This window comes from Manis javanica, chromosome 1 (genome assembly GCF_040802235.1).
Source record: "Manis javanica isolate MJ-LG chromosome 1, MJ_LKY, whole genome shotgun sequence".
Taxonomy (NCBI): Eukaryota; Metazoa; Chordata; class Mammalia; order Pholidota; family Manidae; genus Manis; species Manis javanica.
Window position 1 is genome coordinate 183,888,786 of NC_133156.1, and position 230,525 is coordinate 184,119,310.

Below are 230,525 nucleotides of genomic sequence, written 5' to 3' on the forward strand. Positions count from 1 at the left end.
AAAATTATTTGTGAGGTCTTGACTGGGTATTAGAAAACTATGGTTATTATAAACAAATGGGAAAACATCAATGTAGCAAATAGGTTCTTGCAGATGCAAGGGAGCCAGGACTTGGAGGCAGAAGGTGGGTCAGGGGCAAGCGTTGACCTGCGTAAGGCAGCCCACAGCAGCTCTGGAGGACAGAGGGGGCGCGACAGTGGGGGGCCCTGGTGGCAGAGGATAGCCTCTTCCTGGGGGGACTTGGAATGGAGCTGGAAACCTGAGAGGAGGGGTGGAGTGGGGAGGACTTTCCCACACCTGAGAATGGGGTGTCCATCGCTTTAAGAGGTCGGCCTCACATTTGCCTCCTACTTCCTGCCTCCTGGCTGGGAATCTGAAGACACCCATGGCCGAAAGGGTCTGCAAGGGGCACAAAGCTTTGCAAACTTTTGATGGGAGATGGGGAAGGCCTCTTCCCTTCATGAGGGTGGGAGGAGCCCCTCCTGGAGGTTTCTACCTGGACAACCCGAGGGAGAGACAGCCTGAGCGGAGCCAGAGGCAGATAGCCTTCTTCCCAAGAAGCCCCCGGGCACTTGGACCTGAGCATGTGAAGCTGATCTGAGCCAAGAGCGGCTGCTCCTCAGGGTTCCAGCTGGGATATTCCTGAGAACCAAGGCACCAGCTCCGCCCTTTAACCTCATAATTCCAGTCCCTGAGCAGCCAAGCACATTAACAGGAATTAGCTGCATCAGCCCCAGGCACATGGGGTGCAGCTGGGGTGGAGCAGGTGGAGTCTTTTCCCAGGAAAGTGAGGTCTGAAGAAGGGGTGGGCCCAGCGAAAGGCCTTGGCGTGGAGGTAGGAGAACTGAGAAGAAAGCAGAATGGGAGGAGATGGTCTCCTTGTGCCCCCCAGGTCTGTGTCTCTCAGATTCGGTTTTCAATCCCTAATGAATGGGGTTTCTCTCCCAGGCCAAATCCTCCCCCGAGGGGACAACCCAGGCAGCACCTCCCTGTGACCTAGCTTCCTCCAGGCCCTTCAGATCCTTGCCACACGCTGGGCTGGAGGAGGGAGGGCAGGAGCTAGCTGGGAGGTGGGCGGGGGAGAGGAGACCCTGGTGCCAGGCCGGAATACCAGGGCAGCCCCCAGCTTGTCCTCTCCCTGCTCTTCCACACCCAGCAGATGTCTGAGCCCCGTCCTGGGTATACAGGAATGGGGGGAGCTGAGTCCCAGCCGCAGAGAGCCTTCATGCTCTGTGCTGAGTAAGGAGAGCTTGTGTGGCCAGCAGGCCCTCAGCTGCCATCTGTCCTACAGGGAGGTGAGCCCTGGGTGGGCCCAGCGATGGGGGGCCAGCAGGACCTCCGCAGCCCAGGCTCCCATGTGGGGAGGGACTCAGTGGTGGTCCTTGCCTGGAGACCCAGAGTGAAACTTAGGACAAATGCTGTGTGTGTGAGGTAGTTCCAAACTCAACTGTGTGGAGGTGGACCTAGGCTGCAGGATGGTGAGTGCTGTGCTTCGGGGAGCAGAGTATCAAGCGGGGAGCCCTGGGGAGCAGCTGGGAGAAGTGGGTTGTGGGAGAAGGCTTGATGCCAGCCAAGAGTTTGTGCTTGACTTGCATGCAAGTGTTTGAACTTCAGAGAACCAGGAAACTTCGTCTGGCTTCTAAGTGTAGGATGGAGTAAGGCAACAGCACAGAATCCAGCTTTGGAAGCCATGGCCGTATTCAGACATGGGCTGAATTTAAGATGATGTGAAAGGGGAGACATGCAGGCATCAGTGTAAAGGTCTGATCCTGGCTGTGCATTAACATCACCAGAAGATCAATTAAAGATCTTCTGGTGGGCCTAATGAGCAGCCAGGTATAAGAACCCTGGTCTAAATTCCGGCTGTGTTTATCCTCTTGAGATCTCTGGACCAGCAGAAAGGCAGCCTTAGCTTCTCCTGCGAGCTCGTTAGAAATGCAGAATCTCTGTCTCCACCCAGACCTGCGCCAGAACCTGCACTGAACAAGATCTCCAGGTGATTCTCATACATACAAATGTTTGAAAAACCGTGGCCTAGGACATTTTGATACCTCTGGTTAAGGGGCAACTCATGGCCCCCACAGAGTACCGTCTTCTCAGATAATGACCACCACATGCTGAATGCCTACTAATTCCCTAGACTATACTAAATAATTGCCCCTGCTTTTATCTAGTAAACATTTATTTTTAAATGTCTATTGTGAAATAATTCCAGATTTAAAAAAAGGATGCAAAAGTCATATGAAGAATTTCCATCTCTTTCACCTAGTTTCCCCAAATATTAACATTTTACCAATTAGCTTTTATCTTCTTTTTCTCTATATGTGTGTATGAACTGTTTGGAAATTGCAAATATGGGTATTCATTTACTTCTAAATACTTTAGTGTTTATTTCCTAAAACACAAGGAATTCTTATATAACCACAATGTAATGATCAAAATCAGGAAATACTGACATAGATAAAATACTATTATCTAATCTGCAGACCTTATTACATTTTCCCAACTATCCCAATAATGACCTTTATAGCAAAAGAAAGCAACTGTTCTTTGATCCAGGACCCAGTGCAGCCACACACTGCATTTAGTTATCATATTTCTTTAGTCTCCTTTAATCTGAACAAGTCCTCAGTCTGCTTTTGTCTTTCTTGACCTTGGCATTTATGAAGAGGTCTTGTTACTTATTTTCTAGAATGTGAATCTAATGTTTGGGTGACTCTAATGTTTTCTCATGATTAGATTCAGATTATGCATTTTTTGCAGGAATACCCAGAAGTGACCCTGTGTCCTTCTCAGTGCATTGTATCAGGAGGCATGGGATGCCTGTTTGTTCCATTACTGGTGATGTTAACTTTTACCAGTTGTTCAAAGTGGTGTCTGCCAGTATCTCAATGGCTGACTAATTTTGCCTGTGTAATTAATGAGTGTCTGCTGGGTTGATACTCTGAGACCTATATAAATAGACTTTCTCCTTAGACTGTCATCCACTAGATCCTTTGATCCTTGACTACCAATGGTGATTTTCTAATTCTACCCCTCTACATTTATTAGCAGGCTGTCAACTCTAAAGAAGTTTCCCTTCCTGTTTATTTACTATTTACTTACATTATTGTAGACTCACAGACTCTTATTCTAAGTTATACTCTTTCTATTTTGACTCATTGTTTTAGATTTGGCCTTGGGAGACTCTTCAAAATGACTCCTGTCTTTAGACATATCCCCATGATAATCCGAGCCCTCCCTTATTTTCTGTCACAAGAAATCCCCAGCCCCTGGAATCAGCCATTTCTCCACGGAGCCCTGGTTCTTTCTGATGGAGTCTGTTATTCAGAAACCAGGATCTGGACATTAGGTGCTCTCATTGCTACTGGAATAGTCAGAGCTAAGAAAAAAACATACAGTAGATCTATATATGTTTCTGTATCTATCTCTATCTATCTATCTATCATCTATCATCTATCTATCTAAATATGAGTTTATACTGATACCTCCAATTCCAACAAGCACCAGACAGTTTATTGTAACCTTTCTACTTTGTATATTTATAACTTCTTTCTCTAGCAATGAGAAGCCTGGTTCTGGGTTACTTATTCGCTCAATCTTAGAATACCCAGAAAATAGTTTCAGAATTGCTAATCCGATGCCTATGAAAAACAAACTTGAAGCAACCAGCTATTAATCACCTGCACAAGGTCGGGGTGGACCTTGGTGGCAAATGAAAAAGATGAATTATGAAACCAGACTGCAGTCATCTTAAGGTGAGCTAAGTCTCCCAGGTATGCAAGACTTTAGGTGCCAGACTTAAGGTATTACTTTATCTTGGGGATGCAACGTGTCCATCACGAGGGCAGCTAGAGTCAGAGACTGAAGGCCGCAAGTCCTCCGCTTGTGGCAGTGCTGAGGGAGTGGCCTGCCTCAGGCCCCAGAGAGGTGCTCTGGCCTACCCACCTGGTCCTTGGCTGCTGAGGAGATGCAGAGGCAGTGGTTGGGGCTGATGCCAGCACACATTCCAGTTCCATCAGTTGCTATCCTATCCAAAGTCCACTGTCGCCAGGCAACCCCAGCTAGTGAATGCAGCTCCCTGGCTGGGCTGCAAGGACAGCGAACTCTGGTCAGGCCACTCTGACCTTCCACTCCACCCAGCTGTGCTGTTCCTTATTGTGGGCCCATAAACTGGTTCTCAAGTTCTGCCTACTCAGATATTCTTGGCCAGCCTCCCCCAAGTCTGACTGGGGTGAATTCTCCAAGGCACATGTTGCCTCAGGGACTCACCTGGGGCCAGCCTTGCCCTGCCTCTCTGAGCCCCTATTAGTGTTTTCCTGCCTTGGGAAGTGTGTGAAGCGAGCCCTGCCCTCTGGGAATTTACTGGCTGAAGAGGGAGGCAGTCAGCCGTGGGAACCCCCAGGTTCCTACCAACTCCTATCTTCACGGGGACACAGGGAAGGTCATGTGATAGGGGTGGGGGTCAGGAAGGGCCCCATAGAGGAGATCTTTAAGCCCTGAAAGACAAGTGACTATCTCCCAAGAAGATGCAGAGGGGAGGGAGCAAGGACCAGAGGGGCTGGTGCCACTAATGTGGTGACGAGGAGACGGGGAGGCAGAGGGTCAGGTGTGGACGGTCCTGTGTGACCTTTGAGGAAACCAGAAAGCCAGGGATAGCTGATGCTGGATTTCTTCATTCCTAAGGTGCAGTCAATTAAAAAGTGATTATAAATGTAATCTTTTTTGGAGAAATTAAAAATAAAACCTGTAACATAAATGTTTGTACTAATGGTATATCCAGATTTAAGAAGCAGTAAAATGTGTGTGTGTGTATAGTGGGAGGTGGAAGAGGTGGGTCCTAAGGTGGAGAAAAATACCTGATCACAAGTACCAGCTTGGACCATGTAGCTGCCTGGTGGGCAGTGCTGCAAAGAAATCTGGTACTGTGTTCAGACACTGCCAGAAAGCTTGATTGGTGATGATTCATTAGTGATGTCTGTCCTGGAAGCAAGCATGGAGAGTTAAGTACCTGTTTCCTTGGTGGGGTGCAATCAGGGGTCTTCACTCTTAGGTAATGGGGAACGTGGAAGGGTTGTAGGTGGGGAAGTGACACGACACCTGTATTTGCAATACATTTGAGCTTCAGTTCACAAACTCAGATGTGTAATAAATGTTATTTAAAAATGTTCTTCTGAAATTAAAGCTAATTACATCCACCTCTGAGTCCCCATTCAGCCAGGCTATTGAGACACTCTCAGTCACTTTGGGGGTGCTCTTTACCTTGAATTGGGGAACAGTCCCAGATTCTTATGCAGCTCTCAAGCATTGTGGAGAGAGGGGCTGTGAGTCATGGATGTCCAGGTGCTCGGTTGCCATGGATGCCTGTGTCCCTGTCCACAGGATCCTTTCAGACCCCACGGCTGTGCTGCTTTTGGTGTCATGCACAGGGGCACTAGGAGGCCTTCCTTCCTGCCTTCCTAGGAGCACCAGGCAGCTCCTCCGGTAGGTGTCCTGTCACTTCCTCAGGGCGAGGCTCCTAAGTGATGTGCGGGTTCTCCTGGGACTGCCCACCACCCAGCCCCAGTCCAGCCAGATCTGTCCTCCTCATCTCCTCTATGCATCCTGAGGGTCTCCACAGTGCCCCGGCCAGGGCACGTGAACATATTCCTGTTCAGGGGTTTAGGCAAGTACAGAAGGAAGAAAACTGTCACATCTTACAGGCAACCCTGACATTTGGCCTAGTAACATGAAAGAATCCTGAACAGCCAGAGGACTTGCCTGATGGGGAAGAATCAGAGGCAAAGGCACACACATTAGTATTTTCATGTCCTGCCCTGCAGTACATTGTTGCAGCCCATGGAGGCAGCGCAGAGAACAGGGCTGGATGGAGGCAGGTTGTCTGGTGGGGATTATGTGTGGCCCATGTGGGATGTAGAGGCGGAACAGGCTGTGGGGAAGAAGGACGATTCCAGAGGTAATTGGGACAGTTTTGCCCCTATGGCACATTTGGCAATGTCTGGAGACATTTTTGGTTGGCATGGCTTTAGGGGGCTGCAGGGGTGGGGGAGGAGATGGCATGACTGGCATCTAGTGGGTAGGGGCGCCCACAGGGCACTGGATAGTGTCCCCAGGGCAGAATTCTCCAGCCCCAAGTGTCAACAGTGCTGAGGCTGAGAAACGGGCGGAGGTAGCTGACAGGTTGCTGATTTGGCAATTTCCAAGTCTTGCAAAACCCCTACAGTGGCGGTTTTATCCCCACTGACAGACAGGGAAATGGAAATTGGGGCTGTTAGTCTGACCAACGTTGTGGAAGCAGTAAATGGCTGAGGTGGTAGTTGAAGCCCCTAGAGCAGTTTGGACAAAGATTTGGTAAAAATGAATTTAGATTGTTTTCATCTACTGTAAATAGAGCCAGGAAAGCAAAAGTGGGTGGAAATGAATTTGGAAAAGCCAGAGTGCCCAACAGATAGTTACTGGTTAACCAAACAGTGTATGAGGTGTTTGCAAAGTTCCTGAACATGTTCACTATGGTCAGAAACACTCATGTTTTCATCAATTTTGAAAGTAAAAGTTTCACAAAAATCACCAAACAAGTAGAGGAGACATAATTGGCTGAAAATAAATTGGGAGGCAACCCCCCCCCTAAAATCTCTCCCCAAATCCAGATCCTTTTCTTTAATTGTTATTTCTTGTTTGGTCAGTTTTTTTATTGTTTGAATTCCTTAGTGTTTTTTGTATTTTGTTTGTAAGTAATGAGTGCCCATTATAGGAAATCCAGAAAATTAGGTCAATCCAAAAATATGTAAAGAAGCTTCACAAAGAACCTTGCACCCACTCACCCTGCCCAGGTCAAACATGGTATAATTTTTCCAGACCTTTCTCTACTGACATTCATATGGATTTATTTTTGTTCATCCTTTCTTTCTCTTTCTCATTTTCCTTTTTCTTTTCTAGCAAAAATAGGATTATATATTACTTTCTGTTTTGTAAACTCCCATACTTTATTTAACCAATTCCCTATTTTGGGACATTCATTCCAATCATTTCCAACATTTTGCTGTTACAAACCTCAAAATATGGTGGTAAAAAGCAATGTACAACACAGAGAAGACAAGTAGTGATTTTACAGCATCTTACTACGCAGATGGACAGTGACTGGGAAGGGTTATGTGCGGGGGACTTGGTGAAGGGGGGAGCCTAGTAAACATAATGTTGTTCATGTAATTGTAGATTAATGATACCAAAAAAAAAAAAAGGCAATGTATCACAGCCACATACAATTTACACAAACCTCATAGCCATAAAGTGGAGTGAAAAAAGCCAGACATGTGTACAGTATGATTCCATCCATGTGATATTCTAAAATCTGCGAAACTAAACCAGGACGCATATGGATGCATACTCAGGAGGCAGAATTATAAAGGCAAAAAAGGGTGTGAATATGGCAGAAGCAGGGTAGCTGTGGTGATGTGCTAGGAAGGGCGTTTGGGGACACCTGGGTCCCAGCTGTGTCTTGGTTCTTGGTGGTATTTATGTAGGTGTTTTTTTTATAATAACCCACTAAGCAGCACATTTGTATTTCATGCACTTTTATCGATGCATGGCATTTCAAAAACATTTTTAAGTGAACAGAATTAAAATAGGCTGAAATATTAACTAGAAATTTAAAGTAGAGGTTAAGACTATTCAGAAATTTAAGCAAAATACTTGAAAAGTCACAAAAGAATGTGCTCCACTTCCTTGCTGCATCAATATTCTGATTTTTTGGAAAATAATGTAGACTATACTTTTATCTCAGATTGTCCTTTGGGCTGAATGGTTTCCCACCATCTTGTTCTCAACCAGATGGTTCTTTATCAAGGTGATTTGTTTTTGATTAAATCATCTGGATTATTCTAAAGCCCAGGCACTTGCTGGTCTGCCTTTGTACAACTCTGATGTTGAGCAAGTCTTTAATTTGTCGTAAAAATCACTGTGTCTCACCATTTGCCCTTGGGACATGTGACATTGGAGATGATTGTCCTGCCTGATCTCTGTGTCTTAAGTTTGTCTCTGTCTCTTATTCATTCATTCACTTATCCATCCATCCATCCATCCGCAACTGTACATCGCTGAACACCCAGTGTGCCAGGCATGTATAGGTGCTGGGACAGCCCTGCAATGGGCAGTTTAGCCTCTGTGCTTGCAGAGTCCCATTTAATACTAAACAGACAAACATAGTGCATGTGGTGAAAGGAAGAAATGAATCAGGTTAAGGGGTAGTGTGGGTAGAAAGTGGTGAAGGGTATGCAATTTTATGCAGAGAGAGGGTCGTGGGGGCCTCATGGACAAGGTACTGTTTGCGCAGAGACTTGAGTAAAGTGAAGGAATAAGCCATTGTGGCAGGGGAGGGTGGTCCAGGTGGAAGGAGAAGCAAGTGCAAAGGCCCTTGGTATTGGGGGAAGAGCCCAGAGGCCGGGTGGGTGGGGCAGAGAGAATGAAGGGGAGGGTGGCAGGACACCAGCTCAGGGAGGTTGCCCAGAGCCAGATCAGGGCAGGACTTGTCGCTGAAGAAACATGGAAGTTCTGCTGAGCGCGATGGAGTTCACAGGAGAGTTCAGTACCAAGGAAGGCTTGGAGCTGAGGCCTGTCTTTGAAGGACTGTGTGGGGCCCAGGGAGAGCCTGGGGTGGGGTGGGGAGAGGACCTGGGGAGGAAACAGGGAAACCAGCTCCCGACTTTGCCTTTAGTCCCGCCCTGCTCTGGTGGCCCCGCCCCCACTCTGGTTGCTTTTTGGGTCTCTTCACGTGATCTTGGGTCTTTGCTCTGTGGTGGCCCCTTCACTCTGGAGATGGCCCTGAGCCCCTGTAACTCCGGGGGAAAATCCCAGGGCAAAATACCTTTGAAACAGAAATCAGTCAAAGGGAGAAATAAAGTGGGAGAAACCCGTTTATTGCTTACAAGCAGTCATCCACTTTCTGCTCTCTCCTGTGTCTCTCATGACCTGGCTGCCAAAGAAAAGGGAGCCCACCCAACCTCTCCAGTCCAGATATGTGCTCGCTCCCCCTTGTAATTACCTACTGATATGGAGATAGACTACTTTTCTCCACTGCTTGGAAACACCTGTTGATTTGGAGATGCGCTAAGGCCAGGCGAGAGATTCTGGAAATGTTGCAATTTTACTCACAGCTCCTCCAGAAATCTCACCTCACAATCTACTCACTCCCTGTCTTCCACAATGGCCCCTGTGCAAGAAAACTGGAGCACTGTAACCAGACTAATAACATACAATAACAACAGCAATAAAATCATGATAATCCTCAAGCTGGAGGATTCAGCTAGGTTCAGTCCTATACAGGTTAAGTCCACAGCTCACCCATTCCCCAGGAGGTCAGTAGCTGAATGGGTAGGGAGTTCAGAGCAATCATTAAGCAGCAGCTGTAGCCAGGGGACAGGTTCAGGCCCCAGGGACTGTAGAAGAAAAATAACCTTAAGGCCTATAATATACATGTTTTAATGACACCAGCATAGGCAAATCTTGTCCATTAGATAGGATGCATGCAAGAGAGTGGTCCTCTGATAGGACAGTGGCAGGAATGGGATCTCATCTTGGTCTAGTACACCAGACTTTCACCCCCCCTCCCTGTGGGAGTTACAGATGGGTCAATATATAGGGCTATGGAGGTACATGCACTGGCCATAAAGGTAAAACAAAACTTTCCTGTAAGATGCTCTTACCTCCTGGACATTTTGGATATACTACTGTGATCTCTGGGGGCCACTCTGCTGTTACTCCAGGAACACGCAGGAGGCCAGCTTCCAGGTCTTTTCCCAAGATGCCAGAAGAGCCAGCCATCACTGATCCCTGTGTCAAAATGTCCAGGGCCATGTCCACTCAACAGAATCTCCAGGATTTAACACAATTGGGGCTGGCAGCAGGATGTTGCTCTGCTGGCCATATCCTGGCTTCAATAACTCCTCTGTGGTTTGCACATATAGTTGTATAGGAGAGGCAGCAGTATGTGTTAGCATGTCCAAACAGGGCTTAAGGCTCCTTTTCAGGGCTTCTCATTCAAACACCATAACACTGTCCATAAGCGAACTGACCAGTACCATAGACTACTGGTGTCCAAATTTAGGCCAGATTTCAACAAACTATTGTACCTCTCTTATCATGCCTGTCCAGTAGGGTTATATGGTACATGAAACTTCCACTTTATTCCTAATTGCTGCACCCATTCTTGCAATGCATGTCCAATAAAGTGAGTGCCTTGATCACTCTCAATCACCTGCAGCTGGCCATAGGCTGCAAAGATATGCTTTGGGCCCCTCTTGGTGGTTTGCTGATCTTCATGATGTGCAGGAAAAGCAACCAACAGTCCAATAGTTGTGTCCGCACAAGTCATGTCATACCTCTCCTTGATAATCCTTTCCACTCCCTTGAGAAACAGACATCCCACAATCCCAGCTGCTACACAGCCACTCAGGCACTGTAAGCAGTCTTCTATCTCATAGAGGGCTAATTCCACAGCTTCCGGTGTCTCCACCCTTCCCCAATTCTGGGGAAGGGCCCGCCCCTCTAGGAGGTGCTTTACCCTAGACCAATTCCCCACTAGGTGCTCCTCAATTGGAAGCCCCACAGATAGGGGGCTCCTGATTGAAGCTGCAGCCTCTACTGCTACAGCCACTGGGGCCTCCGCACCATCCCCAAAGGGGGTTCCTGGCATCTCCCCACCATCTTTAGGGGCAGCCTGCCCAAGGGTCACACCCATGAAGACAGATTTCGGGTTCAGAGGTCCTGCTGACTACCTCCAGGTGTACTCTGGGGGAATATCCCAGGGGAAAATACCTTTGAAATCAAAACCAGTTAAAGTGAGAAATAAAGTGGGAGAAACTCATTTATTGCCTATAAGCAGTCGTCCACTTCTGCTTGCCCGTGCATCTCATGACCTGGCTGCGGAAGAAAAGGGACACCACCCAACGGTTCCAATCCAGATATGTTCTCACTCCCCCTTGCAATTACCTGTTGATATGGAGATGGACTACTTCTCTCCATCACTTGGAAACCCCTGTTATAGAGATGCACTAAAGCCAGGCAAGAGATTCTGGAAATATTGCAGTTTTACCCACAGTCCCCTTTTCTCTTTGCCTGTGGGCAGTAAACAGTGCTTCCCTCTGGGGCTGGCACATTCACAGCCAAGTACATCAGCCTGCATTTGTCTCTTAAAATGCATCTTGACCAAGATGCCCCCTAACTTAAGCCCCTCAAGAAAGTTTTGATCCTGATTCTGTCAGGTGATCCGGATGCCATCTAACTCCCTCGGGGTCATGCCCAGATGTTGAGACTGTGTCATGTGTACCTGACTCCAAATCATTGTGTTCATTTTGAACCAGACAAGGCTGAAGACAGTACCAGCTCACTTCAGACATAGTGCACTTTCAGTCCTAGACCACCACTGGAAATGAATATCACAATAACGTGAGTCAAATGAATTTTTGGGTTTCCCAGTACATATAAAAGCTATATGTATATTATAATGTCTATTAAGTGTACAATAGCATTGTCTAAAGGGCAATATACAAACCTTAATTATAAAATACTGTTAATGCTAGCCATCATATGTGCTATTGGGGAGTTGTAATCACTGATCACAGATCACAACAAACATAATGAAAATTTTGAAATATTACCGGAATTACCAAAACATGACACAGAGACATGAAGTGAGCAAATGCTATTGGAAAAATGGTGCCAACACATTTGCTTGGCACAGGGTTGCCACAAACCTTCAGTTGGTGAAAAATGCAGTATATGTGAAGCACAATAAAATGAGATATGTCTGTATCTCATTTGCCCCAGTGGGATGCCTTCTAGGAAGTTGACCTGCATCCACTAATTTAACCTCTGTGGGGTGAGAAGTAATTTATTAATTAGATATTGAAATTTGCAAGTGATTTTTCTCTTAAAAAATATGCAACAGAACAGATACTAGGCTAGTCGTGTAGAAATGTTATTCTCATTTATTTGCAATACAGTGAATTTTCTCTAGTTGGGAGAAAGGGTGGTGTTCCCTACACTTTGAACAGGTGACTCAGGCCCAGGTCAATTCTGCTGCTGCCTGCAGCCTCTGTGGAAACTCCCAGAGGAGCCCTGGATTCTCTAGATTAGTCAGGATCACCTTCAGCCCTGAGGCAGCTCCCTCCCATTCTTTAGCAAGTTCATTTCCACTATTTAAAAACACACTCACCTTTCCTCTCCACACTGTCAACCCCGATAACTCACCTTTACTTAGTCAACCTCACTTCCCTCTGCTTACAAAAAATAAAGAGGATCTTTTTTTTTAATTCTACACAGGCAGTGTTCTTATACTTCCATGTCCAACTTGTTCCTAAAAATGTGGATTTGAAATGACTTCCAAAATTACATATATTAGAATTTTTAAATAAATATCAAGGCCATAGAAAAGACAGGGGGATTTAAGTCACACATATACAAATTACAGGGTATCACATAATTGCTGAAGATGAGATGTGGATTTAGCTCTGAGTATCCTGGCAGCCAAAGAAAAAGAGAAAGATGACCCATTTAATGATTAATTGTTTCCCTGAGGAAACACAAACACACTCTTCAGGGAAAGCAATGTGATTCCTTCACTGAGTTCTGAAAGGTGATTTTACCCAATATTACAGGATCTAAGTGTGGTGAAGAGAAAGTAGTGCCTCAGTTAAGGCCTGTCTGATTGTCTGTTTCCATTGATACCTCTTAAGGGCCTCATGCTGTTTCATGCCCTGTGCTGGTCTATACTTGACTGGTAGTTGCTTTGACCAAAGCTTTTAACCTCAAAACTGCAGGGAATTGTTACAACCTCTGCAATTGTTCAGAGTTTACACACTTGAAGTGTGGCATCTTTGTTGATTATTTGGCTAGAGCTCTAGCTACTGTTTCTCTCAATTTGCTGTTGGAAAGATACATGTAAATGTTGGGACTTAAAGCATCTCCCACTCTTCTGATGGGATACTTGAAAAAGGTCGGTACTTTAGGAAGGGTCTCTCTCTGACCCATCCTGGCACTGCCTGGTTTCTCTCTGAGTCTCTGAGCTGCGCCGCAGGGTTGAAGTGGTTCTAGGGTTTGGTTGGACTTTCTGAACAGTACCTAGATGAGGTGCCGCCTGAAAAATGCTCCCTTCCCACTATTGGTCACATTCTGTCCCTGAGTCACCCTCTTCCCTGCTCCCTCTTTCAGTTTAACCACTTCCTGCCCACTATTTGTTGTCTAAATAGCACAGTCAGAATGACATATCTGAACACTTACCAACCATCTGACGTAATTTTCCCTTCTAAGCTGATTTCTTTTCTAAATGTCAGAATTCTGTCTTCTGAAAGGCTAAGCTACTTTCCCGATGGTGCTCCAGCTTCCCTTGTTGCTAGTAAAGCAATCATAATTGCTGATGTGTCTTAAATGCTTATTGAGTGTCAGGCACTGGGCTAGGCTCTCTCCATACCTGATCTGAAACCCCACCCCACCCCAGCAGCCCTGGGAAGTAGGTGCTATAATTATCCTTGCTTTCCACACTGGGAAAACAGAGCCCAAGACACTTGCCCTGAGTCACCCAGAGTGTAAAGAGTGGAGTTGGCGTTGGCTCTTGGGTTCATCTTACTAGTCTTTGTGCTTGACCATCACCCAGGACCTCCTTCCAGGGTATCTAAGGGACAAGGCACACCCCTGAGGATCTCTTCTTCCACTTGGCTAGCTGGCTCATTTTTGTTGATCAGAATTAGCCTCAGTACAACAGCATCTTCTATCGTCTGGGCAACGGGAATATAAGCAAAGCAAGGCAAGAGTCTGTCATTCTGTTTTTAACTAAATGGCCTTTCTGACAGATGGGCATTAGGTCTACCGTCCCCACTGGCCACTGTGCAGAGCTGGAGGCTTCTGCCAGTTACCGCCCAGCCTGGCTATCTGGGTGGTCAGCACGTCTGGTAGGGCTGGTGTGTTTCTCCCTCCTGCTGTCCCCTTGGTCCTCCCAGGAGTCTTCTCTTCCAGGCCCATGATTTCCTTGAAGGAAGCAGACTGCTGACAGAGCTCCCTATCTCGACTGCCATCGCTCACCTCTGCCTCCAGGGGAGGCCAAGAGCTTACAAAAGGCTCTTCCCTCCCCCCAGGGCCTCAATGGACCTCTTTTGCCCCGAGTCCCCCGGCCACCAGCTCTATCATGGCCATACCCTTTGTTTCTGGGATGGCTTTTGTCTGTTGTCCCACTAAATCCTGAGCTTTTTCCCCCAAGATGTTGCCTTCACGCATACTAAGGGAGGCTTCCGGAAGCTCCAGGCCAGCAGAGCCTGCCGTTCTGCCTGCTGAAGGGAGCGTCACTCTCTCCTAGTGGGCATCTTGCTTTTCCTCTGGCCAACATCACCCCTAGTCAGCTGTCAACAGCCTAGCCACCACGTCTGGTCACCACAGCACGCCCCAAGGATTCTACATGGGTCCGAGCAGGCAGAGAGCTGGCTGCACAAGCAATGCGAAGCCCTCAACACTGATTCCTACATAGCTCCTGCCCGTGGGGCTCTTGGCCTCTGGAAGCCAAATGTCCCTAATTGATGGGAAGGTACAAGGGGACAGCAGGATCAAGGGGCTGCTATTCCAGAGTCTCTTGGCAGAGAGCCTTGGTGTGTCCCTCCTCATCTAGGTCACAGTGACATCTAAGAGGGGGACCAAAGTGACAACTTGAAATGGGGGTTCCAAAGCCTATGAGGAAGCTGTGTTGAGTAAATACTGGTTGAATAAGCGACGTCACAGTTTCCACAACCAGAAAGATGTGGTGAGAAAGACAGTCTTCAGCTTCTTTGCAGCAGTCTTCCCATCCTTTGCTGGTGTCTTCCTCTGGCAGAATGCGGGGTTATCGCCACAAGACACCAAGGGACTCAGGCGTCGGGGGTTATTTCTCATAATAGGCAGGGAGGGAGTTAAGAGCAGGGGAGGGCGATGGCTTAGCAATGACAATCCACAAACATCTTGTGCATCCCGTTTCTGCTCCATTAACTGGAACTTAAGTGCTCCTCAGAAAATGGGAAGCTGCATTCAAAGGCTTAAAAACAGAAAAGATGCTATATGTGGAAACTTGATTACAGTCTGACAGGGTTCTTGCAAAAACAGAGGCAAGGGAGCGTGGGGCCCAGGAGTCCGAACCCACCTGCTCTGTGGACTTGGGACACGGGCAATGCCGGCAGCACTGGCCCCGGGCTGGTGTGAGTCCACCAAGGCCCTGCAGGAGGGCACCCCATGCTTAAGCTCAGGGCAGGTGAGTTGCCCATAATGATGAGAGAGGGACCCTTACAGCATAACAAGGGGCACCTCTCATTAGGCTACTGTGAATGGTCAGGAAGCCTTGGGAATAAGATTTGTCATTTTTGGGGGGAGGGGAGGCTGTCTTTATGTGAGAACTGTCTGCATAATTATCTGCGGTTGCGAGCTGCCTCTCCTTAGCCACCATACACAGCCGTCCTATGCCATGGTAGACATAGTTTTCCACATGCTCCTGATGGTTCTCTCCTTGGTGGGTTCCATTTGGGGCTTGTCCAGAGACAGATCCTCGAATCACAGACCCTGGGTGGGCTTGCACGTGGCCCCAGCTTCTGGGAGAAAGCCGGAGGGCCAGGCTACTTTGCCGACGTGGAAGTATGGGAGGGATCCTTTGGCCGCCATCCCAGTGACCCTCTAGGGCACCATAAAAACCTTTCGAAACTTATAGGTGGCTTTAGCATACAAGTCACTGGTCAAGAAAGAAGAAGACACCTTTTTCCTTCCTCTTGACTCTGAGCAAGCACTCTCTCAGGGTAGCAGGAATGTTGGCTCAGGTTGGCGTGTTGGGCTTTGCGAGCTTGCCGGGACTTTTCAGTCATTTACACTGGAAGGGCGGCTCCTGGGGGCAGAGCTTTTGTTCGCTGATGTGTCTTCAGCTCTGTGACAAAGCCTGGCACAGAGCAGGTGCTCAATCCCTCTTTGTTAAATGAATGAATGAATGCAAATTAACTGACGGGGGTTAATAAGTAGAAGAACTGGCTTCTTAAACCAGGCGTCTTCCTCCTGTCAGCGGATTGTGTGGTACGTGAGCTCTTTCAGAGGGCCCGTCCTCATCACACGTGGCCCGCTGCACACGGAGTGCTCCCAGCCGCCTGGCCGCTGCCTTGAATGCCTGCCCTGTTGCCCTGGATGTCCTCTTTAGGAGAGAGCCTAGCAGAAAGGCGAACACCTGTTCATCTCCAGGGCTTAATTTGAATGCCATCCCGTCTGGTTTCTCATAGTGTGTCCCTGTACTTAATTCGACAACCACATGGCATTACAATGTGAGTACATCCCTCTTTCCCACCAGACCAGGCGCTGCTGGAAAGATGGGCGAGTTGCGTTCGTCCTGCAGCTCCAGCACACTGCCTGCATGGTTAGGGGCGTTGTGAGGAGTGAGCTGAGAGCAAGTGCAAGAGCTGGCAATACGGGTAAGGAGGGCAACTGGCACCATTCCTAATTCTGATCCACAAGTGGGCCACTGGAGCCGCACAATCTGGACTCTTACCACAGAATCCAAGGGCTGAAAACCTTCAGCCAGTGAATTTTCCATGAAAAAAAATCTGATTCACTCAGTTTTGTAAGGAAGAACTATGAAAGGTTAAACTGGGGTATAAAACATCAGGCGGACCAAAGTTTCTTTCGTAATGAAATAATTTATTATTTGTTAATGGTCAAACAGCACAGAAGTTTACATACACACAGCAAAGATTCCCTAAAACATGTAGTTCTAAAAATGCGTGTGCTAACTGTAGTAAAAGCACCATTCTCTATATTTTGACACAGGATTTACATTGGCATCATATTTACATAAATAAACAAACATCTGGAGACAGAATTTCATACTCTCTCTGCTGCTCCTGTTTAGGGTGTGTTCACCATTAGGAAGAGGGCCCCTGACATTGAGGGTTAACAGCGATGTTCCCAGAGCACCAATTCTAGGGACAAGGGCTGAAGGCAAGATTGGTTCTCAGGTAAAAGCTAAAATGAAGAATGTCCCCCAAACCCCCAGATAGAATAAGAAATCAAAATCTAGCCAATCTTAGAATTGGGTACCTTACTAATTCTCATTTTATGATTTTGAGAGAAGTCAAAGGTACTCAATTTCTTCAGCCATTTAACAGCTGACTCTAACAGTGCCAGGCAATTATTTCTTCTTTCAGAAGAATATAGTACCAGAAAATCATCTTGTAATAAATATTAATGAAAAAATCATGATAAGTCACATATCAGTCCACCCAGCACCCTCAATACCCAGGTATCTTTGGAAACAAAACATCTGTCTACAGAGATCTGATCCTGTAGAATGAGAAAACCCACCCCACAAAGGGTCTTTGGGTTGTCCTCTCCCAGGAAGCATTGAGTAAATCAGGAGTAGCCAGCTACCTGCACATAATGCATCCAGGAGGCAGACATAAGAAAATAATGGACTGACATTTGAAGGAAATTGCCTGGTAGCCTTTGACTTCCTGGTGTTCAACACACAGGGCACGTATGGGAGAAAATGAACTTAGAGACACAAGTAAAAAAGACAAGACCGAGATTCAGGAATAGATTAAATAGCACAATGAAAGTGGTATTCTTGCCCACAAAGTATGATATAAGAACCTAAATGACAACATTATGTATATTTTAAAAATAAGTTTTCTCTTTAATGATGGGTTAGACTCAAGGAGAAAAAATCCCACAAAATCTCTTAGCAAGCCCCAAGATATTGCAGGACGCTTACTTTGAGCATCACAATTCTACCTATTTTATGGGCTTTCCCCCACCACACCTCAGGGTTTTGTTCTTGGCCACTTCAGGGACGGAGAAGAGAGGCCTGTAGGAAACTCAGGTAAGGACCCTTTGTTTCTTTTGAAAAAAGTAGAGGTTAAAGGAAGATGCCTACCTTAAAAAAGCCAAAACCACTCAAGGGGCAGGGCCTACTTAATGCCCAGTTTTGAATCGACATTGAAATCATTATTACAGTCTTAAATTTACCAGGAGAAGATTCTAGGTCCTGCTGAAAAATGTGGCACACTTTGAATCATTAACTAGCATTAGGTCTGTGACTAAAGAAAGGAGTCAGCAATCACTATCCGCACCTTGAAGAATTCAGGATCTCTGCTTAGCAAAAGAAAACCAAAACAAATACCCTGGGTGTTCTGCCTGCCATTACAAGCCAACAGGCATGGAAAGCTATGTTTTCTGGGATGTTAACAGAAGCAAACATGTATTTTCTCACTGCATGAAATCAAACTGACTACATACTCTGATTTTCCCATTTGCATTGCAATGGTATCAGTGAGTATACATTTCTTTTTAGGTTTTAAAAATCAATTTTTCACATAAAAATATGCATATGCCTGTGTTTACAGACATATGTATTTAAGTACAATTGTCAAAGTCTTAAAGGCTGGGGTTTCTATCTTTGCCCATTCCCTCCCCCCACCCACCCACGACAACCCCTGATAGAAAGGTTTCTCATTTTGCTTAAAAAAACAAAACCTCAAAGACTGTATAGCTCTTAACTGTCCCGCTGGTGGATCCATGAGTGAGAGGACAGATTGGTGGGTTGGGCTGCCCCTCAGCCACATGGGAAGGGGATTAGCTGCCTGGGGCTGAGTTTGCTGGTCCTGAAAGTTACAGTTTTGGTGAGAGAGGCCTGTCTAGCATGCCATGGTCTACCTCAGGTTTTGAAAAGTCATGCCAAACCCTGGTGTCAGTTTATTACAAGGGCATTAAAAATATAGAGATCTATCAAGTCCTACATTTATATATGCAATCAAATTGAAAAGGACCAGACAAACAGTGCAAAGGTCAAATAATTACTGTTTTATATTGGGACAGTACAGTTCATATTTCAACCAAAAGACAAAAATGCAGTTTAACTCAAAGGCACAACAATTAAAACACAGAAAATAATAGCATCTCAGATGCCACATTTCTAAATTAAACAAATACACAAATTTTGTTCCCTTCCCTCCCCCAATGCAAACCCACAAGCTTTTCCCGAAGTCTTGAGTTTTTTGATGCCATCCAGCATCCAGCATCTTGGACTTGTGAGGCGCTTGAATGTAGCAAACAAAATGCTTGAGAGGTCTAGCGAATAGCATTCGAAAGGGACCTCAAAGTGCAGATATATCTTTTTCAAACATGTTACAGGCTGAGCTGGCTCTCTGAACACTATCACGCTGCTTAAATCCAGAAAGCAGGCTTTAAAAATGCAAAAGGCATACAAGTTGTATTTCAGTGCAAATCTTCAGCTGGTAATCGGAAAATATTCCAACAATAAAAAAACCCTTTGTGTCACCTGCCCTCTCCATACCCAAAGCTGAAAAGAAGAAGAAAACCAACAAAACAGAACCCAGAAGAATTACAGATGACTTTGGAATCATTTAGGAATCCACGACTCCAATTAAAAACTTTTAAATACATTAAAGAATCACTAAAAAGAAAAACCCACAAAAGTAATCTTGCTTTGTTTAGCCTGCTCTTCCTGTAGAGCATGAGCCCCTGTGGAGAGTGCGTGTGGACTATTAGTTGCATGGAAGGTGGAGGCGCTGGAGGAGCAAGGCTGTGGCGGGCTAGAGACCTCAGGCCAGTGGGAGCACCGGGCCGCCTGCTCCTGGTTCCGCCGCGGAGCCCTTAGGTTGCAGTGCGTCTGTGGATTGTAGGAATGTTCTCATCACTTTGTGACACACAGTTTCAGCGTCACAGATTTTACAAATGGTTCAAATTTGATGAAAAAGATTTGCCAGAGGCTGACAACATCAAGACTTCAAAAATATGAATGCAAAAATATTAAGGGGAATGAACCAATTTTGTAGATACCTACATACAAAGTTTCTAGAACATCTATAAAAGCACAAAGTCATAAGAATTTATTTCTATTACATTAGTTTATATAAAATGAATAAATAGTATTTATAGATTTAATGTGTCTTATGTACATATACATGTGCTCTGTTTTAGCTTAAATAAAACTGCTACAAAGTGGGAGACCACTTAAGGGAGAAATCATAACCAAAAAGAAAACTCAGCCTTTTAAACTATCAACCCAAAAACCTCCATAAAGAAGTTTCCGGGAGTGTCCAAAAATAATCACTTAGGAGAGAAATTCTAGTGACACTGTACCATTCCCTCCTGATCACCTGCAACATAGGGAGTAGAAATATGGACTTTTCCTTTCACTGATGGTGGACACCAGCTCAGCTAGTGCCAAAGCTCAGTTATTGCTGAAAGTTAAATAGGAAAATAGATTAGAATTGGACCAAATGTCACTTATTCAGAAAAAAAAAAGGCATAATCACTTTTGTGTTAAGTGGGAAATGGAGATCTCATTTATCTCTGAGGTAGGAAAAAAAAATGTTCCAGAGACAAGTCGCATCACAGACTCTGAGGGGAGAACATGCCTTGGGCTGGCACTACACAGCACGGTCCCCAAAACATCACACAAAAATAGATTGTACCGTTTCATTCTCGAGAATAAACAATGGTGGAACTTTTATAAGCTGTGCGACCCCAAAGACATGCTGTCAAGGTGTCCATCTTAAAATGAGAAATACTGTTCCCCTCCACACGCGGGGCAGGGTATTAGCGCAGGTATGTGTGCAGGGCGGGTTTTCTGGAGGTATTCCTGACTCCTCAGGGGGGTGAGGTCCGTGGTTCAGTGCTCTTAAATGCCGCTTTCAAAGCTTACTTTGGAGTTTTGAGATCAGGATCTCAACTTTAAGAGTTTGTTTCCTTCAGCTTCCTAAGCACAAGACACATTCGGACATTTCTTCTAGGCAAGTAGCAGAGTAAGCCAGAAATCTTTAAGAAAGGTTGGGGTCACTACACGGAGACAGTAAATAGGAAGGGGAATTGCTGAGATGTGACAGTTGCTCATTCGGTCTAAGAATTCTTGGGTGCTTCAAATTGATTGGAATGTACAGTCTCTCAGAGACGAATTTTTATGGAGAGAAAGAGAAGCTAGTGGATGCAATCAGAAACCCACAGTCCTAAGCAGTTCCTTGAAAACTTTTACAAAGCTGATTTTGGTAAAGGTGGTACACTGACGTTTACGTGCAAGGGAACTGCAGGCAGGTCCAGTACACTACCTAATCCGATCCGACAGGCAGAGCCATCTGCGAGGCAGCTGAAGGGACCGCGCTCCCTTATAGACCCAGACACGTCTTGTGGTCGTCCTGGAGCTTTATCCTCTTCACGCCGGAGCTGGAGTAGCCCTCGTCACTGCCGAGGCTCTGCATGCTGCCCCGCTCGTCAGAATCACTCACGCTGCTGCTGCTCCAGTCCAGGTCACCTGTGAGATAGTCTGTGCTTTCAACATCCACATCGATTTCTTCTGTGGGGAAGATGAGAGAGAGAGAGAGAGAGAGAGAGAGAGAGAGAGAGAGAGAGAGAGAGAGAGAGAGAGAGAGAGAGGTGAAGGCATTCCTCAGAAAACACAGGCTGCCAATCAAAGCGATCCCAGCCCTTCCTGGATGCTGGTGCCTAGCTGCTAACAGGGCCTTGTAGAGGAGGGCACATTGCTTAACTTCTCTAAATCACAGGCAGGCTGCGAGTTCCTTCTCGCTCTGCCTGTGCGGAGTGGGTGTGGGGTGCCGGGAGAGGCTCACCCCTGTCGGAGTCCGAGCGCTCGGAGGAGACCGTGGAGCCAGTGCTGTCTGTCCGTATCCTCTCAATGCCCAGCTTCTCCAGCTGCCTCTTCAGGTGTCGCTGCTCTCGCTGAAGCTGGTCTATTTGGTGAATGGCTTTTCTGTCACAATCTTCAAGTTTCTGCAAGTCAGAGGAGTAGCTGTTGGAGCCCACAGGCAGATTTCAAAATTGGCAGTGACCCTGCCTCTTCCTCTCTAGCACTGAAGTACACCAATTTTCCTCAGAAGCCATTTGCTGTGTCACTTATCTAGCTTCGCCAGACAAGAAGTTGACTGGCCAGTGACTCCTGTCTTCGTCTAACTTCTTCAGCAATGACATCATTGAGAGTACCTGTCCTGTCACTGGGACTCTGGAGGGGAGCTCTGACTCTAGCTAGCATCCTGGTACCCCTCAGTTTTGATACTGGAATGACTAGGTGGGACCCCTGACCTGGTCTTACATCTCCCTCATCTGTGGTGATAACCTGAACCTTATCTCTCTGAACTGGAGCACTGCCGTGATGGGAGCTTAAGAAACACACTCCCATTTAGAAGTATGTTTATTCAAGTACGTGGCCCAATTGCAGAGACACATTTTTTGTCATCCCAAATCTCAACTTCTGTTAGCAAGAAATAATGGTTCCTTTTGAAGTCCTGATTCCAAACTGTCCAACGTAATAGCTTAAAAAACACATTTCCATAAACTACTTGTTTTAACAAATCTGTTTGTGGTGGTTTTGCATGAAATAGGTGGTTTTCCTCCAGAACTGTCATGTTTGCTGGCTACTAACCATAATCAAAGTGACATCTGTCCAATGATGATATGACTTTAAAAACATGCTAAACAGTGATTTTTGGCAGTGGCTCTCAGAAATTTAATATAACTCCCTCACTCTTTGCTATTCAAGCTACGTGCTGAGTCCCGACTCTGCTGCAGACCCTCTGGGAGGTACAGGGGATACAAGGTGGGTGCAGTGACCCAATCCGCTCTCTTGTGGAGTCTACACTCAAACAACAGACAACTAGACAGTCACACAAACCATGGCCAGGGTTCAACAGTGACAAGTGCTGAGAGAGAGACACCCAATCCCAGGACCCCTTGGAGCAGGAAGGAGGTAAGAGGGCTAGGAGAAGTCTCCCTGAGCTATGGTACCTGTGCTGAGATCTGGACAGATTGTTCTTGGGAAGCACAGAGGTCAGCCTGGAGCGGGGCCAGAGGAAAGCAGGGGGCCCGTGAGGAGTTTACCGTAGTAGGTGATGGCAGGGTGAAAATGGAAGCAGACCAGGTTGTGAAATATTTAGGTCTTGGAGAGACGGCTTAGATATACACCACTCAGGAGCAAGAGCTATCAAGGGAGACCCAGCATTTCTGGCTTGTACAATCACATGGACGGCTGGATGGACCTTTTAACTTCTGGTGTACAGACGGGGGTGAGAAATGCTCAGCTGGGCTCTGGACATGTTGAGCTGGGCTGCCGAGGATTCACCTACGAGGCAGCTTGGGGGAATTCAGAGGAGAGGACAGGCCTGGAGATAAACGTTTGCTGTTCCTGGTAACAACAGACACATCTTCACTGGACAGTAACGAGAAACAGGCATCCCAGGGATACACTTACCTTTATGTGCAATTTGGCTTTTGTTAATAAACTCAGTGTAGTGTGTCGACTTGACTCAGGCCCAAGTGGAACTAGCCCCTTCAACTTCTCCAGGCACAAGCGAAGATGGGCCCGTCTATGAAAACAAGATCACAAAAGCATTTGAGAATTTCACAGTAGACTAGAAGGCACCCCAGAAGAACAAATTCTAAAGGATATGAAGTTGTCCAGGCCCAGTAAGGGCAAATGCTTCCAGTGACCTCTCAAATAGAGGTCTTTTTGAAATCAGTCAACTCTGGTGAAAACCATGGAGAAGAAAAATCCAGGGTTTTCTAAAGTGACATCTCTTTATCATAAAAGTATCAGGGTAAGGACTAGTATCTGCTATTAGGCACATTTATCCAGTTATCTCTGGTCTCTGGTCTATAGGGAACCCACAGAGCATCCAAATTCAGAAAACAACGACATGCCAGGGTGAGAACCCTTTTAACCCCTACTCAATTATTTAGGGCTACTAAATCACTGCTGTCTGTAGTGTTTACATGTGTGAACAATTATTCATTACAGCTTTATTTACAAGAGCAAAGACTGAAACAACCCAACTCACTATCATTAGAGACATAATTAAATAAATCAGGCACACCCACACAGTGCAGGACTCTGTAGCTATGAAGAGAGAGTGAGAATGTGTTCTATGTACTGTTAGGAAAGAGTTCTCAGATGCTGAATGAAGAACAAGGCATCACACTACATACAACATACTATCTCTGGGTAAAAATGGAGAAAAAATTATGGTTTTCCTCATACAGATTTATACAGTGATTCTGGAATGATACATAAGAAACGATGGCTAGGCAAAGAGAAGTCAGGGAATAGACAGGGAAAAGGAGAGGGAATTTTTATTGAGTAATTTATACTCTGGCTTTTCAGCCATGTAAACAGTTGCTATTCAGGAAGTTCAATACATTTTTAAAAAATAAGGAAAAAGCACATCACCTGTTTTGGCTATACTAACAAGTACAGCAGTTGGAGCTACACCACAGGAAGGTCTTGGAGGGGGCAGAATGGCACAGAGAGACAGGGAGAAAGGGAGAAAGGCCGGAAGGCTCGAAGAAGCAGAAGCCACAGCAACCCATACGAGAGAGCCTTTAGTCACAGACTAGCCACAAGCACAGGAGTCCCTAAAAGTTTGGAAAGTCACATGTCATTGAAACTCTTGTTTGGGCTTTATTCTAGAACCTAGTAGAGTCCATGAATGTGAGAAACAGGCAAAGTTCAGGGTTTCTGCTCAAGATTCAGAGTTTTTGCTTTAGCCTACCACCTCCTTAAATCCTTGCCTTTTCAGCCCATAGGGATTCCTTCATTTCCTGAGTAGTGTTTTCTATTATTCATTGGGAAATTCACTGTTCTGCCTGAACTGTTGCATATTTGTTACTTCACTATTCATTGCAAACTCTTTAGAAAGCTGGGACTGCAGCTTAATGATTGTGGTATTACCACAGTGCCTTCTCCCACATGCTTAATAAATGTTTGCTGATTGGATTATGCCACCTATTCAACTAGACTTTAAGCTTCTCGAGGACAGAGTCCATCTCTACCACATCTCTGCACCTTAGGCAGTGCTCACGCTCCTGGGGTTTGGCAACATGACCACTGGCCACACACAACACCTGGGCAGAGCTCCTGGGAGGCTACCTTCCAGCTGAACTGGGAGACAAGTTTAGTTTGCTCTTTACTTCCCTCTTAAATGTTACTATATCAGCATAGGCTGGGAATGTAAACCAAAATAAAACTGCCTCAGAAAGCTCTAAGGTCAGCACAAATGATATTGACTGGGAGTTCAATCTACTGCCCTTCATATCAAAACTTCAGGATATTCTCCCAAGGCAGATCTAATAAGGGGTTTATCAGACGTCCTCTGAGCCCCGTGCCTCATCTGGATCCTGAACGAGTTGTCGTAGACTCTCCGAGGGCCCTCAAAGCCTTGACAGGCTGGAGGAGTACAGCATTCGCTCCTAAGCGAGAAAGATTTAATGGTACAAATGCCTTGGTGTTTTATAAGACTTCCATTTGCTCTGAAGACCTGTCTGTGGAATGACAGCAAGCAAAGACTCACTTTAGAGGTTTGTTCCTCCTCTTACTCCATGAGGGGGAAAAGAAAAAGCAGGGCTTGTGTGGAAAATGTACTTGTTCACTTTAGATAATATTCTTCAAAAAGAGCCATGAAAATACGTATTACTAGAAACACCAGGAGAAAGTAAAATTAGTCACTTATATAGTTATTCAACTTATTTCTCACTACAAAGTGTATAGACTAATTGTTAAATCAGGAAAAATGTTCAAAAATGAAAACTGGATTCTGGACATTTTTCAGCCTGCTTGTTATTTGCAAACATGGCATGATTCAGAACAGTTTCATTATTAGTCCTTTTATAATGTGGGTTTATCTACAAATATGAGAATGTAATTTTTTAGGAAGTTTGTCTACTGATAAAAATATTTTAACAAAGTCATCTTTCCATGCATTGTCATTTCTATTTACACAGGGAGTCTAACCCAGAAAGTATAATTTTCACTATCCAAACATGAGTTTCCAAAGATCACTCCCAGCTGTGAAACTAGACATAAGCCATCTAATTCAAGCTGAGGATAATACATGTTCATTCAGCCTAGTTCTATGAAAACAGGGGCAGGGTGCTTCCTGCATTTTTGTAGTGATCCAAAGCCAGCTTCTGCCTTTGGCCCAGCCTGCCCTGGCCTTCAGCACCTCACTGCTCCAGCCTGCTGGCCACCCTGCCCACCTGCCACTCGCCTACAGACACATCCCCGGGCTGGTGCCTGGGCCAACCACAGGGGTGGGATGCAGTCACTTCTACAGAGTAGTGAAATTCAATTATCGAACCAATAAAGTAGCACAAAGACCCCTCTGTAATGGCTCCTGCTGAGGGTTCTCATCCCTCAGGCAGACAGACACACCCACACGCATGTGTGCACCCTCCACCAGGGATCTGGAACCCTTCGGCTGGCCCTGAGCACCCTCGGAACACCGAGGCCTGAAACAAGCAATACAAGCACTAGCCTCAGTGTCCCCTCCTCAGCCCCATGTCTCTGCCCAGGCCTCTCGGCTTCTAGGAGGTGCCAGTGTCCCAGTCTGAACCAGGTCTAACTCCCCCTCGGGGAACTAGCAAGGGTTTTGCCAAACGTTGTCAACAGGAATCACTCAGTATGTTGACCCAACCCCTCCTTAGATCTCCTACCATCATGCCTTCTTCAGACAGTCCTGTTACCAAGAGCTGCCTCCCAGCTGCCCCAACTCCCCAGCAGAAAAGGGCTCTACCAACTCCTGGCACCCTCCTGCCCTTAGCGACCTCTTCTTTTTGTGCTGATCCAACAGCTTTGTAACTAGGTCATGAACTTAGTATCAAATGTCACCTGCTGACTTCAGAAATATTGTTTTAATTGTTCTCATTGGGCTGATAACCCTTAGGTCTACAGTAGCATACAGAAACCAATCTTTGATTTGAGCTATAATCAGTGATGCTCAGAATCAAGTGTGGCCTACAACTAGTGATAATTAACATTAGATAATTAACATTAGGCCTACAACTAGAGCTTTCCTCAGTTTTTTAAAAAAGTATCTCAAGTTTTTGTTTTTAATTATTTTTATATTCTCTCTCTGTCAGTCACTACACAACCAAATGTTAATACGATGATTAAGAGTAAAGGTTTGGGTTCCTCTTACTCTCTGTGTGACCTTGAGCGAGTTACTTAACTCTGTGTAGCACCCTTTTCCTCTGCTGCAGAGGGAGGAGGGCCCTGCCGGAGAGGCTGTGGTGTGAAATGAACCGAGACAAGGCATGGGAGTGCCTGGCCAGGCCCTGACGTGGAGTGCTCCACGTAGAGTGGCACTTAGCCTTTCCATCCTAGCTTCCTCTGTAGACCGGTGGTTGCTGGGAGCACGCACAGGTAATCATAGCATTGTAATATTCCTTTTACAATCAACTGGGATCTCAAAGTGTCTCACTAGGTAGACAGACACTATCTGGTAAAGCCCAATTCACTGAACTCTTCCTTAAAAAACACAGTTACCTTTTGTCATTAAGAGATTTAATGGAAAACCTAACCCACCTTCTATGGAAACGCAGATTTTGCTTATCCTAAAGATACTATTTTTTACATTTAAAAAATTAGCAAGGATTTTATAGAGCTAATGCATGCAAAAGGAAGGACTTCTTCATGGCCACATGCATCATGTAGATGCAGGCGGAGAAGGGACCCACAGGTTGGGAGGGAAGCATCTGAAGCACACCCAAGCCTTCCTCCTACATATCTACTGCAAAAGCCGAAGGGGAAGAAAATAGGGGCAAATATGCATTAACCTTAGAAATCCAAGCACATCTCTGGATGTGCTATCCATAGCGACAGAACCTAAAATAGCTTGTGTACAAAAACAGAAAGAAGGCATATTTAGGAACAAATTTAAGACAGTTTGGGAAGGACTTCTGGGAAGAAAACTATAAACTTTGCTGACAGACATAAGAAAATCTGAATGAATGAGAAAAAATACCCCATGCCTAGATATGAACCCTCCAAGTAAAGATGTCAGTGTTACTCAAGTTTGTCTACAAATTTAACATAATTCCAAGAAAAAAAATCCCAACAGTATTCTTTTCAATGCTGGGAAATCAGTCTAAACTTCATTTAGAAGAATGGAGGTGTGAGAGGCTGCCAACATTTTTGAAAAAGAATGAGAAGGAATGTGCTGTATCAGATACTGAATTGCATTATAAAGCTTTAATAATTAAAACAGCATCTACTGATAAGGGAACAGACAAATAATACATATTAAAGATTTAAATATAAAATATATTTGGATATCACACAGTTCTGCTGTTAGTTTTCCTTAACTCTCATCAGCCATGAATTATGGAAAACTAAAAGTACCCAAGTGGAAGGAAGCCATTAATGAAGAGGGCTCGGGGCTGCTGGAGGCACTCCCTCCTACCAGCGCTCCGGCACTGACAGAAGGCACCTTGGGCTTAACCAGAGTGCTCGTAGACAATTCTGAATGCTGCTCTTTTTATTTTTGCCTTCAGACTCAAGCTTCCTTGGTTCTTCTTGGACCATGTCTCTCTTGGACCAACACATTTGTAAACCCAGGAACAGATGCAACAAGGAGAGCTAGAGTAGGTAGGTTGTGCCATCTGCAGATAGCATTCCTATGCTGTGTTACCCCTAAGGGTCAGTCTGACTTGGGTGTATTCAAGACTGGGGGTGTATCAAGTCAGGTGAGTGTGTGTGTGCACAGGGGTGTGTGTTGTGAGGGAGGCACTGTTATCAGAGATTACTCTTTTTTACTGAAGGTGCAAACTGAACTCTCTCTCTCAGACTTTCATGGTAAAGTATACGACACAAAGGAGAATTTTAAGGTCAGGGTTGAGTGAGTGTACAGGATGACAGCCAGTGAAGAGGGCAGCTAAGTAATGAGGTTCACAGGTGGAAATCTTGAAACATACACTTAGCTCTTTCATTCATTTACTCCACTAGCACTTCTGAAAGGGTTCCTCCACATTGCTACTTTCCTAGGTGCTTGAATACAATGGTAAGATCAAGTCCCTGCCTTTAAGGTTCTTAAATTTAGTTGGAGGGACCAAATATGGAAACAAATTATTGCAGAATTATTGCTCTACCATGACACATGACAAATATCCGCTCCTACTAAAAGTTCTAGAATGGGTTCCTCTTTGCCCTCACCCGCATCTTGTTTGATGTGGTTAACTTCTCCATAGAAGATGTCAAGCTTTCCTAGTCTATTATGTTTTTCCTTTCCAAAACAATCACATTCAGTTATTCATTCATGCACTGCAGACCTCCTCTGTAACTTTTCTTTCATTACCAAGTAACAGAAGAGTGAGTCCTCTATTTTGTGTTAACCCATTAGAGCCTAGAAATAATAATGCATCTGTTGATTATTATCTGATATCTTTGGTATCAGGAAAATCTGGTATCTCTGGTAACTCATGTCTCTTCTCTTCAAGGAGAGCCCTATTTAATGAACATGCTATACTGGATCTCAATGACTCACTTTTCATTAAAACTAAGGCTAAGATTATTAACCAAAGAAGAAAAAAAGTTTCATAAAAACTATACCCTATTTAATACTCCAAGGTTTCACCATTTTATCTCCTATCTTTGTGTGGACACAGACCTAACCATTTAAAAAGCTTCATAAATCCTACTGGATAATTGGAGGTTGAATAAAAGCATAGGGGTACTTTCAGATATGGGTATGTATGAGCTGTTTAGTCAGAAAAAAGTTATTTAGTATAGAGGAAGAAGAAACAAATTATCTCAAGGGATCAAAAATTACTCTCTAAAAGTGATTACAGGTCACAAGAGATTCTAACTTTCTCCAGATTTGTAGTTTAGAACAAAGCCTTACTGGGTTAAACAATGAAGTCTAGTGAAGATTATAAGTCACACTTTGAGGGGGAAAAAAAGTACTCTCTTCCTTTTTCTTAAGCAATCCCTTTTTAGAAAATTGCCAAGTGCATCATTATTACCAATTAATTGGAACCTTGGAAGGTTTTAAAGATTTCTTGTAATTGTGATAGCAATCTTTGTTAAAAAACCCCACAAAAGTAGTGGTATATACTAGCTGTATGGGAACGTCACTCAGTGAACAATGTATAAATAGCAATTCATGGTGGCTATATTTTAAAGTTCTAAAATCATTTCTCTATTAAAAGTATGAAATAATAAGTATGCCTCATTTATGCTTCCTTTCTAGACACCACTTTAAAAAAATACAAAATATAATTAGTACTTGTGGGCTCTGTCTTACCCCTTGACTACTGATGCCTATGACAGACAGTCAGGGAGCATCCCTCATGCCCCAGGTAGGGACTGGAAATTGGCCAAATAACCAGCACTACGTTTCTTCTCCAAGTTCTTCTAAAAGCAGATGCCATCTATCCAAGAGGTATAGTCCAGGAAAGATGGACTGTAGTGGTACAAATCTGAGTGCTCCTCTGCACCATCAACAGAGAAGAGATTTTGCACACTGATATCTACATCTCTCCTTTGTAATAACCAGGTCATGCCCTTAGCCCCATGTGGCAATAAAGCAATGTGGATTTGTTACAACATCCTAGAGTGAAATCTCAATGTGGTCAAGGCAGTTCAGAAGCAGTAAGAGTTGTGCAATGCATACCACAACTCAGGCCCAATGCAAAAGTCAGGCCACCCCATCCCTGCCAATATAAGGAGCCTGGCCATTTGAAAAGTCGAAAACCCAAAAGAAACAACTATAGGGACCTGTAATCAACTAGAATATCCTGCCAGAAGAGACCTGATTGGAATGAATTCTCATGCCACACCAGATACCACTGAAATACTATTAGGCCAAATGAAAATAACAGCTTAGATCAGGCTGCTAAGTCCTCCCACAGAGCACACACAAAAATCTTTTGTCATGGAGTCAGAAGACTAGCAGAGGTACTCTCTCTAGACCAGCTACCATTCCAGAAAAACGAGTATCTACTATTAAAGGAGAAGCCAGAGACTTCTTTTTAAAGAGTCCATTCTAGCACCTGACTCCTGACCCACTGGCTGCAGCTTACACGCATTCACTCTCTCTCCATTTGCTGAAGGGCTTATTGAAAGGTACTTAAGCCAGAGAATTCCCAGCCAAGAGAAGGAAACAGGAGAATTATCATCAATAAAGGGCATATAGTAACAACAAAAGATTAAAAGATTTCCTATATTCCAACAATAATTATTTGTAATTATAATGGGAAACAGTAGCAACTTAAAAATATATAAATCCAGGAATACCTTTTACAAAAAATGTGCAAGATTTACATGGCAACTACAAAACTTTACTCAGAGACAGACATCGGAACAAATGAAGACATACCCATATCTTGGATAGAAAGATTTAACATATAAATATGAACTTTTTAAGGTTACTTTATATTGGAATGATTTAATTTTGAAAATCCCGAAAGAATTAGGGGGATAGGAAATTGATGGATTGACTATAAAATGTATCAGGAAAAAATAAACTAGTAAAAATAGCTAAGAACATGGTAAAATATAAAAAGGAGGAGGAGGGAAGGGCAGAGATTTGCTGTACCAGATCCTCAAGTACATGATAAAACCTCAATGATTAAAATAATGTGTACTGGCACAGGAAGAGCAGATGGATCAGTGTAAAGAACAAGTCTAGAAACAGGCCTAGCCATAAATAAGAATTTAGTATATGACAGAGGCAGCAACTTCAGTGAAAGAAAGATGATTCTTTAAAGGTAAATGATAAACGAGACAATTGTGATACACAATGGGGCAATATCATTCATATATATACCTTTTATACTATATCATCTTTTTTTTTTCAAAATAAAAAGATAAACTACTCCTCAGCAGAAAATTGGGCAAAGCTTATTTTACAGGCAACACACACACACAGATATGAAAATTATTCAACTGTACTAGTAATATAAGAAATGGAAATTAAAACAAGTTATTATTATTTTTTGCTTATCAAATTAATAAAGATCTTAAATTATAATATCAACTTATGAAGGTATAAGGGAAATACAGCTTATAACCTGCCTGGTGGGCAATTTAGCAGTCAACATCAAAACCTATAACAACGTGCATACCATTCATTCCACAACTGTTTATTTACCCTAAGGAAATAATGATGATGTTGGACAGAGATTTATCTACATGGTAGTTTAAAGAAGCATTGTTTATATTAGCTAAATACTGAGAAGAATCTCAAGTAGGGGACTGGTCATATGAGTCATTGGCATATTCATATGATTTAATACTGGGCATTCACTTAAAGAAATGATAGAAAAGGAGATTTAATGACATTGGAAAATGTTCATAATGTAGCTTGAAAAGGAGCAATATACAAACTATTTACTATATGATCCCATGTTGATTTAAAAAATACAAAGTCTAGATGGCTATGAACTTGGCAGGAATGTCAGCAGTTGCTACTGTGGCAAGTTCTATCATGGGGGATTTTTACATTTGTACTTCTCTGAACTTTCAATTTTCTGTACTAAGCTGTATTTTTAAAGTTTCTTTTTCCAAAAATAATTGGAAAGATATGTTTCAAAGTTACATTGGCTTCCTCTGGCTGCTAGAATTATAGATGATTTAATTTTTTAGTATGGCTTTCTATATTTCTCAAAATTTTCTATAAGGTTAGTTTTAAAAAAAGAAAAACACTGCACACTTGCTAAGGGTGTTTCCTTAGGAGGCAAGACCCACCAAACTAGTTACAATGCAGAGAAGCACAGGCCAAGTGACAAATGCTAATATCTACAGTGATATTAAACTGAGGCCCCTGCCCCTGGGGCTTGGTCTTTACTGGGCTCTGTATTCCAGCCCCTAGAAATGGCATCACCAGTGTTCTATGAATGCCTTGTCTATTGAATGGAAAATACTGGCACCACCAACTCCCACCTCCACCACTCAAGAAGCCTTTTCATCTTCCCACTAATGCTAAGGTTATTAAAGTGGTAGTATTGAGTATAATATCTTCATAGGGGAGTCCTGATGAACACCCACTATTCAAAATTTCTAAAATGCCACAGAAAAGGTTTCAGTGTAAAAAAACTAACCCAAGTAAAATCACTCTGCGACATCTAGGAGAATAAAAATGCCCACCATGAGGAGTTTTTCCTAAGCTGTTTTTTTTTTTTTGAGAGCCATGTCAATCTTTTTCTGTGATGTTTTAAGGTAAAAAATGCTTTCTTTTGTAAGATTTGGCTACTAAAACCAGCAAGACTATAGAGCAGCTGTTCAACTGACTTCAAATCCCTAAAATACTTAAGCATCCACACTAATAAAGAAGAGCCAACAACTTTACCCTCCTCCTGTGGGTGCAGCAACCAATGCTTGGTTGAATTAAGCAAATTTGAATCTTTACTTCCTTCTTGTCTGCTCACATGCTCTAGCCTAGAGAAAAAATTATCAAGATTTGAAAGACTAAACTCCAAAAAAGAAAGGACAATAAGGAAACAAGATAACTAACCCTTGTACAAGCAGCAGCTGACTGGTTCTATGGAAGCAGCCTGAATTATAAGCAGCTTGCCCAGTGGTGAGTTCAAGTCCAGTTTTCTGGCATCTGCTGCCACAGCCTCCTGTGTGCACCTCCGTGTTAGTGCACAGTGTGTTCACTGAAGCTGTCTCTGCAGCTTGTCATATGAAATGCACTCCTCTAGCATGGGAACTGTGTGGACTTAACACCCTAGTATGAACTCATTTAATACCCAGTACTGAGCACAAGCTCTTGACATGCTGTAAGTGGAAAATAAACATCTCTGAACTGCTATGATAAAACTGACTTTCTCTGCCGTTCTTGTGCAGGTGAAAGGCAGAACCTTGCAGTAAGCCTCACAGCCCTTACCTGAAGGGGTGAAACTTTAATAATAAAAATAAATGCCTAAGTAAAGGGTTAAAGGAGTGAAGGAGAACTAGACTTTCGGCAGAAGTAGTCCCAGTTTACCCAGTTCACCCCAAAGGTAGGAGGATAGGAGAGGATCTAAAGATGACAGAGAAGACACATGTGACTACCTTTCCACTGCAAGTGGTACTTTTGAGTTCCCAGTTCATGAGGTGTAGATCAGGCATAAATGCTCTGATTTAAAACACTGTTACAATCACAGAGAAAGTATAAGGAAGGAGACTGGGATGGGCAGAAAGAAGCCCATGTACCTTGAGATACTCAATGCCCCCCGGCCCCGAATGCATGCCATGCCACAGTGGGGCAATGCTGACTGTTCACCCTGTTCCAGCATTCTCCTTCCCAGTGGAGTCTGGGCTGCCCTTACCCTGACAGAACATGTCATTCAGATCCTGACTTTCAGAGTCAGGCTCCTTCTTCAAAGAGGGCTTGCATGAAAGACTCACATGTATTTACACAGCCATCATTACATATCTTGTTCATGCAGTGCACTGAGAAAGCCACTCAATCTGGATGGCTAGCCTGTGTTTCAAGTTGATGGGAGCCTGGAGACCAGAATAAGCCTTGTTCAGTGGTTCTCAGTCTTGGTAGCACATGAGAGTCACCTGGGGAGCTTTTAAAAAATACTAGAGCAGAGTCTCAACCCAAACCAATTAAATCAGAATTGCTAGGGGTGAGATCTGGGCATTGTTTGTTTGTTTTCTTAAAGCTCCACAAAGAACAATCCATTTTTTTTTTTAGCATGCTAAAACCCAGCAGTTATGTTTTCTAAAAAAGTCTTTCCTAGCGACAGAAGATTTGCTTTAAAATACACTCCATGGAGAAGGATGGTTTTGATTACACAAGATTGGCAAAATGTTGGTAATTGTTGAAGCTGGGTGATGGACACATAGGAGTTGATTACATTTATCCACTATTTAAAAATCTCTATACTAAAAGGCTATTTTATAAAACCAGCAGAAAATTTATTTTCTTTACCCCCAAATACAAGTATATATGTGTAATGTATTTAATATAAAAATATTTTTAAAAAGCATTAAAAGCTTTGCAAGTGATTCTAATGTACAACCAGAGTTGAGAACCACTAAGCAACACCTTTGAAGGAGGGGCAAACTTGACTTGGAAAAATAAAGATTTAAATAAGCAGCAAGAGGATATCTCGGTGAGAGAGTTCAACTCAGGTTCTGGCAGGATGGATTCCAGTGAGGGTGGCAGGCCTCCTCTATGGACCACCATCTCTGATTTCTGCTGTGCATATATTTGCCTGAATTTTTGAGAATCTTTATGCACAAGTAAACTAAATACACATGCATGCGTGTATATATCTCTATGTGTATGTGATTGAAGACTGCACTGCTAATTATATTCAGTAGTCCGCAATTTTTTTAAAAACACTCTTGTGGCAATGCTGCCTATGACCTAAAATTTTGGACTGTGGAACAATGACACAGAAAGGCCTTCCTCAGGAGGAACAGGCTGCAGGGGTGAGGGTGGGGGGTATGGTCTTGGGAGCTGGTGAGCCTTCCATCTACATAAGTGATTTATGGGCAGGGCTACTTAGAGGGCCCTGAGTGAACTCCTAACTCAGGTGCTCCTCGTGGGAGGCATCAAGGAGAGCAACAAAGTCTCAGCCTAACAAAGACAGATTGCATCGAAACGCCCCTCATACCACCCCCAAGCCCCCAACTCACCTATTCTTCTCCATTTCATTGTGAGTTGATCTGAAGAGGGAATAAGAAAATAGTAAGATTATTCTGGTTTTAAAGGACTACTTCAACACCAACACAATTGCTTTAGTTTCTTTCTCTCTGAAGTTGGTAGGAGAGAAGACAGGGAGAAAAACCTCAGTGGGCTCTACTAAAGACATTAGTTCCTTTCTGGTTTTAGATACATGTAAACCCCTGAAATAGAGTTCATGGAGAAGTGACAAACTAAGAGGCATGCAATCCCTAGTGGAAAAGTTATCAACTTTAAGAAAGGAAATAAAAGGAGCCTATTTATACAATGAGGAAAACAGTCATGCAATGCAATGTGAATTGGGGTTACAATACCATGAAGCTTTCTTTAGGCTGAGGGTAGAAAGCCTCCCACCCCAGCCCTGCGGTGTTCTAGGTGTAGGATACACACCAACTTTTTATGCTAAGTTGCTGACAATAGGATACAGTTTTAAACAGATAAAAATACCTCTTCCCTCAATCTTTCTATTCCCTAAACTCACTATTTTATTATGTACAACCTCCTGAAATCCACTACTGTTGAATAGCTACCAAATGATTTTAGGAAGGGGCTTCCAAAGTACAACTCATAGGGAAGAGGATAGACTAGGTAAAACAGCAGTTAGGATGAAATCTGAAGTCTAGCTTTGCCACTGACTGGTACTATAGGAGAAATAAAATTCTTTACCACCCAGTCCTTGGTTATCCTTTCTGTAAAATGGGAACAAAAATTATTGCCAATTATCTACTGTACAAGCATGCATCTATGAGGTAGCAACTGTTAAAAGTGATTAGTGAGCCTTGGATAAAAGCTGTGGTAGATGTGAAATCATATTATTAGTGTGTTTGTAGCTGACCTTGAATATAAGGTCTGGTCTAAGAACCCATGGACACGTTTCCACAAAAGTTACAAAAAGTCAATGTGGCCGCTTCAGTGTCCTCACACAACTCCTCCCCGACAAGTTATAAATAAACTTGAGGAAATTCCCAGGGTTATACAGGAGCTGAATCTTGACCTTTCTTATGGTAATTCTCTGGAATCTAACTGGTTCAGGAGATTATGCCTTTGCTCAGGTCATGAATACTCTGGGGCCATAATGAGAACCTTCCTGGACCTAGAAGAGAGAGTCTCATAGTCATCATGGAGGAACATGACTTCCATGAATGCTCAGCCACTCATTTACATCAGGGGAGCACCATCACCTACGTGTGTGTGTGTGTGTGTGATGGGAGATTTCCTTCTCTTCTACAAAGCTCTTGAGCTACCAATTTTTATTCACAAGGAAGAACAAGAAAGTAATGGCAGCATTTTAAGTTTTAGAATATCTGTTTTCTAGATAAAGGATATGTAGACCTTAAAATTGGTTACCTTAAAACCTTTAAATTGATGTATTTGGTTATCCCTCAGCCCTCTTCAGTTACATTTTCTGAAAATTTACTTCCTGCAATGGCCAGCAACGAATCAGTTAACAAGAACCAGGCCTGCATTGCAAACCTTTGGCTTTAAAGCACGTGGCATTTTAGTTTTAACAGAGAATAACAAGTTCAAAGTCTGACAGATTTTTTAAATTCATTGAAAGTATATGACAACAGCTGGTCAGGATTTCCCTGCTTAATCGTTGACAAGGGCCATCCTTGGGAGGTGGTGGAAGAGAGGATAGGTATTTGAAAAGAACATGGTCTCTGATTGTAGAAAATAACAGCACACAGGACATTGTTACAAAAACTTCTGGATTCTTTGAAGATACATATGAAAAATTCTGAATCCCCAAAAGAAGCTTTTTAACAAGTTCCATAGGAAATGGCTTCCAAACTTTGAACAGAATTTTAGGAACTATAGATTTTATCTGATTACTTAAAAGGGCTGAACACATTGTGATTTTTCCAATTGCTAGGGCATTACTGAAGTACATTCAGTTTACTGAAACTGAGTCTGCTTTAATAAAAAGTAGGCTTTTCAAAAAATGATAAAAGATTGACAGCCAACTCTGTTGATAGGTAAACCATATATTTTTCATTAAAGCATTTTATAAGAAAACATAGATACCTTGTGTCAAAATTATTTTCCATGTGATTATTGAAAAGATTTGGTAACTCTAGAATCACCGTTAAAGATTCAGTGTCACCATCTAAAAAATATACTCTTAACATTAAGGTAACTAAGGCAAACTATAGAGTATCTGAGAAAAGGAAAAGTCTTTGGGTTCAAAAAGACTCCCTATGTGAGGTCAGCTATATAGCTACTGTCTAATGAAAGAACTAGGTGGCAAGTCCTGAACTTCCACTTTCACAAGTGCCAAAGCCTGCTTTACCAACTTAACAAAACATACACTTAAAAACTCTGGATTTCAATTCTAAGTATTTACTAACCGATTTTAAAAATCAGTAGGAAAGAAAAAAAGATTCCATCTCTCTGTTTTCTAGTAGTTTTCTGGATGATTCCAAAACAATCAACAGTCACATTTTCATTTGTTTTTGTTGTTTTTTTTAAACTAGAGAAACTTGATTAAGATCTGCACTTTCACTTCCCAGGAAGTTTACTATGTGACTTTTTTTTAAATGTCCAAGGAAAAGTAGCCCCCTGATTCTACAAAGAGGACAGCATTTCAATCTGAATTAACAAGAATAAACTGTTACCCACTGGTTATGTAAACCAGCAGTAATCTCTCCACAGTCCTCACCTCAGTTCAAAATCCTGACCATACATGACCTTGGATGTAAGTCTAATTCAAATCAAGGGGTCAAACTGCCTTCTCTGGGGAGATCTCTCACTGCCCAGGTACGGGTCATTCCAAACAGCTCATGAAGGAAATGATCACATTTACAAAACAACCTGCTCTTGCTTCATCTGTTTGCTTGGTGCCATCTCCAGGTTTAACCATGGTCTCTCAGAGATCCCTGCACCACTGAAGATGTTACAATAATATACTATTAGTTCAGAACATGGACAACAGGATAGCCTCCTGTCTCTAACCATGGAAAGCAAACCAAACCCATGAACAGAAGTAACACAGCTTTTCCAAAAATCAGCCATTTTTCAGAAGTAATGTTGGATATTAAAGAGAAGATAATCTTTTCTTGGCTTGAAACGCTCAACTATTATTTTTCCTTACTAATCACCTTTTGGAACCAAGCTGGTTCTCTTCAACATCCCCTTTTTTCCTCTTCCCACAACTGAACATCCCCCCACCAACTTTCCTGTGAAACTTGGGAAAAAATAAAGTGCCAAGGATAAAGTTTTGACTATTAATGTGTACAATTCCCTACAAACCATGAGGAGACAAGAATAAAAGCAACAAATGGACTACATTTTTCCAGAAAAGTAAACCAAACCTTTTCAAAGTTCTTGTATATAAAACTTTAAAAACCAATATTGTAACAAAACACAACACAGCTAAATTATTTTATACCATTGCATAATACAAGTGATTATTCATATCTTTCTTAAAGGCCTTAGTACCCATGCACACTTACTGGCTACCACCTTCAGGTTAATGCTAAAGATGGGAGAGGCAAAACCACCAGGTAGTTAATTACCAGGTTCATCCTTCACGTGCCTTCCATGCCTTCCTATTCAAGAGGTACTCACATCCTGTGGTTTTACCAACACTAAGGACAATGGGGTGAATCAAGGACAGAAGTGGCAGCAAGAACAAGTTGAGTTTTAGGCTCAAGTGGGAACCTTCTGGCTTTTAGTGGTCTGTATTGTGCCACAAAGCTGAACAGATAATAGTTATATGCAGGGAGTTATTCATGAGGATGGGAGAGGGATAAGGATTCTAAATCAGTGATGAAAATATCAGTGATTTTAATTTATTGGAATGAAAGGTATAATTCAAAAAGATCTCATAAAACAGGCTTCCTAGTTAACTTATTTTAAGGGAAAAAAGGGGCAATAGCATTAATGGGGTACTTACATGTACCAGGGACTATGTTCACGGCTTTAATATGTGATTTCATTGACCATGAACCAAATACTTTCCAGTGAGATTCAGAGATTTAAAAAACTATGAGGCTAACATAAAAAGGTGGTGGTATACTAGTATATTAATGTTATATTAATGTTATATACTCTTCTATCACCAAAAAGGTAGGTTTTAACCTTAATCATTCCTCTTTGCCATTATACACAGATGTGAAAAATTATCAGATAAACCACTGAATTTGTATGTCAATATGAAATCCTACCACCTATGTCAAGTCAGATACTGTAACATTTATAAAATCTTCACTATGAAAAATCAAGAGAAATAATGTCCAGCTTTTTCAATATATAGAATACAAAACCTTTCAATTATAGAAAAAGAATCTGCAACTTTTGAAGGCAAAATATTGTCAGTGTTGCTGATCTCACTGGAAGTTTTCATAGAGTTTTGTTTCAAAAGGGAAGAAAACCACAATTAAATTTTTTAGAAAGTTGATAAAGAAATATCAAACATTTCCATTTCTCTCTTTTCTTCAGTTCCCTAACCCCAAACAGAAGGGCTGCTTCCTTAAATGGCTTAAGACCATGTATACATTACTGAATCATTTAATTTACAGGGTTATAATCACAACAGGCAACTTCCATTCTGCAGTTGGTGTCATTTTCAGTATAATCTAAAAGAGAAAGAGAAATATTTACCAAATTACCTGCTACTGCTGTTATTCTTCTTGGGTTTGTTCCTCCGTTTTAAGGCATCTCTGTCCTTGTTATTGTATGGTAACATGGAGGCATAACCATGCTCAGCTTCTAGAAAACCGGAGGATCCAGTTAATGAATGAGCCCAAAACTCTCAATACTCTTTCCCCTACACAGTATTTCCTTTTCAAAAGGTACTTACTTTTCATTAAAAGAATAATGTGAAAATAAACGGAGCAAAGTGGAATTCTTAGAACAATAATTGTTTTTTTAATTGTGCGAACACCCTCTGTACGGAGCAGGTGTAAGGAGCATTCTAGTTGCTCATTGTTGAGAAAGACACGTAAGTCGCCAAGCTCATGGAGCCTGGGTTTCCCGTTGGCAACGTCCAGCAGGTTGGTGTGTGTTAAGTGGGACCAGCTTCAGGCGAAGATGCTGGGCAAACACCGGGAGTCAGGGTCGGGGGTTGCGGAGCCGTACAGGAGAGGCGCTGCTCCTCCAGCAGGTCCACGTAGGGGCCGGCCGGGGCAAGCCCCGCTGAGGTAAACCAAGAGCCTGGCTGAGCGGTCCCCGGGCACCCCACTAGCCACGGGGTGAAGGGAAGAAGGTGTCGCGCTTGGGACCTCGGGGGGAAGCGGCCCCTTTGCCACCCTCATTCTTTGCCTTTGGGGCAGCGGCAGCCTCCCAGCGGACCGCGCGTGGAGAGAACTGGAGGGGTTGGGAGCGCTCGCGGTCGCCCTCTCCGAGCCTCCAACCACCCCCAGAGTGGTTGGGCGCCCCGACCCGCGGCCAGGACCCTCAGAGCCCTGGCCGGGTCTCGGCCCGAACCCCTCCCGTCCCCGTGCACCTCTCTCCCGCCGCTCCAGGTAATCGGCCGCCTCCAGCAGCATCTGGATGTTCATCCGAACCGCCGCCGCCATTCTGCACCGGGGGCCGGAGCCACGGGACCAACCCCCACTGCTCACAGGCTCACGAGCTCGCCGCCGCCGCCGCCGCCGCCGGACACCCTCGCCCCGCTGTGGACCCCGTAGAACAGGGTTGAGAGAGCTTCTCCGGCGACCACGCTCGCAAGAAGAGGGGGAAGGGGCCGGTGAGCTGGGCACCACACACACAGTGACAGAACCCGGAGAAAAGCAGCAGCCGCCACCGTCGCGCAGTGTTTATCCCCGACTCACCATCCCCCCGCCCCCAGCCCCTTCTCTTGACAGGCCCTCTTCGGCTGCGTTCCTCATTGGGTACCCCAAAGAATGCCCAGCCCCTGAGCTTGTCCGATTGGGAAAGGGCATCAGGGCCCCGCCCCTTAGAGTCCGCTCCTCTCCCTGGTTGGTCACACTTGACAAGACCCGGGCTCCGCCCCCTCTTTCCAATTGGTGACAGTGCTAGCAACTCCGCCTCGTACTCCTTCCCTATTTTCCATTGGGTCTATAACAACAACCAGGCCCCTTCTGCTTTGTTCCCATTGGCCAAGAGCTACAGAACGCAAGCCACTTTGCCTGTTTCCCATTGGTGAAGCCTTCTGAAACCTCCCAGCTACGATGACGTCACCTTTCTCCAGACCCAGAGAGCCCTGAGTGGCTGGTGATCCCCGGGCCGGGTACTCCTCCCTGGATCTGGCATTGGCTGCCGGGGCTGAGGGAGTCGAGCAGCGCTGATTCACCGGCGGCCGCGGAACTCGGCTCCACCCTGCCCCGCCTGGGACCTGTTGCCAGGACCTGTCCCCGGGGAAAAGTTGCGGGGCCCTGCTGGGCGCCTCTGAAGTGGAAGGCTGTTACCGCGCATTGCCTGGGAGCTCTGCCCCACTCGGTTTCGGAACCAGAGTCCTCGGTCTGGCGGCCGCGGCCCATAGGTTCCAGGCTTCCCGGGACGGGGACGGTAGAGGGATTTGAGTAAGTCTCCAGAAGGGAGAGCGGCACCAAAAGCCCGGTGGGTGGCCGGCCTGGTGAACCTTGAAGGGAAAAGCTTGGTCTCAGCGTTCTCTCTGGGAAAGCGCTGGAGTCTGGTAGCTGTAAGCGGCACTGAGCGCCTCCTTCAAGGCACTCCCCACGCCCAGGAGCTGGCGTTACTCCCTCACGCGAGTGGGTTTTAAAGCTCAGAAACTTCCCGTGCCTACAGAATGACGCTCAGTCTCCCAGTTTCTCTGACCTAAATCTCTTCCAGGGTCTTTCCTTCCCTTTTAATTCTAGATGAAAACATTCAAGGATACTTCAAGATAGCTAAAAATGGTGTTTGTATCAATATAAATGTTTAAAGAACGAAACGTTTAAGGATTGTTCCTTAAGCCTATCAAGATTTCTGAGATGAGAGCTATCTTGAGACCCAAGTTACATTAACATACTGACACGTCCACTTTAAAAAGTTGGAATAAAATTCTCTGTAAATTGAGAACCTGAATATAGAAATGAATAAAACGTGAACATATTTCACAAACCTTTAAAAAAAAGTTTGCTGTTGCCAATATATGAAAACAATACCTTACTATGTGTTAGGTAATTTGCCTACGTTATCTCTAATCTGTAACAAAACCGCATTAGGTGTGTTAATTATCTTTATTTTACACGTGAGGAAACTGAGGCCCAGGGTAGCTGAATGACTTACCTCATCTTCCATTTGTCTGGAGATGGAAGCTGAACCTAAATCTCTTCCACCCAGAGCCCACGCAACTAAGGCTCCCTGACAGTTGTTCTAAAAACAACAGTTAAGAAACATTTCCAGACTGAGTCACAAAACACCGATACTCAAACACTGGGGAAAAAGGAGAAACTTGTATGTACAATTATGATGGGAAATTTTTAAATGTGTCCTTTTTAATGGTTGACAAATCCATTAAAATTAAATGAACTCAACAGAATTAGAATAAGTAAATATAGTAACCCATGCTTTACATACAGGAAACTATTTTCTGATTTTATGGGTTAACTGAATCTAAAAGTTGATTTTTTATGAAAACTAATAAATACATATACTGAAGATAAAAGTTGTCAACACAGAGAGAAATGAAAATGGGGATATAAAAATTTTAAAGAGTATTTTTAAATTGTAAGTTATTTGTACAACAAATTTGAAAATTGTAATGAAATGAATTATGTACCAAAACATAATAGATCCTTCACTTAAAACCATCCTGGCTGAAAATCACACATATAAAAAATAAAAAAAGGAAAAAAAGTTGTATTTGAGTCAGAAATAGCAAATTAGTAATTTAAACACCAACAGGTTTATCTTAAACTCCAAATAAAAATGCTAAATTATATAACAATCTGAAAATTAGATGAAAGAACGGACCCTTCCTGTTCCCTGGTGGTAGTGGGGAGAAGTGATCCATTATCCAGCAACACCAAGAGGAATTAGTATCATGAACAACCTCAAAGGGCTTTTGGTGCCATCTACTGGAAATCAAGCAGTGAGTATAAAACATTTGGTTTTGTTTTTCTAGAAATCATTTTACACCAATGTATACAATGACTAGTTAAAAAATCTGAAAGCACAGGTTTTGAAGAAAGAACTGAAAATCCTAAAACAAAGTACAAATGGTGTCCCCCAGTACCTGGTGCCTCAAAGGCATATTACATAAGCACTGTCTGATAAACACAGCAGCAAAAATAAAAACTGGGAATTCCAGATTATCAGAATTTTAATTAAAAACTATGGGTAATAGCATGAACATGGGCTGACAGTAGTTTATATCTTTGAGCAGGTATCAAAATAAACTAATGGAAGTAAAAGAGAATGTTGAAAATGGGGAAGCACAAAGATATAAGATATTTGTTAGATAATCTTCACTGCCATCTTTTAGAAGCTAAGATACAGTCTCCTTCTTTTGAGGGGCTTATACTGTGGATGGGCAGAGGATAGTATGAAAATGCCAGTGCTAAGCAGCATGCTCCTTAAATGCTATGGGAATTCTGACAGATACGCCTCTTCAGAGGGTACCTCAGGGTGGCAAGGAAGACAACTTTGTAATATCATCCTTAAATGTCTAACAAGTTCCAAAATCATGGGAATTAAAACACCCTATTTATAACTGAGTTTAATACCTCCTAACCACTATTTTCATTTTAATGAAATTTTTATTAGTTTTTGAGGAATTGATTTTGTTCTTTGAAATAGAATAATCAGAACTGGAATTTTCTGCTTCAGTAATATCAATCCCCTTCTTTGGGCTATTTTGGACACTCCAATATCATGATTCATTAAGACATTAAGTTTTAAAAATGCTGCCTTACAAAAAATTAGTCACTCCACAAAGATTTGATTTTAAAAATGGCTAAACCAACAGTGGTATACACATTACACAAAATACTATACTGCAGTTTGAAAAAAAGGTAGCAGTACATTTTCTATCATGGAAACCTCTAAGGCAGCACTGCATAAATAATTAAGTTATAATTATTTACATATGAACTTATTTGTGTAAAAAAAAACTATTTCTTCCTTTCTCACCTTAATGTTACATATATACATGCATTGACAAAGGTCTAGAAGGGTACACCGCAAAGGATTCACAGTGAAGGGGCAACAGGACTAGGCCTGTAGGTACTGTTCAAAGGGATTTAGCTTTGTTATAATGTCTTAAAATTTTTACAGGAAAAATGTGTTCATTTATTACTTAGGTAGCTAAAGGTTAACATCCGAATCAAGGGAATCAAGTGAAAAAAGTTCAGAGAACTATATTCACGAATTCAACAAATATTTATTGATAGTGCTGCACTCTGTGCCAGGCACTGTGTGTGGTGCTGGGGATACAATGGAAAACAAGACAAGAAAGCACCATTCCTCAGAGCTTGACGTCTAATGGAAGAACCAGACAGTAATAGATGAATAGGGTGTCAGGCGGTGGTAAGTGCTATATGGAAAAGGAAACTTTTACAGAGCATGTGAAGAAGCTGGACCCCTCACACATCACTGGTGGAATGTAAAATAGTGCAGTTGCTTTGGAAAACCATTTGACAGTGCCTCAAAAAGTTAAACAGAGTTACTATATGACCCAGTAATTCCACTCTTTTATATATCCAAGAAAACACATGCTCATACAAAAACCTGTGTACTAATGTTCACAGAACCACTACTCATAATAGGCAAAAAGTGGAATCTCAATGTCCATCAACTGATGAATTATAAATAGAAATGTGGAATACCCATAGAAAAGAATGTTATTTGGCCATGAAAAGGAATGAAGTGCTGATACATGCTCCAATATGGATAAACCTTGAAAATATGCCAAGTGAGAAAAGCCAGACACAAAAGGCCACATACTGTATGATTCCATTTATATGAAATATCCATTTTATATGACAATGTGCACAGTACGCACGTCTTTAGAGACAGAAAATACATTAGTGGTTTCTGGGGTGGTGGGGTGGAGGTGGGCAGGGAGGGAGGAGGAGTGATTTGTTAATGGGTATGAGTTTTTTTGGGGGTGATGAAAATATTTTGGAGTTAGTGATAGATACATAATTCTGCAAATATATACTAAAAACCACTGAAATGGTGTACTTTAAAAGGGTGAATTTTATCTCCACTTTTTTAATGTTAAAAAAAGTAAAACAAGATAAAGGGGCTAGAGAAGGAGGGAGGTCCCTATTTTGGATAGGGTGGTCAGTAACGTAAAGAAGCTACTCATGCAAATCTGGGAAGTGTTTGTGGGGAGGATTATCCAGGATGAAGAGCAAGTGGGAAGACTCTTGAGGTAGACTCATACCTGTTTTCGAGGAACAGCAAGGAGGCCAGCAGCATGGCTGAGCACAGTAGCAAGGGGGGTGAGGTTGCAGCAAGCCAGGGTCCAGACTGTCCAGGGTCCAGCCTTGCAGATCACAGTAAGAACTGGACCTTCTGTAAGTGACAGAAAACCACCACCAGAGCCAGAAGCAATGTAACCTGATGCACATTTTAAAAGGATCACTCTGCTGCCAGGTGGAGAATAAACCGAAGCAGCAAGAGAAGGAAGGAGACCTATTAGAAGCTATTGCAGACCAGGCGAGAGATGGCTTACATATAGGTAGTAAAAGATGGTTGGATTCAAACATATAGTTGACAATTGAACAATGCAGGGGTTAGGGCACCAACCTCCCACAGAGTAGAAAATCTGCATGTAACTTTTGATTCCCTAAAAGTTAACTAACAACTTACTGTTGACCAGAAGCTTCACTGGTAACTAAAGTCAATTAACACATATTTTGTATGTTATATGTATTCTATACCATATGTGCATTCTTACAATACTGTTAGCTAGAGAAAACGTTTTTTCAAATTGTTGCAAATCTCCCCCAAATTTTTCAATATATTTACTGAAAAAAATCTGCATGAGTGGACCCACCAGTTACAACCTGTGTTGTTCAAGGATCAACTGGAGTTCAAAAACCATAATATATATATTACATATCTTACAATTTTATGTCAATTATATACCAATAAATCTGAAAAAAAAACCCAAAAAAAACAATGTGGTTGGAGTAAAAATATACTGAGATTAGAGTCAAAAGGATTTGCTAATGGATTGGATGTGGGGCATGAAATAAAGAGAGGAGTCAAGGATTTTGGTCTAAGCAAAGGATTGAATTTAAGGTTCATTTCCTGAGATGGTAAGGAACAGAGAGCGCGCGCGGCCGAAAAAAGGCCACAAAAACGAAGGTAAAGAAACCTCAGAGTGAGGGAGAAAGCCCGCCTAGGGAAAAAGCAAAAGAGCCCCGAGAAGCGAGTGACGATCGCCTCGGAGAAAATAGTAAATACCCCTGGAAAGAGTTGAGGGACCTCCAACTCTCCAATAGGGAATCTGAGGAGGAATTAATGTCCGCAGAAGAAGGGGAAGAAAATAAAACCGCAGAGTGTAGAAGTAAGGGAACCAGCAAAGTTGAAAAGCGGACCAAGGAAAAAATGAAAGCAGGGTGTCCCCCGACGCCCGTTGCCCCGCCACCTTACGTGAGTGGCGCACTCTCCTTTTGCCACCCAGATACTCTTCAGGCAATTAGACAAATGTTTCCTGTATTTGAGGATAATGGCGTACGCTCTCACCAGCCCCTGAGCCATAAACAAGTTAAGGAGTTAGCAGAATCCGTTCGGGCTTATGAAGTCAGTGCCAACTACACCATAGCACAAGTTGAGAGATTAACAGAGACAGCCATGACACCCGCAGACTGGCAATATGTAACTAAGGCATGCCTTTCTAGTATGGGGCAATACATAGAATGGAAGGCATTGTGGCATGATATCAGTATGACCCAGGCACGCGCAAACGCGGCCGAAGGACAGCCTGCGTGGTCATATGATACGCTGACGGGCCAAGGACAGTGGGTAGCCAACCAGACCGCCTTCCCCTTACAGGTATACGCACAAATAAACACGTGCGCTGCCAAGGCATGGAAAGCCCTCACCAACAAAGGAGAAGTATCAGGCAATTTGACAAAAATTATTCAGGGGCCGAGCGAGCCATTTTCTGACTTTGTCGCTCGTATGATGGAGGCCACAGGCAGAATATTTGGAGATCAGGAACAAGCGATGCCCCTGGTAGAGCAATTAGTATTTGAACAATGTACCAAGGAATGCAGACAGGCGATAACACCCTGGAAACAGAAAGGGATACACGCTTGGTTGAAAGCCTGTAGAGAAATAGGAGGGCCACTCACCAACGCGGGCCTAGCCGCAGCCATATTACAGAGCCACAAACAAGCCAGGATCACTAACAGAAGTATTAAATGCTTTCACTAATCTGTCACGAGGCCTGTCCCAGTATCTTTCAGGAAACTGGTCCCAGGACTTCGATGGGACACTAGAAGAGCTGCGGCGAGAAATTATCCACATCAACTCCACCCGTCTAGATATCTCCGTAGCGGAAGGACTCTCTTCCTGGTTCCTCAGAGCTCTCTCCCACGTCAAGGAGTGGGCGGGCATGGCTGGGATGGGCGTGTTCCTGCTTAGAGGTCTCATGCTCTTACTCTAGTTGTTATGCAGACTCCGCAACCAACATAAGCAGGACAAGGTGATCCTTGCTCAAGCCCTAATGGCGATAGACGTTGGCGCCTCTCCCCAAGTGTGGCTCAACATGCTTAAGAAGGAAGCTCAGCTTTAGCTTGAGGTAGCTCTTGCACCCTCCTCAGAGAAGAATGCACAGGGAAATGAGAGTTCTGTTAATCTTAAATTTGAGGTGCCTTCTAATCTAGGTGCATATATATTAAGCCTGGAATTCAGTAAGATGGCCAGGCTGCAAGTATAACTTTGAGAACCAGGGCAGAAGACATGTGAAGCTACATGAATGGATATCTCACCAGGAAGAGATTGGAGTCCAGGGATTGAGCCCCACAGCACACTAACATTTAGATACAGGCATACCTTGTTTTACTGTGCTTCGCAGATACTATGCTGTTCACAAATTGAAGGATTATGGAACCCTGCGTTGAGCAAGTCTATTGGTGCCATTTTCCCAACATTTGCTCACTTTCATGTGTCTGTATCAAGAGTTTGGTAATTCTTGCAATACTTCAGACTTTATTATTTAATTATTATATTTGTTATGGTGATCAGTGATCTTTGATATTATTATAATTGTTTTGTGCGCCACCAACTGGGCTCAGATAAGATTGGCAAATAAATGTGTGTGTTCTGACTGCTCCACTGAATGGCCAGGCCCCAGTCTCCCTCTCCTCATGCCTCCCTACTCTGAGACACCTCAATATTGAATTCAGGTTAATAACCCTATAATGCGTTCTAAGGGTTCAGGGTAAAGTAAAAGTCCCACATCTCTCCAAATCAAAAGCTATAAATGATTAGGTGTTGTGAGGAAGGCATGTCAAAAGCCGAGATAGGTCAAAAGAAGCCCTCTTTTGCCAAACAGCCAAGTTGTGAATGCAAAGGAAAAGTTCTTGAAAGAAATTACAAGTGCTCTTCCATTGAACACATGAATGATAAGAAAGGGAAACAGTCTTACTGCTTTTAGTGGTCTGGATAGCATATCAGACCAGCCACAACATTCCCTTCCACTAAAGCCTAATCTGGAGCTGAAAGAGGCGAGGAAGCTACAGGAGAAAAGTCTGAAGCTAGCAGAGGTTGGTTCATGAGTTTTAAGGAAAGATGCCGTCCGCATAATATGAAAGTGTAAAGTGAAGCAGTAAGTGCTGAGGGAGAAGCTGCAAGTTATCTAGATCAAGAGGAGATAATTCATGAAGGTGGTTACACTAAACAAAAGATTTTCAGTGTAAATGAAATAGCCTTTTATTGGAAGAAGATGCCATCTAGGCTGGAGAGAAGTCAATGTTCGGCTTCAAAGGACAAGTACTTTCTCTTTAGGGGGTTAATGCAGCTGATGACTTTAAGTTGAAGCCAATGCTCATTTACCATTCTGAAAATCCTTTGGCCCCTAAGAATTATACTAAACTAGTCCACCTGTGCTCTGTAAGTGGCACAACAAAGCCTGGATGACAGTACACCAGTTTACAACATGGCTTACTGAATATTTTAAGCCCACTGTTGAGAACTACTGTTTAGAAAAAAATATTCCTTTCAAAATATAACTGCTCATTGCCAATGCACCTGGTCCCCCAAGAGCTCTAATGGAGATGGACAATGAGACAAATGCTCTTTTCACGCCTGCTAACACAACATCCATTCTGCAGACATGGATCTAGGAGTAATTTTTACTTCCAACTCTTATTATTTACGAAATACATTCCATAAGGGTATAGCTGCCATAAATGATTCTTCTCATATATCTGGGCAAAGTAAACTGAAAACTTTTTGGAAAGGATTTACCACTCTAGATGACATTAAGAACATTCATGATTCACCAGAAAAGGTCAAAACATCAACATTAACAGGAATTTAGAAGTTGATTTCAACCCTCATGGATGACTTCTCTGGGTTCAAGACTTCAGTGGAGGAAGTTAACTGCAGATGTGGTGGAAATAGCAAAAGAACTAGAGGTAGAGCCTGAAGATGTGACCGAACTGCTGCAATCTTATGATAAAATTTTAACAGATGGGTTGTTGCTTCTTATGGTTGAGCAAAGAAAGTAGAATCTACTCCTGGTGAAGATACTGTGAAGATTGGTGAAATGGTAACAAAGGATTTAGACTACTACATAAACTTAGTTGATAAAGCAGCAGCAGAGTTTGAGAGGAGGATTGACTCCAATTTTTAAAGAAGTTCTGCTGTGGGTAGAAGGTTATCAAATTGCATTTCATGTTATAGAGACATTCTTCATGAAAAGTTGAGTCAATTAATGAGGTGAACTTCACTACTGGCAATTTTAAGAAATTGCCACAGCCACCCCAACCCTTAGCAACCACTACCCTGATCAGTCAGCAGCCGTCACAGTGAGGCAAGACCCTCCACCAGGAAGATTACGACCCGCTGGAAGTTCAGATGGTTGTTAGTATTTTTAAGCAATAAAGTATTTTAAACTAAAGTTTGTACATTGTTTTTTAGACATTATGCTATTACACATTTAATAGACTACAAATGTACTGTTAACATCCTTTATATGCACTAGGAAACCAAAAAATTCACTTGCTTCACTTTATTGTGGTGATCTGGAACTGAACCTAGAGTATGTCCAAGGTATGCTTGCACTTAGAAAGGTTTGGTACCATTTATGTCCTCTGAGAGGCAGCAGCCTATTAGAGGAAGACAAAGCTATTCCATAGTTGCTATGCTTACAGAGTCAGATGATTTGAGGGATAAAAGGTCCTTCAAACCAAGACTTTCCTAGAGGATCAGAGGTGTTTTATCTCTGGGTTTTCCAAGATTTCTTCCTATTCCCTTTCTCTGGTGTTAGCTTATGGAGAGCAAGCCTACAGACCCATCAGGTATTCTCAGATTATTTCTTTTACAGAGTATGCTGACTTGAGGATCTCAAGTCAAATCTCTATTAATACCACACTAAGGTGACAATCCAAAAGTCTCTAATTTGGTTTTGAGTAAACTATTTTACCCCAGAAGTTTTAGATTCCTTATTAAAACAATAACAGTTTGGTCTCCTTTCCTTACACAAGTGTGTACACAAATGTGGTCAGAAACAGTCCTGGCTAAAGACAATTTACAAATACAGTTTTTTGGTGGGTGGCATGGGGTCTATTTAGCTCAGCTGGAAGGAAGTCCAAGCAAAATAATCCAACTGCCTAGGGCAGTGACACTCGTGCTATGGATGCACAAATTGTGCAACTAACATAGCACATTCACATATTTAGGTACTGAAGGCAGTAAGCATACAAATACCAATAATTTCTGTCTTTATGGTCTGATTAACCTCAGCGTTCTCATCTGGGAAATGGAGATAATAGTATCTGTTCTACCTCACAGGGCTTAAATGAACCAAGGTGCTCTGTGCAGTTATGCAATGCAGTCCGATTATTGTTTTCTTTACAGGGAACTTTCCAGAAAGCTTTTACAATAGGTGGCCAAATTTCAGCTGCAGAAGGATTTAAAAATTCAGCTAAAAATACTCAACAAAATATTAGCAAACCGAATTCAAAAATATATCAACAGGATTATACACCATGATCAAGTGAAATTCATCTCAGGGATACAAGGATGGTACAACATTTGAAAATCCATCATCATCATCCACCATATCAACAAAAAGAAGGACATGGTGTTCCACATGATCATCTCCATAGATGCTGAAAAAGCATTTGACAAATTCAACATGCATTCATGATAAAAACTCTCAACAAAATGGTATAGAGGGCAAGTACCTCAACATAATAAAGGCTATATATGACAAACCCACAGCCAACATCATACTTAACAGCGAGAAGCTGAAAGCTTTTACCCTAAGATTGAGAACAAGACAAGGATGCCCACTTTCCTCTTTTTTATTCAACATAATACTGGAGGTCCTAGCCATGGCAATCAGACAACACAAAGAAATAAAGGGCATCTAGAGTGGTAAGGAAGAAGTCAAACTGTCCCTGTTTGCAGATGACATGATATTGTACATAACAAGCCATAAAGAATCCACTCCAAAACTACTAGAATATCTGAATTCAGCAAAGTTGCAGGATACAAAATTAATAGGCAGAAATCTATTGCATTCCTATACACTAACGATGAACTACAGAAAGAGAAATCAGGAAAACAATTCCATTCACAATTGCATCATAAAGAATAAAATACCTAGGAATAAACCTAATGAAGAAAGTGAAAGACCTATACCCTGAAAACTACAAGACATTCTTAAGAGAAATTACAGAGGACACTAATAAATAAAAATTCATCCCATGCTCTTGCATAGGAAAAATTAATATTGTCAAAATGGCCATCCTGCCTAAAGCAACCTACAGATTCAGTGCAATCCCTATCAAAATACCAACAGCATTCTTCAACAAACTGGAGGAAATAGTTCTAAAATTCATATGGAACCACAAAAGACCCCACACAGCCAAAGCAATCCTGAGAAGGAAGATAAAAGCAGGGGGATCTCGCTTCCCAACTTTAAGCTCTACTACAAAGCCACAGTAATTAAGACAATTTGGTACTGGCATAAGAACAGACCCATAGACCAGTGGAACAGAATAGAGAGTCCAGATATTAACCCAAGCATATATGGTCAATTAATATAGGATAAAGGAGCCATGGATATACAATGGGGAAATGACAGCCTCTTCAACATCTGGTGTTGGCAAAACTGGACAGCTACATGTAAGAGAATGAAACTGGATTATTGTCTAACCCCATACACAAAAGTAAACTCAAAATGGATTAAAGACCTGAATGTAAGTCATGAAACCACAAAACTCTTAGAAAAAAACATAGGCAAAAATCTCTTGGACATAAACATGAGCAATTTCTTCATGAACATATCTCCCCGGGCAAGGGAAATAAAGGCAAAAATGAACAAGGAACTATATCAAACTAAAAAGCTTCTGTACAGCAAAGGACACCATCAGTAGAACAAAAAGGCATCCTACAGTATGGGAGAATATATTCACAAATGACATATCCGATCAGGGGTGACATCCAAAATATATAAAGAGCTTATGCACCTCAACAAACAAAAAGCAAATAATCCAATTAAAAAATGGGCAGAGGATCTGAACAGACACTTCTCTAAAGAAGAAATTCAGATGGCCAACAGGCACATGAAAAGATGCTCCACATCGCTAATCATCAGAGAAATGCAAATTAAAACCACAATGAGATTATCACCTCATACCAGTTAGGATGGCTGCCATCCAAAAGACAAACAACAACAAATGTTGCAGAGGATGTGGAGAAAGGGGAACCCTCCCTGGTGGGAATGTAAATTAGTTCAACCATTGTGGAAAGCAATATGGAGGTTCCTCAAAAAACTCAAAATAGAAATACCATTTGACCCAGGAATTCCACTCCTAGGAATTTACCCTAAGAATGCAGCAGCCCAGTTTGAAAAAGATATATGCCCCCCTATGTTTATCGCAGCACTGTTTATAACAGCCAAGAAATGCAAGCAACCTAAGTGTCCATCAGTAGGTGAATGGATAAAGAAGATGTGGTACATATACACAATGGAATATTATTCAGCCGTAAGAAGAAAACAAGTCCTACCATTTGCAACAACATGGATGAAGCTAGAGGGTATTATGCTCAGTGAAATAAGCCAGGCAGAGAAAGACAAGTATTAAATGATTTCACTCATCTGTGGTGTATAAGAACAAAGCAAAAACAGAAGGAACAAAACAGCAGTAGACTCACAGAACCCAAGAATGAACTAACAGTTACCAAAGGGAAAGGGACTGGGGAGGATGGGTGGGAAGGGAGGGATGAGGGGGAATAAGGAGCATTATGATTAGCACACATAATGTAGGGGGGTGGCACAGGGAAGGCAGTATAACACAGAGAAGACAAGTAGTGATTGTATAGCATCTTACTATGCTGATGGACAGCGACTGTAACGGGGTATGTGATGGGGACTTGATAATGGGGGGAGTCTAATAACCATAATGTTGCTCATGTAAATGTACATTAATACCAAAAAAAAAAAAATTCAGGTAAGGACACTTGTAAAATCATGTACACAAAAGGATAGTAATTATGAATTTTTAAAAATAGTACATTAGAACAAACTGAATCTCCCATCAATGGAAGATCAATTAAAATAAATTATGGTCCATTCTACAATGGATATAATTACTGTCCTTAATAAAAAAGAGGCAGCATTACACGTACTGGTAAGAAACAATCTTAAGATATACTAGCAAACAAATAAGAAAAAGACTAAATACAAAATACTGTGTAGAGTTCATTTATATTTCAGTAGTAAAATAAGATGTACATATATGTTTGTGTATGTGTGTGTGTGTGTGTGTATATATATATATATATATATATAGAATATCTTTGAAAGGATACACAGCTAGCTCATCGCTATATACCTTTTGTGCTGTCTGAATTATGTTCTATGTGTTTGCATTACTTAAAAAATAAATCTAACTACAGAGCTTCAAATGTCAGTGAGACAAGAAACAGAATGGGGAAATGCTTATTATCTTCAATATAAAAAGAGCTTCCTTCAAATAAGAAAAAGAAAAGTTTACCAAGACAAATGGATCCAAGATTTGGAATTAACATTTCACAAAAGAAATATATATAGCTAAGTTATTTTTAAAATGTTCATCCTCCCTAGAAATTAAACAAATTAACACCAAACACAATTGTTTTACTCATCAGATTGGAAACTTTAAAAAAATTATTACACTCAATATTGGTGTATATATATGAAATGGGATGCTCATACTTTTCTGTGAGTTGGTTAGTACCTTTCTAGTCATATTTATTTATCAAAAGCCTTAAAACATGTACATACCCCTCTCTTTCTCTCTCACTCAGCAATGTCACATGTAAGAAATGAACCTGAGGAAATAATGCAACAAGTACAAAAAGATATATATAACAAAGATACTACTCATGGGTTTAATTAAAACAGCAAAACATGGGAGAGAAGCCATTATTCACCAATAAAGGATTAGTTTAAATAAATTATGGTATAACCAAGTAGCTACTAAAAGCTACATTTCCAAATAACATGTAAGAATATTAAAAAAATATTCACAATACATGGAAGAAAAAGGATTAGCAAAAGAACAGCATATACATTCTGATCTGGGGCAAGAAACATAAACCCATAGGAACTTGGAAGGACAAATACAAAAATATTAACACCGACTATTTCCAGGGGTAGACTACAGATGATTTTTGGCCTTTCTTTTTACTTTTTGGTTTCTCCCAAGTCTTATAATAAGCATGTTATTGCTTTTAAAATGGTGAAAAAATAAATGGCATTGGGGAAAAAAAACAAAGAAGATAGAAAAATCCAGTTAAACATTTCATTCTTCTAATTTTTAAACTAAGAAGCTGGATATCTAAATCTATGTATGAAAAAAGAAAATTTGTAGGGAGATACTTTCATATAGAAATAAAAATACTTATCAAATACAAAAGGGTAGAAATACTGCTTTATTTGAGAAACTTACATCCAAATTACTTTTAAGTGTTTAAAAAAGTCCTAATGCGCATCCAAGAAGAAAACATATATAGTTTTCATGGAATAAGGACAAAAAAATAGGGGTGATGACTGCCCCAAATATTTCCTAAAAGAAAAAAGTGTAATATTAACCATTTTTCTTTTGAGGCAGTGTAAATGAACTGCATACATCATAAATAAAATTTTCTTACTTTACAAGGAGGGAGAACTGTGATCCTGTTTTTGATGCACATTAAATACAAAATATAAAATCCACTCTTCTGCTCAAGATCAAAGGAAAAAAAATCATTCTTCAACATTTCAGTTCTCATGCAATGAAATCCAAAGGTCTGTTGAATCCACCTTTTCGATTCATGTACTGCCTATGACAAAGAAGAGAAAATGTTTCTTAAAAATTTCTGTACTCCTCTTATTAAAAAAATTATAACCCCATGCTTCAGAGATTAAGCCTATAAATCACTTTTAAAATGGCAAAGTCTTCACAGACTCCAAGAAGGGACTAACGTTTACCAAAGGGAAGGGGATGGGGTGGGAGGGAGAAGGGGATTAAGGGGCAATATGATTAGCACATATAATGTAGGGGAGTCACGGGGAAGGCAGGTATAGCATGGAGAAGATAAGTAGTGACTCTATAGCATCTTACTATGCTGATGGACAGTGACTACAGTGGGGGTGTGTGGGGGGTAACTTGATAATATGGGAGAATGTAGTAACCACATGTTGCTCATGTGAAACTTTCACAAGATTGTATATCAATGATACCTTAATAAAAAATAAAATAAAATAAAATTCTTATAAGTGGTGGTCAAATAGTCACCAGATTTTCCTGAAATGAAAAAAAAAAAAAAAAAGCAGTCTAGGGTAAGAAGCATTTAAGGTTACTTCGAGCACATTAGGATTCTTCACTTTCAAAATAAGCCTAAGCCTTTCAGATTTCTTTAAAATCCAAATAAAAGTATGGAAATACACTTTCAAAATTACTTGGGAAGATTCTAAAGACTTAAAAAAAATCAACTGAAAATCCATACTGATTTTTGGTAACACTAAACACCCAGTTTAAAGAAATGGAGAAGAGTTCCAAAATAGGTACTTTTTAAGTAAATTCAATTGCACACTGTATTAGTTCTTCCCAGAAGACCTTATTTGAAGGCAATTTTACAAAGGACTGTTGATGATTCTGGTTATCACCTTAACTCAGAGCATTTCTCAAATCACATTATTCATATCCTAAATTGACTGGAATATTAGTCTTTAATCAAGGATAAAGGTAGAGAGAAAAGGCAATGCTTTAAGATGTCTTGACTTTTCCATTGTTTAGGAATTCAGTGAAATTTCAAGTATGGACTGGTTTTGTTCTGTGGTATTAATAAAATGCGATTATACTAAACAGAAGAATGTATTTATAATTGATATCCTTACATAATCAATATAGGTGACTAACTCAGGGATTATAAATATGAAATAATTTTATAATTTTAAACCTACATTATAATGAAATTAAAACTTAAAGATTTGAGATTATGCTGTTTTGAAGGAAGAACTATCTATAGCTTTAAAACATTTAAGCCAACTACCTTTCTCTGTAATAATTATTAGTTCACATGCAGACTGGAAATTATTTAATAAACCAGAATATAAGAAAGGAAGATTAAAACAAGGGACTGTACGGAAAACTGCTATACTTGCTACAAACACAATTATCCCATAATAAATTCTTTCCCAAGCTCATAAATTATATCATTAGTTCAAACACAATAATGGGTCCTAACCATACCTGTACTTCCTCTTCTGAGACACATTTATAGCATAGGCATTTACAGAGCCATCCACCTTTTTCCCCTGGAGAAAAGCAATAAATAAATATAAAAAACAGGAAGCATGTATTAAATGCTTTGATCAAAGTGCTGGATCCTATAGATATACTTAAAATGGCAAGATCTATTTAAGAATGAAGTAGCCCAGTGAGAGAAAGAATTTTCAGATCCTGAGGATATTCCATGAACTCCTAAGTGTTACAACTCTGTTCACATTTTTATAGTCACACATAAGCAATTAATGAAACATGCAAACCAACAAATGTTCATGGTATATGTATTATGTGCAAGGCATGCAGGAAAATAAGGCAGAAGATCCCTTTTGGTCAAAGAATTATTTGAAACCAAATACATATTTTCTCTAGAATTCACATTCACACAAAATGTAACTGATGACATTACTACCTCATAGCATTCTAAATCATGGCTGGAACAGTCATCATTCATCTAGGTCCCATTTCTTGCACAGGCCTTGCAATTTTGATTTTTAAACCAAGAATCAGAATACAGAGTAACAGATGCTAATGTTAAGTGTCACTTATATCTTGACCTTTTTTTTTTTTTTTTTTTTTTTCATGTTAAAAACAGTAACATTTTTTTTTTTTTTTTTGAGAGGGCATCTCTCATATTTATTGATCAAATGGTTGTTAACAACAATAAAATTCAGTATAGGGGGGTCAATGCTCAATGTACAATCATTAATCCATCTCAAGCCTAATTCTCGTCAGTCTCCAATCTTCTGAAGCATAACGAACAAGTTCTTACATGGTGAACGAATTCTTACAGAGTGAATAAATTCTTACATGGTGAACAGTACAAGGGCAGTCATCACAGAAACTTTCGGTTTTGATCATGCAATATGACCTATAAACCATCAGGTCAAATATGAATATTCATTTGATTTTTGTACTTGATTTATATGTTGATCCCTCATTTCTCCTATTATTATTATTATTTTTATTTTTAATAAAATGCTGAAGTGGTAGGTAGATGCAAGATAAAGGTAGAAAACATAGTTTAGTGCTGTAAGAAGGCAAATGTAGATGATCAGATGATCAGGTGTGTGCCTATGGACTAAGTATTAATCCAGGCTAGACAAGGGCAGCAAGACATCCACGGATGCAGAAGATTTCTCTCAAAGCAGGGGGGGTGAGGTTCTGAGCCTCACCTCTGTTGTATATCTTGACCTTTTTTATGTGGCACCTGCCCATTTTTCATTAATTCCTATGGATGGGTCTTTTGATTCAGCCAAGGTAACTCACCATTTGCTGTTCCTCATGCCTGAACTGCCTTCCCAAACCCCATCTGATGTTCAACTATCTGGTTCTTATCCATTGTTCAAGGCCAAATTAAAATGATCCAGCTGTCAAAAAGGCAGCTTCTCTAACTCCCACAGAATGTTAACTGTGCTTTCCTCACAATACCCTCCATTTTCTACCCTGCATTATCATTACACACACACACACACACACACACACGAATGATTATATATACATGATATTATTTCCCCTATGAGACTTCAAGCTTCTTGATGGAGAAATACGGCTGTGAGTCACCTTTGTATTCTCGCATCCTAGGCCAATGCACTTGCAGGTGCTCAGAAAATGACTGCTAAATGTAAGAGCATCATCAGTCAATGCCATCTCACACCGCCCCCCACCCAACCCCTTCCCTCCCTCATTATTACTTATGGGAGTGCACCCTATCTGTGTAGCACCATTATTAGGTATCTGTGTTAGGGCAAAAAAAGGGTTTTTATCCACTGGTCAAAAGGTACACACAGGTGATGTATGTATATGAAGTGGACCTAAAATAAATATATTTGGTTGTACTGTTCTATTCCTGTTTCACCATATTTTGCTGGATGGGGGAGTACTGGGTAAATTACTTAAGATGTATGATTTTGAACTAGCAAGAAAGGAGGCAGGCATGACTTGGAAAGACTGGCTTGGAAAAAAAGTAAATAATGCTAACCTTTTTATTAAGTTAAGTTCCTAAAGGGCTTACTGATTTGTGAAAACTATTTGCTGACTGTAATATTATTAGCCCTATTTTCATTTACATGCTAGAGAAGATAATTATCCATTAGAAAATATAACCAAATTTGGAAATGTTCTAGACTATTAAAATGGAAGGGAAAAATAGGTGACTACACTGGCATAGAAAAGGTCCCACCACAGATCAGTGATAAAATATCACAAGGTGTAACATCTTTCTACGTTGATAGTTACTGCACTAGAGGAGGTGAAGATTTGCTAATGTCGGTAACTGCTGAACCACTGTGTTGTACACCTGAAACCAATATAAGATTGTACATCAATGATACTTAAATTAAAAAAATCACAAGATGTACATTACTGAAAAACACAAATGAGTTGAGAGATTTTACAACTGACAACCAGGAAGCCAAACTCATATGAATAAAAAAACAGCTGACATCATCTGTTCTTGAGGTGGTCCAACACTAATTTTTATAGGATCTAGGAATTCTCACTAAATTTTTCCTTTAAAAACAAACATATTCAGCACAGACTACATTTAAAAGTGAAGTGTGGCTCCGTCTTTACATCTGATTCTCAGAATTTCAAATATAACATTATCAGGCAATCATAATCCCATCCCCCAAGAAAGAAAATAATTCTGGTAAGTTCCCTCCCTATTCTGAAAACAATAAAATTAGAGTTGCTTTACTTTGGAGATATTTTTATTCACTCACTACATATATCAATAAACCATTTAACTTATAAAATACTCTTTGGAAAAACAAATGATGATCTGATGTATTTAAGGAAAAAAAGCTGATACATAAACTTCATTAAATTCCAAAGTGGAGTTCGCATTACCATTTGTGAGAATAAGAGCTCATTCTTAATTTTCTCACCTTAGGTTAGTCATTTTAAAAACACGTGAGCCCTACACAATCACACCAGTCAGAAACTCTGACAGCATGAGATTACCCCACTCCATTCACAAATCAATGGAATACAAGATTAGAAGTGGATTATTCTTGACAATTTTTCTCAAAGATCTCAACTTTCATTTGTAAAACTAAATGGACTTAAAATTCCAGAAGTCTTTATATTATTTTCTCTACACACACCATCCTTGTGTCTATCCTTACTAGCTCCCTCTCTACCCTCCCTTCCCACTTCCTCTCTCCATCTCCCCTCGCCCCTATTTTTCTTTACCCCTACCTCCTTTAGCTCTCTCCCCTCACCCTCTCTATAATCTCTCTTCATCACCCTCTCCACATTCCCCTCCTCGTTTCCCTCCCCCATTTTCTTTTTCTCTCTGGAATTATGATTAAGGCTAGAGAACATCCACTCTCCAGTCCACCCCTCTTCTGAGCTATGAGGTATATATGCAGCTACCGAACTGTCATCTTTATCTGGAGCTGAATTTCATTCTTCGGTTTCAAACCCTTCCTATAAGGATTTCTTGGTTAACTCCATCACCTGGTCTTTCAGCCTGTCACCTCAGAGTCATCACTGACCACTCACTCCCACTCCCAGCACCACTGCCACTAAGTCTGGTCCCTGAGTGTTTCTCAATATTCCAGCCCCTTCTCTCCGGTCAGGCCTTCATCATCTTTCACTTGCATGACTCAGCAGTTCTCCCTGCCTCCCATCTGTCCTCCATGCTGCCCCGTGTCATCTTTCTAAAAACACAAATAATCCTGTTTCTTGCTTGCTTAAAACTCATTGCTTCTTCTCCTCAACACTTAAGATGACCAACTCTGAATTCCTTAGCATGGCTAAGGGTATGAAACCCCTTTGTGATTTGCCTCCTCTCTCTGTTCCTAGTCTCATTCCTAGTCACTAGCCTGTCAGCACGTTCACCAGTCACTGAATTTAGAATTCCCACAATACACATTATACTCCCTCATGCCTACATGGCATTTTCAGGAGCTCGTCCTTCTACTTCAAATGATCTTCCTCATCTTCTGTCTCATCACTTTTAAGATCTAACTCAAACATCATCTTAAGGTAAACATTCCCTGAATTCCTATGTCAGCTCACAACTTCCTTCTCTGTGCTCTCAGAGCCATTCACAGAGATAGTTATTTCTTTTAATTGAATTAAACTTGTATCAGTGCAAGAAATTAAGTGATGATAATAAAAGAATATTGAAAAATGGGACAGTCATATGGTTTAATTCAAATGCTTAATTCAGAATGCTTAACTGGCTTCATGTTCTACTTACTTTTGTGGAGTCAAAGGAGGCAAAGCCCATTAACTTCATCATTTCTATTTCTTCCTCAGTTTTGCCCTCTAAATCTTCCTCTACAAAAAAAAAGTAATTTTTAAAAACTCTATCTCTTCATGTATATAAAGACAGGTGGCAATACATTCCACTTAACCAGCAGAGAACATACAAAACAGTTAGCTAAAGACTTAAATCTCAGTTTGAACAGAATGTAACTTAAGGTGAAAAGTAGTAATGTGCTGTCCCTCAGGAGAGTCTGCTTAAAAGGCTATGTGCTTAGAGCCTTTAGGCAGCACCACTTTTTTTTTAATCAGGCATAACACTAGTTTTGAAGGTACTTCTAGAATAGAATGCTTTTTGTCTCACATTTTCAACTGATCTTCCTGTATCAGGGGTACCACAAATATCCGGCAACTCACTAAGGTACAATTAAAACAAAATCTCAAAGCCATATGCAATGAACACTATAACAAACTTAATATTTAAATGTTCAAAAATTGTTCTTTTATAATTTTATCATGACTGAAGTTATCCAAACAAGCTACTAAAAACACTTTTCCTACAGTTGTTTATCTATTAACATTACCAGTAATTTGACGTTCTTTGCTCTTTGTTTCTTTTGTGTCTTTCTTTTCCTCATCTCTTCTTTCTTTCAGTCGAGAAGGGGAAGGAGATGTGGATCTATGTCGTCTTGGAGATCTAATATTTAGTACAATATCAGAAACAGAAATATACCTGGCAACTTGTGTCAGTCAGCACAGATATATATGAGTGCCTGAAAGGTAAAGTCTGAACAAAAAGCCAGGCTCCAAAGAACCAGGAGTCCATTCTCCATAGCACAATGAGGACAAAAGTTCTGCCTAGGCCCTGATTTTAAACAAAGATAGCAATCATCAGTCTCAGTATAGCTAGGGCTAATAAATTTGTTTAAGGCAGAAAAACAACCAGTTTCTAACAATTACACACACACACTTGACTTGAATAGCAACTGATACTAAGAACCAAGAGTCTATTTCTAAGGTTCTTCCAAGCTCTCACATTTTTGATTAGTATAAGTGAACAAATCATTATCACCAAAGAGTTAATATAAAACACTTACTTCTTACTATTACCAAGCACCATGCAAAGCACTTTTCATGTATTATTTCTCATTTACTCCTCACAGCAACGCTATGGTATAGAGTGTTATTAATAATCCCATTTTACCAACAGAAATGTTAGTTTTAGAATGAGGTACGCTTAAGTTCCTCTCATTTCATGAAATTGCAAACCCTTTGTAAGTGATAAAAACAAAATCATGAGCAGCGATTAGTTTCCTTGGGACTTCTGGTAAAAATTTTCTGCACTTACCTAGAGCGTCTTCTGTGGGGGGATCGAGAGCGGCTCCTTCTCCTATCTCTCTCCCGGGACCGGGACCTTTCTCGGCGCCTGCGTTCTCTCTCCCGAGATGTGGACCGGGACCGCCTACGCTCTAACACAAACACACAAAATTGCAAAGGCCACACAACAACTTCAAAAAGCTAGAGCTGAGCCATCCAATAAAAATATAATACGAGCCATTTCTAGGAGTTACATTAAAGAAGTAAAAAGAAACAGGTGGAATTAATCTTAACAGTATGTTATTTGATCCAATACATCCAAACTATTATGAATTTCCACACGTGACTCAATATAAAAAATTGAGATATTTTACATTCTTTTTTTGGTACTAAGTTAAGGAAGTCAGGTGTATATTCTACACTTAAATAGCACTTCTTAATTAGGACTGAGCACACTTAAGTGCTCAATAGCTCTATGTGGATATCTCATCTAACTTAAGAAAATCAAATCTTAACTAGTTGAAGGTGACAGACCGAGGGTCTAAATTAGATCTCCTGACCGAACTCCTTGGGTTCCTTACAACACAATTCCTCATTTATGGGGCTAGGGACCAGAATACATAACCAGGTGAGCTCCCAGCATGCAAAATTCTAAATATCGATTTCCCTATTACAAACTGGGACGGAAACTAACATTGTAGATTTAAGAACCATGCTGAGCGTTATGGAATGTGACATTAATTCTCACATCAGTTTTTAAAGGTAGGTAGTATTACCCCTAATGTCTAATTCGGACACAGAAAGGTTGATGACGCACACAGCCACCCAAAAACTAAGTGAGGAAACCATGGTGTGATTCTAAATCCCCCAGCCAGCCACAGGTATAACAAAAGTTACTGTGTGAGGCTGCTTAGAGTCGGCGAGGCCCTGATTCAGAAGGGGAAAGAATTGCCTTCAAACTGGAGGGCTGTGTAGGGCCCAGCTATTCGTTCCGCTATTTGCTCTCTGCTCTTCCCCTCAGGAGAAAAGGGCCCGCTTCACCAATGCACTAATACTGGGGGGAAAAAAAATAAATAGGACGTGTCTCCCACCGACCCCTAGGTCCTCCGAAACGCTTCTGGACTCACCCCTCCGTGGGGACCGGCTGCGGCTGCGACCCATTGAAGTCCTCCTCCACCGCACACCGCCCCGGAAACGACTGTGCAACAACTTCCGAGAGGGTCCGGTACTGCGCTTTTATCGCCGACTGGAAAACGTCGAAACGATTCGCTAGGGTTCCGGCTTTTAAAGAAAGAATGCTGAGTTGAGACCGCCTGGGACCATGCAGCCCCGCCCCCGTCCCTCGCCCCACTCCGCCGCCACTTCTGAGGCCGGAGATTTCGGTGTGAACCGAGTCGTCATCTCAGCTTCTCCAGCCCCGCTTTCGCCCCATATTCTGTGTACACGGTGGGCATTAAAATGTGCTACTTGATGTCGTTATAGAAATGTTTGTATGCCCACCGCAACACAGTTCTCATTTTTCCCATTTTTCTTTCCAGTTCTGACTGGGATGCCCAATCGCGCTGGTCTGTTATTGCCACCGGTTTGGGGCAGCGGCGGGGCGCTGACAGAACGGCCGATCGCAAGGGAGAAGGCGCGCCCTGCCTAACTTTTCGGCAGTCTCCCCTCCCCCCACCGACGCCCTCGGGCCAGCTCCGCTCGGCTATTCCCGCCAGACTCAAGGAGGCTTGGCAGGTGAGGACCTAGTTCCGACGTCGGATTACGGTAGGGCCTTGGGGCCCCTGACCCAGTCAGACCCACCCGTGGGGGTGGAAGCGGAGCCTGATCACCTCCCTAAGACCTCTTAGAGGTCTCACAGGTAGGGATTCCCAGGGATGGAGTGTTTAAAATCTGGTCCGAATATGTGAGTGATTCAGACACATTAAGTTTGCTCTGAATCTGTGATTCCACAGCCTGTGCTACAGAATCTGAGGGGGGCCCTTTGCTGTATTCGTGGTGGGACGCCACGACATAACGGGGACTCACCTTCGGCTGACCTGGCCCAGGACTTATATGTGTGCACCTTAGTCAAGGCTGACCAAATCCTCCTAGAGGAGAGTGAACGGACAGGAATCTGACTGGTTTCCTCTCTGAAGGGGACACCCCTGCCCCCACTCCCCCACCCTCCACTCCCCGTCTGTCATTGCAGCATGGTTTCATGGGCATGCCATGGGGTCAGGACACAGCAAACCTACGGTTCTCAAAACCATGATCACAAATTTCAGGAAGGGATTTTCAGGAGACTACGGAGTAAAATTAACCCTTGGCAAGTTGAAACCCCGGTGTGAATCCGAATGGCCCACCTTTAGTGTAGGGTGGCCTTGGGAAGGGACCCCAGATGTCCCAACAGTCTGCCAAGTCTGGCAGGTCATCACTGGAGATCCAGGTCATCCTGATCAGTTCCCATATATTGACTCCTGGTAAAGAGTTGCCCAGACCCTTCCCCCTTGGGTGCGATTCACTTGCAACAGGCAGGGAGGGACAAGGTAGGGTCTTAGTTGCTTCAACAAAGCAGCCCACAAAAGACCAATAGAAGCCTGAGCCTCCACAAATTCTGGCTGGTGAACCAGAGGAAGAAGGACCAATATTGCCCCCCACCCCCATCCCGAGGGCCATCAGCACTGAACTCCCTGGTCCCAGACACTCCCACTCTCCCCCAGACCAGCAGCCAGACTGAGCCATCAACTGGGTGCAGGCGCCCTTCAGATGCCGGTATGAGAGACGCAGGAACCCAAGAGGAGTGATGATGACAGGACCACCCAGCCCTGCCGGTCCATGCTTTACTGTCAACTCTTCTCCATGACTGACCTCAATTGGAAACACAACACCCCATCATATTCAGCGAAGCCACAAGCCCTGGTTGATCTCATGGAATCCCTCTTCCAAACCCATCGGCCAACCTGGGAAGACTGCCAACAGCTTCTCCTCACCCTGTTCGACACGGAAGAGAGGAGGTGGATTTTAAGAGGGGCTCGCCAATACCCAGAAGAACATGCACCAGTCAGGGTCCTTGATCAGGGTGCGTGGGCTGAAATCTCTGTCCCCAAAGAGCACCCTGAATGGGACTTAACCACTATTGAGGGACAATACCTGATCCACTGCTATCAGGATGTCTCTCCTCCAGGGGATCAAAGCCAGGTCCAAAAAGCCCATGAACATGACTAAAATATCTTCAGTCACTCAACAACCAGGAGAGTCTCCTGAAGAGTATAACGAAAGGCTGTGTGAAGCTTATCGCATCTATACCCCCTTCGACCCTGAGTCACAAGAGAGCCAACAGATGTTCAACACCTCATTTGTGGCCCAAGCTGCCCCAGACATCAGATGGAAGCTCCAAAAACTCAAAGGCTTCACCGGAATTAACATCACCCAGCTGACTGAAATTGCCAACAAAGTATATCTGAACAGAGAAGTTAAGGCTGACAGGGAGGCTGAAAAATGAATGAAGAGAAAGGTCAGCCTCCTGGCAGCTGCCCTAAAAGAAAGGGATAATCAAAAGGCAAAAAGAAACCGGCCACCAAGAGAAGGAGGCCTAGGACCACCCCCCACCGTCACCCCCCCAGCCAGGGACCAGTGCGCCTACTGTAAAGAAAAGGGGCATTGGAAGAACGAATGCCCTAACTGAGGAAAAACCCTGAAGCCCAGTTAGTACTGGGAAGAGCCTCACGGGGAAAGGCTCATTGGCTTGACAGGAATAGACTCAGATTGCGATTGACAAGCACTGGGCCCTCTCTCTCTTGTCCCCCATAAGCCCATGGTCAAAATGAAGGTTGGGGGCCAAAACATGACTTTTATAGTTGACACAGGGGTGGAACACTCTGTGGTCACCCTCCCTGTAGCCCCCTTCAGTGGAAGAACTGCAACTATTCTCAGAACCACTGGCACAAAAGCAGTCCAGCAACACTTCTGCCGAGCCTGCCAGCATGAACTTGGGGGCCACAAGTTCTGACATAAATTTCTCTACCTACCCAAGCATCCCATTCCCCTCCTTGGCCAAGATATACTCTCGAAACTTGGAGCCCAAATAACTTTTGAACCAACTGGATGCACCAGCCTTGAATTAAATCTGGGGCAAGAAGAGCCAGGGTCCCTGGGGCAAAAACTACACCCAGGGAAGAGGAATGGAGGCTATTCTGAGCCCAGGCCCCCTCAAGTAGGCCACCTGAATTCAGAGCTGCCTTCCCCTCGGTATGGGCTGAAGACAACCCACCTGAACTTGCTCATAACTGAGCCCTTGTCATTGAAGAATTGACTCCGGGGGCCCAGCCACAAAGACAGCAGCAGTACCCCCTTTCACAAGAGGCAAAAGCAGGCATCCAAGAACACCTGACCAGACTCAGGGAAGCAGGCATTCTAGTTGAGTGTGAGTCACCCTGGGATATCCTGCTCCTGTCAGTCAAAAAGCCAGGGGAGGGTACCAACCAGTCCAAGACTTGCGAGCCATCAACAAGGTGACTGTTTTTTTTTGCACCCAGTAGTCCTTCACAAGAGGTGAAAGCAGACATCCAGGAACACCTAATCAGACTCAAAGAGGCAGGCATTCTAAGTGAGCGTTAGTCGCTCTGGAACATCCCACTTCTACCAGTCAAGAAGCCAGGAGGAGGGCACCAGCCTGTTTAAGACCTGTGAGCCATTAACAGAGTGACTGTTTCTTTACACCCGGTGGTCCCAAATCTGTATACCCTCCTCAGCCAGATCCCGGGGTCTGCCAAATGGTTCACTTGCATACACTTAAAGGATGCCTTTTTCTGTCTCCGGCTGGCTCCCCAGAGCCAGCCCTTGTTTGCCTTCAAATGGACTGAACTGGATAAGGGGCGGCGGATACAGTTAACATGGATGCAGATTCCACAAGGGTTCAAGAACTCATGCACGCTCTTTGGAGAAGCATTGGCTGCAGACCTTGCCAGTTTTCCGAGGGAAGCCATGTGCTGCGCCCTCCTCCAGTATGTAGATGACCTCATCTTTGCCAGTGACACCCAAGAGAACCGTACAGAGGGCATGAAGGCCCTCCTGGAACTCCTGTCAAACTCAGGATACCGAGTCTCATGGAAAAAGGCACAAATCTGCCAGCAACAAGTCTGGTACTTAGGCTTCTCCTCACCTAGGGGAAGAGGGCACTGGGGCTGGAGAGGAAAAGAGTCATTACCTCCTTACCTCAGCTCCAGACAAAGAAGGGCCTACGAGAATTCCTGGGGGCTGAAGGGTTCTGCTGAATCTGGATTCCCAGTTCTCAGAAATGGCAAGACCCCTCTACAGCCTCCTAGGAGGGCCAGACAGAGAGCCCCCTGTCTGGACTGAAGAGGCAAAAGCCACCTTCCTGGAAATAAAGGCTGCTTTAGGGTATACTAGGCCTGCCACATATAGAAAATCCCTTCAATCTCTTCGTACATGAAAAGGTAAAGGTATCCCTTGGGGTTCTCATGCAGACTGTTGGCCCCTGGCAGTGGCCTGTCACATACCTGTCAAAGAGACTGGACCCGGTTGCAGCAGGATGGCCACTATGCCTCAGGGCACTAGCAGCCACAGTTCTACTCATTAAGGAGGCAGATAAACTTACCCTGGGATAAGAATTGAATGTCAAGGTCCCCATGATGTTGTGTCCCTCATGAACACAGAGGGACACCGCTTCCTCTCCAACTCTCAGCTAGAGCAATACCAAGGGCTCTGAAAACCCACGGGTTGCTCTTGAAACAGTATGGACACTGAATCCAGCAACTTTCCTCCCCACTGAAGAGGGGAAACTGTATCATGACTGTTTCGAGGTAACTGACAAAGGCTATGTAAGTTGTCCAGATTTGTGGGATCAATCAATACAAAATCCAGAACTCACACTATTCAGTGATGGCAGCAGTTACTTACAAAAAGATACCCAGAAAGCAGGTGATGCAGTGACCACTGCCACTGAAGTCTTAGAAGCAAAAGCCCTACTGGCTGGACAGTCAACACAATGGGCCAAATTACATGCCTTGATCTGAGCCCTCACCATCAGCGAGAGCAAGCAAGTCAACAGCTACACTGACTCCCAATATGCATTTGCCACTGTACACATTCATGGGGCAATCTACAAGGAAAGGGGTCTCCTCACTGCAGCAGGAAAAGCAACCAAGAACAAGGAAGAAATACTAAAACTCCTCAAGGCTGTTGGCTCCCAAAAGAAATAGCAATTCTACATTGCAAAGGACACCAAAAGGAAAACGACCCTCTAACACAGGGAAATCCCCTGGCAGATGAAGCCGCTAAGGGAGCAGCCAGTAAGGAGACAGGTAAAGCTCCTTCCCTCCCCGTGGCCCTAATGCCCTCAGTGGAGGCCCCTCCACCCAAGTACACTGAAAAGGAGAAAGACTGGGCCATGGCTGAAGGAGTCACCCTGAGAAAGGGTGGTGGATGCTGCCTGACGGATGCATCTTTGTCCCAACTGCAACCGGAAGGCATCTAGTCAGCGAGTATCATTAGCTCACCCACCTAGGAAAAACTGCACTGGAAGCCCTCTTCAAGAAGCAGTACTACATCAGCCAGTTGCCAACATTGTGTTGGGCAACAAGTGAGTGGTGCATGACTTGTGCCAGGAATAACGCTTGATCTGTGCCATGACACCCACCAGGTGTCCAAAGGGCAGGTGCTGCCCCCTTTGAAGACCTAGACATAGACTTCACAGATGTCCAGCCAAGCAGAGGATGCAGATACCTCCTAGTAATAGTGTGTACATACTCTGGGTGGGTTGAAGCCTTCCCGACCAGGACTGAATGAAGTCGAGAGGTAGCCAAAGTTCTCCTGAGGGAGATCATACCCTGGTTTGGCCTACTGCCTGCAATCCACAGTGATAATGGACCTGTATTTGTAGCAAATGCAGTACAGATTTTGACCAAATCTCTCAACATCACCTGGAAACTCCACACTGCCTACAGGCCCCAGAGTTCAGGGAAAGTAGAGTGAATGAATTGCACCCTGAAGGGAACCCTAACCAAGTTCTGTCAAGAAACCGGCCTCCTATGGCCGGACCTACTACCCTTGACCCTCCTGTGTGCCTATTGCACACCCGGAGCACAGGGTTTCTCCCCTTTTGAATTAGTGTATGGACGCCCTCCCCCTCCGTGTCTAGGAAGCCTCCCAAGAAACCTACACCAAATACGAGATAAGTAAGAGAACAGCTTCAAGCCTTCGGAGTCACCCTAAATAAGCTACAATAATATACCACAGAAAGAGCCCCAATCTCCTTGGGGACCCCAGTACATTCCTTCCAGGTAGGGGCTTGGTCTGGGTCAAAGATTGGAAAAAGGACCCCCTTAAATCTCAGTGGACTGGCCCACACATTGTTGTTCTAACCACTCCTTCTGCCTGCAAAATTTCAGGCATGACTCTGTGGGTCCATCATTCCAGAATGAAAAAGGCCCATAATCTGGACGAAGAAATACATCAGTGGAAGGCCCAGCTAGACCCGCAGAATCCCCTCTGCCTCTGCATCTGACGATTGCCCTCTAATAAACACCTGCATGCCGTGGATCCTGGCCCTCGCCAGTGTGGAATCTCTCATCCTGGGAACTGGACTCGCTGCTGCCCCCTCTGACTGGAATGTCCCCCACAAAGTTGCCCTTTCCATTGTCTATTGGGTAATCATAGGTTGTGCTGCTGTGCTTACTTGCCTCTCTTAACTTTAAATTTGGACCTCAGCCTGTCTAACTTCCCCATATCTCCAAACTAAGTTTCTCTGTGTAATGTTACATCTATACCTGCTTGGACTGTTCCTAACTGCCCAAACTGCATTGGGATGGATAAAGAAACCCTAAGCTATATAACCTCACACTGTCTTCAGGGGGAAGAGTCTCAGCTCAAAGTAATTGGAGGTATGAATGTAAGCCATCTAATCTCCTGGCAATCACACCTGGTCCTATGCTGACCCTCTACCTACCTGACCTATTTCCTGAAACAAACATACCTACATATTCAGGCCAAGTCCAAAGAATAATAGAAAACCCTCCTGTGTACATGTGCCCTGATAACCCCCCTGAAACCCAAAAAATGAAACCTTGCAATGACCCCAGACAATTTTATTGCCCCTACTGGATATGTGTTACTGCAGCCACCTTTTCAGGAGGGCCAACTAGTAACCCTTGACTATTTTTAAAACAGGAGTCAGCAGGAATACTTAACCTCACTATAAGCCAACCCCTACATTATCAGTGGGGAACTGGATACACTTGGGCAATCAGGCTATAACAAGTCTGGATATGATACAGGAGCCCTAATAACCATCCAGCATCAAGAGCCAAGATTCACTCTAAGGCCACATGGACCCTTGGCAGGCTTAGGGGATCCCCATAAAGTTCTCCCCAAGGGCTCTGGACTGTTCCCGGCAGGGGCTTCACCTCACCCAAAAAGAAAAACGTGGTGAAATCCTAGCTTGTTTCCTGTGTTGCAAAATATGCACCAACTCCTAAATATAACACTGCCCTGATGCAGGATGTAAATCAAGATTTAGAGAAGCTTAAATCCACCATGAATCAACTTCAAGATCAAGTTGATTCCCTGGCTGAAATGGTGTTGCAAAATCATTGAGGACTTGTCTCAGGGAGGTTTATGCATAGCCCTTGGAGAAGATTGCTGTTTTTATGCAAACCAGTCTGGCATAGTTAGAAGCTCACTAGCTAAAGTAAAAGAGAACATCCAATGTAGAAATAAAGTACTAGAAAACAAAAAGTCCTGGTTTTGGGGATGGTTTGAATGGAACCCATGGCTAACAACTCTTCTAACTGGCCTTGCTGGGCCAGCAGCCCTTTTGCTCCTTGGGCTCCTAGTAGGACCATGTCTCCTCAACTGGCTCATTAACTTTTATTAAGGAACACATTATACAGCTCCATACAGCTCGTGTACACGCAAAGCCATTATGACCCTGTCATAAATCAAGATGATGATGCCCCCTAAAACAAGGTATTTAAAGGGGCATTAGAGGGGGCAGTGATAAGGAAAATATTCAACATGGCCGATAGAGCCCACAGGAGAATCTCAGTCCCTCCCCACCTTGAGACCCTACTGGGTTCTTCTTCCGACCTGCTTGCCGCTCACGCCAAACTGCCACATAGGTGGAAAGGTATAAATTGCTCCTCTTACCTGTGCTTGGGCTCAGACTTTTGGAGATCACTCTCCTTGAGCCCACTGGTGTGAAATAAACCTCCACCCTCCAAGACCTCTGAGTGCTGCTTGGTTCTTCCGTCAGCGATCCCGTCCAGGTTTTCCGTAACAGTTCTTGTCCATATGCATAAAATATTTCGTATAAAATCACTTGCAAACATGGTATATTTAAACAGTTTTAAGTCCACAGGACTAAGCATAGGGTGGGCTCAGAGACAGAGAGAACAAGGGGAAAGAAAACATGAGTGAGAGCCTTTATTGTGGTTTTTACAGGATGCAATAGCAAAGGTGGGGTAAACAGGCTGAGATTTAAGATTGGCTAGATTGAATAATTTCAGCAGGCCTTTGGATGTAGGGGCTGTCCACAGTTGTTTGGTACCTGCCCCTGGAGACATTAGGGTAGAGAAATACCACCTTGGCTTTTGAGAGTTTGATAATGAAGGTGGTTGGAGGGTATGAGCTTTTGCTTGTCTCGTTTGCTTGTGAAAAGCACAGTCTTAAGGGGAGACATTTGCTCTCTCTAGGAATTAGCTAGCCCCAAGAAGGGCAGTCTTAGCATGTCCCCAGATGTCAAATATCAAAAATTAAAAGAAAGAAAGAGGGCATGATTAATAAAATTACTCAAAGAGGATAAGGTTCAAGGAAAAATACTGCCCAAACCGTCCAAGTAGGGGGTCCCACGTGAAGACAACAACGGCTTTGCAGGGACAAAACTTCTTCGACTATTGGGACCAGGCTGAACTGGTCCCAACCTAATGCCAACGTTAGCATAATCCAGCAAAACTAAGAACTGCCCAAACCACACCTCATCATAATCTCATTAAAATAAATTGCAGTTCTGCTTCCCCCCTTCCTGCATGGGCTTTTTTGTGTGCATTTTAGGAAAAGACATGTGCACCAAGAGGAATGGGTGTATAACTAATGCTGACAAAAAAAGAACTGCCTCCTAGCTAGGTCCTGGTAAATAGACCCTCCCCTAAAAGTTTGGAGCCTTTGTATACCTTGACTTTGGCTCACTTGTCCTTTGGAGTGTATTCAAATAAAACTTTTTGCTCTGCTTCACTACTGTGTCTCTGCTTTTCAAATCTTTGTTGTGACAAGACAAGAACTGAGGGGAACAAACTCAACCCATAACAAAAAAGACACAAGTCTGCTTTTCAGTAGCTTGCTGTCCAGGGAGGGATATAAACAAGTAAACAGTGTAAAGGGGTAAGGTAGTATTATCAAACAGTGTTGATAGGGGAAGAATGAGATATAATGCATATGAGTACCTAGCTGGTTTTGAGGGGGAGTTGTCAAGAAAAGTTTCAAGTAGGAAATGGTGTTTAAACGAGACCGTAAGGATGAGTAGAAATTAGCCAGGTGAAATTAGCCATTTAAAACGGGTTACGTTTGTGGTGAGGAGAGGTAGAAGAAATTGTGCAGATAGAGGAGACTGAATGCATAAGAGATGCATAAGAGCAAGAGGCAAGGGAGAGGATAGGCCAGAGACCCAAAGGAAAGAATTATGGCAGCCACCTAGGAAATTAGGAGCAAAATATAAATACAGTGCTAGAATAGGCTTGTCAACTATGGTAAAGAATTCTCCTGAAGCAAAGTCAATGAGAGTCTTTGAAGGGTTTTAAGGATGGAAGGGAATCAAGATTTGAGTTTGAATTATTCAGAGAACACTATTGGGGTGTGGAGACTTGACTAGAGGGAGAATATAGTAAGAGGCTGGTAAAATAATCTAGATTGGAAATCACCATGGCCTGTACTAGAATGGTATCTGCTAGTAAGGTGGAAAGTGCCTGAACTTCAAAAATAGTCAAAACTGGAAAAACCTACTGATTTTTGGAAGATGAGGGAATTTAGAAGTTTCAAGAATGACAGAAGGTTTCTAGCTTGTGAAACTAGGTACACAGTAGCATCATTTGCTAAGATAAGGCATATGGGATAAATTCTGAGGGAAGATGTTGACATGCTAATTTGAGGACATGCTTATTTGAGGTGCCATTTTGAACACTAGATGTGTATCTGGAGCTCAGAAGAGAGATCTAGGCTGGAACTAGAGAGAAAAGAATCATCAGACTATAGATGTTCTTTGAAGCCATGAGAATGCATGAAATCACTTGGTGCAGGCTCAAGAGAGAAAAGCAAAGGGCCTCACGAGAGACGAGACTAAGGTGTAGCCAGAAAAACAGAAGGAAAAGTAGGAGAATGTGGTGTCAGAAGTTTTAAAAGAAGGCTACTTTTAAGAGAACAAAGTGATTAATTTTAAGGATTAGTTAAAAGGAATGAAAAACCCACATCTAACCTATACAATTTAGTAATAAAGTCTTTGTTGATTCAGGAAGTTTTAGTGGAGTTGAGTTGTGAATGGCTTTTGAAGTGGAGAGAGCATTTAGAGACCCTTGTTGAGAAGCTTGGCTGATAGAGGCCAAAATACAGCACTGCTTAGAGGTAGTGTGTGACTGAAGATTTTTTGAGAATGGGAGAAACTTAAGTACCTTTAAATATTGGTGCAAATGAGTTCATAAAGAGAAAAAAAAGTAAAGATACAGAAGAGAAAGGGAAAAACCAGAGGAGTAAGTTCCCTAAAGGGACAACTGGGATGAGTATTAGCCAGGTGGTCTCCAAATGGCTCTCCTCCCCCTTTAAGATGTGGGATAGAAATTGGGTTCCTTTGGGGCTTATTTACTGATCAAGCTGCCCTCTCTTAGGATGTAGATTATCAGCACTGTATATGTCCAGCAATTGTGTTGGGAAGAAACCTTTCTAATAGGTTTATGATAACATGGTTTGAAGTTCCCTCATTCTGAAGGCCATTGTAGTGCAGTTTGAGTGGGGTAGGTGGGGTAAGATCATACATTATTATCACACTTGATTATAAATTCCCTCCCCAACCAGACAGTAAGTTTTCAATAAAGGCAAACTGTACTTAAAGTATGTATGCACCTTATGTAAGAACCAGTATTAGCCATCTGTGATTCTCTCCAAATGTACTGTCTCTAGCCTCGGTTAGTTTTTTTTTTATATCTTTGCCAGTCCTACTTCATAAAAAACAAAAACAAAAATACCAGCCTTTACAAAGTATTCTAATTTGTCACTATCTATGGATGCATGCTGTTGAGTCAGTAATTTTCCCCCTAATTAGATGTAGTCTGACTGCTAGTTAACAGTGATTGATGACATTTCAGGCTTTTTGCTTTTATGTCTCTGTATCTTAGACCTTGGGAAGAACTTCAAACTCTCTGGTTGGTACTATGCCTTTTATTTTTTAGGTCCACATTGCTTGAAATTATGATTCAATGTATCTTTTCAGGTGATTGACAAGTTATTTGCAGAGGATGGCTCTATTATCTTTTTTTTTTCTTTCTTTCTTTTTTTTTAAAGGTTAAGGACAACTTTTATTGCTACCAGATGCGTTTATCATCAGTACACTGAAATACCTACATCAGACTGCACAGGGAGCTCAGGATCCAGAAGTCATTAAAAGAAATACAGGTAGGCTGGGGAGACAGGGGAAATGACTATCAAGAAAATCCTAATAGCTTAACATAAAACTAGGGTACTGAATTCAGTTCTTACATGTTACAGACCCAAATCAGAGCTGCCCCAACATCTAGTCTCTCTCACTGATTATGAATGAAAACTATCAGTTGCCCCCAACTTTAATTGTTGCATGTCTCTTTGGTGAGCATCTGGATATAGTAATTTTATCACAAGTTCTTTTATATAAATGTCAAAAATGCTTTCAACAAATCTGAGTGTCCTAATTATGTGCTACTTTTAAGCTTCACTTGGAAATAAAAATGAAAACAATGATTTTGTTCCTAAGCTAACAGAAATTGAGACAAAACCATGGTAATGTGAATCCTTTTCCTATTATCACCTCTGACTCACGGGGCAATTCTGAAGTACCTTTTGCAGATTAATCTGAATATGAATCATGGCTGTCTCACTGTAATAATTTGCTCAGTAAATTGCTAAAAATTAACTTGAGGGTTTCCTAATCAGTGTCAGGCTATAGATAGATCAACATGCATAAAATTTAATAAGTATTCAAAGAAGCAAGCCAAAGCAAAAGGGAAATTAAATCAGGACATTGGGGACAGATAAGGTTTGCTAACTATGAATTTGGGGATGTAAAAAAAAATTGTGAATTCTGACACATGGGAAATCTACATCATGTTTTATCAGAGAAAAGGGTAGAATGGACAAACACCACAAAGAAATTTTTTAGTTTAGAAAAGTTTTGGATCTTTTGAATTTTATACTTTTTTTTTGGTCTTTAAGTGCTTAAATAATGTTCAATTATAATTAGCCATACAAGTAAATGGGGTTTTTTTCTTCTGGCTCATTTCAAATCAGCCTGGTAAGTTATATACCTTAATACAACCTTTCCTGATTTTCTGTTCCCATTTCCAGAGTAGTCTTACTTAACACTTAAAGGTCATGCCTGAAAGCTACATGACAGAAACAGGCTGCAAAGGTGGACAAGGGGAAGCATGTCCCTCTTGCCTTGATACATCAGTGCCACACACAGAACCCACATTTTCTGAACCATTATCTTCATTATAGAGCCGTTTGATTCCATCATAGAAGTCATCCACTTCCATTTCTTCTACTTTGCGTTTAGCAGAGGTATGCTTGCACCCACTGGCAACTGGGAGGTGATGGCAGAAGGCTGCTCTACTTCTCACTGGCACTTCTGGTTTGCTGTTGTCCTTGGAGAAATCTGGGCCTGGGACAGAGGAGGGATGTAATCTGAACACTCCTTTGTCACAGGTCACCAGGGTGTGCTTGAGGGGACGGTAGACATAAACGGAATTTAGAGGCAGGGAAGACTGCAGAGTAGAAAGGTGATGTGCCACAAGCTCCCGACAGTGGATCAACTGGGAGCTATCCATCTGTGCTTTCTGAAGCAGTTCAATTGTAAGAGGAAGCCAATCAGGAATGAGTTTCTCCATTTCTAAACTAACCATGGCTAGAGCAAGCATGGATCCTTTGAACTGCAGAAGTTGGCTGTAGGCCATACAGTGAAGCAATTGCTTGGTAAGGATTGCCAAATGTTGAGATGGGCTCAGTTTGGGCAAACTGAAAAGTAACTGAGGCCTAGTTGACACTGCAATGGCATGAAAAATGTGAAGAAAATCCAACGGTGTGGCTGTGTGAAGATCCCAATTCAACTTATCCAGAATAATTCTCTCCATCCTCAGAATTTCAGATGAAGAACACCCACAGAAACTGTCTCTTGCCAAAACCTTCAGTACTGGAATTCTCTCATCTTCCTCAACAGCCTTGGCAGCTAGGAAAATACAGCTGATTGCAATACAACTCAAGTATTTTGGGTGGGCCTTTACAGTAGCTAAAAACCTGTCCAAAAGACTGCTAGCCAGAGCAAGTGTTTCTGGGTAAAGGTTGAATTGGTACTTGAGTTTAGCCAGCCACTGAATCACTTCATCTCTCTGCGATGGAGAAACATTCTTTTCCCCCTCCTCCTCCCCGGCAGAGCTGTAGGCCTCACGGCGGTGACTCGGGGTTATCCGGGGGCCTGTCACCACATTTTTCTTGGCGCGGGGCGGCGGGACGCGCGGGACGAGGACTGGGCCGACTGAGGAGAGACAAGAGAGGAACCGGGCCGGCGGGCGCAGGCGCGGGCGCTCGGGCGGTACTCACGGCTGCGGCCGGTGGGTGGGTCGGCGACTCAGTTCCATGATGCCCCCGGGCCTGGGGCCGCCGCCGCTAGTGCCCGGGTGGGGAGGGGGCTCCTTCTCGCCATAGGGCGGCGGGGGGAGGGCAGAGGCGGGTGGTGACACCGGCTCTGCCCCTGCCCGGGGGAAGTGCCTCCGACGGGAAATGAAGAGGGGGAGGGAGGAGAAGGAAAAAAAGGAAAGGGAGAAGGGGGAGAAAATAAGAAAAAGCGAGGCGGAGGCGCTACCGCGTCCGCTCGCGGGGAAGGCTGAGGAAGGGGCTATCTTTTCTATTCTTTGCAAGGGTTCATCTTTAACAGATGTAACTTTTGACATAGTTTCAACATTAACAGTCCAATATTCTAGACCAACTCTGTTTAACAGAACTTTCTGCAGTGATGGAAATATGCTTATCTGCATTGTCTAATATGCTACTCACTAGTTACATGTGGTTACTAAGCACTTACAATGTGCCTAGTGTGACTGAAGAGCAAATCTTAAATTTAAATTGACTTAAATAGCCAGTGACTTTTGGTAGCCCTACTCTTGCATTTGATGTTAACAATTATTCATGTACGATAGTAATCCAATTGCAAGGCTTGAAATGTGATAAAATGTTAGCTTCTAAAGCTGTGGACTACCACTGTTCAGACTTTTGACTACCTTGCTAAGTTTCAAACCAAATCCATTAAAACAAATAAAAAAAGCAAAGGTACATTCACATCCCTCTTTAATCATTTAGCATAAGAGTCTAGAACATTTTCACTGAAGGACCTTTACTTTTAGCCAAGCAAAAGTAATTATTAATGAGTAGATATTGTTTTCTAGCCCCAACAGCTTAAAAAAAGACTTGGCAAAGTCAAGAAGGCAAAAGCTGACAAACATATAAAAGCTTTCATATTTCAGTCGACACTATTAATAACTTTATTGAAAATAATGAAAAGCATGTAAACACAATGAAGTATTTGGTAAGAAAACAAAAGCAGATCTTTCCTATCAGTGTGAAGTACTAGCTGACAATTACCAGTTTCTTAAGTGAGAGCACATCCTACTTGTGACTGAAGAAATAATTATTCTGTTTGTGGATGACATAAGCAATTTGGCCAGGAAAGAACCAATGGACAGGAACCATATATAATACCAATTTTGCTAATTTGTGTAAGTGAAATAAAATTTCACTCACCAATATACTCAAACTTTAACTATCTTTACTCCCAAGTTCTGTAAAAATTCAATTATTCAAGTAATTCAATTTAAGATTTATATATTTTTTAATACATAAAGGGTAAAGAACCTATGATGCTGTAAGATAGAAAACAAAAGGATCTCATGAGAGATATAATTATAGCCAAATATAAAAAGAAGAAATGTAGCCTCTTGATACAGCCAAATTATTATATCTGAAACAGTTAGATACCAGTTCTGAGAATGGACAAGAGGGTGAGGCATTTAAAAGGTTCAAGTTCAAAGAAGATGAATTTTGAAAGGACAAAAGCAATTTATGAACCTATGGACATATTAATAGGGAAGAAAATCCCAATAAATTCCAAAAGTTAAATCTAATTGGAAAAAAGTCTAACTAGAAAGAAAAAATTCTGTTTTTAACTAGGTTTTTTTGGTCCATTTTATATAAGAGCTCATTTAGTTTTTCCAAATTGTACTTATTCATAGATACATAAAAATGATTCCCATTTCTAAAAACTTACTAAAAATATACATTAACCACAAAAAGTACTTACTCTGACTGGAAAGAGAGGAGCATGGCTATTTTCAAAATAGCAGTAAACACAGTAAGTCAACACATATAAATCATGACAAGTGCACATCTCATTTTTGACAAAAATAAGTTCTATTTTTACATGAATGCTTTATTAGCTTCTATGAGATCCTCCAACCTTATTTACATTTGCTATGAAATTTCTATTAGCATGTGTAACTCAAAGGCACTCAATTAGAGATTATAAAGTCCTGAGCTTAAGTTTAGGATTACCAACTAAAACTTGAACATAATTCTAAAGATCAGAGAATATGAAAATGTTTAAAGTATAATATTTGGTATATAAATAATCCATGACCTAATAATAAAGTTGTATAGAATGTCAAAGAAAAAGACCATGTAAGGCAAAGGAATATCCTCAGACTCAAACTGATTTTCTCCCCCATTCAAGTTCATTTGAATGTCTGAAGCTGATTTTTTGTTAAAATCCTAAAGCAAGCAAAATAAAACAGCAAGAAAATGTTTAAGTTAAATAAAAAGTTCCCCAGTTTAATCTCCAAAACTATGAAAAAAGTAATGATTAAAAACAAGTATAACTTAGAAAAATATTAGAATAGGAATAATCATAAAAAAGCACCTGAAAAAAATTAAAGGACAGCTTTAAGCACACCAATTGAAAGGGCATTTATAATTGGCTGCTCAAATTATTCCTTTAGTCAAATAAAAATAAATTTACAGATGGCAACTGAGGTTTGCCAACATTAGCTAGGATCAAAGTTTAAGCTAAAAATAAACCTGTATTTGTTTGTAGAGAAATGTGAAATTTACCTACAGCAATTTTCTAATGTTAAATTAAAAGCATAAGTCGACATCTTTATAACAGAGATAGATGGCTGACAGATACTTTCTTGGCTTTAAAATGTATTTTATATATGCATAGAAATGTAATGAGGGTAAGAATAGTCTTCTGTATTATCTGTACAGTTCATAAGGCCTTTGTCATTGTTAGTCACCTTAGATGTGAATATCAGTAGGGCCATTAAATTAAAGCTGGCTAAAAAAGTTTTCAAAGTGCTACTCTTTGCAACTGATGAGATCTTCAGTTCTCTGGATTTTCTGGATGATTATTTTCAGTTTTTTTTTCTGGTGATATATACAGGAAGTTACAGCAGATATATAAAGGGAAGATCAGAAGCCTGCTGTCCAAGTTCATCACTACTTGCTCCTATAAAACAAATTTGTAGCTTTAATAAGATAAGTAGACAGCAATATTAAAAAAGTAAAACAGAATACCATACTGTTGAATTCAGTGAATTGAAGGAGAGCATGGTGGTTAAGGGTTCGCATCTGGCATCTGAGAGTCACTCAAATCTCAAAACTCCCACCCAACAGCTTTGTGACCGTGGGCAGTCACTGATCTTGTCAAATGCAGCTTCCTCACTGTGAAATGGATACAATAAAAGTACCAAACCTCATAGGATTACACTGAGGATTAAATGAGGCAATGAAACACAGAGGGCTCAGCAAAGCCAGCCATATACAAAGTACTCAATAATGGTAGTTACTGTCATTACTGAAAATTTCTATTAAGTACCTACAGATTTATGAATATAGTCCAGAAAAACACAGACTCCTCATTTAGCTTCATTTTCTGATGTCCTTTATAGCAAATAATTGGAATGGAAGTGGGAAGTCATTAGTATCACCAATAAGCCTCGTTCCCACTCTTGTCTAAGATTCCCCACTGTCTCTAATGCAACTAATTTATCTGTCTCTTGGAACATAAAATACATTGCCAGGTAAAATCAATTTCAGGTTGAGTTACATCAATACACATGAGAATGCCTTGAAATCCCACAGAGACAGTACAACTGAGAGCTACAAATGTAACCATCTCTCATGCTACAAACCTGCATTTGGAATCCTTTACCAACAGCATTTGGTGAAGAGAATAAATCCTCACAGTAAAAGCAAAAGCACAAAGTGAGAACTCCTGCTTTTTGAGTACTTGATACGTCTGGGCCTTTCTATGAATATGTCATTTATAATTAAAAAATGCTTTTATGGCCAACATGGCTACACTGGAATACTTGGGGGAACATCAAACTAGGGTTTGCCACTGAGTGCATTGGAGACCATAACTCCACTATGCGCAAGTGTACCCCAATGCGGCATATTGTGCAAAGGTTTTAAGATTTCACAGTGTGTTAGTGAGGGAATAGGCAATAGGGTTTGAGAATTAGATCAGGTGCGGTTCAAACTCAGTGGGAGAAAATAGCATTTTTTTTTCCTGCAAAGGATTTTCTTTTGACTCATAGGTAACATTTCAGTTCAGTAATTTTGAAGCAGAGGGGGAAATAATGATATATAATATGTATTGGGAGGCACAAAACACGACAGTACATTTAAAGAGCAAAATACTATTTTCCTACTCTGGCAAATAAGAAACACATGTGATGTTTGAACTTAGACATGCTTTGCATTTCTGTAATGTCTTCTGGTTTTTTCCCCCAAGACCTGCACCAGATTTTCTGACACTATTACCTCCTAAAACATGCATCTATTTGGTGGCAGAAAATAATCCAAATTCACCTGAAAGGTTATTAGATGTGGGAGGAACCTTTCTTCAATTGTTACAAAAATTCTTTAAGAACTGGAGAAACAGCTAAAAATACTTAAAATTCCATCTTATACGCAGGCCCAATAAACAATAAACCCTAGAAATTATCACCATTCACAAAAGCCTAGATTAACAAACCAAGCACACCCTAGGTACACAGAATGCACCCCCACCCCCACCCCAAGCCCCAACCCTCAAAAAAAAAAGCCTGTTAGCTTCCCAGGTGCTTCTGATCACAAATTGCAAAACACTGCTCGATATACAACAGTGTGCCTCTTTTGGGAATATGTTTATCAGCTTCACCTTATTTTATTTGTTTTGGATAATATACTACTAAACATTATTTAGCCCTAGATTTTAATTTTTTTTTACTAAAGAAAATGCTCCTGCAATTAAGAGGGCCTGAAACTGGAACATTTGTGTGACTGATGTAGTCTCAAATGGACACACCTTTTGTGTTGAGGAAGCAGCAAGATAAAATAGATAAAGATGGTAAGGAATACAAATGTGATCCAAACATATACATGCACATCCATGGTATCTCTATATATACCCAAACAGGGAAAGTGGTATTTAAAAAAAAGTTAGTGAACAAGATGAAAAAGGTGATGGGTCAGGTGTGTTGATCACCTGGGCTGATGCTGCTAACAGGGTTAGCAGAGAGGAATGATGTCAAAGCACAGTTGGTCTTTAGATGTGTGAGTCACCCTTGTGTAGCCAGTTCACAGCAATATTTCTGAGAAGGCATATTTACTAAATTTGTTGAGGATATATGCTTTGATGATCAGTTATTATCTGATCATTTGATGACTGATGATCAGATGATGCATATCTGATGATAAAAACCCAGATTCAGTACTATAACAAAACAAAAACTCTGAGGAAGATCAGCATTCTGGTATTATGAGGATGGTTAAAGCTATGGGGGGGTTCAAAGGCCTGGGAAAAGAAGGGAGCCATGTAGATGCCACTTGGGAACTGAAAGGACACACCAATTTCTGAATATTAGATTGTATTAATTCCCATTTCCCATCCCCAAACTGGAGAGCTCTAATCCTAGCTTCACCAAACCATTAACTCCATTTGAGGGCTCAATTTACATCTACCACAACATTTGCATTGAAGCACCAAAAAGTTCGATTTTCCTTCTTCTACTGTGGAGTGGAAGCTGATAAGCCCACACATCACAGCATCAGAGTGGTGGCATCTTCTTAGGTTTCCATTTCCACTTGCAGATAATTATTTTTCCATCTTTATTTATAAGTCCCTGCTTCTCTGAGGCTCACGCCACTTATTCTGTACTCTCTACTACTTTCCCACATTCTATCATCTAGGTCTAAATTCCAGGATCCACAAGTTCAACTCCCTACTGGAAATCCTCACTTAGATATAAAGCAACTCAAGTTGAAACCTTCAGCTACTGGCCACCACCCACTCTTCCCTCTCTCTGGGCCATCTATACTTTCAGTCTTGCAATTTGGCTTTGACCCCCATCCAATCTCTTAAATGTCTCACACCAGGTTACTCTTTTTACCCACCCCTTAAATACCAATGTTGCCTAGGTTTCTATCCTGTCATATTCTTTACACATTTCCTGTAAGTTATATAATCATTATTGCTTGTAAACTCCAGACCTTTAGTACTGTTCATTTTCCTTCCTATGAATCACATCTCAGGAAAAATTACTATAAATCAAGTTGCTGAAGGCAGAAAACCAGGAACTATTTTTGACTACTTTCTTTCTCACCCTCACACACAATTAGGCACCAAATTCTATCAACTGCACTATTTTATTTCTAGAACCTACCAACATTTCTTCATCCCCATTGCTACCTTCCTTAAATTAAGGTTCTCACCATTTTTTATCTGAATTATAGCAACAGCTTTAAATCATCTTCCTGCCATTATCATGTCTCTAATCCTTCTTAAACATTGCTAAGATCATTCTATAATGCAAATACAGTTAGTATAGTCCTGTGTATCACAAATCTTATTACATAAAAGCTATTAAAAATTAACAAGAAAACATAAACAATGTAAAAATATCAATTTACATAAGATAGTATGTCCAATAAGCATACAAAAACTGAACCATACCAGTAACCAAAGAAATTAAAATTAAAATAAGTATGATTTGTTTCCACTTTTTATACTGAGAAAAATTGAGAAAGAATGATATAACACACTATGCTGGGTATACTCTCCTGTACTGCTGGAGGGAATGTAAATTGGATAGTATTTCTAGAGAGCAATTTAGCCACTAGAAAATGTATACACTGTTTGCCACAAGAATTCCACTTCTTGGAACTTATCTTTTAAAAAAAAACCCAGAAAAGAGATTCAAGATGGCGGAGTGACAGGTGAGATGGAGAACTCCTCCTAAAACCACAAAAAGTACAAAAATATAGTTGATTAATACAACTAACCCTAAAATAGCAACAAGAAAGAAGGCTGAACCAGACTGCAGAGAGACCTCATGAACAGAGCAGACCTCACGAAACAGGGTAAAGGAGGAAAACCTTAATCTGGCAGGACCTGGGCCCTTCCCCCACCCCAGCTCACCAGTGGGAGGAAGAGAAACGGAGCATGGAGTGGGTGGAAGCCTGGGACTGCTGCACACCTACCCCTGGAGATCTGCTTTGTGAGCAGAAACCTGTATTGTGTGGTGCTCTGGAGGTTGGGAAGCTGGGACAGGTGGAGAGCTTGAGATTCTGGCCATTTGTGGAGGACAGGAATCCACACCCAGTCGCTCCAGTACAAGGGAAAGGCAGGTGGTCTGAGAGGCTTCCCAGCAGGGAGATGGCTGCTGAAGGGGCAGGGTGTGCACAGAGCTTGCTGCCCAGGGGCGGGAGGGGAGAGCTGAACAAGGTTGTCTGGGCGTGCTCTGCCCAGATGGTTGGGAACTTTGGGGAGCTTCAGGCGCTCCACCCCTCTGGCTGGCTGCTCAGCTCTGAGGCCCCCCCCCGGGACACGCAGCCTGCTGCGCCTTCCTCCTAGCCTGCTGGCATCAGTTCGCAAACTGGCAGTCACTGTGCTGGCGTCAGGCCAGCCAGAGGGAGGCCCCGCCTACAACAGCTAGAGACAATGAGCACAGAGGCTTACACCTGTGTGCTTGGCCCACTGGCTCTGACACTGGAGACAGGCACTGCAGGCGGGAACCAGGAAACAGATCTTTCCTCCCCTCAGGCACCAGCGCTGCTCCCCTGCGACCCCCAACCTTACTCTAGGGGCTGAGCAGCTCCAGAGACTGGAGCTTCTGAGCACTGGTGGGCACCACACAGAAATATGAAACGTCAAAAGAACATGGTTCAGACCAAAATCTCACAAAACCCAGAAAAAGGGCCAAATGAAACTGAACTCACCAATCTTCTTGAAAGAGTTCAAAATAAAAATTATAAACATGCTTATGGAGGTACAGAAAAATATTCAAGAACTCAGTAATGAATTTAAGTCGGAGATTCAACCATTAAGAAATTTCATATCTGAAATAAAACATAAAAGGGAGGGATTTAAAAGCAGATTAGATGTAGTAAAAGAGACGGTAAATGGAATATAAATTAGAGAAGAGGAATACGAAGAAGCTGAAGTGCAGAGAGAAAAAAGAATCTCTAAGAATGAAAGAATATTGAGAGAACTGTGTGACCAATCCAAACAGAACAATATTCCCATTATAGGGGTACCAGAAGAAGAAAAGAGAGAAAAAGGGATAGAAAGTGTTATTGAGGAGGTAATTGCCGAAAACTTCCCCAATCTGGGGAAGGAAATAGTCTCTCAAGCCATGGAGGTACACAGATCTCCCAACACAAGGGACCCAAGGAAGACATCAAGACATATAATAATTAAAATGGCAAAGATCAAGAATAAAGACAGACTTTTAAAAGCAGCTAGAGAGAGAAAAAAGATCACATACAAAGGAAAACTCATCAGGCTATAATCAGACTTCTCAACAGAAACCTTACAGGCCAGAAGGGAGTGGCATGATATATTTAATGCAATAAAGCAGAAGGGCCTTGACACAAGAATACTCTACCCAGCAAAGTTATTTAAATTTTAAGGAGGGATTAAACAATTTCCAGATAAGCAAAAGCTGAGAGAATTTACCTCCCACAAACCACCTCTACAGTGCATTTTGGAGGGACTCCTATAGATGGAAGTATTCCTAAGGCTAAATAGATGTCATCCAAGGGATAGACAAAGAATACAGAATATGATTCATAACATACAAAGAATGGAGGAGGAAGAAAAGGAAAAAAAAAAAGAACCTTTAGGCTGTGTTTGTAATAGCATACGAGGTGAGTTAAATTGACTGTTAATTTTTAAGGGAATTATCCTTGAACCTTTGGTAACCACGAATCTAAAGCCTGTAATGACAATAACTACATACCTATTGATGATCACCCTAAATGTAAATGGTCTGAATGCACCAATCAAAAGACAAAGAGTTACTGAATGGATATAAAAACAAGACCCATCTGTATGCTGCCTACAAGAGACTCACTTCAAACCCAAAGAAATACACAGACTGAAAGTAAATGGATGGAAAAAGATATTTCATGCAACTAATAGTGAGAAAAAAGCAGGAGTTGCAGTACTTGTATCAGACAAAATAGACTTCAAACAAAGAAAGTCACAAGAGACAAAAAAGAACATTACTTAATGATAAAAGGGTCAGTTCAACAAGAGGATATAACAATTATAAATATCTATGCACTCAACACAGGATCACCTACATATGTGAAACAAACACTAACAGAATTAAAGGGGGAAATAGAATGCAATTCATTCATTTTAGGAGACTTCAACACACTACTCACTCCAAAGGACAGATCAACCAGACAGAAAATAAGTAAAGAGACAGAGGCACTGAACAACATATTAGAACAGATGGACCTAATAGCCATCTATAGAACACTCCATCCAAAAGCAACAGGATACACATTCTTCTCAAGTGCACATGGAACATTTTCAAGAATAGATCATATACTAGGCCACAAAAAGAACCTCAGTAAATTCAAAAAGATTGAAATTGTACCAATCAGCTTCTCAGATTACAAAGGTATGGAACTAGAAGTAAATTACACAAAGAAAATGAAAAAACCCACAAACACATGGAGGCGTAATAACATGCTCCTAAATAATCAGTGGATCAATGACCAAATAAAAACAGAGATCAGGCAATATATGGAGACAAATGAAAACAGTAATTCAACAACACAAAAATCTGTGGGACGCAGTGAAGGTCGTGCTAAGAGGGAAATATATTGCAATACAGGCCTACCTCAGGAAAGAAGAACAATCCCAAATGAACAGTCTAAACTCACAATTAATGAAAGTAGAAAAGGAAGAACAAATGAGGCCTAAAGTCAGTAGAAGGAGAGACATAATAAAGATTAAAGCATAAATAAATAAAATTGATAAGAATAAAACAACAGAAAGAATCAATGAAAGCAGGAGCTTGTTCTTTGAGAAAATAAACAAAATAGATGAACCCCTAGCCAGACTTATCAAGAAAATAAAGAGTCTACACACATAAACAGAATCAGAAATGAGAAAGGAAAAATCACTATGGACACCACAGAAATACAAATACTATGAAAAATTATATGGAAACAAATTCGATAATCTAGAAGAAATGGACAACTTTCTAGAAAAATACAACCTTCCAAGGCTGGCCCAGGAAGAAACAGAAAATCTGAATAGTCCAATTACCAGCAAAGAAGTTGAATTGGTAATCGAAAAGCTACTCAAGAACAAAACCCCACCAGATGGTTTCACTGCTGAATTTTATCAAACATTTAGTGAAGACCTAATACCCATCCTCCTTAAAGTTTTCCAAAAAATAGAAGAGGACAGAATACTCCCAAACTCATTCTACGAGGCCAACATCACTCTAATACCAAAACCAGGCAAAGACACCACAAAAAAAGAAAATTACAGACCAATATCCCTGATGAACAAAGATGCAAAGATACTCAACAAAATATTAGCAAACTGAATTCAAAAATACATCAAAAAGATCATCCATCATGATCAAGTGGGATTCATCCCAGGGATGCAAGGATGGTGCAACATCCGAAAATCTATCAACATCAGAGAAGACAAGCAGTGATTTTACAGCATCTTACTATGCTGACGGACAGTGACTAATGGGGTATGTGGAGGGGGGACTTGGTGAAGGGGGAAGTCTAGTAAATATAATGTTCCTCATGTAATTGTAGATTAATGATACAAAAAAAAATACCATTTGACCCAGGAATTCCACTCCTAGGATTTTACCCTAAGAATGTAGCAGCCCAGTTTGAAAAAGACATATGCACCCTATGTTTATCGTAGCACTATTTACAATAGCCAAGAAATGGAAGCAACCTAAGTGTCCATCAGTAGATGGATTCAGCCAGAGGAAGAAAACAAGTCCTACCATTTGCAACAACGTGGATGGAGCTAGAGGGTATTATGCTCAGTGAAATAAGCCAGGCAGAGAAAGACAAGTACCAAATGATTTCACTCATCTGTGGAGTATAAGAACAAAGATAAAATGGAAGGAACAAAACAGCAGCAGACTCACAGAATCCAAGAATGGACTAACAGTTATCAAAGGGAAAGGGACTGGGCTGGGGAGGATGGGTGGGAAGGGAGGGAAAAGGGGCACGAAGGGCATTATGATTAGCCCACATAATGTAGTGGGGCGGGGGGGACATGGGAAAGGCAGTATATACAGAGAAGTAATGATTGTATAGCATCTTACTATGCTGATGGACAGTGACAGTAATGGGTATGTGGGGGGGGGACTTGATAATAGGGAGAGTCTAGTAACCATAATGTTGTTCAAGTAATTGTACATTAATGATGCCAAAATTAAAAAAAAAAAGACATACCATGTGGTGGGAAATTGATTCAAACACGTTTGTAAAATTACTGGACCATGAAAATAAAGAATTGGTTGGGAAAGAAAACCCCAGAAAAATGTAAAGATATATGTACATTTTTTATAGTAGTGAAAAAAACTAAAAACTTTATCAAAAAGGGAGAATTATCTAAATTGTGGTACATCCAAAATAGCTGATACTATGCAGTAATGAAAATGGTGTGGATATATACCAACAAGAAAGGTTATGTACAAAAAAGCAGGTTACAAAATAAGTAACAGTCAGATCCAATTTTGGTATCATCTCTAAGTGGGATATGTATGATTTTCCTTTCAACTTATTAATTTTTTCTTCTGTAACAAATATCTGTGACCTATGTAAAACATACGTATACAACTCTCCAATTAAAACCTTTCCATAGCTCTCCACAGATCTCAGAAGAAAGTCCACCTCCATCCACAGCCCATCTTGCCTTGGCTCTAGTCCTACGGAACTCTTCCAAACCTCCTTCAGTTCCCTGAATGATGTATGTGCTCTTTTGCCTCCATCTTATCTATCATCTGAGGCTTGGTTCAGGTATCCAGTCACTTTTCAACTTTTCCAGGAGAGGAGGTATTCCCTTAGTTGTCTTCCCTCATCCTCCTCTCCCAATAACCATGGCTACACACTACTCTGAGTTCATCTCTATCATGCTACTTGTCCTAAGCTACATAACATAAGCTTTATATTTTTTCCACTCCTAGAATAGAACCTAGTATGCAGCAGGGACACAAATGTTTGTTGAAGAACAAATTCAGGAACATTTGGAATATAATTATTATCTTGGCCTGGACCTTTTTAAGTTTCTGGCTGCTTTGAGGCATGACAATATTTTTATGAAGTTCCACATAGAAGAGGTAAAGATAGCCATTGTCCATGTAGCTCCAGAGGGTACAAGAGGGGCCAATAGAGAATTCCAATGGAGGCAGATCTGAACTTAATATGTATCTACCTTCTCAAATACTACCTACCATGGGAGGGTCAACTCTGTATCTCTAGAGTTCCAACAATGGGTTGAGGACCCACTGTAAGAATGCTGTTAAAGGAGTTCTCATGGGTGGGAAGGGAGGGATAAGGGAAAAAAGGGGCATTACAATTAGCACACATAATGCAGGGGGAGGGCACAGGGAAGACAGTATAGCACAAAGACAAGTAGTGATTCCATAGCATCTTACTACGCTGATGGACAGTGTCTGTGATGGGGTATGTGGTGGGGACTTGATAATGGGGGGAATCTAGTAACCACAATGCTGCTCATGTAAGTGTATATTAATGATACCAAAATTTAAAAAAAAGTAATCAAAAAAAAAATAAAGGAGTTCTCATAAGGGGTATATGAGGTTAGAACTATCACAAGGTTCCTAGCAATGCTAAATTCTGATATTCTATAATCTTCTCCAGTCTGAGGAAAATAGCTAACTTCTAGTAATTTATGTGAATTATAGGCTCTGTATGAGCCCTTTATTAAAACAGTATGTCCTCTGACAACATCAGCAGAATGAAAAGACAACTTATGAATGTATTTGTAAATGCTTTATCCGGTAAGGGGTTAACATGCAAAATACATCAAGAACTCATATGCCTCAACACCAAAAAACCAAATAACCCAATTAAAAATCAGCAGAGGACCTGAACAGACTTTTTTCCAAAGAAAATACAGAGCAGGAAAGAAAATTTCCAACAGACACATGAAAAGGTGCTCCACATTGCTAATCACCAGGGAAATGCAAATCAAAACCACAATGAGCTATCACCTCACACTAGTCAGAATGGCCACTATCCAAAAGACAAAAAAATAACAAGTGTTGGGGAGGATGTGGAGAAAAGGAAACCCTCCTAAACTGTTGGTGGGAATTTAAACTGGTGTAGCCACTATGGAAACCAGTATGGAGTCCCTCAAAAAACTATATATAGAGATACCATTCGACCCAGTATTCTACTTCTAGGAATTTACTCAAAGAAAACAGAATCCCTGATTTGAAAAGATGTATGTACCCCTATGTTTACTGCTGCATTATTTACAGTAGCCAAGTTATGGAAGCAATGTAAGTGTCCATCAATAGATGAATGGATAAAGAAGAGGTGGTACATGTACATGTATTCAGCTATAAAAAAGAAAGAAATCCTGCCATTTGCAACAACATGGATGGACCTAGAGGGCATTATGCTAAGTGAAATAAGCCAGATGGAGAAAGACAAATACCATAGGATTTTACTTATTTGTGGAATCTAAAAACAAAACAAAACTAAATGAACAGAACAGCAGTAGACTCAGAGATACTGAGAAGTGACTGGTGGTTAGTATGGGGGAGGGGCTAGGGTGGGGAGGGTGAGGGGAATAAAGGGGCACAAAAATTCTCAACCATAGTATAAGTTGATCCCAGGGATAGTAGTAGAGCATGGAGAATACAGCCAGTGGTTCTGTAATATCTCCCTATGTTGATAAATAGTAACTGTACTAGTGGGGTGAGGATTTAATAATATGGGTAAGTGTTGAACCACTGTGTTGTATACTTGAAACCAATATTAGATTTTATATCAATGATACTTAAAAAAAATAGTATGGCCTTTGGAATGGTGGTTAGTTTTAATAGAAAAAAAGTTCAATATTTTACTTTCTAAAAATGGTTTATTTTCTCATGATGACATATTAAAACTTCCATGAAAAAATAAATGACTTCAAAGAGTTTTGGGAACATTACAGATATCTGTCATTTTAGAGACCTTTTGTCCTTGAGGATAAGTTCTCTTAATACTCAGGAGCTATGGAAACATAATGGATTTGTCTTCAAGGTGTCTGCTATTAATGTATATCTTCATGTACTTTTGAACACAATAGGTAATGCAATTAAGATTCATAACTTTGTGAAGATGATATTCAGGATAAACAATTATTTCCCCATTATCAACTTTTCCCTGCTCCTTAAATCAAATTGTGTTTTTTTTTTTTGGTCATAGCTATACTTTTAATAGAATGAGGTAAATTATGCAGAAGTGAATATGATACTTAACATCTTTACCTTCAAAAAACTTTCAAACCAATCTTTAAATCAAATGTTAATTCTAATTAAGAATTTTCAAAAGAAGATTCAAAAGACAAATATTATAATGAAATTATTAATAGAAAAGTAAACATACCTGATCCTTTTCAAGTGTAAGTATTTGATAGCCAGTTGTTCTACTACATATTAGTTTTCCACTACTATCAAAAGAGGCCAAACGTAATCTAGAATAAAAAAAACATGATTTTTTAAACCACAGATTAGTTTAAATAAGCCCTTTGTCACTTTAAAATTTACATTTTTTCCCTATATTTTCTTTTATTTGACAAAAGACTTTAAAAAGTCTTTTCAAACTATAAACTCATTCCATTTAGATTTATAAGCTTGTGCTATTTACATAGCTGAGATACAGAAATAATATATGAATATGCCTTTTTTATTGTGGTAAAATACATATAATATTTACCACTTTAACCATTTTCAAGTGTACAGTTGTTGGCATTAAATACATTCACATTGTTTTGCAATCAGCACCACCATCCATCTCCACTTTTTCATCTTACCCATCTGAAACTCTGTCCCCAGGAAACATGAATTCCCTGTTTCCCTTTACCTCACCCCCAATAGCCATCACTCTACTTTTTATATCTAAGAATTTGTCTACTAGGTACCTCATATGAATGGAATTAACACAGTATTTGTTCTTTTGTGCCTGGCTTATTTCACTTAGCATAATGTCTTCAAGGTTCATGTTGTAGCATGTATCAGAATTTCCTTCTTTAAAAGGCTGAATAATATTCTATTGTAGGTATATACCACATTTTGTTCATTCATGAACATCTGTGAATGGACACTTGGGTTGCTTCTACCATTCAGCTATTGTGAATAACGCTGCTATGAAAATGAGTTGCACAAATATCTGTTTGAGTCCATGCTTTTAACTCTTTTGGGTAAATACCAAAAGGGGAATTGCCGGGTCACATAGCAATTCTATGTTTAGTTTTTTGAGCAATGATATACTAGTTTCTACAAAGGATGAACCATTTTACATTCTCACCAGCAGTGCACAAGGGTCCCATTTCTCCACGTCTTCACCAACACATGTTCTTTTTGTTTTTGGTAAGGCCATCCTAATGAGTGTGAGGTGCTATCACACTGTGGTTTTGATTTGCATTTCTCCAGCAATTAGTTATGTTGGGCATCTTTTCAAGTGCTTTATGGCTAGTTGTGTGTTTTCTTTGGAAAAACATTTAAGTCCTTTCCCCATTTTTGAATTGGGTTATGTGTTTTTTGTTGTGGAGTTTTAGGAGTTCTCTATATATTTTTGATATTAACTCCTTATCAGATATGTGGTTAGCAAATATTTTCTCTCATTCTACAGGTTGCCTTTTCACTTTGTTGTTAAGTGTACTTTGATACCCAAGGGTTTTAAATTTTGATGGAGTCCAATTTACCGTTTTCTTTTGTTGCCTATGCTTTGGTATTATATTTGAAGAAATCATTGCCAAATCCAATACCAAGAAGCTTTTCCTCATGTTTTCCTCCCAGAATTATTTCATAGTTTTAGCCCTTACGTTTAGGTCTTTTACCCATTTTGAGTTAATTTTTCATATAGTATATGGTAAGTATAAATATATTACTTTAAAAGAAAAATCGGTTTATTGAGCTGTTTTCCAATTTGTCAGCACCCTCTCCAGAAAAACACTGCCAGCTCAAAGGCAAAGCTGGACATAACACGTCCTACAGAAAGTGAAGGATAGTACCAGACATGCTTTCCTGGAAAAATATCTTGCTGTATTTCCACTTTGGTCCTTTTATTTGCTAGGAATAGCTTCAAAGCAACAGCTTCAAGCCCAGTGTCAATCCTATCACTTATATTGAAGGCTTTTCTTCCTCCCTGACATACTATATCTTATGTTTTTGATTATTAATACATTTCACAGGAATGGAGCCTTATCATTTCCCTGCATGTTTATATATGTGTTATCTTACTAAAGTTCTACTATTATTGGTGTAAATGATCAAGTTTTAAATTTCATTTCTTATATTTCTTCTGGAGTGAAGAGGAGCAGGACAATCTCATCCTACCTAAATGCTATGCTCCTTCGAGGCTGTAAACTGACAGATCCACTACATGGCTGATTCAGTGTATTGCGTTTGAAAATGATGTATCGATTGGTGTAAGTTACAAGTAGGTCAAAGCCAAAGTTAAAACCTGTCCATCGCCAGCAGTACTAAGAAACAGAAAGAAAGAAAGATTTCAGCTTATCATACTAGCAAGTCAAAAATAAACAGTTCGAAATGTCTTCTCTTTAAGTCATTCCAAATATCTCCCTCATGGGTCCTTACTTTTGTCAGTGCCTTTTCTTTAAGACTTACCACACAGAATTTATCTGAATATATACAAAAGTTTACCACATAGACACAGTATACATCAAAGCCAGAAAGCAGCCTTTATGATTATTATTCCTTAAGGTACTTCCCTAATATTCCCTCTTTATGATCTGTTTCATTATTTCTCCATACTGTAGTTCCATCATAAGTAATACAGCTTTTCCCTACAACTTTAAATATGCATAGCTTAGGGACTAGGAGTCTAGATGGAGGTAATAATGATCCATTAACACCTATCTTGACCTATCTTGCTATTTTTAAATACTTAAGTAACTAACCAACAGACACACAAATGAGTTATTTTAAATATCATCATGAGGTTCACAAGTTTGTTAACAATCTCTCATTAACTATTAAGTAAGGTGGTGTGGTGCAGTGAAATAAAACTAGGGTTTCAAGTGTTTGGTTGACACTCGGAATTACAACATTAATTCAACAGTTCACTGATACTTACTGAGCACATATGTGTTAGGTACTGTTCTAGGTATTGAAGAAATAGCAGTAAGTTAGTGTCTGCCCTAGTAGAATGTTTATTTTAATATGTGTGTGTTCGTGTGGAAAGAGTAGATAGATATGGAATGGAAGAGAAGAGAACAGAACAGAACGTTAGGAGAGAGTGATGATGGGGTAAAGGAGCAGGGCTTGCAGTTAGGGAGCCTGCTGGTTCAGGCAGGTGGTCATGGAGAGTCCCTCTAAAGATATGCTAGGTGAGCAGAGCCCTGAGTCAACTAAGGAGTGGACCAGGTAGCTGTGGAGGAAAGAGTGACTCAGACAAAGAGAACAGTGAGTACAAAACTCTGGAGGTTAAAAACATGCTTGGCATATTTGACAGCAGCTAGAGATGAATTCATTTAGTCAGGGACCAGAAAATTTAGGGCCTAGTCCATAGTAAGGAAGAGTTTGGATTTCTTTTAAGTATGGAAGAGGCTAATGGGAAGTTTTAGGGAAGGAAGTAACATAATCTAACTTGTGTTTTAAAAAGATGATTTTGGCTGTTGTGTGGAAAAGAATGTAGAGGTGCATGAGCAAAAAATAGGGATTGTAGTTGTGAGGCTACTACATTAGGCCAGGCAAGAGGTAATGGTGGCTTGGATGTGGGTACTAGTGGCAGACATGCTAAGAATATATTTTGAAGTAGAGCCTGGAGGAATTTCTTATGGACACCGGGTATGGTCTGAAAGAAAGAATCCAAAGTTTGAAGCTTATGCAATGGCTAACAGAGGGGTCACTTATGGACTGGAAAATACTTGGTAGGGAGGAAGTTTGGGGATGAAAATCAGAGTTCAGCTTGGGATTACTGTACCTGAGATGCTATTAGATTTCAAAGAAAGATGTCAAGTGAGTAGCTGGAGTTAGGAGTCACCAGGATAAAGAGACTATATGAAATAACTAGAAGCAAGCACAGGAGTGGGCATTAGGAGGGAGCACAGATGGGGAAGAAGTCCTAATACTGAGACTCTAGTCATATCAACGTTTGTTGAGAAAGTAGGTTCTAGCAAAGACTTAAAAAGAGCAGCCCAATGAAATAGGAAGAGAGCCAGCAGAGTATGCTATCTGGAAGTGAAATGGAGAAAATCTCTAAGAAGAGCTGAGTGAACAGATGTGTCATGTTGCCAAGAGCTTTTGGAAAACTAAAAACTAACCACTTGATTTGGCAATGTGGAAATCACTAACCACTTGATTTGGCAAAGTGGAAATCACATTGACAATGGAATGGCAGTTTCACTGGAGTTTACCAGAGTAAATGAATTGGAATAGATTCAACAGAACATCAGAAACAGGGAGTATAGACAAATAAAGGCAACTTTCTAAATAAGTTTTGCTAAAAAGGGGTGTATAATAATGGAGTGGTAGTTAGAGAGGAATGTACAGTCATGGTGTGGTTTAAATAGGGTGATGATGCAGCATATTATATGCTAAATGTGAAAGATCCATTTAGAAAATGGAGTAGAGAAAAACTGATGATGCCAGAGAGGGAGGTGATAACTTTAGGAGCAAAGTTTCTGAACAGGTGAGAAGGGATGGAATATGTTACAACGGGAGGGGATGGACTAGGATAGAACCAGACAGCTCATCCACTCTATTCTAATAAGAGGAAAAACATAGCACACAGGTACACATGCAGGTAAATTGGTAGAACTGTTGGTAGGAGGAGGTACATATTCTCTTCCTATTGCTTCTATTTTCTGAGTGAAGAAAGAAGCAAGGGCCATCAGACAAGAAACCAGGGTGATAGCACTGCCATTTTGAGAAGGTATGAGAGTTACTCAAAGGAGAATAAATTCACTAGGGAACTGTAGGAGGATCACCATGTAGCCCTAAAGATCTGCTTGAGGCTTACAGTTACACACATTCAAGTTAAACTTTGTGGGGCTTGCTGTTTTTCTTTAGTCACACTCATCTGTGTGGAAGCAGGCATGGAGTTGGGATTTAACAAGAACTGGGGTTTAGCCAGTGAGTTTGACAGAGTGGAAAAGAAGTTAAGAGTATAAGCCAGGGACCAATATTAAGATGGAACATAAAACATAAGTCAAGAAAGAAGTAGGGATGTGTTGAGAGGGTGATTGGAAAAAAAGTAGTAAGAATGATTTATTGTAATAGTCAAAGCAATCCTGAGAAGAAAGAATAAAGCAGGGGGGATTAAACTCCCCGACTCAAATGATTTATTGTAATAGCCAAAGCTATCCTGAGAAGAAAGAATAAAGCAGGGCGGATTAAACTCCCCGACTCAAAGCTCTACTACAAAGCCACAGTAATCAAGACAATTTGGTACTGGCACAAGAACAGATCCATAGACCAATGGAACAGACTAAAGAGCCCAGATATAAACCCAAGCATATATGGTCAATTAATATACAATAAAGCAGCCATGGATATAAAATGGGGAAATGACAGTCTCTTCAACAACTGGTGTTGGCAAAACCGGACAGCTACATGTAAGAGAATGAAACTGGATTATTGTCTAACCCCATATACAAAAGTAAACTCAAAATGGATCAAAGACCTGAATGTAAGTCATGAAACCATAAAACTCTTAGAAGAAAACATAGGCAAAAATCTCTTGAATATAAACGTGAGCAACTTTTTCCTGAACACATCTCCTCGGGCAAGGGAAACAAGCAAAAATGAACAAACAGGACTACATCAAGCTAAAAACCTTCTGTACAGCAAAGGACACCGTCAGTAGAACAAAAAGGCATCCTACAGGATGGGAGAATATATTCATAAATGACATATCTGATAAGGGGTTGACATGTAAAATATACAAATAGCTCATGCACCTCAACAAACAAAAAGCAAATAATCCAATTAAAAAATGGGAAGAGGATCTGAACAGACACTTCTCCAAAGAAAAAATTCAGATGGCCAACAGGCACATGAAAAGATGCTCCACATTACTAACCATCAGAGAAATGGGATATCACAATGGGATATCACCTCACACCAGTTAGGATGGCCAACATCCAAAGACAAACAACAACAAATGTTGGCAAGGATGTGGAGAAAGGGGAACCCTCCTACACTGCTGGTGGGAATGTAAATTAGTTCAACCATTGTGGAAAGCAGTATGGAGGTCCCTCAAAAAACTCAAAATAGAAATACCATTTGACCCAGGAATTCCACTCCTAGGAATTTACCCTAAGAATGCAGCAGCCCAGTTTGAAAAAGACATATGCACCCCTATGTTTATCACAGCACTATTTACAATAGCCAAGATATGGAAGCAACCTAAGTGTTCATCAGTAGATGAATGGATACAGAAGATGTGGTACTTATACACAATGGAATACTATTCAGCCATAAGAAAGAAACAAGTCCTACCATTTGCAACAACATGGGAGGAGCTAGAGGGTATTATGCTCAGTGAAATAAGTCAGGCAGAGAGACAAATACCAAATGACTTCCCTCATTTGTGGAGTATAACAACGAAGCAAAACTGAAGGAACAAAATAGCAGCAGACTCACAGACTCTAAAAAGGGACTAGTGGTTACCAAAGGGGAGTAGTGGAGTTGAGGTCAGGTAAGGCAGGTGGGGAGGGAGGGAGAAGGGGATAGTGGGGTATCATGACTGGTGCACAAGGTGTATGTGGGGTCACGGGGAAGACAGTGTAGCTCAGAGAAGACAAATTGGGACTCTGTGGCATCTTACTACACTGACGGACAGTGACTGATATGAGGTATGGGGGGGACTCGATAATAAGGGTGAATGTAATAACCACATGGTTTTTCTTGTGAAACCTTCATAAGAGTGTATATCAATGATACCTTAATAAAAAAATGATTTACTGTATGTTCCAGCAGGATTAAAAAATTGTTGGAGTCTAGGTCCTAGAAGGAAATACTAGAATACTAGAAAGAGGTACTAGAGATAACATGAGGAGGTACTAGAAATATAATAGGAAGGTAAAGTCTAAAAATACTTTGCTTGAAATGGAAATTTTAAAGGGGGCGTATTAATTAGTAATGTGAAAATTGAGGATATGCTCACAGCAAATGGGTGCCTGAGGTAGGGTGAAGCCAAGATCACCTGGGGAAGGAATGTCAGGGAACAGAGATACTAAAATCACCAAGACCGATAACAAGAATAGTGATAAAAAGACAGTGACTCCAGTGAATGATGGCCACAGTAAGGGTATAAGTGATAAAGTAGAAGTCTGTGCTTCAAAAAAGTTGCAGTTCAGAGATAAGGGAGAACGAAGTCTGGAAGCAGCAACAAGGAGGACGAAGGAATAAAGAAAACACTTATTCCTCTTATACATTCTGAACATTTACCACAGTTAGGAATGCAAATGAAATAATTCACTTTTAAAAATTAAAAACAAATATTTAAAATGAGGGGAAATTTGGGAGAAAAATAATTAAATATTATCTAAATTAGGCTGAACTTTTTAAACATGAAAATTACAATTAGGGTGGAAAATTTTTAAATGTTATCCTATTAGTGAGTTGTAAAATCAATTTAATGAGTTACAATCAGCTTTTTAAGGAAGTAAATAGAATATAGGATCTTTGGACTTAGCAGTGGTAAGAATTATTCCATAATACTTTGTTTCACTTATATACATTTACATTGTGTGGTAATGAAAAATGTAATTCTTAATGTGGGTAGCAAGCAAAGGGTTTGAATGTCTTTGATTTAGGGTAATTGTAAAACGGACAGAATCACTTTTAAAAGACTATGTAACACCTCCCATATAGATTCTTATTTATTTTAATTTCTAGATTGCTGAGGGATCCTCTTTTTGTCTCTTATCTGGATACAAAAAGTTCAACAGGCTCATGCAGGGCTGAATAATCAATCACAACGGAGCATGTAACTCCTTGCCCAGATCCTGCTACAGGAACTATACCAAAAAAGCTCTTTTTATAACATCATAATTGTTACTGAAAGTGTATTTTGCACCAACAGTACAATTTGTATGAGAACATTAAAAGTCACAGCACAGACTTACTTCACCATCTTTGGCAAGTTTTCTACCACACCTCATGCTATTTCCCTCTAGTTCTTCTTTATTGATTTCTTGAGGCCTAGAAATATACATAAGACATTAAATCTCATAGAAAATAGGCAACTAACAATTGAAAAAGAATTGTTAAGTTAAAAACAACAGACAAACTTGCTAATGGATATAAAAATAAATTTTTGTGGTATAGATAAAAATAAGAATGCATTGATTAAATCTAGTTCATTGCCTTTGCTAAATAAGATTTAAAGTCTTTAATGTTTCATTGATTACCCTGACTTCTAGAATACCTTTATTAGGGCTCAGCCAAACCAGAGAAAAGGGGAAAAAAATCTATGAAGCTCATTAAGAAAATAAAAGTCTAATAAGCAAAATAAAATCTATTATTTAAATGTGACTTGCTGTTGCCTACCATGTGACATTACTGTTTCACATGCATGCCATCGATTATGTAATATAACTATTCAAACTCAGTATCCAATAGAGCTATAGAATTTATCAATTAATCTTTACTTGCTCTCCTATTTTAAAAACCTTAACTAAGAGAAATACTATTATTTGAAAGTCGTAATAACAAAATGACGTTATTATTAGTTTGGAATTCTGAATGATAAAAGTAATACAATATATTCATTCATACGCTGTATTGAGTGCCTAGACACTGGGGCCACCATCATCATCCTTATATATAGTAACAATATTGAAACAAATACAATAGAAAGTAAGTCACATAAATAAAACTAATAAAACATGTCCTTGACATCCAAGAACTAGTAGGGAACTAGACGTAAGTAATAATTATAATAGTGTGGAGAGAATTGTGATGTTAAGAGCATGAAAAAGGCACAAATTTACTGCCCAGGGCTAAAGGGGAATCATCACAGAGGAAGAATTATTTGTGCCTGAGTGTGAGCTTGTTGGGGTAGAGGCCAGGGATAAATTTTATGCAGGGGAAGGGCATTATTCCAGGTAGAAGGAATAATAGGTCAAAAAAGGACTGTAGCACAAAAGAATACCAAATGCATGAAAGATTTAGTGTAGCTGGAACCTAAGCTGAGCATGAGAGGACATGAAGCAAAAAGCATTTCAAGGGTCCTACAGGCTATGCTAATAAATTTCAACTTTTCTTGTAGACCATAGAGGGTTTTTATTATAAAGCATTTGTTCTGTTAATTAAAAATTTTTTCTTATGAAAAAATCCAAACATTCAAAAAGGAGAGTAAATGGTTAATGAGCCAATTTTTCTTATCATCTAGCTTCAATAATATTGTTTTAGTTTTATTACCAACACATTTCTTCCCACATCCCTCCCAAATGATCATTTTGAGGCTAATCCTCCAGACATCATATCCTTAATCTGTAAACAGTTTAGTATGTACTTCTTAAAGATAAGGACTTTAAAAAATGTTTACATAGTATATATCACATATGCAAAAGAGCAGTAATCCCCTCTATCATGAAATGGACATGACACTATTATATTTCTGCTGCAGAACAATAACCCTTTTGATAATGTGGAAAAGAGTTTGCAAGAGGAGAACTCTTGAGGGACACCTTACTAGATTATAACCCAGTGCCCAGAAAATACACTGTGTTCCTTACTTTTGTAGCCCTGCAACAGTGAGCACATGCTCAATATCTATAGAATAAGATCACTTCAGTGGGGACACAAGAATCAGATACTTCTGAGGGTCAGAAAACCACTTACTCCAGGCTCAGTCTCTTAGGTCAGACTCTGTATTAAACTCAATAAGGATATAGATGAAAAATCTTGGGAAATTAAGAACATAAAACATTTAAAAACTGAAAATAAAAAAGTAGTAAGATGATTTATAAAATATTTCATTTATTATAAAATGCTTCAAATCCTAATTCCATTAAATAACTGTCATTTTTTGGGTTTTATTTTTCCTCTTTCAACCATCTTACTGTATTGTGCAGGATAAGTATGCTGTAAGTATATCTGGAAAAAGATGGAATATAAATTATAAATAAAGCAGAAACTAAGAAACATGGATAATAACCTTGTAATCATTAACATGAGCTTATATATCATGTTCATATACTCACTGTTTGGATATAAACATAACTAGGCCAACTATGTTACAGCTTAGGAGTTCTTTGGTATGTAAAATTGTGTTAGAAGAGATGGGGGCACAAAAAATTGCAACATCTTAAGGCTTCTTCTGTTTACTCACAGATGGATCATCACTTCATTCGAGCTATACCAAAGAGGTAGTATAAAGATCAAATAAAATGCGGAAGAACCTCTGTGAACTGCAAAGCACTATACATTGAAAAAAGATAATAGGTTTCCCCTTAAAATGAAGAATGTACATAAATATTTTATAGGGGGTCATATACTTTTGGCAAAGGCATGTGTAACCAGATGATGTTAATTCATTTTAGACTCAAGATCTCCACCTATTACATTAATCAGAATTGGACAACAGTACCACAAATAAGAAAATCAGCTTTACCTGTATACAGATACTAAAATCATGCTTTATAAAAGCCTTATTACCAGTATTATTTCAGTATGTTGAAAGAAAACCATAATACAACAGTAGGTGACACAAAGTACAGGAATTATTAAATTTTACAAATATAGCATATGATAATTCAAATACTAATTGACCAGAAGGGTAAATATTTATAAGATTGATAATATTATAGAAATATAAGAATAAAAGTTGAATACTGGTCTTTTCTCTCTGTTAACAGCTCTTAATTTATCAATACTCTTACTTGATTTTTCAATATAATGAATGTATTTAAAAACTTATGGAATTTTTTTTTTTTAATGAACAATGATATGACATAACATACTTACCCCACTTCACTGTCTTGTTCTGCCCGGAGCATAGCAAGCCACTGCTGTTTATACACAGAAGCGAGCCATTCTAAAATACAAAAATAAATAAATATAATAAGAAAATGGGAGAACAAAAAGTACTTTGCTTTGGATAATCTCTACTTAATTACATATATTTAAGGTAAGATTTAAATCTTTACTTAAAAGTATATTCTTGAATTTGTTTTCTTTGCATAGCTCATATAATTTTCATTTGTGAGAAATGAAAATACTGCTTTACAGTATTTTCAGTTTTTATAATAGTTTTAATAGAAAATGGAATGATTATTATCTAAATTATCTAAAAATAACAACTAATTAATGGCAAATAAACCATCTCTAAATTTTTCATCAGCTGAATTATGCCCACTTGAAATAATTTTGGCACATTGGATTTAGGTAATCATTTTAAAAATAAAAGATTTTAATTTAAGTTATTCTAAATGGAATCAAAATTATAATTAATTTTTCCTTTAATAAGAAGCATATATTTTCACCACAAGTTCATGTAAGCTGAAATTATTTTAGATAAGAACATACTTATTAAACATGTATGTTGAATTGGCTTAGCTCCATATTTGTTTTTCTTCTCTTATTTAGTCCAAACCAAATGAATAGTTTTTCTATATTTAAGTTAATCTCAATCTCTACTTAAATAGGGAAATGCCCAGTGCAATTTAAATGTAGATTTTCACTTCATAAGTCTCTACTTAAAAAAGAGATCCAAATGATTGCACTAATTTATTGGTATCTTTTCTTTAAAAACTCTCTAATAAATATATTTTAAATGTTCCTTTTCCCCAAAATATTCTTGCTGTTACAAGGAATAACAAATATCTAGGCCACAATTTATCTTCAGTAAGTAAAGTAAGACTAGTTGCAGTTTATGTAACTCAGTATACATACACACATACTGTGTATTGTCTATTTGTAATGAATTTAGATATTTAAACTCTGTTCTACTGTATTAAAAGAAAAAGCTGATCTCTTTCCAGTAAGATGATTTCTCAACTCACTAATGGTTATGCTTACAGTTTGATTAGAAACAGAATATGGCTTCTCATGATTCATTTATAAAACTGGAATGAAATGGTTATACATATATATATATAGTCTCAAATATCATGTAAATATATCCCATGAAAATTTAAGTTCCAATAACCTTTGACTAATCTCCTTTAAAACAAAAAGCATTTCATCAAGTTAAAAACATGGGTGCATATTTTTGTCCCTCCTTTCTTGCTTTAATTTCAAAGAGTAAGAAGTCAAACCAGAACTCTTTCTGGTCATTGGTAGTTCATTCAGGAATAGCAGCCCCAAAATAAGTCAAAAGAACACTTGGGTTCAACTGTAATGTTGGCAGCTGATATATGAAATGAGTTTGAAAAACATGGGATGAAAATGAGTGAAACAGATTCCTTTATACAGTTTTTAATGTGATTTTTTTAATATATGCAGTTATATCTCCAAAAGGCAGATATAGTAGGCACAGTTTGCCAGAATCCTTTTTGGCAGAATGCTCAGAAGAAAGATTCTGAAACGGTACCTTCAAGAAACTTCCACTCATTGAAAATTAGTTTAAGCAGTTATTTTAAATTACAAGACCAAAGCCAAAAAGGAGAACTCAAAATAGGCACATCAAGGTACCACGGATTAGCAGCTACACATCTAATCTATAGCCATTTTGAATGTAACAGTATTTTCCCAACAGAATAAATAAGTTAGAATGAATTTACTTAAATTATTTCTCTTGTCTTTCTCTTGAGGAAGGGGGCCTCCAAAAACATACTGGGTGAATATGTAATATCTCAGATTTGTAAACTTTAAAAAAACAAACAAAAAGATAAAACATTGGGCTAAGTTAATATTAACTTCAAGTGAAAGAAAAAGGGTAGTTTCAGGTATGGACACACATACAAATTTACTTACAACCAGTAATGCTTATAGCAAAAAGAGCCTACAAGTTGAACTATTATATGAAACATTTAAGTCAGATAGATCATGAAGGTGAAGGACAAAAGTTTACATTAATAAAAAATGCCTATTGTGGATAACATTTTGTACAGAGCATCTAGGTATAAAGTGTTAGTGCAAAATTATGGAGAAGTTTGACTAAAAGATAACTCATGTATGACCTAAAAATCTAGTTCCAACAGATGACAAATTTACTGTACTGAATAACCCAAGTCTATTTTCTGAATAAAATCAGTTATGTGGATTTAAAGCACATAACTTCATTTAAAGCAACTCTTCATTTAAAGCAACTTATTTTCATAAAACTCATACTGTTTTTATCATCTCCCTTCAATTTACAAAACAATTAGGTTTCCCCATTACTCCTACAACAGTAATCCCTGATATAAAAAGTTATAATACCACCTATTTTCTCACCCATAATGCAAAATAAGGGACAATATATCTATTTCATTATTTTGTTATCAAAAGCCAAAAAATTAAGCATACTCAAAAGAATGGTGATTCAAAGTTATTGCTCAAGTTTCTATAATTGGATGTTAAGTGTTTAAGAGATTAAAGATATAAGAGATTAAACATCATGGAATTCTTTAAGTAACCAGTAAAATATAGTGAAAATATGGGCTTTAGAACAAGAAAGACTTGGGGTTGAAGAGCTCTGCTTCTCACTAGCTGTTATGACAGGATAGTCATGCTGTACCTCACCTATATGGAGACAAATGCCTTGATAAACATAAAAGATTATGTTACAAAATAAACAAATGCATAATCTGACATTTATAAGACACTGGGACACTGTGAAGAATCTGCACGTTAGAGTAGGCAGTTAGACATAAGCAGGAGAGAGACACCAGCCCATCACCAAGGAAGACTCCTCCCTGACCAACCCCTAGGCCCTCCATAGCTCCCAATTCCATGTTAAGGATGCCTATTGTGAAGAAGCCCAGGACCAAAGGGGCTTCCCTGATTACAGGGCATGTGCAAGGTCCAAAGACCTTGTCCAAGGGTAACCCCACCTCATTAAAAATAATATCTAAATCTAATTAACACTGTGGTGTTGGCTCCACTGTGGGCTTCGCTTAGGTACTTATGGGTAAGGTGCCTAAGCACTGAGGAAAAGGTTATGTAACCTAGAGCTGTCAATCAACCTGTCAATCAAATGACAGAAGATGCAGAGGCAGGACTTCCTACCATCTTAAGAAAAAAAAAAGCCAACCTAACCCTAATAGCAGGGCTACTTCCAGTTTCCAGAGCCCACTCTCCTGCCTCTAGAGTGTACTTTTCACTTTTACTCAATATAATCCTTTGCTGCTTTTGCTTGCTATCTCGTGTCTCAACTGAATTCTTTCCCTCAAGAAGAAAAGAAGACACAACACATTCCACCAGTAACATACATATTTATTTACTTTACCCCTTTTAAATTCTTAGGTTAGGAGCTAGAATCCAAACTTACCTGAGAAATAAATGCACTATGTAAGTTAGTATGTTTTAGAAAACAATTTCAGGCCAATTGAGTGCCTATTACTTGTCCAACGCTGTTCTATGTATGGGAGGAAAAAAGATGAAAAACATATGGCCCTCACAGTCCAACAGGGACACAGATACATTCTGAACTAAAGTGATCTAGCAAGAGATGATAATATCTTAGAAAGGGAATGTCTTGGGCAAAGGAAAGGAGTACTTTTGAGAATTATCTATGAAAAAAAGCTACAGGACTTGGTGAATGGATGTGGAGGAAAGAGTTTAGGAGGAGCGTAGGATGACTTCCAGGATTTGGCCTTTTTTGTAAGGTTGTTTGTTAATACTATCAATGACTGATACTGAGAAGACAGGGAAAAAAGGCAGGAAGGGATTGGGGCTGCAGAGGAAAGTTAATTACTGTTTTAGACAGATGAAATGAAACAACTTATAGAGGGCTAGTCAGCTGGATATCCAAGTATGGAACTCATGGAAGGGGCCAGAACTTGAATCTTTTAATAAGTAATGTGAACAAAGGAGATCACTCTGGTGCATTGTGTGAAAATAATGAAAGAAATCAATGGGCAAAGGCACCCTCTGGAAGTTAAGAGGCAGACAGAGTAAGAGAATCTTAAGAAAGAAAATGAGAAGAAATGATCAGATAGGAAAAGAATCAGGAAAGTATAGCATTTCTAAACAAAGGTAGTACAGTAGAGAATTACAAGAAAAAACTAACAAACTATGACATACAAAATGCTAGAGAAGTTAGAATAAGGCCAAATGAGGCCACTAGATTTTGCAAACAGGACAATCCTAACTTCTGCAGGAAAGTTTCAGTGAGATAGTGGGGGCAAAAGACAGACTGCAGTAGGTTGAGAAATGACAGAAAGGAATGGAGAGAGAGACAGAATCTGTAGACTACTCTGAAGAAGTGGCTTAGAAGGGAGAGAACAGTTGCTGTAGGAGGGATTCTGGGTCAAGGGAGGGTTCTTTGATAAGAGACATTTGACCATATTTTAAAGGCTAAGGGAGAATAAAAGGTGGGGAAAAGTTGAAGACACAGATTAAATGATAAAAGTCCAGAACAAACAGGAACTGATAGGACTATGAACACAAGAGAAGGCTGGCTTGAACAGGGATGAAGTACCTTAACTGTTGGGAGAGGAGAGGATGAACAGACAGGTGAGGAAGACTAGGAATTTGAACAAACTATTGCCTGATTGCCTCAAGTTTATATAAAAAAAAGGAGAGTTCCCATACTGACAGAGGTTATTGCACAGGAAGCTTGGGCAGAGTGGCAAGGGTTTGATGTGACTGCTGAAATGAATGAAAAAGAAGAGTGCCCAAGTGAAAGTTATAGTATAAAGAGTCCCAAGATCCAAGCTTAGTGCTAAGATGTGACTTTGCAGTGGCACCAATGCAAAAGTTGTAGAATATTCTACAGCAGTACTCAGCATTGAGTGAGGCATTTAGGAACAAGAAGGGTTTAATTTAGCTTCAGGATTTTGCCAAGCAGAGGAAAAGAACTGAAAGCAGTTGTCATGAAAGAGTGACTTGGATGATCTATCATGAAACCCAGGCCTGAAGAAGGCAGGCGAGGTTTGAAAGACTGACAAAAAATGGAAGGCTTAAAATGGATTAGAAATCAAGTAACAGCATAAAAGGGAATGAGGCTATGAGCCCATTATAAAGTTATATGTAGCCTGAAAACTACTGGTTGCTGAGAAATTCTGGGTTACAAGGTTCATGGTATTTCCATAGGTAGTGAGTGCCTAATGTTCAGCAAATACAAATGTTACTGGAGTTGAGGTCAAATTACAGGAGGCTAGGGTATTATATGGAATGATCAGATGGACACATTATGCAACTGAACAGGAGTGGAGACGCAGACAGGAAATCAAGTGTTTAAGTCTTAATTAATGTGGACAAATACCTAAGAGTCGGGAGAGAGAGGACAGAGGGTGAGTAGGATCATATGTGATAATGGTTTGAAAAGGGCATTTAGGTAGTGCCGTGACTTTCTGGCCTTCTAGTTCTATACTGGCAGGGTGCCTTAACTATAAGTTAAGAAAGTCCTCTGTAGGGAAAATAGTTATCTTCTGGGAAAGCGGAATAAATGGAGGGAAGAGATGGAAGATATGAGTTTATTGACCTGGTTCCAGAACACATAATAGAAAGGTTTGGGAGGAACAGCAACAAGGTAAGTGAGAGGTATCAAGGAGTGAAGTATGACGACGAGAGTACGGAATAAAATAGATTTAATGATCTGACTTAAGATAACTACAATGCTATGAAATAATGAAGTTCAACCTGCTTGATACAGTTGAATCCTAAAATACAATGCTTCTATACAAAGTCCTGATTTAATTTGGAATTCAACATATTTCTAAAATTTCTGACATTAGGATAGTCAAAATGGTTTCCAACTCCTTAGGATGCATAAGTTTGATGCCACATTTTGCCCCCTCACAAACAGCATAGCACATAATTTTAATTTATATTTGGTTTTTGAAACTAATGTTTATTTGGATATATAGAAAAACCTATTTATTCATTTATATCTTTTAGATGAGGTATTCTAAAATGAAAAAGAGCCGTCTCCTATAACTAAAAAAAACTGTATTTGTATTGTATTTATATATCTGAAAAATTTTTTTATTTTTTATTGAGAAAAAAAGGCTGAAATCTGTTCAGAAATATAGGATCTAAATTCATTTCAATTCTGTACTCAGTAAAAAGTTTCAGACTAGAAACACTTGTACTCATCTTGTATTCCAAAAATATAAAGGTTACCCACTTGCATAACAGACACACCTAAATTAAACTACTTTAGAACTTAAAAAAAGAAAAACACCTCTTTCAAAATTCATTTCTAAAGAGCCTTAGAAAGAAGTACAGTTAGAGTGCAACTGACCTTGGCCTCTAATATTACACCATTGCTAGGGCCTAGTGTATAACACAGACCAAAACTATTACAGAAATGCTATGTTATAGAGAATATAATCTTCAGAGAAATTATGGTCAAAACCCCCCACAACCACATAATTGTGTTAGACACCCCCTCATTTTGGCTCTCCAAAATTAGTACTGTAAAAACAATTTACATAAAATTAACAGAAAAGCAGTGGCTACAAACCTGCTAGTGATTTTATAAAAGTGCATTACATTCAAATATACCAAAAGTATTAGCTCTAGGCTTGCCTTCCATTCAATACCTTTCTGAGTAAGTATCCAATTTCAACAACTTAAATCTGTAAACATACTGCTTTATTAAAAAAAAAAAATGAAGTGTCAAGAATATTTTTCATACAAATTTATAACTTACTGTTTACAATTTACAAATTTTGAGTAGAAATTCTATTTTCTATTTCTTATATGCATATACAGTACTAAATTGAATCTTATATAAGCACTAAATTTAACTTAGAAAATTAAATCAGTAATTGTTTAAAAAATTATAAATTGTATTCACAAAGATCACATTTGCTTTGACACAAGGTTTAAAACTAGAATAAGTAAATTTAAGGAGTATTAATAGAAAAAGCAGTTATGCCCTTTAAATAATACTTCAAAAGTAATTTTTAAAAGTCTAGTCCAAAACAGTATACTAGTTAATCAAAGAACACCCATATTACAGAAACCTATGTAGCCATTTAAATATCCTGGAGAGTACTTAATTATATGGGAAAATACCTATAATATGTAATGTGAACACATAAAAGTATCCAGATAGTATAAAAATGGCTTTGGTATAAAAATGTAGACCTTGGGATTAAGAATAATTACTATTTATTCCTTTCTATGATATATTTCACTGTTACAATAAAAAAGATTACTTAAAATCACAATTTCATCATGTTCTCTTACCTGAAGGTACTAGAGAATCTTGTTCAATAATTCTTGCAGAGGCCAAATCACTGATAATATACTGTAACCTTAAATGTCTAAATACTGACACAAATGGTTTTCCTTGCTCAGTTTCAAGAAAGGTCATACCTTCAAGATCTATAAAAAACAGTTAAAATTAAATAGGCATTCTTTTCAAATATATTACTTTATTTCTAAATTCAGGTGTGTGGATTAAAAACTCAGGGAGATTTAGAAAAAAGCCCCAGGAAATTAACTTTGGTCCTAGTAGACCTGAGTTAAGAATTCAGTTGTACACTTTCTGGGATTTAAAGCTAATAGTGTAGCAAAGTGGGAAAGGAAGGCTTGAGAACGGTAGTTAGGATTATGGTATCTCTCCAGAATGCCCTCTCCCTGGGACTGAACACTCTGGTGGAGAGCTAGTGCCCAAACGCCTCACTCAAGTGTCTTCACAAGACATACAAGACATGGAACATCTCCTGGGATTCTTCTAACTTATGCTTTAGCTACATGTGATGAACATTAGTTAATGTAGTAGTTCTCTATTAAAATACAAAACAAGACACAAAAACATTGTAGCCAGGGATTTGTAAAAACAGGTGGTATTTAATATTAAAAGAATTCAAGTTTATGAAGTATATGAATTTTTTTCTTTTAGGGAGAATTTAAGGCTATTTCTAAACATAGTTACTGTAAGTTGCATTCCAATGTGCTTTCATCAGTGGAAAGGAAAGGTCTAGAGTTACTGCTATCAAACACAGACTTCTACCTAAGCAACAGCTGCTTTTCTATTAAACAAGGTATACCTTTGGGAGTGGACCAGCCCTGCTGCTATTACGGATAGGAGAAAAAAGTTGAGAGTTGCTATTGTAGACAATTTTGTCTCAAAATACATGATTCATGGAACACCGATTTGCTGTGAACCACAAAGGAGGTGCTGCCCACTAAAATAATTTTTATCCTGAAAACTGCAAAGAGACAGTCAAGTTAATGAAAATAATTTTCACAATTTAAAAATTTTTTTCACATATATTTTTTGTTTTCCTTTGGTGATTGCCCATAATGAAATCAAGCAAACAAGAAGGCAATAAGTTCATTTTTAAAAATTAATAGTTTACTTACTTACATAGCAGGCATATAACTGTGGATTTACATGCCTTATCTTTTAAAAATGGTAACATTAGTTCTAGTTCATATGTTGTATTAAATGTGCCCATTTCTGGGGTGTATTGAGCCATTATGTTCTTACAAGTGCTCCACCATAAGAACAAGTTATAAAAATGTAATTCTAGATTGTCTTATAAAAATCTGGAAATAATCCCAGGAAGACTTTTCTTTTAGGAAGTAGAAACATCTACTGTTTCTACTGAGTCCCTTTGTCTTTTTAGTTTCTCTATCCTCCTTATCTCTTTTAGTTTTTCTCTCTTCCTCTTTTTTTTATTAAAAAATTTCCCTCTGTAATTTTCCTAATCCCACTTTAACTGGCTCACTTAATTTTGTAAAAATTCATGGGATTAAGAGTATGTTGTAAAGATTCTAGTTGACCAAAATGTGGCCATGTTAATTTTACCAGCCAAATTCAACAATAATCCTTACATATAATTGTATACAAAAATGTTTAACTTTAATTTTTTTGTAGTCCTGATCCATATATATCTGAAAAGCCAAATAATCAGAAAACCTAATATACCGAAATATAATGGGTGAAGGGACCCTGAGTGCTATTTGTCTTATTTTCTGAATATTTCTCACCTCTATAATTTTAAAATTGTTTGAAATGATAGCTAAAATACTCATTGGAAAACAAGGGCACTGGACAGGTATTTTGCTTTATGCAATAAATGTCTCCCTGCAAAGCTATCTTTAGCTGTGTACTTTTACACTAGGGAAGCTGGATGGAGAGCCTAGAGTGGGGAAACAAGCAGTGGGCCACAGCTTTCAATTCTGGTCTCTGCCACGCAGCTACAGAATAATTTATCTCTTGATGGACTGCTATGGTTAACCCATCTGGAGCTCAAACGAGCATTTAAGTTTATGTTAACATTTACCTAACATCTACTGTTTCTACTGAGTCCCTCTGTCTTTTTAGTTTCTCTGTCCTCCTTATCTCTTTTAGTTTTTATCTCTCTCCCTCTTTTTTTATTTAAAAATTTCCCTCTGTAATTTTCCTAATCCCACTTTAACTGGCACAATGTAGCACTGAAATATAATTTAAAATACAAATTTCGTATTTTGTTCTTTAAGTAAATCAAGTTATATTTTATTGGTATGGTTCTTTATATATTCTTGGCCCATGAGCTTGATAGGAAAATAATTTATCTGGCTCTGACCTAGGAAATCTCACTACATGAAATAATTATACAAAATTTATTTAAATGATACAAAAAGCATTAAAATTTAAAATTAAGAACTTTTAATCATCAAAAGATACCTTTAAGAAAAAGTAAAAAGATAACCTATAAATTGGAAGATAAATGACAAAGTACTGGTTATCAAGAATACAGAGTGCCTATTAAGAAAAGATAAATATATTAAAATAGAAGACCTGAACAGAAGAGAAACATATGGACAATAACTACAGAAAGCCATCCGCAGTCTCTTTAAGCTTACAAGGAAATGAATATTAAGACCATAACATGAAATAGTTCAGTAACAACTAAAACAAAATGACACGATGTCCAGTGGTGTGTAGAGCTGGCTCATACTGGCTCACACGAGCTGACCATGTGCATTTCCCAACTCCCATTCAATGATGCTAGCCTGAAATCAGCCATGCTGGGAGAATTGGAACATGGAAATTTAAAAAATGCTACAAATGAGGGATTATTTTTTCAGAGAGCCAGCTTACCAGCATACCACTGTATTATGTAGGTTAAGACATATATGTGTATTGCAATAACATTATTTTTTTTAAAGCAGGGAGTAATAATCACAAAATCTAAGACAGTGGTGGAAGTAAGTCAGAGGGACACAAAAGGAGAGAGGCACATAAGTAAACTGAAGTCACTGATGTACTAGTACTTGAAGATTAGTTCATGGAGGTTGAATATTATTAAAAACAGACAAAAATGATGGCCATGCAGAGACCAAAAGTCACAGTGAACTAAGAAAATCATGAACTAAGGATTACTATTTATCCACTTCTTTGTCCATAAGGGTTATTAAGTTTTTTTTTCTCTCTTTTAGCAAAGTAAAAAATACATTGCACACTCCACCTTCATCTAGATAAGAAAGACCTTATGGCAGTTGATCTTAACCAGTTTTAGATCACTCTCCCCTGAGAATCCAAAGACAATATGGAAGTTCTACATTTCCCCCTAGCCCCAAAATGCATGTAACACACATACACATATAAAATTTTTCATCCATTTTCAAGGGTTACTGACATACTTAAGTTTGTCTATGGGCCCCCCATGTTAAGAGCTGTTGTCTGATAAGACAGGGTTTATTAGGGAAAATTCAGTGAGGTCAAACAAAAGACAAATGCAGTCGCCAACATCTGTTGGTGATAAAATGGGAAAAATAACAGTTTGGGGGAATCGAAGTACAGTGTTAGTTCAAGGAGTAGTAATTCAGTTAACACTAGGCAAGGCATTTTTCTTATCCAGCCTCAATTTTCTCAGTGTAAATGGGGGGCTGCAATAGAACTGTTAAGGTCCTCTCCAGCTCTAAAATTCTCTAGGTTTGTCTATATGTAAGTTAGGGCCTGATTTAATAAATTTCAATTAAAAACTAAAACAAGAAACAAACTCTTAATAAAAATTACAGGCATACCTTTCCTCCTCTTAGAAAACCAGACATCTGTTTCAGTCAAAAGCTGTTTTAAAGATCCATTCCAAGAAGGCACAAGTTTAAGGTACATCCACTAGGTTAAAAAAGCAAGTAAAAAAGTTACAAGATTTCATCATTTTATGATTTTACATTTTCAAATTGCTTCCACCTTAAAACATAGTATTTAAAAGTCTTAATTTCCATTACAAGCAATTGAAAAAGTACACCTATCACATGACATGTGAACAAGCTTTAAATTCATCAAGGTATTAATCATGGCCCAATAATAAGAACAGAATGAGTGTGTGATGAGGAATAAATTAATCCCTGAAAAATATTTACGGTCTCAAACACACTGTAGTCACACTATTAAAAATGTCAAGGCTTAATTTATATTACATTGGAAATCTTACACTAATTTATTCTATTCACCAATTAACTCAATTTCACTACATACTATGTGGGATTATAAAAGTAAGAAATTAAACAAGTGAAAAAGGAATTTCTTATTGTCCTATTGCTGTTGAGTGAGTATGCAGAGACTAGTTAAGGGCACTGACTTTTAAATCCAGGCCTTGATATTTAAAAGCTAGGCAAATTACCTCATTTCTCTGGGCCTTAATTTCTTCATTTGTAAAATGAGCATAATATGTCTACCTTGTAGGACATTAAAAGAATTAGTATGCAAAATATATTTTCAATAGTGCCCACCACATAGTAAGCATTTATTGTTACTGGCATACAAACAGTTGTAATAACAGTAAAGAATGAATGCTACCAGTGGCTCAGAGAGAGAAATGGGCTGTTGACCACTTCTTTAATGATTGGGTAACTCAGTTACTAAACTTCCTTAAAGAAAAATAATAATAAAATGTCATCTCATAAAAATAATTGCAATGATATAACCTAGAAGGTGTCTCATTCCAAGATTTCACAACTTGGTTAAATGCAGACTCCATTGCTGGGGACAAAAGGCTGGAGGCAAAATTATGCAGTGGGAAAAGCAACAAACCAGGACTCATAGGCCTGGGTTCTGTCTCAAGTCTGTCACTTAGTAATTGCAAGAATTCTAAGTCTGACCATCTACAGAACAAGAATGGCTGATTTGTTTCTTCAGAGAGTTGTGAAAATAAAATTATATTTATAATGTTGAAACCTTTCAAAAGAATGATGTGGAAACATCTGTCTGAAATGCAAATAAGGTCTTTAGAATAATTTCAGTTATTTTCTAGAAAAAGTATATGTGAAAATTTCATCATAAAGTCATGAATCCAACTAAAGATTAACTTAGAAAACATTTTTGAAAATCATACCAAACACTTAATATTTCTGGTTATGTAAACTACGTAACAATAACATGTTGAAAAAAATCTGGGAGAAAACAGAAATGTATTCCTAGGGTAGAAAAGCATAAGAAGAAAATTAAAATCACTCATGATACCAAGTCCCTAAACATAAAGACTTTTCAACATTTTGGCATATTTCCTTTTACTTTTCTTACACTCAAAGCCATTTCCTTATCACTGGACACTAAATGCTTCCAGTTTTTCCCTATGACATGCAATGTTGAACTTATATGCTCACATGTGTCATATTGCGTGAATACCTTTTTAAGAGCTGTGTATACATCCATCTCCACTTGCATCACAAATAAGTTAGATGAACCAATGAGCTGCTTCATGACATTTATACTAGAAAAGATAAAATAGAGGTAGTGAGTTCATATTCATGCAAAGACTAAAAGACCCTAGTGAAGCTGAAACTTTAAAGTTTTTCTATCAAAAGAAAATGTGGAATTAAAATTACATCAGTCTTCTTTCCCAGGTCAAAAAAATCTTAGAAAGCAATCAGTCTGAACACAGGGATACTTTTAATTCAGCTGGTATACTGTCAAAGGTTTTTTTGCATTGGTAGGAAAACAGAGTGTTGATCTGCTAATTAATCAAGTTAAAGCAAGGTCTCAATAAGATAACTTTCTGTATTTTCTGATAAAGTGGCAACCTTCTGCTTTTCTTTCCTCCCCATTCAATGTTTAAAAAAAAAAGACATTTATCAAAATTTATTAAAACATCTACATCTTGAAAATAACCTTTAACCTCCAGGCTTAAGAGAACTGCTTAGTCATAATATTTTTCTTACTCTTAAAGAGTGGATCAAGAAATACGTGTTAGTTTAAATTTAGAGTGGAAATGGTATCACCAGTTGTTTTTCTTTTTTTCCCTTTTTCTTTCCTTATTTAAGCCATAAAAAGCCAGAACAACATCTGGGTTTTTAAGATGACTACTACAATTTATCTTCCTTTTGAAAAAGCTCAATGATAAATTATAAAAGAGAAAATAATTCAAGTATTTCTAATGATTTTCAAACCAAACATACTGCTGAGCTTTGTTTATACCTTGACATTCCTCGGTGATTTTTTTGTAGACTAATGCTTCTCAGACTTTTCTACGAAAGTATCTCTTAAAAGCAGAAGAAAGGAAAGGACTCAGGACTCCAGGAGGTGGTCTAGTCATAAAAGTAACATTTCTATTAAGTCTTATATTTACTTGATCTTTAAAGTTCAAAGAAACTTGAATTCTCTCTATTCCATAACATACTTATATATAAAAATGTTTACACCTCTTTCCCTACCTGCCCAAATCAGTAAAACTGACATTCCAGGAAGCTAGGCATTGTTAATTTAAGTCTTTGGTTTTGTACATTTTCATCTGAATCCCATATACTCCAACTGACATTTGTACCCTTGTCTCCAAAGCACCACTGTCAAGGAAATGCAAACCTGAAAATGACTGTGAAGGTTACTGGCCTTTAGAAGTTCATTCCTGCCCTGAGTTTCTCAGTCCACCAGGACTATGTCAGCTCCCTTACTACAAACAAACCTCTGAGGGCAGAGACTATGACAATCAGCTCTTCATCCTTCACAGGACCAGGGTATCTTAATACACAGTAGACCTTCCAGGTAAGGAATGAATGAATAGTAAGAACATTTAATTCAAAAAGGCTAACTTGATTGTGGATTTAATATCATTAAGACTTAGCAAAAAGTTTAAAACAATTTTCTCAAACTTAATTTCTCAATGGTAAAACTGGTTTTTAGAAGTAAATTTTTACATACTCTAAGAGGCCAGCAAAGGTGAGGTTAACACCTGAGATTTTACTATAGTTTTATAGCAGCAATGAATGTTCCTCGGAAAATTGGCTAAGGCAGTAAACACACACATCGTTTGCAGTCAAAAAGAAATTTGAGCATTTCTTCAGTTCATGGACGTAGTCAAGATACCTTGATACCTTGAACAAGATACCTTGTTCACTTTCTCTTAAGTAATACATTTTTGTTTTATACACAAATATCTTGCATACTTAAAAAAATGAAAAACATTATTTTAGGATGAGTAATTACAAATTTATTTAAAATTCAAATACCTGAGTTCTTTAAAAAGTTCAACATTCTGGTGTGTCATCAAATTGTTTAGAAGCCATTCAAGGCACCTGAAAATAAAAAAATGGAATTATGACACTATATATCATGTATTTATGATTTACTAAGTAGTACCTACAGTTAAAATAAAAACAGAATATTAGTCTTCCTAGGACATGCTAAAATTTTTTAACAACTGGAAATTTAGTATTGTTTTTGTCAGTAGTTAATAAGGGAATATTCTCTTTATATTAATAACAGCATTTCTAATTAAGAAAACCTTATTTCATGTTTGTTAAATGGTTTATGAAAGGGTTGGTATACTTCTATTACCTTCTCTATAATTTGAATATGGATACTGCAATTCTCAAGAGTTAAAAACTGTTAACAGTATCTATTATGTCTACTACTTAGAAAAAATTGAATAGAAAATGAACTGTAAAAAGTAACCATAGTTTTTATAAGCATGTAAATCTCACCCATAGCCACTTACAAAGACAACACTTGTGAGGAAATTATTAATTAATAAGCCCAAATGTAAAAAGGAACTTTATAAAGTTCTAGTCCCTTTTTTTTTTTCTTTCTTAAAACTATACATTCTTTTAAGAAACCAAAACAGCCAAATTCCCAAAAGTGGGATGGGAGGAAAAACAAGAAAGGTAACTCACTTTTTCTTTACAGAATCTAATCCATAGGTCCCTGCTGATGTGTAATAGCCACATACAGTTTTCACATTAATTGTTTCCTTCATTGTCTCACCACACTGCTGTATTAAACCATCCTGTAAATATAAATAAGCACTGGAAAGGCCCATTTCACGTGGGAAAAATTAGCTCTGAATATGTGCTTTTAAGTATTAAAAAGGAAGAAAGAAAACTCATTAAGTGCAGCAAGCCTAAGTTTTTTATAAGGCCAGTAAAAATACTGAAAAAAAATCCAGCAAGTATCCAACTAAATACTTGAAATGGAAAAATAGATGGGAGAGGGCAAAAGCAGTAGGACAGAGATGAATATTGCTATCCTCTTTCTTTTCTATTCTTCCCTCACAGGGATCTTTGCAATATAAGCAGCAGCCTATCTGTTTTGCATGTTCTTTTTCAATTAAGACCTCTTTACATGGTTGACCATGGGATGAGTTAGGCAAGTAAACAATATGAATCATCAGAAAGTGTTCATTAAAGAGTAGAATACCTACAAATATCTAAGAGCTGCACCCAAAACAAATAAATCATTATAAACTTACACTGAAATTGTAATCTAAAGTGTTTATACAGAAGATTTCAAATGAACTAAATTTGTTTAATATATGGAAAGACTGTCACTTCTTACTCAAATTTCTGAAACATATTCATCATGCAAGGATATTATTAAGTTAAACAGTTAGTTAAGTCATAAAGATAATGCAAAAAAAAAAATGGATTTAGAACAAAACCAAAGGGCTAAAGTTAGAAAATAAAGCATACTTACTGGAAATAGGTATTGAAAATATCAAAATATTTAAAAAGTCAAATGACCTCAGCTAAATATATTTAGCAGAGCATTAACTTCAAATAAACCAGTATGCAAATGCCACATAAAAGGAAATTTAACTTTTTTAAAAGGTCAGAATAAAACATTGACTCTATTAGGAATTTAAACTTACTCGGAAGTCATTCTAGACCCCTCCCCTTTCTTCAACATCTCAACTGCTACAAATCCAGTGGATTATCCCTGCTTAACTTCTCTGGTATCCATCCAATCTTTCCCCCTCCATGCTTATTGCTATTACCCTAATTTAGACTCGCACTTGGGATTCCCGCAGTAAGTTTTTATCTCCGAATGTTGTACTCATCTCTTTTCTTCAATCCATCTTTCACATTTTCCTGAAGTATTCTTTCTAAAATATAACTGTCTTTCTCTGATTAAAATCTTCCAAAAGTACTTGTATATAAAGTCTAAACTTCTTAAAAGGTATAGAGGGACTTTCATGATCTGGCCTCTGCCCTCCTCTCTCCAACCCTTCTTATGTTCTATGCTAGAGCATGTTCCATTCAGATCTTCTAATCCTCCACTGTTTCACATCTATGGGTCTCACTTTGCTCTGCATGAAATGCTCTTCCTTTCCACCTTCTTTGCAAGATAAATACAATTTCAGTTTTCAAGGCTTAACCTCAAACATAACTGCCTTCTTTGATACCACCAAGTTGAACTGACCATCCACTCCTGAACTGACCATTTTGAGCAACCACTGAATCCTACAGGACACTTATTATCATACCTATAATACTGGACAACTCTTATTATACTTTTAAGTCTGTATATCAACCCTCCATTCCCTATTCTACACACACATACTGCAAGCTCCTGGAAGGTGAGGACTGTATCTTAATATACCTTTGCATATCCGTGCCTTGTTTGACACACTGCTTAATATACTTCCATTGAATGAACAGATCTATCATTGTACTAATAGATTATATAATTTGTGTGGTTTATACCTATTTTACAATTAAGATAAAGTTTACATTGTAGGCATTCAATGTTTTGAACCTATGAACTAAATGAATTAGTAATCATAAGCCATGTGTTTAGTGACAGTCAAGGTAAGTCAGTAATGAATAGAAATCTGTAAACAGATTTAGACAAGTAAATTTTTTTTATGCACACAAAATTTAAATGATATTACACATATTGTTTATCTCATATTATACATATTGTTTACCTTGTTTAATAAAGAGCTCCTTTATTCTATATCCAACATTGTATTTCATTGTATTCACATATTTTAGTATTTTAACCAGTCTCTAATAGCTAATTGGTTAGATTATTCATATTTTTAAATTCTTTTAAACAATGATGAAATTGCACTCTGTTAATATTTCTGCATTAGGGAATTGCAAGTAAGTCAGTGGAGCATGTGGAAGGTGGCAACATAAGACTGGTTGTTCCATTTTTTTCATTTTCTTCCTCTTCACTTGGCTTCTAATTTATGGTTAGGTAGATAAGTAAATTCTTTACCCATTATAGTCATTCTAAGATACTTACACAGAATAGCTTCCATTCATCCTACAGACATCATGAACCCCATAGTTGTAATTAATTGCTTTTGGTTAAGCATTTTAAATGACTTATCACAAATGACATATTTATACATTTAATTTTAATTTTAAAAATTGTAAAAAACTAAGCTTTATTTTTGTCTTTGGATCTTTAAAACAAAGATACAACTATGGTCCTTTCTTTGAATAATATGCATACTTACCAACTGCAGCATACAAGCTGCTGCCAAAATGGCAATAACTTGACTGGGCTTTATTAAGACATCATCTCGATACAGTGAACCAAAGGCAACCTGCAAGGCTGAAAGCAGAAGTACACAGGTAGGCTGAATCAACAATTTTATCTATAGTAGTGTTACAAAGAAACATGACTGTTTTCACACACTAAGACATAAGTCTAGGTCTGGTATGTACATAAAAGGATAAGAGAAGTACCACTAATTAAGATGTAAGTAATGGTTATTGACTGATGGTACTAATTTAACAACATTATAAATAGCCATGCATTCTACTAAATTAAGCTGGATTGTTCTAAATCTAATTTTGACATTAGTTCATGGTCAGAATTAAGATACCCTTGTAAAAAAGTTTTGTAAAGGTACCGTGTGTATACCTCATTAAGTACAACTACACAGACCCAGTGATAACTATAACCCTGGTGCTTTCAGTGCTTCATCACTGGGGCATGTGGAATAGCTTCTGGTCACGTCTATGCAGCCCTCTTGCCCAGCCACAACAGCTACCTAACTGACCATCCTTCTTTCCACTGCCACTCTTGTACATATCCCATGGTTTGCTTTAGAAACATTCTTAACTTTTCTCTTTGCCAAATGGTGAGTAATGGGTATTTTCACTTGGGCTACCAAAGAGGGGAGCAGAAAAAGCACTGGAATAGGAATTAGGAGAACTGTAGTCTGAACTAGGCTTACTCAACTGCTCTGAGACCTAAAATAAGTCCCTTAAATCCTCTGGGCCTCAGATTCCTCATCTAAGAACTCACAGCTCCCAGAAAAGGTCTTCATATATAAGGAATAATCAATGAATATAGTTTACTAGGTTTTCTATGTAACTTAAAAAATGGTCATACTTTTCCTTCCTTCACAATAAAGTCTCTATATCCCAGTCAGATATATTTACAGATGTAAATAAACTGATTGAGAAGGGCCACATGACTAAACAGATTAGGGATAGGCAGATCAGAACTGATAATATTAAGGAGCAAATCAGCCCCTGGGGTGTTGAATGGAGCTTCTTATTGCAGCCTACAAGGTTAGAAGGAAGTATGTATTTTCTACCAAAAGAATAAAAAGGTTATGATTTTAATGATTTTGTGTAATAGTAATTACGGTGGCAATTACCTTCTATATCAATATTCTGGTCAGGAATCTCCAGTTCAATATTATTCATGCTGGATTCTTTCCAAGAACCACTGAACATACTAGAAAAGTAGCCAGACTTTAAAAAAGAAAAAAAGATTATTCAGTACTTTCTGTGTCTTTCAAATTACTTTCCCATTTCTAACTCTAAGCAATTATGCTATCCAAACTAAACTATCATATTCAGGTGAAAAAGAACTGACAAATATGTCTGCAGGAGAAAAGGAATTAAGGTAAGGACACTATTGGGTGTATCAAAATACTTTCAGGTTAGTACTAATTTAGTGAAAACTAAACCAGATTCTCATATTATTATCTACACTGAATTTCTATATTACTATTTGAACCTCATTAGCTTTTTACTTAGTTAAAAAATTTCTGAGAGGTGAGGCTCAGAACCTCACCCCCCCTGCTTTGAGAGAAATCTTCTGCATCCGTGGATGTCTTGCTGCCCTTGTCTAGCCTGGATTAATACTTAGTCCATAGGCACACACCTGATCATCTGATCATCTACATTTGCCTTCTTACAGCACTAAACTATGTTTTCTACCTTTATCTTGCATCTACCTACCACTTCAGCATTTTATTAAAAATAAAAATAATAATAATAATAGGAGAAATGTGGGATCAACATATAAATCAAGTACAAAAATCAAATGAATATTCATATTTGACCTGATGGTTTATAGGTCATATTGCATGATCAAAACCGAAAGTTTCTGTGATGACTGCCCTTGTACTGTTCACCATATAAGAATTTATTCACTCTGTAAGAATTCGTTCACCATGTAAGAACTTGTTCGTTATGCTTCAGAAGATTGGAGACTGACGAGAATTAGGCTTGAGATGGATTAATGATTGTACATTGAGCATTGACCCCCCTATACTGAATTTTATTGTTGTTAACAACCATTTGATCAATAAATATGAGAGATGCCCTCTCAAAAAAAAAAAAAAAAAAAAAAAAAAAAATTTCTGAATATATTATATGTATATAATACATATTTTTCCTTCTTGATGACATTCTAAATTCAAGCTTAGAAACTATGTCATATACTTAAGTATTTCTCATAAAAATATGCCAGCACTCAAGGTGGATACATAATAATGCACTGAGAAGAGATAAAAGAAGACTAACTTAAAGAGGCCTTCTAACTGTTGAATGCTTACTGTATCTCAATGGCTATAAAGTGGGCTCCAGACCAGTCCAAGGCAGCCCTAATAGGATGATCACCAAGAGATTAGGGAAAATCTAAGGTTTGGGTCTATCTAATCATAAAACTCCAGAATGGACTTGAATTCTTAGAAAGGTACCAGAATGGATGAAGTCTTTACCTTCTAGAAAGACCTCTCATAATTAAAATTACTTTGGAATGGATCAAATATTAATTTATTTCAAAAATTTTACTGAGTACTTCCTACATATCAGGTACTGTGAATATGGCAGTAAACAAACTGAGTTTCTGTTCTGAGGGGGCTTATATTTTAGAACAGTGGCTTGCACTGTAACCAACCACATTTCTCTTGAGAGAGAAAGCCTTAACAGAGGCAGCCTCATCTTTAAATTCAGCAATCTGCCCTCAGATATTAAAAAGAAAGATAGGGAGCACATCCTCAAGTTGAGATCACTATTCTGATATAGTCTCGGGGCTTCATACTTCAAACCAAAGTAAATCTGTTTTAAAAAACTAATATAAAAACATGACTAAAATGTAAGAGAAAAAATTCCTTTCAAATGTTTCTATTAAAGAATCTTATATTAATACTCTCTTACCAGTAATTACTGTCAAACAGTAAAGAAGAAAAGAGAAACATAGCTAGCCTCCATAGGATAACAACTGAATTGTTTACTTTTCTGTTCCCAGTGCCTAGGACAGTGACTTGAAGAAAGAACAGAAGGATTTGCTGAAGAAATGATTCTAGTAATGGTTACTTTTTTGATGGTGCATTTAATAACATTATAACCATTCATGTATTCTACCAAATTAAGCTAGATTCTTCTAAATCTAATCTCGACATTAGTTCATGGTCAAAATCAAGACACTGTTGGAAAAAGTTTTATAAAATATCCCTCAGTAGACCAATCATTATACAGATCCAACGATAATTATAACCCTGGTGTTTTTGGTACTTCATCTTTTATATTAAAAGATTAAGAGAAAGTATTTGAGCCATTAGAGCAACATTTCCTTTATTTTGAAAGATATGAATCTTTAAAATGGAGGGACAGGTAGTAACATTTTCAGCATATAAATCAAATAGGTGTATCACCTAATTGACTTAGTCTATGTACGGTTTCGGTCTTGTCTTTAACTGTATTTTCTAGAAGGAAGAGTAAGTATCAATAACAAATTCAACAATCTTAACTTTAATGTTAACATTTTTTTCCCTAACTTTTCCCTTTTCAACAGAAAGCACCAAAATAAGCACCTTATTGAAGTAATGACAGAAAGGTATTACTAGGCTGCTATGACAGTGAAAATTCAAAATCTGTTTTCTAGACCAAACTGCGTTTTCACTAATAATGTCTGTCATATTTCTAATAAAACAAGGCTCCTCATCAGATAACAGTACTTCCTTCAACTATTGTCCATGCAAAAGATTACTGTGAAATGCTATGAGAGTGAACATGACTTAAAAGAGAGTTTTTTCAAGTGACCACCTTGGTTACTCAAATTAAAATACTTACTTGACATAAATATATTTTGTGTAGGCTCCACTCTTCTCCCAGAGCACAAATCTTAATGTCACTATTTTCACCATTCAAAAATAATGTCTGATAAATATATTTGGATGTACTCTTTAACTTTTTCCTGTTAAAAGAAATGCAAATGTTAGCATGTAAGATTGAATGTTTTACTGACTGCACATAACTCAAAATAATCCTTTTGTTCAGTTTCTATTAAATATAGACAACTTGTCCATTATGTGAAACGATAGAGGATATTATATATTCAAATTTGTTCACATATGAAGAGTACATTAAGAAACTAATAATAGTGGTTATCTCTAAGGTACTCTATTTCCCAGAGAGATAATGGTAGCTAGATGGGGGCAGCAAAGGAGGGAGACCTTTTGCTATATACCTTCTTACATTTTTCTATTTTTGAATTAAGTAAATTATCTAGGCATGTGGTGATTTTTTGCTTATTTCCTCATTTAAAAATCCGTACTATGGAGGATCTCATAATTGCAGTAATACAATATGAAACTACAAAAGGGAGAACAAGAGTAAAAATTTCACCTACCCAAGTTATTTTAAAAATAATTTACATTTAATCTTATTTTAGTACCAACTTATTCTTAAACTAGTTAAAATGTTCTTTTTTTTGTCCATTGGACAAAATGGTTTTCAGCCTTACACCAAAGGTTTTCAAAACTATGCTCAGTGAAGAAGTGTCTTGGGGCCCCCCAGGAGAGCCACAGTGTGAACTCCGGCATCCTACCCAACTTCAACCAGAGCAGTGTCGTATGCTCTATTTACAAACATCTTGGATTTCTGCAAAAGATTTAATTTAAAGGAAGAATTTTATTTTTTTAAAGTTTGATAATTATTGCTTAAGATGGTTCAGTAAATAAAAGACAAGATTTAGGCAGCAGCTGATAAATATCTTTTACATTCCTGGTAAATCTTGACAGCTTTCCTAGTAGCTAAAATTTTTAAATCTTTTTAAAGATGAAGCAGTTGTTTCAGATGGTGTCTTGAACCAGTGTATTTAACATTTCTTCCCAAGAGACAGTAAAAATAGCACATGCTTTGGTGGTGGACACACTTGGGTTTGAGTCTCAGCTCCACATCTCAGTTACCCCAGATGTAAAGAGGGTATTAATAGTATCCACTTTATTAGGTTGCTGTGAGAAATAGATGAGACAGTGTAGTTTCTAGTTCCTGACAGCATTCTCCCCAAATTACATAAAAAGATTAAAAGTACAGAAAGGAATAAGCCCACCACAGGAAGAAGGTGGGGGTGAATCTATGACCTGATGAGAGACTTCTCTGGATCTAGAAGTTAGAAATATACTGGAATGGTAAAGAAGCAGTGAAGGCCACAGCTCGAAATACCACGGAGGTTGGATGTATAAAGGCTGAAGCCCATCTGCATTTCAAAACTCCTGGGGTGCTGGGAGGATGAGGTCTCAGAGCAAACAGAAGGCAGAAGTGAGAAAGAAGTGAGGTAGAAAATGGGGAAACTTGTTCCCCTAATGGCCTCCTGCACTCTCTATGAACACAGAATACAAATAAGCAAGTACAGATAACTCAAGCATAAAGATTCCAAGGATTCTAGAAAGAAATAGAACAAATCTGTCAGGAAGATAAAAGACTTTAGTGTAGGTGTTGGTGCCCCCAAACAACCAATCCTCATTCTGGCATTTGAGGAATCTACTCTGCTAAGTTTCCAACCCATTTATCCTAACTCATCGTTCCCAAACTGTGCTGCAAAGCACCTGGAGCGCCACAGCAAATTCAGGAAGGCATGCAGAATATTTTAAATTTGAGAGAAAGACAGCAACATCTTTCAGATACCATGCACTCTACTACTATTGTTTGGACCTAACTATAAAATATTTCTTTAGGACCAGAGATGCCATGAAAAAAGTTAGAGATACTAAGGGCTCTGTGCAGCAAGAAAGTTTGGGAATCTGTTCTAAAACAAAGCATGCCCTACCCATATCCAAATTAGTCTGCCTACTCAAAGGGGAGGCCTAGTAGAAAGAGATCTATTTACTCAATTTAAAACACCCCCCGGCAATTTCTCATTCTTAAATATAAACAGATAACCAAGGATCACCCAACATGAGAGGAAAATTAGGAACATTAAAGACTATTTCAAAAAAGAGAGATATTGGTGTCAGAGGAAACAGAAATCAGGGAAAAGAGAACTTAGAAATACAAAAAACACCAAAGCATTCTAAATTAGTACATCTAGAAATATGAGATTAATATATCTATGAAATAACAGGATGCTATGATAAAGGATTACTCAGAATTAAAAAAAAAAAGAGTTAGACTAAAAACACAATTGCTGAAATTAAAAAGCTGAGAGAGGCTGAATGAGAAAGTTAAGGAAATTTCCCAGAACAAAAAAAGCAAAAAAGACCAACAAAGTACAATCCAGAAAATCCAAAATCCAATGTAGAGGGGTCCAAGAAAGGGAAAACAAAGGTAAAAGGAGAAAGGAAATTAATGAAATAAAGTTTTCCCAAACTAAACTAAATAAGGATCCGCCAAGTACGAAGACCCACACTTAATATTCTAGTTAAATTCCAAAATACCAAAGAAAAATTCCAAAAGTTTCAGAGAAAAAAAAAAAGTCACCTAAAAAAAGAAAATTAGATCAGCATCATTCTTCTCATCAACACTATAGGCTAAAAGATAATGACATCATATCATCAAAGATATGAAAAGTTATTTTAGACTGAATTTCCATACCCAGACAAAGGTTGAATAAAGTGAGAGACTAAGTTTACATTTAGATAAGTACAAGTTACCTCCTTTTGTATCCTTTCTTAGGAAAATACTTGTGGATGTAGTTCCTTAAAATGAGTGAAAAAGAAAAAAAGTTACAGGCTACAGAAAAGTAGATCCAACGCTAGAGATGCGGTAAGTGCAGACCTGGAGAACAATGGATCCAGGCTGAAACAGGAAGATGGAGGAATTTAGGAGGGAGGTCTTGGATTTAGAGGAGAGGGCCAGTGTGTTTGGACAGACAGAAAAATCTGAAGATATAATGAAGGAATATTATTCTTTTGTCAAAGGTAGGGGTAGTGGGGGAGGCAGTTAGAAACTAGAAAACAGAAAATACCAAAAAAAAGGCATTGTTCCAATAAGATACAAATAAACAGGGCATGACTTTAAGCACTTGATGTAATATAAGAAAATGATTCCATTTTTTTCCCTTTATTATTTTTATTAAGGTATTACTGATATGAAATGATTCCACTTTACTGTGATATTAGAAAATTTCTTCAAGAGAGAAAAAAGATTGTGACACTGGACCCATGAAGTATGATTTATAATCTTAGCACACTACTTAACTCTGCAATAAACAATACTTACATAGTTGTAACAACAAACACTGTTTACTAGATTCCAATTTTTGGACACGATCTAGGGACATCAAACAGTTAAGTTTTAACAGTCTTGTTAATGTAAAAGTAAACCATGCAGTTGACAGAAGATAAGAATGAGGTGGAAGGTGGGCCTGGAAGCCAAAGCTTCTCAGGGAGTATTGGCTGAGGTGGAGTGCACACCAGGCAACTTGAGGAAGCATATTATTGTCAATATACAAATTCTATGCCTTAATATTTTCTTATATTCTTCATCCATGTTGGGCTGAGTAAACCAGTCCATCTTCCACGATATACCACATACTAAATTCTGATATGCATTTTCTAATAAAGGTTTGCTTTAAAGGCTTCTCCATTCCAGTTCACTCATCTGGGTCAGGAGTTGGCAAACTTTTTAAAGGTCTAGACAGTAACTATTTCAGGTTTGTGGGCCAGACACTCTCCAAGCAAAACAAGTTTTGTCAGTAACTCAGTGGGCAAACTTCTCCACCTTCTAGTGGGCTACTGCTATACCCTCCAACATCTGAATCTCAGCTTGAGAAAGGTGGCCCTATTCTAAATTCGTTCCTTCCTTGGGTATACTGTCTCAGCCCTAGAAGTAATGACTGTTCCCTATACCCACTATTCCTGTATTCTTTAGAGATTTTTTAGTAGTTACTTCCCAGGTAGTTGTTAATAATGGTTACATTAAAATTCCCCTATTCAAATTACTTGATTTCTCTCGTTCAAATAGATCCTGACATGCCTATTTCAATGATGACATTAAATGTGAGGGGTCTAAATACTAATGAAAAGGCAGAGATTATCCTATTGATTTTTGTTTTAAAAGCGAGACCCAACTAAACGCTGTCTACAATATAACTACTTTAAATATAAAGACATGGGTGAAAAGGGCAAGGATGTTAAAAGATACAGCTTTTAAAAACTTATCGAAAGAAAGTGGTAGGGGCTCTATTAGCAGAGATAAAGACATTTTGTAATGATAAAGGAGGACAATTTATCAAGGAGATATAATATTTACTGAGTTCCCATACCAGGCACTGAACATTATATGCCTTCTAATTGTCAACCCCCATAAGGCAAGTAGTAGCTCTCCATTTTACTAAGGAGGAAATAAGGTTATTAAGTGCAGAATACAAACTAGAACTCAGAATCTTCAAACTATATACTGACACTGACTCCACAAATACACTGACTCCAGAAACGTTAACTTAGCAATTTGACAACGGGGGTTCATTTTTGTAAATAAATACAAGCACTCATACATAAAACTATATGAAAGATTTTATAAAATCAAACTATTAACAGAGGTTACCTACAAGGCTTTTTTTAAAAAAAGTAACACTTGTGTAGCAAAAACGACTCATCTGTGTGACCCCAATGATGACCTTTAAAAAAAAGAGCAACCAGATTGTTTATATGAAAACATTTTCTACTTATAAACTACATTCCAGTTCACAAGTAAATATCCTGTTTTTCAACTCTGAAAAAAAGTTTAAGCAAGCTGCAGAACAGCCGTACAGACGCATTCACGGCCAATGTTCAAGTACTACAGACTCTGAAAGATGGTTCCTAATAAAGAACAAAAAGGTACGCTACTGATAAAATTCACCTTTATGAGAGCTCCTGTGCACAATCATTTCCCCTACACCGAGTGGACAACAGGGATGCCCATCTCGAGGGAGACTAAATTCACGTGTCTGTACTACTTAAGACAACCGGATGCAAAACAATTTACTCTACTGCCACCCACTCCGGGAGGACAAAGGTGTATTACCGAAGGCCAACCAGTCGGTCGTGTCTAAGGATTAATGAAGCGCAAGCTCCGGCTTGGCGTTGCTCCGTCTCACCTCGAGGTTGTTTACACCACCGCCCTGATAGCGTCTGTGGTTTAAAATCCAGAGCACCAGGCGTTCCGACGGCGCTGCTCACCGCCCCTGCCCCGGGCCGGCCCGCACGTTACCGTCAAGGGCACGTCCGCTCCTCGGAGGCTGGGAAGCGCCGCACCCCCAGGCGCACCCGGCGCCGGCTCGCCCGACGGGCTCCGGCGCGGACGGTGTGGGCGCGTGCCGCACGTACCTCCTAGGGGTGTTGAGGAGCCGCTGCTGCTCGTCCCCTTCCTCCTCATTCTCGTCTGTCTCCGAGTCGGAATGACAGTGGCAAAAGGCCCCGCTGTTCCGCTTGCGCTTGCCGGCGCAGTAACAGAAGCCGTGGCCCGCCGCATCGCGTTCGGTCTCCGGCCTGCGGGCCGAGCCCCCAGCCCCAGAACCCGGCTCCTGCTGGGCTCGGGCTCGTCCCGGGTGGCGCAGCACTCGGCTGCTCAGCGAGCCCATGGGCCACAGCTCCCAGGGACTTCAGGGAGCGCACCTCAGGGAGCCCAGCGAAACCCTTCTCCCGCCATGGCCCTGCCGCCGCCGCCGGCCTGCACTCCACCCGGGTACCTACACAGCCACCTTTCCACAGGCAGACCTGACCGTTGCAGCGGAGGATACAGCCTCCATTCTCCGACCTGCCCGCCGCGCGCGCCGGGACCGCAGGACCTCGCCCCCTCGCTTTCGCGACAAGGCGCGGGCTGGAGAGCGCATGCGTGCGGCGAGCCTCCGGAAAGGACTGGGAGAGGCGGGTGTGCGTGGCGGGTGGAGCATGCGCCCAACGGGATGCGGACTGGAGCGGGAACAAGTGTGCAAGTTGAGGGATTTCGGTGTTCGGCTGGGCTGGGTCTCATTGTAGCTTGAATTTTGGGGTCCACCTACCGTTTAGCGTTACTTCACACACTTCTTTAGAAGTTTAGCAAGACAGGGAATCCAAACTTATTCATTCTTTCTGCAAAGGTTCCTTGAGCTCCAGATTCCTTCTGGGCCCTGTGTTAGGCAAGGGGCAAAAAGACGGCGCTATTTGGGCTCTTTCCTGGAGGTGCTCACCGCTTACTAGGATCACGCCCTAAGAAGGTCGGAGGCATGGCTTCTTTGGGGAGGAGGACCTAAAATGTGGCGTTTGCTAGCCTTTGGGTTTCTTAAGCATCAGCTTTCCTTCTGTCCTCGATGGATTATGGCAAATGTTTCCTGCAGGCTGTTTCTTCCCTTCTCACGACAATGGAACGCTGGAATAGGGTCTGGTACCAGGACTGTCAGTGCTTAAGGTGCCTTATGGAGGCCCAAGCAAAATTTACAGCTGTCTACTTGGAGTATGCAGCCATTGCTATGGACTCTGGACAGCCGGCTGTTACTCCCTGACTCCCTTCTGCTATTTATTAAATATTTGTAATGAAATACAACGAACCACTCCAATAGAGTAGTATGTTAAGTACCTTTGGGCCCACACAAGTATGATTATTTACATTTGAATTATCATACTTCCTTTTATCCATTCTTTTAGGTAGAACAGTACAGATAGGCAGAAGCTATCTCTCCACCTCAGTCTTTCCCTCCACTGTGGTGGACACTGTCCTGAGAATGGTGTTTATCATTATTCCCATGTGTGTTCTTATACCCATAAGCAATATATTTTCTTCTGCACATTTAGGCACTTAATCAAATGGAATCATATTGTACCTATCATTCTGAACCTTTCTCTTCTCCCAAAATTATGCTTTGAGACTTATCCAATTAACAAGTCTGTTAATTTTCATTGCTTATTGTGACTAGCCCACAATTTATCTTTCGAAGGAGTTAGGTTGTTCCTACTTTAATGTTCTTATAGAGAAGCAATGAACACCATGTATAAGAGATTCACCAAATAGACTGCTAAAAGTGGGTATGTTGGGAACTTTTCAATTTTATTGAAGCTACAGCCAAATTTTCTCTGAAATGACCACCCAATTCATACTCCCAACAGCAGAAAATGTAGTTTGGGGGGGTCCCAGTGGACTGTGTCTGACTCAAGCCTGAGAAATGTGAACTAGGAAAGGCTGGCCGAGACAGCTTTGGAAGGGGGTGTTGGCAAGGGGAGGGCCAGAGTATGATGGCTGCAACATCTGTCTGCGTGCTCAGAATTTTGCAGCACAAAAGATGTGTAAGTGTTTCCCATGGTAAATGTGTGGATCATTATAAGACACAGCATGGGGTCATCTTAGATTCTGTCCAGGAGTCTTGGATGGAAGGATGAACAGACTTCAGCACAGAGAACCTGAAGGTATTAAATTCCTAGGGGCTGGAAAAGGAGAATAGCATTTGCCTTGCCCAAGGAACGGAAGAGTAGTTCCCTGGTGATGGGGTTGATAAAGGAACCCAGGAGAATACCCACAAGAATCAGCTTTAAATGCTTGCTAATGGCACACAGTGCTGATCCTCTACCATTACAGCAGTAACAATCAGGTAGGAACTTTCTTGCTCACCTTTATTCTCCTCCCTCCTACTACAACCCTAGCTAGGTTGTGGGAGGAGGAGGGTATGGAAGGTAGGCTAGATGGAGGAAGAAGAGCAGCCCACCAAATCCCTTTTCCCCAAAACCAGCTTCTTGCTGGCAGTGGGCCAGAGGTGAATGAACTCTCAACTGTAGATCAAGTTTGGAATTTTGACTGGACATATTAACTACTGAAATGACACTGTTTATGACCTGAATGCACTGCATGGTAGGACTTCTAAAACCTAAAAGTGACCAGAAAAGTCATGACTCAATCCTCTGTCTGAATCTGCAAGTAAAGACAGAAGAACTAGGCTCACTGAATAAATGAGTGGGCAGTGAGAGAGAAAAACAAAGTTGCCTCTATAAAGCTAGTCAACAAATGCAATTTGTTTAAAAATTCTGGCTAAGTAATGTATAATTTAAAGATGATACCAAAAATTTTGCAATTCTTCCAAAGCCAAATAAAGTTCATTTGAAAATTCCATACTCTTCTAGGTGGGTATCAAAGCAGAAGTTCTATTTCCTGTAATTACCTAGAATGACTATGTAAAAAACTTTCACCAAGAGCTCAAGCTTGTAATAGGCAAGCAGAAAAAAATTGAAAAACAGATCTTTATATTTCGCCCATCAAAAGACAATGGATATTATAGAATGAAGAAGACAAATATTAGTAGAACAGAGAACATTGCTCATTTCCAGATAATAAATTAAATGTTATTTTATAACATTAAGTACTGTTTGGTGTATTTTTAACAGTTTTATGACAGTAAGTGCACATAAGACTAAATATGTTATTTTTTTCCTGATGTTATAGTTCCTAAAAGAAACTGAGTAACAAACACAATTCTTCAAAAATATCTCCTTTCAGGCCCAGGATGAAAAACTTCACAAGTGAAAAAGTCTATCAGAGAAAGAATATATCTCATTTTAAAGACACCATGTTTTATTAAAATTATTTTTCCATGTTGTACACAAACTGAATTTCTGAATTAAATCCAAGTACAACTTCAGAGTAATCCTAGAGTTGAAAGGCATAGGCGAACATAAATTACTGCAAATCAACAAAATTGAAAAATATTAAAAAAATTATTTTTAGTACAAAAAAATTTCCTTTAAGTAAATTCAAAGCATTACAGCATCACCAGAATACTTAGTTTTTCTCCATCTTCAAGCTGGATTAAGATACTAACCATAATATTGTGGAATGTTCAACATTTATGTTTGGTAACCAGACACACATGTATGATCTGTATAACCACACTTAGAATTTAATTTGTTCAGACAAGTTTGTGATTTTAGTGTACTTCAACCTGGACAGAATAAGTGATCTTAACATAAGATGTGATGAAGGAAATCTCCCATGCCAAATTTAATTAAGATCAACTAATGCTGTAGATAAAATCTAAACAAAGGAGGTTAGTGGATGCTTTCAAACTCTGTGTAAAATAGCAAATTGGACTGGTAGTCTTACTAACTAGATGCCCATAATTTCAAACCAAGAAGTTGCTTGAAAAGAGAGTTAGGGAAGAAAAGTGATTTTAGAGCAGTCTTTCAGACTTCCACTTTAATAGTTTTTCACCAAAAGGGAAACATGGAATAATTTAATATATTCCAATTTCTGTGAAATGCAAATGAGAAAGCTGTTAAAAACATGGAGTACATTTTTATTTCTAATTTTAAATCTCCTTGTAGGTTTTATAAGCTTTGAAATGCAAGTACAGTTTTAAAGCATGGTAATAAGTATAGATGAATAATAATAATACAGTCTGTATCATAGGAGGCATCTGTAGGCGTTTAATTGGAAATAAGCATTCTGAGATAATGCTAATAGCAGTGTAGAAAAACGAAGTTAAAAAAATGGAAAGTGTTGGGAATCCTCTTATCTTTCCTGGATTTTATTTTAATCATCTCCTCCACAGAGAATGAGCAGTACCTTCCTGTAGTCTCCAGATGTGTCACCCTGGGGACAAGAAAAGCAAAGTTATAGTCAGATAAGTAGGTTTTAAAATGCAATACACAGCTTGAGGTCTTCTAGGTTAACTTTTCAATCTTGTCTGGAGTTTTCTCAGAGATGTTTTTAAAAAAACATTTATTATTCTTAATTACAAAAATAACACTTGTTCAATGTAGAAAGTAAAGACATAAAAGAACATAAAAATCATGTATAATTACGCCATCTAGGGATTACAATTCTTAACATTTTGGTTTGTGTATATTCTTCCAGACTTTTTTCAATTTATACAGATTCCTATGCGAATTGTAGCATTTTTTTAACTTAATATAGCCTATATCCTTACTTTAATATGTTAAATATTCTTCTATAACATCATTCTTTAGTGGTTACAGGGTATTCCATTGTACACAGGCAAAATAACTTACTTGATTACCCCCTCCCTGTTGGATATTTATGTTGTTTCCAATTTTTCACTATCATAAACACTGCTGCATTAAACAAATCATAGTTAAATTTTTGGACGTTTTCTTGTTCATTTATTCATATTTTTCATAAGATGGGAAATACCATATTAATAATCGTGAATTTTCTTAAGCCTTTTAATACGGGTTGCAAAATAGCCTTCTAGAAAGGTGCTATAATTTCTACATATAATTTTTTTATGGTCTAAATAACAGATCAATTTTTGTTAGTGCTTCATTAGCACTAGAAAAGATGGGATCACTATAGGATTCAAAGTTTAATATGTATCTATTAAAATTAATGTTAATGTATCCTTGTTCTTACTTTGCCTCATTGATCTGTCAATGAATAAGGATGTGTTAAAAAGTCTATCCAGTATAGGGTTTCCATCACTGTCTTCATTTGGAGCATCAAGTGTCACATATTTAAATGCAACACAATTTGGTACATAATGTTTCATGAAAATATAACCTGTGTTGAGAATTGTTGCCTTTATCAACATAAAGTGATCTACTTTTACCTATTTAATGCTTTTTCTCTTAAATTCTTTTTACTTAGTGTAATTCCTGCTATTCTTAATCCCAACTCTTCTTTTACGCTTCCTACATGTCACTGTATTTTAGCTGTTCCTTAGCATAGAGTAAGATTTTATATTTTTACCTAAATTGAGAGTTTATTTACTATTATAACTTACATTTTTGTTACTTCTATCATTTCTTCTGTTATTTACATGTTTTATATTTCTGTTTTGCTCCTTTTGACAACTGTTACAGAATGGGTGATGCATCCTTTATTTTCAGTCTTTGCCAGTGTTGTATATATGTGCTTATAGACATGTATATTTACATGTTTTTATATATAGAACCAAGTAATATAAATATATTTTATTTATAGTGATGTTTCCCCAAGCCAATCAATATTTTTGTACCCCATCATTTTAGTGTCTGTACAGTATTACATTGTATAGAGTCATCCCTATTGGTTAATAAAAAATATATATATAATAAATTATATACTAAAATGTATACCATATAATTTATACGAATATAAAAAAAGTAAGGTAAGTACAAATAATGCTTTGATAAAATATATTTAGTTTACTTCTTTCACATTTCATGAAATGATTTTATTCAAATGCACAGATTTTTTTAGGTGGTAAAAAAATTTTATGTATAGACATATATACATATATATATATATAACAAAATGTGCTATTTTAACCATTTTTCAGCATATAATTCAGTGTCATTAATTACATTCTCATTGTGTAACCATTGTCACTATTTCCAAACCCTTTCATCACCCGGACTAGAAACTCTGTACCCACTAAACAAATAATTCTCCACTCCCCAGCCCTAGCCCCAGCTACTGGTGACCTCTAGTCTTATGAATCTACCTATTCTAAATATTGTACAAGACTGTATATCAACACCTTAATTAAAAATAAACAAACAAATATTTCACATTAAGTATGAAATCACATGGTATTTGTTCTTTTGTATCTGATTTATTTAACTTAGCATGTTGCCATATATCAGAAACTTCTTCCCTTTTTATGCATGTACATACCACATTTTGTTTATCCACTCATCTGTTCATGGATGCCCAGGTTGTTTCCACCTTTTGGATATTTTGAATAATGTTTGCATTGGTGAGAGTATCTGTTTCAGTTCTTGCTTTCATTTATTTTGAATATATACCTGGGAATGGAACTGTTGAGTGATATGGTAATTGTGTTTAACTTTTTGAGGAAATGCCAAACTGTTTTCCATAGTGGCTACACCATTTTACATTTGTACTAGCAATACACAAGATTCCAATTTCTCCACATCCTCACCAACATTTGTTATTCTCCTTTTTTTTTAAAAAGTTTCAGAATGAGGAGAGTGGAAAGAGATGGCATGAGAAGTAAGGCAGAAATCTCTTTCCAAAACCACGTATATGAAAATACAGCAAGTACAACTAATCCTAAGAGAGTGACCAGAAGGAAGACTGCAACAGATGGCCAACAGCTGGAGAAAAGAGAAGATCTCATGGGAAAGGGTAAAGTAACAAAGCCGCAATTCAGAGGAACCCAAGCCCTTCCCCAACCCCATCTCACTGGCAGGAGGAAGAGAAACAGAGCGCGGAGGGAGTAGAAGCCCAGGACTGCTAAATACTCAGCCCTGGAGATCTACTCCAGGAGCATGAACCCACATGGCATGGTGCTCTGGAGATTAGAGGGGTTGGAAAGCAAAGACAGGCAGAATACTCAGAGACTGAGATTGGGGAGAATGGGTACCCACAACTGGCTGCTCTGGGACAAAAGAAAGGCAGGCCATTTGAAAGACTTCCCAGCAGTGAGAGGGGTGCTAAAAGGGCAAGTATTATACAGAGCTTGCTGCTAAGTAGAAATGACAGGTGGACAAAATCATCCTAGCACAATCACCCCAGCAGGTTGGGAACTTTCAGCAGCTTATGGCACTCCACCCTCCTGGATAGCAACGTAGTGCTGAAGCCCCCTACTGTGATACACTGCCTGCCAGTACTTCCTACCAGCACACACACCTGCTGCCTCCGCCATCACTCCAGACCAGCCGTAGGGTTGCTCCACCTACAGCAGCTACAGAGGCATAGTGCACAGGTGCCTCTCTGCGCACTCGGCCCACCAGCCCTGGCAGTGGAGGCAAGCACTGCAGCTAAGAAGCAGGAAAGAGCTCTTTCCTCCCAGCAAGTGCCAGCATCGCACACCTGTGATGACCGCCATTGCTCCAGGTGCTGTGCAGCTCCAGAGAATACAGCTTCTAGGCACTAGAGGGCGCCACCTACACAAAGTTGTTATTGCAGAGTAATCATTAGAAATACAAATTGGCAAAAGTATCTTGGATAAACCACAATCACTCAAACACTAGAAAGAGGGCTAAGTGAAACTGAAATCACCAATCTTGATAAAGATTTCAAAATAAAAATCATAAACATGCTCATGGAGCTACAGAAACATATTCAAGATCTCCAGGAGGACTTCAAGAAAGATATAGAAACTTTAAAAATACAGTATTTGAAATGAAACATACAAAGGAGGGATTTAGAAGGAGATTAGATGAGGTAGAGGAGACAGCAAATTAAATAGAAATTAGGTAACAGGAATACAAAGAAGCTGAGGCACAGAGAGAAAAAAGGATCTCTAGGAATGAAAGAATAAGAGAACTGAGCAACCAATCCAAATGGAACAATATTCAGATTATAGGGGTACCAGAAGAAGAAGAAGAGAGAAAAAGGGTTAGAAAGTTTCTTTGGGGAAATAATTTCTGAAAATTTCCCCAGTGTGGGGAAGGAAATAGTCTCTCAGGCCATTGAAGTGCACAGATCTCCGAACACAAGGGACCCTAGGAAGATAATACCAAGACATATAATTAATAAAATATCAAATATCAAGGACAAGAACAGAGTATTAAAAGCAGCCAGAGAGAGAAAAAAGATCACATACAAAGGAAAACCCGTAAGGCTATCAGCAGAAACCTTATAGGCCAGAAGGGAGTGGCATGATATATTTAATGCAATGAAACAGAAGGGCCTCACACCAAGAATACTCAACGCAGCAAGATCATCATTTACATTTGAAGGAGGGAATAAACAATTTCCAGATAAGCAGAACTTGAGGGAATTTACCTCCCACAAACCATCTCTAAAGTGTATTTTAAATGGAGTGCTCTAGATGGAAGCACTCCTATGGCTAAATAACTGTCACAAGATAAAATAAAACCCCAGGAAAGGAAGTAGACCAATTAATTAACTAACCAAATGCAAAATTAAATCAGCTACCCATAAAGTCAGTCAAGGGATACACAGAGTATAGGATATGACACCTAATATATAAAGAGTGGAGGAGGAAGAAAAGGGAGAAAAAAAAGAATCTTTAGATTGTGTTTGAAATAGCATATTAGCATGTTAAGTTAGACTGTTAGATGGTAAAGAAGTGGTCCCTGAACCTTTGGAATCCACAAATTCAAAGCCTGCAATGGCAATAAGTACATATCTATCAATAATCACCCTAAATGTAAATGGACTGAATGCACCAATCAAAAGACACAGAGTTACAGAATGGATAAAAAACAAGACCCATCTGTATGCTGCCTACAAGAGACTCATTTCAAACCAAAGACATACAGAGACTAAAAGTGAAGGGATGGAAAAAGATATTTCATGCGAACAATAGGAAGAAAAAAGCAGGAGTTGCAATAGTTGTATCAGATAAAACAGACTTCAAAACAAAGAAAGTAACAAGAGACAAAGAAGGACATTATGTGATGATAAAAGGGTCAGTCCAATGAGAGAATATAACCATTATAAATATTTATCCACCCAACAGAGAAGCACCCAAATATGTGCAATAAATACTAACAGAATTAAAGGGGGAAACAATGTAATGTATTCATTTTAGGAGACTTGAGCATACCACTCACTCCAAAAGACAGATCAACCAGTCAGAAAATAAGTAAGGAAACAAAGGCACTGAACAACACATTAGAACAGATGGACCTAACAGACATCTACAGAATACTCCACCCAAAAGCAACAAGATACACATTCTTCTCAAGTGCACATGGAACATTTTCCAGAATATATGACATATTGGGCCATAAAAAGAGCCTAGATTGAAATTCTACCAACCAACTTCTCAGACCACAAAGGTATGAAACTAGAAATAAATTACACAAAGAAAACAAAAAGGCCTACAACACATGGAGGCTTACCAACATGCTCCTAAATAATCAATGTATCAATGACCAAATTAAAACCAAGATCAAGCAATAAAGACAAATGAAAACAATAGCTCAGCATCCCAACTTCTGTGGGACACAATGAAGGCAGTTCTAAAAGGAAAGTTTATAGCAACACAGGCCTATTTCAGCAAAGAAGAACAATCCCATATGATCAGTCTAAACTCATCATTAGTGAAACTAGAAAAAGAAGAACAAATGAGGCCCAAAGTCAGGAGAAGGAGGGATATAATAAAGATCAGAGAAGAAATAAATAAAATTGAGAAGAATAAAATAATAGAATTAATGACACCAAGGGCTGGTTCTTTGTGAAAATAAACAAAATAGATAAACCCCTAGCCAGACTTATCAAGATAAAAAGAGAGACTACACATAAACAGAATCAGAAATGAGAAAGGAAAAATCACTATGTATACCACAGAAACACAAAGAGTTATTAGAGAATACTATGAAAAACTATATGCTAACAAACTGGATAACCTAGAAGAAATGGACAACTTTCTAGAAAAATACAACCTTCCAAGGCTGACACAGGAAGAAACAGGAAATCTGAACAGACCAATTACCAGCAATGAAATTGAATTGGTAGTCAAAAACTACCTAGAAATAAAACCCCTGCACCAGATGGCTTCACCACTGAATTTTATCAGACATTTAGTGAAGACCTAATATCCATTTCCAAAATAGGAAGGAATACTTCCAAACTCATTCTATGAGGTCAGCATCACTCTAATACCAAAACCAGGCAGACACCACAAAAAAAGAAAATTACAGACCAATATCCCTGATGAACACAGATGCAAAAATACCCAACAAAATATTAGCAAATCAAATTTAAAAATATATCAAAAAGATCATTCATCATGATCAAGTAGGATTTATTCCAGGGATGCAAGGATGGTACAATTTTAGAAAATCCATCAACATCATACACCACATCAACAAAAAGGACAAACATCACATGATCTGTCGATGCTGAAAAAGCATTTGACAAAATTCAACATCCATTCATGATAAAAACTCTCAACAAAATGGGTATAGAGGGCATATATCTAATATAATAAAGACCATATACGACAAACCCACAGCCAACATCATACTTTACAGCGAAAGGTAAAGCTTTTAAGATCGGGAACAACACAAGGATACCCACTCTCCCCACTTCCATTCAACATAGTACTGGAGGTCCTAGCCATGGCAATCAGACAGCACAAAGAAATAAAAGGCATCCAAATTGGTAAGGAAGTTAAATTATCAAAATTTGCAGATGACATGATATTGTACTTAAAAAACCATAAAGAATCTACCCCAAAATTACTAGAACTAATAACTGCATTCAGCAAAGTTGCAGGATACAAAATTAATACACAGAAATCTCTTGCATTCCTATATACTAACAATGAACTAGCAGAAAGAGAAATCAGGAAAACAATTCCATTTATAACTGCATCAAAAAGAACAAAATACCTAAGAATAAACTTAATCATGGATGTGAAAGACCTATACCCTGAAAAATACAAGACACTCATGAGAGAAATTAAAGAAGACAACAATAAATAGAAATGCATCCTGTGCTCATGGACAGGAAGACTTAATATTGTCAAAATGGCCATCCTGCCCAAAGCAATCTACAGATTCAATGCAATCCCTTTCAAAATACCAACAGCATTCTTCAACAAACTAGAATAAATAGTTCTAAATAGTTCTAAAATTCACAAAAGACCCCGAATAGCCAAAGCAATTCAGTTATTGTATGATAAAGGAGCCATGGACATACAATGGGGAAAAGACAGATTCTTCAACAACTGGTGTTCTCAAAACTGGACAGCTACATGCAAGATAATTAAACTGGATTGTTGTCTAACTCCATACACAAAAGTAAACTTGAAATGGATCAAAGACCTGAATGTAAGTCATGAAACCATTAAAACTCTTAGAAGAATATATAGGCAAAAATCTCTTGAATATAAACATGAGCAACTTTTTCTGAACACATCTCCTCAGGCAAGGGAGACAAAAGCAAAAATGAACAAATGGGACTACAGCAAACTAAAAAGCTTCTGTACAGAAAAGGACACCATTAGTAGACAAAAAGGCATCCTACAGTGTGGGAGAATATATTCGTAAATGACATATTCGATAAAGGGTTAACATCCAAAATATATAAAGAACTCACATGCCTCAACACCCAAAAAGCAAATAACCCAATTAAAAAATGGGAAGAGGATCTTAACAGATACTTCTCCAGAGAAGAAATTCAGGCAGCAAGAGGTACATGAAAAGATGCCCCACATAGCTAATCGTCAGGGAAATGCAAATTAAAACCACAATGAGATATCACCTCACACCAGTAAGGATGGCCAACATTCAAAAGACAAGGAACAACAAATGCTGGCGAGGATGCAGAGAAAGGGGAATCTTCCTACACTGTTGGTGGGAATGCAAATTAGTTCAACCATTGTGGAAAGTAATATGGAAGGTTCCTCAAAAAATTAAAAATACAAATACCATTTGACCCAGGAATTCCACTCGTAGGAATTTACCTGAAGAAAACAAGATCCCAGATACAAAAAGACATATGCACCCCTATGTTTATCACAACATTATTTACAATAGCCAAGATATGGAAGTAACCTGTGTCCATCAATAGATGAATGGATAAAGAAGAGGTGGTACATATACACAATGGAATACTATTCAGCCATAATAAGAAAACAAATCCTACCATTTGCAACATGGATGGAGCCAGAGGGCATTATGCTCAGTGAAATAAGCCAGGCAGAGAAAGACAAGTACCAAATGACAAAGCAAAACAGAAGGAAAAAAACAGCAGCAGACTCACAGACTCCAAGAAGGGACTAGTGGTTACCAAAGAGAAAGGGGGTGTGGAGGGTGGACAGGCAGGGAGTTTGACGGGGATTAAGGGGTATTATGATTAGCACACATAATGTAGGATGGGTCATGGGGAAGGAGGTATAGCACAGAGAAGACAAGTAGTGACTCTATAGTATCTTACTACACTGATGGACAATGACTGTTAATGGGGTATGCGGGGGTGTGGCAGGGGACTTGATTATATGGGTGAACATAGTAAACACAATGTTGCTCATGTTAAACCTTCATAAGATTGTACACCAATGATACCTTAATAAAATTTTTTAAAAAATAAAAAATAAAAATTATAGCCATCCTAGTAGGTATCTCATTGTGGTTTTGATTTGCATTTCTCTAATGATTATTGATGCTGAGATCTTTTCATGTGTGCTTATTGGCCATTTGTAGGTCTTCCTTGGAGAAATGGCTATTCAAATCCTTTGTCATTTTTCACTGGATTGTTTGTCTTTTTCTATTGAGTTGTAGGAGTTTTTTATATATTTTGGATACTAAACCTTATTAGATATGATTTGCAAATATTTTCTCCATTCTGTGCCTTAGTGCACTTTTATTCTATTTTATTATTTTTCCTAAGGAAATTCCTGAATATATAATAGCTAAGTAAGAGGTATAGTTTATTTTCTAAAAATTTATGGCCAAGTTGCCTCCTTGAAAGGTTAGACCAGTTTGCAGTCTTTCCATAAGAGATGGTGAGTTTTCTCCAAGCCCTTCTCAATGCCAGCTTTGTTCTCTTTAAACTTTGTTAAGGTTTTAGGTGAATAATGATGATTTGTTTTTATCTGCAATTCATTGTATATCAGTGCGATTAAACATTTTACATATTTATTGTCCATCTGTGTTTCATCTTTCATGAATGACATGTTTTCTTTTTGCCTAGTTTTCCTTTGGAGTTTTTCTCCTTTTTCTTAGTGATTTGTAGAAACTCTTCATATAGGGATATTAACCCTGTATTTTGTGTTATAAATATGTTTTCCCCTAACTTGTTTTATGGTCATCTTTGGATCTTAAAAGCTTTTTACTTACAGCTAGCTATATTTCAGCTCTGTAAAATAAAGTCACCTCATAGACTGTACAGACATAGAAACAAGTTCCTGAATGTCTTGTAGACAACAAACTCTGTAGCTCAAATCACCTAGTAGTTACATCTCTCCTGGCTGTGAATAAGATTCACAATATTTTAATCATAGATCAAATCCTGATTTGATGTTCATTGTGCAGGCAACACTAGTTTCTAGGGAAATGGGTCTTGGCTTCATATTCATGACACCATTCTGGTTATCTCAAGAAGCAAAATCCCAGTTAATGAAGAGTTTTGAAGGATGTGAATCATTTCTTGTCACTCCCATGCCATGTTAGGACTCTTAGAAGTCTGGTGCCAGGTAAAGAACAGCAATCCAGGATAACTAACATGCTTTCCCATATTTTCAGCAAACTTTATCTGGCCCTAGATAGGGTTCTGGATGATTGATTCAGTTGCTTTCTTTCATTGCAAGAAGGGAGACAAGGAAATTGTGCTCTTAAGGTATTCATTAAAATACACTTCTCTCTGTTTGTGGTCAACATGAAATAATTACTATGTTTAGAAGGCAAATATTTCCAGCTTCTAGCCGGGCAGAGATTTAAACATTTGTGTGAAAATAGAGAGACTGGAAATCTCTGAATTAGAGTACCATCTTTAAAGGGAATGATACCTGCCAAGGAGAGAAAAAGAGGTGTCTAAGTACTTAGGTAGAACCCTGTCCTTTCATCAGAGCTCTCCCATGGACCAGGCAGGGACCCTGTGACCTACCTTGATGAAGGAGTATAGAGACTGCCCATAGAGTCTCTTGAAGTTGTCCCGGATGTCCAACATATCAATCTCTGCTCGAGAAACCATCACTCTGATGAGGGTGTCATCATTGGTGCCCAAGCCCTAAGGAAGAAAACAAGATCCCTGCATATCAAGGCCTAGCTGGTTTTCAGATGGAGCGCTTCATTAGATTATCAAGGTAAGCCTGTGTATGTTCTGCTGATGTCCTGTGTGCACAGTGTTAAAGGCCTGTGGACTATGGCTCTTCAGCATGATGTTTGAGACTTTCCACAGCCTACCTTTCCAACACTCTGTGTTCTGACCAGAGGAGACCGCTCTCTGCCATTCTAGAGACATACTCGGTGTTCTTGAGTCGGCCTGCCTCACCTATTCCTGTCCCCAAATGTCATCCTTTCTTCCCCCAGCCCTACCATGCAAAATCCTCTCATGTAAAACTTCCTTTAAGGTCCAGCTCAAATATACCAACTTCTTTATATATTCTTTTCTGCTTCTTACCCCTGAAGCAAACAATATTGTTTAAAAAAATTCCTTTTCCTCTGTATTCCTATAACATTTAGATCGTCAACTGCTATCTTACATTTTATTTTGTTCTTATTGATGTTTTGCACATACTTCCCCTCAAGACTAGATGTTCTTTGAAGCAAGGACTACGTTTGGATCTTTCCTGCACCTCCCATGGTTTACAGCAAGAAATCGTGCACAGAGTACAATGCATGGTTAGGAGTTTGGGCTCAGGAGCCAGCCAGCCAGTGTTTGCATCCCTACTCCATCACTTTCTCACTGAGGACCTTAGGCAAAACACGTATCCTCTCTATGCCTCACTTCTCTCATCTGCAAAATGGAGGCTGCTAACAGTACCTACCACATAGAACTATTGTGGGTATAAAATTAATCTATACGTATAAAGCATTAGGAACAGTGATCACACATTATAAGTACTCAGTAAATATTACCTAATATTATTATTATCAGGCAGTCAGTGGAGGATTTGATGAATTGAACTGAGTATCTCACGCTGATTTTGGCTAATTGGTGTGGGGAATATAAGCAAGCATATGAAGGTGGACACAAAACACATCAGAGTCATTCAGATGCTAAAAATGAAGCTATGTACCTTCATAGACTTATAAAGTCTTTCAGCAAAATATGCAGATTTATTCCTCATGCACTTCACTGTAGAGAGAAAAAAATAAAAGATTATAGATAAAACCTATGAGAAAAAGTGACAGTTGTTCCCTCTGTTTCTATAAGGTAAGAAGAAGTATCTCTTAATTGCTTTGTCAGAAAGATTTTAACAAAATGATGTTTTATGAACATAGGCTATGCTGAAAGCATTTTCACAGATGGCAAGTATCCTCAATTTATTGTCCTGGAGAAGTCAGTAATAAAGGCCACTAAAGCAAAAGACAGCATATAGTTTCAAAATGATTTTTCTCTCTCCCATATTAAACAACTTTTAGTTCTAACCATTCATAGACTCACAAGATGCAGCTAGTATAGGATTATCTTTCTATACACTGAGATGCAAAGGCACAGAGGATATAAAATATATGAGGCCCCATGGTACAATGACAATCGAGTTGTATATATTCCTTGTTTAAAATTCTGGATCACATCATGAGTGATTTAAACAATTTTTAAATTCCTGAAATAAAAAACTATGTCCCCATGACAACCAAGATTAATGAGGAAAGTCTATAAACATCTGTGAATGTACTCCTCATCACCTACTAGCTTACCTATAGCCAGCAGAGCATCTTCAAAGCTACCAGATGTTTCAGATTTAATACTCTGTTCAATATCCTTCTGTGATAGCCTTTTGTATTCATCAAATACTACAAGCAATAACAGAAGAGAATTATAAATAACAAAAAAGAATAGAGGAAGCTAAAATTTATGGAGAGAATAAGCATCTTTTAACCAGACCACACTATTTATCCTTTAGCTGATTTCAAGAGGAAACTAATTAGCAATGTGGGTGAGAACCCAGGAGGCATATGGCAAGTAGAATGGGCCCAAGGAGAGGAGGGAGAAATATTGGGAATCTTCGAAGGCATCAGGCAAGTCGTTTTCCTTATCTGGGATCCTGGTTTCTCACACACAAAATAGAATCTCTAATGAGATATGCTTTCATTTCTCATGCTTTCTTTAGTAAGAAGAATGTGTCTTTTTGTCATGTTGGCCTTGGTGATCACCTGTATGCTCATCTTCCTTTTGGTTCTCAAAACTAGGGCAATTCAGCCTCTTCAAAACTGAGTCACACTGGTAACAACTGATCGCATCTTTTAATAGACTTTAAATACAATTTTTTTGCCTTTTTGCCAAGTATTTTTTAATGTGATGAACATATTTTCCTCTCCTGCTACCTCCTTCAGAGCTTTCTTACAATGGATATCTGTTTTGTTTATCTTCTTAATATCACCTTCTCTGGGGTGCTGCCCCACCCCTCATCTGTGATTCTCACTGGGCTGGCAATCCGGACACATCCCAACCCCCAATGTACACCATAAGCTCTACCAAACGAGTGAGCAATTTACTTAACCAGAACCAATCAGTCTTAGTCTCCTGGTAATTTGTTTAATTGAGCAGATCATGGGATGGTCAAAAGCAGTAAGTCATCTTTAACCTTAGAGAACATAAGACTCTCCAGGAAAATCTTAAAACTTCCTGGGCATCACCCTCAGAGATTTAAGTCAGCCAGTCTGAAATACGGGTTCAAGAATCAGCATTTTAAAAGAAAACCAGACTTTGGGAAACTCTGCCTTAAAAATAAAATTCATGACTCCCTTCTACTGAAATCCCCAGAACTGTCTTGATTTCTGTTCTTCCTGCAGTTGTTCAACTCTCCCTTTAATTCAAAGAGCCAAAAGTATTTCCCATTGTCCCACTTGTCCCATTCTGTATTATTCCCTCTTAAATTGGAGTCTGTGTACTGCTTGGAACAAAAAAATCTAATTGACATATTTTCTAAGCCTCAGTTTTCTCCACTGTAAAATGGGGAAAATAATGGGTGCTCCACTGGGATATTGCAACAAATAATGCTTATGTGTTTAGCACTAGACCTGGAAGACAGACAATTAACAAACCTCAGTTATTATATACCCTCACTATTATTGTTGGTTGGTAAGAAAATAGTGAAATTTTCTTGATCCAAATAGTGCTTAGTCATCTTATGCCACATAACCCCTGAAGAAATCACTTATATTAGCTTTACAACTTGGAAGTTCCATAGGAATAAGTGTCAACCAACATTTTTATTGTTTGCTGATGTGCTGAAGATTTTTCCATCTGTAACCAAATTTAATGGGGCTGCTTTGGAGAAAGGACCAACTATGATGGGCAGTTTCCTCTAAGTAGGAATGCCAGATTCCTATGAATACATTTTGTATCTAATTGTTCGTAATGAATCTTTCAGAAGTTGGCCCTCATGCACATATATTTCCAAGGTAAGAAATCTAAGACAGTTCAATACAATCAGTTCTTTGTAGCAAATAAAATGGACCAGGTTATTGATTAATTATGGGCAATATTGTTTTCACTCTGCTTCAAATTTTTTCTTTGGATAATGATGTAAGGGCCTTACCATGCAACAGATGGTTTCGGTTTCGGGAACAGAGAACAGTTAGGAATTTCACCTCATCTGTCCCCCATTTCTTCTCTCCAGCCTCATACAGGTCCTGAAGCCAAACAAAATACAAGTTTAAACACTATAGAGAAGATGCCAGGACATATATAAATATGTCCAGAACTTCAAAGATCTGAGCTGGCTTAGTTTCATTTTGTTGGAGATGGGGGAGAAAGTGATACTGGCAGTCAGTAGAAATGACTTAAGATTTTTCCTTAAGTATAAAACTAATAGGACAGTCTATCTCCTTCAGAGTCAGGGCAAACACCAGCAGCTCCCAGTATACAGACTACATGGTTTTATTTTAAGAGCTAAAAGGAATGCCCTAGACTTGGGCTGTCCCACACAGTAGTCACTAAGTAGGTATTTAAATTTTAATTAACCAAAATTTAAAATTCAACTCCTCAGTCATACTAGCCATATTTCAAGTGCCTGGTGACCACATGTGGCTAGTAGCTACTCATACTAGAAAGTGCAAATGTAGAAAATTTCCACATTGCAGAAAGTTCTATTGGACAACACTGCTCTAGAATGATCTGTGATTTGCTCTAGGCTACAGAAGGTCTCACAGTGGAACAAGGACTCCATTAATAACTGCTTATATTCCAAACATGTAGGAATACAAGAAATTGATACTGGCCACTTTAACTATATTATTAACAAATCAAAATACTGTTTATATCACCTCACTGCTATTAAAAAAAACAACAAATTAACAAGTATTGGCAAGGAGGTGGAGAAATTGGAATCCTTGTGCACTGTTGGTGAGAATGCAAAATGATGCAGCCACTACAAAAAACAGTATGGCTGTTCCTAAATAATTAAAAACAAAAGAGTTATCATACGATCCAGCAATACTACTTCTGACTATATATCCAAAAGAATTGAAAGCAGAATCCTGAAGAGATATTTGTATACCAATTTTCATAGCAACATTATAGTGACACATGAATAAACAAAATATGGTATATCCGTGCAGTGGAATATAATGCAATCTTAGGAAGGAAGGAGATGTGCTACATGCTACAACATGGGTGAACCTTGAGGACATTATGTTAAGTGACATAAGCCAGTCACAAAAAGCCAAACGCTATATGATTTCACTTATATGAGGTGTCTATAAAGTGGTGAATCTCATAGAAATAGAAAGTAGAATACTGGCTGCCAGTGTCTGTGAAAAAGGGGAGATGAGTTATTTAATGAGTATAGAGTTTCTTTTGCAAGATGAAAAAGTTCTAGAGATTGGAGGCACAACAATGCACATATAGTTAACACTACCGAACCATGTATTTTAAAATGGTTAAGATTAAATTCTATGTTGTATGTATTTTATCAAAAAATTAAAAACCCTGTTGTTCCTTTATAACCAGCAGCTGGCTTGCTAAATTTCTCAAAATGCCCTTAATCGATACATTTTGTCACTCATTAGGCTTGCCTCCATCTACTCATTTGTTTATTCACTTCTTTCTTTAATTCTCTCACTGCTTTAGAGTCAATCTATAGAATCATGGAATTTTAAAGTTGGGAAGGCACAAAGGGTTCACCTAGTGTAATAAAGTAACAAACTTTGAAATTCTGGTTTTCGTTGTTTCATCTAACATCATTTCTCCAACTTCCCCAGCCCAAACTTATTTGGAAGCATCTTTTCACCTGGTCACTTCCAAGGAGAACTGTGCTCCTTGAGGAGCCCATACATATTTGTTGAGTTGCAAGGTTTTTAAAAAATCAGACAGATCTGGATTCAAAAAGTCCAGTTCTCCAAGCTATGTGATCTTGGATAGTTATTTAAATCTGTGCATTAGTTTCTTACTATAAAACAGAAGTTGTGATATCTACTTCACAGATTTATTATAAGGGAAAAAAGTCAAGTAGTTAACACAATGCCTGGTATCTTGTAAATCCACAAAAAAAACTGACGGTGGACATAATATTTAAAGAATAAATGGCTCACTAATGCTCAATTTGGGATTCACCTAGGTAATGGAGGTTCCTTCCAACATGCCCCAAAATGCTATCCTTAAGGTAGCTGAAATTCACATAAGCCTCCAAGAGTTCAAGTGTTCTTAATAACTCTTCCGTCCTCAAAGCTTCTGGATGGAAAGCAATTTCCTGTATCTCCTGTGTTAGATTGGGCCTCCCTGAATCCTCAGAGCTCTCATGACACATATACCCCTCTCCCTTCTGCTGAAAGCAACAGGTTCTTTCCTGCAGAACCCATAGTCGTTGATACCTCACATACTGAATAGGATGAATACATCTTTATGGTTGTATATTGGTTAACATTACAGGGTCTAGATAGATTCAAATGGTCTAGGTTCAAATCCCACTTCTGCCATTTATTATCTGTGTGAACTTGAGCAACTTTTCTGAGCTTCAATTTCCTTGTCCATAAAATGGAGAAAGGAATACTTATAGGGTCTTTGCAAGGATTCAATGACAAACTTCATATAAAGAGCTTAGAACAATGTATGGTACCTGGTGAAGACCTACTTTTTATTAGCTATTATGATTAGTGTTATCTGGCCACAGTAAACAGACCAGGGGTTGATGCCAGAGCAGCCATTAGTGAGCTGGACACCAGGGAAGGAGCTGCCTCTTGCGGTGTAGTATTAACTTCCCCCAGCAGGGTACACTCTGTGCCACGCTATTTTACACAGGTCCTAACAAATGTTCTCTTTGGGGAAGTAAAGATGCAAGGTAAACAAAGCAAAGGCAGGTCCCTTCACCTCCAAGTGATTAAGAAGACACTCCAGGGTTCTCTGGAGCAGCCACACCGTGGTCCTAGTGCCAAGAAATCCAGAACCAGGGATGCTTATATAATGATGCCCTGTGCTACCCCCTGAGCCCCAGGCATCTCTGCAAGGAAATTCTGCTATTAAAGGTCATCTATAGGAATCTTTGTTGTAACATATCCCAGTCTGGCCTACATACACTGAAATATACAAGGGTGTCCACCAACTAAGGCCAGTCTTACTGGCAAGAAAGAGGCTGCTGTTCTGCTCACCTGGGCATCCTGTCTCACGAGAGCATCATCCAGAAAATTTCCTTCATCCCTGCCACCCTGAGAATGAGAAAAACAAACCAAAGAGCATGAAAAGGTACCCATGAAGATTTGGGGCCTCTGTGGAGACAGACTGGGAACCCAAGGACATGGTAATTAGAATCACAAGGGGCCACCTTTCGGGCCTAGGGAGAAAACACGTATGTCCTGTGAATGTGCCTGCATTATCCCCGTGGCTCTAATCTGTGCCTAGAGAACATTACCGACTAGGGCGGAGTCCAATGTGGCTCCCTAATGTTGCACAGCTGCTGTCTGTGCCAGTGGAAGGGCGAGGAGAATGATTGCTGCCCGCCCCTTCCACTACTGTCTCCTGCCCTTCCACCTCTTCTCTCCTGTCTGCCCAGCTGACCCAGCCTTTCTAACTGGCAAATCTGCATGGATCAATTCTGCCAAATAGGGGCTGGGGACAGAGGAGAACGAAGAGCTGGGACCAGTGGTGGTGCCTCAGGAACATGAGAGAGCCCCTGTCCCCGCCGAACACCAGCTCACAGGGAGGGCAGGGCTGAAGCCTGGAGGAACGCTACTTTCTCTGGCTTGTTAGACTATTTTCATTGCTATGCTGTCTTGGTATTCTACAGTATAGGCAAGGCTCAGCAGAGTGGTAAGCCTGGGAGGAAAAGGAAAAGTGGGTAGGAGATTAGCAGTAAATACCAGAGACAGAGTGAGGTGGGAGTTGGAGATGATTTTCTGGGTTCTCCTTTGTGCGTTGGAAGAGCAACAGTGTTAACAGAAACAGGAAGAACTGGTTTAGAGGGAAAATGAGTTCTTAGGAGGACTGATTTTGAAGTGATGGTAGACTATCCATAAGGAAACATCTAAAAAGCTGGGAGAAATGGGAGTGTCACACTCAGTAAGGAGGTCAGGATAAGCTAAATGTGGGAAATCATGTGAAATAGCTCGTGTATCCTCTTCTCTTTTCTGGTACCCCTGTTTCCACAACTAACCCAGTCTGGCTTTCTCTCTCATCTGCAATACTGAGCCAGCTTCCTACCTGGTCTCCTGCCCTCCAGTAACCTTGCGCATCACTAATGCATTACTCTTCCGAAAATCCAGTTGCAATCACATCACTCTACTGCTCCCAAATCTTTAGTGGCTGCCTACTGCTCGCCAAAGAAAGTGTAAACTGCTTCCAATAGAGGATCCCAGTTCATCCTTCCACCTTGCTCCCCAAATGAGCAGCCCAGCCACTCAGCCAACTGTTCCTCGAACATACCCCATATTTCCTGCCTCCTTGCCTCTTTCTCTGTTGTTCTTTCTACCTGGAATCCACCCACCCACACCTCCACCTGACGTCCTAGCAACCCTCCAGGTCCTCTCTGAATGAGCACCTCTGTCATGTAGCCTTTGTTTCTGCAATTAAAGTCTCCCCTTGATCCTTCCTTTGACTCTGTGCCTCTCCTTGGCACTTACTTTCCATGCCTTTATTCCAGCAACCTGTGTGCCTGATATTCCCTTATGGCAATATTAACTCTTAAAGTCCAGAAACTGTCACTTAATCAGCTTCATAACCCTCAGTGCACCAAGTAATAAGGGTAACTGGCATGCCTTAGATACTTGTCTGTGTAAATTAAAACAATGGGTATATGTGACTCGCCAGAGTGTCTACAGGAGAGATGATAAGAAGCAGCGGCCCAAGACTGTCACCTGGGGAATACTCGCATTTGGGAGGTTGAAAGGGTGAGAAAGACTGGAAAAGGGAGCAGAGTGAGCATCCCAATAAAACCCCCAACAGAAGTAGCCAATAGGGGGCATGACTCACTGCGGACAGAGACACCAGCACTCGCTGGAACATGAATGACGTGTCAGAGCAAATGTCATCTTCAAGGCTCCGCCCATATTCTAGCAAGACAGCAAAATCAGCGGCATCAGAGTCCTGCCCAACACTGCCTGACACTGTGTCACGTTCTGATCTCTCCAAGACCAGCTGTTTCATGGGGCAGCTCATCATGAGGTTTTCCACCCCACACACAGTTTTTCAAAACCTAAACTCTGGTAAAATGGTCAAGATAAGTTTAGCTCGTTATTATAGTGGAAACAAGATGTCCTTGTTCCTTAAAATGGAACAGGAAGAGCGGCTGGAGCTGAATCCTCCCTCTATGGTTCCTACTGTCCAGGAGTCTGTCCTCAAAGTGGTTTCTAGTGACGCAGAGAATAGCACCTGTTGACTGGCCTATGAAAGGCAAACAAAGTGGAGTTTCCTCCATGTTAGGGACAAGAAGGGGCTGTCAGGGCCAGACTCTAGTATGTGCCTTCTCTGCCAGGTCACCTGCCTCAGATCTTTCCCAAGAGAAACTCCAACCTTTCCCAGGCCTCAGCAGAAGGAGACATGCATTGGGCAGGTGTGGGCATCTGCATGCTGGAACCAAATTCCCAGGGGTTAGCATCTCCTTCTCTGAAGACTTACCAAAGAACTCCTATTGTTTTGTTTTCCTTCTACCAAAGTAGTACATGTTTACTACTTAGAAAACACAAATAAGTAAAATGAAGAGAGGATAAGAAAAATAACTCCAACATAACCTAATCACCCAGAAATAATAATCACTGACATCATCTTGGTATGCTTCCTCGTTTTACCCCACATACATGTTTTTCTCTTTCTTATAAAAGTGGCATCATAGCATACTATTTTATGATTTGTCTTTTTCACTTAATCCACATACCGTAGCAATTAATGTAATTTAATAATATCCTTCAATATACCTCTTGATGACTATGTAATACTCACATTGTGTGGGTGCACCATATTTTGTTTAGCCAATCTGCTGTTAGACATTTTTAGCTAATATAAACAATACTAAATAAACACTGTAGGATCTAAAACTTTGTGCACTCTAATATATTCTTAGGACAAAAAGGCATGCATCTTTTAAAGGCTGTCATATGTATCATCCTCTGGAGATCTTTAAAAGAGGAGTAAGTGGCTATCACTCTGAGATGGCTAGAGGACACAGAGTCTAATCTGGAGGGAAGAAGTTGGGCCAGACAGCCCCTCTAGGTCCTTCCCTGGAATGGTAAGATTCACTGGCATCACCACTTTTGAATAAGCATGCTTGATTCTCTGCTTGATAATAAGGAACAACTTTCCAACTTTCAGGGTAATAAAACACTGCACTGGATAGTCTAAGTAAGGAGACACCTTCACCTAAGAAGTCTTAAGAAGCCAATAGACAGTCATTTGCCTAGACAGGGACCTGCTGGAAAGCACAGCTTGGAACTGAGGATTCTTCAAGGACAGTGCTTCTATGAGGACAGTCTAATCAGTGGGTACCCACTGGCTTGCTGGTTTATTTCTCAAATCACAGAGAAACCTCATCCAGGACCATGGAGGATGCTACATACGAAGCTGGTAGGTTTGGTTTATACGCCGGATCTCCTCAGGCGTCCGGGAGGCCAGGATCTCAATCAGGCAGCCCTCATCTGTGCCAGCTCCCTAAATGTGAAACCCAGAGAAGGGGCTTTATGAGCCAAACTCAGAAAAATCTGAGTCCCAGACACAGATGGAATATAGACAGGAATCTGCAGAGAACAAAGAGACCCCACCAGGTCCTGGCCATGATTTGCTAATTTTTGACTGTCCTGCCCAAATTCCAATGTGTTTACCATAATCATTATCAGTAATAACAAAATATATGGGTTGTTTCTGTTGGTTGGTTATTGTACCAGGTTTGGGACAGTTTCTGCCCTCTGGGGACTTAATCTTTCCTTGACCTCCTCTGTACTTTTCCTTTGTAGGGCAGAATCTTTCCTGGCAAAGACTGTTTCCTCTACTTTCCTACAGCCTAGCCCACAACCTTCCACAAGGCTGAATATTTATTGACATGGTTGAGGAGGGTAATTGTATTTGAATTTCATACTTCGTCATTAAAACTGGCAGACCCTGGGCTAGGGCACAGTGGATCCAGCATCTAGAGGCTGAGAACCTTCTTACCAGTTCTGAGCCTACACTAGACCCAGAGGCTCCCAATGTGTCAGTCATGAAGTTTCATATCTCAAAAGCTGCTGTATAATAAGAAAGTTCTGGAGCTATACCACAAGACCACAAGCACAACTATAATCATTCTGTACAGAGCCACAGGAAACAGCAAGTGATTCTGTAACTTTCTGGTAAACAACTTTTAAATTACAGTTGCTGTAATGTCATGTCATGTTTTCAAGTCATTTTTAAATGAAAGAAAATCTATCTCTGTACCTCATCCTCCCCACTCTCAGAAGGCCTTGGTTACAGTTTCCTGAGAAAGCTGGGCTGCGTTCATACTCACAGACGGAGATCATGAGAGGAGGAGCACAAACCTTCATGGCCCTTTGCAGCTCCTGCACGTCGTACAGCACCGTAGGCATCATCATCCCTATGATCACCCGCTCAAAGTTGCCGCTCAATTCCGACTTCAAGTCGTCTATCAGGTCCTGCAATGCAAGAAAAGTGGCTCCATTTAACTGGTATGGTAACAAACCAGCACTCTCAAAGTGTGGTCCAGAAACATCTGGGGTCTCCAAGACCCTTTCAGGAGGCTGGCACAGTAGAAACTATCTTCATAATAACACTAAGACATCATATGCCTTTGCACAGTTGTTCTCTCACATTTGCACAGTAGCATTTTCCAAAGGCTGTTTGACATATCTACATTTTTACAGTTATATCAAAAGGCCACTAAAATACTCTTTCCAACTACGTTCTGCTGGAGACCAGATTTTCTTCATATACTTCAGCCAAAACCATGAATCCCAGCAAATTGAATACAGAATCAGATTTGAGACTCTCCAGCTGTCTTCCATTTGGCCAGACATTAAATCTTTGCAAATGTAAAGCAATGCTAATTTTCCCACTGATTTTTTTGTTTTTCAATATGTAGCCATTTTTCATAAAAATGTAACAATAATATGTAATGGGTTTATTATACTTTTAAATAAGTTAACAAATACATATTTTTCAATGTTCTTAGTTTTAATTTCTAATATAGTAAATTATCAAGATATAACCCAGAAAACAAAAATGTCCTCAATAATTTGGTGTGTTAAAGGGTCCTGAGATCAAAAAGTTTGTAGACATTGACTTGGATGTATTCACTCATTTAATAATATACCTTGAACATATTTCCAAGTTAGTACTCACTCACCTATGACATTTTTAACACCTGGTGTAATTTCTACATGTAGACACAATATAATTTCTTTAACCAATCCCCTTTTTCTATTTTTGTACTGTTATAAACACATGCATTTAGTTGTATCTTTGTGATTATTCATGATTATTTAAGACCCAAATTGTAAAAAGAAATGTGAATTATTTGGATGAAGGACCAAATAAATTCTAAAGACATTCACATTTCCTTCTAGAACAGGTCAAAGAGTTTAACAACCTGCTTAAGATCAACCAAAATAAGGAGCTGAGTTACCATTCAAGTCTAGATCTCTGATTCTCACAAACCTGATTCTACGACACTGTATCTCAATCTAATATGTATATTTTTATGTTCCATCCATCCATATTGATGAATAAATGAATTAACAAATAAATTAATGCTTAGTCAGTCTGTTAATGTTGGGTGTTTAACAAACTGTGAGCAGATCAACTTAGTTCTGAAGCTGAATAATTAACATGAATGTGTGTGACAACAACCGTCAGGTCACTAGTTCTTAAGTCACATGCACATTCATGCCTATATGTGCTCATTAAATGAGTTTCTTTGGAGATGGAGGAGAGTTTAAAATGCCCAGAAAATAGTCTGAGCAATCTAATCAAAGAAGCCCATTCCCCACTGGGGTGCCCACCCAAAGTTCTCATGCAGGTGCTCTGAGGAGTGGCTGAGCCAGCCCCATCCAACCCAAGCAGTTTAATGCCTGTCTTTGAGCAGCAGCCTCAGTCTGACTGGCTGTAAAGTATCTAGAGGGTAGAAACACTTATCATAGAGTTATTGTACCCTGAAACCTGGAAATATGTAGTGACAATGTTTCCTCAATAAAAAGATTCTTGCTTATCAGAGAGCTAGGTTTTCAGTAATGGGGAAAGATTGGGTGTAATGACTGGTAAGCGAGTTATTGAAAATGGAGACTGAGAGAGGGGATCCTGAGGGGTGTGGGATTCAGTCTGAAGGGGAAAACATAGTGAATGAGTCATCTGAATGTATAAGCTACTAAAATACATATATATATATATATATATATATATACACAAACACATAAAGCCCCATTCTAGAATTCGAGGGTGTGTCCCTCAACTGAGGATCATCAAAGGATCATACAGGCTGTAAATGAGTTCAGGTGGAAGAGTCAGAACAGACCCTGAATTCTAGGAGAGCCTATTTAAAACAAACTGGATTTAAATAATTTAGTCAGTTTGGAGGGTCTTCATCCACAGTGGCCTAAAAGAAACTTGACTGGGGTCAAGAAAGCTCAGTCCTGCCCAGTGCTCAAAAGGGTGGTGTTTGAGACCCTTCACCAACCAAGCCAGGACTTGGGTGGGAAGAAATCAAGGTAGCCTTGAGCTCCATGAACCAAGAGATCCTTGAAATCACTTCTGGCTAAGGATAGTGGAGGAAATGTGTTGAAGCCATTTTTTTTCAAGAACATCTTTAAACAAAGCAAAGGATCCACCTTTTAAAAACACAGGGCCACTTCAGGAATCTAGATCAGAAAGAGGCCTCTGCCTCCATGTTGCCTGACACATCCTTCGTCAACCACCCGAGCCTGAGACTGCAGCCTACCCTGCCAATGGTGGTCTTGTAGGCTGTCCTGATCTCCTGGCGCTGGGCTGTGTTGCGGTAGGCGAGGACGCTGATAATGGCATCTTCATCAGTGCCTGGGGTGGGGCGGGCAGAGACAGCAAGTGAGTGTGATTTGAGAGAGAATGAGAAAACGAGTCCTTCTGGGGTTAGTGTAGCTGCCCAAACACATGCACAGAGCTTTCTAAGAGGAAACAAGGAGTAACAAGGAGTTCAGTGGGCTTATCTTTTTTGGGAAACACATAGATGTGAGTATTAGCCTCTTCTTTAACTGTTTACTTAGCTGTTTACCACTGAACAAAATAGTTAACTTCTCTGAGCATTAGTTTCTTTATCTGTAAATACGAGTGATCTCAGTGCTTTCCTTCGTAGTGTTAAATAAAACAAGTTAGTGAACTGCTCAGCACAACGCCCAGCAGTTACTAAATACTCAGTAAGTACGGGTTGGGCTCATGCTTTTTCCCCTCTGGAATTCTTATTGGGTCTTTTGGGTCTCCTGTATATATCTTCCATGTTCTTGCCTTTTTTCATTTTTTTTCCTTGGAGTTTTGAAACAATTCAAATTCTTCTTTTAATTCACTGATTTGGCACTTTCCAGGGTTTTAATTGGCTGCTCAATGCATTCACTGTATTTCAAGATCTGTAATTGTGTTTCTATTTCCAAGCTATCTTCCCTGTCTCATGCGGTTCCCTTCTTATAACAGCCAACAAATTCCCATGATGCAATATCCCACCAGAACTTTCTGATATGAATAAAAATTTAAAGAAGTCTTAAATTTGCCTTCTTGCAACAACTTTTGCAAGGGTTCTTTATTCTGATTTTCAAATTGGTCCCTGTCTTAGTAACAGCTGGGTGCTCAAGTATTTTTGGTGAGTTTTCTGTTTCCTTCTTCTTTATACTGTAAGGGGAGTTGTGGTGGATTATAGAAGAGGTTCAAATGAAATAGAACCCCAGGAGGTAATGAGAAAGTATAGACTTTCCAGAGGTGTTATTTGCAAGATCAGTAATCTAGAAAATTCCTAGGTGTGGAGAGGAAGCTATAGAACTTTAAGTTTATATACCTTAGGACCTACTTTGCTTTTTGTTTTCTTTTGTTTTTTAAAGAGGGTAACGGATACAACTATCCTTACCATCCTTTTCTCCTCTAGACTTTCAGCTGGGGCGGGGGGGTGAAGGTTCATCCCCTTTTGCTCACCCCATCTCTACAAAAGGCACCATCCTAAATCTAGGCAGTCAAGTCTAGCTTTGATTCCCCCCCGCCTTCCTCCACATTCAGATTTCCTGCCAAGTCATGCAAAAATATAACTCTAAAATCTTTTTGCATCTATCCCCTCTTCTTGATACCTACCAGTATTACTCCACTTCAGGGTTTCAGGGTCTTTCCTTAGACAACTGTAAAGTCTGCTAATGAGCATTCTTACTTCCTAACTGGTCTTTCCAAAGTATTAACAAGATCATTTTCCTAAAAAGAAAAACTCACCATGTCCTTCCCCTGCTCAGGAATACAAAATGGCTCTCCAGCATCTGCTGGATTTACTACAGGCACTGGAGTCTGGCATTTGAGACTCTTTACAATATTCATTCACCATTGTAAGTTTTCATGTAAAAGGATACCAGGCCGCCAAATTCACAGGCTTAGTTCTTGAATTATTGTACTTGACCAAACTGTGCTGCACCCCTTTCTTCTGACCTCTTTCCCTACCGGCCTACTGATGTATGCCTCCCTGTAGTGCCATTACTCTGGCATCTGCTGTGTCCTGGACAACGCCTTGGAGCCATCTCCCCATGTCTGTGGTTCTATAGGTGGCCTGCTCAGCAGTGACCCCAGGGCTCCCTCAGGTACCTGCCTTCTTAAAAGACTCCCAGCCAGCCAACCCCTGCTTTGCAAGTGCCTCCTGCTGCAGGCCACCTTTCCCTGTATTTGCCGTGACTCCCCTAGGCTACAGCTAAACTGGGAAACGGGATGGCCATGCTTATACTCATCCCATGCCTTTGTTCATGCTGTTCCATTCACCTGAAACACCTTCTCTCGAATCTCTATTTATGGAAACTTAACTCCTTTCCCAAGTCCCATCTTAAATTCTACATCCTCCAGGAAGTTTTGCCTGATGCTCCTAAGTTAAATGTGATCTCATCTCTGAACCCTAGTGGGATATTATTTGTGGCCCTCCTATTGCTATTATATTATGAGCTGATCCAAGTTATTTCTGTGCATGCCTCAGCCATCTAGCACCCATGGGCTAGTTACCATGAGGACCTTTATAATCCTTGTCTCCCCAACTATCTGCCTCACATTGGCTCCCCGCAACAGCAAGCACCGAAGAGGACTGGTTATGTCAAATGTCTCCTGACTTTGGGGAATTCTGGGAACTCGGAGTGCCATGTGGTTCATGTCTGACATATGGTGTTCTTGACTATATGCCAAAGAATTAAGATAACATGGAAAGGGGGTGGGTAAGTACATCTTCTATTTTATTTATGGAAAAGGGAAAATGAGGACACACAGATTCAGAACAATAATCTGTTCAGAGGTGGACAGCAGGGTATAGCACAGTGACTTAAACTCCACTCTGGAGTCAGACTGCCTGGCACCAACTGCCTGGGATTGCCCAGAATACTGACTAACTTACTAGTTCTGAGACCTAGGGTAAGTGGGCTAGCCTCCCTAAATTCAACTTTCTCACCAGTAAAACCAGCTTCTGTCAGGATTAAAACAGATAACCATGCAACGCATTGTGCCTGATGCACAGTAGTACTTAATACCTGTTTACTATCACTCTTAAGGTTGCTGTTGTTAGTAACATTGGGCCTAAATAAAATGAACACTTTTTGGGTAGAAAACTGGGAAAGACGACCTTGTGGTCCAGTGTTTTTATCCCAGTCTCAAGGAGATTATACATAGCAGCTACGAATCAAGTGTACTTCTCTGGCCAAATGTCCAGCCAGAGACCAACCCCAGGTGGCCGCCAGTACACGGCCCACTCCTGCGTGAAGTCTTTGCCCTCAGGAGCTAACTGGAGGGCAGTGACCAGAAGACAGCTGTCCCACATAAACCACATGCTGTGTGCCAGCACTGCTACCACTGCGCCACAGCAACGTGCAGATGGCCTTGAGGGAAAAAACGGTGACTTGGCGCTGGGAGGCTCCAGCTGAGGCCAGCCTCTGCTGAGTGTGACTAATGGCTCCGCTCCACTTACTATGTGACTTCCTATGCAACTCGACTTCTCTGGGGCTCAGCTTCACATCTGGGTCTCAGTTTCACAAATCGGGTGAAAATAACAATAGCAAGAGCTGCTTTCAGGAAATCCCAGGGCTGTTGTGTATATCCTTGGAGGTAGTATTTGTGAAAGTGCTTTGTGAACCTTATGGCACTATACACATACAGTACTACATGGGAAACAAATACATTCCTTTATATATATTTATAATGTAATGCAGAGCAGAGTTAAATAATTGGGGAAATTCACAGCGAATGCATTAAATTTAAAATTCTACAGTAAAAGTGAATAATTAATGTCTTCCCATTTAATTTGTCTTGAAAAGCCGATGATATATTCCTACCATTCTTTCTTAGTGTGAGACAGACTCTTTGCCAGCGGACTCAGTGCCCTCCATGTGGGGGTGATGTACAACACACAAGGGTGTGCCTACCTCCAGCAGGACACTCACCAAGCCCTTTCATGGCCTTCCTCAGGGTCTGCGCATCTTCACTGGCACTGAATCCTGATGCAGCTTTGATAGTGCCTCCTTTGGTTGCCTGAGCACATAGAGAAACATCACCTTACCAACACAGTGGCCTCTCGTTCAGCATGCATTTGCTGAGCACCTGCCATGGGCCTGACCCTCTCCCAGGTGTGAGGAATGCAGCAGTGACCATGAGAGAGGAGGCTCTTGCTCCCATGGAGCTTATGTGCTAGCTCAGGAGGAGGCAGACAGTCAACAAGACAACAAATAAACATTCTACCAGGTGCCTGGCAGTGGGCAGCGCTACGGAGCAGAGAGATCCTGCTCTGAGAAGTACACTCAGGCTGAGATCTGATGACAGAAAGCAGTGGACCATGCAAAGATCAGACGGGAAAGTGTTACAGGAAGGGGAAACAGCTAAGGCAAAGGCCCTGAGGCTGGACCCAGTTTCTATAGGAGGAGCATGACAGAGGCCAGGGTGGCTCTAGTTGGTGGGCAAGTGGAGTGTTAAGACGGGTTACATCACTACCTATGCTGTGATACTGTCCCTGCAAAGAGGGAAACGAGTAAACCTGAATCTGATTCAAGCCTCTAGATCAATACCAATTTACCGTAAGTACAAAAGAGAGGAACATGTTAACTCACACTACAGGGTTGTAATCAGCAAAATCCAGACTGTGAGAAATACTATTTGTTGAATGATCTAGGTTCTTCAACTACAAGGTGAATTAGAAAAGAGAGAGGTGGAAGAGAACTGTGGCTGAAAAGAAATTAAAATAATCAATAATCATAATGGGTGAATGTTATTTAGATCCTGAAACAAACAGTTAAAAAAATGACATTTATGAGACAACTGGAAATTTGAACACCGACCTGATATTTGAGGACATTAAGGAATTAGTGTTAACATTTTTAGGGATGATAATGGTACTGAGTTATATGTCATTTATTAGAGATTTAGTCTTATACATGTTGAAATAGTTTACAGATGAGAGGGTAAGATATATGGAATTTGCTTCAAAATAACCATAGGTGGGGGGAAGTGGAAATATAGAAGAAACAAGACTGACCACAAGTTAATAATATTGATAGGTACAAAGCATTTTTTAATATTCAGTTTTCTTTGATATGTGTTTATACTTCTCTATAATAAAAAATTTACAAACAAACAAAAAAGAATGAAAATCAGGGAAGTGGGCTGGGCAGAACAAGGCAGCCGCCACAGGCCTGGTAAGGAGTTGGTATTTTATTCTGTGCAGTGGAAAGCCCCTGGTAGGGTTTAAGCAAGAGGATGGGGGAGATGTGATCTGATGTACATGTCAAAAAGATCACTCGGCTGCTATAGAGCGATGCAAAGACCAGTGCGGGCCAAGATCCAGGACATGATGCTAGACCAAGGTGAAATTGTTAAAATAGAACGAAACAGACCAACTCAGCACATGTTTTGGAGAAAAGTCAACAGAGCTTGCTGGTGAACAGACGTGGGAGGTGAGGAAAGAAAACAATCAGATATAACTCTAAATCTCCTTCCCTGAGCAGCCAGGCAGAGAGGGGTATAATATACCCAGATGGGGAAAAGTGGAGGATTACCAGATTTGGATAGGCAGCGGGGAGAAGGACTTAGAAATTCTATTTTCAAAATGTTAAGTTTGGGATGTCATTAAATATCCAAGTGCTGTTACCAGAAGGACAGTTGGTTATACAATGTAAGTAGGGGCCAAGTCTGGGGTAATATATTTAGGACATACCAGCATTTGGATGGTACTGGATGAGATGAGCTAGGGAGAAGTGAAGCTGGGGAACAGGAGTCCTAATAAGAAGCCTGGGCCTCTCCCACAGGATAGGACAGCAGAGAAAGAGAACCCAGAAAGGATGACTAAGTAAGAGTGGTCCCTGCTGGAAAACCAGGACAGTGAGGAAGGAGGGAGTTGTCAGCCTGCCACGGTGGGTTTCAGACAAGGACACAGATGGGACAGGCAGGCTCAGCAACAGGGAGGCTCCTGGTGACCCTAATAAGAGCTGTTCCAGGGGAACGGAGGAGACTGAAGCCTGACCAAGTGGGCAGAGGGGAGAAAGGAAATGTCACAAGGAGGAGACAGCAACTCTGGACAATAGAGATGATGACTAGCATCACCAGAAATGATCAACATGCCTTAAAGCAAGATGTACTCTGAGGTATACATCAGAGTTGGTGAAGCTGACCCTCGGCAAATAGAGATTAAAAATTAAAATGGGTTAGTATCCAATAGGAACCATCTCAGTTGGATTGTGATTAGAGATAATTTACTGATTAAGATCGAGTGCCCTCAGTATGTCTAACATATCTACTGATTTGTTAATATAATTTTATGTTGTGGAAGGCAGTGTAGAGAAACACATATAACTCAATACAAAAAAAATGAATAACTAGATGGGGAAATTCAGTGACAGGATACAAAGAATAGAAAACTAAGATGAACTAGAGGGATGGGGTGGAGGAGGGGTTGGAAGGAAACCAAAATGCAGGCCTTAAGGGCCTGTGTAGTTATGAAAGGTAAGCCACAGATTTCTCTGCCTAGAAGCCACAGCAAGAGGGAATTGTAATCAGTAATGAGACTCACTCTGTCCATAAGAGGAAAAGGGACCAAATGCCCAAGAAATACCCTGCTTTTTTTTTGTATTGAACTTAGAGGGAGGCTATTAGCACCAGTGGAGCTCTTCTGGGCTCCCTGATTGAACAATAGAGGATGGAATCAAACCAGCTTTAGTGCCCCTTCTGTACACTGACACTAAGCATTTCTATAATCCTTTAACAACCTATGTTTTGTATTCTGAATTCTGTTTTCTTGTCTTTAAAACATTTTAAGTAGTCATAACCAGCACTTTCTGAAACTGTCCTGCCTCCTCTCCTGTCTCTTTATGAATTTGTCAGGTGTCTGTCATTGTGGTATGCATTTGATTGGCTGACGCTGCCTATGTGGAAGGATCTAAACGATATTCTTGGTACCCAGATGTCAGAGGAGTTCAGACCCATCTGGCCACCTTTCTCTGTTCACAGCTGGTGCTGTGTGCTTTTAAGATGCTAAGAGCTCACGAGCTCAGGGTAAGAAGAGATAACCAAGGGTGCACTTGGGAATGAGGTCACACAGTAGGTCTGTCTCTCCTGACTTTTTTGATGATACCCCTTTAAATGGTAGAATTAACAAATTACCAGTGGTAGACTGTCATGGTGATGGGAGGGAACAAAACAAGGAGATGACTATGAACTACTGGAAAAGGAGAAAGGTTTTATGTCTTATATAAGCCTTGCTCGAGATGTACCCCATAGCTGTGTGCCCATGGTCCATTCACGGAGACAGTCAGTCCTGTCTCCTCTACATCACTTGGGAGGTCATGAACACTATAAAGGGAGTCCTCATGTTGGAGAAAATACCATCTGTGGGTCTTTGTGAAGGAGACATGGTGGGCTAAAGTGAATGGCAGTAAAGCTTGGCGGTCAGGAACACAGGTGTTGGAGTGGGGCAGACCTGGATGTGAATCCTGGCTTCCACCCTTTCTAGCTGTGTTGTTATAGGGGAGTTTCATTTCTCTCATTTGTATATTAAAAATAATGATATCAACCCACAGAATTGTAATAATGAAACAGGATAAAGCAAAGCATTCAGCCGAGGAACCAGCAAATAGTATATACTGAAACAAAACCTCAAACTCAGTGGCTGTTACCATCATTATTATGACTTCAACAACATCTCCAGAATAAATAGTAAGGTTTTTGTATCTACTTCTGATAACCTCCCTTAGTGTAAACTTATGGGGTAATGCCAAAGCAAAATTCAGAACAGAGCATTTGTAAAAGATGGCAAAAACAAGAGAGAATATATCAAAGACTCTCTGATGATTTAATTTGATCCAAGGATGTAGTATGGATCATGTAAAGAAATGGAGGGCTTGTATTCCCTTAGGGCAGTTCTCTGGCAAATTAGACTTGAGCTCACTGTAGGCCACATCATGCCCTTCCGAAGGCCTCAGGCACCAGAGGGGGTGGGCTTTGTCTGCTGAAAGACCAGGTTTCCACCTCCTGGACATGGTTGGCATCCAGGACAGTCAGCACCCTCTATACACCTGACAGGGGAAAGTAGAACATGTAGTACTCCTGCAGGGGGAAAACTACATTGATTTCCTTGGGCACTGTTATGAGTTGAAATGTATCCCCCAAGAAAAGGTATGTTGGAAGTCCTAACCCCCAGTACCGGAGGATGTGCCCTTACTTGGAAACAGGGTCAGTGCAGATGTAATTAATTGAGATGACATCATACAGGAACACTGTGAGTCTCTAATCCAGTATGACTGGTGTCCTTAGCAGAAGACAGCTTATGAAGACAGAGACACAAGGGAGAACAGCACACAGCGGAGACTGGAGCTAAGCAGCGGCAGGCTGAAGGGTGCCTGAGATTGCCAGCAAAGCACTAAAGCTAGAAAGAGGCAAGGAAGGAGTCCCCTACAGGTTCCGGAGGACTCGTGGCCTTGGCAACACCTTCATTTTGGATGTCTGACCTCCAGAATTGTGAGACACAAATTTCTATTATTTTAAGCCACCTGGTCTGTGGTGCTTTGTTGTGGCAGCCTTAGGAAATCAATGCACATACTTTCTTTTCTTCTCTATATCAGTACTAATAAGCAAACTGGACTCAGACATTGAACCCACCATGAGACACCTTTCTGAGTCAAATATTTCACAAGGTTCTTTGAGAACTCCAGTATTGAAAACATTCTGGATGGTATTCAAACACAGCATATGACTTTAAAGCAAACCGCATTGCTGAGGGACACTTGGGATTAAAATTAATATCTAACAAGATGAATCGATAAGAGGGATTTGCAAACATGGTTCAGTTTATCAATTAACATCCTTAGTGACTCTTTTTCCCAGGAAAAAGAGAAGCTCAGGAAAATTGTTCTTGTTAGCCCTAAAGTATCCATACTGATTACATTCCAGGACATAATGTACCATTTATTATCCATTCTGGGAGGTCAGGGGATTCCATCCCATGGAGGCATCTTGTGGCAGCAGGCAAAGGAAAAGGGGAGGATGCAGGGAGGAAAGACAAAAACAAATAGCTAGGAATAGGTGTGATATCACAATCAATGAAATATATTTTTAAAATTTTTTATTAAGGTATGATTGATATACACTCTTACGAAGGTTTCACATGAAAAAACAATGTGGTTACTACATTTACCCATATTGTCAAGTCCCCACCCATACCCCAATGCAGTCACTGTCCATCAGTGCAGCAAGTTGCCAGAGATCCACGATGTTCCTTCTCTGTGATCCCCCACACCATGTGTACTAAACATAACACCCCTCAGTCCCCTTCTCCCTCCCTCCCTACCTGCCCTCCCACACGCCTCCCCTTTGGTAACCATGAGTTCATTCTTGGGAGTCTGTGAGTCTGCTGCCATTTTGTTCCTTCAGTTTTGCTTCATTGTTATACTCCACGAATGAAGGAAATCATTTGGCATTTGTCTTTCTCCACCTGGCTTATTTCACTGAGCATATTGTCCTCCAGCTCCATCCATGCTGTTGCAAATGGTAGGATTTGTTTCTTTCTTATGGCTGAATAGTATTCCATTGTGTATATGTACCACCTGTTCTTTATCCATTCATCTACTGATGGATACTTAGGTTGCTTCCATATCTTGGCTAATCAATGAAATATTATTCAGTTATTAAAATAATACTGAAGGTAATAAAAGGCAAGATTGGAATACAGTACAATGGAATACTAATCAGCAATAAAAAAGGAATGGAAGAACTGCTGGTATTTCCAGCAACATGGATAGAGTATAAAAAATAATGCTCAGCAAAAGAAGCCAGACACAAAAGAGTATAAACTCTATAAATCCATTTACAGAACGTTCTAGGAGGGGCAAAACTGATCTATAGTGATAACAATTAGAAGAGTGGTTGCATTTCTAGGGTGGAGTGGAGAGCAGGAAGGCACTTCCTAAACCGGTGAAATGTTCTATCTTGATAAGAGGAGTAGGTTACATGGTACATATATTTGTCAAAACATATATTTTCCAGGAACCTTATGAGCTATGCGTTGTACTATATGAAATCAAAACTAGTATTAAAAGTTCCTAAATACTTGAATACAATGGCTTTTAAACATGTTTTCCTTTTAGAAATGCAGAGATTTTGAAAAAAATTTTTTTAAGAATTAAGAAGAGGAAGGCGGAGCCAGGATGGCAGCGTGAGTAGAGCAGTGGAAATCTCCTCCCAAAAACACATAGAGCTATGAAAATATAACAAAGAAAAATCTTCCTAAAATAGAGACCACAGGACACAGGACAACATCCAGACCACATCCACACCTGCAAGAACCCAGAGCCTTGCGAAGGGGGTAAGATACAAGCCCTAGCCCAGTGGGACCCGAATGCCCCTCCCTCCGGCTCCCAGCTGGTGGAAAGAAACCGGAGCGGTTTTTTTTTTTTGGCGAGGGCTTTTTGGAAGCCTTAAAGGGACAGGGCCCCCGTTGCTAGGGAGGCAGGGTGGCGGGACCGGTGAGCAGGTGCCTGGGACCGGCACCTGAGGACAAAGAATATCGCGCATTTTTCCCTGCAGGACCGGTGGGCGGGTGCCTGAGACCGGCGCCTGAGGACGGAGGAAATCGCGCGTTTTTCCCCTTTTTTTTTTCTCTTTTTGGTGAGTGCTTTTTGGAAGCCTTAAAGGGACAGGGACCCCAGTGCTAGGGAGGCAGAGCAGCAGGACCGGTGAGCAGGTGCCTGGGACCAGCGCCTGAGGACAAAGAATATCCCACGTTTTTCCCTGCGGGACCGGTGGGCAGGTGCCTGAGACCGGCACCTGAGGACGGAGGAAATCGCAGGTTTTTTCCGCTTTTTTTTTCTCTTTTTGGCGAGTGCTTTTTGGAAGCCTTAAAGGGACAGGGACCCTGGTGCTAGGGAGGCAGAGCAGCAGGACCGGTCAGCGGGTGCCTGGGACCAGCGCCTGAGGACAAAGAATATCACGTGTTTTTCCCTGTGGGACCGGTGGGTGGATACTTTTTGGAAGCCTTGAAGGGACAGGGACCCTGGTGCTAGGGAGACAGGGCAGCAGGACCAGTGAGCGGATGCCTGGGACCGGCGCCTGAGGACAAAAAAAAAATCGCGTGTTCTTTCCTTTTTTTTTTTTTTTTTCTGTTCCCTCTCTCATTGTTGCTGTTGTTGTTTTGGTTTGGAGAGTGCTTTTTGGAAGTCTAAAAGGGGCAGGACAGGTCACTTAGACCAGAGGCAGGGAATCTGGGGATCTCTGGGCACTCTAACCCCCTGGGCAGCAGGGAGCACAGAGGCCCCTTACGGAGATAAATAGCCTCCCGGCCGCTCCCCCTCCAATGGGGCTCCACCATTTTGGAGGAGCAGCCCCAGCCAGGCCACGCCCATGGCAACAGCGGAGATAAACCCCATAGCAACCGGGCAGGAAGCAGAAGCCCTGTCTGCACACAGCTGCCCAGCACAAGCCACTAGAGGTCGCTATTCTCCCAGGAGAGGAAGGCCACAAACCAACAAGAAGGGAAGCTCTTCCAGCGGTCACTTGTACCAGCTCTGCAAACTATCTCTATCACCAGGAAAAAGCAAAACTACAGGCAGACAAAGATCACAGAGACAACACCTGAGAAGGAGACAGACCTAACCAGTCCTCCTGAAAAAGAATTCAAAATAAAAATCATGAACATGCTGACAGAGATGCAGAGAAAAATGCAAGAGCAATGGGATGAGATGCAGAGAAAAATGCAAGAGCAATGGGATGAAGTCCGGAGGGAGATCACAGATGTCAGGAAGGAGATCACAGAAGTGAAACAATCCTTGGAAGGATTTATAAGCAGAATGGATAAGATGCAAGAGGCCATTGAAGGAATAGAAGCCAGAGAACAGGAACGTATAGAAGCTGACATAGAGAGAGATAAAAGGATCTCCAGGAATGAAACAACACTAAGAGAACTATGTGACCAAGCCAAAAGGAATAATATTCGTATTATAGGGATACCAGAAGAAGAAGAAAGAGGAAAAGGGATAGAAAGTCTCTTTGAAGAAATAATTGCTGAAAACTTCCCCAAACTGGGGGAGGAAATAATCGAACAGACCATGGAACTACACAGAACCCCCAACAGAAAGGATCCAAGGAGGACAACACCAAGACACATAGTAATTAAAATGGCAAGGATCAAGGACAAGGAAAGAGTTTTAAAGGCAGCTAGAGAGAAAAAGGTCACCTATAAAGGAAAACCCATCAGGCTAACATCAGACTTCTCGACAGAAACCCTACAGGCCAGAAGAGAATGGCATGATATGCTTAATGCAATGAAACAGAAGGGCCTTGAACCAAGGATACTGTATCCAGCACGACTATCATTTAAATATGATGGCAGGATTAAACAATTCCCAGAAAAGCAAAAGCTGAGGGAATTTGCTTCCCACAAACCACCTCTACAGGGTATCCTACAGGGACTGCTCAAGATGGGAGCACCCCTAAAAAAAGAGCACAGAACAAAACACACAACATATGAAGAGTGGAGGAGGAGGAATAAGAAGGAAGAGAAGAAAAGAATCTCCAGACAGTGTATATAACAGCTCAATAAGCGAGCTAAGTTAGGCAATAAGATACTAAAGAAGCTAACCTTGAACCTTTGGTAACCACGAATCTAAAGCCTGCAATGGCAATAAGTACATATCTCTCAATAGTCACCCTAAATGTAAATGGACTTAATGCACCAATCAAAAGAAACAGAGTAATAGAATGGATAAAAAAGCAAGACCCATCTACATGCTGCTTACAAGAAACTCACCTTAAACCCAAAGATAAGCATAGACTAAAAGTCAAGGGATGGAAAAACATATTTCACTAAAACAACAGTGAGAAGAAAGCAGGGGTTGCAGTATTAATATCAGACAAAATAGACTTCAAAACAAAGAAAGTAACAAGAGATAAAGAAGGATACTACATAATGATAAAGGGCTCAGTCCAATAAGAGGATATAACTATTCTAAATATATATGCACCCAATACAGGAGCACCAGCATATGTGAAGCAAATACTAACAGAACTAAAGAGGGAAATAGACTGCAATGCACTCATTGTAGGAGACTTCAACACACCACTCACCCCAAAGGATAGATCCACCAGGCAGAAAATAAGTAAGGACACACAGGCACTGAACAACACACTAGAACAGATGGACCTAATAGACATCTATAGAACTCTACATCCAAAAGCAACAGGATATACATTCTTCTCAAGTGCACATGGAACATTCTCCAGAATAGAACACATACAGGACCACAAAAAGAGCCTCAGTAATTTCCACAATATTGAAATTCTACCAACCAATTTTTCAGACCACAAAGGTATAAAAGTATAAATAAATTCTACAAAGAAAACAAAAAGGCTCACAAACACATGGAGGCTTAACAACATGCTACTAAATAATCAATGGATCAATGAACAAATCAAAATAGAGATCAAGGAATATATAGAAACAAATGACAACAACAACACTAAGCCCCAACTTCTGTGGGACGCAGCGAAAGCAGTCTTAAGAGGAAAGTATATAGCAATCCAGGCACACTTGAAGAAGGAAGAACAATCCCAAATGAATAGTCTAAATCACAATTATCAAAACTGGAAAAAGAAGAACAAAGGAGGCCTAAAGTCAGCAGAAGGAGGGACATAATAAAGATCAGAGAAGAAATAAACAAAATTGAGAAGAATAAAACAATAGCAAAAATCAACGAAACCAAGAGCTGGTTCTTCGAGAAAATAAACAAAATAGATAAGCCTCTAGCCCAACTTATTAAGAGAAAAAGAGAATCAACACAAATCAGCATAATCAGAAATGAGAATGGAAAAATCACGACAGACTCCACAGAAATACAAAGAATTATTAAAGACTACTATGAAAACCTATATGCCAACAAGCTGGAAAACCTAGAAGAAATGGACAACTTCCTAGAAAAATACAACCTCCCAAGACTGACCAAGGAAGAAACACAAAAGTTAAACAAACCAATTACGAGCAAAGAAATTGAAACGGTAATCAAAAAACTACCCAAGAACAAAACCCCGGGGCCGGACGGATTTACCTCGGAATTTTATCAGACACACAGAGAAGACATAATACCCATTCTCCTAAAGTGTTCCAAAAAATAGAAGAAGAGGGAATACTCCCAAACTCATTCTATGAAGCCAACATCACCCTAATACCAAAACCAGGCAAAGACCCCACCAAAAAAGAAAATTACAGACCAATATCCCTGATGAATGTAGATGCAAAAATACTCAATAAAATATTAGCAAACAGAATTCAACAGTATATCAAAAGGATCATACACCATGACCAAGTGGGGTTCATCCCAGGGATGCAAGGATGGTACAACATTCGAAAATCCATCAACATCATCCACCACATCAACAAAAAGAAAGACAAAAACCACATGATCATCTCCATAGATGCTGAAAAAGCATTTGACAAAATTCAACATCCATTCATGATAAAAACTCTCAGCAAAATGGGAATAGAGGGCAAGTACCTCAACATAATGAAGGCTATATATGATAAACCCACAGCCAGCATTATACTGAACAGCGAGAAGCTGAAAGCATTTCCTCTGAGATCGGGAACAAGACAGGGATGCCCACTCTCCCCACTGTTATTTAACATAGTACTGGAGGTCCTAGCCATGGCAATCAGACAAAACAAAGAAATACAAGGAATCCAGATTGGTAAAGAAGAAGTTAAACTGTCACTATTTGCAGATGATCTGATACTGTACATAAAAAACCCTAAAGACTCCACTCCAAAACTACTAGAACTGATACGGAATACAGCAAAGTTGCAGGATACAAAATTAACACACAGAAATCTGTAGCTTTCCTATACACTAACAACGAATCAATAGAAAGAGAAATCAGGAAAACAATTCCATTCACCATTGCATCAAAAAGAATAAAATACCTAGGAATAAACCTAACCAAAGAAGTGAAAGACTTATATTCTGAAAACTACAAGTCACTCTTAAGAGAAATTAAAGGGGACACTAATAAATGGAAACTCATCCCATGCTCATGGCTAGGAAGAATTAATATCGTCAAAATGGCCATCCTGCCCAAAGCAATATACAGATTTGATGCAATCCCTCTCAAATTACCAGCAACATTCTTCAATGAATTAGAACAAATAATTCAAAAATTCATATGGAAACACCAAAGACCCCGAATAGCCAAAGCAATCCTGAAAAAGAAGAATAAAGTAGGGGGGATCTCACTCCCCAACTTCAAGCTCTACTACAAAGCCATAGTAATCAAGACAATTTGGTACTGGCACAAGAACAGAGCCACAGACCAGTGGAACAGATTAGAGACTCCAGAAATTAACCCAAACATATATGGTCAATTAATATTTGATAAAGGAGCCATGGACATACAATGGCAAAATGACAGTCTCTTCAACAGATGGTGCTGGCAAAACTGGACAGCTACATGTAGAAGAATGAAACTGGACCATTGTCTAACCCCATATACAAAGGTAAACTCAAAATGGATCAAAGACCTGAATGTAAGTCATGAAACCATTAAACTCTTGGAAAAAAACATAGGCAAAAACCTCTTAGACATAAACATGAGTGACCTCTCCTTGAACATATCTCCCCGGGCAAGGAAAACAACAGCAAAAATGAGCAAGTGGGACTACGTTAAGCTGAAAAGCTTCTGTACAGCGAAAGACACCATCAATAGAACAAAAAGGAACCCTACAGTATGGGAGAATATATTTGAAAATGACTGATCCGTTAAAGGCTTGACGTCCAGAATATATAAAGAGCTCACACGCCTCAACAAACAAAAAACAAATAATCCAATTAAAAAATGGGCAGAGGAACTGAACAGTTCTCTAAAAAAGAAATACAGATGGCCAAGAGACACATGAAAAGATGCTCCACATCGCTAATTATCAGAGAAATGCAAATTAAAACTACAATGAGGTATCACCTCACACCAGTAAGGATAGCTGCCATCCAAAAGACAAACAACAACAAATGTTGGCGAGGCTGTGGAGAAAGGGGAACCCTCCTACACTGCTGGTGGGAATGTAAATTAGTTCAACCATTTTGGAAAGCAGTATGGAGGTTCATCAAAATGCTCAAAACAGACCTACCATTTGACCCAGGAATTCCACTCCTAGGAATTTACCCTAAGAACGCAGCAATCAAGTTTGAGAAAGACAGATGCACCCCTATGTTTATCGCAGCACTATTTACAATAGCCAAGAATTGGAAGCAACCTAAATGTCCATCGGTAGATGAATGGATAAAGAAGACGTGGTACATATACACAATGAAATACTACTCAGCCATAAGAAGTGGAAAAATCCAACCATTTGCAGCAACATGGATGGAGCTGGAGACTATTACGCTCAGTGAAATAAGCCAAGCGGAGAAAGAGAAGTACCAAATGATTTCACTCATCTGAGGAGTATAGGAACAAAGGAAAAACTGAAGGAACAAAACAGCAGCGGAATTACAGAACCCAAAAATGGACTAACAGGTACCAAAGGGAAAGGAACTGGGGAGGATGGGTGGGCAGGGAGGGATAACGGGGGGAAGAAGAAGTGGGGTATTAAGATTAGCATGCATGGGGGGGAGGGAGAAAGGGGAGGGTGGGCTGCAAAACACAGAGAGGACAAGTAGTGACTCTACAACATTTTGCTAAGCTGATGGACAGTAACCATAATGTGGTTGTTAGGGGGGACCTGATATAGGGGAGAGCATAGTAAACATAGTATTCTTCATGTAGGTGTAGATTAAAAATTAAAAAAAAGAAAAGAAAGAAAGAAAGAAAGAGAAGGGGGATTACTCCTTGATAGGATAAAACTATTGGTAAATCAAAGATCAATGCATGCTTTAAATATCCTTAATGTTGATCACTTAAAGGGTGTCAGATGATCAGCTATGGAGGTACTCTTTTCTGATAATATTCCTTTCTCTGAATAAAAAAAAAAAAGCAGTTACTGTGTGCTGACCTCCAATGAGTTCTGCACAGTGGTATAGAGGGCATGTCAAAGTATGGGCAAAGGGTCTGTTTGTTTCTATGCAGAAGATCAAGGCCTAGCTTGGATACCCAGAAAATGAACTAAGATACGATATGAGGAGGAGCTTCCGGCATCAGCAGTCTCTGGAGGACTTGTGCCGGGGGATGATCATCAAAAAGCCTCCACAGGGATCCGGACGATGCTGCAGTTGTGGCTGCATCCAGCCCACCGTCTCCTGGACTTGCCATAGGAATGAGGAGGGAGATGTCTAGGCTGGCATGTGCATACAGTGAGACAACGAATTTGACCGGATCTGTACTGTTGGAACTCAACCAGGAGTTGGGAGGGGTGCAAGTTGTAGCACTCCAAAATCTTATGACTATAGACTATCTACGGTTAAAAGAACATATGGGATGTGAACAGATCCCAGAAATGGGCTGCTTTAATTTGTCTGATTTCTCTCAGACTGTTCAAGCACAGCTGGACAATATCCATCATATCATATATAAATTTTCACAAATGCCTAGGGTGCCTAAATGTTTTTCTTGGCTTCACTGGAGATGGATGGTAATTATAGATTTGCTTTGTTTATGTCACCGTATTCCTATTATGTTAATATGTGTGTGCAAATTAGTTAGTAGTTTAAAACCTATACATACTTAAGGTACTCTACAAGAAGATATGTCAAAGAAATAATCAATCCTCCCATGTTTCCTTCCATACGCTACATCTATAGCTTTTCTTCTTCCTTCCTAATTACAACCCTTAAATAGAATTCGTGCCTCATATCGAATTTACCGAGTATCATAATTCCTCCAGGTGGTAAAGATACCTCGAGACAAGTGCTGGGCATAGAAGCCACAGGGCATAAATCTGCAAAGAAGTAAAAAGCTAACCTTTTCAAACAATATGGCTTCTCTCTCACTTACCAACTTTACATTTCCCTGTATGGCCCCGGAAGATGACTGGTTAGCCAGAGACGGGTAAGATTCCTCAAGGGAGGAACAACCTAAGACAGGCACAGTCGCAGGGGGGCCATCAGGTGAGAATTTGGGGATCAACAGAGGTGAGGCTCAGAACCTCATCCCCCCTGCTTTGAGAGAAATCTTCTGCATCCGTGGATGTCTTGCTGCCCTTGTCTAGCCTGGATTAATACTTAGTCCATAGGCACACACCTGATCATCTGATCATCTACATTTGCCCTCTTACAGCACTAAACTATGTTTTCTACCTTTATCTTGCATCTTACCTACCACTTCAGCATTTTATTAAAAATAAAAATAATAATAATAATAGAGGGAGAAATGTGGGATCAACATATAAATCAAGTACAAAAATCAAACGAATATTCATATTTGACCTGATTGTTTATAGTTCATAATGCGTGATCAAAACCGAAAGTTTCTGTGATGAATGCCCTTGTACTGTTCACCATGTAAGAATTTATTCACTATGTAAGAATTCGTTCACCATATAAGGACTTGTTCCTTATGCTTCAGAAGATTGGAGACTGACAAGAATTAGGCTTGAGATGGATTAATGATTGTACATTGAGCATTGACCCCCCTATACTGAATTTTATTGTTGTTAACAACCATTTAAATATGAGAGATGCCCTCTCAAAAAAAAAAGAAGGATTAAGAAATTTAAAACCCATATATATAATAAGAAAACATTAAGTCCATAACTCTATCATCTAGAATAATTTCAATATGCCACAAAATGTAATATAAACATGCTAGCATAGCAAAGATTAAAGTGAATACCTACTTGTTATTTATGCTGTTATCACCACTGTTTAAAGACCATTATGTGTGTGAATAGGGTCTAAAATAAAATGATGGAAAAGAATTGGGAATTATAATATTGTGACTATTGTGTTTTTCCTTTCCTTTAAAAATGTCCTTTATCTGTCCAATAAATAAGAGTCATGATGGAAAAACAGGTTCTAGGAGGAAAGATGAGAACAATTGAAGTCATTCTCCTCCAGTGGAAAGCACATTAAAGGGTCACCTGGTTACAGGCTTCACAGGTAGGAAGGCTGTCATCGTGCTGAGGACAGGAAGATACTGTCCCATTAATTTTGCGTCCCCAGAGCCAAGTACCATTTATGGCATAAAGTAGGGGCACTGTAAACGTTTCTGAATAAATGTTCTCCACGTCCAGGGGGAATCAATCAAGAAACGGATTTTAAATTAAATCGTAAGAAATCTGGGGAAGACATGAGAAGGCCTTTGCCTGCCAGGGATGATGAAGAAAATTCTAGAATGCTCTAAAAATTACAGAAAATTCTATTATAAAATTTTTTGAGATTATATTACTATTTGTTAAGGATAGTTTACATATCCATCTTCCTAAAGGAAGGTATTTCGAGCTGGCAGGATCTCTAGTTCCTCTCCAGGTATAAGATTCTACTTCTACTATTCCTTGCCAGAAGACAAGGGATCAGAATCACCTGCCTATTCAGATACCTTATTTGGGTGGGAGAAGGAGAACAGATGGCCAGCCAGCCTGGGGTATAGTGCCATGTCTGCAGCTAAGAGGCTCAACTTCCACATCAGCACTGAACTTTACTGACCCTTCAAACAGATCTGATTCCCCACCTTTTCCAACGATCAGACAATCAAGCTCCAAGGAGTTCAGTCCCAGCCAAAAGCAGGAGGCAGAGGACAAGCCCATATGGCTAAAGACAGCCTTCTCAGTGAGCCTGAAATGACGGTGTTACAGCAAAATGCGGATGGCACTCATGCCTTGATGGTAGAATCTACAGGATTTTAGTGTTTACTTCTTATTTGCCTAAGTTTTCTACAATGAACATGTAGTACTCCTGCAGAGGGAAAACTACAACTGGTTTCTGTACCTCGGGACGTCTGAAGGGTTCAAAGGATTCCTTCTTTGAACTATTGTTTAGGGTCAAGTTACTAACCACCCCTGAAAGAAGTTTAAACAGTATTAAAAAAAAAAAAAAGAAACTGTCTCTTCATTTCCTCCTCCTTCCCTTCTGTTGAGCAAACATCCCTTTGTATAGGTGAATAGTCACTGAGTACACATTCTGTACCTGCTGTGGCTGGTACCGGGTGAGGTGACTTACCATGGCCATGACTCTATGTCAGGATCAGAGTTCAATTGCTCAAGCAGAAGTTCCTCTGTGATAAAAGCAGAAGGGAAATTACTGTGATGAGGGAAGTGTCACTGAAATCATTAATCAGGATAACTTGTAGTTTGCACAAAGTTAAACCATAGGAAAATTACAGTCAATTTCATCAAAAGGCCAGCCATCGATTAGCCAAAGATACAAGGGCCAGGTTAATAATTAAAGGAAGACTATTCAATGAGGCTCATTTATTACTCTAGCAAAATACTTTCCTACCTGCTCTTCTGTTTGGATACACATTACAGAAATTATTCCTATTGTTTTGTCAGGAGGAAGTACATTGTGCTCAAGCCAAACCTGGATTCTGAACTGTAAGCTCCCGTGGATCAGAAGACATGCCTCTTGGAGAGAAGAAATAATCCAACTCTATCAAGGAAAAGCGCTGCACACCACCCTACCCTCTGTGTGCGTGCACATGTGCATGTGGTGACAGGCTAGTGGCCCAACCAACATTAGGCTCTTTTCATGTCCCAAGGACTACTCTGACCGCCATCACCTAGGACTTGACAGAGTTTCTAGGCTGCAGGCTTACACTCTCATCTCTGTCCTTAGTTCTCTTCAGCAGCCCCTGCTTCATCAAGAAGCCTTGAATCATCATGCATTTATTCAATTCTTCAGAATGCAAAAAATGCCTTTATGTAGGCTAGGACTCTTGGTCTCATGATATATACACAGGCCTCTGAAAGGCAGGTAAATTGACTTCCTGTTTCCATATCTAAGTCCTCTGGAAAAGGCTCCTTTCCTAAAATAAACATTCAGTTAGATCTTGATAGTCAAAGAATCATCCTGGAACCAGAAGCATTGGCATCACCTGGGAGCTTGTGAAAAATGCAGAAATCTTAGGCTCTGACTACAGACCTACTGCCAGAATCTACATTTTAACAAGATGCCCCAAATACTTCTCTGCACACTAGTTTTAAAAGCACTGGCCTAGACAATCCTATCAGGCAGCACTTTTCAATTGTTGCCCCAGAAAAACTAAATCCTTAATCCACTTTATTACCAATTAAGTCATGTCTGGTGACATTTATTTTTCATCTTCCAGCTTTCTGTAGGCTCAGCCCATTCTTCCTTGTTTCCCATTATTCAATATAGATTCACCCCACATTACACAAGGGTTCAATCCCTTCCTAAAGGGAAGGCCATAACTGGTCCTGGGGCACAGCTTGGGCAACGGTGCAGAGGTGGGAATGAGCAGTGGCTTCAGGGACAATGAGGAGACAAGGCTGCTGTTTGGCTCTTTCCAGGTAAGGCTCAGAGATAAGGTTGGAAAAGCAGATGGACAGCAGATTAGTAAGGGCCTTGTATGTCCAACTGAGGAGTCTGACTTAATACTGCAGGTAATGGGAAAACAGTGGAAGGGTTTTGTGTTTTTTTTTTTCAGGGAAATGATATAATAAAGGACGTGCTTTAGCAAGGTACTACACTATGGGGTAGACCAGAGTGAGGGTCAAGGAGTCCGGAAGGCTGGAGATCCTACTATAAGAACAGAGAGGCAAAGGCCTGGGGAAGGGTGTGGCACCTGGAATAGGATATACATAAGAGATATTTGGAAGGAAGCCTTTATTGGATTTAGTGGCTCATGGACTTAGTGGATTTTTTCATTCAATCACCAAATAGTCATACCTCTATATTCCACTTATTGCTCTAGTTGATAGAGATTATACAGTGAACAAGACAAAGAACATGCATTCAGGGAGCTTACAGTCTACCAAGAAGGACAGACAGCAAACAAGCAAATGAAAATGTAAGATAATTTCAGATACCAGTTATGATAACAATGGTATAGAATAGAGATCAGCAACCTACAGCTCATGGGTCAAATTCTGTTTCTGTACAAGCCTACAAGCTAAAAATCATTTTCATATTTAATATTCAAATAATATTTCAGGAGGCAGCAATGTATTCCTTCCCACTCATCCAGAACTTGGAAGCAGGCAAATTCAGTCTTTCCCTGAGCACCATACTAGTAAAATCAGCAAATAACCATCAAAACAAAGATATGCAAATTATTTCAATGAGAAAGAATTGCTCTAGAGCTTTGAAGCCAACTTGCTGAAAGGTATTAGCATATTTAAAGAAAAACTGTGTCCCCTGGCACTGTAAGCTCCACACAAAATCCCAGGGAGGCTTACTGGGAAATATTTATATCAAAGCCCTGTCCTTAAGAAAGGGTGACTTGGCCTCAGGATCCAATGGTCCAGGGTCAGATACTTCCCCACTGTGAAGATGAATTTTATCTATCTTAGACCCTTTGTTCTGATTCCATGGTTGCCAAGCAACCTTTAGACTATAGAGTTTTGCTTTCCATGTGGCCCTGTCTACAAAGTACTGGAGCATAAGGATATTTGTCTGTCACAATTATATTTCTCAATGTAAATAAATAAATTAGCACTGTGTGTGTGCTTGCCTGTGAGTATGTGAATGTGTGTGTGGGGGGGAAGAGCCTGCAAATATGAACCTGTCCTTGACTGTGGAACCCCCTGTTGGTGTGCTGATAAACACAATTTCTCAGGTCCTGCTGGAAGAGACCCTGTGAAACCACCCTGGTGCCGGATGCTTTCCCTGAAACCCCAACTTAACTTGGTGGCCTCCATTCTAATTCATAACACTGACCCACATCCCAGGACAGGCAACCAGAATGTTCGTTAAGGAGGGATTTGCTGTCCTTGCGGCACATTCTTACTGAATCCCTCTCTTCCCCACAAGATCACATGTGAGTGAGTCAGTCACCTGTTTTCTTTGGTACATGGTTTCATTTTACATCCCACAGGATGACAAATTTATATTTACTAGTCTGCGGATTTGTGGAGGGTATGCCTGGGCCCCACCCAAGCGCTGAAGGGCTTTCAAAACGATGAAATAGGAAAATACAAGTCAACTCTTCTTCCTTGGAACTTAGATCCTTCTAAAGGTAACAGGAATTTTATTGCAGTGATGGGGTCTGTGTCTGGAGAAATAAGCATTTTCAAACCTTTAATCAAAGGCAAGATGCATAAGCTAAATGAAGGCAGACAAATTTGGAAACATGCCTGCCAAGCAATTTTAGGGAAGAATCTATTCCAACCCAGTGCCTGGCAAGTAACTGACAGTCCTCTGTCCAAATTTTAGCCACTTATTCACAGCCATTTATGCATTGTGAGGGACAGTAACTTCAATCAATAAATAATTTAAAAGTATGTATTTCACATATAATTTAAGACATCCCCTCACCTCTTCCCCACCATTCCCACATAATGCCAAAGTCTATTACATTTTTTTCCCCCTCTGCTTCAATGATTCCTTTGTTCAAAAGGCAGGGGAAAGGAGAGAAGGAAATATTTATTAAATACTCCTCTACATTATCTTAATCAATCTACCCAATAACCTTTGGAGTCATGATTATTATCTTCACTTTATAAACCAGCTGGATGATGCAATAATGAAAGCTGGTTCTGATGAATTCTCTATTGTATTAAGAGATAATTGTATATTGCATTAAGAGATAAGATTAGGAAAGTTAAGACAGCACTGACGTGGCCTAAATGATTGCTTAGAGAGCTGGCTGGGTCCTGTACTCTTGGTTCAATGCTGGCTTTGCTAAACGTCTTTACATAAGACCTCATTTATGTAATACTTCACAAAATACCGCAGTTTCTCCAGGCATAAGCTTCAACAGGGCACACATCAAAGCATATTCTAATTAACTTTATAAATGTGGAGATGTGGCGCCACCCTCCTTTGTCTGGGTACTATGTTCAGCTTGCTTGCTATAATGCTTAGGTTTTCCTAAGTGATTTTCTTTTGTTATCTGAGCAATTCCTCATACCACGTGGCTACCACACACCTTTGGAATTCTAGTTAGCTGGCTTTTGTTGTTGGTGGTGTTTTTAAACTATAAGCCTTTTAATTTCAGACAAATTGTTTGGATTCCCCTCCTCTCAGGCCAGTGACCACAGAAACAAGAATTTGATGTAACGTTGACTATTGCTCACCATCATGGGACTGACAGGATAGTTTCGCTTATGTTACATGTACGTTTATTCATTCAGTCAACAAACATCTGAATGCTTCCTGCCTCATGCCAGGAACTGTTCTAGATGCTAAAAGGCTCACTTTAATGTCCACCTTCATATAAAAATCATCTTCTATGCCTTGTCTGTTAAAGAATAGCCTATCATTTGAAAAAAATTCCTTGAGGCTGTTGGTGATGACTTGGTTGAACTTCCTTCCCAGTTCAAGGACTCTCTACAACCTTTCTGAACTCATCCTCCCTCTGGTCGCAGGGCTCACTCCTCCTCAGGGCAGGCTCTGCCACTCAGCGGCTCAGCATCAGGAATGCTGGTCTTGTAGTCCTTGCTCTGGGCACTGCAGCCAGAGGGACTTCATTTTTTAAAAATATTTTTTGACCCCTTAGTTGGATTGCATGCCTAGGTGGCTTTTATCCACATTGCATCATTCTGTCCTTTCCTTGTCCAGTGAACCAGGCCTGAAAACTTAAGTTTTAAAAAAGGTCAGCACAGTGCCCAAGGTTGCTCATGGAGTAGATGGTAGGAGCTGTGTTTTACAGGTCTGTTTGATGCTAGAGACCTTTAAATCACACCATGCCAAATGCATGCATGTGTATATGCGTGATTATATATAAAGGCAGGTGACAATGCTAGATGTCTTTAGAGTAATAATGGAATAAAAATTTTAAATCGTTGCATTTTTTTGCTGAGCTAAACATTTTCTTGCTCTTCCTATCTCCAACAGGCTGGATGCAAAATAAAGCAAAATAAAACAAAACAGTGACAAAAATACTCCTCTCCCAGACTTACCTGGTGGAAATCAGACCACACTTTGACTACCAGACAGCCTCCAATCAAGAATGTTGAACACAAGGCTTTTGGCTATTTGAAGAGAGCACATTTCTCACCTGACATGCCCCCCTGCCTATCTAGACTCTCTGGTGGGAGAAAGATGCAGCACGGTTCTAGGATGATGTCTCTCGGAGCAGACACATGGTCAGTCATGCCATCTCCAGCTGAGAGGGACGTAAGGATTCCATCCACGCACAGTTGGTGCCCCATCCCAGAACAGGGCCCAGCCTCCTGAGCTCAGTGCAGTGGGGAGATCACGGCTGATCCAACCATGACATTAAAGTGCCCAAAGTGCACCCTGCATCAGAGACTGACAGGCGCATCATGCCCTTGGGATGTCCGAATCTAGTATCAAGACAGGTTAGAAATAATAACCCCATGTGATTGTGTTTATCCTAATGCCAGCAATATTAAGGCTATCCAGTGTACACCAATAGGGAGAGAAAGAAAGAATGCCAGAAATAGCTCTTCTGGCTTATGTATGAACTGAAAACATTATGGGCTTTCATTCAAAGCCTAAAATGAGTTTGGAGGAGCTATGACATGTTTTCTCAAGCCCTACATGGCAGTTACTTATAATTTTAGAGGCAGTGTCCCTCCAGACTTACAAAAACAATGATTCTTTTGATCTTCTATAGTTGGTCTTCCCCATTTCCTCATGGGGATGTCAAGCAAACCACAGGTGAGAGAGCAATTCAAGGCTCAGACGTAGGTGCCCAAACAAAGTGGGATTCGAAATGGGGGGAAATGCTTGCTCCCAGAATGAGCTCATTTCTGCCAGCGTAAGATTGCCAGGGTAAAGAAGACTTCAGAGCGTGCCCAGCGCACACCTTCCTTCTGTAGACAGAAAACAGCCCTGTTTACAGGTAAGTGGTGGGTCTGCCTTCTGGGTAGCGGGTGTGGTCATACCATGTTGGGTTCTCTCATCTGCCTGAGTTACGGCAGATGCTGGTCCAGTGGGCAGCACAGGCTCACACTAGTGCAGGAGAATCCATGCCATCCTTCTCATGAGAAACAGAATTGGTAAGATCCAAACCCGAGGGTGGTGCAGCCAACCTCAAGATCTAGTTGCTAATTTCGTATGATGGCCATTCAGACAGGCAGGAACTCCTCCTTCCAAGACCACACCATCCCTCCTCCATAACAAAGGGGCTACAGCCTGGAGTGCAATGGCGTGGGTTTATAACTCTCTTAACGCTTCCTAGCTGTATGGTTTGGGCAAGTTATTTCTCTGTACTTCAGTTTCCTCATTGGTAAAGTACAATTAATTACCATAGTTACTTTACAGGATTTTGGCAAAAATTAATCAAGTTCTTACACCATGTGAAATACTAGAATGGCATACATTATGTATTCAACAACTGTTGGCTATTCCTTTTATTACTTAGCAACACTTATCTGCCACATCTACATGTGCTAGCATTACCTGTTCAGTGAGCTGTTTAAGGTCTGAGTTACAACCTCTACCTATATTAAAAACATCTGTGGTATACAGAGTTTAGGCTGTCACACCTACCCAATGTCAAACCAGATTTCCTGTATGCTTCTTTTGGCCACCAAGCCAGCGAGGTGTTCTGTGTGTCTGTCCTCTGACATGACCATTGTCCTCATAGTTGTCTGAATTCTAAGAAAGCATCTTCCTTGGGCTCTGCTCATCAGATTCCCATCCAAGGCCTCTACTTTCCTGCTTCTAATTCTTAGCAGTGCCTTACATGTAGTGGGCCTCAAGAAATGCTTGTGGACTTTAACTGAACTGGCTGTTCCTGCAGCCACAGGGGAACCAATATTAACTGCCTTGGCTCCTTGAATTTCCTGAAAGTTTGGTCTTCAAGAAGGGCCTTCCCGAGCCCTCCCAGGGTCTCCTCCTCTCACCTTGTTTCTGAGCCCCAAGGTTATTTTCTAAATAAACATCAGCACAGTTTCAATGATGCCAGTTACACTGGGGTTTATTTTCCATCCACATAGGAGAATATATTCTCTGTCTTGAGGTAGGCAGGGATTTCTTAGCTAAGACACAAAAAAGCACTATTCATAAAAGATAATACTGATTTAAAAAAAGATCTCATCAAAATTTTAAATGTCTGCTCAACAAAAGACACCATTAAGAAAATGAGCAGAAAAGCCATAGACTGGGAAAAAATATTCACAGCACACATATCTGACAAAGGACTCGAGTCTAGAATATATAAAGAACTAAAAATCATAACAAAAGATAAACAGTGCAGTTTTTAAAAAAGGGCAAAAGACTCGGACATTTCACAGAAGAAGATTAGGAATGACCAATTAGCACTTGAAAAAGTGCTCATTATCAGTTATGCAGAAAAAGCAAATCAAACCATAATGAGATACCATTCCACACCCATTAAAATGGTTAGAATGAAAAGAAACAAAACAAAAAACCTGACATCATTAAATGTTGGAGAGAATGTAGAGCAAACTGTTTTGTAGACTTCAGAGAGCTGTTTAATAAATTTCAACACACATCTGCCTTTTGGCCCAGCAATTCCATCTCTAGATATTTACCAAAGATAAGTGAAAACACACATCCACAAAAATCTTGGACAAGAATATTCACATAAGCCTTAGTTGCAACAGCTTCAAACTGGCAACAACTCAAATGTCTGTCAACAGATAAAGGGTTAAACAAATTACAGTACAGTCATGCAATGGAACAGTATTCGGCAATAAAAAAGTACAAATTACTGATACAGTAATAGCATGGATGAATATCAAAAACATTGAGTGAACGAAACCAAGTACTAATATGAAGTTATATGAAATTCTAGAACAAGCAAAGCAAATGTAAGCAGTAGAAAGCACAGAAGTAGCTGCCTGAGGTCAGGGACTGCAGGTGGTGGTGAGGAACAGGGGATATGATCTGCAGAGGAACATGAGGGAGGGAACTTCAGGGACTGATGAAATGTTCCTTACCATTGACTGGGGTAGGCATACACTTTTACCAAAACTACTGAACTCACCTCACCCCCATTATGATGGCTCCTATAAAAATAAAAACAAAACCAGAAAGTAGCAAGGGTTGGTGAAGGAGTGGAGAAACTGGAATGCTTGTGTATTGATGGTAGAATGTAAAATGGTACAGCTACTGTGGAAAACAATATAGCCGTTCCTCAAATAACTAAAAACAGAATAATTACTAGAGGGTCCAACAATTCTACTCCTGGGTATATATTCTAAGTGCATGTGCCCTTCTGGATATATATTTCAGAAGAACGGAAAGCAGGGACTTGAAGAGATATTTGTACACTCCTGTTCACAGCAGCACTATTCCCAACAGCCAAAAGACAGAAGTAACCTATGTGTCAACTGATGGATAAATGGATAAACAAGACGCGGCAAATATACATACAACAGAATATTATGCAGCCGTAAAAAGTTAGGCAATCTGACATGTACTACAACATGGATGAGCCTTGAGGACATTATGATAAATGAAATAAGCCAGTCACAAAAGACCAAATGCTTTCTGATTCCACCTGTATGAGGTACTTAGTCAAATTCATAAAACAGAAAGTAAAATGGCGGTTCCAGGGGCTGGGAGAAGAGGGTAATAAGAAGTGATAGTTTAGCAGGTACAGAATTTCAGTTTTGCAAAATGAAAAGAATTCTGTGGATAGATGGTGGTGATGGTTACAGAACACTGTAAATGCACTTAATGCCACTGAACTGTACACTTAAAAATGATTAAGATGGTAAATCTTATCCTATGTGCATTTGACCACAATTTTTGAAAATAATTTTAAATATATGTGAACTTCTTTAAACAACCTCATCAAACTAACCACTTAAAATCTGTGCATTCTATTGTATGCAAATTGTACCTCCATAAAATGATACACATATATACAGTCAAGGTCTCAGCTTTGCAGGCTGGTGGCCTCAGGGGAAGCATGCTGCTATTATCTTTCATTTAACAATACTCCACCTAAGGCAAAATCCAACTCAGTGAAATCCAAAACTCCAACTTTTGCAGGCATTATGGATAAAATCATGTTTCCTCAGGCTTAACAATTATTTAAAGAGGAAATCTGTTTAGCATGGTTAGGCTTTCCATGGGTTACACCATGTTTACTGTTCCATTTTTAGAGTTATTTTAGAATCACAGGCCCTCAAGGAAATATGAAAAGTTGCTTAATTCCATGTTCCTCCTTCAGAAATATCTTAAGTAAACTGTTCCAGACAAGTGAGAGTCTAGTACAGGAACCACAACTAGTTGATCACAAGCTACTGGCTTTGATCTCCAGTTTTTATCATCACCAGGGATTCTCATATATCACCTACACTTGGGTCACACTCATGGCCATTCCTTTTGAATCCCAAACTACAGGCCACCCACATCCCAAGACCCAAATTCCAAGGCTGACCAGTACTCCTGGTATCTCCTCTTTTCTCACCAATCATAGTAAGTTTTAGGGATAAAACAAGAGGAGCATCTCACCAGAAAAAAGGACCCTGAATCTAATATCTAGTCTTTCTCTTGTAATCTTTCCCAGAGAAACTAAGATCCACTCCATCTGTCTTTGCTAAATCTTTGTGATATGGAGGGGAATAAGACTGGACCCGAATGAGAAATTGAAGTACAGAAGAGAAGGATTTGTGGTGAGTCAGTGAGAGCCAGACATGTGTCTGGGTTTCCTGTTCTGATAGGTTTTCTCTGCCTGTAAGTGGGAAACAGGTAATGCAGTGCTGTCCTTTCCTTACCAGTACCACCATGGCTATTTGCCTCTGAGGGAAGAACACTGAAAGGACAAACAGCGGAGTGTTGCTGCATAGACTGACAATGGCTCACCCTTGGAGATCTGGAAGGGAGCAGAGAGTAACACTGCTCTCTTAAATGTCACATTTTATTCTGCCGCCTCCCATGCCCTGCAAATATGCAAGTTCTGGCTTTGTTTGTAACTCCCCCCCCCCAAATCAGCCACTCCTTCAGTGGGCCAGGGCAGGGTTCTCTTTCCAAATCTTTCCAGAATTCAAGCTGACTCTGGCAGATGAATACAAAAACAGAACTGTTCAAATTCTTCCACAGTGGATTTCTGATTCACATAGGAACCTTGCTATTTCTGATACAGCCTCTCCCAGGTTTTCATGAAAAACCTCATGAAAGCATGGGGAGGCACAGGAGGAAACTCATGACAGAACAAAAAACACCGAGTGACATGAGTTAATGTCAGAAGCTGATGTCAATGCAAATAGATGCACAGGGTGGGACTAAGGCATTCTGTTCACCTTATCTTTTGACAGACACAGTCTCTATATCTGTGCTGTACAATTTGGTAGCCAGAAGCCAAGTAGTGTGGTTACTAAGTGATTAAAATGTGACCAGTACCAATGAGAACGTGAATTTTTAATTTTAATTTTAACTAAGTTTAAATTTTAAAATCAAAGCAGTTTAGAATACTTCACCATACATATAACTTTAATGTTTTGGTTGGGCTACACTTCACTTTACCATTGCATAGTGTAGGATACAGGTCAGCACAGTGTATTCTTCCTACTATCATACCTAATCACATCACCAATCTAACTGGTGTCAATATTCATTCACTTTGAATGATATCTTTCTTTGCACCAATGTAACATCGTTAATGTGCTCATTTGAATATGTTTTATAGATGGCACGAGTTACAGTGATATCTATGTAAATTTTAATCTGTAAATAAATATACTTATTTTAATTATAACAAATTATTTTCTAGTTTAAAGAAATATGTATGGAAAAACGTTTAAATTTAAAACTAAGGCTGTTATGATATGGAACTGAGTGGACAGGCAGAAGCATTATGACTGGCACAGCAAAGGAAAAGGGAGACTGAATTGGCCTAAGAGTCAGTGAATTAACTTGGATGGATGCAGTTTTAAAAGTGCTATGATTTTAGTTTCAAAGTCATATCAATTCTTCTAAAAAAGATGAACCAGTTTTTTCAATGTGGGTGCAAATATTAAATGAAAAATATTTTTTGGTACTCAATTCTGATGTTGGAAAACTTAAGTATGTCCGAAATAATTTGGGTATGTGAATCTACGTGAAAAGTAAATGTTATGAAATCTAAATACAGACCAAGTATTTCTGATGAAAATTTAGCATTCAAATTCAGATGTTCTGTCAGCATAAAATACACACCAGACTGTTAAAACTTAGCATGAAAAGAAGACTTAAATATCTCATTAATAATTTTTTTACTGATTACATGTTGAAATGATACTTGGATCTTCTGGGTAAAATAAATTATATTAGTAAAGTTAATTTCACCTGTCTATTTTCACTTGCTAAAATGTGACTACTACATAATTCACACTTACATTTGTGGATTACTTTATATTTCTATTGGATAGCACTGCTACAGATACACTTCACCTTGTTCAATAATTTTTTTATAGCTATTGTTGAACATTTATCTGTGCCAAATACTGTCCTAAACACATGACATGAATGATCAGATTACCTCTTTTAAATCTCACAAAAAACTTGTTAATTTATCTTCTTAGTGCCATAATGTCCCCATTTGTTAAAAACGAAGAAAAACACAATAGGGGCCTAGACATAACGCTAGAGGACAAGGGAAAAGGAATACAGCCTCTGAATGTATAAAGGAAAAGCCTATTTCTGAAAATAATCCACTTGATTATTCAGAAGAAACATGAAGGAAACTACTGGGCATCCTCAGTGTAAGGCAGAAAAACAGTATTCTAAACAGGAAGAGAAAAATGACCAGCACAATAGTATCAATAAGTCCTATGAGACTAAAGATTTTGGCTTAAATAATCTGTATTCAGCATATCAAGGCCAAGACTAATTTCCTATTATCATTGTTTTCCTCCCTCTTTAATTAAGTGACAAGAGATTTTAGAGTTTTAAAGCACCACATGTGTTTAAGAGGACTTATTAACTTAAATCTAAGTATCATTCTTTTTACTACTGCTTGGTTTCAACTGATTTATTTTCATAAAAATTGAATCCTCTGGCAGGAATTCTTCTACAAGAAATGGAGACGAACTGCAGAGAACCTACAACATTTAATATTAACACCTCAAGAAAACACAGAAAGGATAAGACAGAAAATACTGGTTTGCTCTTTAAAAATAATCTTTACTTATTTTTGAGTATTAAAGATAGTAAATGTTGCTAATTTCACCTGTCACTATTGCCCTGTCCTACCCTCCAGCCGTTGTAATTTAAATTGCCTGTGTGATCTGCTAAACTTGTTTCTCACATGCAGCATAATAGGGGTAGAAGTAGGATTTTCCCACTGCAATGTGGAAAATCATGGATCTTCTCCCCGCCTGCCTACAAATAGAAGAAAGAAGAGGTTAAAGTAACTTGCTTACTATCTGACTCATTTTGTTTCCTATCCATCAAACTTAGCCAAAACCTCTTATTTTTTAGGCAAGGCAAAAACACCCAAAGCAGGACTATGTGGAAAGGGTAAAATTCAACTAAAGAAAGTCTGAAAGATCCCAAGAAGCTGGTTCTTTATTCCTACAAACTTACTCCAATCCTGACCAACCAATAAGACATGGTAAGGCAAGGGATTCTCTGATAAACTCAACAGTTGGCTCTCCAAGAAAAGAAAACCCTAATTTGTAGCCATTTCTTTGGAACAAATATTTCCAATAAGACCAATTTCAAGTCACCAATGTGATGCCACTGAACTTAGAGACAGACATAGGTAGGCAGTAGTACACAATTATATGGTATTTCCACCACACAAAGTAGCCATAAATAACCTCAAGAGCATATGTAATTAAAAAAGGTAGCAAAATAATTAGAAAACAATGAGTTGTTTTAAATATAACTGATTTATAAATATTCATATTTTAATATAATTTACTCCTGAGGTCACATAACAATTTTAAATAATGGCTATATTGAACAACCAGCATGCAAAACCCCTGAAAAATTTAACAGTTGGCTCTGATGGGCTGATACACAGATGTTCCAGCATACCACCAGGAGAGAGAGAAGAATAAAAACAGGATTTTTTTTTATTGTGGTAAAATAAATATACATAACAAATTTTACCATTTTAACCATTTTTAAATGTGTAATTCAGTGGCATTAATTACATTCACAATATCATGCAGCCATCACCAATATCCATTCCCAGACCTTTTCCATCATCCCAAACAGAAATTGCACCCATTAAATAATGACTCACCATTTCCCCCTCATCCCGGCCCTTGCTAACCACCATTCTACTTCCTATCTCTGTGCATTTGGCTAGTAGGTATCTCATATACATGGAATCATATCATTATTTGTCCTTTGGGTCTGGATTTTCACTTAGCATAATGTTCTCAAAGTTTATCCATGCTTGAGCATGTATCAGAATTTCCTTCCTTTTTAAGGTGAAAGCAGATTTTAAGAGCAACATTTAAGGCCAACTTTAGTGCCTCAGACAACCACGCTTGGCCTGGGGGAGGGTATTTGGATGTCACTCCACCTTCTCACTTCCAAGGAATAAGTTTAATATAGATTAACTGTAAGTACAGAAAACCCAGAAAATCCTGGGGAATCCTGTTGTGGGGAAAATGGAAGTTCCTATGGCCAGGATCCTCACCTGACCCTAAACTGCTTGATGATGTAATTGGCCTATTGCCAGGTTAATACTTCTGCACCCATAGACAATAAGCTATTATTGACTGAGTCACTATATAAAGAGCTCTGCACAGTGCTCTGGGTGGAGGCAGAGATGGAGGAGGAGTACAGACCTGCAGACTGCTGGATGCAGACATGATTTTAGTGCTCAACCTCCCGCCAGGAGAATAAAGCCAGCTTTAAACCTGTTTACCCCAAGAACTTCCCATTGTCATTTCTTGGTCTCACTGAATCCATAGGGAACTTGCCCGGGGCTGAAACCCTCAGGTAAGGCACCCATCCACCCAAAGCACAGCCCCAGTGGGAGGTCCCAGGACAGCTACAACACGGAGCAAAAAAGCATCTGGAAAGGGTAGAATGTACCATGCACACGCACAGTTAAAATCTCATTATGTTTATCTTTTCAATAAATCCAGACCAGTGTTTCAACTTAAAGGAAATTCATACAACTCAGTGTTTATGAAGGTGTGGTTCCCTCACCAAAAATATCACCATCAACTGGGAACTTGTTAAAAGTGTAATTTCTTAGGTCCAACCCCAGGTCTACAGAATCCAAAACTCTAGGGTGGGGCCCAGCAATTTGGCGGTTAAGAAACCCACCAGGAAATTCTAATGCATTCTCAAATTTGAGACCCATACTCCATATTCATGACTCTAAATTCTAACTACTGATGCTTAAAAAGGTCCCTGAAACGCTCCATGGCCATTTCATAAGTATAGCTTCCCATTCATGATCTTAACACCAAATACAAGGAAATTGGGGAGGGGGAGTGTACAAAAAACAGGAGAAATTATATTAATGTGGAAAAATCATAACATTAACACTTTTTTAAGTATCTGCATAAATATGACTCAGGAAATGTGTTTGCCAAAGATTATTTGAATAGGAGAACTTTCAAAATCATTCACAGCAAACATGCATTACTCCTGGCAGGCCTAATCTGTTATTTTATGACATCAGTGAAACTACAAATCCAATTCTCTTCCCACATATGGGTGTGGGCAGAGGCTGTAATGGAGATCACTCAGTGCCGGACATAGCAGGCTGGGAATCCAGAAGAAGCCAAGTTCCAGTCCCTGCTCTGCCCACCAGTTTTAACCCCACCTAAAAGGGCTATTCTGTTCTGGCATAAAATTGAGATAGTAGTGACTATTGCACAGGGTTTTTTTTGAAGATAAGTAATAACATCAATCCTAATTTTACCCTCTTTCCTCAGTAAGAGAATCTTGATGACTTTGGGAATTGAGTTTAGAAAACAAGGAAAGTGAGACTCAACCCAAGGAGGAAATAATGATTTGTCCAAGGCAACCCCATTCCAATGGCAATACATGGTTTGAGTGGACATCTGACCTGATTCTGGTCAATGAGAAATAAGGACCAGCCTGCTGAAAGCTTGCAGAATTTCATCCAGGGTAAAAAGATGGTCATCCTGACAACTTCTCCCTTTCTCTTGATCTTGATGATGTCAGGAAATGGTGTCTGGAACTATGGCTTAAAAGTATCCTAATTAATACACACTGTAAAGCACCTAACACGGTATCTGGGAAAAGTTCTCAATTCTTAATGTGTACAAAAACCACCTGGGGAATGTTCAGAAATACAGATTTGGGGGATGCTGGGCTCTTGAGCTTGAGTCAGTAAATCTTGGGTGGGGCCCAAAGACATTATTTAATCGAGTTTCAATAGGCACCTCTGCTACTCTCCTCACAGCTTGTTCCAGGTCCTGATTCTCATGGAGGTGGTCCCTGCACGAGACCCCAGGTCCAAAACTGCTGCTCACTGTGTGTGCAGGCACTCAGAGTCCTTACTTAAACATTTATATTGCCCCTATTAAGTACTAGGCATTGTGAGGGACACAAAGATGGAGGAGACATGATCTTGCTCTCAAAGAGCATGTCACCAAGTAAGAGAAACAAAACAGGTGTAATAACCAGTCCAATGATAAAGCACATGGGTAGCTACTATCAGAGTTGCTGGGTGGGGCGAGAAGACAGACTAAGTCTCCTCACCAGACAGTCAAAGAGCTTCCAGTTGACTTAGGCTTCAAAGGACAGATAGGATTTCATTAGCGAAAGAGTTATGCAGGCAAAGAGAACAGCACAAATGAAGCTTCAGCTATGATTTGCAAGAGTACTTGTCTGGAGTTGGGCTGGAGCGTAAGGACAGGAGAGATGCAACACTGTTCTATGGCAGTCTGTGCATGGCTTATCAAATTGTTTATGACGCAGTCCTATGATTTTTGAATTGTTGATTTACTAGTTTATCTCCCTAAGGATGGGGTCTATGTGTTGTATCCTTGAATCTCTAGTGCCTATCATATATTACATAATAAATAAATGAACTGCTGAGATCCTGTCTAGCACCTACAGACTCCTCCCAAAATTGTGGGTTGCCTCTCCTGCCTTTTAATGCTGCCCCAAGTCTTGCTCCCACATGGATATGCCAATAGCATCAAGGGCAGGCACAGTGCCATTGATCAGTGTCTGATCTCCACTCTGCACCTACCATCTGGGACCCCCTGGATACTCAGAATGAAAGTCAACATCAAGTTCATCTTGGAAGTGGTATGCATACAGCTCTACCTCTTCTCCTTGGAAAGAGTCCAGCCCAATAGTCAGTTTAATCTCCCAGCTCTGCCTTTTCAGGCTGATTTCCTGTTTCTAATCCATTATACAGTATAACACAGTGGCAAAGCACAGAACATAGAATCAGATTGCCAAGTTCAAATCCTGGCTCTGTCATTTACTAGTATGTGACCTTAAGAAAATTACTCAAACCCTTTGTGCCTCAGTTTCCTCATGTATACAATAAAGATGATAACAGTAGCACCCACTGAATACAGTTAAGAATTTGATAAATAACATGCCAGGTGTTTGGCACAGGGTCAGGCTCAGAGGAAACACTGGGTGAACATTAGCTATTAATACCTATAGCATGGAGGCTCCAGCATGCAGGGGCAGAGCCCTCACAGATTAAGATACAGGGTCCAGGCTCTCAGCCAAGCACTTAAGCCCCAAGACCTGATATCACTGCTTGGACTTTCTCTAAAAAGGGCCCTGTGCCAGCAGATCTATCTTGCAGACCATGACTTATCCCATCTCCCTCCTTTCTCTGCTTCTGAAGCTAAAGATACATGGAACTGATCAGACCATTTAAATAAAGAGCTTCCCCACCATGCAATTCGAGACACCCTTCTTTTCGGGACCAGCTGAAGTATACCCAAATGAATGAGCAACCCACCTGAAGTGTATGAGAAGAATGAGTGATTGTTACTTCATCTCATTGAGAACTAAGGCATAATTGCCTGTTAGATCTTTGTACACAAAGAAAAAAGTATATGATCATATATTAACTTTGAAGCTGAAAAGTGTGATAATTACACATTTTTATTTGTTTTATTCTTCCTCTTAATAAACAGTGTTAAAGGGGCAGGTGATATCTGTAACTGTTTTTAAAAAATGGGTAACACATGAGCATAACTTTAAAAAATTCAAATGGTACAAAAAGCACTACAAAATGGTTATACAAAATTCACCCCTCCTCAATCAGGGGCAATCATTGTTATAATTTTCCAGTACATCCTCTCAGAAGTATTAAATGTATTAACAAGCATATGGAATATAGACAGCCTCCATTATCCTTACTAAAGAAATGATAGCATACCATACAAACCTCTATTATGCTTTTTAAAAAAAATATGTAGCTTCAACCCTCCTACACTGTTGGTGGGAATGTAAATTGGTTCACCCACTGTGGAAAGCAATATGGGGGTTCCTCAAAAAACTAAAAGTAGAAATACCCTTTGACCCAGTCATTCCACTCCTAGGAATTTACCCAAAGAAAACAAAATCCCTGATTTGAGAAGACATATGCACTCCTATATTTATTGCTGCACTATTTACAATAGCCAAGATATGGAAGCAACCTAAATGTCCATCAATAGATGAATGGATAAAGATGTGGTACATATACACAATAGAATATTATTCAGCCGTAAAAAGAAAAGAAATCCTGCCATTTGCAACAACATGGATGGATCTAGAGGGTATTATGCTCAGTGAAATAAGTCAGGTGGAGAAAGACAATTAGCAAATCATTTCACTCATCTGGGGAGTCTAACAACAAAGCAAAACAGAAGGAAAGCAGCAGACTCATAGACACAGACAAGGGACTAGTGGTTACCAAAAGGCAGGGCTTAGGGAGGGTAGGTGGGGAGGGAGAAGTGTATTAAGGGGAACTATAATTCGCAATCACAACATAGGTAGGTCACTGGGACAGTAGCACAGCACAGAAAATACAATTAATGACTCTCTAACATCTTACTACATTGATAGACAGTGACCGCAATGGAGGCGGTGAGGGCTTGATAATGTGGGTGAATGATGAACCACTGTTTTGTGTATGTGAAACCAGCATAAGATTGTTTATCAATGATACTTTAATTAAAAAAACCATGTAGCTTCAATATCATCCTATCTGTTCCTATCAACCTGTATCACTTTTTAACAGCTGCAGAGCATTGCAGTGCATGGGTGTTCCATAATTTAACCAGTCCCTTACAATAGCTATTTAGGTCATTTCCAAACTTCTGCTGCTACAAACAAGGCTGCAATAAATGTCTTTGTACACATGTCTCTACACATATGTCCAAGCATATCTTGAGGATAAATCCCTAGAATTCAAATTGTGAGAACAAAGGTAAATGTATTTTTTAATTTTGGCAAACATGGCCAGATTTTAGGGCAATTTTCTTACCATGACAGTTACATACCTGAAAGGTATACAGGATTGGGTTTAGGTGTGTGAACTGAATGAAAAATGTCAAGTATGTAAGGATTAATGGCTTTAATCAGGTTCTCAAAGGAGCTGTGACTCTAGCAACAATGAGAGCCCCTGAGCCAACAACAGGCTCTCATACAGCATTAAAAAGCAACAAGCTGAAGATAAGCAGGACCCAAAAAGTGCTCTCCTAGGCCCCCTGGACCGGTGTGAGAGGGAAGATGCTCGGGGCTGATTATACCATGGGGGCTTGTATCTATAAAGGACCTCCTCCAGGGGAAAATGGCTCAATTACACATAAATCAGGAGAACTTGTTCCAGGGCCCTTCTGTGTCAGTTTCTGGTAATGTTACTTCTTGGGAGGGGACAGGTGAGCACCTTAACTCAGAAGAATTAATCTATAGGGACTGTGCAGGGAGGTCTTTCTTATCATGTGATAAAAGGCTACTCATGGGCCTCCTGCTCTGTTACATGCCAGGCTGCTCATGCTGTGTTACATGTGGGCCTAAAGGGTTAATGATGTTAGAGGGGAAATATTGAAGGTCTTTTCCAGAGGAATTTATAGTCTGGCCTTTAGCTGCAATTTATCCCTACTGATTGTAGATAAAACATACACTCTGGGTTTTAAGTCCAGGCCAAGAAGCAGTATGGCAATGTACTGACCTCAAATCTCTTGAACCTTTAAACCAAATTCTTCAAAGGTTGTGGCTCAGGTTCCCAAGGCAAAAACTCTCAGTAGAGTTCAAACATACCTGAACATTAACAAGACGCTCCTAACAAAACCAACAAGCAGACCTTAGACAAAAACCCCAAATTCCTCAGGAAATTCAACTTAATATAGTAGTTAATTTGTTTGAATTAAGTTAAAAAACAAAAATCCTTCAGATGGAGCTCCATATTGGTCTAGGGGGTGTTAACTACTGTAAAACTATGGGGTAGGTTTCACATGATTGGTATAGTAAAAGCTATCATTGAGAATGGGCACAATTTCAGCACTGACCACATTACCTAGAGTTTACAGCATAACAACAAGCCTAAGTTCCCATAAGTCCTGTTTTGTTAATGCACTTTGTCAAGCATGCACACATTCATGTAAATGTTTCTAAAGCTTAGTTTCTCAAAGCAAGGTCCAAGAAACACATGAATAATTATCCAGGGAGCTCATTAAATATGCATCTTCTTGGGTCACCCTGGCATACTGGATAAGAATTTTGGGGACTGGGACAAGAATCCGCATGCTGTTTTTTGCAAGCCTCCTGGGGATTTTCATGTACCCTGAAGTATGGAAACTATGGCTTTAGAAGTCATCTTTGTTCAACTTTCCACCCTTCACAGACCCATCAGACAGGGGCTGTAGGGCCTCTGTTCGAAACACCTGTGCTGAGAAAGCTCTCACCAACTCCAAGTCCACCCAGCCTATTGGTTTTCAAAAGCCACCACCTTAAATTCAACCAGAATGCACTATCCAAAAAACTACCCAACTCTGCCCAATACCACAAAAGAGTGAGTTTATTCCCTCATCCACAAGCTATGCTCCCCAGGAATTTAGGATCATTAACACAGGTCCCTACACTCGTGGCAATCTTCCCTTCCTAGTCAAAACAGCTCCACTTCTTTCAACCATGTCTGACATGTCAACTTGCCAAAAACAAAGATGAAAAGAAAAGAAACACAATGGTTCAAGATTTGGTTAATAAGCCACAAAACCACAAATGCAAATCTCTATGATCCAAGCTCTGATGGAGCCACAGGAGGGCAGAGAGAAAAGATTTAAATTCAGCTGCTTTAGGATCAGGCAGCTGGACTTAAGTCCATGTACAATGGTCTGTTCTTGACCAAGGACCACAACTTGGAGCCTTGGGATCCTCATCCATATGACAAGGTTAATAACCCCACCCCCGGTTGAAATGAAGATTAAACGAGTAACCAAGAATTACTATTAATTCAAAGTTCCTCGGGGCGGGGGGGGGGGGGGGGGGATTGCAGTACCTATCAAACTGCCTCCGTAGCAGCCGTAATTGCACTGAAAGCAAACCCAGAGGCTAGGTTTGGGCCAAATGGCGCCCCAAAGCCTAAGCAAAAAAATGTTTTCAGTTTCTTATTTTATATTAAAAAGTATATAAATTTGGGATTCTACTCCAAAATATATCTGTCATTGTTTTAGCATAAAAGGAATTTTAACCTCAAGTATTTAGGTAAAACTGAGTCCAATGGAAAATCCCCCCCCCCCACCCACCCAGACCCCTTGTTTATTCTGAGGCTTCAAGTATTCTCTGACATACCCACTACCACCCCCAGTGCCTGTCACTCACCTCCATCTGGCCCTGGAGAAAAGCAGGCCTATTCTACAGATGAGCCAGATTAGAAACACAAATGAGTTGTTAAACATAAGCAAAGAAATGGGCCACAGGACATGGGTCTGGGGATGACCAAGAGGCTCAGTTCATCCTTCAGATGCTGGTGTGGTTCAACTTGACTGTGCATGTTACTCTCTAAATCAGAAAAATAATCCCTAATCAAATGCAACAATATTTAGGAGGGAAATTTATAAATGCCTTTGATCTTGTATCTGTGTGTTTGTGTGGGCACAATGTGTGTGTCCCCAAAACAATAGAAAACTGACCTAAGCTGAGTAGGGGATCTGGCCGTGGCTAGATAGGACTCCGGAGGTAATCAGGTCTTGGGTAGCTACCCATTTTCTCATTCTTGTTTCCCTCCTCCCCGGCTTGCTCTTCCACTTCTCTGTTATCTGAGAATTCCCTGACAACTAAAAAGCTCGGGCTTGGTTATCAGTAGGAGGAGGGGGAGAGCCCTAGAACTGATGGGAAGTGGAATGGATAAGTTGGAGGAGGGGACCCTATCCACTCTTCCCACTGTCAGCTGGAGAAAGCAGATGCTCACTTTTCATTTAAGGTGTGGATTACTCAGCACCCACAATGCTGCAAACAACTCCTAGGGCTTGCATCAATTTGGGGTGCACTTAAAGCTGGGCAGATTATTGACAAGCAAAGCCTCTTTGGTCCCTAAATCTCCAGCTAGTCCAAGCCACCTCAAACGACTGAGCTCTGCCACTGGCCTACTCACGGCACGGATCTCGTAATAATAAATTCCCAAGTTCAGGGCATTGTGCCGAGGGCATTAACTACAAAAGGAGAAAAAGGGCAAGAAACTACTAGTAAGAAGTAGTAAATTTCTTAAAAGAAGGGAAGAAGTTAAAACGAAAACTTACGTGTAAGATTCAGTTCAAGGGAGTATTAACTCAATCCTCTCTTTTTAACGCCCAAACCCAGATCAGTGCTTGCCCATGAATTAAATAAATAATCGCTGTGGTTCCTGACTGGTGTACATTCTGAAACTCACACACTGCCCGGGGGGGTCCTTCTGGGCGGCGCGGGCGGATAGCGCCGCGTCTGCCTCGCTCTGGCCCACCGCGAGCGAGCCCCGGCCGGCAGGCGCCCGCCCCCCACCCTCACCCCCACCTCCACCCCGCAGGTGCCGCTTCCTGGGTGCGGCGCTCAAGAGCCGCCGCAGCCGGTCCCCGAAGCCCAAGACCCCCGGCCCGAGCCCCCTTACCGCTCGGGCTGAGGCGGGGCTGCGCTCGTGCCCGGCCGCCGCGGAGGTCACACCCAAGCCGCGGCCGGACAGCGGGTCTTATCCTGCGCGGACCCGCCCCACTTCGGGGTGGAGACTGAGCCGAGTTCCTGGTTGTCCCTCCGCCCACGGGACCGGAAAATCCTTCGGGCGCAGCGCACCTGGAGCCCAGCCGACGGCCGCGCGCTGGGCGCTCAGGGAGGGCCGGCCTCGACCCCAGGCCGGGGGTTGCACTGATTCGTCCCCGCGCGGGGCTGGCGGCTCCGTCCCTCCGTCCCGGGCCCGGATCGCACCGCCCGCCGGGCACCGCCCAGCCCCGCTCCGGCCCCTGCAGAGTCGGAGCAGTTGGACTTCCCGGGTGTCCGGTCCTCGGCCGCCCCCACGCCCTCGGAGGTTCGAGCTCTCGGGCCTCTCCCGCACCCTCCCTGCGCCGGTCGCGGCAGGGAGCCCCAGTGCGAACTCAGGCTTTCTCCCTGGGAAACCACTTTCTCACGAGGAGCCTGTGGGCAGAAAAAGTGGAAAGTGAAATCAGAATGACACACTTCGTTTCCTTTTTGCAAATTAAAACAGACATCCCCGAAATTCCCAGTAGTTCCACATCTTTTTTGAGGAAACCCGTGTTCTCTTTCTTTGGGAAAGGAGTTCGAAGCAGCCCGGATCTTTCTCTCTTCATCTGCAAGTCTGAATAATTAACTTGGTACTGGTCAGTCAGTACAGGTGCGGCCTGGGATCTGCGCTCTCTGCTTGTAATACAGCTTTATGCATTCACACACATCTGCCTCCCCTACTGGACACAAGAATCTCCAAGGCGCCACCTGACTGTCCGTCGTCTCTGCACATGTGCCTTGTTTTCCAGGCACATAGTAGGTGCTCAGTAAATACTTACAGCATGAATCCACTGAGTCTACAGGCAAATTACAATTTTATTTAACTGAGGGTAGGTAGCTTTGGGTAGTGTTCAATGTCCAACAGGCCAAAATCCAAGTGGCTGTTAGTACCCTTAAGACGGAGACGTAACATTAAATTATTTCATTAAGATGTAGCAAAAAGAGCTGACTTAACATGGCTAATAGCACAGGTTTTAGGATCAGATTGATTTGGATTCTAGACCTGGTTCTGCTCCTTTTCTCTGCTTGATAAAGTTTCTGGACCTTAGTTTCTGAACTAACCTAGAGGAAACAAAATTAGTAGGAAAAAGAATGAAATAAGGGACTTTGCAGATGTGGTTCATCAGGGATCTAGAAATGGAGTGATAATCCTGAATTATCTGGGTGGGCCCAGGGTACTCACAAGTGAGCCTTCTAAGGGAAAGAGGGAGGCTGGAGAGTCCGAGTCGGAGGGATTTGAAGATGCTGCAGCCACAAAACCTGGCTTTGAAGATGGAGAAGGGGGCCACAAGCCCGCGAGTGCATGTGATCATTAGAAGCAGGCAAAGGCAAGGGATTCTCCTCCTCAACCTCCAGACTCCAGAAGGAGGTGAAATTCTGTGCAAAGGACTGCCCCCAAAGTGCAAGTGGTAACAGTGGAGCCCGAGGCTTACGCTGTGATACAGCCCTCCCATATGGTACCTAGTTTCTGCTGGCTTAGGGCCATTTATTTCATAGTAAGTTGATTGTTTTGTTTTTAAAAAGCATATTTCTTCTAAAATCTTATTATAAAGGTTTTCTACCTATCTATGACTTTTCTGCATGTTTTAGGATACCAGATTCATGGTGTAAAATGTGTACTTCAGGTTAACAAGTAACTAGAAATTTTGGATTCTGTTATCTTGTGACTCTGAAATTTGTAGCACATTTTCAGGAAAATTGCTGGGATTCTTAGGTAATTTATTCTTTAGGCCTTTTGTCTCCTGAATGTATGGTTGATTATTTCTGAATCTTGTTAATCCATTTTTAAGTTTAGAGAAAAAACTGTCTTCGTTTCTTATTCTGACACAGAATGAATGCATTTGATTAACCTTACTAAAAATGTGTTTTGACAAAAAATTCCATTTGAGTGGCTCTAATCTCCATTCTAGAATCTCAGATCATCTGCTTGTTGTATCATTCATTGGGACTTCTCTGCAAAACAGAGCTTCACTGAGAAGGTCATCCTTGAAAATTCAAGAAATCTGAAGAAACTAATTTTGAGACTGACTAGAGATTGAAAAGCATCATCAGATTGACAACATGGTGCCCTCTGAAAGCATCTTAGACTGCATTGCTTTTGTAAATGAAACCTAATTTGACTGTCTTTTATGAACTGGACTGTAAACATAAGGTGACCTCATCAACTGTATCTTCAGTGTGAGAAAAACACAACTGTAGCCTCTAGAACATTTCTGTCAGTATAATCTACTCTTGATTTTGCACTATGCTGGAGGAAGCCTGGGTCATTCACCTTGACTGAGGGTTAGACATCATGTATTCTGGATTTGAAGGTGTTGTGTGCTTCCTTTTGGAATGTAGTGTTTTGGGGCTTTTACAACATATGCATCACAATTTCACGTCCCTTGGAAGAATGGAAGAGGAGTCAGAGTTCATCCGTGCGCTGATCCTTGTTCTGTTCTGTCTTTGCTTATTTGTACATGTGGGGAAAACTGAGGGTATTGATCTGAATCCTGTTAAATCTATCCTGCCTATCCTTCCCAGGTAATTTGATTGTATTTCTTTTGCAGCTCTTCTATGTGCTGCCCTATTTTAGCCCCTTCACTAGGCCAGATAGAATTACAACTGCTCTGCTGAGGCTTCTTTTCTCCTGTTGTCCCGTTTCGTTCTGCCTGCGAAGATTTATCAAAAAATAGGCCAAGTTTTAGGTGAACCTACATTGACTATCTAGCTATCTCTTACTTTAAAAAAAACAAAACAAAAAAACTGTAACCCTTAAAAAGCATTACCAAATTACCCTGATGTATTCAAAATGTGATGTTACTCTCAAAAATTTTCTACATGTAGTTTTCAGAAACATGTGCGAATGTGTTTTGTGTAAAGGAGTGTATACTGTGTATAATTTCTGATTCTTGATCTAATAAATATTAAACTCAGTGGTCTCATTTAAAAAAAAGGATGAAATAATAATTCATTTCCTCAGAGACATTAGAGAGACTCTTGCAGTCCATCCCTTTAAAAAATAACAATTCATCTACTCTGAAAAAAAAGTGAAAGGTTAGGAATGGAGCAGATACCCTGCTCCAAGATCACTGTTTTCTTGGCGGGTGCACCCAGCTCACAGTTGCCCCTTTCTTCCCGTAACTTTCCTCACACCACTTGGGAAGCCATACCCAGAGCTAGCTCTATGGAGTATGAAAGGCCAAGTATAAACCTGTGATACCCTTCATATTCCAGAGCTTCCTTGGACTTAGGCTAGGCTGAATTTCAGTAGAAACCACACGGGCGCTCTGTTTTGTCTTCTGTGCTATCCTATTTTTCTCACTCACAGGTCTCTCCTGAGAAAATTTTCTCATTGAGGCACTTATACAAAAACCCCTACCTCAAGCTCTGCTTCTAAGGAACCTAATACAAAACAGAGTATTTTAAAAATTAATATAATTGTTGAAATTTAAGACTCAAAGGAGACTTTAAATTGAAGATAGCAGAATGAACACATGCATTTGCCTTAGCTCCCTCTTGAAATCCAAGTAAAGCAATAGATTTTTCTTTTTAATCTCACAAGAACAAGGTGACAAGAGAGGAAAAATAACCAAACTTTGGAAACTGGAAAGCAGGTAGGTGATACTTGATTTAACAGCCCTGAGAAAACTGACTCCTAAGCCAGGAGTAGGAAAAGCCAAGAAGCAACATGATACAGTAGAAATTCTCAGGTATCACTGCACCAGGTGCTTCTGAAAGTGGTTAGAATTAAGACTAAAAACAGGAGAAGTTTTTGTAAATCTCTCCAGGAAGCAGCAGTCTCTTCTGACCCCTTCCCTAACACTGCACAGCTGCCGCTGCCCACCTCCCACTCGGGTTGAAGACTGGATGCATATTCTCTGGAAGACGTAAAGCAGAGGGTCTCTGGAATGGAACATACCAGGCATATCAGGATATTCTGTTATTTAAGGCTGCCTAACCAACTACTCCCAAACTTGGTAACTTAAGGCAATGACCATTTTGTTATAGCTCATGATTTTGTAGGCTTGGATTTGGACCCGGCTTGGTTGGGTGCTTCCTCGGTTCCTGTGCATCAACAAGTCACTTGGTGGTATTCAGTTGGCAGCCTGGAGGATTCATTCACAAGTCCGTTACATGGCAGGATGATCTCAGCTGGCGTTGGTGACCACAGCACCTACACGTGCCCTCTCTGCATGGTAGTTTCAAGGTAGTTGCATTTCCTACATGGAGTCTCAGGATGCTCAGAAGGGACATCCAAGAACTCCAGGCAAAAGTTACTAGGCTTATTAACTAGGCTTGGAAGCCCCTGAATGTTATTTCCATTGTATTCTATAGGTCTTGTGAGTCACTAAGCCAGCCCAGACTCAAGGAAAGGGAAATTAGGTTCCCTCCCTAAATGGGGGGACTAGCAAAAACTTTGCAGCCACCTTTAATCTACCACCCAAGGCTAGGGGAACTGTACTTGATGTTGAAGATCGATATGAAATTTAATATGGTGAGTATTGAGCTGGTCAGTATTCTTCCTTCACTTGGCTTCCAACACTGGAAGCCAGGATGGGGAGTTTGGAATACTCATTTTTGGGGAAGAGTAAAGACCCAGAGAGACTATCATCAGTCACTCAATGAAACTGGAGCAACCTTTTAGTGAACTCAATTGTAGCCAAGCTCCACCCCTTTACACAGGCAGGTAGAGTTTCCAGGCAGCACTTAGGATCTCACTCTTCACAGAGGACAACTACTGTATGATTTCACTTATATGTGGAATATAAAAAACAAAACAAACAAATAAACAGAGAAAAGACAAATGGACTCATAAACACAGAGAACAGACTAATGGTTTCCATAGGGGAGGGGAGACAAGAGATGGGTAAAACAGGTGCTGGGGGTAAATCAGTGAAATTTTAATTTGAGTGATGGTTACATGAGTATATACATGTCAAAACTCATTGAGCTATAGACTAAGATTTGTGTATTGTATTGCATGTACCTCAAAAAGAAGTTCACTCTTGGTACTGCTAGAGAAAATACAGAACACTTAAACTGGACTTTCAGATAAAAAAAAAATTTTTTTACTAAACATGCCATATTTACATACTATAAGCATGTCCTAAATATTACATAGATATACTCATATCAAAAATTGTTCATTGTTTATCTGAAATTTAAATTTAACTAGGCATCCTATTCTGTTTTATTTTGATTTGCTAAATCTGGCACTCTTAAGTAAGAGCAGAGAGCTGAATGTCATCAAAATTTGGGGAAGGATCTGATAGAAAAAAGAACAGGAAAAATGGAACTTGGAAGAAATAGACACTATGGAGAGAAGAAAACTTTGAAAAATTATTATCAATCTCCTTTGAGAAAAAAATAGAAAGTAGAATAAAAATAGATTCTCTAAAAAATGAACACTCAGAGAACCAAACAGAGCTCTTTTTAGTTAAAAAGATGACAACAAAATTGAAAGATGCAGTAGAGTGGTAGGAAAATAAAGTTGAGTAGATAACCTAGAATTCCTAGACCAAAGACAAAAGGAAGAGATAGAGTTAAGAAAGGATAAGAAATTTTGAAAGCCATCTCAGGACATCTGGGAAACAGAAGAAATCAACTAAATAATTCAACGATATATTTTTAGAACTAAAGAACATGAGTTTCTACATTGAAAGTGCTTATTGATCCAGCGCAATGGACAAAAACAGAACCACATCAAGGCACATCATGACAAAATATCGGAAGACTGGGAACGTAGAGGAGGTCCTGCCAGCACCCAGAAAGGAAGATGAGGTTTCATACAGAGGATCAAGAACCAGAATGGCATCAAATTTCTACACAGCAAGGCTTTTCAATTTTGAGATTTCTGACATAGATTCTCATAGTCATCCAAACTATCGGTCAAGTGTGGGGGGGTAAAGATATTTTCAGGCATGCAAGATTTGGAAAAAATGTACCTCCCATGTACCTTTTCTTAAGAAGTTTTTGGATGGTATGTTCCACCAAAACAAGGAGGTAAACCAAAAAGGTTTAAAAAAAAAGCGAATAGCAGAATGGACAACTGAAAATTGAATGCAAGGAAGGGTGGTTAGTTAACACTACAGTTATGGACTTCTAATTTTCCTTAACCACAGAGTATAGCTAACATTTATATAAGCACTTACTATGCATCAGTCACTATTCTAAGTGCTTTAGATAATAGTTTTTTTTTGTATGAGAAGCACATTTTTAATTAAAAATTTTTTTAATAAGGTATCATTGATATACAATCTTATGAAGGTTTCACGAGCAACATTGTAGTTTCAACATTCACCTATATTATCAAGTCCTCCCCACACCCCATTGCAATCACTATCCATCAGTGTAGTTAGATAATACAGTTTTAATCAGTTAATCCTCACAACAGGTCTATGAGTTAGAAAGTTAGATACTTGCATAGAATAGGTGTCAATAAGTATTGACAGTAGACAATCATTTATTAACTCAACAAAATTGTGTTAAACTTCTTGTGGCAGATTGTATTTTTCAAAATTGGTTGCAATATTATATTTAGTCTCATGTATGCTTCCAAAACCCTGCCCCTTCTCCCCCAGTCCAAAGATGGCATCTCTGTCCCTCCTCCTTTCCCCTGAGTGGGCTTTTGGGTGGGCTTCTGTGACTGAACAACAAAAGTAGTGCTGTGCAAAACAGAAGGAACAAAATAGCAGTAGACTCAGATACTGAGAAGGCTCTAGGGGTTACCAAGGGGGAGAGGTTGTGGTGGGTGGGAAAGAAGGTGAAGGGGAACAATAATTCACAATCACAATATAAGTTGGTCAAGGGGACAGTAGCACAGTGTGGAGAATACAGTTAATGGTTCTGTAACATCTTTCTATGTTGATAGATAGTGGCCACACTGGAGGGGGTGAGGATTTAATAATGTGGGTAACTGTTGAACTACTATGCTGTGTATTTGAAACCAACATAAGACTGTATATCAATGAAACTTTAAAAAAAAGTGGTGCTGTGACTTTCAGGGCTGGGTCTAAAAAGGTGATAGAGCTTCCATTCAGTTCTTTCACTCAAAACATATGCCTGTGGATCCCTGCGTGGCCATGTAATAAGCATAGCTGCCCTGAGGCCACCATGCTGCAGAGACCACAGGGACAGGCCATAGGAAGACAGAGTTGGAGGAGCTCCAGCTGCTCCACCCCCAGCAGTTTGAACCTTCCTTGTCCCAGTGTCAGATACGTGAGTGAAGAAGACTTTGCGATGACTCCAGCGCGTCCCTGCCTCACACCAGGCAGGTGAGAGACCTGAGTGAGAACCACCCAGCTGAGCCCAGTCAATCAGCAGAATCATGAGAGAGAACAGAAGTCAATGATTGCTGATGTTCATACCATGAAATTTGGGTTCTTATTTTATGTAGAAATAGAAAACCAGGACATTTCCAGATAGAAGTGGAGGTTAGCCCAGACTTCTGAATCTCCCTTGCCAGTATGCCCTGAAATGGCCCATACCATGTAAAGAGGCAAAATTTTTACCCTGAGCACAAACTCCTTTCTGATAGCCATTCTGCCGACTAGCCAGGAAGGAGGCAAGGACAGAGGCCAAACAGCATTTGGCCCATGGGAACAGTGGCTTTGCAAAACATTGAGAAGAAACCTTGCAAAGGGGGCATTCCTTGCCAGATGGCTCCCTCCACAATCTTTTTAGGCTGCTGGAAAGCAACCAATCCTCCAGCCTAAGATATCAAAGATTATAACAGCATCCACATAGGCAGGGAACCAAGAAGAATTAGCTCATCTTGCTTGGAAGCAGATGCAAAGGGTGGGTAAAACTTTTAAGATCCAAGGATGAGTAAGCATAAAAAAGTACATAAAACTATGAAAAATTCTGGAACCTAAAAAACATAGCATCTAAGAGACAGAAGAAGAAACTCTTTTTTTAAGTTTTATAATATGAAGCAGAAGTAAATTGTGAACTGTCTCTGCTAAGCCTTCGATAGATGAAGCACACCAAAAAACACAGAAATAATCTGAATAATATTTTTCATGGGGTAGAATTAACAGTGTGGACTGGACTGGACTCCATATTCTACAGAGAAAATATCTTCTTTTCAATCATCTACCGAATATTTGCAAAAACTGACAAGATATTTATTTGTAAAGAAAATCTCATTATATTCAAAAATAAAATTAGGTTTTTGAATCTCAGCTCTCCTATTTATTAGCTGGTGACTTCAAGAAAGTTACTTATCCTTTGTGTGCCTCAGTTTTTTCATCCATAAAATGAGGATAATGATAGTACCTACCTCACTGGTGCTATAGGATTAAATGACATTAATATATGTAAATATTTTGAGGAGTTTTTTGACCCATTGTAAGCTCTATATTAGTGTTAGTTATCTTTCTGATCACAGTTAAATAAACTTAAAATTCAACAATAAAACCTTTAACCAATCACTCCCTTCCTCAATCAACAGTATTTGCTACCATGTAATTATATAAATACCATGTTTGACATAAAACATGAGCTCTAAAGGAAAGAACTCTAAAGGAAACTATCTTTGACACCATCCTTCATCAGCCTTCATGGTATTTCTCCACTCTCCTGGAATCCACTGGTATAAAAAAAAATCTGATGTTAAACTGATTCTTGTTCTTTTGTAAGTAATTTAGTTTTTCTCATTAGAAAAACTTAATATTTCCTCTTTCCCTTGAAAAATGAGTTTAGGAGTAGGACCTGTTTCTCTAGCCTTGGTTGGCACTCTTAGGTCTGTTTACTTTGAAGACTTGAATCTTTTCTGAACTCGTAATCATTCTTCTGTTATCTCTCCCATTATCTCCATTTTTTTGTTCTGGAATTTCTATTTGATGCTGTGAGAACTTTTGACTTTATCCTCATGTCATTTAACCTTTTTTTCATGGACTGATTTTGTTTAGTCCTTGAGCCCTGAGTTTGAGAGAATCCTTAGGATTAATCTTGCAAATTCATTAATTCCATTTTCAGTCATGCCACTATATCTACCAAATTTTTTTTAAATGTAGTTTTTGTTTTTATCAAATTTGCAAGTGCACACAGTTTCAAGAGGCAAATAGTTCTACAAGGCTTGTTACAGAAAGAACAGTAGTTTCCATCTCTTCTTCCCCCGATCTATCCACCAAGCAACTTGTCCTGCTCTAGGCACAAGCCCATTTAGGGACCATAGAATTCATGGATTCCTCAGGTTATAAATGGGGCATCCCTATCATAAGTCACAGCAATGTATTAGGCTTGCCCAAAGAAAATCTGTGAAAAGTTTGCAGGAGGGATTCTCATGAAGGAACCCATGTTTCCTAATTTGAAATGACATATGCACCCCCATGTTCATGGCAGCATTATTTATAGTAGCCAAGATATGGAAACAACCTAACTTGTTGTACATCAGTGGATGAATGGATACAGAAGATGTGATGGATACACACACACACACATATGTATATTCAGCCATAAAAAAGAATGAAATCTTGCATTTTCAGCAACATGGATTGACCTTGAGGGCATTATGCTAAGTGAAATTAGTCAGCTTAGAAACACAAATATTGTATCTCACTTATATGTAGAGTCTGAAAAACAAAACAAAGCAAGCAAATAAACAAACAAAGAGCAACCAAAACCAAGCTCAGACACAGAGAACAGATTGGTAGTGGCCAGGGTGTTGGGGTGTGTGTGAAATGGGTAAAGGGGGTCAAAGGTACACATTTCCAGCTATAAAATAAGTAAGTCATAGGCCTTAATGTATAGCAAGACTATAGTTATAGTGCATTGCATATTAGAAAGTTGCTAAAAGACTAGATCTTAAAAGTCCTCATCACAAGAAAAAACAAAACTCACAAGATTCTGTAACTATGTATGGTGACAGATGTTAACTAGATCTATTGTGGTAATCGTCTCACAATGTATATTGTTAAAAAACAAAAGTCAACCAAGTAAATATGAAGATGTAATTGGTTTTATCAAGCAATTCGTGAATCAGGCAGCATCCATCTAGCAAGCAGAGAAATGTTCCAAGAAGTTGTACAAAAGGGGAGGTTTTTATAGACAGGAAAGTGGGGTAAAAAATTATTAGCAAAAGAAAAGATCAGGGATTGTTTCAGGTAAGGTCACCCTCCCTTTAAAGGAAGAGCAGGGGGTCTTATTCAGATTATCTCACTCGTAATCAGTAAATCCCAAATTGACTGGCTTACAGTTCCACTCCAGAGACAGGCTGAAACTCCCAGTTAGGTTAGGCTTTAAGCCTTAGTCACTAATTTGGTCACTTGGCCTAGAAGTGATCCAGTGTTGGGTCTGTTTTGCTTTTTAACAATATAAATATCAAATCATGATGTTCTACACCTGGAACTAATATAATGTTATATGTCAATTACACTTAAAATTTAATTAATTAATTAATTAATTAATTAATAACAAGAAATGACAAGAAAATCTGTCTAGGATCCTCATTTGGTGCTGTAATAACCTTTATTTAATGAACTTCATTGACATTTGGAAAGAGGTATTGCCCAGTTTATCTCACTTTTGGATATCAGGATCTCAGAACTTTATGTTTGTCTAACAGACACTGTGAGCAAAGGTAGTGAATCCCTTATGAGCCCCATTCCCCATCAGGAGGTGCTCTAATATTCAGCATCTTCATAGACACATTGGCCTTTGACAACTACAACTAAGTTGTGAGTTTGAATATAGACAGTGATGTGGTGGCTGTTGGCTCCTCTGAATGTCTCAGGGCCAACACTTCAAACCTATCTACCTAAAAGGCATGTCTTGGGAACCCTTGATGGAGACACAGTTTGCCTTACCTAACTGCACTTCCCTATTGTCACTGCAGGACAGAGAAAGCACACCTACATCCTTGTGGTGCCTCCCCCTCTTTCCACTTTGGGGTAGGCCTTACTACTGGGTCATTGTCAACCAACCCCTAAGCACGGAGATTACTGTAGCGCTAGGTCAGCTTAACACATCTATAGATTCAGCCAGTAAAGAGACAACACGGAGGAGAACCAAGATGGCGGCAAGAGTAGAGCAGCAGAAATCTCCTCCCAAAACCATATATATTTTTGAAAATACAACAAATACAACTAATCCTAAAAGAGAGACCAGAAGACACAGGACAACAGCCAAACTACATCTACACCTGCGAGAACCCAGCGCATCACGAAGGGGATAAGATACAAGCCGTGTTCCAGCGGGACCCAAGTGCCCCTCACCCCAGCTCCCGGCGGGAGGAGAGGAGTTGAAGTGGGGAGGGAGAGGGAGCCCAGGACTGCTAAACACCCAGCCCTAGCCATCCACACCAGAGCGCAGACACACAGTGCGTAGGTGGGGTGCTGGAAACTAGGGAAACAGGACAGTAAGACCTGTGAGCGGGTCCCCGCAGCCGGTGAACCCAGGACAAAGAAAAGTGAGTGCTTTTTGAAAGTTTTAAAGGGACAGGGACCCCACAGCTGGACGGAAGCTCCCTGGGACACTTAGCCCAGCAGCTGTGAATCCAGGGGAATGCTGGGTGCCTGAACCCCCACAGCGCAGCTCGGAGGCCCCTCACGATGATAAACAGCCTCCCGCCTGTTCCTCCTCCTACGCGGCTCTGCCATATTGGAGAAGCAGCCTGAGGCAGGCCATGCCCACAGCAATTGCAGAGCTAAATAAACTCCATAGCGGCTGGGCAAGATCAGAAGCCCTGTGTGCACACAGCTGCCCAGCACAAGCCACTAGAGGCTGCTGTTCTCCCAGGAGAGGAAGGCCATAAACCAGCAAGAAGGGACTTTCTCCTACCCAACACACGTGCCAGCTCCCCACAAATGTATCTATTGCCATGAAAAGGCAGAAGAAATTGATACAGACTAAGATCACAGAGGCAAACCCTGAGAAGGAGATAGACCTAACCAGTCTTCTTGAAAAAGAATTAAAAATAAAGCTCATAACCATGCTGATGGAGCTGCAGAGAAATATGCAAGAGCTAAGGGATGAAGTCCGGAGGGAGATTACAGAAATGAAACAATCTCTGGAAGGATTTATAAACAGAATGGATAAGATGCAAGAGGCCATTGATGGAATAGAAACCAGAGAACAGGAACGCATAGAAGCTGACGCAGAGAGAGATAAAAGGATCTCCAGGAATGAAACAATATTAAGAGAACTGTGTGACCAATCCAAAAGGAACAATATCTGCATTATAGGGGTACCAGAAGAAGAAGAGAGAGAAAAAAGGAATAGAAAGAGTATTTGAAGAAATAATTGCCGAAAACTTCCCCAAACTGGGGGAGGAAATAATCCATCAGACCATGGAAGTGTACAGAACTCCCAACAGAAAGGACCCAAGGAGGACAACACCAAGACACATAATAATTAAAATGGCAAAGATCAAGGACAAGGACAGATTTTTAAAGGCAGCTAGAGAGAGGAAAAAGGTCACCTACAAAGGAAAACCCATCAGGCTATCATCAGACTTCTCAACAGAAACCATACAGGCCAGAAGAGAATGGCATGATATATTTAATGCAATGAAAGAGAAGGGCCTTGAACCAAGAATACTGTATCCAGCACGACTATCATTTAAATATGAAGGAGGGATTAAACAATTCACAGACAAGCAAAAGTTGAGGGAATTTGCCTCCCACAAACCACCTCTACAGGGTATTTTAGAGGGACTGCTCTAGATGGGAGCACTTCTAAGACTAAATAGATGTCACCAGAGAAAATAAAATCACAGCAAAGAAAGCAGACCAACCAAATACTAACTAAAGGCAAAAAATAAAATCAACTACCCACAAAAGCAGTTAAAGGAAGCACAAAAGAGCACAGAATAAAACAACCAACATATAAAGAATGGAGGAGGAGGAATAAGAAGGGAGAAAAAAAGAGAATGACCAGACAGTGTTTAAAATAGCTCAATAAGTGAGTTAAGTTAGACAGTAAGATACTAAAGAAGCTAACCTTGAACCTTTGGCAACCACGAATCTAAAGCCTGCAATGGCAATAAGTACATATCTTTCAATAATCACCCTAAATGTAAATGGACTGAATGCACCAATCAAAAGACACAGAATACTAGAATGGATAAAAAAGCAAGACCCATCTCTATGCTGCTTACAAGAGACTCACCTCAAACCCAAAGACTATAGGAAAAAAGAAAGACTGAAGGAACAAAACAGTAGCAGAATCATAGAACCTAAGAATGGACTAACAGTTACCAAAGGGAAAGGGACTGGGGAGAAAGGGAGGGAAGGGAGGGATAAGGGTGGAGGAAAAAAAGGGGACATTACGATTAGCATGTATAAAGTGGGGGGGGGGCATGGGGAGGGCTGTGCAACACAGAGAAGACAAGTAGCGATTCTACAGCATCTTACTATGCTGATGTACAGTACTGTAATGGGGTTTGTGGGGGGGATTTGGTGAAGGGGGGACCCTAGTAAACATAATATTCTTCAAAAAAAAAAAAGACAACACGCCCAAACAGATTTAGACAGTTTTATTACTCACAGCATAGCCAGCTGCATAGGTTCCCTCTTGCTTCCAAGCCCCATGGGGATGATGCAGGGGCAGAACCACGTGGATACTGGATGATAAGGAACAATTCTGAAATGTCCTAAATTAAGTGATGGAAGGATTGGAGAACGAGGGAGAGAGACAAGAGCAGGTAATTAGTCAATAGCCAAGGGCCTTAATTAGCCAGAAACTTCACATTCTCGGATCAAATCATTTCAACAACCATCTAGAAGGTCCCCAGAGCCACCACATCTCCTTGTGCGTGACCAGTGTCTGAGCATCATCAACAACCATTCCACAAGTCTTCTCTCTGGACTAACCACCTACCCCCAGACTTGCCCCGCCTTAGGTTAGCCCACCTTTCTTATCTGTAGCCAATATGAATTTAAAGAACTTTCTTTCCTTGAGACCCCTCATAAATGCCCTCTGTTTCTTGAGTCTGGTTGATAAGTTGTTTCTGTTAACAGGTCTTGGCTGCTGGTGAGGCAGAAACTTCCTGTTCCAGGACTCAGTCCTTCTTCATCTGGCTAATGTAATGGCTCAATAAACGCTTTTATTTCAGTGATCTATCAGTCCCTAGAGTTTTTGATTTGTTATGGTCATACTGTGGACCTGTGTCACAACTGAGGAACAGTGAACCTAGGAAACCCCTAATCTTACAAGGGGCCTGCTAACAAATCTGCCCATCCCCCTTCACCCCCTACCTCAAAGGTATTACCTTCTCTTTCCCTAGAACGTAAGCAAATCTTCTCCAGGGAAGTAAGGGTAAGATCTCTAACTTTCCTACCATAGAGTATCTCCAGGGAGAGCCAGCTCCAAGTCTCTCCAAGTCTCTTTATTTTACCAAGACTGTCTGTTATGCAAGCATCCTTGAACAAAACTGCCAACGCCTTTTGCTCAGAAGGTGTGCAGAAACTCAAAATCCATGGAGAATTCTCTCCCAACAGTTAGAATAGCCTTTTTAGAAACATCTGAAAAATGCCAAGTTTTATTCACACCCATAAAAACTAACTTTAATATGATGAAATGTTACTGTCAATCATTATGTCACACAAAATACAAAAATCCATAAACAATGTGTAAAAAATAAAGACTACTAAGTGACAGCTTTCTGGAACTTCTTAATTCTATTCTGAAATTTCTTGAGAGGCATTTATTGACATTTTGGGCTGGATAATTCTTCACCGTGGGAGAAGGACTTGGGCATTGCAGTATGTTCTACATCATGCCTTCCCTTTACCCAGGAAATGACAGTAGCACTACTCCCAGTGTGACAGCCAAAAATGTCTCCAGACATTGTCACAGTTGTCCTGGAAGCAAAGTCACTCCCACTGAAAACCACTGCTCTGTGAGATTCCCTTCATATCTAATCATATTTAAAGATAACCTGTCAGACAACAAATACTTAGGAATAAGTCAATGAAACTCTAACACTTTACACCAAAAACTATAAAACAATATTGAGAGAAAAATCTAGTTAAATGGAAGGAAGTACTATGTTCATAATTGGAACATTCAAATTGTCAATATGTAATGCTCCCAAATCTTACCAAGACTGATCTACAGATACAACACAATCCAAATCATCCCATCAAGGCTTTATGGTGTGCACATGGAAACTGACACATGGATTCTGAAATTTGGACTGAAATGCAAAGGGCCAAGAAAGCCAAGTCTCTCTTGAGGAAGACCAAAGCCATCAGTGTAAAGATACCAAGACGTAATAACATGATACTTAAGTCAGTGTGGCATTCGTACAAAGACAGACACACGTAACAGAAGAGAGAGCACAGAAACCGAGCTTCACCCACGCAGCCACCCGGTTTAGAACAAAGGTGGCAGGGCAGTGGGATCGGATGGTTTTTTCCCTAAATGTGGTGGGGTGGATTTGATAGCATATGAAAATATAATGAATTTTGATGCCCACCTAAAAAGAATCAATTGTGGATAGATGGTAGATCCAAAAATGAAAGAAAAAACAATAAAGTGTTTAGAAGACATAAGTGAATTCTTCACCACCTCGAGTTAGTAAAGATTTCTTAAACAGGACACAAATAGCACTAACCATAAAGGAAAAAATCATAAATTTAATTATGCTAACCTTAAGAATGTCTGTTCATCAAAAGACATGAAGATAGTGAAAAGGGAAGCCTTAAAATGGGGTAAGAAATTTACAATTCATATATCAAGAAAAGGACTAATAACAAGAATATATAAATAATACTACAAATTAAAAACATTGTAGAGCAAAAGAAAGAGAAGAAACTGGGTAATTACCTACTGCCTTACTGGATATTTACTAACTTACAAAGGGAAAAAGAGTAACTTTATGGTGAAGATACTTGGCAGACACCATCATCACCACATGATCAAAGTTGACATCACAACTGCTAAGCCATATGAACATCAGGTTCCTCTGCGATCATGCACTGAGAAGGATACATCACTCCGTGAAAGATGTATGAACTGAATTTAATCTCGAGGGAACATTAGACAAATACAAATTGAAGCCACTTTACAAAATAACTGGCCAGAACTCTTTGAAAGTGTTAAGGTCATTAAAGATAAAGTAAGGCTGCTTAATGGAGACAAAGAAGACATGGCAACTAAAGGCAGTGTGTAATCCTGGACTGAATCCTGAGACATTGATGAAATACTACTAAAGTATATTTAATTTAATGTCAATTCCTTGATTTTGAATATTGGACTATAGTTATGCACAATATCAAGATATGAACCTGGGTGAAGGGAATATGGAGTTTTGGGGTACTATTTTTGCAAAAGTCTGAAATTATTTCAAAATGAAAAGTTAACAAAGAAAGAAAAAAATGTAAAACTTTTCAAAGGAGCTGTTTGAGTATTTTGCAGAAAATTAGCAGAAGACTTGAATAGACACTTTACAAAAGAGGATAATATCCAAATAACCAAGATAGCATGTGCTCAGCTTCATTAGTCATCAGGGAAATGCAAATTAAGGCCCTAGTGAGACCCCACTGCACACACCAGGAGGTCTAAAATGAAAAAGACTAGTTATATCAGATGTTGTCAAATTAGAGCATCTACTGCTCTCATACGCACCAGTGGGAGTGTAATTAGTACAATCATAGTGGAAAACAGTTTGGTGGCATCAGTGTAAGCTGAGCAAATGTAGGTTCTATGAGCATGCCATGTGTAGGTAACGTGCATTAAGAAATTTCCAAAAAAATTTATAGCAGCATTATTTGTAATAGCCAACAAATGGAAACAGTTTATACTTCCATCAGTAGTTGAGTGGATAAATAAAGTGTGGTACGGTGACACAATGGAATACTATACAGCAAGAGAAAGAACAACTTACACCACATAAATGTCTTTCTCAAATAAACATTGAGTGATGGAAGCCAGGCACACAATAGCACCTAATATGCAATCCTATTTATGGGAAGTTCAAGGGCAGGTAAAATTCAGCTCTGTTCTTAGAAGTCAGAATAATGGTTATTACCTTTGGAGTGGCTAGAAGAGCTTCTAGGATTCTAGTAATCTGTTACTCGATCTCGGTGCTGGTTACATGGGTGTGTTCACTTGGTGCAAACTCATGGAGCTGTGTACTTTTCTGTGTGTATGCTATGCTTCTATAAAAAGTTTGCAGCAAAGAAATAATCTCTTATAAAAATCACTGCATTCATTTCTCTAGCATAGTAATTAAGGCACAGCTACTGCAGGCTGACAAATGAATTCAACTCCTGAACTGAAGAATGCTTTGATTGGGTCTTTAGGAAAAATTATTTTCAAAACAAATCAGTGGTCTCACTGAATAGTTTTGATAATTTCCTCAGCTGCAGCCTCACAAATGCATGGTAAATGAACTTCACAAGAACCAAATCATGAAGCAACGACTAAACATATTTTGGAGAATTTGGTGTACTTATATACCTGGAAGAGAATCATGTTACTAAAATGCTGGGTAAAGGAACTAGTTCTTAAGATGCCGATTCTCCTTAAAAGTAAAAGTTGCTTAATTTTATCTGGAAAACACAAAAACACAGAACTATGAGTAATTAAGAGTTGTATTTAGCTTCTTACAGAGCACATTCTTCTTGAGGCCACATACTCCCTGCTCAACCCACTGTGCACCCCTCTGGGCCTTGAGTGTTCTTCAGGTCACGGAGATTGATTTTGAAGGCAGACTAGAGACCTCACCAAGTGATAGAAACATTCTGTGTCCTAGCTGGGATGTTGGATACCCTGGTGTATATGTTTATTAAAACTCACTGACCTGTATTTGAAAATGGTGCCTTTAAGTGTAATGTAAATTATGCCCCAGTATAAAAACGATGCTGAAATGATAAGTAGCATAGGTTGCCTGGATTCAGAATTTATTAAACCGACACCGCATTATGTTATCAGTAAGGTCTTCGAGTACTTGCCAGAAATACTAGTTTTCAGGGAGCTGAGTTCCCTGTGGCTTGACCTGTGCCTCCTCGATTTAAACTTCTGCAGACGGAAAGTCAGATGAGCAAGGAAAGGAGAAGAGGCTCCACAGAGGTTTAAAGAGGCTCTATATTGGTTTAAAAGAGCTGGACAGCATCTGGAAGAGCTTGAATCCTGTGAAATTGTTATTCCATTTAATACAATTGCGTGCCAGGATGATATTTCCAAATCACATAATAAAAAAGCTGGGAGGGAACTAAAGTCCTTTCTACACCAGCAGCCCCTCACCCCTGCTTCTTGCTTTCCCCGTTCAGCCTCCGTTTCCCCAGTAAAGCTTTTCCAGTACCGGGGAGAGGCTGCCATCCAGTGGCAAGAGAGGCAGTCACAGGGCCAGCCTCCAGGGGGAATGAGCGCATCCTCTGCCCTTTAGCAGAACTCAGAAGGCCCCCTGGCAGAAGATAATTCTCCACCTGTGGATTGCCAGTGATGAGCTGGCTAGTCATCCACCGAATGGCTTGAAAAGATCCTCGGAAATGACTCTTTGAAGCTGAAGAGAATTGAGGGAGCTCTTTTGAAGGGACGGACAGGAGACTCTCAGGCACTGACACTTCTCTCCCAGCCAGGGCAGTGATAGTGATGCGGCCAACGACGCGGGGCTGTCATTTGCCCATACTTACTGATGGACTGTGCCAAATAAAAAAAAGGCTTCTTTCACGTGGGTGGACAAAGGCCCACGGTGCGTGGCTTGGTAGATGGAATATTTCAGCCCTGCCCCCGACTGGCCGAGCCTTCCAGCCTCATCTCTTGCCATCACTGCCTCTGCTCCTTCCCACCATGACTTTACTTCGGCTCCCGTGAACTTCTTGCAGTTCCATGTTTTCCCACCCATGAGCCTTTGAACACGTGCAGCTGGAGAAGCCTGTATGGAAGTGGTCACCAGGGCACTGGAGTGAGTGGAGATGGGTTGAGAGGATCTCAAAAGGTGCAGAGAGGTGACCAAGACTAGTACCAGCCTCAAAGAGGTGGAAAGCTTCTTGAAGGCAGAGATTACAAATAGTATTGCTAATTGCCCTCTCCCTAACCCTCCATGGCCAGGCGTTAAGCATGTGAAGCAAATTCTGAAGTGAAGCAAATATAATTGTATTGAATCATATTCTCAGAAAATACTCTCTGGTCTGCTTGGTTATTTTGGGAGGGGGCTCATTCTTAACCAGAATGAGAATCAGAGCACAACAGTAGCAGAAATGAGCTATTTATTCATTCAGCTACACCGATATTTATTGGTCATCTACTGTGTGCCTGGGACACTGGGACTACTGTGACAGTTAAAGAGCTTACTGCCAATTGGTAAAGACTGGAAAATTAGGCAATTATTAGAAAACTGTAAAAGGTGATGGGGGAGGGTAGCTAGTTCAAGGAAAGCTTTCAAAAGAGTTGATGCCTAAGTTGAGTCCTAACGGACAAGCAGAAGCAACTCAGGTGTGTGTGTGTGTGTGTGTGTGTGTGTGTGTGTGTGTGTGTGTGTGTGTGAGAGAGAGAGATAGAGCTGGTGAAAGAGGAGGGAATTCCAGGGAGCAGGAGATCTAAAGCTTTGGAGTTAAAGCAAGGTGTGGCAGGTTCTGGAAAGTGCATGTAATTCCACAAATCTGAATCTGAATGTTTCCAGTGATCTTAAATTCTGGTTTAGCATCTCAAGTATTAGTTTAAAATAGCTGGCAAAGTTTAAAAAAATTTAGTTTCTGGCTGGTGAATTATATCCCCTAAGAAATGCTTAATAGGAAAGAGAAGAAGGGTGAAATGACAAAACTTCAGAGTGTGGGGGTGACATTTATATTGCAATTTGTCTTCCAATAGAAGCCCTTGTTGGGAATTCTAACCAAAGAGGTTAGAATTTTTGGACCTTTGCCGAACAGTTCAAGCTTTTATCCAGCAAATGGGGAGTCTTTACTTCTGTTGTGGAGATGGAAGCAAGGTTCTCCTGGGGTCACACAGCAGGAGCTTGACATTGGGGAATGTGATTGATGAGTTCTGTCCTCCCACAGAGGAGCCGCAGGCTGAGAGGACTCCAGAAACCAATCAGCCAAGTGACTTGCCAAACCAAACATCTGCAACGAAATGCAGAACCAGATGAGCTATGCCAGACCTAGCTAGACACTCGGTCCTGTGCTTCCCAGGAGAGCATATCTCCAGCCAGATTTTCCACCATTAAAACAGCTCTTTTTAATTCCAGCTTTCTTCCCCAAAGATTCCTACTAAAACATCCTAGCAGGAAGGGATCACATAGATTGTGTGAGTGTCTCAGCTTGCCTGTCTCCCGGTCGAGAGCTCAGCCCCCAGGGTGTGCATGGAGGGATGCAGGCAGATTGAGAGTTTAGGCATCACCTGAGATGAGTAGATGAATGCCCTGAAGTACAATCCAGAGCATCATGAGGGGCCAGGGAAGCTGATGCTGAAGCAAGGCTTTGGAAGGAAGGGGTCAGAGGGAAGAAATTTGTATTTCTAATCTAAAAATACAGGAATTCACCTTATTTTATGAAGTTCTACCATCGTACTAGGGCCCTAAAAAAGGAGGCAAATCATATGTATAGTTTGAATAATATGTAGCGCTTTGTTTTAAAGAGCATTCTGGAGAGAAAAACGATTGGCTTGAGTGGCAGGCCTAGAGTAGGTGGGACAAAGTAACATGACTTCAGGGTCCCTGAAGAAAAACTAAGTTTTTTAGTCAGATGCATGGAGTTAAAGAGCTGTAATAGAAAAGAGGCAGCAACTGGTGATTCCAGAAAATAAAGGAAAGGACCAGACATCAGGTATTTCTGGTTCAATTCAAAGTAAGATCCCTTGACTCATAAAATAATTTTGGTTGATGCCCTGTAACTGAAGCCTTTGTTGCCCTTATTTATGATGCAGGGGAAATGATCAAATGCCATCTGCTTGTGTCAACGAGCCAGGCCTGACAATTAAACAGCAGATGCCAGGATGGGCTTTGGGAGTGTAGGATCACAGGCGCTAGATAAGAACAAAGGAGCATTGGTGCATGTTCCCAGGCACCAGCCTCAGTTTTCTGCACTGAAACCTCTCGTTGCATCATAGTCAGCCTTGAGCGCATAGCCAGGACAAGAAGGCAACTTTACAGAATGGATGGATTTTTGTAACAGACATGTTTGTATTTGCATGAATTTGAGAATAGTCATTTTGAGGCTATCTCTCGGGGCTTCTGCACTTTCTCTCAGCTGACCACCTAAACTGATGGAGCTCCCCACTCCCAGTTCCTTCCTAGCTCATGACACTGCTTTATTGTCTATCAGGCACTTTCCTTGGTTCTTTGTTTACTTGTTTATTATTGAACATAATCCTCAGGGAAGCAGTGCTTGGCCAGTAACAGGCATGCAGTAAATAGCTGAATTAATGACTCAAAAAACTTTAAAAAAATCTCCAACTCAGGCCATCTCTGTTAATATGCCTACTGGACAATTCCATTTAAATGTTTCACACATACTTCCACCTAGAATGACCAAAATGCAATTCTTTTTGTCCTTGTCCTCCCCTCCAGCCAATGGCTAAGCCAAGAACTTGGGAGTGTTTTTCCAGCCTGATCTCTCACCTGGATTCCCATAGCAGCCTCCTGGTCAAACTGCCTCCTGCTGTGTTCTGTCTCTGATTCATCCCAGTGATCTTCTGAAACACAGGTTTGATTGTGTCACATGACTGCTTAAAACTCTTTAGGCAGCTTCCCCTTGACCTACATAAGGCCCAAATTATCTTAGCAGGGCACGAAGGTCTTTGCTGATGTGGCTCTTGCCCATCTTTCAGGCTGTTCCACATGCCTCAGCTTTAGCCATACTGAACTGCTTGGAGCTCCCCAAATATAGATGCTCCCACATACTTCAGCCTCTGCCTCTCTTCTCCTTCTGCTGAATTCCTTCTTTCCTGAATCACCTCATCTATGAAGACTTTTCTTGACTAATATTGTATTTCTCAGAACTCTTGATTTTGAGGGGCAGAAACCCAACACAACTAGCTTCAGCAAAAAAGTGATGTGGTAATTCATGTAAGTAAGGACTGGATGGGTCAGTCTCAGGAATGGCTGGATCCAGACATTCAAATGATGCTGTTAGCTCTCTGTCTCTGTCTAAACACACACACACACACACACACACACACACACACACACACACACACACACACACACATACACATATTCTGGCTTCTTGTTATGAGTTGATCTCACTCTCTCTTGCTAGGGAAAAATGTGGTCACAGGGAGCTCCAGGCTCACATATAGTTTGGTCACTCAGGGGAGAATGAAGGCTTCTTTCTCCTGGTTTCAGCAGGAGAGGCTAATATTAGTTTGGCTGTACCAGGTGCCCACTCACTGAACCTGTGGCTGGAGGGATAAAGTTATGATTGGCCAGGACTTAGACTGTCCCTCTCAACCAGTGGAGGAAGAATGTGTACTCCCTTTGTTGGGGAACCATCCTCTAATAAAAGAGAGGGTGCTGCTCACAGGAAGAGAGGGTTGACTGCCAGTGTCTACTACCACCCTTTCCCACCCCTTGCTCCCACTGAGCAGAGGCAGAGGGACCAGTGGGGGCCAAAACAGATTTTTGAGTCAGACGTACATTCACTTATTGGCTTTATAAAACTATGTGACCATGAGAAAGTTTTAAGCTTCTCTGTACTTTTACTTTTACTTTCTCTTCTGTACATTATTTGGGGATTGTTGTGAGGATTAAAGCCAACATTGACAAAGTGTCTGGCACACAGTAGGTACCATTATTAACAATACCCTTACCACTTAATTTTCTGCATTTGCCTATTTCCTCCTTCTAGACTCTGAATTACTTTAGGCAGGGTCTTGTTTTAGGTAGAGTAAAACTCAGTTACAGTAGCGGGGCTCACTTCTAGCACAGATGGATGCATCAATTTGCTGGGGCTGCTGTAACCAGTACCACAGACTACATGGTTTGGAAACAAATATATTTTCTTACAGTTCTGGAGGCTAAAAGTCTGAGATCAAGACTTTGGGTTGGTTTCATCTAAGGCCTTTCTCATTGGCTTGTAGCTTGCTATCTTCTCTCTGTGTCTTCCCACGGTCTCTCTGTGTGTGTCTGTGTCCTAATTTCCTCTTCTTATAAGGACACCTGTCATATTGAATTAGAGTCCACCCTAACAACCTCTTCTCACTTAGTCACTCTTTTAAGGGCTTTATCTCCAAATATAGTCATATCCTGAAGTCCTGGAAGTGAGGACTTCAACATAGGAATTTGGCAGGGAGTGGGAGGGACACAATTCAGCCCATTACAATTAATTTCCAGTAAAACAATATGTTATTAGCATGATAAGACAAATTTTTAGGGTAAGGGAGGCATTTAGTTTTGTTCCCCATCTGGGCTTTAGAATAATGGACCATTGCATTTATATGGTCTTCTTTTTTTTGTCTCTCCAAAGCATCTTCACATCTTTTACTTGATTTCACAGTGTTATTTCAGAGGGCCCTAAAATGGGTTTCATGAAAAGAATGACCCAGGATCTAGAAGACACAAGAGTAACAACAAATGGTCAGCAGGCGGCGCTATGAACAAGCCTCCAGGGAAATCCAAGGGGAAAACTGCTGTGGTTCTGAACCTCGACCTGGAGTGGGCAGTGTCCCACCAACTGACTCAGGCACTTCTGGGCGTGGGTGCCTGGCTTTTGGATGCGCTCGGGCTGAACCAAAGTTGCCTCCCAGGGCATCTCACCACAAATTAGGTTCCAACCCTGGGATCTGACCTATGTAAGCCCTCTCTTATGCAGAGGAGCTGAGTGGACACGGGGAGTTCAGTAGGAGTTCAGCCAGTCTTTCAAGCCTGCCTGAGTTCCAGAAATAAAGTGCTGTGTCCATGGGGATGGCAGTGGGCCCAGCAGTGGACATACTGTGGACAGTGGGCTGGCTGAATGAGGTTCGCAACCTGATGCTGGCCCTAGAGAAGGCTTGAGTGTTATGGGAGGTCTCAGTCACAGAAGTTCCAGTGTCCAATATTCTTAGGCTTCCTCCTGCCTTGATTGTCAGGAGCAGGTGTGTGTATTCTATAAACTCATTTAAACTGGAAGTCCTGCGGTGGGTGCCTTTGGTCCTCACAGCATCCTTCCTTCCTTCCTCCTGGAAACAGAATCCTTGGGGCTACCAATCACGGTGCTTTCCCATATACACCATGACCCTCAGCCTAGGGCCCAGCCTCAACAGGCAGGCAAGAGCCAGGCTTGTAGGAAGGCCACCATGAAAGAAGAAGAGCCTCCAAAACAGGAAGGTCAGAAATGTGCTCAGAATCCAGGCTCGTTGTCTTAAGCTTGGAGGATAGTGCCCACCAGGCACGGCTGTCACTGGGAACTCATTTGGGACAGGGATGCAGACTGAAGATTGTCTATGCCCCATTCTCTTGTGGAGGACAGAGCAGTGGGAAGTAAGGTTTCTTTGAGGTTGGTTTTTGTTTCTTTATTAGAGTTTTCCTTTCCCCTGTTCAAGGTAGGAAACCAGGCCTTTGTGATCCTTTATCAGGTGAAGTCTGTGCTGTAAGGTAGAAAAGCAAAACCTGCTGAAACATTTCTTTCTTTTTTTATTCTCTTCTTTCTTTCATTCCTGCCTTCCTTCCATCTCTCTCTCTTTCTTTTTATTGTTTGTGTATGTGTGTTAGTTTGGGGAGACAAGTGATGACTTTAGGGAAGAGGAGAAGCCATGGAAGGATAGAGGAGCAAGCCCAAAAGGGCTCAGAGATTTGGGATGTGTGAAGAGCAGGGTGCTGAGACCCACATACCTATGGGGCTAACACATAATGGCTTGCAGGAGCTGAATGTGAAATTTGCAGGAATGCTGTGAACTGGTTGACCTTTTGGTGGCTTGAAATCAGCCATGCTGGCGTACACCATGGAAACTGGCACATGCTACAAATCAGGGCTCCTCCCCCTGTCCCAAAGCCAGTTACTAAACATTTACCATCACACCACTGCACGTAACAGTGACCTTTCTCCTAGTCATTATCTTTCAGGTAAATGGCTCCTTCCTTGGGGAGAAAGTGTGACAGGGGTGGGAGAGAGTACTGATAGGGCTCCCTCCTAAAAAGCAGACTGGAAGGTACTTCCTAGAAACATATGGACATGGAAATAGAGGGCATTCCCCTAACTTCCATTTTTCCTTTTTACCTCATAATAATACCTATACTGGAAATTTTAGAAAAGAATAGCAGGGAGCATACTATGGTGGTTTAGGGCAAGACTTTGGAGTCAGACAGCATTTGGGTTCGCATATCAGCTCACATACTCTCTGTGTGATGTTGTATAAAGTGGAGTAAACGTGGAGTGGAAAGTATCATGATATGCATTTGGTGCAGAAGCCAGCCTGCTGGTGCATCAGCTCTCTCACAGGATCTTGATGGGCCCCAAAGCACCCTGTCCTCGACTTCTCTGAGCCACTACAATGAATGGTAGTAGTAGCACACAGACCTGGACCACAGAATGTGGGCAGGATCTAGGCAACACCTGGGCAACTCATGCACGACCCAGGCCTCAACGGCCCAATAAGCCCTTGTCTACCTCTTCAAAGCACATCTAAAAACAAAATGCCAAACTGGAGATTCTGCCCCGAATGTCTGTCCTTTGACCCTTCTTTATGAAGAAGTGGGTAGATTCCATGGCTTTCCTGAATTTTAATTTCCTCATCATGGGTGAAAATAAAAATACAATCTCAAACCTTTTGTGGATACAGATTAAAAAGGCCTGAAACTATTGCAAATTTGTTAGCAAAGGTTTCTGGAGTTTCCCAGTTGGATTCAATTAGGATCATATCTGGTGTGGTTACCTGCACCAGACTGAAAGAAAAATTCCACCATTAACCCGCAATTATTCACAAGAAACCCAAAGGAAAAGTTCTTAGTTCACGTTCTAATGGAGCTATTAAAGCTCTTTTCTTATTCAGCTGTTTCAACTCAGATTGAATAACCTGGTACTCCTCTGCTGTCCTCTCCATAGAATGTAAAGCACCAAGAGTGACCCCTCCCTGCTAACTGTAGGACAGGTGCCAGACATCTTTACATTCTTGTTTTCATGGTTTACTTTCTTCCCATATTGTTCTCATTTGTTGTTTGTATGTGTGTGTGTGCAGGAATGTAGGTGTACAGTCTGTTTAGAGAGAGAGACTTTGGAAGCACAGCATGGTCACACAGAGTGTAAGACCCCTTAGGAAAAGGAAAGACTGAGAGAATAAAGTGAGAAAAAATGAAAAAGAATTGAGACAAAAATAGGCAACACAAAGAAAGCCTATATACAACACCCAAATCTTTCCTCTCTCCTTCTCTCAATTTCATGCTTTTTTTTCCTTTTTACTGCATTAGGCTTTTTTTCCTCTTCTCATTTCTATATGTCCCCTTTCTCTCTGTGCCCTTATTAATTCATCCTCATCAACACTTCCAAAACCAGAAGTCATTATCCTGACACCATCCCCCACACCCCTAAAGTCCTACTTCTCTTTCTGAATTCCCCCATCTGTTCTCAGGTTCCATGTAGGGTCAGCTGCCCAAGTTAAAAAAAAAAACAACTAAAAACTTTACAATCATTCCTTATTTTTAAAATCTTCTTTATTGAGATACAATTTATATACAATAAAAATTTACCCACTTTACATGTTCAGTTAAATGCAGTTGAGTAACACAATCAAGACACAGAACATTTCCATCACTCCAGAAAGTTTCCTTTCTGTCACTATACTTTTGCCTCTCTTAGAATGTCATATGAATGGAATTATGCACTGGGTAGTCTTTTGGGTTATTTTCTTACCATTTTGCTTTTGAGATTTATCTGTGTCATTCCATGTATCAGTAACTCAATGGTTTTTATTGCTGAGAAATATTGCATTGTATAGACACATCACAACTGTTTGTTTATCCAAACACCAGGCCATTTGTGTTGTTTTCATTTTGGGGTTATTAGGAATTAAGCACTGTGAATATTCACATATAGGTCTGGTGTGGACATATACTCCCACTTCTTTTGGGAGTAGAATTTTGTTTCACTTCTAGAAAGAGATACTGTGTTGTGTGGTAAGTATAATTTAACTTTATAAAACACTAATAAACTGTTTTCCAGAGGGGTTGCATCATTTTCATTTCCATCAGCAGTATATGAGAATTTCAGTTGATCTTTATCATTGTCAACACTTTGTATTGTCAGTTTAAAAAATTTTAGCCACTCAAGTGTATGTGTAGTATTACCTCATTGTCCTTTCAACTTGTGTTTCCCTGATAAATTGTGTTGCTGAGAATATTTTCATGTGCTTATTTGTCTTTCATGTGCTTATATATCTTATCTTCTTTAGTAAACTGTCCACATGCTTTACCCATTTAAAAACTGGGCTGTTTGTTTCCTTATTATTGATCTGTAGGAGTTCTTTAAACATTCTGGATATAAGTTCTTTATCAGAAATGTATTGTGCCTCTGGAAATAACCCAAGATACAAAGAGTCATGCACAAGGTTTTTCACACCAATATTACTTACAATTAGGATAAAATTAGAAACAAGTTACAATTTAATAAAAGGGAAACAGTTCACTTCTTTAGGATTCAAAGGAATATTTTGTAGTCATTTAATGCTATTAAAAATTTAAAGACATGAAAACCTGCTTTTGATATAATTTGAAGCAGAAAATAAAATTAAATATAATAGTATAAGATCATTATGCATTAAGAAAGTTTGGAAGTATATATACCAAAATAATAATAAGAGTGATAATATCTAAGTGGTAAGATTATAGCTAATGTTCAAATTCTCTATACTTTTCTATATTTTTCAAGATTTATACAGGAAGCATGCCTTAACTAAAAAGTAAAACATCTCATAAATAAATAAATGGCTAATGTAAAATCTTTTACAAGCTTTCCTGGACTGTGGCATGATTTGTGATACTATTACTAAGCAAATGAAATAGTTAATTGCACAATGGACCACCCAAAAGCTTTGAACTATGATTCCAGCTCTGCCCTTGAACTCTGGGCAACTTTTCCCTCCTGTTAAAAATGGGATTGACAACTGTGAAGTACCTAACCAGGTTGCATGTAGCTTTCTGGGGAACTGCTTTCCAGGTGTGTACTCTAAAATGTGGAAAAGCTCCTACGCTTATGGCTCAACGGCTCAGGAAGATCATCTTGAGAAGGTAGACGTGCCTTTAATACGTAGGAGTCTGTGCTTCTGCTGATAAAGAACAATGAGACCAAAGAGAACACAGATTCAGAGAGCTGGAGGGAAAGCAATATGGGCAGAAAAGTCTTTGGTTAAAGAAAACATTGGCGCTAAGAGGAAGAAAGAACGGAGTGGAAAGAGGAGATGGAGCTAAGAATTGCGAGCCTAAGCAAACAGGTCTCTGGACTCAGAATTGTCAAACGTTGAATAACTTTGTAGATACATTTTGCTCCTGTGAAATCTTATCCTGTAAGTAATTTGCATCTTTTACTCTTTTTTATTTCTAGTTCTGAAGTTGTTATCCTCAGAAGACTGAAAGGAGAGTACAATTACCACTGGGTTTATTGAGAGGAAGGAAGTCAGATATCTCTCTAGGGATTATTCTCATAAGAAGGCAATTTCCTAAGGCAACATATTTTGCAATTCAGCTCATTTTGGGTATTTTTGAACCTAGTCAGTTACTTTACCTAAGGCAGGCACACCATATATATATGCTGATGAATGACCCATGAAACCAAGAACTAACATTCAAATGATAATTCAGAAGGTTCAGCAAAGGTTTGTTTGTTTGTTTTTTCAATTTGGTAGCCAACAAAATCTAACCAAGATTTTTTTCAGTGAAACTCGGTAAGATGAAAATGCAAAGGGCCAAGAATAACCCATACAATCTTGAGGAAGAACAAAGTAGGAGGACTTCCTCTACTTATATTTACATGTATTATAAATAATTTTGGTATAAGGATAGACACACTGACCAATGGAATAGAATATAAATACAGAAAGAGGTCCTGCATATATGGATATTTTATTTATGACAAAGAGGCACTGCAAAACATTTTTTAAAAGATGATTTTTTTTTTCAATGAATGGTGCTAGCACAATTGGATAATTATTGGGGGGAAACTTGATCCCTATCTTAAGACCACACATAAAAATTCATTCTTGATGTATCATAGACTAAAATGTAAAATTCAAATTAGAGCTTCTAAAGGGCAATATAGAAGACTTCAAGTTAGGGAAAGATTACTTAATAAGTACTAATCATAAAGAAAGATACTGACAACAGACACATGAAAAGATGCTCCACATCACTAATCATCAGGGAAATGCAAATTAAAACCACAATGAGATATCACCTCACACCAGTAAGGATGGCCAGCATCGAAAAGACTAAGAACAAGAAATGTTGGTGAGAATGTGGAGAAAGGGGAATCCCACTTTTGGTGGGAATGTAAGCTAGTTTAATCATTGTGGAAAGCAATATGGAGGTTCCTCAAAAAACTAAAAATCGAAATACCATTTGACCTGGGAATCCCACTCCTTGGAATATACCCAAAGAATACAACTTCTCAGATTCAAAAAGACATATGCACCCCTATGTTCATCGCAGCACTTTTTACAATAGCCAAGATATGGAAGCAACCTAAGTGTCCATCAGTAGATGAATGGATAAAGAAGGTGTGGTACATATGTACAAAGGAATACTATTTCGCCATAAGAAAGAAACAAATCCTACCATTTGCAACAACATGGATGGGGCTGGAGGACATTATGCTCAGTGAAATAAGCCAGATGGAGAAAGACAAATGCTAAATGATTTCCCTCATTTGTGCAGTATAACAATGAGGCAAAACTGAAGGAACAAAATGCCAGCAGACTCAGAGACTCCAAGAATGAACTCATGGTTACCAAAGGGGAGGGGTTTGGGAGGGTGGGGAGGTAGGGAGAAGGGGATTGAGGGGTATTATGTTTACTACACATGGTGTGGGGGATCACAGGGAGAACAGTTTATCACAGAGAAGGGACTTAGTGGATCTGTGGCATCTTACTACACTATGGACAGTGACTGCATTGGGGTATGGGTGGGGACTTGATAATATGGATAAATGTAGTAACCACATTGTTTTTTTATGTGAAACCTTCATAAGAGTGTATATCAATCATACCTTAATAAAAAATTTAAAAAAAAGAAAGATACTGATACATTTAAGTAGGTTAAAATTTAAAGCCTCATTAAAAGTCTTAAAGACATTTTAAATAGGACACCAAAAAAACTAACCATAAAAAAAGACTGGTAAATTTGACAATAATTTAACATTTAAATTTAACATTAGTATTAAGAATTTCTATTAATAGGTACAGAATATACAGAATGTGTTTGTAACACCTATAACCTACAAAGAGCTCACGTACGGAATGCATAAAGAAATCCTACAAACCAGTAAGAAAACAACAGCCAACTGAAAAGAAAAGTGGGTGAAAGACTTGAGCAGATGCTCCTGGAAAGAAAAAAAGGAAAGGATATCCAATGGACAATAAACATATGAAAAGATACTTAACATCACTAATTATCAGGGAAATGCAAATAAAAACCATAACCAGACACCACTGTATACCTACCAGAATGGCTAAAATTAAAAGGCCAACACTACCAAGTGCTGATGAGAATGTGGACAACAGATACTCTGATATGCTGCTGGAGGAATGTAGATAGGTACAACACTTTGGAAATTCTTGTATATTTAATAAAGTTGAAGTTACATATAACTTATGACCCAGCAATATGATCTGTAAGTATATACCCAACAAGAACATGTGCACATGTTCTCTAAGAGACATATACAAGAATGTTCATACCAACTCTATTTGTAATCATCTCAAACTGGAAACTGCCTCAAAGTCAATCAACAGAAGAATGAATAAACAAATAGTGGTATACTCATACAATAAAATATTTTTAAGTAAAGTAAAAGAACAACAACAGCTACATATAACAACCTGGGTGAATCTTAAAAATACATTGTTGAGTGGAAGAGGCCAGAGACACAAGAATATATACTGTAAAAGTCCATTTATGTAAGTTTAAATACTGGCAAAACCACACTATGTTTAGGGTTCCATGCTTAGAAAATAAAACTATATAGAAAATCAAGGAAATAATTATCACAGATGTTAAGGTAAGAAGTATCTTTGAAAAGGAATAGTGACTGAGAGGAATCACTGGGGATTTCTGGAGTATTGGCAGTTTTGTATTCCGTGACCTGCTGCTTGACTGGTCAACATCTTGACTGGCGTTGCTTTGTGAAATGTTATCAAGTTGTTTTGTAAACTTTATTATTTGTATATTAGACTGGCCCAAAAAGAAATAGTAAAATTGAGTAAACCAATAACCATAGGAGAAATTGAAATGGTAGCCAAAGATCTACTTCCTAAAAGGAACCAGATAATGTGACTTTATGGTTAATTCTATCAGACTTTCAAGGACCAATATTTCCTACATTATACAATGGTTCCTGTGCTAGTGTAACTCATACCAGAACTAAATAAGGAAAGCAGAAGAAATAAAAATACAAGTTAAGC

General features: G+C 40.1%; 4 protein-coding genes and 1 pseudogene across 11 annotated transcripts; all 5 read right to left on the reverse strand.

Moving 5' to 3' along the window:
• Nucleotides 1-18,822: 18,822 nt before the first annotated feature.
• Nucleotides 18,823-41,251, reverse strand: MXD1 (MAX dimerization protein 1). 4 transcript variants are annotated; one of them, XM_036997980.2, is made up of 7 exons: nucleotides 40,906-41,251; nucleotides 40,261-40,595; nucleotides 40,070-40,169; nucleotides 35,414-35,443; nucleotides 23,258-23,372; nucleotides 21,624-21,783; nucleotides 18,823-21,349 (listed from the first exon to the last, which is right to left on the reverse strand). In XM_036997980.2, exons 2-7 carry the CDS (start codon nucleotides 40,265-40,267, stop codon nucleotides 21,162-21,164), a joined length of 600 nt encoding a protein of 199 aa, XP_036853875.2. In that variant the 5' UTR covers nucleotides 40,268-40,595; nucleotides 40,906-41,251; the 3' UTR covers nucleotides 18,823-21,161. The 4 variants fall into 4 exon arrangements, with proteins under 4 accessions (XP_036853875.2, XP_017504382.3, XP_073068129.1 ...); XM_017648893.3 differs by lacking the exon at nucleotides 40,261-40,595 and having other exon boundaries at nucleotides 18,823-21,346; XM_073212028.1 differs by having other exon boundaries at nucleotides 40,261-41,251.
• A 13,248-nt stretch (nucleotides 41,252-54,499) lies between these two features.
• On the reverse strand, nucleotides 54,500-64,111 carry SNRNP27 (small nuclear ribonucleoprotein U4/U6.U5 subunit 27). 2 transcript variants are annotated; one of them, XR_012120746.1, is made up of 7 exons: nucleotides 63,973-64,111; nucleotides 62,877-62,997; nucleotides 62,113-62,225; nucleotides 61,524-61,603; nucleotides 57,281-57,345; nucleotides 55,698-55,868; nucleotides 54,500-54,875 (listed from the first exon to the last, which is right to left on the reverse strand). XR_012120746.1 is itself a non-coding variant. In XM_017641240.3 (6 exons), exons 1-6 carry the CDS (start codon nucleotides 64,004-64,006, stop codon nucleotides 55,814-55,816), a joined length of 468 nt encoding a protein of 155 aa, XP_017496729.1. In that variant the 5' UTR covers nucleotides 64,007-64,111; the 3' UTR covers nucleotides 55,460-55,813. The 2 variants fall into 2 exon arrangements, 1 of the variants encoding a protein (XP_017496729.1); XM_017641240.3 differs by lacking the exon at nucleotides 54,500-54,875 and having other exon boundaries at nucleotides 55,460-55,868.
• An 11,378-nt stretch (nucleotides 64,112-75,489) lies between these two features.
• LOC118968321 (cyclin-I pseudogene) lies at nucleotides 75,490-78,021 on the reverse strand (annotated as a pseudogene).
• A 377-nt stretch (nucleotides 78,022-78,398) lies between these two features.
• GMCL1 (germ cell-less 1, spermatogenesis associated) lies at nucleotides 78,399-130,331 on the reverse strand. Of its 3 annotated transcripts, XM_073211992.1 has the most exons (14): nucleotides 129,693-130,319; nucleotides 124,234-124,357; nucleotides 121,527-121,623; nucleotides 120,372-120,469; nucleotides 117,799-117,911; nucleotides 117,136-117,201; nucleotides 115,319-115,403; nucleotides 113,716-113,806; nucleotides 109,942-110,079; nucleotides 102,622-102,691; nucleotides 99,777-99,852; nucleotides 94,018-94,163; nucleotides 92,066-92,153; nucleotides 78,399-80,627 (listed from the first exon to the last, which is right to left on the reverse strand). In XM_073211992.1, the coding sequence occupies exons 1-14, from the start codon at nucleotides 129,944-129,946 to the stop codon at nucleotides 80,502-80,504; spliced, it is 1,572 nt and encodes a 523-aa protein (XP_073068093.1). In that variant the 5' UTR covers nucleotides 129,947-130,319; the 3' UTR covers nucleotides 78,399-80,501. The 3 variants fall into 3 exon arrangements, with proteins under 3 accessions (XP_073068093.1, XP_073068097.1, XP_073068103.1); XM_073211996.1 differs by lacking the exon at nucleotides 109,942-110,079 and having other exon boundaries at nucleotides 129,693-130,323; XM_073212002.1 differs by lacking the exons at nucleotides 92,066-92,153; nucleotides 94,018-94,163 and having other exon boundaries at nucleotides 129,693-130,331.
• A 2,548-nt stretch (nucleotides 130,332-132,879) lies between these two features.
• ANXA4 (annexin A4) lies at nucleotides 132,880-199,252 on the reverse strand. Of its 2 annotated transcripts, XM_073212005.1 has the most exons (13): nucleotides 198,952-199,250; nucleotides 177,081-177,135; nucleotides 160,914-161,001; nucleotides 157,226-157,320; nucleotides 154,815-154,928; nucleotides 153,864-153,954; nucleotides 152,284-152,363; nucleotides 150,468-150,524; nucleotides 147,422-147,515; nucleotides 145,578-145,673; nucleotides 144,953-145,011; nucleotides 143,818-143,940; nucleotides 132,880-133,917 (listed from the first exon to the last, which is right to left on the reverse strand). In XM_073212005.1, the coding sequence occupies exons 2-13, from the start codon at nucleotides 177,087-177,089 to the stop codon at nucleotides 133,858-133,860; spliced, it is 966 nt and encodes a 321-aa protein (XP_073068106.1). In that variant the 5' UTR covers nucleotides 177,090-177,135; nucleotides 198,952-199,250; the 3' UTR covers nucleotides 132,880-133,857. The 2 variants fall into 2 exon arrangements, with proteins under 2 accessions (XP_073068106.1, XP_036853874.1); XM_036997979.2 differs by lacking the exons at nucleotides 157,226-157,320; nucleotides 160,914-161,001 and having other exon boundaries at nucleotides 198,952-199,252.
• Between the last annotated feature and the right edge of the window lie 31,273 nt (nucleotides 199,253-230,525).

Excerpts from the sequence above, each read along its gene's own strand:
- MXD1 (XM_017648891.3), bottom strand. The coding sequence starts at position 40,978 with ATGGCGGCGGCGGTTCGGATGAACATCCAGATGCTGCTGGAGGCGGCC. Across the intron at positions 40,170-40,905 it reads CCTGGAGCGGCGGGAGAGAG|AAGCTGAGCATGGTTATGCC; the intron begins GTGCACGGGGAC and ends CCGGTTTTCTAG. Across the intron at positions 21,350-21,623 it reads GCGCTCGGACTCCGACAGGG|AAGAAATCGATGTGGATGTT; the intron begins GTGAGCCTCTCC and ends TCTTCCCCACAG.
- SNRNP27 (XM_017641240.3), bottom strand. The coding sequence starts at position 64,006 with ATGGGTCGCAGCCGCAGCCGGTCCCCACGGAGGG. Across the intron at positions 61,604-62,112 it reads CAAAGAACGTCAAATTACTG|AGGAAGATTTAGAGGGCAAA; the intron begins GTAATGTTAATA and ends TTTTTTTTGTAG. Across the intron at positions 55,869-57,280 it reads TCTCAGAAGAGGAAGTACAG|GCAGTACATGAATCGAAAAG; the intron begins GTATGGTTAGGA and ends TCTTTGTCATAG.
- GMCL1 (XM_073211992.1), bottom strand. The coding sequence starts at position 129,946 with ATGGGCTCGCTGAGCAGCCGAGTGCTGCGCCACCCGGGACGAGCCCGA. Across the intron at positions 94,164-99,776 it reads AACTTGCCAAAGATGGTGAA|TACTGCTGGCGATGGACAGG; the intron begins GTAAGTCTGTGC and ends TCTGTTTCTTAG. Across the intron at positions 92,154-94,017 it reads CGAAGGAGCATAGCATTTAG|ATTACGTTTGGCCTCTTTTG; the intron begins GTAGGATGAGAT and ends TTTTTATTCTAG.
- ANXA4 (XM_073212005.1), bottom strand. Across the intron at positions 157,321-160,913 it reads GAAGGCCATGAAAGGGCTTG|GCACTGATGAAGATGCCATT; the intron begins GTGAGTGTCCTG and ends GCCCCACCCCAG. Across the intron at positions 147,516-150,467 it reads TCGTGAGACAGGATGCCCAG|GACCTGTATGAGGCTGGAGA; the intron begins GTGAGCAGAACA and ends GTTTGGCTTCAG.